The 288,358-nt window shown below is 37.9% G+C and overlaps 6 protein-coding genes and 2 long non-coding RNA genes across 16 annotated transcripts in view; 3 read left to right on the plus strand and 5 right to left on the minus strand.

The window, feature by feature from the left end:
* The window catches only part of slc26a6l2 (solute carrier family 26 member 6, like 2), a 40,533-nt gene extending 4,441 nt beyond the window's left edge, over positions 1-36,092 (minus strand). For both annotated transcript variants that reach the window (XM_073939797.1, XM_680900.8), the window contains exons 1-16: positions 35,657-36,092; positions 33,373-33,512; positions 30,131-30,241; positions 27,722-27,894; positions 25,446-25,610; positions 23,406-23,558; positions 23,241-23,323; positions 17,083-17,230; positions 14,559-14,672; positions 13,795-13,872; positions 8,938-9,033; positions 7,923-8,029; positions 7,777-7,846; positions 5,826-5,918; positions 5,659-5,754; positions 1,410-1,679 (exon numbers count right to left, since the gene is read on the minus strand). In XM_073939797.1, coding sequence (XP_073795898.1) covers positions 1,410-1,679; positions 5,659-5,754; positions 5,826-5,918; positions 7,777-7,846; positions 7,923-8,029; positions 8,938-9,033; positions 13,795-13,872; positions 14,559-14,672; positions 17,083-17,230; positions 23,241-23,323; positions 23,406-23,558; positions 25,446-25,610; positions 27,722-27,894; positions 30,131-30,241; positions 33,373-33,512; positions 35,657-35,814 — 2,055 coding nt within the window. In that variant the 5' untranslated portion in view covers positions 35,815-36,092. The remainder of the gene's footprint in view (positions 1-1,409; positions 1,680-5,658; positions 5,755-5,825; positions 5,919-7,776; positions 7,847-7,922; positions 8,030-8,937; positions 9,034-13,794; positions 13,873-14,558; positions 14,673-17,082; positions 17,231-23,240; positions 23,324-23,405; positions 23,559-25,445; positions 25,611-27,721; positions 27,895-30,130; positions 30,242-33,372; positions 33,513-35,656) is intronic.
* Positions 36,093-41,143: 5,051 nt separating this feature from the next.
* On the plus strand, positions 41,144-63,501 carry LOC101885029 (NUAK family SNF1-like kinase 1). 2 transcript variants are annotated; one of them, XR_012398982.1, is made up of 8 exons: positions 41,144-42,151; positions 48,567-48,687; positions 48,782-48,933; positions 51,765-51,830; positions 54,193-54,312; positions 57,044-57,176; positions 59,256-60,829; positions 62,126-62,244. XR_012398982.1 is itself a non-coding variant. In XM_005174116.6 (7 exons), exons 1-7 carry the CDS (start codon positions 41,975-41,977, stop codon positions 59,843-59,845), a joined length of 1,359 nt encoding a protein of 452 aa, XP_005174173.1. In that variant the 5' UTR covers positions 41,144-41,974; the 3' UTR covers positions 59,846-63,501. The 2 variants fall into 2 exon arrangements, 1 of the variants encoding a protein (XP_005174173.1); XM_005174116.6 differs by having other exon boundaries at positions 59,256-63,501.
* Positions 63,502-66,787: 3,286 nt separating this feature from the next.
* edem2 (ER degradation enhancer, mannosidase alpha-like 2) lies at positions 66,788-98,815 on the minus strand. 4 transcript variants are annotated; one of them, XM_073938202.1, is made up of 12 exons: positions 98,590-98,790; positions 98,187-98,297; positions 88,747-88,786; positions 88,555-88,660; positions 82,605-82,730; positions 77,248-77,459; positions 74,016-74,157; positions 73,699-73,823; positions 71,647-71,791; positions 68,010-68,131; positions 67,490-67,580; positions 66,788-67,361 (listed from the first exon to the last, which is right to left on the minus strand). In XM_073938202.1, exons 1-11 carry the CDS (start codon positions 98,694-98,696, stop codon positions 67,533-67,535), a joined length of 1,284 nt encoding a protein of 427 aa, XP_073794303.1. In that variant the 5' UTR covers positions 98,697-98,790; the 3' UTR covers positions 66,788-67,361; positions 67,490-67,532. The 4 variants fall into 4 exon arrangements, with proteins under 4 accessions (XP_073794303.1, XP_073794305.1, XP_073794304.1 ...); XM_073938204.1 differs by lacking the exon at positions 88,747-88,786; NM_001305614.1 differs by lacking the exon at positions 67,490-67,580 and having other exon boundaries at positions 66,789-67,361; positions 98,590-98,815.
* A 1,733-nt stretch (positions 98,816-100,548) lies between these two features.
* On the minus strand, positions 100,549-113,009 carry wu:fl05b04. The gene is made up of 5 exons (NR_186825.1): positions 112,861-113,009; positions 111,779-111,910; positions 106,141-106,235; positions 105,902-106,054; positions 100,549-101,311 (listed from the first exon to the last, which is right to left on the minus strand). It is a non-coding gene; the product is annotated as a wu:fl05b04 (long non-coding RNA).
* Positions 113,010-116,026: 3,017 nt separating this feature from the next.
* Positions 116,027-168,350, minus strand: prpf6 (PRP6 pre-mRNA processing factor 6 homolog (S. cerevisiae)). 2 transcript variants are annotated; one of them, NM_212655.2, is made up of 21 exons: positions 168,111-168,350; positions 162,931-163,093; positions 162,724-162,842; positions 162,565-162,643; positions 160,363-160,539; positions 156,561-156,701; positions 156,384-156,478; positions 156,138-156,294; positions 148,332-148,494; positions 145,832-145,950; positions 145,534-145,752; positions 143,760-143,882; positions 143,469-143,590; positions 140,535-140,673; positions 133,186-133,305; positions 123,574-123,750; positions 123,254-123,387; positions 119,543-119,634; positions 119,346-119,460; positions 119,067-119,193; positions 116,027-116,479 (listed from the first exon to the last, which is right to left on the minus strand). In NM_212655.2, exons 1-21 carry the CDS (start codon positions 168,299-168,301, stop codon positions 116,327-116,329), a joined length of 2,925 nt encoding a protein of 974 aa, NP_997820.2. In that variant the 5' UTR covers positions 168,302-168,350; the 3' UTR covers positions 116,027-116,326. The 2 variants fall into 2 exon arrangements, 1 of the variants encoding a protein (NP_997820.2); XR_012398238.1 differs by lacking the exons at positions 116,027-116,479; positions 119,067-119,193; positions 119,346-119,460; ... (5 more) ...; positions 143,469-143,590; positions 143,760-143,882 and adding an exon at positions 144,331-144,458 and having other exon boundaries at positions 145,115-145,752; positions 168,111-168,343.
* Positions 135,340-139,077, plus strand: LOC141380632 (uncharacterized). The gene has a single exon (XM_073939798.1). The coding sequence runs from the start codon at positions 136,320-136,322 to the stop codon at positions 138,567-138,569; it is 2,250 nt and encodes a 749-aa protein (XP_073795899.1). The 5' UTR covers positions 135,340-136,319; the 3' UTR covers positions 138,570-139,077.
* Positions 135,340-153,174, plus strand: LOC141380633 (uncharacterized). The gene is made up of 3 exons (XR_012398983.1): positions 135,340-135,871; positions 148,231-149,426; positions 149,627-153,174. It is a non-coding gene; the product is annotated as an uncharacterized lncRNA (long non-coding RNA).
* Positions 168,351-182,301: 13,951 nt separating the features above from the next.
* On the minus strand, positions 182,302-241,331 carry slco4a1 (solute carrier organic anion transporter family, member 4A1). 3 transcript variants are annotated; one of them, XM_691171.8, is made up of 13 exons: positions 241,148-241,331; positions 216,719-216,756; positions 209,526-210,116; positions 205,435-205,807; positions 202,502-202,592; positions 195,576-195,697; positions 195,370-195,481; positions 193,057-193,211; positions 190,520-190,772; positions 187,551-187,713; positions 186,345-186,520; positions 184,181-184,394; positions 182,302-183,321 (listed from the first exon to the last, which is right to left on the minus strand). In XM_691171.8, the coding sequence occupies exons 3-13, from the start codon at positions 209,931-209,933 to the stop codon at positions 183,160-183,162; spliced, it is 2,229 nt and encodes a 742-aa protein (XP_696263.3). In that variant the 5' UTR covers positions 209,934-210,116; positions 216,719-216,756; positions 241,148-241,331; the 3' UTR covers positions 182,302-183,159.
* Positions 241,332-288,358: the final 47,027 nt, after the last annotated feature.

Genomic DNA, 288,358 nt, shown 5'->3' on the forward strand with positions numbered 1-288,358 from the left:
TGGTATTTATAAGGAATAGGCTATGTACAGCTAGTGATTTTCTGCCAATGATGAACTTCCAGTAAGAGGTTAATGTGACTATTTTTAATCTCATAAGGTTACTGTTACAGCATTGATGTTGTAATGTTATCCGCTTGTTAAGTGGTGACGAATTTGTGACATATGTAATACTGTTTCCGGGTCCAATCCGCCATTCATTTGAGTGGAGAAATCATTTGTTTATGGTCACGTTTTATTCCTATCACACATTAAAGTTAATTTTATATAAAGTCATAGTGTACACCACAATCTCTGGGCTTGCTGCATAATAAATACCTAAATTTTAACAATTTATAAAACAATGAATCACTTTCTGGTAATCGGATATTAGACATGGACATATATATTGTGATCGTGATTTTCGAAAGTATTAAATCGCTTTGTAAACGTTTATTATTACCATTTCATAAATCTCCCCATTTAGTTGAATAGAGCGCTTGGACCCGGAAGCCGCTTTGTTTGACGTCACACTTAACAAGCGGATAACAAAACATTCAGTTAAATAGAAATAAGCATCCATTTGGTTGTTACAGCGTAAAAAGAGATGAAAGAACGTTTAAACACCGCAGCAGCAGCAGGCTAGCCCAGAAAGTCCATTGAAAAAACTGGGGTAAAATTTATTTCTATATTTAAATACATAACGCGGAAAAATATAATTGACTGCAGTGCTTCTTCTTGAGTCTGATACCCACTTTATTAACCCTATTCTAAATGCGGAAGTGCGCCTGTTTTCACGATTGTTTTAGAACTTCCGATTCAGTCACCTATGGGAGAAATGACTCGGAATAATAAACAGCAGAAATCGGTCAAACTACTTGCTCTACAAACAAATGTTTGCATTACTATACAGACTAAGTAGAATAATATAATAAGAAAATATCAGTTTGCAACATCAAACAGCGAAACGAGCAGTTTTTAATGTCTAAAAATTAATGGAAGTGAATGAGACCGGAAATCTCGAGCCAAAAGATTCAAGTGGCTGTGCCTGCTCGTCGGCAAAGAATAAGGTGAATACCATATCTCAGCCAGGCAGCTGTTTTTTTTTTTTTTTTTTTTTTTTTAAAGAAATTAGATCTTAAACAAAGCGATTTTGTATAGGGTGACAATTAACCGGAAGCCCTGGGATTGGCTGACTGAAATTAAAAGTTTGTGTGTAAATGCCCCATTAATATTTGGAAAGCGTACAGCACCACCTGCTGTTAAAAACTAGTCTCACAATCAAAAATCTCTGAATCATTGATCTTCATTTAAAATGATCAATTAATTCCTTCCCGTCTACTTCAGATGCATGTTGCGGGTCACAAACTTTTTTCACATGATGTGACATTTTTCATTATTTTTTCTGTATAAATTAATCTGGTTTGACTTACATTCTGGATTGTTTTGAGGGTGACTGTGTCGATGAAGCTGACAGAACTGAAGTCTAGGATGATGGAGTGTGTCTGTTCGCAGCTGGAGGAGTGTGTGTTTGTTTTGCCCCATTCCTGCTCCTCTGTAACCTGCTCTGACTGGAAACTGCAGTTCGTGTTACCCTGGGTTACTGTTGCTATGCTGGTGTCATTGACAATGTGTTCGTGGTCAGTTTCATGGTGGTGCAGAGAGACCAGCATCCTGTTCAATAACTCTCTCAAAACTCCAGTCTATAAACAAGAAACACATCCATGAAATATAATAAATAACTGCATTACAAAGAACTAACACTACAAAATGAACCACACAAAGTTACTTTCTATTTGTCTCTAGCAATCATTCATCATTCATTCATTTTTTTTTTAGTTAGTCCCGCTATTAATGTTTGAGGTCACCACAGCAGAATTAACCGCCAACTTATCCAGCATATGTTTTATGCAGCGGATGCCCCTCCAACTGGGAAACATCCATACACTCTCATTTACAAAGATACACTTTTGACAATTTAAGGCTGATTTATACTTCTGCGTCAAACGCCGGCGTAAGCTACGGCGCTGACGCATAGCCATTCGCTGTAGCCGTCGGTGTCACTGACGTGCACCTCTCAAAAATTGTAACTACACTTCGCAACGATGCGTAGCGCAAGCTCTGTTATTGGTCGGCTTGGTAGCGCTGACGAGTCTGGGCGGGACCGAGAGCCGCGCGAATGGCGCGAGCTGGACGCAAGCCCAATGGAGCAATGGTTTACAAGTGTGGAGTCCCGTGAAGGAGCTCCGGATGGAAAGATTTGTTTTGTGTTTACCTCATAGTTAAAAGTTGTTGCACGTCTGCCGGTTCCTGCCTCAAAATGAGCGAGTTTGAGCCACTTGTACATCCAGGAAGTGTTCAGGAAAAGCAAAAAAGCAGAGAAGAAACTCGACACAGAGGAACATTTACACCTCACTGCCCACTAGCGTTTCGCAAGTGTTAATTCAGACCAACAGAGACAGTGGGCAGAAGTATAAATGCACAGCTATGCGCGTTGCATGCGCCGTGGGTCACGCCGGTCACTTGACGCAGAAGTATAAACCAGGCTTTAGCCCACCCAATTTACCTGTACTGCATGTCTTTGGACTGTGGGGGAAACCGGAGCACTCAGAGGAGACCCACACGAACAAGGGGAGAACATGCAAACTCCACAAAGAAAAGCCAACTGACCCAGCCGAAGCTCAAACAAGCGACCTTTGCTGTAGGGTGACAGCACTACCTACTGCACCATCGCATCGCCCTTCATTAGCAATCATGAATTGCAATTTAAAAAATTGCCAGTGAGTTGGCAGAGATCGTGCCGGTGATTAATCATTAGTAGAGTATATAACTGCAGCACGTGGAGTGAGCAGTTACCTACTGAGGAGCTGATCACTCAGCTATCAAAGCCCAGCTGTTGTGGCATCATAGACACTCTTCTCCTTTCCTTCTTCAGGGAACGTGGGTTATGCTAGTAACCGAGACATTCCACTTCAGTGGGAACTCTGACGTGTGTCTGGAAAGACTCTATGGGAGAGTGTATGGAAAACGGCACAGCAGCTAAGCCCGCCACGCCTCTGATGTGAATTTTGCCAAGCATACTGTCAGTGCACAAGCATCACCAAGGGCGCAACCTTCCAATGTCCCCAAGCCTCTTAAATTACCATTACATGGGAATAATTTAGAAAGGATTTAGCTCGGGGTCTTGTAGTCAAGGGATTTTTTAAATACAACAGTACGTTGGAAAAAGCGTGCCAGTCCACCAAGGGGGAGTATGCTGCGGAGGCCACCTGCTACCCAAATGGGGAGACCTGATGACAATATGGACATATGGGCTAGGTCTAACCACGGGGGAACGCTACATATGATAAACTGAGAGGCGCTAAAGCCCAGGAGGACACAACACTTCTTGTTGAGTTTGCTCTCACCCCCTGGGTAACACGGCTCACCTTGGCACTGATAGGCGAGAGTGCTGGCATCTACTATCCAGTGTGCCAACCACTGTTTTGATAAGGCACTTCCCTTCTGTCGACTACCACAACAGATAAAGAGCTGTTCAGATGATCATATATTCTGTGTACGTTCCACATAAAGGAGTAAAGCATGAACGGGACAAAGCAGTGAAAGAGCTGGGTCTGCCTTGAGGGCAGCACTTGCAGGTTCACCACCTGGTCTCTAAATGGGGTGGTAGGAACCTTAGGCACATAGCCGGGCCGGGGTCTCAAAATAACGTGAGAGTAGGTCGGCCCAAATTCCAGGCACGCAGAAGCAGTGCTTCTTTACATGGACAGAATGTTTAAGGAGACCGAGTGGTTCAAACAGATCTCTCTGCAGACATGCCAGGACTACAGTAGAGATCTGCGCGGGACTAAATTTTGAATCCCACTCCCGCCCGCACCCACCAGGTTTTAGCCCGAACCCGACCGCTCCCGCTTATATTAAGAATTTATTGTCCCGCTGCCCGACCCGCCCCGTTTTCTGCCCGCCGCGCCCGATCCCGCTAAAAGCGGGGGAGAACAAAACCGAAAATCCCCCAGCTATACAGTCCAGACTGCCAAGCTGTCTGTATAAACACACACACACACAGCACCAAGCACACACACACAGACAAATCTCTCTCTCTCTCATACGTGCGCGCGCGCACTAACACACACACAAGCACCAAGCAGACACACAGGCGTTTGCTGTTATATCAACTCAAAGGCTTGTAATACCATGTATCAAGTACCAATGTAATACCAAAAGGTTTTATATAAAGGTATATAAATACTGAGTCACGCCAGCTCCGGGCCGCAGCGCACATTACTCTCGGGCCGATTCCGGCGCGGATGCGGCAGCGTCGGCTCGCTTACGGCCGCCGCATCTGGCCCGATTGATTCGGGCCGGAATCGGGCAGTGAGTCCACCAGCATCCGGAGTCCGGCAGCCGGAGCCGGACTGAGTGGTAAGTCTCTGGCAGGCGAGAATCTAGCCAGAACTGGCCCGAGTGTATTTTGCTATCTGGGAAAACTCTCTCTCTCTCATTCACGCGAGCGCGCACACTAACATACACACACACAAGCACCAAGCACACACACAGGCAAAGCTCGCTCTCTCTCTCTCTCTAATTCGCATAGCAATATCCGCGATATTGCTAGACAGCCTGCTCCTGTCCCAAATTAAACCCGTTACCGACCGCTCCCGCGATTTATTCGGAAATTTATTCCCGCGCCGCAGAAATCTGGTCGGGTCCTGCGGCGCCCGCGGGACAGCCGCGGGAATGCAGACCTCTACTACAGAGTGATTCAAAGAGGGCAAGAGAGAGGGGCGGGATGGATTTAATCGCCACACTCCTCTGAGGAACTGGAGGATTATATTATGCTTCCAGACCGTGCTGCCATCCGCTGCATCATGGTGAGCGGTGATGGCTGCAATGTAAACCATCAGTGTGGAGGGTGACAGCCTAAGCTCCAACTTATCCTGAAGGAAAGATAACACAACGTTAATCTGGCAAATTCTTCTTGTCGAGAATCACACCAATCAGCAAATAGACTCCACTTCAGGGTGTAGGCATGCCTAGGGTGCTCTAGCCTGAGTGATGGTGTTAATCACAAACCCCGGTAGGTGACCTAAGTCTTTACGCTCCGTCTATAGACCACAAATGGAGGTTCCAGAGATGTGGGCGTGAGATCTGTACCAGATGGTGCCCTGTCCCTGTGAGAGGAGGTCCTCTCTCAGGCAAATACGACACGGAGAGGGCGTCGCGAGAAGTGTGAGTTCGGAAATCCTGGCGCAACTAACAAGACCTGCTCCTCGTCTTCCCTGACCTTGCACTGCGTGAGTAGGTTCACTTGGGTAAACACATATTTGCGCATGCCTGGGGGCCAGCTGTGAGCCAGGGCATAAAACCAGGGCATGGAGAGGAGAGAGAAGACTGTCCTCTTTTATTGAAAATTTGGTTACCGCCGACCCCGAGGCCAGCAGTGGTGATGTTAAAGTCGGTGATGTTTTCGACTGTGATCCTCGGCCCTCCACTGAGGAAAGAGCAGGTCCCCTCTTCTCCAGGTGGTCCATACATCCAACACACTCTAAGCCTAACCACATTCTAGCCCTGACAATACAGTATGTTGATGTAATGAATTAATATTACTCAGTAGTTATATGAATAGTTACACTGTAACAAAGACACCTTAAAATAAAGTGTATCCCAGCATTCCTCTCTCACCTGCTTATCTTGATCCTTCGCTTGTCCCTTTTTTGACTTCTCCTCTTCCTCCTTCCTTTTTTTCAGCTCGAGTATCTTCGGAATATTAATTCCACTCTGCAAGCATAGAAATTCAAGCTGAAATCTGCCGTGGCTTATTTTTTAGGTCATGTGTGTAAAAGTGGTACCTTCTCCAACAAGGCTTCATGATAGAGTTCGGCATTTGCATAGTAGATCATTGTAGAAGAACGGAAGATGGTGATACCTGGGATTGCTTTAGCCTGGTTAGAAGCACAATAAAAACCATTTATTCATTCATTTACTCATTTTCTTTTCGGCTTAGTCCCTTTAATAATCTGAAGTCGCCACAGCGGAATGAACCGCCAACTTATCCAGCACGTTTTTACAATAAAAACCAATAGAGTTCAAATAAGAGCACAATATATGAACACTTTTCCTTTTTTTAATTTTCAGAATTAATGTGCTCTTCAATGAATATTTGAAGGAATTTTACTTGTGTGCTATAGAACAATGCTATCAAGACTCTTCAACTAAAAGTTTTTAATTTATGAAAAGAAAATACAGCATTCAAAGATAGAAAGCTTTTTAAGGGACTCAAATTCAACCCCTTTGACAATCAGCCTATCTGCACTTGGTTTATCTGCTTATCGGCTTAATTGGCTGAAATTTCAGCTTTCGGGATTTGTCAAAACTACCATCAGATGCATGATTAAAGGGGCAGTATGCCTTTTTTTTACCACTAAAAGGTGTGTATTCACAACAAACAAAGGCGTATTTCGAGTGTGGAACCTTGGTAGTTGTGGTTTTCATCATCCTAAAGGACTCCTGCAGAAATAATGTTGATAGATGAACTAAGGTATTTACCACTCATTATCATGTAGTATGAACAGAATAAGGCTAAAAGTTGTCAAAGTGATAAGAGAAAGCTGAAGCAATGACAAGGGTCTGGCTGCAGACTGGGTGCACATGCAAGCTGAGGTGCATACAATGCTTTTAATGCGCATATGTGACGTCTCTAGCTCCACTGAGTGCATGTGATAAAATCTTGAAGCAAACAAAAAAGCAGGTCAGCAGCTACTATTGGAAGCAATTATACAGCAAGAATGACTTTTTAGTCAGGAGTTTAGTGGGCACTCCAGCTGGTCATCGTAATTTAAACATACTTCTGTAATGAATGGGTTACAACTTGGGTTGAGTTCAGACACAGATTTATATGAGACTATTCAGGCAGGCAAAGTTAGTACAGGAGCAAATGGTTGTATAATGGAAATTCAAAAGGGTAATTATATTCACATGCGAAGAGGTTGAGGCAGATGGCAAAACAAACATAAACCATTAAACAAACACACAGCTAGACTAGACAGGAAATGCTTACGTAATGCTCACAAGGGAAACAAGACTCAGCAATAATGATTATGCGACTCTGTCCAGGGGATCTTTTAATTGAGAAGTATGTGGAGGACTTTGTGCAGGTAGCAAATTTAACTACCATGATACATTGTACCAATAAAAACTCCCTGTCATTCACATGACCTACAAATCCCATGACCTACAAATGCACTGGCCTCACACACCAGTTCCAGGTGACCTCTTGATTACACACACAAAACTGAAGCTTGTGAAGACTGATTACTTCGACTATATATACATCACACACACACATCCAGTGCTGAGTCTTGTTTTCCTTGTGAGCTTTACATAAGCATTTCCTGTCTAATCTAGCTGTGTTTTTACCCAATGGTGTGTGACATTATTAGCATGGTCACTCAGGACACAGTCCATATTACTAAAAATGTAAAAAAAAAAAAAAATTAAACAACTGTGCTTCCTTTAACACCAATAATTTTGATCAGTCTTCTTTTTCAAATATCTTGTATGCATTTTTATGCTGTGCTACAGAATATATGTATCTCATGAAATATGCTTAAAAAAATCTTTTACTCCTGTTAGGAAACTTGAAACAGGACTAAGGAGTGACCGCTAACATTTAAGGTAATTTAATAATAGAATTTAAGTTGTTCTCTAAATTTGATCTCCACTGTAGAATCTAGATTATATTTATTAAATAAATCAGAAAAACTGTGGTAATGCTGTCATTGAGCAGTAGGAAAGTCTCACCGCCTTATATGACTCTGTTTCTAAGTACAGTTCTGTGTCAGGAACTCTGCCAAGTAAAGAGTACCTGGGACTAGATAGAAAGAAGTAAAGGTATTATTTCAATAAAATCTTCAGCAATCATCTTTTTTCGAATGCCTTTCCCCCACCGCTGAGTCCTAAAGATGACAGTGAGCAGTGTGAATGTGATGGAAGCTGCCAGACCCAGATCCAGATTCAACAGAACCGTACAGAGAAACGTGACCAGCCACACCAGCTGGAGAAACAGGCAGACAGAGAAATAGTCAAGACCAGTGGTGGAAAGAGAAGTGTAAAATCATTCTCAAGTAAAAAATACTATTATTTGCACAAAAAAGTAGTACAAGTAGAGCAAAAGTATTTGTTCTAAATACTACTCAAATCATGAATAAAAGTAGCCTTTCTAAAAGTACTGAAGAGTAGTGAGTGCTGTGCTATGAATGTTTTTCCATCATAGACCCTGCCTGTGTTTCTAAGTGTAAATATATTATTTGCCATTCATTGACTATACATGTAAAATGTGAGATTAGTTTAATTTGAGAACACATTACATTAATATTATGCACCTATAGGTAATAATTAACCCAACAGAAATGTGTTTACCCTTGGAGTGAAAACGGGGTAACCTAAAAATCTAAAAAAGGGCCAATAAAAAATCTAGCTGTGCTATATTAATGCTCAGGTCATGCATTTTGAACCTTGACTAACAAGCTACGAGTATCCAGTATTTGTTAAAAAACAGAAATGTGCGCACATCTATCAATCTTGAAGGCAGGTGCTTGATCAAAAAACAAACATTAGTAGCAAAAGATCCAAAGAAAATTAGCACATTGCCACTTTAGCTCTCAAACAATCTTAAATGTCAATGTCACGACGTTTCGACCGACATGGTCTTCATCAGGTCACCTATAATAAATATATATAAAAAAAGAATTAATTCTTTTTACCAGTAGTGGCTGGCTATATTCACACACTATATGCCACACAACTGTGTTTAAACCCCTTATAAAAGTGATTTTTGCATAATAGGTTGCTTTAAACAATGTGAAAAACTATTAAATTGCAGTGTCTTTAGAAGTTACTTCATTACTTTACACCACTGCACACATCATTCACACACCACACAAACACATTCAGAAGGCTCACCAGATCTACTTTGTTGCTCCTCCACAAAGCTGGAAGATCCCGACACTGCATGAACATCCCTTTCAGATTCACAAACACAATGGTGGACAGGACAGCCTGATGATGGACACATAGTTAGGGGCTTTAAAAAAACTTGATAAGGTGCCACTATTATGAAAAATAGCTCATGTATTCTAAGAATATGCAATGTAAGTTTAATTGTAGCTAGCTTTTTTAAAAAGATATTTCAGTTGTCAACCCTGCTGAAAAATCCAGCTTAAACCAGCCTAGGCTGGTTGGCTGGTTTTAGCTGTTCGACCAGGCTGGTTTTAGAGGGGTTTTGGCCACTTCCAGGCTGGTTTTAGAAGGGTTTTGGCCACTTCCAGGCTGGTCTCCAGCCATTTCCAGCCTGGTCTTAGCTGGTCAGGCTGGGAGATGACCAGCTAAAACCAGCTTGACCAGCCTAGCCAAGCTGGGAGTCCAGCCAAAACCAGCCAAATCCAGCTAAAACCAGCTTGACCAGCCTGGTTTAAGTTGGATTTGGCTGGTCATTTTCCAGCCTGACCAGCTAAGACCAGGCTGAAATTGCAGCATGCCTATAGCCTGAAACAAGAAGTGTCTTTTTAGAACTATCTGTGTATTATTATAGTTTTATTATTTTGAATTAGCTTGTCATTTTTATCAGTTTATGATTATTATAATTACTTTTATTCCCTCTGCACTTGTTTGTAATTTTTTTACACTGATAACACAAATATTGCACACATCATGCACTTTATGTAGATTGCTATCTTGTTTTTAGTTTTCTTCTTGGAGTTTTTTTTATGTAGCTCTGTGTTTTTATGTAGCATAAGATGGACTGTTTTACTGCAATATTTACTACACCTGCTACATAAGATTGATATAATAAAAAAATTTAAAGGGCACCTATGGTGAAAATTCTACTTTTCAAGCTGTTTGGACAGACATGTGTGTAAGTATAGTGTAAGACCGTCATATTGGGGTGATATAAACACACACAGTCCTTTTTTTTCAATTTAACAACGTAAAAAAAGTGGACCAATTGGAGCGGTTTACAGACCGACCGCAACTTTACGTAGGAGAGCGGCCCCCCCGCCCACCAATATTGATTGACAGTCTCGCGTCACAATCATATCCTCAGTTTCTTGTTGTTTCACTTCTGCCATTTTCAGCGTGTGAGACAAAGCAATATCACTAAAGGAACACCCGTGCTCTATTTTTAGATGAAAAGCTCATTGGGCTCAACACCAGATCAATATTCTCCACATTATTGCTGTAATCGGAATCATTGCCCTTTTCTTTTTGCGTGGTGCGGAGCCGTGCATTTCGGAGTTCTGGGCGTGGGTTTCTGTCGGGGTGCACGCGGCGGAGCTTGGCAGCTGCAGCGCCGTTGTGTTTGCACTGGTGGAGGCCTGTGTGTGGAGTTGTGGAATGCGTGGCGCGACGATTCGGGACACTTCATGTTTCTGCACATTCGGTGCCTTAGTCAAAGTTAATTCAGTGTATGTGGTTATCAGTCTCGGTGTACAAGCTTGGCAATTGTACACCGAGACTATACAAAGACACAAATGATTTTGTATTCTCTGCTTAATCTGTGTCCGAGTTGTACATGTACGGCTGAATCCTAGCTTAGCTTAGCTTAACTTCTCTCTCTCTGTCTGTCAGCCTGTCTGTTGCAAACACAGAGCGTAGAGATTTTGACTCCACCCCCTTGTTACGTTGGGCGGGAAGCCGAAACTAATTTTCATGTGAAGCAACATGCACCTGTAAGAATTGAAATATTGCAAATATTCTGATATCTTTGACAATTCAAAACATGAGCTGAAAACAGAGACTGGTGACTTCACAACCCACCAGGGAGGAATGCGGGAAAAACCAGTTCCTGCTGCATTTGCATCTGACTATGCTGAGACTCAGCTTCATCCCCCCAAGTCACACATATGGTCATTTCAATGTTTCAATGTTTTAGACTAACCAAACTGACTTTAACTATCATGTTTGATATCATTTGAAATGTCTCAGTGCGATTGGTACAATGGTCTCATTCTCTCAGAAATAGACATAATCAGAACAATAAATATATAACTTCAGGCATCTTTTGAACCACTGTGAGGGGTGTGACACTAAGTGTGAATGTCTTTTGTTATACATTCACACCCCCTTCCTTGAGGGAATTTTTGGATTATTTAAGGTAAGGGTTGAGAAAAACTCAGCGCGATTCTGCCTACCCAGATCAGCCCATAACGTGGAGCTTAAGCTCCACGTTATGTAAAATTTACACGTTATGTAAAAAGTCAGGAATGCATCTTTTAATCTTGGATTTATCTTTGATAATTTGATGTTTTGTATTGATCGTTTATGAATTGACTGATTGAATTGGCATAATACATTTACCTGACTAATAAATTGTTATGTTTTGAACTATTCAAACCTCGTGTTATTATCACTGATAAATGTTGTTGTCCATAGCACTACAAGCCACTGTACAGGTTAGTAACGGACTAAAACATGTTAGACGAAGCAGCGTGGCACGCTATTCAATGTTGTTAGAGATCCGACTAACAAATTGGCATTATTTCATGTATACTTGGACTGTAAAAGGCCAACTATTTAGAACAACAAAATATTGTTGAAACTACTTTAAATGTGGATATTTAGGCCTTCATCTACAATAGTATAATCCTGCGCGATTATTATTAAAATACTTTGTCTTGATTAAGTAGATAACAGATCCATGGGGACCACATAAAAATCTCCTAAATTGAGTAAGTAGGGTTCTGCCTTTTTAGGAGAGTGGTTAATCGCCTCTGTTTAATGACCAAGACTGACAAGCTTGTATTAAGAGATTGTATACCCGGCCGGTGCAAGACTCGAGATGCTATCGGAATCTGAGTAAATGAAAATAAGGTATAATAACAAAATAAAAGAATATTCAATCATAATCTAAAATAATGTGAAAGGAAACAAAATAATCTTATCAATGTTTTATAATTGGAGTCAGATAAAACGAGGATAAACATATTAATATTCTAAACCATCTCATACTAAAATTGGAGTCAGATATGAGTTAAGTTTAATATAAATCAACATTGTGCACTGGAAAGACCGAACATGCAGTGAACCTTCATCCACCATTGGATACCGTCATTGGACCAACTGGCTGGACCCTACACACCTAAGACAGCAAACTGTGTAAACGCCCCCAACATGACACTTTTTAACACATTATAATAAAAACATCTGAACTGTGTGTTGAACTGCACCTAAACTGACACACCCAGAAGAACCTTAACATTAATATTAAATCATAAAAAGGAGTAAACTATGTGCCCTTTAAATTTAAATATTTTAGATACCAATGCATTTCTCATTTAATTTCAGGCTTTATTTCAGTGTAAAAAATTTTGGGTTCCACATATCACTTTGCATTGTGACAACATGAAGTAGTTAAGTTAGCAAAGTTTCAAAATGTAATTAGATTGAACATAGACAGTCAAGTTGTCCAACAAAATCCTAAGCGTTGTGTTGTTTCAGCTCATAAATACTTAGTTTGAACAATTGGCAAACTTGTTTAGGTGTTCATTTCATTTTATTGTCGGCTTAGGCCCCATTTACACTAGTGCATTTTAGTTTTAAAACAGCGTTTTAGATCAAAAACGATCCGCGTCCACACTAGCGTTTCACATAGCGCTTCTGAACATATCTCCGTCCACACCACGCCACCAAAAACGTATATCACGTGACCATTTACTCACTCTGGGCATGCACGTTCTAGTATAAACTGGAAGCATGTGTCTCGCTCGGCATTTGGTTATTGTTAGTCAACAAACGCCGGTTGAACAATGAACGCGATGGCAAAGAAAGCAAGAGAGGTATTTTTGTGGACAGACGACGAGATCGAGTTGTTACTAAACGTAACAAACGAATAACTGCACAATGACACTTAAAACAGACAATAGTGCAAACAACGCTCCCATTTCTGTGTCCATGTTGTTGTTTACAGTGAAGGCTGGTTTGCTGTCTTCCGGTAGCGTTAAAGCCATGTGTTATAGTCATGTGATAGGGGCTTGACGAATAAGGGAAGGATACGCAATGACACAAAAGCCCCAATCAGGTAGCGAATCTCAGCAGTCCCGCCTCCGTTTTCAGATGTCTCAGTTTTCCCCCATCCACACGGAGCAGCAGCGTTTCAGAATGAAAACGGCCTCTCCAGCGTTTCCAAAACGCTCCCTTTTCGGCGCTCAAAAACTCTGGCGTAGTGTGAACGGATGGTGTAACCGTAGCAAAACTTATGCGTTTTCAAACTAAAATGCATTAGTGTAAATGAGGCCTTAGTCCCTTTATTAATCCGGGGTTGCCACAGCAGAATGAACCACCAACTTATGCAGCACATTTTTACACAGCGGATGCCCTTCCAGCCACCACCCATCTTTGGGAAACATCCACACATTCACACACACTCATACACTACGGACAATTTAGCCTACCCAATTCACCTGTACCGCATGTCTTTGGACTGTGGGGGAAACCGGAGCACCTGGAGGAAACTTGCATGCAAACTCCACACAGAAATGCCAACTGAGCCGAGGATTGCACCAGCCAAGGATCGAACCAGTCGATCTTCTTGCTGTGAGGTGACAGCACTACCTACTGCGCCACTGCATCACCGTGTTCATTTCAAATATTTATTTTAATCAATATTTTGCTATTTATTATTTTATTAATAAATAAAATCTTCACAATTAAGCTAACACGAGGCCCAAGAGTTACCAATTAATTAAAAGTGTCTGAAAATATTTTATTACCGACAATTGTTAAATGATGTTTGTTCAGCCTTTACTTGAGCGCATGACTTACTGTGGGCAGTTCCTCAAAAAGTGGACCAAGCTTCAAAACAGTAATGAGCACAATAACAGCAGATATTAATCCAGCCACCTGCAGGACACAAGGGTATAGCAGTTGTGCATAACTGTATTTGAAGAGTGTAGAAGCAAAAACCTCTAAGTGCCGTCTAAAAATTTTTTCCAGGTTGTTACATTTAGTTTAAGTGATTTTGCTCTAAGTGCAAGGAATGGGTTATTTTAATTGCCTTTAACGTAAAATAACTGAACTTAAAAATAGAAGTAAAAATTAATTCATTTATTCATTTTCTTTTCAGCTTAGTCCCTTTATTAATCTAGGGTTGCCACAGCGGAATGAACCGCCAACTGATCCAGCAAATGTTATACGCAGCAGTTTTACTTCCAGCTGAAACCCATCATTGGGAAACATCCATACACACCCATTCACCATGAACAATTTAGCCTACCAAATGCAGCTATACTGCATGTTATTGGACTGGTGGGGGAAACCAGCGCACTCGGAGGAAACCCACGCCAACTCGGGGAGAACATGCAAACTCCACACAGAAATGCCAACTGATCCAGCCAAGGCTCAAACCAGCAACCTTTTTGCTGTGAGGCGATCATGCTACCCACTGCACCACTGTGAGGCCCAAAAGTAAAAATTTCAAAGGTAAATTTCAGACGGCACTTACAGATTTTTGCATCTGAACTCTTTATTTATTTATGCAAAAGTGAAAAAATTGGGGTAATTTTTTAAATTCAGTATGGGATTATTACCTGTGTTTTTCCCCCTGTGCTCTCCTGAATGAGACTGCGAGACATTGAGGAAGTGACGGCGTAGCACTGAAAGAATCCACCAATGGTGTTACTGAGACCCAACGCCACCAACTCCTGCAGAGCGACCAAAAGAGCAACTAATACCTGCACCTTTCTTTAACATTTTCCAGAGTATATTATTGTAAACAAGTGTGCAAAATACAGGACTCGTTGTAGAATTGCGGGTTTATAAAGCATTTTCCATGAATTTTGTCTGAAACCACAATTTTGTCTGAAACCAAACCACCAGATGGGCCACCAAACACCAAAACATTTCTGTCATAGGCCTTGAACCGGCCATCAGCACCCCTGGATATTGTCTTGATTACCGGCGAGCTAACCCTTGCAGATCACTGGAGAATTCACTATTATTCACGCTACTACACATCTGAACTGAACTGGACTACATACCCCATCATGCAACTCACACACACCAGTTTCAGAGTCTTGTCAACTGTATGTGAGCATTAGTAAGAGATCAAAAGAAGTTGGTGCAAATCATATGCAAATAATTTTTCTATTAGCACTTTACATATTATTATGCCTTTTTATAAGCAATGTAACAGAGTTAACAGAACTCAGGCACTTAGACTTAATAACTTCATAAGAATTAAAACTGAATGTATGATTCGCAGTAGAGGTCTGCATTTCCGCGGCTGTCCCGCGGGTGCCGCAGGACCTGACCAGATTTCTGCGGCGCGGGAATAAATTTCCGAATAAATCGCGGGAGCGGTCGGTAACAGGTTTAATTTGGGACGGGAGCGGGCTGTCTAGCAATATCGCGGATATTGCTATGCGAATGAGAGAGAGAGAGAGAGAGCGAGCTTTGCCTGTGTGTGTGCTTGATGCTTGTGTGTGTGTATGTTAGTGCGTGCGAATGAGAGAGAGAGAGAGAGAGAGCTTTTCCAGATAGCAAAATACACTCGGGCCAGTTCCGGCTAGATTCTCGCCTGCCGGAGACTTACCACTCAGCCCGGCTCCGGCTGCCGGACTCCGGATGCTTGTGGACTCACTGCCCGATTCCGGCCCAAATCAATCGGGCCAGATGCGGCGGCCGTAAGCAAGCCGACGCTGCTGCATCCGCGACGGAATCGGCCCGAGAGTAATGTGCGCTGCGGCCCGCAGCTGGCATGACTCAGTATTTATATACCTTTATATAAAACCTTTTGGTATTACATTGGTACTTGATACATAGTATTACAAGCCTTTGAGTTGATATAACAGTAAACGCCTGTGTGTCTGCTTGGTGCTTGTGTGTGTGTTAGTGTGTGCGTATGAGAGAGAGAGAGAGAGAGAGATTTGTCTGTGTGTGTGTGCTTGGTGCTGTGTGTGTGTTTATACAGACAGCTTGGCTGTCTGGACTGTATAGCTGGGGGATTTTCGGTTTTGTTCTCCCCCGCTTTTAGCGGGAGCGGTCGGGTTCGGGCTAAAACCTGGCGGGTGCGGGTGGGAGCGGGATTCAAAATTTAGTCCCGCGCAGATCTCTAATTCGCAGCTAGCTCTCTGCAACTCTCACATGGTTGCCCACTGAAGCTAAGCAGGGCTGTGCCCGGTTAGTACCTGGATGGGAGACCACATGGGAAAGCTAGGTTGCTGCCAGAGGTGGTGTTAGTGAGGCCAGCAGGGGGTGCTCTACCTGCGGTCTGTGTGGGTCCTAATGGCCCAGTATAGTGACGGGGATGCTATACTGCTCAGTGAGTGCCGTCTTTCGGATGAGATATTAAACCGAGGTCCTGACTCTCGGTGGTCGTTAAATATCCCAGGATGTCCTTTGAAAAAGAGTAGGGGTTTAACCCCGGCATCCTGGACAAATCTGCCCACTGGCCTCTGTCCATCATGGCCTCCTAACCCTTTCCATATCATAATTGGCTTCATCACACTCTTCTCTCCACCAATCAGCTGGTGTGCGGTCTGGCGCAAAATGGCTGCCGTCAAGTCATCCAGGTGGATGCTGCACACTGGTGGTGGATGAGGAGATTCCCCCTATGTGTAAAGCGCTTTGAGTGCCCAGAAAAGCGTTATATAAATGTAAGGAATTATTATTATTATGATTCAGGAGTCAAAAATGCTTAGTGGGGATCCTTAAGTTAATATTTAAAAAAATGTCTTTAAATACACATATAAAAACAATATTTTTATTCATTCAATTCAAGAACTTTATTCATTTGTCTTATTATTCAAAACTGTTTCATTTAAGTTTGGTTTTGGAAAAATAATAGAAGGTTTAACTAGCACAAAATGTGCCTACAATCACATACAGTCAAATCAAACAGTATTCAGACACCAGCCATCCTCTTACTAGTGAATGCAGGACACTTCAGTTCATTTAACAAAAGTGAGTTTAGCAAAATAAAACAAAATGGGAAGTGTTATACCCCAAAAATATAATAAACGTTGAAGGTGTCTGAATAACTCTGAAGCTTTTGATTGTACATATGTAGCAAAGTTTGGTTGACCGGTGTCAGTATTGTATTACATGTTGTACCTGATTGCTGTCAACTTTATATCCATGTTTGAGAGCAAAAATCTTGCCCAGAGAAATGCTAATGGCATATCCCACCACAGCCACAGCAAATGCATCTCCTGCCACTGACGAAAAGAAACACACCTCCGGGACTCTGGGGGGCATCAGCCTGGGGAAGAGGTCAAAGGTGGTAAAGTCTAGATTGGATACATGGCCGGCCGGAAGATATGCACATTAATATAGCAGCATTTCTTTATGACGCTGTATAACAATAATTCATATTTTTACAGTACTGTGATGGTTGGGTTCAGGGTTGAGGTGGGGGTAGGTGTCAAAAAATGTATTGGGTAATTTAATAGATAGCATAAATAACACTCAACTACTGTTTTTACAATACTGTGATGGTTGGGTTTACGGTTGGGGTAGATGTTAATAAAATACATTTCATAGGAAATTTAATAAATAATGTAAATAATTCTCGTTAACATCCAGCCGCATCAAAGATTACAAATCACCAACGGCCAATGTATGACTATAAATGTATGTTCATGCATGGACTGCATATAGAGAGGGTGATGCAAATGTTTTAAATCAGAATATTATGCTCATATTGTAAGTGCACAATGCACATTTCTATTATTGTGCGTTAGTATAAGCACAAAACAATGATACATTTCACACTGACTTTGTTGCATTATTTAACTTGTCCACAAGTTTTTGTCTTACAGTCAGAAGAGACAGAGACACAACAACTACACGGTTCAAAAAAGCTGAATGCCTGAATTTTTATCCAGTGTTATTAAAATTTAAAATGTGTTTAGCTTTTGGATGAAGTGCTTGAAAATGTAGATGTTGCTTTCATAACCAATAATCTTAATAAATACTGTAGGAAATATATATTTTACAAGATTAATACATCTTAATAAAGATATAAATGACAGTAATTCAATATAGGGCTTAGGGCAAACATGCCATTTTCCCTAGGATACTATACTAAACTAGACTAGACTGTACTGTTTTTTTTGATGGTGGACTTGAGTATTAGTCTGCTTAATATCTGTTGATACTGCTTCTTCAACAGACATTTAACTGACAATATGAAACTCAGCAAGTACATGTCAACTTACACTAACCCTAACCCCAACCTAACAGTCTACTTATAATCTAATGAGAATTAGTTGACATGTAGGTGCAATGTAACTTAAATTCAATAAACAGACCATCAAAATAAAGTATGACCGACTATACTAGACTAGACTATGCTACTACTGTACTATAGCAAATAGCATCTGATATAATGTGAGAAAAGGTGCAAGATGGTGGCGCAGTGTTGCTTCTGTGTGGAGTTTGCATGTTCTCCCCACGTTTTTGTGGGTTTCCTCCACAGTCCAAAGACATGCACCATAGGTGAATCGAATAAGCTAAATTGGCCGTAGTGTATGTGCGGTAGTGAATGTGAGAGTGTATGGGTGTCTTCCGTAGCCGGGTTTTGGCTGGATGGGCATCCGCCGCGTAAAACACATGCTGGATAAGTTGGCGGTTCATTCCGCTGTGGCGACCCCAGATTAATAAAGGGACTAAGCCGAAAAGAAAATGAATGATTGAATGAATAATGTGGGAAAGTATGCATATGTATGCAAATATGTAATTTGCCACACTCGAGTGTTGGAAAAGTTTAAAAATGCACTTGGAAGGTGGTTAAGATTTTAGAAAAGGGGTAATAACCAAAAAACTAGTCAAAAGAGCAAAAACAACAGATAATTTATGCCTCTTTCCACTGACTGGTACAGTACGGTACGGTTCGGGTCGGTACGGGTCACCTTTATCAGGCTTGCGTTTCCACCACAAAGGGTACCCTTTTGGTGGGCGTGGTTTATGACAAAGTTTAAGTCGAAGTCATGCTCACTCGCATAAATGTTTACAGTAAATCTGTACAGATTGTTCACATATCATAATGAGCAGCACTTCTCACAAAACAGATGGTTTACACATATAAATACTTGTTTATAAATGTTTATTACTAACTTTTCTATGAACATGATTTGATTATAACTGCAGATCAATGACAGTGCGAAATAGCCTACTGTAACGTCTGTAATTATATAAAATAAATACATAAATGCAACATATATGAACTCATACAGCCCCTTACAGTCTCCGATATATCATTAATTACAGAAAAATTACACACAGCAAACATTTAGTACTTATTTGAGTTCAAAACACACGCAATAAAGCCCACAGTCAGCGCAAACCTCTTATCTGTGTCTGTAATGTTCACCAGCACATGTAAGCTCTGTTAGAGAGTCATTTTGTCATTCCCAGTTCATAATAGTCCAAAAGGCGAAGATAAACACGGCAGTTTGTTCATGATTCAGGTTGCTAAAACAATTTCGCTCCTGTGTCTTGACGGCTTTTTTTTCCGCGTTTTACTTTCGCTTCACTCTCGCGCTTGTCCTTTTTTTCTGAATAGATCTGATGACGGAGACACTTCAATAATCATACACGTTATTATCGTCAGCTCAAGAAGTTTGTTATATCAAATATAGAAGCAATCGTGAGCTCCCGGAAGAAAGCGAATACCGCTCGCACTGTTAGACGAGCTCGTAAAACAACGACACGGCAGATTTTTCTTCTTGGCTTTGTGTCCGTTCATCGAGACGACAAAAAGCTTTGTTTGTTCATACATGGCTCGTTATTATATTCCATATAGTATTTCCATGTAATGTCTCGGCTTTGTATTTAAAAAAACATGGCGGTTCCTTTGTTTACGTTCTGTGTAGCTCCACGAGCTCGTGACGTATCTCTGTAACCAATCAGCGTTCAGCTGCACGTGTAGCTCCACCTTTTAGTACCCTTTCTCCTGTTTGGTACCCTTTCGAAAGGGTGCCGAAAAAGTGGTACGGTACGGTTTGATTCGGTACGCTTTTTGACAGTGGAAACGGCCATAAAAGCCTACCAAACCGAACCGTACCGTATCACTCAGTGGAAACGGGCCAATAGTACAGTGGTTCCCAACAGGGGGGTCCTGACCCACAAGGGGGCCTCAGTGAGCTTTGTCAGGGGTCGCTTCATATTTTTTCTAATTTTTAGCTGGGGACAATTAGGAGAACGATCATGTTGCCATTTTATGCTGACCAAAAAATAAAAAATAAATGGACAAATTTGTAATACGTCCTCCACAAAAAAAGATTGAGTCTCAATGATTCGCCTTCAGCAGCTAATACCAATGACCCAAGCATGCTGGACCCAGGTGAGGAATCTATAAACATTTCGGGTCGCAGCGCTAGCAATACTGGAAACACAAATACCAAGAAAGGTACCTAAACTATGGTTTTATTCAATTTTCTCGAAGCAAAACGTCCCTGACCCAGCCACAGTGCATTATCTGCGCAAAAATTCTTGCTAGCTGTCCAAATTAATAAGACATTTGCAGATGACTCATCCCCAATACCGCGACGAGCCCAGATCATTTTTTGAGTGCAAGGAAAAATAATTGAGACACCCAAAATGAGATGAGAGACGTCACAGCTACTGACAGGAAAATTTTAAAAACTTGGCAACTAATATATGGCCAATTTAAAAGCCAAAGCCTTACATTATTCAGTAAAAATGGCCTACAGATGTTTTGCTCTTATATTCTACATTAGGCTTTTATTTGTGCATAATCATATCTAGATATAGTAATAAACATAAGGTTTGTTTGAAAACAACTTTTTTTGTCATAATTACAGCAAAATTATATGAGTAATAATATCATTAAATGTTGAGGGGGGCCTTACAATATTTTCCGAGGAAAAAGGGGGTCTCAGGCAAAAAAAGGTTGTGAACCACTGTCTTAATAGGTACATCTTTATTGGGATTAAATGGTACCTGTCAGGGTTCGGGAAGGATGAGGGAGCGAGGACTCAATTGCAACATAAGATGGTATTTATTAATAAAAATAAAACAAAAAGGACAACAAAAACCACCCCGAGGGGGAAAAACATAACTATAAAACAAACACTCAAACAAACTTGGATGGACTGGCAGGACAAACAGGACTAGATAGCACACGACATGGAAATAACGACGACGAACTGGCAAATGACTGAAAACAGGAGGGGGATTATAAAGCAAAAAGTAAATTGACACACAGGCGAACATGACAAACTAATAATGAGTAAACAAGGAGGGTGGGACTAGACAATAGACGGGAGAGCGCATGACACAGAGAGACAATACAAGCCATGCGCTCACATAACACAACACTGAAGCACACGACAAAAGCACATGGCCACAATGTAAACACCGAGCCACGTGCTTTGACAAAAGACGCAAGACACGAGCGCACGATGAATGAAAACACTCACCGTGCGCTCACACACGCAGCGTGCATGCTTCATCCCAGCGCCGACCAAAACCGAAACCAACAAGACTGAGACGCTGGGAATGAAACACCACGCTGCTGACAGACGAAAACACAAACACGAGTACAAGAGCGCACGCGTCTGAGGGACGCAGAGCGCGCGCGCGGCCGCGTCAAGCAGGAGCGCGCACACTCTGCGTACACCCACGACGGCGCGCGCACACAGAGACAGAAACAGGACCAGACATGAGTAGTGTCAGAGCTCTGCCACCAAAACAAGAATTTACAAGACCAAAGTGGCAGAACCCTGACAGGTACCCATATGAAAAATACTATATTCTTTAATAGTCCTATCGTACTCTATAGTTAAAGTGTTTACATTCATTCTTTCATTCATTTTCTTTTCCGGCTTAGTCCCTTTATTAATCAGGGGTCACCACAGTGGAATGAACCACCAACTTATCTACACTTTCAGAAAAAATGGTACAATGTTGTACCAAAGAAGGTACAAACCCTTGTCACTGGGGCAGTACCTTTTTATGGAACAGAATTGTACTCTAAGACAAAGAAACAAATTTGTACCATTGCAGTTTGTACCTTTAAGAACATGATTTATACCATGGGAAACCAAAATGTACCTTCATCAAAGATACAAATGTTTTTCTAGTTGTTTTGTATTATTGCATTATAGAACTTAATAATTATGTTTATGAGTTTCTTTAAACATGCTTTTAAATGATGAATCATGTTTTAATATGGAAATTATTCATAAATCACTTTGCTTTTCCAGTTATATTTATTTTCATAGATATTGTAATAAAGAAGGAGTTGTCCAACACTTATGTACATTCTCACAAATAAAGGTACAGGAGCTGTCACTGGGGCAGTACCTTTTCAAAACATACATATTAGTACCGAAATGTACCTAAAAAGTACCTCTGAAGTACCATTATGGACCCTTCAGGTACAAATATGTACCATTTAAAAAAGGTATCGCCCCAGTGACAGCTTCTGTACCTTTATTTGAGAACAATTATGTACCTTCATTTGAATTGTACCATAAAAGGTCCAGAACAGTATCATAAGAGGTCTTTTCTGTACCATATAAGGTACAACTTTTACAAAGGTACAAAACTGGCCCTCAAGCAACATTATTTGTACCCCCGTGTACCTTTTTTTCTGAGAGTGTAGCATGTTTTACACAGATGCCCTTCCAGCTGCAACCCAACACTGGGAAACACCAATACACTCTTGCATTCACAGACATACACTATGGCCAATTTAGCTCATCCAATTCACCTATAGTGCATGTGTTTGGACTGTGGGGGAAACTGCAGCACCTGAAGGAAACCACTGCAAACACGGGAAGAACATGCAAACTCCACAGAGAAATGCCAACTGACCCAGCTGGAGCTTAATCCAGTGACCTTCTTGCGGTGATTGTGCTACATACTGCGCCACAGTGACGCCATAGTGTTTACAGCACTTTATTATTAAATGCTACAGCATATTTTAATAGATTATAGGGTTAGGAAAGTGAAAGGTCTTGCAAATCTCACACGTGAGGGTGTACTGTAAGCAGTAATATTTCCTGAAGGCTGGGATTTGTGCTCTACTGTAGACGTGTTTTGATGGGGGTTTTAGAAAGTCAGTCAGCAGAGATCAAGACAAAGAAGTGAGTCTCAAGAAAACATCCTGTTTTTAAAAGAAACAGTTTAGCTTTGTTGGATGAACAAACAGTAGACTACAGTGATTTCAAGCTCACTGTGTTCCTGTAGTGTCCACTCAAAATATTTTACAATCAAGCATGCAATATGAAACACACTCTTACCCTTTGGGAATTTCTCCCACCACGTCAACACCATTAATAGTCTTCATTTCAGTATAATGAGAAATGAGAGTCCCTGCAGTGATCTGTAAACATACACACAGATCTGCTTATGGCTATATGTACTGGTTTGACATCTGAAGAAACCTGAGCACTTTGAGTACTCACCACCATGAGCTCTATGGGAATGGGCAGGGGTAATCTGTGACTGTAGCAGGAGTTGATCTCCTTCACAATAACCAAAGCTGTGAGAGAAACCAGACTGACCACTAAAGTGGGAACGTGAGTCTGCGGTAATAAACCGCACAGCTCCACCAGAGTCTATAACGAAAAAATCAAACAATCAAACACAATAAGTATGCTTAAAATGTCTTGAAACTCACTTTAAAGTGACTTGAATTTGATTTAAAGGGATATACTTGCAGCCCCATCATTCAAAACATTACAATAAAACAAAAACATATAAAACCTAACATAATAAATACGTGTTATAATTTCTTAAATATATGAAAATATATTTATATAACCCACTTAAAAAATCACAGAAGAGAATAAGTTAATACTCAAATAACTATTGCAGAGTTTGTTATAATAGGTGTTATGTTTTTTTTGACATCACATCACATTTTTGTAGTTTTCGCGGAGATTGTTTATGTTGAGAGTTGGGTTGAGTTTGAGTTGTGGGGTTGAGAATTAAATATCAGCCTTAGGATCATCAGCAATGTAGCCCTCACAGACCGCAGGAGAACACTCCTTGCCATTCTAACGAACTACATCATGCACCGCAGTCACACACCAGGTCCAGTTCACCTCTTGATTACACACAAACAGCTGAAGTTCATCAGGACTGATTACTTGAACTGTACATCACAGTCACACATCCATGGCTGAGTCTTGTTTTTAGAGCGAACATTACAGAGCGTCTCCCTTGTGCTGTCTTGTCCTGCTGTGTTTTGACCTTTTGTTTTGTTGACTGTTTATGGTGTTTGGCCTGCCTTGACCATTCACCTGTAACTAGCTATGTTTCCATCCAAAGATGCTAATTAGATTTATGCGCAAAACCAGATAATCGCATAAAAGACACGCGAATAAAATATTGTTTCTATTCAACAAGTCAAAGATAACAAAATCATCACTTCCTGATTAACTGGCACCAAATATCAACAGTTAAGATGAAATTTGTTGCGGTAGGAGAAGCTGTGTGAATCTTTTTTTATTTAATAAATTACTTGCTTCAAAAGACAATGCAGACACGCAATGAACACGTGGTGGCGTTTGAAGGTATGGGATGCGGAGCGCAGACGCTCTTGACGCTCTTCTGGAGGTAATTAATAATATAATATCACTAATACTGAAATAGTTAGGCATTTTAGAATAACCAAAACAACATTTCAGATGTTTTACAATGTGCTCAGCCAGCTAGTTTATCCATTTACACACATTTTCATCATCAAATGATCTCTAATAACAAAATCACATACTAAAATTTGTTCGGTAAAAGTGTTTCCATCGTAGTTTATGCGCAACTTTTTTATCGAATAAACAGTTTATCCAACACAGTCATGCGCATTTTCAAAATGAATGCGCATCTTGGCATTTCCATCAACCATTTTTTATGCGTAGATCCAAAATGCGCATAAAAGTAGTTGGATGGAAACATAACTTTGCCTGACTACTCTTAATAAAAGCTGCGTTTGGATCCGACCGTGTTATCCGACCGTGTTATTTATTTTCTAAAACCTCTGAACTGACATGCATCATCTTAGCTGATTTGACAATTTTGGAAAAAATTTTAACTTTTTGTACAGTGTTTAAACATCTCAAGATTTAAAGGAAACCCATTGTGCCTCCTTTAACATGATGCAAAATGAGTCTCTGATGTCCCTAGAGTGTGTATGTGTAAGTTTCAGCTCAAAATACCAAACAAATAATGTTTCATAACTCTTTGAAACTTTTTGGCTTAGAGCCAAATTGTGCCGTTTTGGTGACTGTGGCTATAAATTGAAATGAGATTGTACTCTTTTCAAAAGAGGGTGGAGCTACAAATGCCTGTGTGTCAGCATAGTGGCAGATTCAAAACATGACTAATGTCCTATGCTAATAGGAAGAGATCATCAATAATGCGCCATGTTTTTTAAGAAGTGTGATTATAAATATTATATATAGAAGTTGCATAATAGGTCTCCTTTAACTGAATGAAATGCTTACATAAAGCAGCTGCAGGGGTCCAGTGAAGCGTCTGGGTGAAACTCCAAACATGTATTTGAGTTGAGCTGTGATCGCATGAGCGGCTGCTCCTGTTGTGTATCCTCGGACTAAAGGCTCTGAGAGATATGTGACCACAAAGCCAAACCGAACAACACCCAACAAAACCTATGAAAATTAAATAAATGCTTTTGAACGAACAAAAACGTTCTCTTTTCATTTATTTTCAATGTTTATTTTCTACATTCATTCATCAGCTTTCCTCCCACATACTTTATTTCATTTGTTTGTTCTCATTCTCGCTCATTAAACGGAGAGTTCTTTTAGGTATTTACAGTAGTGTTAAGTACTTAAGTAAATGGACTTCGTTACTTAATATTTTCTTGGCTACTTTTTACTTGTGCTGAGTATTAAAAATAGAAGCAACTTTTACTTTCTACTTGACTACATTTTTGATTGAATATATGTACTTTTTACTCCACTACATTTGAATGGACGCTTATAGTTACTCGTTACATTGTGATTGTGCATGACAAGTCGGCATCTCTATCTACCACGACTAATTCGTTGGGCGGACGAGGCAATATCGCCATCTGCAGGCTGCTGGAGGTACTGTATGCACTTTATGAGCTAAATCACGTGAACATGAAATAACAGCTTGCCAAATACCAGGTGTTTAATTAGCGACATGGCTGCAGCAAATGATGAAGCCGAAGTCGGCACATCAAGCAGTGCCAGCACTGATGAACATCCATGGCCTTATCTGAAAGAAATGTTTTCATTTGCCGATATGCAGAATGGCTCTTACAGGATGCAGTGTCTACTTTGTTTGCCACGAGAATAATGCTTTTAAGAATTTATTGTAAAATTTGAGAAACACATTGAAGTAAGAGTCTATTTAATGTTAATTTAATGTGAATTAAGTGAATTTAATACAGTTACTGAAATGGCAAAAGCCACTGCGACATGACAAGACTATGTTTTAGCTTAATTTATTTTTGTGCAACATAAATAAATGTTTTATTGAAATTATACATTTTGCATTTAGCTATGAGTTTGTGATGTATTTTTTTAATTGAATTTATATGTAGTTTACTAAGTTGAAAAATAACTTCTTATCAGTGTTTAATATTAATAGAGAAAACATCCTAATCAATTGAAAAACTACTCAAAATAAAAGTATTGCCCCCCTTTGAGACGGTGAAGTGAATCACATGAAAGTCAGCTCTGAATTTTTTTTACTACGTTTTTTACAACTTTTTAAAAATAGTTTGTGCCATTTTGAACATTTGAGTTTGAGACCTTTTGTTCTATATTTTTTTATCTATTTTGTTCTGCCGTTTTGAAACATTGAAGTGTTCAATTTAATTTCTATGTTAGGAAATAAAACCTTTCTTGGTGTTCTTTGAGCCTGCATTCAGTATGAGTAAAATACTTAAGTCATTTTTTTTTAATTGGATACTTTAATGCTTTTACTCAAGTCTTACTGGAATTGGTGACTTGTAACTTGTAATGGAGTAATTTTTACAGTAAGGTATCTATACTTTTACTCAAGTAGGGTTTTCAGGTACTCTTTACACCTCTGGGTATTTAATAAATTCTCCCACATGCAATTTTAATACTTTATGCGTTTCTTTCTTATGTCAAACAGAAAAGATGATATTTTGAAGAAAGCTGTTTTGCTGGTACACATGAACTTCCATAGTAGGAAAATTATGACTATACAACTACGAAGTCAACGGGTGCTAGCAATATTCTTTGAAATAATTTATTTTGTGTTCAACAGAGAAACTCAAATAGGTTTTGAACAAGTGAAGGGGGTGGCATGGTGGCTCAGTAGTTAGCACTGTTGCCTCACAGCAAGAACGTTGCTGATTTGAGTCCCGGCTGGACTAGTTTGCATTTCTGTGTGGAGTTTACATGTTCTCCCTGTGTTCACGTTGGTTTCCTCCAAGTGCTCCGGTTTCCTCCACAGTCCAAAGACATGCGAATAGGTAAATTGGATAAACTAAATTGGCCGTAGTGTATTAGTGTTTGTGCATGCGAGAGTGTATGGGTGTTTCCCAGTAATGGGTTGTGGCTGGAAGGGCATCCATTGCATAAAACATATGCTGAAATAATTGGCGGTTCATTCTGCTGTGGCGAATGAATGAATGAATGAATGAATAAACAAGTGAAGGATAAATAAATTACAGAATTTTCATTTCAGAGTGAACTATCCCTTTGATATTTGCATGCATGTTACCAGATTTGTTCATGTGTTTTTCTGCAAGACTCACTTGGAAAATGCCGCACAGTAATGTTGTTGCTGCAGCCACTTTCAGCCTCTGCAGATCTCGTGCCTCTGTGTCCACAACCACCAATCCATTTGTCCCATTGGTAAGAAAATGACCGTCAGGAGCCAGTCGCTCCGAGACGCTTCCAATCATTATGCTAATCACAGCAAAAGTTCCTAAAGCATTGAAGGCAAGCAAAACAGCATTACTGAATAACACTGGCAGGAAACCCTAACCCTAATTGCTAGAAGCTATATGTAAATAAGTCAAAGATGAAAAGGGTTTTCAAGCAAAACAATAAATTAAAATAATCGCTATGATTTGCAGAATAAAAATAAATTTGACAGTCACTTTTAAAGTAGTTTAAATAGCAGAAAAACATGCCAGACATATTTAAAACAAGCATCATCTGATGACATAATGAACTGACTATTTTGGATAGCGTTGGAGAAAAAGAATTTATTTTTATTACTTTTGTGTTTTTATTTATTAGAAAATTGCTTAGACTAACAACAGATTATTCAATCTTTTCTATTGTATTATAACACATCTTGACCAGACACACTTCCTCTTTTTTACTGTGCTGCATACTTTTTTAAGGAACATGCTGACAAGTGGAAAAAGCAGAATAAGAATTAGTGTGGGGGCCTTTGTTTAATACAAAGTCTAGACATGTCACAAGTTGTCATGATGCTTGTAGAAGTTGTGAAATATATTAAAGATGCACGTAATTGTTCAGTTATGGTATGCAGAGAAGGGTTGCAGAAAGAGGAAGTATGTCTGGGGGTACAAAGAGCCAAAGGACTGCAGAATGACTGATAAGTGATGTTAAACCAAAACTCCACCTGTTAATATCAGTTGTGTACATATGCTGAAGTCAGGAATTTTAAGTTAGTTGTGAACCTCTTGAATGTAATTCTTGTATTGCATTGAGGTAATGTAACCCAGAGCTCTGTCATTGAATTATTCATTTGTGTCTAATAAATGACTAATATTTTTGGCATTGAAGAAAACACTCTCCAGACCTTTTCTTATTGAACACGCATGGAATTGGCTTGATATTCCAACAATAGCTATTTTTTTAAGTGTAATATGATTAAAATGATATACAGTGCATTCGGAAAGTATTCATAGCTTGCTTATTCCAAAATGGATTAATTAAATTTATTTCGTCAGAATTCTACGCACAATACCTCATAATAACAATGTGAAAAAGGAGTTTTCGTATTTTTTATTTTTTTATTTTATTTATTTCTTTTTAAAATAAAAAAAACACGAAAATTCACATGTACATAAGTATTCACAGCCTTTGCTTTAAAATTGAGCTCAGGTACATTCTGTTTCCACTGATCATTCTTGAGATGTTTCAGCAGCTTAATTGGAGTTCACCTGTGGTAAATTCAGTTGATTGGACATGATCCTAAAAGTCCTACACCTGTCTATATAAGGTCCCTGGGTTGACAGTGCATGTCAAGGCACAAACCAAGCATGAAGACAAAGGAATTGTCTGGAGACCTCAGGGACAGGATTGTCTCGAGGCACAAGGCTGGGGAAGGTTACAGAAAAATTTCTGCCGCTCGGAAAGTTCCAATCAGCACAGTGGCCTCCATCATCTGTAAGTGGAAGATGTTTGGAAGCACCACAGCCATATCACCCTGCAGCCCAAGACCGGTTACTCACTGAAGCTAAGCAGGGCTGAACCTGGTCAGTACCTGGATGGGAGACCACTAGGGAACATTACATTACCAGGACTCTTCCTAGAGCTGGCAGACTATCTAAGCTGAGTGATCAGGGGAGATTAGTCAGGGAGGTGATCAATAACCTGATGATCACGCTGTCTGAGCTCCAGCATTCTTCTGTGGAGGGAGGAGAACCTTACAGAAGGACAACCATCTGTGCAGCAATCCACCAATCAGGCCTGTATGGTAGATTGGCCAGACGGAAGCCACTTACCACCTGGAATTTGCCAAAAGGCATCTGAAGGACTCTCAGACCATAAGAAACAAAATTCTGTGGTCTGATGAGACTAAAATTGAACACTTTGGAGTAAATGCCAGGCGATACGTTTGGAGAAAATCAGGCAGCGCTCATCACCAGGTTAATACCATCCCTACAGTGAAGCATGGTGGTGGCAGCATCATGCTGTGGGGATGTTTATCAGCAGCAGGAACTGGAAGACTAATCAGGATAGAGGGAAAGATGAATGCAGCAATGTACAGAGACATCCTGAATGAAAACCCGCTTCAGAGTGCTCTTGACCTTAGACGGGGGCAAAGGCTCATCTTCCAGCAGGACAATGACCCAAAGCACACCACCAAAATATCAATGGAGTGGCTTCACAACAACTCAGTGAATGTCTTTGTAGGTTTTGTATGTTTTCACTATAAGCTTCATTCTCTATCTTCCACTCACCTATGGAGATGTGTTTAGAAGTGCCGAAGATGAAGTAGACCAGGACAGGATAGAAGGAGGTGTAGAGACCAAACACAGGCGGGACAGAAGCCAAAAGAGCATAAGCCATACCTGAGGAAAAGAGATTAAAATGTTTATAAAAGAGATTTCTTAGTCTGTCAATAGAAAAGCAATTAAAATGGTTAATATAAGCGTCTCCTTTAACATTTGCGCATACATGTATTTTTTTTGTCATCAATCCTAGTTGTAAGAGCAACAAATAATAACTGGACTTCTAGTTGATCGTTTGAAAAAGTGGCAGAAGGTTGATTTTTCTGATGAATAATCTGTTGAACTGCATCCCAATCATCACAAATACTGCAGAAGATCTATTGGAATCCGCATTGACCCAAGATTCTCACAAAAATCAGTCAAGTTTGGTGAAGAAAAAATGGGAGAGATCTGCTGAGTGGATGGCAACATCAACAGCTTAAGGGATCAAGTGCTGCCCATTACATAACAAACCACAGGAGAGGGCAAATTCTTCAGCAGGATAGCGCTCCTTCTCATACGTCTAAACATCAAAGTTCCTGAAAGCAAAGAAGGTAAAGGTGCTCCAAGATTGGCCAGCCCCGTCCCCAGACATGAACATTATTGAGCATGCCTGGGGTAATATGGAGGAGGCATTGAAGATGAATCCAAATGATCTTGATGATCTCTGGGAGTCCTGCAAGAACGCTTTTTCGGCCATTCCAGATAAGTTTATTAATAAGTTATTTGAGTCATTGCAGAGATGTATGCAGTCTGACCACGCTCATGGGAGTCATACACAAATACAATATTAATTCATTTTCCACTGCACTCTGACTTTATATTCTATACTGTACATTATTTATCTTAAGTCTAGTCTCAGCAAAGTCAGACCTTACTGTCCTAATGAAATAATTTAAATCAAGGCATGATCATATTTTATTTATAAGCCACTTATGATCCCAACTGATCAACTAGAAGACAAATTATTATTTGTTGTTCCTAAAACCTGGATAGGACAAGACTTTTGCCATATGCATAATATTTGTGTATAAAATTTAATTGGGAATTTGGACTCAGATTTTATATTTAACAACCAGATTAGAGTGGTAGTTAAATCTAGTTTTTTTTTCAATTAAGATAACTAGCAGAAACAAAGCAATATATACCAAAACAACAGTTTGAGACAGTAATCCATGCTTTTGTGACCACTCGGTTAGATTACTGTAATGCACTGAATATGGAAAGTAGCAGGTCAACTGTTGCCCGTTTGCAAATGGCGCAAAATGCTGCAGCACATCTGTTAACTGGTACTCACCAGTGTGGCAAATACGACCACATTTCCCTGTGTTAGCTTCGCTTCATTGGTTGCCAGTGCATTTTAGAATTTAGTTTTTTCATTTCTTTTTAAATCTCTAACTGGTTTTGCCCCACCTTATAACACTGAGCTGGTACACCCCTACAAGCCCAACTCATTCTCTGATCGGCTTCTTCTGATGTGCCAAAAATAAAGCATAAGATTAGAGGGGACGGTGCTTTCGCTGTGGTAGATCGATTGGCCTCTGCCCATTAGACAGAACTCTTGTTTGTTTTCATTTAAATCAGCTCATAAAACTTTTTTTTCGCAGGCGTTTGACACCTGATCTTAAATATGATCTTAGTTATTTTAATTCATATGTGCTTTTTTAGGTAGTTTAGCTAAATTTTATTTCGTATTTTATGTATTTTATTTACTATTATGCTTATTTTGTTTTATGTTTCTGTACAGCACTTTGGCTAACTTCTGTGTTTTTAAAATGCTCTATAGCTAAAGTTTGCCTTCATTTGACTTGACTTTAGTTCGATAATTATGTACCCTCATCCCCCTTTTTTATGATTATTTTATTTAATTAATAAATTTTTTTCTCATTTAATTCTTCTTGTTAAACAAAATAATGGGATTATGTTGTGTTATTAAACTGTGCATGCTGTTTTTTTTATTAATAAAGCAAAAATAAATAACACACACACACACCCACACACACACACACACACACACACACACACACACACACACACACACACACACACACACACACACACACACACACACACACACACACACACACACACACACTCAAAAGAGAATGTTATTTAGCCTGGCTATTAACTAATTTCTCGGAGATTATCTGTTTTTAAGAGAGCAAATTAAAGGTATAGTTCACACAAAAATAAAAAGTCTGTTATTAATTGCTCACTCTTGTGTCGTTCCAAAGCCCTGAGATCTGAAAGTCCAAAACTGTACCAAAAACCTCATCAGACCAAAAACAGACCATGTCTTTACTGGTTCAATCACAATATTATCAAGCTACAATTATACTTTTGAAATTACAGCTTTAGTCAATAGCTCCTTCTTCTCAGTGTCAGTATATTGTGCATGTTCACAAGAGTGTTTCTCTGTGCACTGATATACCCCATTTGCCAACAAGAAGCTTCCTCTGTTTGCAGTGTGATTGAGTGCAACACATAACAGCACAGTGTTTTCGTGAACGTGACCCCTAAACTGACACTGAAAAGAAGAAACTGTTGAACTCTCTAAAAAATTATGTTTGTTGTGTGTTCAAGCTTATATAAAAAGAGCTGAAACACAATTCTTAATTTGGTAATAAAGTAATAAAGTAATTTTCAGTTCACCTAAATCATTCATTTAATTTTCTTGTCAGCTTAGTCCCTTTATTAATCCGGGGTCGCCACTGCGGAATGAACCGCCAACTTATCCAGCAAGTTTTTACACAGCGGATGCCCTTCCAGCCGCAACCCATTTGGGAAACCTAAATCTTTAAAAATTAATAAGTTAACTTAAACAAATTGATTGTCTGGAACCCAGCATTTTTTTCAGTGTATAAAGGCTCTGTTTACCTTGTATGGGCGCACGAATGTATTCTCATAGCTTGATAATATTTTGATTTATTCCCCAAAGCACATGGTATGTTTTTGGATGTTTGTGTTGTTTTTCTGGACTTTGAATAAGTTGGGAACTCTCTATGGAGGATGAAAAAGCTCTACGATTTCACCTCAATCTTAATTTGTGTTCTGAGGATGATCGAAGATCTCAGGGGATTAGAACAAGATGAGGGTGAGTAATTAATAACATAATTTTTTATTGTTGGGTGAACTATGTCTTTAAGAAACATGTCTATGTCTTTCTTCTCCCATGTGTAGTTTCACTTTGCAGCTTGCTCTTGTAAACTGACCTTGAGGCAGATGCATGATTCCCACACTGACGCCTGAAACCAGATCACCAAGTCCATTCTCTCGGATGGAATAACAGGGGATCCAGGACAGAACTGGCATCCACGCTAGAATCCAAACCTTCCACTGTCCCACAGTGCACCTATATCATACAGTGAAAGAATATACACAGTAAAAAAAACTGTAAAAATGCTACAGTAAAAATCTGTAACCTGGTTAACAGTATGTTTCCTTAATATACACAGCGAATAACCGTAAATTGACTTTCCCATAATTCCCTGCATGGCATGTCACTTTTTATACTTTTTGTTGGCATCACTATAGATCTTTTTTATATAGACATTTATATTACATCTAATATTGATAAACAATGTTTATTTCATGACTTTAATTTTATGTGTGTTACCGTACTGGTGTTTAGTAGCTGTGTGAATGAAACTGAGCACCTTCTTCACACTAATACTCTTTTCTGCTTGTGGGAAAAGTTGGTTGTGTTGAGCACTGGTTCATTATGTAACTTTCTCATCACCAACTGTATATGGCTGTGTTAACGTGTCTATCTGTGTAACAAAAGATTTCTAGATGTTCGTAATTCAAATTACAGACCATTATAAATGAATGAAATACGGTAGTTTACTGTAAGAATCAGAAATTACTTTATGGTTTGTACCATATTTTTAACGGTGAAATACTGGCAACCATAGCTGCATTTTTTTACTGTAAATTTTACGGATTTATTTTTTACAGTGTTTAAGAAGCTTTAAAAAAATGTTAAACATGTCATTTATGCTTTTTGACTACTAAATTTACTTTAACCATACAAATGAAAACCACTGAAAAAATATTTAAACTCTGTGGACCCGGTACCGTGTCCGTGACGTCATCGACTTTCGCTTTTTAGATTTAAAGGGCTAGCGTTGCACCAGACCCCCGTAAGTGGTGTCGTTTGAAAGTGTAGAATCTATATTTTATGTACATATGCATCACTGTGGTTTTTATCCTACTGTATAAAAGTTATTTACACTTAAATACACAGTATTTTGGATACTCGAGCTGGGTATTTTACATTGGTTCATTTTCATATTTTCCATATGATACGTGTACAAGTTATAGCTCAAATGAAAGCTTTTGCCGGTGCTCATACAGTTCTAGCATTCTTTTTACTGAATTATATTCATATGCCAAACAGTTGTTGAATAAATTGTGGTGTTTCCATGGTGCAGAAATGTAAACAATACATTCATGATCACTAAGCAGCCCCAGATAGCACAGACAGCTGTCATCTCTTATCTTATGCTGTGCCCTTCAGGGCCATTCTCCTCTGTTTTTGAGGTGATGTGCATAAGTAATCCTTTTATATGTCTGACGTGGTCCAAACACAGTGAATTATGTTTGATCAAACAAAAGAATAGTGAAATATGTAAACAAGGATCGGTCCCTGTGGCTTGTACAGCACCCCTCATCAGTTGGAATGCAATAACTTTTGCATAGATTATGGTAGAGACCTTTTTCTTTTTTCCTATGATTACAGACATATGCAGGAACCACCAAAATTAATTACAGCACGCTAGACCACACAGAACCTAAAAGGTACACTTTCAAATTTGAGTTTATAAAAAAGAAAAATGCAAAAAGCGCCTCTTTTTTTAGGTGTTTATTATAACACAGACAACATATACAGTTATTTTAAACACTTTCAATAGTGTTTTATGAAAATTCAAAGGGGTTTCTTTAAAATGACACCAATTTTTTTTTTTTTTTTATAAAAATAACAGACAAAGTAGTTTATTACAAGGTTTTTGTACTCTAATATACAACACCAACACAGACAATATATCACTAAACTATTAAAAATGTTAATAAAAATCACTTTTTAAAAAACTTTTTAAAGTCAAAAGTTGTTGGAAGAAAGATCAAGGTCCATTAATGTAATTCAAAAGGAGAAATGAATGGACTAAGTACTAAAAAAGGTACTAATTTACAGATATTTTGAAAAAATAAGCACAAAAATCTAATCCAGATAAATTAAAATGGAAGAAATTGCTGCACTTAAGGAAATCATAGAATTTAGGTAAAATATGCAAGATTTCATAACATCCTGTTGCATGACTTTATTTATATGCAAGTAAAATGACTAACAGTATGTAGCTCAAACATCCGCTGCGTAAAACATGTGCTGGATAAGTTGGCGGTTCATTCTGCTGTGGCGACCTTGAATTAATAAAGGGATTAAGCTGAAAAGAAAATGAATGAATGAATGAAATGCACACACTCATATTTCTTTACCTCAAAGAGTCACGGATCTTCTCCTTTAAAGAAGGCTCTGGGATTTCCCTCTGCCATTGTGCTACGTCCTCTAGTTTAAGTTCATCCAGAATGATCCTATCCATGCAGTGTTTTTCTCCAGCATGTTTAGAGACCCCACTGCTTGTATTGTTCCTCATGGTACAGTCCGTCAATGTGCCTAGATCTACAGGGGTTTTAATAACTCAATCCTCTCCCATGGGTTATAACTTGGATTCAGATGCTTTTCTCTTCCTTGAGAGTGAATCTGTGAAGAATCTCCATTTAACTGAGGATAATCTATGGTTTTCTAAGCCAGGACGACACAGAAGAAGGAGCCATCTATTGAAGCAGTCAAAGTCTTCCTAGAAGTGGAATTTCTGTTTGTGAAATGTCCAACTGAGATGTTTCTTTCTCCTATCAGAGTCCTTGAGTTCTTATCAGCGTCTTCAGAGGTCCGTCCTTACAGCACACCCACCGCAGTCCCATAAACACGAGCATGCCAAATGAATCACACTCCTGTAAATTAACTCCTGACACCTCACGTACTCACAAACGCACCAACAAAAACAGTGTTTACCTTTTTGCTGTGTTGCTGATAAACAGTTTTAAGGAGAGTATTGTTTTTCTTACAGTAATAATATATAATAATTATTATTATAATAGGGGTGACATGTTGGCTCGGTGGTTAGCACTGTCGCCTCACAGCAAAAAGTTTGCTGGTTTGAGTCTGGGTCAGTTGGCATATCTGTGTGGAGTTAACTTGTTTCCTCCAGGTGCTCCGGTTTCTCCCACAGTCCAAAGACATGTGCTATTGGTAAATTGAATTAATTTATTTGTAGTGCATGAGTGTGCATGTGTTGTGATGGGAGTGACACAAACAACTGAAGTTTTGGATCCACATGCAGGTTTATTTAAAGTCAGGCAAGCGATGGTCAACACAGGTGCAAACAGGTATTTGGAGACAATCCAGAATCACAGTTAAATACAGGCAAGAGATCCGAAAGGCAGGCGGCAGGCAAAGACAAAGAGGCTAACAAGGCTAACGGTCGGTACATGGGATAACACGACTGGGAAATGCGTTGTAATGCTACTGTAAAAGATAACAAGACTCTTCAAACTGAAAGGGTGAATGTGTGGCCTAAGTAGTGAGTGCAATCAGTTTCTGACAATCCTCAGGTGGTGCGAATGTAATCAGTCTAGATGAGTTAGCATGTGTGAGTGTGACCGGAGAGCATGTATGAATATGTAGTCCAGGAAAAGGCGGAAGTGTAGTCCATGGTTATTGTGTGGGAGAACCAGCGATCGCTGGTTATCGTAACAGCATGTGAGAGGGTATGAGTGTTTTCCAATACTGGGTTGCATCTGGAAAGGCATTTGTTGTGTAAAACATTTGCTGAATAAGTTGGCGGTTCATTCCGCTGTGGCAAGTCTTGATTACTTCAAGGACTAAGCCGAAGAAAATTGATTGAATGAATAAATAATTATAATAATAATATTAATAATTGATTTTAATATTTTATTGGGACATGTAAGCACATATTTGTAATTCCAGTACTTGAAAAAACTCAACTGGGATTTTTGTGATATTTATTCATTCATTTTCTTGTCGTCTTAGTCCCTTTATTAATCTGGGGTCGCCACAGCGGAATGAACCGCAAACTTATCCAGCAAGTTTTTATGCAGCGGATGCCCTTCCAGCCGCAACCCATCTCTGGAAAACATCCACACACACATTCACACACTACGGACAACTTAGCCTATCCAATTCACCTGTACCGCATGTCTTTAGACTGTGGGGGAAACCGGAGCACCCGGAGGAAACCCATGCGAAGGCAGGGAGAACATGCAAACTCCACACAGAAACGCCAACTGAGCTGAGGTTCAAACCAGCGACTCATCGACCTTCTTGCTGTGAGGCGACAGCACTACCTACTGCGCCACTGCTTCGCCATTTTTGTGATATTTTGACATGATATAGGTTTTATGTATGGGAAATCCAAATATACTTATGAACCTGTGTCACAAATATAGTTTGCATACATTTTTAAAAATAAAGGTACACGAGCTGTCACTCCACGAGCTGGCATCTTTTCAAAAGGTACACATTTGTACTTAAAGGGTCCGTATTTGCAGTGGTGTAAAGTAACTCATTTCAAATACGCAAATTACTGTAACTGAGTAGTTTTGCTCAGAAATTGTAATTTACTAAGTAGTTTCATGAATGTGTTTTACTCTTCCTTGAGTACATTTTAGTGCAGTATCAATACTTTTACTCTACTACTTTCCTTCAACCTGCAGTCACTGCTTTATTTTTCTTGTCTATGGGGATTAGAAGAATCGGTCCTGTGATTCCTGTCCAATCAAATCGCATAAAGAAGGTAAATCGCCACATAATGAGCCACTCAAGACATGGGCGCTTCACAATCGCAGCAAACTGTATGGAAGCATTACAAGTGTCTAAGAACAAGTCGAAAATCGTCACACACAGTGAGCCAGAGATTGTTTAGATGCATGTCACTGGTGAGAAGATGACAGATGAGTACTGTATAATGACCTTAAACATGCAGCAGATGCAAGACGTCAACATGATGCTAGAATGACGTTGTACCCCAGTGTCAACGTCTAATGATGTTACAGCTGGACGTTGTGAGGACGTTATCAGCATGACGTCTATCAGATATTGGATTTTGGTTGCCAGACCTGATGAATAAATGTCAGTATTTGACATCAATATGATGTTGGTTTAAGATTTTGGCTCAACGTTGGATTTTGGTTACTTTCCAACACAACCTAAAGTCTAAATATCAACGTGATTTGATGTCGTTATTGGACATCAAAATAACGTTATCCTTAGACGCTAGCTAGCCGGAGCAAGCTGAACTGCCGCTCTAGGCAAAGGACGGTTGCGCCGCCCTCAACCCTAAAGTGAAAGCATGGGTACCTCACTAGACGCGGATATAACTAAGGGCGCGGGTGTTGAGGGTAGTGTCGCGGACACCGCCTTTTCTATTCGGCCGCCCTACGCGGATATAGGGCGCAGGTGATGAAAGTAGTGTCGGGGACACCGCCCTCTCTATTCGGCCGCCCTACACGGATATAGGGCGCGGGTGATGAGGGTTAATGTCGGGGACACCGCCCTCTATATTCGGCCGCCCTACATGGATATAGGGCGCGGGGGGTGAGGGTAGTGTCGGGGACGCCGCCCTAGATGGCTGCTTAGGTCGCCTCTATGGACGCGCCGACCCTGGTGGTCACCTGACATCACAACCTAAATCGAACCTAATATGTCTTATGACGTTGTGTGCCTGCTGGAGAAAAACTAATTGCACCACAGAATGTTACATTTACACACACATCCACAAATTACAAGTAAACCCATCAGCTTTTCACATCGTAATACTCACTACTCACTACTCTTGAGTACTTTAGAAAGGGCTACTTTTTACTCATACTTTGAGTAATATTCACAGCAGATACTTTTACTCTACTTACACTACATTTTTAGGCAAGTAATGGTAATTTTACTTAAGTATGATTTTTAGGACTCTTTCCACCATTGCAAATTGGTACCTTAAAAGTAAATATTAGTATTACGGGAACACTTTTGTACTTTTTAGGTACTAATATGTTACCATATACCGAGCCATATATCAGCTTTCTAAATGAAGATATGCAGTGAGAAACACTTCGGTTGACTTTACTACTTTGTTTTGTTTTGTTTTTTTCAGTACATTTAGGCACACCTGTCCAACTGCTCATTAATGCAAATTTCTAATCGGTCAATATTGCAGCAACTCAATGCATTTAGACTTGTGGACATGGTCTAGACCAGTGATGGGCAAACTCGGCCCTGGAGGGCCGGTGTCCTACACCAGGGGTTCCCAAACTTTTCAGCCCGCGACCCCCAAAATAACAATGCCAGTGACTCGCGACCCCCAATATCCTCTGAGGTGGTTATAAATACAGAAACCTTGCATGCAATGATGCAGACACACCAATTAAATTTGTGTCAGTGCTTTAAATGTGCCAGAAAGTATAACCTGATGTTATAAAATCAAAATGCATCTGACGCTATTGCTGCCTTTAATATAATGTAATTACCCCAGGGGTCGCAATCCAATAGAACTAGTAACTATAAGCTACTATAGTAACTATATAGTATATAGTAACTATAAACGACTATTCTTATTTTCAGTATAGTTATGAATAAAATGTTAATTCTTATGGTTTAATAAAAATAAATCGATTTTTGGAAATCACCAGGCGACCCCCTTTCATTGCCCCGCGACCCCTCGGGGGGTCCCGACCCCCACTTTGAGAACCATTGTCCTACACAGTTTAACTCCAACTCTAATCAAACACACCTGCTTATAGGTTTCTAGTGATCTTGAAGACACTGATTTGCTTGTGCAGGTGTGTTTGATTAGTGTTGCAGCTAAACTATGCAGGACACCGGCCCTCCAGGACCGAGTTTGCCCACCCCTGTTCTAGACCAATGGTGAGCAAACACCTGAAGGGCCGGTGTCCTGCACAGTTTAGCTTCAACTCTCCAACACACACCTGCTTACAAATTTCTAGAGATCTTGAAGGCACTGGTTAGCATGTTCAGGTGTGTTTGATTAGTGTTGCAGTTAAACCAGGGGTCACCATCCTTCTGGAAACTGAGAGCTACTTCTTGGCTATAGTTTAATGTGAAGGGCTACCAGTTTGATACACACTTCCTAATAACAAATTTGCTCAATTTACTTTTAATTATAAGTTATTAATAATTAATGATATTCATCTATGTGAAGACACTGATCATGTTAATGATTTCTCACAATAGTTGTCAACAATGATTGGAAACAGATAAACATCAACCAATGCAAGTGTGATTTAAAAAAAATTGCTTCAAAAATATTAGATGCAGCTTACTGGTGTGTGGTGCTATGGTAAGTTAATTTTATAACAGGCCCACAGGCAACTCATGTGATCCTCGCGGGCTACCTGGTGCCCGTGGCCACCATGTTGGTGACCCCTGAGTTAAACTATTCAAGACACCGGCCCTCCAGTACCCAGTTTGCCCACCCCTGGTTTAGACGATCTTTTGCAGTTCAAATCGAGCGTCAGAATGGTGAAGAAAGAGATTTAAGTGACTTTGAACGTGGCTGTTGGTGTCAGACGGGCTGGTCTGAGTATTTCAGAAACTGCTGATCTACTGGAATTTTCACGCACAACCATCTCTAGGGTTTATTTAAAGGGTAAAAATATGTCAACAGTCAATGTTACACTTTTGCTTGAAATATGTTAAATTAGGATGGCATGGTGGCTCAGTGGTTAGCACTGATAGCTCACAGCAAGAAGGTTGCTGGTTCGAGTGCCGGCTGGGCCACTTGGCATTTCTGTGTGGAGTTTGCATGTTCTCCCTTATGTTCTTGGGGGTTTCTTTCAGAAGCTCCGGTTTATGTGTTATAGGTGAACTGAATAAACTAAATTGGTCATAGTGGTGCGGTGGCAGAGTGTATTGCGATGTCGCCCCACAGCAAGAAGGTCGCTGGTTCAAGCCTCAGCTGCCTCAGTTGGCATTTCTGTGTGGAGTTTTCATGTTCTCCTTGTGTTTGTGTGGGTTTCCTCCGGGTGCTTCAGTTTCCCCACAGTCCTAAGACACCCGCTTTAGGCTAATTAGCTAAAATTGTCCATAGTGTATGTGTGTGAATGGGAGTGTATGGATGTTTCCAAGAGATGGGTTGCAGCTGGAAAGGCACCTGCTGCATAAAACTGGAAAAGGTGGTGGATCATTCCGCTGTGGCAACCCCTGATTAATAAAGGGACAAAGACAAAGCTGAGAAGAATGTTATTTAATATAACCCTGACTGTGTTAAAGGATTAAATTTAAGGTGTTAAGTTCACAATAATTTACCTTTGTCTGTTTGTTCTTATTTGCTTTAAATAAAAAAAATCTAATAGTTATATTAGCTGGCTTAATTTACTTATTTTTCATGCAAAAATATATGTTCTCTCTGAATAACAAATAATGTATATTGAAGCTGCAGTTACACTGATATTGTTTTTGGGAAGGATTGAGGTCAGTAGTCTCGTTTATTACAGTCTGGCTGGCACTGATGCGTGCCACCGCTTGACAGCATGGCTCCGCCCCTTATACTCACGTCACCATGTGGTAAATCCCATCAGTGATGCCGGTCCTCAGCATAATAACCAGATGCTTGAGACATTCTTTCCCACCAGTTTGTCTAAGGAAATATAAGGAAATCTGTCTTACCCGACACAGCGATTAAAACCCGACTGTCTGCTGACAGGTGAGCTTCACCTCTCCTCTCAATGGAGCTCCAGCAGTTCAGCGCTCAAGCACACACAGCGGAGGACCAGACCTCATCACGGGTGAAGAAACATCTCCACAAACACAGCCTCAAGCGTCGGTTTGAAGTGCTGGAGACGCTGGGCAGGGGCACCTACGGAAAGGTCAAGCGCGCGGTGGAGAGACAGTATGGAAAGACGGTGAGCCAAATAGATTATATATGCTTTTCTAAAAATATATTGTTTTGTTTTTGTTTTTATGTTATGCGGTTTTTGCTGTTTACCATTATCAAACATTGATAAGAAAAATCTGTATGACTATTGTTGATATTCTAAGCAATAAACGGCGTTTTAGAAAGTAAAATTAATTATTGAAACAACGAATAATTTTATTTTAGTTAAACTAAATTATGTTATGGGTTTAACTGTAATGATAACACTAAAACAGTGTGAAATGCAGTATATTTACACTAAATCAATGTACAATATTTTACCTTAGTATGGTTTTACATAAATATATATATATATATATATATATATATATATATATATATATATATATATATATATATATATATATATATATGTGTATATATATATATATATATATATATATATATATATATATATATATATATATATATATATATAAATAAATAAATAAAGAGTTATTGGTAATTGACAAACGTGATTCCAATGTTGTAAAATAAAAACATGATTCAAATAAAAAATGTAAAAGAAATATGCAGGGATTTCCATACTGGGGACCCAGAGGGAGTAACAATATATTGATTTTGTTTCAGATTTGTTTAAACTCGAAACTACAAAAGATAGGGAAAAATGCTATAATATATGAATGACCTTAAATATCATTGCAGGAATGATTTTGCTATATGCATTGACACTTTCAGATACATATTGCATCATATTTAATGTTTCAAATCTGATTAGTTTTAAAACCACAGGATTTTGCTTTAATTAGTTCTGGTGTTCAATTCTGAATTAGATCACGATGAAATTGCACCTTATAATTTGTCTCACCGTTGAATACATAATGAAATGTCAGAAGTCATAATGAAACAAGTTCAGGTGTGTCTGAGAGATGCTGCTGATATAGGAAAACATATCCACGTTATTGTTGATACACTTTATAAATGAATATAATATGTTAATAATACAGCATCATATCATAATTCTACACTGTAAAAAATCCTGATTGCCTAAATTTTTTTGGCCGAATTAAATAAACCCTGTGAGTCAATTGAACTGATATTATGTTAAACTAATAAAACAGCTTGAGTAACTTATAAAATTAAGTTAGAACAAGGTAAACTTAGTTTAATAAGTTACAATGACCTAAACATATGCTGTCAGGACTAATTGACTATATAATGTTTAACAGTTTAATAATAGAAAATTATTATAAAATAATAGATTGAAATGATTATGCTATAACAGCAATGTGAAGTTTATTTATAAATTAATTTCGAGAGGATCACGTGCTTTATTCAATTTATGATTCACCAATCAGACAAATCCTAAGCCACTTTAAATACCCTAAGTTCCATATAGCAGCCATCTTCGTTTTAAAGAATCCCCTCTTCCACCCCCACTCCTCCTTTTTTCCTAGATGGGTGGCACAGTGGCCCAGTGGTTAGCACTATTGCCTCACAGCAAGAACGTCACTGGTTCTAGTCCTTACCAAGCCAGCCCACGTTTCTCTGCAGAGTTTCCCACGGGTTCCCCGGTTTCCTCCCACCATCCAAAAACATGCAACTTAAGTTAATTGACTAATTCAAATCAGCACCATAGACATGCTTCTAGTACGTAGTTATCTCTTAAGAACAATCACTATCTGTTCATTAGCTACTACAGCAGGGGAGTTCTCGAGATCTACCTGAGCTCAATCTCCCCTCTCGCCCTGCAAACAGGAGGGAGCCCCGGGCTCGAGGATCTTAAGAGCTCAGGGCTCTCTCCCGGGACAGCATGCCAAACAAGCTTCATAATGATTCATCAGCTAAGTGTGAACTCTTAAAACAAACGTTAGTTAGTTTGCACGATCGGTGGAGTGGGAAGAACAGACAATATTAAAATGACCTGAAGTAAGTATCACTAAATAGAGCCAATGGCTTAATTTCAGTTTTGATTACTGTAACTTAGAAATGTTTAAATGCTTAATTTCCCCATGCTGATAAGACTATCCACCATCCCTCCCTCAGGTCTGACAGTGTGTCAGTCATTCAGCACGTCTTTACCTTGCTGGTCTACTCAGTTAATAAATCTTGAGGTCCTCCAGTAGGTGCTTTGTGTTTTGTACGCACATGTCTACAGTATGTAAGCACACTTAATTAAATACTTAACCACTCATTCATCGCTCAGTCTGTCAGTTAACAAGAGATATACCCCCACAGCCTGCCGTCCGCACTCTTTCACAGCCTGAAAACATATCGGATTAATGGAAAAAATGAAGCAATCTCGCTGTCCAATCAGATTAGAGCAGCGGCTGAGCCCCTCTCTCACTCTGTCACTCATCTGGACTCAGAGGTGAAGAATTCTGGAATCCAGGAGAGCCGAAGCATTGTTGGGATTCCTGCAGACAAACACTGATGGCATTCAGCAGGAGCCAGGCGGTGTGTGCATGTGTCAGAGGAGCGAAGCGTCTCTTTATGCCTTCAGACTGGGGTCAGAGTTGCCTGGCAGCTTCCCAGATGGCATTGCCAGAGCCGCCATACAGACACAGACATGAGGTTTCAGTGACATATGTCATACATTTATACTTTACATTTATACACGCGTTTCTATATAAGCATGAGCAAATTCCATTGGAAATGACATGGTTTACCTATTTAGCTACAGCATGACTTCAGTTAATGAATTTCAAGGAATTTTGGAATTGTAAAAATGTAATGGCTTACAATGGAGCTTTGTGTTCGCTGGTCCTAAAACTCACTGCATGCTATAAAACACTTACAGACTTCAACATGTGCCAGAAACTACACAATACCTTTGTGGTGAAATTAAAAAAGAACAATTCGAGGGACTCTTTTTCTAGCTACTAATGTTGGCTTTAACATACTACTACTGATAATAATAATAATTGTTATCATAATAAAATAATAGTACAGATTTTATTTTTCATTCATTCATTCATTTTCTCTTCGGCTTAGTCCCTTAATCTGGCATCACCACGGTGGAATGAACCGCCAATTTATCTACCACATTTTTACACAGCAGATGCCCTTCCAGCCGCAACCCATCTCTGGGAAAGATTTTAGTTTTTATAATAAAAAATAAATGACCTTTACATACAATCATGAGTTTCAATGAGTTGTTTCATGTAGGATAATTTATTGTTTATAGTGACAAGGAAGTTTCCAAATGCAGGTTTGTTCAATATTGAATGCAAGCAAGAAACGGTCACACAGGGGCAAACAAATGTATTCAGGCAAATCTAGAGTCATGGTCAAGGCATGCAGCAGACAACGTACATAAACAAAACAACAAAGCAAGGGTCTAACACGGCACGGCAAAACAAGGCAAGAAAACACATCGGCATGTTTACAAACAGTTAAACAAGACTCAGAACTGATGTGTGTGTGCGTATGCGTGTCCGTGTGTATGTGTGCTGGCCAAAAGAGTGCCCTATGCAAAATTTTACTGTTACTCACTGTTACTCACTGTTACTGTTACTGTTACTTGTTACTCTGCCCCCACAGAGTAACAAGAACACACAAACATACACTGTAAAAAATGTCTGTGATTTTAACAGTAAAAGTCTGTACAATCTACAGTAAAAACCTGGGAAATGATTAACAGCTCATTTCTGTAAAAAAAAAAAAAACGGAAAATAGCTGTAACAGATCAAACCTGCGTTTTTAAAAATCTAATCAGTGTCTGAAATCTCACCACACACCCTCATTCACTAGTCCCTAAATCAATTAGTTCAATCAATTAATCAATTAGTTTAGTCCACTAGACAGAGTGAATGACCACAAATGACTGAATGATGAACACCTGCTGTTAACAAGCACAATCACTGAAGGAAAGTACAGGAAATAAAACTACAGACACAGCCACTCGCCAAACCAACTGAATTAAAACAGAGGATTAAACAACTCCATTAAATAACAGCATTGGCAGCTTCACTGATTACAGTTTGACTTCAATTCTCTCATATCTGCAAGAATATTTGATAGTTAACAGAGGTTTAAATTTTTATTGAAAATGTTTCATTTGACCTCACCATCATGGAGATCAGAGGCTGCTTTAGTTGAGCTCCTGAACCTTTACTCTTCTATCTTAATGTTTCAATGGCTGTTATAACTGTGTATCTGAAACTCATCAGTTTTAGCAAGAAAGGCAATGAGAAACTCTACAGTGTGCACTTAATCATTACAGATATAATCTCTAGTATTTTATAAATTAAGCCATTGCAAATAGTTTCATTTGATATTGTTTGGGATATGATACAGCTTCCCATGGAGGTTCAACAAACACTTATCAAGAAATTAATGATAAATCTAATTAGTTTCCACAAAACTACTATAAAGTCACACAGACATCAAGACTTAGGATATGAACTTCAACCATGGTGCTTAATTCATTCATGCTGCAATGTATGCTGGGTGCCAGTGTAACCTCACCAGTCCTACACTGCCCAACCCACTCCGAGCTGGGATCGAACCGGTGACCTTCCGCATGGGAGTCGGTTGCTCTAACAAGGAGGCTAAAGACCATGGCCTCTAGTGTCAGTCGCCAGAGCACCTTTAGAGGTCAGAGGAGTGAGGTTTACCTGCACAGCACACACTAGCTGGCCTCTGTTACACTCACCCCCTAAACCTTACTCCCATCCGGGTCACGGCACCAATGTAACCTCACCAGTCCTACACCGCCCAACCCACTCCGAGCTGGGATCGAACTGGTGACCTTCCGCATGGGAGTTGGTTGCTCTAACAAGGACCTTTAGAGGTCAGAGGAGTGAGGTTTACCTGCACAGCACACAATAGCTGGGCTCTGTTACACCAGCACAGTACAAAAATCCTAGTGGAATCGCCCAAGGGAATCCTCCAGGTGCTCGTTTATTTCCCAGAGGGAATCAGAAAGCTGTTACTTTATTTTAATGCAAGGCAAGTTTATTTATATAGCACGTTTCATACACAGTGGCAATTCAAAGTGCTTTACATAAACAAGAATAAAAAAGACAAGTATAAGAAAATAAAAACAAATAATAAAAATTATTAAAAACAGATTAAATGTGTTAAAACGTATTATAAAAGACTGAAAAAGAAAAGAAAGACACAATAGTGTGATCTAGGAGCAATTTAAGAGCATTTATAAAATAAAAAAGATGAATGCAGTGCTACTCCATAGACATGTATTGAAGAAAAACTAAAATCTACAGGAAATCCAGCTAAATATCTGAACAAATTATTTTCCAAATTTGAAGTTGATATCTCAAAAAGTTTGCTTTCAGTAAGATTTTGTTTGTTTACCAGATAACATCAAAGTTCCATTGGTGACCAATGGTGCCCCCAATGTTTTGAGGAATAGGAACTGAATTTTTTTTATACTGGAGGACACCGTGCAAAGCGTTGAGTTTAAAAAAATCCAGCAAAGCTCGCCTAACTCGTTTTGCAGCAGAAAAATAAATCAAGGCTCACACAGGTCTCATTCCACATCTTGTGCTTTATTCTTCTTTCAGCAGTTTCACGATTTATTACAGAAAATAACTTAATCCGATCATCAATGAAAAAGAAAAAGAAAGTCCCGCGCACATGCGCTTGTTACACACATCTAAAGAAAGTTCACACATTCAAACACACACATAGACACACGCAAAGATGATCTCTCTTAAAGGAGCCGCACCCCATTTTCACTCGTTACAGACACTGGTCAGATTTTATTTTAGAGAGCAGGCAGGAGGCAGGTGCTTGTACGGGCGTGGCGTGGAGCCCATCCGCGAATCGCAGCACATTATGACGATGACCAATCAGAGTCACTTTAGGCCGGGGCTTTCAGAAGAACTAGGAAATATATCAGTCGTTTTCATGTTAGCTGATTAGCTGTATATAATCAAAGTGAGATATATGAAAAAATAACGCGATTTCCTTCAAGTGAAACATGAGCACACATTGCTTTGCATCTTATAAACACAACCAAGCCTTAAAATTACATTCTGGACCACCCCTTTAAAATGTAACCATAAATAGTCCCACAGGTTGTAGGATGACAGTAAATGCATTTTATTCCTTTACTCTTCTTAATTGACAAAAAAAAGTGGTAAAATCTGTGTTCAGAAGTCTTACACAGTAAAAAATTCTGGCTTCTGCACAATCAATTTGTGTTGGGACAACATGAAGGAATTAAGTTAAGTGGATTAAACATAAAACAATTTAGTTGTCTCCAAAAAAAATTGAGAATTGTGTTTGAGCTCATTTTAAATAAGTAATTTAAACAAACAGCAAACCTCATTTTTTAAACTTTCCAACAATATTATACATTAGCTTAGGTTTTAATTTACAAAACAGATTTAATGTAGTGTTTGAATAAAGTAAAGAGCATCACATCATTGACCAGTATGATTTAATAACGTGTTTGTTTACCTTGTGTGTTTCAGGTGGCTATTAAATCCATTAGAAAAGAGAGACTGAGGAATGATCTGGACAGAGCTCACATCCAGAGAGAAATTGAAATCACCTCTTCTCTGGTGCACCCAAATATCATCCGACTGTATGAGGGTAAATCACATGAACAATCCCACTGCGTGAATGTGTAATAATGCCAATGCTGAGGTTAATAAAGCAAAATATGAATGAAGCATTGTGTGTTCAGTGTTTGAGAGCAGAGAGAGGATAGTGATGGTGATGGAGTATGCGAGTGGAGGGGAGCTGTATGAATACATTCAGGACAAACAGAGACTTTCGGAGGATGAGGCCAGACACTTCTTCAGACAGATCACCTCTGCTGTGCATTACTGCCATCAGGTAAGTGATAATTCATCTCAAAATGCTATGAAATGTATTACTAATGTTATTTAGTTTTATCAACATTTTACCAGCTGAATGTACCTAAATGCGAATATATAATTGTTTAATATGCTATATAATTTTTTTTAAATATAGATATTGTATTTTTTTATTTAGTTTGACACCTAAATGATTATCAGAATGTTTTACTTCTACATTTTTATTAAAATAAAATAGTTGCTGTTTCCAACCCGGGCTCATTGTGGAAACGTAGCCCTGCGGACATTTCTGCAGACCGCGAGTTACGTCCCTGGAGGTACGTATTCGTGCGTTTTTTGTTTTTTGTGGATCCGCGAGAGGCTGCTCAGACCCGGCCGCCCTCCTTTTCTTCCTCCTCCTCCTTCCCTAAACCCGAGCGACGGTTTGCAAAAGCCGTCCAGAAAAAAAGAAAAAAAAAGCCCTCGTCTTCGATTTCGACCACGTTTTCGGATCCCGCCGCGTTCTCGCCCTTATTTTTCGGATTCTGTTTTTCATCTTACCTGATTTCTAGAACCGCTATTCCCCAGACTCGATCCCGGTTGTCGTCCCCGCGGCCAGCTCCTCCTCCTCCTCCGGGGCCTCCGCTCCGCCGACGCAACGCTGTGAGCTAAGCGGACAAACTGGTTGCATCGGGAAAGCCCTCCACTCGGAGGCGAGCCGTCGGCCGGCGAGCGCGGAGAGGAGGAGTGGAGCGGCGCCACACCGCCCCGTAGCGTTCGCTCGAAAAAAACTAAACGCGGCCGCACGTACCTCCGGCCACGTAAATCACGCTACGTTTCCAGAATGAGCTTGGGTTGGCTGTTTCTTATTGCATGCATCACCTAGAAAGCATTATAAGAACTTTCCGTGATAAATGTTTGACAATATGAGCCATATTAAAAACAACAAAAATTAGGGCACTCCAAAAACAATAATTATAATGGTGGTTGTAAATTACAATAATTATTGGAGTAGTATTCTCATAGTGTAGTAACATCTTTTCGATGTGATCCGGATTTTGCTCTTCAAATTGGGCTGTGCGATTTAGGGAAAATATCTAATGGCGATTTTTCGGACAGACGTTGCAGTTGTGATTTAAATTTAAAGTCAAGTTTCAGCTTAATAGTCTGTATCATAGCTTCTTACTGCAGTAAGTGTAGTTAAAAAAAGTGAAAACATATTACCTTAATCCAACATTTACTAGATTGAGTATCATTGGCAAAACTTCTCATTCAGCCACCTGTGGTGCATTTCAAGAGTTCACACTTAGCTGATGATTGATTATGAAGCTTGTTTGTTATGCTGTCCTGGGAGAGAGGCGTGAGCTCATAAGATCCTTGAGCCCAGGGCTCCCTCCTGTTGCAAGGTGGGAGGGGAGTTTGAGCTCAGGATCTCGAGAACTCCCCTGCTGTAGTAACCAATGAACAGTAAGTGATCTTGGGAGACAACTACATACTAGAAGCATGTCTATGGTGCTGATTTAGATTAGTCAATTGACTTAATTTGTTTTTGTTAGTTTTGTTAGTTTTTGGACGGTGGGAGGAACCTAGGGAACCCGGGGGAAACCCATGTGAGCACAGGGATAAAGTGCAAACTCCGCACCGAAACGTCTGCTGGTTTGGTAAAGCCTGGAACCAGAAACGCTCTTGCTGTGAGGCAACAGTGCTAAGCACTGGGCCACCGTGTCACCCATAGGAAGGAGGAGGAGGAGTAGGGGTGGAAGGGGGGTTTCTTCAAAACGAAGATAGCAGTGGAATATAACCCAGGGTATTTGTAACAGTTTAGGAGTCGTCTGATTGGAGCATTGTGAATTGGATAATGCGGATCTAGCCGCTAGCAATCATAAGCACGTGATCCTTTCGGAATTAGTTTATAAATAAACTTCACTTAGGTGCTGGTTGTTGTATTTCCTTGTGATGTGGCAACAATTCTGTGACAGCTCTTACAAATAACCTGTTTTTTTTGTTTGGTGTCTGTGACTTTGAAGTCACAATATTACCATATTACCAAAGTGCTGTTTTTCACTGATATTTATTTGTCTGTTAATGCTTCTGAAGCAGCAAATTTCATCATCCCGCACTCGTTCGGACTTTCATGCTTGTTTGTTTTTTATTGTTTTCCACTTAGTCCAGTTGTACAATTCTGATTGGGCAGAACGAATGTGTCTTCAATCAGTTGGCTAGTAAGACTGTTACACACAGACGGCAGTCACGCTTTTGTTCTGAATGGGAAAAATTAAATACAAATATCTTTCATAAGCTAATCGCAACATTTCAAATCCCGATTGCAATTCGATTTTGATCAATCGCATCCAAATATAATAATTCAGCACGTATACATACATTCATTCATTCATTCATTCATTCATTCATTTTCTTGTTGGCTTTATTAATCCGGGGTCGCCACAGCGGAATAAACAGCCAACTTATCCAGCACGTTTTTACGCACGTTTTTACGCAGCAAATGCCCTTCCAGCCGCAACCCATCTCTGGGAAACATCCATCCACACACACACACACACACACACACACACTCATACACTACGGACAATTTAGACTACCCAATTCACCTGTACCGCATGTCTTTGAACTGCGGTACAGTCCAAAGGAAACACCCAGAGGAAACGCACGAGAACGCAGGGAGAACATGCAAACTCCACACAGAAACGCAGAAGCTCTAACCAGCGACCCACTGACCTTCTTGCTGTGAGGCAACAGCACTACCTACTGCGCCACTGCGTCGCCTGCATGTATACATAAATGTATTTATTATATAGTTTGGGTTTACATTTAGTTTTTTTGTATAATATAAAACCTCTTGTTGTTCTTCAGAATGGTGTGGTTCATCGAGACCTCAAACTGGAGAATATACTTCTGGACAAAGACTTAACTGTGAAGGTAAATGGTCCTAATGCAAACTGACTAAGAAATTAATTTGTTCATTAGCATAAATTTATAGAGACCAGTTGTTTTGCATTTAGGTATTAGGTGCAGGGGATCAAACTACATATATATATATATATATATATATATATATATATATACTCTAAACAGATTATTACAACAAATATTGCTGCAAGCGGCAATTAAGGGGCCAAGAAAAATAGAGATAGAATGAAATTGTAACAGCCTGATCTCATGATGAAATGCAACTATTCTGTGTATTTGCAAAGAAGTGGCTGATTTTTATGAATTTGTATGATTTCATTTTTACAAAAAGGTTTATTTTTTAAAGGAAGGTTGTTATATTTTTAAAGGTAGAATGTCCACAAACCCCACCTTTAAACTCAACCGTCATTATAGAATGAGTAAATTATATTAAAATGTAGAAATGAACACATATTAGCCACTAAATAAAAAAAGTGTTGGATGTAAGTATGACATGGAAACTCACATCTATAGCAAAAATGAACAATTAAAGATATTTTAAGAAAGTTAGTCAAAATGGTAAATAAAGCCACTAGTAATATGATTGAAACTGATCATGTAACGTTTGTATGGGTAATTTTGAGATGTTTGGCATCATGCCATCAACATATATATATATATATATATATATATATATATATATATATATATATATATATATATATATATATATATATATATATATATATATATATATATATATTGATGCAAAATCATATGTTTTGTAAAGCATGGTCTAAAGATGATGCTACCTTAAATGAAATTCTACCCAAAATGCTTGGTGGAATTAGACGGAGATTTGAATTGAAGTAGATTTTCAGAGAAAATTTTAATTCATAACAGATTTATAATGAATTGAGAATTGTGATTTTTGACCAAACGGTTCAGAAATAACATATCTAGGTGGAACTGTGCAGGATTTTTTTCCCTCTAACTATTTTGATCTGGTTTGATTCTTTTGAGAAAGATAGAAAATTTCCATGACAAAAAAAATGACATCTGGGTGAAACTAAATCTCACTCTTTTTTCCTTTGGCTTAGTCTCTGCTTTTTATTAGGGGTTGCCACAGCACATTGAACCGCAAATTAATCCATCGGGCTTGGCGATAAATGAAGTTTAAATCGATTTATTTTAAATTATTAACAATTATTTACCCAGAGAGAGGTTGCGGCTGGAAGGACATCCGCTGTGTAAAAACGTGCTGGATAAGTTGGCGGTTCATTCCACTGTGGCGTATTAATAAAGAGAATAAGCCAAAAAGAAAATTAACAAATGAATAAATGAATTAATGAATGAATTTACAAATATGATTTATTCAGTTCAAATGTTCAACTGCATTTTTGAAGTGAGTTTAAAGTAAAAATCGATTATTATATGTCGGAATTTCATGTGCAGCTTTTACTATAGATATAGTTCATCGAGAAGATGAAGCTGTTATTATCACAGAACTATTATCCTGATGTCATTTACCACTTGATTAAATTAAATTCGAATTTTGAATGATACTTTTTGCATAGCTTATACATGTAATACAACTCTGTGTAGTAAACTCTGCTCCATCTAAAAGCACGTGCTTGAGGATTACTAGAAAAGGTTTTGTGCACGAAAACCAACTGGATTGAATAACCCAGCCCTAACCCCCGCTAATGTTTTACAGTGTTTGTCATAACCCAGCATTGTGTAAAACTTTCAGTGGGAAACACCCACACAATTTTTAAAACTAAATCATCTTGAGCCAAAAAAAAAAAATATGTAGATGTATAACTTGTTAAAAGACACTATTTTAAAAGAGATACAAATAATTTAATATCTGCAATCTGAGGGATCAAAAAAAAGTTTCGATATATTTACACTAAGAAATTTACAAAATATCTTCATGGAACTTAATCTTAACTTAATAATCTAATCATTATTGCTCTAAAGGAAAATATCAACATATTATTTAGACCCACACAATGTACTTTAGGTCCATGGATTTTATTTTCTCCCACTAGATTGCCGATTCTGAATGACAGATGTGTTTTATTCATATTTGAGCACAATTTACATTATCACACATTAGTTGGAAGCAATTCAGCATAGACTTTTACATCCAAGAAGTATTTTTAAAGATCTTAAAAGAAATGATTTCACTCAAGTGTGCTGCAAATATGTTCATCTCAGCAGCTGTACTTTGTAATTGTACTTTGAAATTAACCTCCTTTTATATGAAATTCTGCTATTTTTGCACATCCTCTGTGAATCGGAAATAGATTCCATGAAATAAATAGAAGTAGGTGACCCATTTTAAAATGCAGAGCTGATTTATCTGAGCACGCTGTGTTTGTTACAGTTAGCTGATTTCGGCTTGTCCAACCGCTACATGAGAGGCCGGTGTCTGGACACTTTCTGTGGGAGTCCACTGTACGCATCACCAGAGATCATCAATGGACTGCCATACCACGGCCCTGAGGTGACAATCCACCACACCTGTTTGTCTGATTACTCTTTAGATACAAATGTGTGTTCGTTGAAATCAGAATTACTAGTCCTCCTAAATTATTCGCCCCCTGTATATTTACTCCCAATTTGTGTTTTAAGAAAAGAAGATTTTTTTTTCCAACACATTTCTAAACACAGTAGTTTAAATGACTAATTTCTAATAACTGATTTCTTTTATATTTGCCATGATGACAGAACATTATTTGACTAGATATTTTTTTAAATACTACTATTCAGCTTAATGTGCAATTTAACGGCTTAACTTGGTTAATCAGTTAAGGTAATTAGGCAAGTCATTGTATAACAGTGGTTTGTTCTGTAGACAATTAAAAAAACAATATCCCTTGAGGGGGTTAATAATATTGACCTCAAAATGGTTTAAAAAAAATTGAAATTTCATCGAAATAAAACAAAAAAAGTCTTTCATCAGAAGAAAAAATATTATTGGAAATAATAGTTCTGACTTCAACTGTACGCTGTATTGAAAGCACCCCTATACACTCTTTCTCTATCCCCTACATTAGTCTACTAGTAGTACTGTTATTTTGTTTGTAATTTTGTTTGTTTCATGTTGGTTGATAAATCCCTTAGACAAATTTAGTTCCTTAGTCATGTATTCAGATTGAACTTTTATTAAATCATTAATTTTCTTTTTTCTTTTTTAATCTACCAGCAAGCACACTTTATCAGCTATTGTTATCAGATTTTATTATTCATTTTTACTCATGTTACCCAATAATTTACCAAATAAATATTGTGCATCCTTAATGTACTCACCCTCAGTTCTTCTGTTTCTTTCCGTTTCTGTTCTGACCCTCCACATCACATTGGCCAGGTTTTCATCCTTACTGGAGGCCCATCTTTCAAAGTTTGCAAAAAAGAAAAAACGCCAAAGGCAAATTAGGTGCATTTCCATGAAGTTGATAGAGGAGCTGACTATTGTATTGGTAACCTAGCAACCAACCATAAACAAGGCAAGCATAATGGAGTCATGTTCGCTACATCAGAGTTTATTTAGCAAATGCAATTCACTCTCCCATTATTCACATTATCATTGTTGCACCAAAAACCACGTCAAGTGAGCATAAAAACTTCAATTAAGTAAAAAAATTTAACAAAAAAAGCTTAAATTAAAAATCTTAAATAAAACAAAAAGCTAATTAAGGGATTTTTTATTTGAAATGTAGCATTTCCATTACTTGTTTCTCATGTGATGCTTCAAAATTTGCTTCAAAGGTTCACAAAACCCTCGAGTACTTTTTTTGTTGTTGAGATTTTAACAGATTTGTGCGTGTTGAGCAACAGTTAAGACAATGTTAGCACCTGTTAGCTTTAATTTTGGGTAAAACTGGGTAATTTTGAGCTTTTGTCAGCTAATTTCAGCTTTCGGGTTTAAAATGATTTTAGGGGCGGGATCAAAATCGCCGACGTAGTGCAAAAACGGCAAGTGCAAAGATGACACGTTGATTTCTCATTATTATTCATAGCTGATGACTGGGTGAGATACAGCACACAGTATTTAGCTGTTCATAAAGAGTCGTATGTGTTTGTTTCCATTATTCGAGGGGTTTGTTAAATGTTTTTCCCCGCGATCCTGTCAGGGCCGATACAGCAAAGTTATGTGTGCTGCAAGCATTTATGTCGGGAGAGCAGTACGAGAATCGGAGAATGGCGGACGTTGTCTTCTATCAAGAGTTCGTTCACATTTAGACACATCGCCGTGCTGCTGTGTTTGCCTAACCCCTTCATATTACCAGCAGGGCTAATGGTTGAAATAGACAGGACAAGAGAGCTGTGCACTGAGTCTGCATTCAGACCCGGGGATTGAGGGAAAAGTCCTCATTTAGTGTTTATATGAACACGATTATCTTTATAATGATATAAATTGTTGTTATCTGTATATGAAATTATAAATGTAGCAGGGCATTAAATTACTGTTTATTTCTTTGCATATTAACTTTGTAAACTATAAAATCATGGGCCTCCTCATGGTTCGTGTCTCACTTTGTAAACTGACTGACAACACTTGTTCGCTCCCCTCCTTCTCCCCTGCTCTGCTGGCCACGCCCACTCCTGCCCTTTGCTCGCGGAGCTCCACGCCCACTCTGATGCATCTTTTGAATAAATTCTGAGGTGGACCTGAACCGAAAGTGGGGGGTGTCCTGGCCCTTTAACACAGGGTGATGGAAACCCAGCTATTGTTTTAATATGTGTGGCAGATTGTACTCAAAGTGTAATGCCCACTGCTTTGATTGGTTTACTTTTTTGCTTATTCAAAATTTGAAAAAAATGAAAAAAATTTGAAAGGACTACATTTGACAGCAACAATTAACACTGCTGTGATTTAGATTAAAAGTGCATATATTCTTAGTACATATAAAATGATAAAGTCATAACAGACAAAGGTGGAGTTCACAGATCCTTAAACCAACCATTTCAGACACTGAGAAAAAAGAGCTGATGCTGTAGTGCATACAAGAAATCACAAGCGTTTTTCTGACCTCACATGTTAATCTATTGTAGGAGACTTTCAAAACAAAACTACTAAACTTTAACAGCATTTTAGGGGGACTTTAAGAATTGAAGTTTTGAGCAAATGCAGCTTGTTGTTCACAGGGGCATTTAATACTTTAAATCCAACCATCTGAACAGTAAAAACAAAACAAATAACTCTGCATTCAAATGCTCTGTTCATGTCTCAGGTGGACTGCTGGTCTCTTGGTGTGCTGTTATATGCTCTGGTTTATGGCTCAATGCCATTTGACGGTACAAATTACAGCATCCTTAAAGAGCAGATCCGCCATGGACTATACAAGACCCCAAATATCCCATCAGGTGAGATTTATACACACTAGCACAGCTATCTTTTGGGGACTTCCCATAGATTAAATGATTGTATATTATATCCTGCCTCCTACCCTTAACCCTACCACTAATCCCAAACCTCAATGGAAATAATCTGCATTTTCAAAATGTCTTCATTCTGTGTGATTTATGTGCCATTTGAGCCAATTTCCCCCACAAAAATACTGGTATTATTATACTTGAAGGGGCATTTGATCCTTAGGGACTATATAAGTATATATATTATACTCGTTTCTTATTGATCGCGACTGTCCATGTTATTCTATAACTAATAATACAGGCTCATCCAACTACTACAAATCATCTTGACTGTTAATGACTAAAGTAACTTATCATATTTATGACTAAAGTAAGTATCATATGCTTATCTGTCACACTACTGCGGTTGACTGTTTGGCGCCATCTTGCCACTGAGTAATATGTAAGTTTTATAGTCTAGATTGTTTCTCTCAGCTTTACGATTAATTAAAGAATTAGTAAATTATTCCGCTCAAATCAATGTTTTGTGTCTAATTGTTTAGTCTTGTGACAAGTAACTAATTGGGAAAATGTACATTTAAGCGGTTGCTTATCATATGGCTGTCTGGAATACTTGATTTGGATTGGTCAGTCGCACCATTCCAAGGTATGTTATTCTGAGATAACAACTGCTCAATCTAATAATGCAACCTCATCTGAGTACTTACGTAAAACCACCTTGATCATCAATGAATATCCATATTTATATACTTGTCTGTCACAGCACTGTTTTAGACTGTTTGGCATCATCTTGTGACTGAATTAAGTGTAGGTTAGTGTATGCTCCATTCAGTCTGTTTTCCCTTTAATTAAATAATTAATAAAGTAAATGGCTCAGAACAATGTCCAAGTTTTACCTTCTGTGGCAAGTAACCATGTAAAAAGTGCAACCCAGGCTCATTCTGAAAACGTAGTCCCGTGGACGTTTCTGGAGACGGCGAAATACGTCCCGGGAGGTACGTATTTTTGCAGTTTTTGTTTTCGCGAATTTGTAAGAGGCCGCTGTGTGCGCTTTTTTGTATCTCAAATGTCTCTCGTGAGTGCCGTTCGCGCCCGCGCTGTTCTCGCATGAACCCACCAGAGGCACTGAATGATTGACTGTGCGACCGGCCAATCGGCTGACCCACCCTCCTCCTTACCTAAACCCAACCAATTTTACCGATTGACCCGCCTGTCCACTCACTTCCCTAAACCCAAGCAACAATTTAGAAAAGCCGTCTAGAAAAAGAAAAGCCCTCGTCTGATTTCACCACGTTCTCACCCTGTTATGAACTCGCTCACTTTATTTTTTGGATTCTGTTTTTGTCTTACCTGATTTCTGGAACCGCTCGTCCCCGGACTCGAACCCGGTTGCTGTGGTCAACTCCTCCTCTCTGCATCTGAAGTCTGCCGACGTACACGATGAGCTGACTGGACAAACTGGTTGCGGAGAGAAAGCCCTCCACACGGAGGTAAACGGTCAGCGCGAAAGGGAACAGCGCCATACCGCCCCGAATCGTTCACTTAAAAAAATTAAATGCAGCCATACGTACCTCCCGGAGCGTGTTTTGCGGTCTCCAGAAACGTCCACGGGACTACGTTTTCAGAATGAGCCTGGGTTGAAAAAGTGGGATAAAATACATTCAGGCGGTACTACAAATTTTTTTTTTTACAAAATACAGCCCTTCACTCTTATACAACAGCATGGTGTTATTTTGGTGGACAGATACTCAAACTGATAAATGAAATAGCACTGAAAGTGGTTAATTGGATTGTAATCATGGGGGAACTACTTTAAGTAATGGATAATGTACATCCAGGCGGTTGTTATCGCAGAATAAAGCCCTTCAGTCTTATACAACAGCTTATCTGGCTTTATTCTGCGATAACAACCACCTGGATGTACATTATCCAATACTTAAAGTGGTCTTCCCATGATTGCAATCCAATTAACCCCTTTTTAGTGCTATTTCATTCATCAAACAGTTTATTTGAGTATCTGTCCACCAAAATAACACCACGAGTGAAGATTTGCCATGATTCTTCTTACAGAGGCCTGTTCATTGATCGAATGGATGCTCACAGTGAAAGTAGAAGACCGGGCCACTGTTGAAGACATTGCCAGCCACTGGTGGCTGAACCTAAACCGTCCCAGACTCCCAGATACAGCATTCTCAAGATTCACAGAGAGTAAACCGTGTGCCTCCACATTACCCAGGAAGAAACCAAAGGAAAGGGCGTTCGCCACAAACAGCAACTCTTTTCTGCTGTCAGCCATTGAATCGTCTACCCACAACCAGCCCATGAAACATCCAAAGAAGGGCATCCTAAAGAAGCGCTACACTCAGGTTGAGTATACAGACAGGTCTGGGTTTACTGGAACCAGTGAAGACATGGACAGAATAGGCACAGATAACGGTAGGAGGAGGAAGGGTATACTTAAGTGTAACGGAAAGTTCTCCGGTGTTTCTCCAAACACATTGGCTCCTACATGGTCATATGGTTTCAGCAAACCTAGCTATGTCTGTGATGGAGGAGAACAGCAGGAGATGGAGTTTGAGATCAAGATCTCCCTGCGGAAAATACAGGAGTCTACAGGACTGGAGTTTCCCCAGAATAGATATTTTGGTAAGGGATGCTGACTATGAAGACAGTGAAATTGAATTACTAGTAAACATTCATTTTGGCATTAGATAGCATTTTCCCTAATTCACATTTTTGTAGTTAAATTGAGACAATAACAGGACAATGTATAATGTTATTTAAAGGTTTACTCACTTTTTTGGCCCACAAAACATTTATTATGTGTTACATTCCAGAATTGTGGGTACATTAAGCTTTTTCCATAATTTTTCCTTTAAAAAAATTGATAATGTACAGTAAACTTAATCCGTTATTTATACAATTTCATTCTGTTACTAATTTATGTTATTTTCATCTATAACAGTTGACAGTAACAGAGCCACCATCATTTTGTGCTTTAGCTTAAGATTCTAACCTCAAACCAGATGCATAAAGATTGTCTTAAAGCTGAATTTTCATTATATTATTGTTTTTAAAAAGTGAAATATCACAGTAACAGTTGACAAATAATTAATATATTAAATAATATGCCTCTATACCTTCCAGGATTTCATTACATGACATTATTATTTGTTTTTCTCTTATTACTCATTAAAAAAAATGTACCTGCAATTCTAGAAGTGCTTGTGTACATGAATGCAAACACTTAAGATTTCTAATTTTAGATGAAAATGATGGCATAAACAGCCCTTTATATAGCATTCATGTAGGTTAATGTTAGTTTCTAAAAATACTGTTGTTCATAGTTCTTATTTTACAAAAAGTTTTCATTTAACATAAACAATAAACTACATCTATAGCACTTAATGTTTTCCGATTAGTGTTCATTTCTGCTTGATAATACATATTTTAATTGTGAACTAACATGAATAATGATTAAGAAATTCTGTACAAATATATTCCTCATATAAATGTTAGCTAAGGGTCAGTTAAAATGAACCTTACAGCATAATGGTAATTAATTAAACATTATTGTAAAGTCTTGTCATAAACAGCTCATATATATACTGCCGTTCTTGTTTTTTGTTGTTGTTTGAAAGAATGTAAAACCTATTGAAGCCCATTCCCGCCTCTGAATAATAATAATAATTTAAAAAAAATGTATTGAAACTCGGAATTCGCAATTCTGAGTTATAAAGTCAAAATTCTAAGAAAAAATGTTGCAATTCTGAGTTAGAACTGCGACTTTATTTCTCAAAATCCTGACTTTATAACTCAGAATTGTGAGTTTGTTTCTCAGATGTTTGACTTTATAACTCAGAATTGTGAGTTTGTTTCTCAGATGTTTGACTTTATAACTCAGAATTGTGAATTCTTTGATTAAAAAAAGTCAAAATTTTGAACTTATCGCTCAGAATTGCGGCTTTATTTCTCAACATCCTGATTTTATGAGTTATAAATTACAAATTTTGACTTTTTATTCCAAGTATTCACAATTCAAACATAGAAATAAACTCACAATTCAGAGTTATTAAGTCAGGATTTTGAGAAATAAAGTTGCAATTCAGAGTTATAAAATCAAAAGTCTGAGAAATAAACTCACAATTCAGAGTTATAAAGTCAGAATTTTCAGAAATAAAGTTGCAATTCCGAGTTATAAAGTCAAACATCTGAGAAGTAAACTCACAATTCTGAGTTATAGTCATGATTTTGAGAAATAAACTCACAATTCTGAGTTATAAAGTCAGGATTTTGAGAAATAAGTTGCAATTCTGAGTTATAAATTTAGAATTTGGCGCAGTGGGTAGCGTGCTCGCCTCACTGCAAGAAGGTTGCTGATTCAAGCCTCAGCTTGGTCAGTTGGCTTTTCTGTGTGGAGTTTGCAAGTTTTCACCTTGTTTGCGTGGTTTTCCTCCGGGTGCTCTGGTTTCCCCTACAAGTCCAAAGACGTGGTGTAGGTGAATTGGGTAAGCCAAACTGTCCATAGTGTATGTGTGGGAATGGAAGTGTACGGGTGTTTCCCAGTGCTGGGTTGCAGCTGGAAGGGCATCCGCTGCGTAAAACATATGCTGGATAAGTTGGCGGTTCATTCCGCTGTGGCGACCCCAGATTAATAAAGGGACTAAGCCGAAAAGAAATTAAATGAATGAAATTCAGAATTTTGAGAAGTGAAGTCGCAATTCTGCGTAATAAATTTATAATTTTGACTTTATCCAAGAATTCAAAATTCTGAGTTAAAAAGTCAAACATCTGAGAAATAAACTTACAATTCTGAATTATAAAGTCAGAATTTTGAGAAATAAAGTAGCAAATCTGAGTTTTAAAGTCAGGATTCTGATCTCTCAATTCTGGGATAAAAAAAAAAGTCACAACACTTTTTTATTTTTTAGTCAGTGTAGGAAATGGGCTTCCATAAAAAAAAAACTATGTTTAGAAAGGGTTATGATGACCGTAAATGACAGTCATTTTATTAAAATGCCTTTTTTTCTTGTGAATTTTCTACTCAATAAATACATTTAAAAAAAAAAACCAAAAAAAAACTTGCATCTCAGCTTTCACTTTAAAAAAATATCAGCCATGATAAACGTTTTTTGTTCATTTTTTAAATGTATTTTCTTTCTGTAAATTTGTTACACAGATCTCAAAAAATGAAAAGAACTGAAAAAAAAAACACTAAATTTGAACTTTTCTATTAATGCTCTGGAAGAATTATTTTAGGGGGTTACAAAAAACTATTTTTTAGCATGAAGAATATTTTGTGGAAAGTAAAATGTTCAAATTTCTTTGTGGAAACCTTAAAGCCAATATAAAGCATTTATTTCCAAGTAGAATGTGTATGATAATGATTGGTGAAGGAACATATTCAAGCGATTATGGGAGCTATTACATTAGAAAATATTACATTAAAATTAAAACTGATATTATTTTACAATATTAAGGTTTTACTGTATTTTCGATCAATTAAATGTATCCTTAGTGAGCATAAACTACTTTTTTCCCTCAAAACCGTTACAACACCCCAAACCTCTGAACACAGATCTTGCCTTACATTTTCCACGAATCTGAATCATTTGACCTTCAGCACGAAGCAAGGAGTCAGTTAAACATGCTGCTGCAAAACTCTCAAAGCTAAAATCTGCAAATACCTGAGACATTAGAACTGCTAAGATGATCTGTGCTGTGAAATTGCTAATAACCCGCTTCAATTAGTTTATTTCCCCTCAAAGGAAGTGAAAGTAGCTATGAATATGCTAATCCTTTAGCAGAAGAATAGCGGCCTTGTGCAGAGCTACAGTCCTGCCATTCTCAGCTTATGCTGGCATATGAAATGGGCAAGAGGTTGAGGGCACACTCATTGTAAACCCTTGCTCTCTGGCTCTTGTTTTCTTCCTCACGTGAACAGAAAATACGCTTTTTAGATTTGATGCCAGACCGATTAGCATGACACAGTGGCATTAGCATTGAAATCTCAGCTAAGCAGCAGTGTTTGGTGCTGTGTGGCCTTTTAAGAGGATCGTGGTTATTCTTCTGTGTACGAGCGATTGAATGAAGGGATATGTGCAGCGTTTGTAAAACACTTAACCCTGATATACGCATGACGACAATCTCATTCTTTACTCAGGGGTAAAAGAAGTTCAGTATGCACTGCTGTGCTTTGTTGTGTCTTAAATGACATACTGTACATTAGTGATGGCTTTTGAAGCACTGCATCAGGAAACACTTACGAAACTTTTGTATGGTTTGAAGTTTTGGAAATTAAATGATTTTCTGCTGCAATATGTGTGATACTGTAAAATCTATATCACTGTTTCAAAATGTTTTGCAAATGTAATGGTTTTCCAATGGTGGCCAAGCTAGAGACCAATTACCATGTTTGTAAACATTCAGGATGCGTGCGCCGGGAGGAGGCAGAAAGGAACCGGGAGCGCCAGCATTTACAGCGAGGGAATGACATCAGATGCGGTGCAGAGTTTGTTGTTGTCTTAGAAATAAGATATATTACTTACATATTATATATATTATTTACATAATGCTTACAACATATTATAACAGCTCGTCACCCAGTGACAAGCACAGTGATTCAGCAAAATTAACGTTAAAGTTAGCGGCGTTCATCTGACAGCTCTATTAGCGATAGCACCCTCCCAATGAATATTGGCTAAGACGAAGTGACCAAGCATCCAGCCCCAAATATACAATCTCATTGAAGCTCCGAGTGATTTTACAAGAGAGAAGTTAAAGGTCTACAAGTCTTTAGATGCCAACAATTTTGTTCTTTGTGGTCATGTGCAAGTAATAATGCTCCATGATGACCAGATTCAAGCCAATAATATCCAGCTGCAGGCCCGCAGAACCACACACGTTTTAGGCACACACAATCTAGGACACACAATCTAGGCAAACCATATATGGTTAAGACGGATGTTAATGTTATAATAATAACGTCTTTTTGGACATCGTCATCGATATATTTTGATATATATGATTAATAAATATTGTACACAATAAACAATAGTGTTTAATTTACTTTATTTCACAAATATTGCGATTGAGACAGCCGAATGGGGAGCATTGTTTCCGATCGCCATTCAATATAATAAAGTGAACAGTTTTTAATTAGTCATTATAGCTGATCATTATTATCTGACAATAATATGGCAGATACTCGTTTGCTGGCCTTGCTGAATGATCTCATTTGGACATGTTTAATTTATATAATGGATTAATTTATGATGAAGGAAATAATAGCAAGTTAATATAGGCAATAATACATTATATGTAATAAAAATCTTTTTACATGTAACAAATGTATAACACTTTATTAATATTTTACTCAAGCAATTTAATAGTGTTTATAAACTAATATATTAGCTTAATTTTCTAATAACCTTTTAATTAATGATTTCCCACATTTAAAACTGTAATTTAATACTACAGTAATAGGAAACAAATAGGAACAAATTAACTTTTAATAAAAAAATCATAAGTGTGTATACACACACACACACACACACATACATATATATACATTTATAAACATATACATACATATATATATATAACAGCTTTAACAGTGACAGTTTAGTAAAAGATAGAAGTTAATATATGATTTTATAATTATAATCAGTTAAGATAATCAGTTTATAACTATATATATTGTTTAAATGGTTATCTATAGTAGGCTTATTTATTTTAAAGTGACATATTATTGTTTGCTTTTTATACCAAGAATGATAATATTAAGAGCTTGAATTAGTTTATTACACTTGATCCAACAATTAGACGGTCTATTATGTTTACTTTGTGTATATGGACACATGAATAAAGTCATAAGTTTCTTTAACCAATTATTTTTATTTACATAATTTAAGTTCAAAAACTGCAGAGATGTTATAATGATCGTTACGATATAATAATAATAATAATGACTGAAATGGGAAACCATATTTGTGAAATTCAATAGATGACGATAATGCTAAACAGTAAGTTACCATACATGGTTTGCCTAGATTGTGTGTCCTAGATTGTGTGTGCCTCAAACGTGTGTGGTTCTGCGGGCCTGCAGCTGGATATATCTCGATTCAAGAGCTAAACACCGAGATTCCGCCTAGCCAAAGACAAAGAAACAAGACGGAGCTAACGTTATACAAGGCCTGGGTAACGCAAACAACTGCATTCTGACAGTGAACTTCACCTGTACGGCAGGATATGTGAACCTACACATAGAGGTAAAGTTGGTTTTATATTCGCACATTCAGACTTTCTACTTAATAATATAATTTCGTAAATGGATTATTTGCAAACTCTAAATAGCGAAATCATATTAGCAGCAGCCAATGACTATAAAAGTACATCATTGTTCACAGTCAAATAAACAGTGCTAATGTTGTCTTCAAGTCACACTTGCAGGTTATTTCAGACCGAATATTCAAAGTGCCGTGGTAAACAATATAGGGAGTGTGTCACAGGTTGTCACTGAATGAATGTGTGAATATAAAACCAACTTGACCTTAATAAACGTAACTTTCACGTTTCATTCTTAGCATTCAGTGTCCACAGTTTAATTAACCATATGTAACTGTTTTTGCTGAAATCATTTCAGCAATCAAAAACGAGTGATGTGTATGATTCAGCACAGCGTGAACTGACCTGATATGACATGAGAACTGCAGAGTCCAGCATTTCTAATTAGCTCCTCACTTCATTCAGCTCCCTTTTAGCCAAAGACGTCTGCAGTCGGTATTAAAGCAGTGTGTGGTGGATGGTAAAAGTTAAGTTTTCTATTTTTGGACTCGAATTCGGCATCCTACCGCACAACACGACATCTTTCCTATTGCAGCCTGTCTGTTTTTTGCAACCGGGGACCCGTGTCATGTGTGACGTAGGTTGGTAGTTGGTCTATACTGTCAGTGGGCGCCGTCTTTGAGGTGGGGTGTTAAACAGAGGTCCTAACACAGTGGTCATTAAAAATCTCATGGCACTTCTCGCAAAAAGTAGGGGTGTAATCCTGGTGTCTGGGCCAAATAACCATCTATCGGCCCTTACCCATGATGGCATCCAAATCATCCCTATCCACTGAATTGGCTCCATCACTGTCTCTCCACTTCCACCTATAGCTGGTGTGTAGTGAGCGCTCTGGTGACATTGTCCTGTGGCTGCCGTCTCATCATCTAAATGGATGCTGCACACTGCTTGGGGGTGTGAAGAGACCCTCCTCATGATTGTGAAGCGCTTTGGGCGTATGGCCTACATGATAAATGTGCTATATAAATACACATTACTTACCTTAGGTTATTTTCTTCAATCAAACACAGCTGATTCAACTAATGATGGTGTTCAAGACTCTTTTGAACACTCGATTATTGTGTGCAGAGCTGCGGCCCTCCAGGAATAAAGTTTTAAGACCTATGGTCTAGGCCAGGGGTGTCCAAACTCGGTCCGGGAGGTGCTGGTGTCCGGTCCTTTTACTAAAGGTACAGCTGTCATGCAGGGAGGGGTTTTCATCTTTAATAAAAACTATGACAGTTTGTCGTAAAAAGAATGACGAATTAAAACATATGAAACAGTCCCTTAATAGTTTTAATAAAAGGAGTGGAAAAAACTCCACACATATTTAGAAAACATTTAATCTCTCCAAAGTTAAATTACAAAGGTAAATCTACATCTTTACGCACGGTAGGACAGTGTTCAAGAGTTGTCAGAGAAGACCTGACCCATGACGGCCAGTTTGGCACTAAAGGGCTGCGTAGGGCAGGAGAGCACCGGCGCTTTCCTCTGCTCTCCCGGCTTCAGTGCAATGCTCTCCGGAGAGCCACCTGCGTTCTGGTCCCGTGGTGGCTCCTCTGTTTGCGGCTGCGAGAAGCTGAGGAGGATGTCCTGAATCTCCCTGCGGTCCTGCTGCTCTCGGCTGCAGCAGTGGAGTGCGGCGGGGTCCAGCGGATGAGCCTCTGTGTTGAACACATAGCCCCCCGCGCTGAGAATACAGTCACCCCGCAGACCCCCCAGCTCAAACTCTGTGCCCGTGTTGTGAAGGAAGTTGTCAGGATCGAAGAGGAGGTAGAGGTATTTAATGGTCTCGGCTAGGAAGAAGGATTCCATGCGGTTGTCCAACTTGTGGTCCCTTACATCCTTTACCTTATGAGAAAAGATGAATGAGCAGCTGTGTTGGGTAGGTTTCTTTACAAATGGCATTAAAATTGCTAAACATTACCTCTTTTCCAGCCATTAATGAAATAACTCATCAGTTAAGAGAAAACGCTTGCCTGCCATTGGCGGGTTTTTACAGCAATCCGTGTTTTAGGTATATCACAGTAGGCCAGTGGTTCTCAATTCCTCGCCCACCAAACATATGCCCTATAGGTGAATTTAATAAACTAAATTAGCTGTAGTGTATGAGTGCATGTGTGAATGTATGAGTGTATCCCAGTACTGGGTTGCAGCTGGAAGGGCATCCGCTGTGTAAAACATATGCTGGAATAGCTGGCGGTTCATTACTCTGTGGTGACCTCGGATAAATCACGGATTTGAATATGACTATTACTCTGCATTTCTGAATTGATCTATATAAAACTGTTGAATTTATGTCCAGTTTTTAAGAGCAAGCAAATGATAAGTAACTGTTTTAAATGACCTACAAAGAAAAGTAATCTCTTACTTAATCGGCAGAAAAGTTATTTAATTAAAGCAACTACTTACTTTGTAATTAATTACACCCAACTCTGTTGAAGAGTTAACATTTCTGAGAGTTGAAACATGAAACAAAAGTATGAAAGAGACACTCACAGTGGCAAAGCCACAGTTGACCCGGCTGATTCTGTCAATGGACTCCACTGCATCTCGGCCAAGTTGGATGAATGAAGGGTCTCCAGTGGCCTTATACAGATACATTGCGCTCTCTATTAACTCTGTTCAACACACACAAAAATACACACTCAGGCCCTATGTACACTAATACGTCTCAGTTTTAAAATGCCATTTTAGAATAAAAACTATCCACGTCCACACTACCGTTTCCCTACCTAACCCTAAACCTTCCGCATTATACTGCTGAAAACGCACATCACGTGACCACACACACAAACACAAACAAACACACGCACGCACACACGCACACACACACGTTTGTTTTTGTGAAAAGTGGGGACATTACATAGGTTTCCATTTATTTTATACTGTCCAAACCGTATATTATATTGCCCTCACCCCACCCCACCCCTAAACCCAACCATCACAGGAGACTGTGTGCAGCTTTACTCTCTGATTAAACTCATTCTGTAGGATTTATAAGCATTTTGAGAAATGAGGACGTCACCGATGTCCTCATATTTCACCTCCTTTTTGTAATACCTGTGTCATACCTACGTCATTATACAGATTTGTGTCCTGATAGGTCACAAAAACACGTACAAACACACACACACACAAAATGGCTATATGTCACGCAAGATGGTATTCAAACTCGCATTAAAAATACAGTTGAAGTCAGAATTATTAGCCCCACTTTGATTTTTTGATTTTTACTTTTTAAATATTTCCCCAAATGATGTTTAACAAAGCAAGGACATTTCCACAGTATGTCTGATAATATTTTTTTCTTCTGAAGAAAATCTTATTTGTTTTGTTTCGGCTAGAATAAAAGCAGTTTTTAATTTTTTTAAATCCATTTTTATGTCAAAATTATTAGCGATATTTTTCCTGATAGTCTACAGAACAAACCAACATTATACAATAACTAGCCTAATTACCCTAACCTGCCAATTTAACTTAATTAACCTAGTTAAGCCTTTAAATGTCACTTTAAGCTGTATAGAAGTGTCTTGAAAAATATCTAGTCAAATATTACTTACTGTCATCATGGCAAAGAGAAAATAAATCAGTTATTAGAGATGAGGTATTAAAACTATTATGTTTAGAAATCTGTTGAAAAAAAATCTCTGTGTTAAACAGAAATTGGGTAAAAAATAAACGGGGGCGCTAATAATTCCGACTTACTGTAGAAAAAAAACTATAAGCACATGCATGGTACCTTTTTCATGTGGTCTATATTTAAAAAAATGAATTCTTTGAGGAAGCTTATGTTTTTAAGTTTACCTAGGTGGTTAGTTTTTTTTGCCAAATTGGATAAATCAGTTTAATATCAAAAACCACAAATTTTCTCATATAAAAGTGTATTTTAATGGGAAGACAACAGTTTGACTATTTTCAGTGTGGCTGTAATAATGTTCAAACCCGTAATCTAAGGCCCCGTTTACACTGCCAGTTAAATGTGACCCAATTCCGATTTTTTGCTCATATGTGACACAGATCGAATCTGTTCTATGACCGTGTAAACACGAAAAAAATGCATGCATTCAGATATTCAAAGATCGGTTTCAGGTCTCCTTCATATGTGGAAATAAATCAGATCCAGATCGGATTTGTGACAATGCGACAGTCATGTAAACAGGCAGATCAGATTAATTGAGGCATTCTGTTCTGTACATCATTAAACTTGTGACAATGTAGAGCTTCTCCGCAGTTTAATGACAGAAGGAAGAGCGTGTGTGGAGACCAAGCAGCAACCTCCCGCTCTCTCTCTTCCAATACGGAAGTAACTAAAACTGCAATTCATGCGAAATTCCGCTAGTCTTGTCCGCTCCTGGCTCCAAAACAGAGCAAATTTCAATTGAGCCCACTGTTAGAATGGCCAACTATACAGCAGAAAAAAAGGTGTTTACAGCCTGGTACAAAAAAAGATTTTGGGTAATATAGCTAATATTACCCTTCGTGACATCTGTGAGGGGGGTGAATTTTTCTATAACTCATCCGTTTCCTTTATATTAAGTTATATTAAGTTTGCATAATTAAGGGCGTGGCCACTTGAGTGAAAGCTTGGTCTCGTTGGTCGCCGTCACGTCACCTCAGCTGAATCCTGCAGATTAGCCACTGAACTCGGCATATTTATCCTATTTCTGTGTTGTTTTATGTGGCTTTACACAGTCAACTGCCTTTTGGACTTGTTTCCTACAATTATTAGATAGCATGGCATGCTGAGTGAACTTAATTGTGCTCACAAACCGTTCACGTGGCCTCCGTTTCCCATGTGAGTAAAGTTATATACTTATATACCATCTCTATACATGTATTTGTTTTATTTAAGATCATTTATCGTTTATATTTATATTTAGAGCTGTAATGCACTCCAGAATCTGACAGATTGATTAGCTGTAGGCTCTAGAACAGTCATCTGAAGCGTTGTCATACAGTGTTATGCTGGTCTTACATTAACTAACACAGACTATATCTGTAGTGTTTGGAAGTAATTCGTGTTTTCCTCCTGTTGAAAAACGTCATAAGAACAATGTTTAGTGGCTCAATGTATTACAGCAGTGTTTTTAAAAGTCTAAACACTTTATTGATATAGTGTACAACCAAGCACAAGTGGTCAGAATACAAACGAGTCACAGGTGATAAAGTATTAAGTGTACTCCCAAAGTAAAGTGTGTCTGAACCAGGTCCAAGCAAACTGTCAGCAGGTGTCTGTAGCTCTGCTCACTCTCCGCCTCTTTGCCCATGTTTGGTATCCCGCCGTGGGTGTGATGACGCGCGAACAAAATGCAGACGGTTGGCCGCGCCTACTTGTGGCTTCTTTTGCGCTCTTTAGAAACCTATGGGTGACGGCACAGACACTACGTCCATATATTTTACAGTCTATGGTGGAGACGCCGACGCGGTAAACAACATCAGAGGAAACACAGAGGAGGAAAGTGGTCAGTCGCCACAATTTGCTCCCACCAGACCTGAGATCTATCTCAAATTCCTCTGAATGGTGGAGGACATCATTAAAGCATATAAACCATAAGCGCAAGCTGCGATGACGGCCCTTTCCAAACCTCCGCCTCAAAATCATTTTAAAGTTGGGCGAACTTTGTGTTGTAACTTTTGCTTTTTGTCGCTATTAATACACGCACTGCGGGCTACACCATAGACTGTAAAATAAAGGGCTACACATAGAATATGCTCTCCAACACCAGTGCGCACACAGGCAAAGGCTACATCTTCAACTACACACACACACATCAGAGCAATACCATTACATGAACTGCGTGGGGGTAAATCTGGACTAAACCATTCACTGCTTATACTACAATTCGCATATTTCGCAGAGCTAAAAACAAGACAATTTCTTTCATCATGGCTAGTGTGGCACAGATGCTAGAACCCGCCTTTATGCATGCGCGACATCGTAAATTGTATGGCAAGTGTAAACGCATGAATTGGATATTGGTCACAATTAAAACAACGTGTAAACAGACAGACAAACAAATCAGATATAGGCAACAAATCGAAATTGGGCATCAAGGCCTGACAGTGTAAACAGGGCCTAAGTTTTTTTTTTTATGTGCGCATGGCTGTCTGGTGCTGTGGGGCTTCTATATACCTGGCCGCAGTGGATATCCCTCTCGCTTGTCCACTGTGTAACCTTGAGGAATGCTGTAGAATTCTGGGAGACCTCCAAACTGCCGCCACACGCTGTAGTAGTTGTGGAAGCTCTTTGTAGCACTGGAAATATCACCTATTAAACTCTGATATCAAACAAACACATTGACATTACCAGATGCCACGGGGATCTGCTTTCCAATGCAAATATAGGTGGTGAATGTGCTTTATGGGTGATTCTGTTGTGGGTACATTTTAAGTCTTCTGGATAAACATTCTTTTATTTTTCCAAAACTTTTCTGAAGCAGTTTTGAATAATGGGCTGCTGGGTGGCGTAGCGGGTAACACGTTCGCCTCACAGCAAGAACATCACTGGTTCGAGCCTCAGCTGGGTCAGTTGGCATTTCTGTGTGGAGTTCCCATGTTCTCCCTGTGTTTGCGTGGGTTTCCTCCGGGTGGTCCGGTTTAAAAATCACTGATAGAAAAAGCTGCCAACTCTGTCACTGCCAACTGTTTCTGTCAATTCTGATACTGTCAACTCTCTTACTGTCATTTTAGAGTCAACTTTGTTACTCTGTTGTAATCAATTGTTTCAACTCTCTTACTGTCAACTCTGTCCCTCTGTTTCTGTCAATTCTTTACTGCCAACTCTGTCACTTTCTGTCAGCTCTATTACTGTCAACTCTGTTCCGGTCAATTGTTTCTGTCAACTCTATTACTGTCAAATCTCTTACTGTCATATTAGTGTCAACTCTGTCGCTGCCAACACTGTCGCTCTGTTTATGTCAACTCTGTTTCTGTCAGCTCTGTTACTGTCAACTCTCTTACTGTCATCTTAGTGTCAACTTTGTGAAGGCTGATTTATACTTCTGCGTCAAACGCCGGCGTATGCTACGGCGCTGACGCATAGCCCTTCGCCTTGGCCGTTGGCGTCACTGACGTGCACGTCTCAAAAAATGTAACTACACGTCGCAACAACGCGTAGCGCAAGCTCTTTGTTTGGTCGGCTTGGTAGCGCTGACGAGTCTGGGCGGGACCGAGAGAGGCTTTAAACCAGGCTTTACTCTGTTATAATCAATTGTTTCTGTCAATTATTTACTGCCAACTCTGTCACTGTCAACTTTGTCACTTTGTTTCTGTCAACTCTGTTCCGGTCAATTGTTTCTGTTAACTCTATTAAGCCTGGTTTATACTTCTGCGCCAAGTGACCGGCGCAGAAGTATAAATGCACAGCTACGGGCGTTGCCTGCGCCGTGAGTTACGAGCATTAACAGTGAGGTGTTAATGTTCCTCTGTGTTGAGTTTCTTCGCTGATGTTTTGCTTTTCCTGAACACTTCCTGGCTGTACACGTGACTCAAACTCGCTCATTTTGAGGCAGGAACCGGCGGACATGAAACAACTTTAACTATTAGGTAAACACAAAACAAAACTTTCCATCCGGAGCTCCTTCACGGGACTCCACACTTGTAAACAATCGCTGGCGCCATTCGCGCGGCTCTCGGTCCCGCCCAGACTCGTCAGCGCTACCAAGCCGACCAATCACAGAGCTTGCGCTACGCGTTGTTGCGACGTGTAGTTACATTTTTTGAGAGGTGCACGTCTGTGACGCCGACGGCCACGGCGAAGAGCTATGCGTCAGCGCCGTAGCATACGCCTGCATTTGACGCAGAAGTATAAATCAGCCTTTACTGTCAACTATCTTACTGTCATCTTACTGTCCATTTTCTTACTGTCATCCTACTGTACTATCAACTCAACTACTGTCAATTCTGTCACGCTGTTTTAACTTTGTTACAAATCTGTTTCTGTCAACTCTGTTATAGTTTAAAAAGTTTAACAATTATTTAGTAACATTAGTAGCATAATAAAGTGTGCCCCATCACATTTTAAATTATTAATAATGGACTTAGTTTAAAGTGCATTGACTGCACTACTGTTTGTAGTAGGAAAACAAATGGAAAATGCTCAAAATGAACCCCCAACTCTGGAACGAGTCATATACTAAAACCACATTTTTTCATTGCGTTGTGACATATTTTAAAATTTTCTCACCTGCATTCCAGGCCAGAACGCCTCCAAAGACTGAAACACAGGCATTGATACTGTTCCTTTATGCATCTGCACCCACAGATACCAATCATCAAACTTAGTGTAGTTCTTTATGGACTTATCAAATTCTGCAACACACATTTAAAAGTTGATAATGCGTTTATGTAAAAAAGATAAGTGAAGATAAACAACAATCACTTGGTGCTTAGTTTAGCTATTCAAAATGAACATTTGCAAGCGAATTAGCAAGGCATTAACTGCATTTACAATAGTTGTGTAATGTATTTCAGCTATTGCTTTATTAAAAACTCAGTGTTTACCATAAAACATTGTCAACAGCTTCTCATCTTGAAGCATGATGGCACCCTTAACAAGATATTCGAAATATGAATCAACTCCTGCTCCAATGCCTGCATCCTGAGCGACCCACTTCGAGGTTATGACATCTATGTGATTGCCCACCTGAAAACATGAGGGAGTTGTGTGACTTTTATTAAAGTACACATGAACCGGAAGTTACTTTTATTGCAATATGTTGATGTATTTTCAGCTAGTGAGTTGGGGCCTTTTTTTGTGCATCATTCCCTTGTAAATGATCAGTTTTGTTTTTTGTTTTTGTGCTCTACCAAAATGAAAACATTGTCATTGTGCTGCCTAAAAAAACTAAAAATAACTTTTTTGCACTTTTTGTTATTTTAAATAACAAATTAAAGAGATCTGAACGATAGCAGTTTTATTTTAGGAATTAGCAAGGAATATCATCAATAAATTAAAGAATCACACAAAATATGTTTTACTTCAATGAATAACTGCACACTATAAATATAAATCGTAAATGCAGAAACTGAGAATTTTAAAGTGGTCTTTTAATTTTCTTTTAAAGCTGTATATTTAAAAAAAAAACAGATGTAATCCTTTTAAATCAGCTTAAACATCCAGCTATATTACACACCAACGCACTGACGAACGGACCTTTCTGGTACTGAGAAAAAGAAAACAGGAATCAGCATAACAATGGGTTTTCTGTAAACTCAGGGATAATTGGATCCATACAACAGCATTCAAACTCACATGGGCAAACATAAACACAGATTTTGCCTTTTTAATCAGCCATCCTGTCCTACTAATTGCTGTTAAAGCGATTATCGCTCTGGTAAAAAAGCAGCAGCTAAAAGGTAAATATTAGCGTCATTAGAGGCATTTGGTTTAAGCACTTCTGGCTGCGGTCAGTAGGACTGATGGGTACAGTAAGGTCATTCAGAACAAACTACATTCATATTTACGAACATATTTTGTTTTGTTATGTAATTTATTGAACTATTGATGAAATATTATTGGTGACGCAGTGGCGGAGTGGGTAGCACGTTCACCTCACAGCAAGAAGGTCGCTGGGTCGCTGGTTCGAACCTCGGCTTAGCTGGCACTTCTGTGTGGAGTTTGCATGTTCTCCCTGGGTTCGAGTGGGTTTCCTCCGGGTGCTCCGGTCTCAACCACAGTCCAAAGACATGCTACAGGTGAATTGGGTAGGCTAAACTGTGCGTAGCGTATGAGTGTGTGAGTGTGACAGGCCGGCCGGAAGGTGTGAAAAAGCCGTTATCATATGGACTTGTTCCAAAAAGAGCTGACCCCGCAATCATACGGGCCAAAGAAAAAGAAAAGATTGATGAAATATTATTGATGAAATTCCTTTCAAATTCCTAAAATAAAAATAAAAAAGTATTCAGATTGTTATTCATACTGAATATTGAGCATTACAGAAGTAGCTATGTTTAAATGTAATATTTAATAACTCAATGACACAAAATGCAGGGTTAAACAGTTAGTTGATCCCAAAATTAAGTCTATTACTATTTATTGTTAGTCCATAAACATAAGTGGTTTCTCTTTAGAACACAATTGCAAATATTTTTTAATAAATTCTGAAAGATCTGTCAACTGTAATAAGTCGTGAATATCTCCCTGTAATGCATGCTGCTTTTTTGTCAGGCTTTCTCAGATATCTTGGCCATCTGTTGGCCAAAAACGACTGATTCTATTCCAGGGCTTATAATCCCAGGGCTTAGCGAAGGGTCAATTGCACATGCATAAGAAATAAATCAAATAAGTGGTATGTTTGATTATGTATAATTAAGATTAAACGTTTTAACATGTACGTTAAAACAAAAACGGATTTAAATGAAAAGACTTTAATTTCTATTGTCTATATGCGTTGATACGTATGTGGAATTTAGGTAGTATGATGTCAAGTATTTACATTACTTAGGGTAATTAAGTTACTTTTTTAGACAAACTAATTAAAAATATATATTTTAATGATGCAATTAATAGTGAATACTTTTTGAAGTTGCTTACACAGCATTAAACAGAAGCTTAACTATAAATGTGATGCAAGAAGAAACCTCATTTGAACTTTCATATATTCAAATATGCCATAATGTGACGCACAAGAATGAACCTCATTGGTTCTCACCTACGATTTGAAAGCTGTAAAACATTCTATGCTGATCATCTAATCTTTATATAGTATATATAAGAGTATATACAAGTGGAAACCTTCAATTAATCTGTTTATCAAATAAACCGGGGTGCCCAATCCCTGGAAGGCACTCTTTAATAAAACATGCGCGATTTGTTGCTATTTTCTGACCAGCGCAACTGTCATTTTTACGTTTTGTGCCACGTTGTTCAAATACCAAATCTATTTACGCCATGTTGTGGACTCATGGGTGTGCTGGTCTATAAAGGAGGTGTGTTAAGGCGCATTTTTAGTGAATTGCTATATTGAGGAACGCACCATTGGCATAAATCCAGCACTTAGTTATGTGCCTATGCTGTCCATATTTATATGTGTGTGGTGTGCATATTTACATTTGTTTAAAAACAAGTTTATGCATAAGAATAGGACGTGTGTTTGGATGAAACCACACTTCGTTATTATTGTTCATTTAATCGTTTGCTACTAAATTTGGAAATGGTTTTGAAACAAATCTTTGCGCTTAAATGAAATTAAATATGTAGGCTATTGCATCAGTGGAGTGAGTACAACACCGTTTCCTAATCCATGAAAGTAAAGGAGTAGAGTAAAGAGTTTAAGTAAAGAAAAAGTAAAGAGGCCGAATGGACGAGGCTCATTCTTTAGTGAAGCTGTTTCCACAAATTCTGTGATGTAAATAGCAAATGCAACTGACTTTTAAAGGGAACGGGAGATGTGATTCTGATTGGTTTAATGCACATTATACTCAAAACACACACATAACTCATTCAGAGAACAAGCTCAACCCTGTTAAACCATGCGCCACACCGCAAACCATATTATTCTGTCCTTAAAATAGCAAAAGTGGATTAGGATACACCCTTTACGCTTTTGCACTTTAGATCTTGCACCTAGATAGTTAAAATAGAGTATTTTGCATTTCAAATAAAATAAAAATAATTAAATGATAGCATATTCATTTTGAGTTTAACTAACCCTTAGAAAGCATACTAATTCGGATATGCAGTGCTCTGGTGTCTACAAACAGTTGAACTACAAACGGCTTAAAGAAATTTTACCAGGCCGATGTCAGAGCGCGTTCTCCATAAGGCCCTGAGAGCTTTGCGGGCAACATTCTCGAACACAGGGTCACCGGTGAGTCGACTGAGGGTGGAAAACTCTAGGATGAAGGTGCCCACTCCGGCGGTGCAGGTGACAGGGGTTTCGCCGGGGTTCACTCCCCGCAGCAGGTTTACTGTTCCATACGGCATCCCTGTGGGCGTCTGGAAAGCTGAGAACAGATAAAACAAAATGACAGCTCATTCACACTGAAAGCGTCTTTGCTTTCTTAAAATGCAAGATGTAATGCCTCAGAATGGTTTGAAAAAAAGTGCAGCATAAAGCTCGAAGGGATCTAGACAAATACAATAGAAATTTGCAACTATAATCCCACAGTTCTTCTGACTGTTCCACTGCTTTGAAACTCACATTGATGAGCAGCGCTGTTCTTTTAACTTGAAAGGGCATCAAAAAACACACTGCACTCATGTGAATAGTGCTGCAAAAGACGCAAGATGCAATCGTTACGATCACAAAATGCGTGTTTATGATAAAAAACAATAGAAAAGTAGCACATTGGAAAGAAAAAATATGTTTTGTGTTAACTGCCCAATATTTAATAATCGTAAACATAATAATTTGTTACATTTATATAGCGCTTTTCTGGGCACTGATTTACACACAATGGGGGGGGGGGGGGGGATCTCCTCATCCACCACCAGTGTGCAGCATCCACCAGCAATTTTGCGCCAGACCGCACACCACACACCAGTTGATTGGTGGAGAGGAGACAGAGTGATGATATGCCAATCATGATATGGGGAGGGTTAGGAGGCCATGATGGACAGAGGCCAGTGGGCAGATTTGGCCAGGATGCCGGGGTTAAACCCCTACTCTTTTTCAAAGGACATCCTGGGATTTTTAACGACCACAGAGAGTCGGGACTTCGGTTTAACATCTCATCCGAAAGACGGCGCTCACTGAGCAGTATAGAGTCCCCGTCATTATACTGGGGCATTAGGACCCACACAGACCGCAGGTTGGGCGCCCCCTGCTGGCCTCACTAACACCACTTCCGGCAGCAACCTAGCTTTACCATGTGGTCTCCCATCCAGGTACTGACCGTGCGCAGCCCTGCTTAGCTTCAGTGGGCGACCATGTGAGAGTTGCAGAGAGCTAGCTGCTAGCAACATACTGTGTGTGTGTGTGTGTGTGTGTGTGTGTGTGTGTGTGTGTGTCCTTGTTATTACAGTATGTTACTGTGTAACCATTCATCAAAAAAAAAAATCTTAATTTGTTTTATATATTTTAATTGATTAAAATATATGAACATATGCTACTCATGATTTAATTAAAGTCATGATTAGCAACACTTTATTATAAGGTGTCCTTGTAATTAATTATTACAGAATTACAGGCGACTAATCTCAAATTTCAATTCCTATTCACATATGGCACTTGACAAGGGTTCAGCTTCATATAATACATACAAAAATAAGGGTAACACTTTAGTTTAAGCAAAGGTTCACACCTTTTAGTCTTTTATGGCTTTTTACATCACTAATCCCAAAGCCAACTACTACCTTGCTACTGTTACGAACCGTCCAGTTTCTTTTTTGTGAATGTTCTTTCTGTCTCTTTTCCCTGTCACTTTCACATTTATCAGGCTGGCGTTTCCACTGCCAATTGGCTACTAATGGTGGGCGTGGTGTACGACAGAAAGTTTCAGTCGACGTCATTCTCGCTCGAGAAAAAGTCAAAGTAAAGCTGTACAGGTCCTTCACATGAGAAGTTTTTCTCACAGAACAGATGCTTTATACCAGGGGTCACCAACATGGTAGCCCGCCAGGTTCACATGAGTTGCCCGCGGGCCTGTTCTAAAAATAGTTCATCATAGCACCACATATGAGTAAGCTGCATCTAATATTTTTATAGGTATTCTTTTTAAATCACACTTGCATTGGTGTAAATTTGAAAATTACTTTAAGTTGTATATTAAAAAAAACTTTAAAGGGTCACGAAACACCAAAACACATTTTCTTAGCTGTTGACAGTAGTATATGTGTCCCACACAGCTAAAAACACTATTAGGACACCTATATTTCACTAAAAAGTGTAAATTGGTTGTTTTTGCGTTATTTCATGCAAATTCGTACTTCCGGTTTGAAACTAATTTTTGAAGCTGCGTCACGGACATGACATAATAGCGTTGTATTCCAGCGTGCAGACTGAACGTCTGTGCCAGAGTGTGTCTTTTTACTTCTTACAGCCTGCTGCATTAATGCATGAGTAAAGCTTGGTTCAAACCAATCAGCGCGCTCTATTGTGCAACTTCATTAATATTCATTACTGTCATAGTGTTTAGACGACAGAGACGCCACAGTTACAGTTTGCTGCAGTTAAGTTTTGTTTTCATTTTCTCTCTGTGAGAGCTCAGCTGGACTCACGTGTGGATTAACAGTGTACGCGACGCTCGACAACAATAACTTGCGTGTCTAAGGAGGAACATTGTTTACCTGAGAGCTGTTCTCATCTGCAAATGCTGAGATCCGGATTCGCTTGTAGTCTTCTCTTAATAAAGACGCGGCTCTAGTTGCTGTGGATTGTCCTGTCTCTACAGATTTGGTAAGTGAGCGACCAGCGCTCTTTGTTTATTCAGTTCGTATTTTATTTGTATCGAACAAACTATTGCAACGAGTGTAAACAAGTTAGCACTACAACCAAACTATAACCTTGTGTAGGATTTTGTGACCGGAATAACACACGCGGCTTTCTGACGCTACCTGCCGTGTGCATCTAAGTTTCCGGGAAATGCTGATTTTTTTTTTCTCTCATTCGCCGTGCGGTATCAAACATTGCATCAAAATACACGCTTAGAGCAGTTCCTCGAATCAAATATCTCATTTGTTGCGAGGGACATGAATGTATTCCCTAACTGAAAGAGCCAAACTGCATTTAAAGTCCACCATTTAATAATTTGGCAAATAATTCGACTACAGATGTCCATGTAAACACAGTCACTTTGTCCTCTGTGGGTGTGTGTTTTGACTCTGAAATTCAGCGCGCCCAAATAGACACTCCCACACCATGCCTTTTTAGTTCCTCTGACACTCCCTCCTAAACAGAGCTGGACACGCCCACTGACTTTTTCCAAAGTAGAGGTGTGAAAACACCCTGCTGAAACGAGGGGGTTTCATGGCCCTTTAAAAACAATTTCAGACAAATGAAGTGTCGCATATTGATATGTATCTAACTTGTTAAATCACTGTTGAAAACTACTGTGAGAAATCATTAACATGATGAATGTCTTCACATAGATGACTATTATTAATTATTAATAATAACATATAATTAAAAGTAAATTAAGAAAAATGTGTTATTTAATAACTGGTAGCCCTTCACACTAATCGGTACCCAAGAAGTAGCTCTCAGTTTCCAAAAGGTTGGTGACCTCTGCTTTATACACATAAATACTTGTGTATAAATGTTTATTACTAACCTTTCAATGAAAGTGATTTGGTAATAACTGCAGATCAATGACAGTGCGAAATAGCCGACTGTAATGCCTGCAATTATTCATTCATTTTCTTATTAGTCCCTTATATTAGTCCCTTTATTAATCTGGGGTCGCCAAAGCGCAATAAACTGGCTTATCCAGCACTTTTTTATGCAGTGGATGTGCTTCCAGTGGCAACCCATCACTGGAAAACATCCATTCACACTCATACACTAAGGAAAATTTAGCCTACCCAATTCACCTATACCAGGGGTCGGCAACCCAAAATGTTGAAAGAGCCATACTGGACCAAAAAAAACAAAAACAAATATGTCTGGAGCCTCAAAAAATTAAAAGCCTTATATAAGCCTTATAATGAAGGCAACACATGATATATGTATTTATATTAGCTATATTAGCCTACTATAAAAATGATTTAGTTGGCTACAAATACATACTGAGCCTTCATGATTAAATGTTTTTTTTCCCTGCAGTGCATCCTGTAGAGAATGACGCACCACGTGACTACTCTGTTGTACGATGCCGTCTCAAGTTTAACTTAATTACAATATTAATGCATTATGTTTAATGTTCGAGTTTAACTTCATTACAATATTAATGAATTATGTTTAATGTTAAAGTTTAACTTTATTACAATATCAATGCATTATGTTTAATGTTCAAGTTTAACTTCATTACAATATTAATGCATCATGTTTTGCTTTGATGAAATTAAAGAAATGCAGTAAAGAAATCAGATTTTTGATGTTTTTTATTTTGAGGATTCCAAAAAACAACATCAAAATGAACGTGCATAACGTGCCCCTTACTGGGAATGTGCTCAACAAGGAAGGGTCAATCTCCAGGGGTGTGTGACAAGGAAAGACAGTCTCGTTTTTTCCTTTCGCCACTCGCAAAATCTGCTCCCAAATGCAGTTTGCATATCAACGATCGCACCTTGTAAATAATCACCGTTGAGTGAGTGATCGGGATGGGCTTCTTTGAATTCTCTCAGGGAGGGAAAATGAGAGAGCGTGCCCCGCTGTACATCTTTGGCAAAGACAGCTTACGCTCCATGGCGCATCACACAGCCGCCGGATTGTTTACAACAGCCACCTGCCTATTCCGTGTGTCCCAGGCTATGACGCAAATCTTCGTTGACAGAAATGTTGAAAATAAATATTCTACACAATTTTACAGCATTGGAAAACGTTAAGATTGTTTGTCCTCCTATAGAAACCATATTAAAACAAAAATATATTTACCTCCCCCATCTTTTTCCGTTTCAAACATTTTTTGAAAAAGCTCCAGGGAGCCACTGGGGCAGCGCTAAAGAGCCGCATGCGGCTCTAGAGCCGCGGGTTGCCGACCCCTGACCTATACCATACGTCTTTGGACGATTGTTAGTCTGCATTATTTAGGGCAACCGGAGCTGGGAACACTTCCCTAAAGACATTATAATTTGAACAGCATCTCCGCTTATGCTAGTATTTTTTTTTTTTTTATTCCTGAGATTTTCATAATCCTGGACAAATCCGAATTCTGAGCAGCTGCTGTGGTGGTCATGGAGGAATGGAGATAATGAGATGGATTCCTGAAAGATCACAGTGACAAATGTGTCTTCGCGGCGAGTCCTCCGGTGCCTAGATTGCAGCCATAAGAGAAATGGTCATGCCCAACTGAGCCTGGTTTCTTCAGCTTATTCTTTTGGTCATCTCAATGTTACTCCTTTTTTAATTCCATAACAAATTTCCATCAAGCATTGCAACTAATAAGCAACTAGTGAGTAATTTATTTAGCTGAAAATCTTGTTTATAGCGTGAATTGCACATTAAAATTAAGTGTGACCAAAATAGGATTTGGTAAATGTCAGTCCCTCACCAGGAAGCAGTTTTCGAGCGGCGTCCTCTGCCATGCGCAGAAGGGGTCCAGAGCAGGGCCAGCCCTCCTCCACCTTCATCCCAGCACGCTTGGAGAGCAGATGAGCCGAGAGAAGCCCACCGACCACTGCAGACAAACGCAAGATCATCACAAACACTATGCAAACTGGAGGACAGCCCAGTATTACAATTCAAATGACAAGAAATGAGTTTGCCAAGTCATATTTCACTCAAAAATAAATGCAACATTTTTTTAAACAATAAATAAATATTGTTTCAATATTGTTTTGAAACAATAAATAAAGTAGATTTAGCAGAGCGCAGCACAACCTCACACTTTTTGACTTCCTCAGTTTGTGTGAATCTAGAGTACGAGTTTAGTTTTTATCATTATTTTCACACTTGTCTACTACAAATATTTGGTTTTGCGCCACAATTACAGTGTATTTTTTTATAAGTGACTTATAAATGAGGAAAGCATCAAGCGGAAATCACGATGCTGAGCCGGCATCACGATCCTCCGCCCCACCCCCGTCGCAGCAGCAACCTGATTGCGAAAAATACACACTCAGGCCCCGTTTACACTAATACGTCTTAGTTTTAAAATGGCATTATAGAATGAAAACTATCCACGTCCATACTACCGTTTCATCTAACATTTCTGAAAAGCCCTCCTCCCACACTATCAGGGCTTGACAATTACTTTTATTAACCACCAGCCACAGTGGCTAGTAGTTTTCCAAGGTTACTAGCCACTCTGCATTTTCACTAGCCACAATTTTGTTGTTGGGAAAATATTTTTTATATGCATTAATATGACTTTCACATGCTAAAATTACTTAATTTAGATTTTGTGTTTCGTCCACATGACTTCTCATTCATTTCACACTTTGTGCGTTATGCGTGAGCAAATGGGTCATGGTTTTATAGGGTCATACTGCAATTAGTTTTTATTTCACATCACTTTTCAAAACTCAAAATTAAGGATTTACCAAATTTATCTCTGACCGCTCCAAACAATAATTATTTCTTAGCCTTAGCCACACATTTTAAATGTGCCAAAACAAGCTAAATATAGCTGTATACTATACTTTTTATTAGTGCTGCACGATTAATCATATCACAATCGCGATGTCAGCCTATGCGATTACATTACAGCAACTCTTGCTATTATATTAAATAAACGAATGCATTTGTGGACGTAGCGCGTGTGCTTGTGGTCACGTGACTTTCCGCAGCGCAGTGTGGAGACGGGAGAAGATGGATACAGAACAGACCGACACTGAACCCAGAAAAAAATGCTACCTCTGTTATTTGGCGATATTTTGGCTTCAGAATATCGGACCCTGAGCAGAAAGAGGTACAGTGCAAAATTTGCCAAACTAAAATTGCTACATCACGTGGCAACACAACAAATTTATATTAGCACCTGAAGCAACACAGAGAAATGTATGATGAATGCATGGTGATAAAAGCCAAGAGTAGTAATGTAAAAATAATTTTAAAAAATGGGTATTTGTTTTATTTATCTGTACATTTGACTTTTTAATTTTATTTTAAAGTTAAATTAATGTAATTTAATTCAGTAATATAAAGATGTTACTGTTATTTAACTTTGTACAATTTTGTTTTAATTTGAAAACATTGTTCATTTCCTGTTAGATTGCACTCTATACTGTATCTCAATTGAAAAATAAACATTTCAGCATTATTATTAATCTGTGTGTGCATTTTTCTTGATAACAAGCAAGTTGAGTCATACCACTTGTTTATCGTGACGCAATCGTGAATCGCAATTTTGACGTTAATAATCGCAATGTGATATTTTTCCCAAATCGTGCAGCCCTACTTTTTATTTAACAAAAATTTATTTTAAAAAAACTAAGAAAAACAATTGACTTTTAAAAAAAATTATAGTCATGTGTCAAGAATATTTAAAGTAATCTGTCCTGGCTAAAGGTCTCTCAGAGCACCAGTCAACTACACATAAATGAGGAGTTAATCTCATATTAAAGCAATGTTGTTGTAAAAAATGATAATTAAGTCATATAAACAAAAGTAACCATAAGCAAAATAAAGCAGATGAAAAAGATACTGAGTGATAATGGAAGGATGATCACACGATTAGGGCAATTAAAAATCTGTTCAAATCGAAAGCAAACGGTGCTGCTTACAAAAAGACATATTTGGAGCTCTTTAAAGCAACAAGACTGTGGGTGCATTAGCATAACTTTTTTTGTCTGACTATTTTAAACAGAACCGATCACAGTTGCGTTCCAGTAGGTTGCTTCAAGCAAGGAAACAGGAGCGCGCACGCGCTTTAAACAGTCGCCCGCATCACATCAGCTGATAGCGCGAGTGATCATCCTCTCATTCAGTATTTATCTGCTTTCTTCTGCTCGAGCGAACGCAATTTTCGCAGAAGTCGTCTGTTTCTCGATTCTAAGATCACATTTGCACGCATATTGGGTCATTATTATAGTCGAACCCTGCTTTTTAAAAAAACACAGTTTAAAAGTTATTGTCAACCAGCCAAAGTGGCGAGTGGGAGTGACTGTCCAACCTGCCAAAGCTGAAATCTACCTGCATTTGGCAGGTTGGCAGGTGTTAATGTTAAGCCCTGCACACTATATCGCTGAAAACACACATCACATGACCATACACACACACACACACACACAAATACTCTGTCATGCGCTGCAGTGTCTAAACGGTTAACAACTCTAGCTGTAAAACGTGATATTTAATTAATCTTGGCTCTATCTAACAACGCTTTGGTCTTCTGAATCTAAAAGGTAACGTGTCAGTGTCAGTACAATGCTTCAATCTTTCGCTTTCACGCTTGTACTTAGTAACTTTAGTGAAAACCTCAGATCCTGCTGGTTGTGCACCTTTTTACCCAACCAAGTTTGTCGATGCCATTATGACGACAAGATCATTCTGCCTATTCATGTCCTGTGGAAAAATTAACTGACAGGTGGTAATTTATGTGTAACTTATCTTTATTTATTTATGATTTGGTTATTGGGCAAAACAAAGACCATGCGGGTTATGTAGTTGAAAGGGTAGGCTACAAATTACTAATTCGTTATGAATGAGTTAATTAATCATAAATAAATAATTCATCACCGCCTATAACGACGATGCCATCATCCATCGTGATGTTTCACATTAGACATCATACGATGCCAAACTGGTCGACATCGCCCAACCCTATTTTGAACCATACTATAGTAAAGCACTTTCTATGAAGTGCTTTGAAATGTGTAATTTCCTTAGATGATTGACGTATTCTAAAATGAAAGAGAGGGTAGGACACAGAGTAGCTCTAAATAAAACAGCCAACAGTGTTTTGAATTATCACAGCTCTGCCAGCGAAGGTGGTTGAGCTCTTGCGCATCAAATGAAAACCAAAAGAGAAGCGTCCAACCAAAATGTCACATCTTGAAGTAGACCGGACATGTCAGATACTAGAGACCATTTGATTGGTGAGACGATTTGTTGAGAAACTGAAGTGACTGAGGTGAAGTAAAAATTTAATTAAAAAAAACTTTTACGTTCTGTATTGCACTAGCTTATAAAAATCCGTAACACTTTATAATAACTACACACTATGAATCAGTCATTAAGCATTTGTATCTAGTGAATTCATCATGTGTAAAGCAGGAACTCTACATTAATAAATGTTAGTAGGCAATTTAAAACTGCAGCTGCAAATGCTGTATTCTTGACTCATGAGCACACTTACAATGTGCCTAATAATGGTACTTTCATAATTTGTGACTGGTCTATTATTCATTACTAAAGATCATTCAGAATGAGTAAGTAAATGATTAATAAACTATTGAAATTAACATTTATAATTCTTATTATTTAGGCATATAGTAATAGTTACTTTATATGTAAATAAATGCTTTATTTACTCAACTTTATGCAGTTTTTTGACCTAATCTAAAGTGAGGATGTGGGGAGGTGAGCGTGATTGAACACCCAATAAGGAGGGAGAATATGCTCGGAGCCCGGCGGCTAATCAGCAGGCCAATCAGAAATGATAAATACCACCTGTCTTTCTAGTGATTGGGCCGGAGAGACTCCCTTCTTAAGGAAAACAGGAGGAGCAGTCGAGAGAAGAGAGAGCACTGACACACACACACACACACTGCTGCACATGTGGTGGTATTTGAAAAATAATAGAGACATTTACTTACTTGAATTGGGCGAGGCGGTGGCGCAGTAGGTAGTGCTGTTGCCTCACAGCAAGAAGGTCGCTGGTTTGAACCTCGGCTGAGTTGGCATTTCTGTGTGGAGTTTGCATGTTCTCCCTGCCTTCGCGTGGGTTTCCCCCACAGTCCAAAGACATGTGGTACAGGTGAATTGGGTAGGCTAAATTGTCCATAGTGTATGAGTGTGTGTGTGAATGTGTGTGTGTGGATGTTTCCCAGAGATGGGTTGCGGCTGGAAGGGCATCCACTGCGTAAAAACTTGCTGGATAAGCTGGCGGTTCATTCCGCTGTGGCGACCCCGGATTAATAAAGGGACTACGCCGACAAGAAAATGAATGAACTTACCTGAATCGCCGACCCTGTCTTCTTCTTCCCACAACAACAACGACCCTCACTACAGAGGACTATTAATGCTTTATTAATTCCTTATAAATGACATTTAAAGGCTCAGGATCAAATGAACAATAATCTTTCGCAATATTATCTAAAAGGTAAAATTATTGTAAAGTTTAAACATTGCTAAATAACAGGAGTGTCAAAATATAAAATAAAATTGGATAAAACTACAATATAATAATTTAACAATATAATAAGATGCAATGTGTAAACTGCACAGTAATTTTATATAAGATTGCAAAGGTTTTTTTTTATTTGATCCAGTTTCATTAGTGGATTTTCCAATGAATAGAAATTAATAAAGTCGTTTAAGTTCTTTTTTTCCTGTTTAGAATATAGCTGAGCCTTTAATTGTCATTTACAGGGGATTTATAAAGCATGAATAGTCCTCGTTTTAGATTAGATCACAACATTTAATAAAGTTGAGTTAATAAAGAATTTATAAACAAACTAATTAATTATTAGTATATGCCTGAATAATAAGAATTATAAATGTTAATTTGAATAGTTTATTAATCATTTACTAACTCTGTCTGGATGATCTTAAAATCAACCTAGATATCTTTATAATTAACATACTGATGCCAACATCTTAAAAAGTTTATCTTAATTTCACAGAACCTTTAAATAAATCTCATTCATTCTTTCTTTTTTTTTGTCGGCTTAGTCCCTTTATTAATCCAGGGTCGCCACAGCAGAATGAACCGCCAACTTAACCAGCACGTTTATACGCAGCAGATGCCCTTCCAGTCGCAACCCATCTCTGGGAAACATACACACACACACACACACACACACACACACACACTCATACATTACGGACAACTTGGCCTACTCAATTCACCTGTACCTCATGTCTTTGGACTGTGGGGGAAATTGGAACACCCAAAGGAAACCCACGCGAATGCAGAGAGAACATGCAAACTCCACACAGAAACGCCAATTAAAACGAGGTTTGAACCAGCGACCCACTTGCTGTGAGGCGACAGCACTACCTACTGCGCCACTGCATCGCCCTTAAATAAAACTGTTATTGTAATTTGGTTGTTGTCATGGTAATCCAACTGCAGTAATAAACAAATGACCCAATACTGTACTAATTTTGTATATTGTAGATATAAATGTACATTATTTACTTTTATGACATGAACATGTTTAAATATTAACAATGTTTAAACCACGCTTGTCACACCTTAACCTGCTTATTCCTAGTTTTACAACAAAAGTGTATGTTTAAAAATCAGCATTGCAATAATGAAGTCTTTGTTTCCTTTTTAGATAGATTTTAAAACATGGCTTTGTAATGATCAACTCTAACAGCACTGAGCGTACCTCGTATATTTGTCTCAAACACAGACGCATTGACGTCGATGTCGAAGTCAACAGTGTCCTGAAGCAGAGTGGCCACACGCTGAAACTCTGTGTGGTTTCCTAGAATCTGTGATGGGGAAGACATGAGAACGAGATCATTACATCAGCACCACAGCACGGCAAGGAAAAGTCTTGTTGAATTAAAGTTTGTACCAGCAATGTGTCCAGAGCATCTATGAGTGTGAGGGAGAAACTAAAGGGAGAAACGGACAAATAGAGAAGTTATAGTGATACTATACAGTAGGGCTGCATGATATTGGAAAAAGCAACACTGCAATAATTTGGTCTCAGTGATATAAATTGCGACATGAGGTCTATTTCTCTGGATGGTTTGAACAACTTGTAATAAACTTCAAAGTGTATCTGAATAAATTACAATAAACTAGATGGTCCCACTTTATGTTAGGTCCCCTTAACTACTATGTACTTGCATTAAAAAAAAAATCAGGGATTGGACAATGAGACTGAAATTCCTGAAAAGAGTTTATTAGTATTGTGTAGGACCTCGTTTTGCAGCCAAAACAGCATCAATTCTTTATGGAAATGACAGATAGTTCTGCACAGTGGCCAGAGGCATTTTACGCCATTCTTCTTGCAGAAAAGTGGCCAGGGGCCTCATGTACGAAGACTTGCGCTGAAATCATACTAAAACATTGCGTACGCACAAAGCTGTAAATGTGCGTACGCAGAAAAAAATTCAGATGTATGAAACACTGCGTACGCCGAATCCCACGCATATTCTCTTTGTACATCCGAATGAACGTGAAACTGAGCGCACACGCATGGGCGCAAAACCCCTCCCTGCCTCCTCCCCCTTATGAATATGCTAATGACTTTACTTTGGCAAACCCAACGAAAAAGCAATGGCAAAAGCAAGCCAAAAGAGAAACTTTGAACAGAGTGTGAATTGAAGAAGCTTCTTTTGGAGGTAGACCAGAGAAAAACGGTGTTATTTACAAGTTTGTCCTCCGGAATTAACAACAAAAGAAAAAAATAGAGTGGGAGAGTTTAGCTGATGCGGTTAACACAGTTGGGTCTGAACATCGCACTAAGTGGATTAAAAAAGAAATGCGATTTAAAGGTGTAACATTTTATAGAGTCTATAACAGCGTGAGTGGCGTTGCTCGTAAAACGCATGGCAACATGTTTTGACACATTCGAGCACGAACTCGAATCCAGCGACTGATGAACTCATTCTTCTTTTTTCCCCCTCTACATATCACATTTTGCCTACTCTTCATCACGATAAAGACAAGTAGGAATCATTAATAAGTCTGTGCATCATATTTTATTTGCACATTTATTGAATGGAAATGTTTCTGATTCACGTATGCAAATTCATCTTCAGGTGGCGTCTTTATAGTAGGGATGGGAAGATTAACCGATATGTATTGATACGCGGTCATGCGCGTGCACGATGCGAGTGCATCGGTTGAGCAGCAGAGGATGAATGAAATTTTGGAAGCAAATCGAGATGCATCGGTTTTTGCGAGATGCATCGATTTTTCCGAGATACAGCTTATATTTTCAATATAGAATGTATTTTTTATTTATTAACAAGTGTTGTCAACCTGTTTTTGGCGCATAATTTAATCGACCTACATAAAGTATGCATTAGCAACGGACTTGTACACTGTGTACACTTACACTACAACTCAGTGTATCAGGTGTGCGGATGAAGCTAGTGGAGCGCCCTCAGAAAGCGCGAGAAGCAAAACAAACATTTTATTCCCCACTGAGTTTTAAATCTAAAGTATGGCAACATTATGGATTTAAGGATGGACGACATGACAGGACAGATGCAATTTGCAAAATGTGCCGCGCATCTGTAAAATACGCGGGCAGTACGACTAATCTGAAATCTCACTTGAAGCGGCGCCACGGTGTTGTTGTGAAAGCATCTTCCAGTGTTCCTGCATCCCCGGCTTTCGCACTGCTTCAACTGTAGCTACCAGCTCCAAAAGTGGTGAGAAAAGCATTGCAAGTTTTTTTTCCATGCGCAACAGTTTTGTGCGCTCTACGCCAATAACGAATGCTATTGCATAGTTCATCTGCAAAGATATTCAGCCTAGTGTCACGGAGAACGAAAGTTTTAAACACCTCCTCCTGTTAATTTTTATTTAATTATAATAATAATAATAATGTTAATAATAATAATGATAAAAATAATGGGTGTCACGGTGGCACAGTGGGTAGTTTGACCACCTCACAGCAAAAAGATTGCTGGTTTGTTATATTTTTATTAGCCTGTTGTTTACAGTGACAGTGATGTTTCAAAGCAGCATAACACTGCTAGTTCACAACCTTAAGTTTTGAATTTTCAGTGGCACAATATATCTTTGTAAAACTTGTTTTCATAGTTGAAAAGGTAAATCACAATTCTTGTTGTGCAATGGTAAACCTTTATGTTGAAAGAGTGCAAATATATATATATATATTTAATATATATTGCACTTATACATTCTGTTTATCTTGAAAATACTTAAATAATATGTGCTATAGGTTCTAAAATGGCCCTCTACTGTAAACTGACACTCTGGCTCTGAGAGAAGAGCCAGTTTGTAAAAAAAAGTCTTGGTTTTGCTTGGTTTATGAATAATCAAAATCATTCAATGGCACAGCATCCTCTTTCACATCATCTCATAAACTTGATCTAATTAGTTAGTGCTGAATTATCGCATTGTATCGTGATATAGGTGTGAATCGTATCGTGTTGCATCGCAATATGTCACAAATGTATCGCTAATATATCGGATCGTATTCTTTGTATCGAGATGCGTATCGGATCGGCATTATAGCTTAGATGCCCAACCCTACTTTATAGCAATGTGCGTGCAGTCGAGCACTCCGATTACATTGGGCAAACCGGCGACCACTGGAAACCTTACATACTTGCTAGACATGCGGATGAACTCGTCTCATACAGCTGCCATTGCACAGCTCAAAGACACTTAGTAGTGTGCAATTAAACACAACTGCCTCTAGGAGTCGCCAATGGCAATAAAACAGACAAACACAAGAAATGCACGTACGCCAGGCATGAAGTTGGCGTAGACCAGCGCACATTCCCACATTCATTTCATCGTTAGTAAATCTAAACGTATGCGTGAAACCTGGCGAACGCAAAGCTTTTGTGCGTATGCAGCGTTGATACATGAGGCCCCAGGTCACTACATGATGCTGGTGGAGGAAATTGTTTCCTGATTTTCTCCTTCAAAACACCACAACATGGCTCATTAATATTTAGTCCTGGTGACTGTGCAGGCCATGGGAGATGTTCAACTTCACTTTCATGTTCATCAAACCACTCTGTCACCTGTCTTGCTGTGTGTATTGGTGCATTATCATTCTGATACATTACACTGATTACATTGTTTGAACCAATGGGTGCACATGGTCCTCCAAAATGATTTGATATCCTTGGGAGTAACATGCTGTGGGAATATAAATTTATATTCCAAAGTAATGCAAAGTGTCAGTTTCACAGCATGGCTGTGTAACTTGTTTTCTCTTTTCGGTCAACTGGTCAGGCGGTTTCTGACTCCAGAACATGATGAGATCAGACCTGAAAAGAGAAAACATGTTCCCAGTGTTGCCAACTCAGCAACTTTGTCGCTAGATTTAGCGACTTTTCAGAACCCCCTAGCGACCAATTTTCAAAAAAGCAACTAGCGACAAATCTAGCAACTTTTTTTTGTGCGTTACTGGAGATTTTTATAGACTGTCATTTGTCTATACTGTACCGTCCCGGCTCTTCTCAACGAGCTGCTGGTGATGCCCGCCTCAGAGCACTGACTGGTGGCCCAGTCCTCGTACAGCAGCCTCTCCCACCTTCAGACTGACAGCAGATCACTTCTCTGCGTACCGACGGCAATGATTTAGCACCGGCAGTGTGAAGGTATTCCCCTTGTACAGTCAAACCGATCTGCTTTTTCTTTATTTGAACAGTTTAATTTGACCGTTTATTCTCTTCTTGTTCACAATCACAGATATTTTAGAGACAATTTCAGAACTTGTCTAAGTTTATTAAGTCTGAGAGATTACTGCAAATTTACTACACATATACTGTATTCAAACAGCAATACATTGTTAAATTGACATGATTACATAAAGCGTAGAGCAAATATAAATACCTCTTTATTGACCATAGGCTGTTAAACAGAAATGGCAGAACGTGATGACGTCAGTAATATGCAAATTAACATTTGACGTAACCTAGTGACTTTTCGGGCAGAGCTTAGCGCGTTTTCGTTAAAAATAGTTGGCGACAGTGCAAGTTACACAGCCGTGCTGTGAAACTGACACTTTGCATTACTTTGGAATATACATTTACATTCCCACAGTTCCCCCTTTGAGAGTAATTGAAATAACTCTCTCAAAATATACATTTATAAGCTTTCCTAACTCCATTCAATGGCTTCTGTTGAGTAACATAGGCCCCATCTTCCAGTCATGTAACTTGAAAAAGTTACAGGCACATTTAACTTATTCTTTCATCTTTCATTCATTTTCAATATCTACGTAGATGTAAGTGTAGATTTCAAAACGGTTCACACATTTATGACAGTTATGTCATAAATCCTACATGAAGACACAAAAAATCATGTAGGTAAACAGCGTTGAGTTGATCTGATGACTTCCTGTCATTCATGGATCTCTGTAGTGACGCTCTGGATTAGAGTTTTCTTTCGATGACGCCACAGCAACGCTGAGTTCTTCTTATTAAAGGATTCTGTTTTGAAGATACCGAAAGTTCTCCCTGTTTTTTTTGGGCTCGTCTTAGAATTTCACAACAGTTTGGTGCCGTGAGCCAGACTAGAGAAATTCATAACAATGGCCATCTAGCACAAATGTTCAGCCTAGAGAATGCCATGGTATTGCAGCCCTAACCATCCCTGCACAACTGATACCAATGTTTGGCAATGGCCTGACGCCCCATTGACACGGGGCTTCAGCTCAACGCTTGACTGGAGGCGTGTCTGAAGTTGGGGCTGAAGCGATCGTCACAGCAGCGTCAGCCAATGAAATTCAGTCAGCAATAGGCCACTGTCTAGCTGGTGTATTTGAATACATCGATCTGATTGGCTGACGCTTCAATCGGCGCTTGAAGAGTTGAGCTAGTCCCAACTTCTGCAGCGAGCAATCCCTCTGAAGCAGTGCCGACGGATCCACAATGCAGTTTGGCAAAGCTTGATGTCATCCATTCAAAGTGAATGGGAAGCTTTGACGCTGACGTCCCGTGTGAATGGGGCGTAAAGGTATAATAGCCCTGTCATGTATATTGACCCTGTGGAGCTCCCGACAAACCCTTTTGGTGAAAACAGGAGAGTTGAGGTGCAAATTTCATTCTGTAGTGAGTCAGGCAGCTGTGATTTTGTTTTTATACAATCCGGGTCAGCACCCAGACATCCCTTTCGGACAGCTTCCTCCTGCGTCCACAGTTACTCCTGTCGGATGTGGTTCATCCTTCTATGTGGTTCGCTGACATTACCCAGGACACATCACAAACACTTGCTGTCTTGGTCACAGATGCGCCAGCGTGACGCGCAAAAACAATTTGTCCTCTAATATGTCACACATAATGTTGTGTGCATTGCGATATTTTAAGCAAAACTGCTATTATTCGGCTAATTTAACCATCACACTCTGTTCTTACTGGTGGAATGTGTAATCAATGAAGATCGGCCACTGGGCTGGTTAAATTTAAGGCTGATTTATACTTATGCGTCAAACACCGGCGTAGGCTACGGCGCTGACGCATAGCCCTTCGCCGTGGCCATCGCCGTCACTGACGTGCACCTCTCAAAAATTGTAACTACACGTCGCAACAACGCGTAGCGCAAGCTCTGTGATTGGTCGGCTTGCTAGCGCCGACGAGTCTGGGCGGGACCGAGAGCCACGCGAATGGCGCGAACGATTGTTTACAAGTGTGGAGTCCTGTGAAGGAGCTCCGGATGGAAAGTTTTGTTCTGTGTTTACCTCATGGTTAAAGTTGTTGCACGTCCGCCGGTTCCTGCCTCAAAATGAGCGAGTTTGAGTCACTTGTACATCCAGGAAGTGTTCAGAATAGCAAAACAGAAGCGAAGAAACTCGACACAGAGGAACATTTACACCTCACTGCCAACTAGCGTTTCGGAAGTGTTAATGCAGAGCAACAGAGACAGCGCGCAGAAGTATAAATGCACAGCTGCGCGCGTTGCCTGCGCCGTGAGTTGCGCCGGTCACTTGACGCAGAAGTATAAACCAGGCTTTAGCCATGAAAACTCCAAAACTAAATTAGCCAGTGTTTCAGTTTCATTGTCCAACCCCTTTACTTACTGTATTCATAATGTATTGTAGAACAATTCTGGTGCTCTTGAGGCATTCAGCGATTCAACAAGAAGAGGCAATACACACAAGAAGTGCTGATTATACAAAGAAACTGTTAGTGCTCAGAGAATTACGTGCTAGAGTAAGGAAGGAGGAGCGTTTCTACAGGTGGTTTGTCAAGCCCACTCAACTGTGTGAATATATGCATAATGTTGATATGCTGAGTGATTGTAAGAAAGTGTCTGCACACAAATGTACAAAACTGGAGTAAGTGTTGGTTATAGTGTGAGAGAGATGAAAGAGTGTGTTTTCTATTGAACGCCAAAGTTTAACAGAAGTGAATGTGAAAGAGATTTTATGCAAGCTTATAACAGCTGTCATTAAACGTGCTTTCACACTAGCACTTTTGGTCCGCACCCGTGTTCGTTTGACGTCATAGTATGGTACGTTTAGCTAGTGTGAACGTGTCTTCTGTACTTGGATGCGCACCTGTGAACCGTACCCGAGTCCGCCTGAAAGAGGTGGTCTGGGGTACGGTTCATGCGAATTCTTGTATAGTTCACTTCTGATGTGAACGCAATCGTACCAAATCACGGAAGTAAACCACCAACTGTACAACGAACTATCGCTTTCATAACGTTCATTCGTGTTTGTGTGTGTCACGTTTCGTACCTTGGTGACACGCGCGGGACTTAGTCAGGGCAAACACAGTGATGTCTGCTTGTCTCCTCCAAAAACAGCTTCTGCAGACACTGTGTGATGTTCTGAATGTTTATAACATTTTTGCGGCAGATGGACGTGAGTCGCTTTCTGTATGTCCAAAGCCAAAAGCTTCAATTAAAGAAGAATGACCGCGATGTGCAGAAGTCTTTCCATTTCGGCGCTTGTTTTCGTGACTGTCACCTAGCAACGGCCATCAACAAAACAGCAGCTCGATGACGCAAGCGTACCGGGGTTCAGAAAGAAAAAAGATAGTATAAACACACTGCAAAAAATGCTTTTCTTACTTAGATTTTTTGTCTTGTTTCTAGTCCAAATATCTAACAATTCCTAAATCAAGAAGAATTTTCTAGACAAGCAAAACATACTGTCTTGTTTTGAGAAATAATATGCCAATATTAAGTGAGTTTTTCCTTAAAACAAGCAAAATAATCTGCCAATGGGGTAAGCAAAATAATCTTACGTCAAAAGAAAAAACAAGATTAATTTGCTTACCCCATTGTCAGATTATTTTGCTTGTTTTAAGGAAAAACTCACTTAATATTGGCATTTAATTTCTCAAAACAAGACAATTTGTTTCGCTTGTCTAGAAAATGCTTCTTAATATAAGAAATTTTAGATATTTAGACTAGAAATAAGACAAAAAATCTAAGCAAGAAAAACATTTTTTGCAGTGCACAAACCAACCGAGGAGTTGGCAGGGGGAGACAATCGAACTTTGGTACGTTCCAGGCAAATGAACCAAGTGTGAAAGCACCCTAAGTAATTTGCTCATGTTTGGTGGCCAAACACTAATGTTTGAATGTTTTTAACAAGCTGAAATGATCAAAGTGTAATGTATTTATAAGCATTAAGTATAACCTTTTGATTATCGTGATGTCCTTTTACACTTGTTTGTGTTTAGAAATAATTTATTGTAAGCAGTGTTAAAACAACAGAAATTATTCTGCCTCTCTGAATTGATTTTTACAGAACTGATAAATGGACAGTATTTAAGGCAAGTACATTATAAATTACTCTAACTAAATTGGCTGAAAATTAAAAGTAATCCTTTACTTTAATATTTTAGCAGAAAAACAATTTAATTACAGTATTTAGTTACTTTGTAACTATTAACACCCAAAACCGACTGAAAGCTAGCATGACCATATGTCCCTGTTTTTTTCTGAGGTAAAATAGTTTTTATATTCGCACATTCAGACTTTGGTGTTAACGTAATAGTAAAGCAGCATTTAAAAAAGACTAATTCAAACTATTATTATAATGATGTGCTCTTATGAGACAACTTGTGACATGGTCGCTCTATTGTTTACTACGCCACTTTGTATATTCAGTCTGAAATGAATGTAAGTATGACTTCAAAACAAAATTAACCATATTTATTAGAATGTAAGCAATATTGTACTTTGACAATCATTCTTTGCTAAAACACTGTAATAAGCAAGTCAAAAAGTAGAGACAGCAAATGTTTACATGTCGCCTTTAACCTATTTTTAAAAGCTAATCAGGTTTCAACTCATTTTTCATGTTATGAAAAGTTTAACTTTTTTAAGTCAGTTTGATTATTGCAAGTTGATGATTAGAAAAGTTTATTTGATTCAACTCTAATATTTAAAACAGCACGATTTTTTTACAGTGTATGATTTTCCTATTTTGCAAAGAATGCTTGTCTGAAATTATATGAAGGTGAAAGTCTGAATGTGTGAATATAAAACCAACTTTACCCCAATCCATTTTCTGAGGACAATCCTGATTAAAGTTATACATTATGTATTGTCCCTATTGTTTAAAGTAATAGACAAAAAAGGCCCACACAGAATCTGCGCGTGCCGATTTTAACTCATCACTGAGTCTATGTATTTACTGTAAATTTGCGTAAATTTATATTTATCCAGTTTTTTAATTAATAATATTAAAACGTTCATATGACTTATTTACAATACAGTTTGTGAAGTAATATTTTCTGTCATTTAGTAGACATATTATATGAGAGACTTGCTTTGTTTATTAAATAAGTGGATCTAATTGGATTTGCATTTTAAAAAATTAAATAAAAGTTAAAAAAAAAAAATTTTATTTCATATATTACATTTTTAGTTCTGATACTCCCCAAATCATTCTGTATAAATCCACTGATTTTATACAAAATTCGTTGCTGAAATAGCAAAAACGTCTGCAGATTCTGTCTGACACTAGTCATAAGAGAGACTTTAATACTATGTTGACCACTGAACTAGAAAATGTCCTGTTTCCTTCTGGTCACAACATAGTAAGATAGAGGTAAAGTAGGTTTTATATTCGGATATTCAGACATTACATTATTAAGGAGAATTTCAGAAAACTTTGCAAATTCTAAATAGGGAAATCATATTAGCAGCAAATGACTATCAAATTACAACATTGTTAACAGTGAACTAGACAGTGGTAATGTTGTTTAGAAGTCATACTGGCATGCTAATTCCAATTGATTATTCAAAGTAACACAGTAAACAATATAGAGACTGCTAAATGAATGAATGTACGAATATAAAACCAACTTTACCTCTATCATAATAAGTTCATACCTGCCCCAGGTGTCCTGTCCATCACAGGTCAGCGGCCTCAGCTCATCATATGGATATGCATTGTCCAGATAGCTGTTATATGCATGATAAAACATGGACTTTACTCTGTCCCTGTGAAATTAAAGTAACATACAACTGTTAAGCAGCTAATGACTTTCCAATTTCCTTCAATTACACGTCTTTAAAGGTGACACGCAAGATAGAGTGCACTAGATAGTACACACTGACACATGAACATATGGCTAATCTCATTGACAAACGTTAAATACCTCTCCATGAAAACCCACGACTTGGATTATTTAATTGTCACTTAATTCGAAACACTTAATTATTTCTATACGACACCATAATTATCTCACCAACTCAGTAATTAATGCTGGGTGCATAAATAAGTAGATGTCACCTGTAATGAGACATTTCCTGCTCAGTAAAGTCTCTGCCTTTAACATGACTGATGATCGGAGACAGGTACGCGGCGCAGAAAATGGCGGAGAAAAGGAAAGTAAGCATGAAGTAACGAGATGTGAACAGAGGTAAATAATACAATAATTCCCGGCTACATGGAGGTGCACAAATACTATACAATAATAATAATAGGAAGTGCACACACTGCGCGTGCGTGCGAGCGAATGCTGACGTGCAGGTAGCATGCGCAAGTCAATTTTAAAATAAAAGCCCTATGTTTGTGAAAATATAAAAGTCGTTGACTGTAAAAAGTAAAAAAGCGTTTGTGAAAGAATAAAATAATTTAATATTAGAAATACAATTGCATTGTTTCAAATCTTCACCCAAAAAAGTGGACTCCTAGAATGAATTCACACAAAACAACAACAAAAGCAGACAGAAACTTATATCTTTAACCAAGTATTAAGGAAATAAAATAGTAATAATAATAATTTAAAAAAACTATTTTAGAGGTTCAGTAAATTTATATTAGGAATAAATAAAAACAAGAAAATAAACAAGAAAATAAAATGTATGTTCTGTCTGTGTAACTTGTAGTAATAAAATAAAAAAAAAATAAAAAAATTAAGTCTAAAAAATTTGTAGAAGGAATAAAAAAGACATCAGAGCACCAGAGATATATATGTAGATTTTGAAGGAAAGAATTGTACGTAAATGTGTACAAGTAGAGTAGTATAATCAATTAAATAATAAATAAATAAATAATTAAATAAATACAATCTACTTACAAAAATATTTCATTTTTGAAAAGAAAAAAAATAATATATTTACATATTACAAAATAACAAAACATGGACTTAAATAAGGAAGTCACATTAAAAAAAAAATGACATGCATCAGAAGCACCAATGAGAAAAAAATGTTGGAAAACTGAAAATGGAATACAGATAAATAAATAAATAAATAGATAAATAAATAAATAAATAAAGCAAATTATTCAAAAACGCCAAAAACGTCAGAAAAGAATAAGAAAAGATATGGATTAAGCAAGGTCTGCATATAAAATTAAATAAAATAAAAAAAGATATTTAAAAAAAATCCACCAAATGAGAAAGACACATGCAAAACAAAACAAGACAAAAACCAAGCCACAAAATTAAAAAGTGTAAAAAAAAAAAGTGTACTTAATTGTGTACAAGCAGAGCAGTAAAATTATCAATTAAATAACAAGAATCATGAAACAAATACAATCTACTTACAGAAATATTAAATAAAAAAAGTTAATATATTATAAAATAATTTTATTCTAAAAATAAAGCAATTTATTTAAAAACAAAAAAAGAAAAGATTTTGACTAAGCAAGGTCTGCATATAAAATAAGATCAAATTAAACTAAATTAATAAAAATAATATTTGAAAAAATTCACTAAATAAAAAAGACACACGCATACAGGTCTGCATATAAAATAAAATTAAATAAATATATAAAACAAATTTTTAAATATTCACCAAACAAGAAATACACATGCATTTACTTCTGAATATAAAATAAAATTAAATAAAAATAAATAAATAAATATTTAAATTAATTATTAAAAAAAAATGTGTTTTAAAAATTCACCAAATGAGAAAGACATATGCATACAGGTCTGCACACAAAAGAAAAGTAAGTTTAACTAAATAGATAGACAGACGGACAGACAGATACTGTAGATGGATATTGATAGATAAATAAATAAATAAATAAATAAATAAATAAATAAATAAATATATATATTTATTTATTTTTATTTTTTTAATTCCATCAAATAAAAAAAGACACATGCATACAGGCCTGCATATAAAATAAAACCGAATTTAAACAAACAAACAAACAAACAAACAAACAAACAATTCATTCATTCATTCATTTAAAAAAATAATAATTTTTAAAACTCCAAATGAGAAAGACACATGCAACATTTTTATTTAGTTTTATTTTTTAAATCTACTTACACAAAACAAGGATTTATAAAATGAATGAACAGACCTGGTCATCAGTCAGCAGCACCAAAGCAGCATAATTACAGAGTGAGTGATATCCGTGATGAGTTTCTGAAATATTGGCAGTATTGATATTTGATCAAATGACTGACAGTTTCCAAACCACTCCTCTGTCCAAATCACACACTAAAACTTCAAACGTACAGGCATACAGACAAATAACATGATTTAAAAGATGAATCCATTGAAAAAGTCCACGGTAAAACAAAATACTCTGTTTAATTACCATCAGAATGTACTGATGTGAATGTACAATTACTGTCAGAACATGATTAACATAGTCAGCTTTTTACAACAGTCATTTTAGGCTCAATATGCAGCACCGGATGTGAGTGTTCGTATATATATGTGTGTATTATGTAACATGAATTGCTTTAAAAAAAAACTAGCATAAATCATATGCTATACAACCAGAAGGAGAACTGTATGTGTTTCGACACAACCTCAGCTTATCGGTTCACTGACAAAACTCTTTGTATTTCAAGGTGAATAAATAATGGTGAAGGTGCATAGTGTTTTAAATAGTGTGTGCTGGAGCTGAACTGAGAGCAGTGTGTAGTTTAATAAGCCGTGACGCTCAGTAGCCTCTGCCAGCTGTTAATGATCATCCTCATCAGCTTCAGTCTCTGCCGCAGCCGTCCTCTGCGCTTCTTCACCGGTTTACAAGATGCTTTTTTCTGCAAATCAATATAGTATATCATATTAATGATAGCATATTTTGTTTCTTATTGTCCTCTAGTTATTTCAGAATTTAACTATTAAGATCAATTCATCTATTTCTAGATCATGCTACATCTCTTAATATGTTATGTGTGTACAAGCATAGTCATGGGCACTATTGGCTGATTTCCACTGAGCGGTGTGGTTTGATACAGTACGCTACAGCAGGGGTTTTCAAACTTTTAGGATAGTGCAACGGCTAGTATAAATTCTCCGAAATTATGCCTTTTCTATGACTAAAACAAAACATATTCATTGACAAAGTGTTCATTCGAATAGACTAAAGTTAAAACCAAAGACATTACAAAATCAGAGCATTTAAAAACTAAATCTATAGCTGCATCACCCTGGATTCAAACCCATTACCTTCGCATGCTAGTGTGGAACTCTCATCACTAAATCACATCAAACCTCAATTCTACAACGTGGGGGTTAATACCTCAATTTGCTTAACTGTTTCTTTGCTGAAGCCGTTCCAGAGAAATACATAAAAATGACCACTAGGTGTCACTGTAGAGATGGGTTTTGAAATGTTTTAACGCTTCGACACATTTGTTTTGACTGTTTCAGTGTTTCATGAAGCCTCGCTTTGCCCACCACTAAAGCCTGGTTTATACTTCTGCGTCAAGTGACCGGCGTAACCCACGGCACATGCAACGTGCGTAGCTATACATTTACACTTCTGCGCGCTGTCTCTGCCGGTCTGCATTAACACTTCCGAAACGCTAGTTGGCAGTGAGGTGGTTATGTTCCTCTGTGTCGAGTTTCTTCGCTGATGTTTTGCTTTTCCTAAACACTTCCGGGATGTGCAAGTGGCTCAAACTCGCTCATTTTGAGGCAGGAACCGGCGGACGTGCAACAATTTTAACTATGAGGTAAACACAAAACAAAACTTTCCATCCGGAGCTCCTTCACGGGACTCCACACTTGTAAACAATCGCTCTATCAGGCTCGCACCATTCACGCGGCTCTCAGTCCCGCCCAGACTCGTCAGCGCTACCAAGCCGACCAATCACAGAGCTTGCGTTACGCGTCATTGCGACGTGTAGTTACATTTTTTGAGAGGTGCACGTCAGTGACGTCGATGGCCACGGCAAAGGGCTATGCGTCAGCGCCGTAGCATACGCCAGCGTTTGACGCAGAAGTATAAATCAGCCTTAATTCAGAAGCAAGAACCAGCGGACAAGCAACAACTTTAATCATAAGGTAAACAAAACAAATGTTTCCATCTGGAGCTCTTTCGCGGGACTCGACTCATCGGGCTCACGACTCAGCACCACTCACACTCGTCACTGCTACCAATCACGGAGCTTGCAATACCCGTCATTGTGACATGTAGCTACTTTTTTGAGAGGTGTGCATTAGCATCAACATCAGCCACAGCGAAGGGCATGCGACTGTGCGGAGGCTGCGACAGACCATGCATGTTTGCTTGACGCAGAAGTATAAATCAGCCTTAATGGTATCTAGCACAACAGTATGGTACCAAAAAAGTGAGGTAAGAATCGCCACTAAATACTGATCAGTTTACAAAGAATCATCACTTGCGTATGCAACAAACTCAGGAAGTGCTATGTTTACCCTGCTGAAAAATCCAGCTTAAACCAGCCTAGGCTGGTTAGCTGGTTTTAGAGGGGTTTTGGTCATTTCCAGGCTGGTTTCCAGCCATTTCCAGCCTGGTCTTAGCTGGTCAGGCTCGAAAATGTCCAGCCAAATCCAGCTAAAACCAGCTTGACCAGCTTGGTTTAAGCTGGATATAGCTGGTTTTGGCTGGACTCCCAGCTTGGCTAGGCTGGTCAGTCTGGTTTTAGCTGGTCTTTTCCCAGCCTGACCAGTTAAGACCAGGCTGGAAATGGCTGGAAACCAGCCTGGAAGTGGCCAAAACCCCTCTAAAACCAGCCTGGTCGACCAGCTAAAACCAGCCAACCAGCCTAGGCTGGTTTAAGCTGGATTTTTCAGCAGGGTAAACCCACAGCCGAAACAGGACACCGACATGTGCTTTATTCTTTGTGTGAGAATGATGTCAATCTCAACTTATTGGTGTACTGCATGTCTACGAAGAAAGGGTACTAGCCGGTTTAATGTGACCTGTACTGATTCATTAGTGGACATATTATACACTATACTAGTGGTGCCCAATCCTGTTCCTGGAGATCTACCTTCCTGCAGATTTCAGCTCCAACCCTGATCAAACACAACTAAACCAACTAAGTAGGATCTGAAGGAGCGCTTAGTAATTACAGACAGGTGTGTTTGATCAAGGTTTTAGCTGAACTCTGCAGAAAGGTAGATCTCCAGGAACAGGATTGTCAAACCCTGGTCTATACTATAGGCAGTGTTGGGCAAGCTACTTGAAAAATGTAGTGAGCTAAGCTATGAGCAACTCTACTTAAAATATAGCTTAACTACACTAAAAGCTACCCCCTGGGAAATGTAGCAAGCTAAGCTAAAAGCTACAAGGCAAAAGTAGCTTAGCTACGTCCAAGCTATTTTTGCAATTTTTATTTTTAAATCAAAGCAACTTAAATCCAAGTCAATCATATCTTAGAGATCAATAAAACTGCCAATGAAACATATAAGGCATACCAGTTTAGTTATTTACTGTAAATAATATTCTGTACTAAACAGAAACACATTATAGTATATAACAGCTAAAACAAAAAATCCAATAAAAGCAGGTGTTACACATTTAAAATTCTATAGTCATTTATAGTAAAGAGAAATATTTTGACATAACCATTAACCATATTGTATATATATTTACAACTCTTTATTAATAAATTACACTACATAATGCAGTCATTTAGGCTATAGTAGTACTTATTATAAATTACTAAAGTATTTTTAAGCACAGCATCAGACAAAGTTATTGCATCTTAACATGTACTTCTCGAGGCATGGTCACGAGAAACCCTGCTTCAGAAATAACTCCTCTCCCTCAGTCATCTTTCCATCAAGCAAGTTTCTCGTCTTAGCCTAATTTGGTTGGCGACATCACCACCAGAGGGGGCAGTAACGCACCAAAACATTTGCTGTCAACCACCGTAAAACAGGAAGAAGAAGAAGCTGTAGTTCTAGCTATCATATGGATTTACTTTCATCGCCTAGAAAACGGCCTCACAGCTCTGTGAATGTCGGTGCCATCACTTACTGATCCGCGATCTGTAAATGTAGCTTTGTGGACGCTACTGCGCTACTTGACTGAAAAAATAGTTTCGCTACCGAAAAGCTATTTGATTTAGAAAGTAGCGACGCTACCGCCAAGCTACTGAGAAATTTAGTTAAGCTAGGAGCAACACTGACTATAGGCTATTGCTCAGTTGAAATGAGACACAAGTTTCTGACTGCAGTTCACTTAACAACCACTGGTGTCACTAATGACAAGGGTTTCAGCATTCTAGAGCAAGGGTGCCTAAAGTCGGTCCTGGATGGCTGATGCCCTCGCTAGAAACACTAGAAACATCCTGGCAGGTGTGTTGAGACAAGTAGTGGTGGGCAAAGCGAGGCTTCGTGAAACACTGAAACAGTCAAAGCAAATGTGTCGAAGCTTCGAAACGTTTCGAAACCCCACTCTACAGTGACACCTAGTGGTCATTTTTTATGTATTGCACTGAAACAGATTCAGCAAAGAACAGTTGAGCAAATTGAGGCATTAAACCCCACTTTGTATGCTTATGTCTTCATGTAATATAGTGGAGTGGTTAAGATATTTGACTAACAGGCGGGAATAGTGGGTTCGAATCCAGGCTGATATTGTTGTTTTAAAATGCTTTAATACCAGTTGGTAATGCTTTGCTCTTGTATCGTTTTGTTTCAACATTGGTTTGATATCCGAATAAACAATTTGTGAATAAATATGTCTTGTTTTGGTCTTAAAACAGGGTTGCTGCTAGATCAGAAACTGTGGCCTGAAGTTATCAAGAATTATTTATATTAGTCATTAAATTTCCCATTTATTGTATTTTATTAATTTCTACCCAAACCCTAAACCGAACTATCGCAGTACTGTAAAATTATTAATTATAGTTTAACAGTGTTACAAAAATGATGCTATATTGATAGCGTAACTGCAGCTGTATCCTATTTAGGCTACACAAAACAGAAACATGCTTAAAATACATAAAACCATGATTTCAGAGTATTTGTACAAGTCGGGATTCGAACCTAAAACATCAATCGAAGCACAGTATCAGTGTGCACACGCACAGTCCACTAGGCCATATGAAACAGGTCTCAAAACGCTTTAAAGCTGATCCATGGTTTTACTCGCTTTAGTCACGTGACCAGGTGTTTCGAAACACTTTAGTCACGTGACTTGGGTGCTTCGGATCATGCTTCGGTGCAGTGTTTCGAAACACTTGCGCTTTGGGATCTCGATACTGTGTCGAAACGTCAGTTTCACGTCAGCCATCCCTAGAAACAAGTTGGAGCTAAACTCTGCAGGGCATAGGCCTTCCAGGACCGAATTTGGGAACCTCTGTTCTAGAGTTGAATTTACTCTGATTATTAAGTTAAGAAACAAACAAACATTTAAATGGATGGTCTACCATTTTTTGCGGTTTGAGGCAGTCTTGTGTGAGGAGCCTCTGCATTTGTTTCACCACCTCAGTCATGCGGTCTGACTGCTGCTGCATCCGACTGTTACTCAAGCAGTTGAAGATCTGAGTCCTGCCATAGATATACCGCAGGAGGCAGCGAACCTGCTGGCAAAATGCAGTCCAGACATTATAACACAACACACTCAAAAGCAGCTCTGTCTAAAACCATCTGTATTGAGGAAACATACATGTAAGCATATGCGAGTGGCTGTACCTTCTCAGGCTGTACCTTCTCAGGACAGTGGTCCTTTTCTTTTGATATGTCAAACGAACCAGTCAGATTCTGAGACAAGAGAGGAAACAGTTTGAAACACATCCCAACAACTCATCTAAAAATCATCGTTAAATGTATGAAACAGTGCTACTCACTAGCTGGATTGTAATTCTAACAAAGATTAAGAGTGTAACTGCATCTCCATCTTATTTTCTGGATTGAAAATGAACAGGTATCAAATTTCAAGATTGAATAGCTGATAGCTTTGCGGACAGTCCGCTGACATATAGCAACATGGTGCTTTGGGTGCCCCGAGTTTGAGTCCCGGCTTGTAGATTTTTCCCAATCTAGCCCCCAATTCTGCATCCTGTCTACAGTCTTGTCTTGTGAGTACAGTCCTGTCTTTTAATAATAATGGCAACTAAAATGCAGAAAAAGTTTATAAAAGATGCATTCATAACATCTTGTTTGGATGTAAAACTTGTTCCCTGAAAGAGGGATTGGCGACATGAAAGTTGTATGAAAATGGGCCATTAAAAATCGGTGCATACATTAAAAGTCTACAGTGACTCATGAAGGTTTCTGCTGAGGAGTCAAGCCATGGCTCAGCATTCAACTGGAAGTCCAGGGTTGTGATCATTGCTTCAGGGAAATTGGGTTACTTTCGAGATGTTTCCTTTCAGTCAGTTACTACTCTGGAAGTTATGCTGGGACTGATAAACTTCAAGGAAAACACTATGACCACTGAACCAGATTACAAGTTTGGGGAAGGGGTGACAAATGAAAGCATGAGCATACAGGCACCACCAAATACATAACCGTCCTGGTTACCAAATTTTTTCTCTCTTCGGCACTCGGCGAAGGCGATCGTATTTCCTCCCGCTCCATCCCATATCTCTCCTAGCTGGCTCCTCTTGTCTTCGTCTTATTCTATCTCTGAGGCTCTCTGTGCCCTGCTATCCAAATGAATAAGGAATTATGGATTTGATCAACTGGTCTCCGAATGCAATTGACACCATCTTCTCGATGAGAAGTTTGGGCTTGCGAGAACCCACTTGTCCTGCGGGGACGATTGCAGCTGGATACTTGATGGACGGGTGGGAGAAGTAGCACGTCCTGTGCCTGGCTGCTCTGTCTCTGGAGGATATTGAAGATATTTACCTATTCGGAACTTTGATAACAGGGTTTCTGCTGATGGGCTTATGCGGGGTCCTGGGGTATCGGCGACTGATGAAAGCGGTCAGTGCTGCACAAAACCCCCGACCTAGCTGGTCGGCTTGATTGAAACGCATATGGGTAGGGTCTCAAATCAGACTATGGTCCTAGACCGGAAACTGGAAAACATCAGGGTGAAATTAGCGGCTCTGCAACAAGATTTGGCCAGATCTGGAGACGAGTGATGGACATTAAATATCTGTGAAATTGGCAGATATTGACCCAAAGTTGAAGTATTTTTCTATCTTTCTGCTCCCTGTATTCTTTTTTCCTGCCAGATGGCCTCGGCTGGAGAAAAACAACCTATCTCCTGGATAGCAAGATAAGGAGACGCTCTGAAATTCCTGCTCCCTGTCAAGGACACATGTTGGACTCTACAGGCTCAAGCACACACACATACACAACCACAGATAAACAATCACCACCGATCCCCTCATCCAAACGCCTTTGTGTGCTTTCACCAACGGGAGGAGAGGGCGGGTCTACGACCACCGCCTCCATGGCTGCAGGACCAGACGGCTGCCAGCCCTCATCAGACTACATCCATATCCCCTGTTCTCATCCCATTTGTCAATGTTGTGTCTTGTCCATGTGCTTTCCTCTGCTAGATGGGCAGTTTTTCTCCCCGTCTCACTTTGCTCTAATCAAGAGCAAGGTGAGAGGGTTTTTTTTTTTTGCCTAACCCTCCTGATGTATCTTACTTGCCTTTCTAAATGCTACCTCCTGTGACCTGTCTTTCCCTGAAAATTGTGATGTTTGTGTATGTTTGGGGGGTTCAATTCACTATGCGAAAGTGTATGTGACAAATAAAGGCCTGATTTGAAATAGGGCAACATCCCTTGTGACCTGAATTACTATACTTGGGAATTGTAAATCCTTTAGGGGAGTTGTAACATGTTCACCAAGCCAAAATTGAGTTAAGTGACTACAAAAGTACTGTGCATTGAGAAAGCGTTCTGGTGCCCAAAGGGGGAGGACGCTGTAGAGATCTCCCAACTGTTGGGAAGATAAACATATATGGGTTGCAACATATGAATTAATCGGGACAGATAATCTGTCCAAAGAAGACACAAGTTTACCTAAAGGAGAAACTGATCCATGGTCAAGAATTCATACATGGAGTTACTGAGTAGAAGCACCAGTCCCGGTACAAGAGTTATCTAAATGTGTATACACTAGATGTACTGGACCAAATGCTGGAGGTTCTGGAGGATCTCTTTAGTGTTTACTGGGTGGAGAAGCAACAGCCATATTACCCTGCAGCTTTTCTGGTTTCTCACTGAAGCTAAGCAAGGCTGAGCCTGTATGCGGAACCACATGGGGAAACTAGGTTGCTGTTGGAAGTGGTGTTTGTGAGACCAGCAGGAGGTGCTTAGTCTGTGGTCTGTGTGGGCCCTAATGCGCCAGTATCCGCTTGTTAAGTGGTGACGTGTTTGTGACGCAAGTAATACTGTTTCCGGGTCCAATCCGCCATTCATTTGAGTGGAGCATTCGTTTATGATCACGTTTTATTCCTATCACACATTAAAGTTAATTTTATATAGAATCATAGTGTACACAACAATCTCTGGGCTTGCTGGATAACAAATACCAAAAATTATAAAAAATTATAAAAACATAATCACTATCTGGCCATCGGATATTAGGCATGGACATATATATTGCGATCGTGATTTTCGAAAGCCTTAAATCGCTTTGTAAACGTTTATTATTACCATTTCATGAGTCTCCCCATTCAGTTGATTAGAGCGCTTGGACCCGAAAGCCGCTTCGCGTGACGTCACACTTAACAAGCGGATAGTGACAGGGACGCTGTACCATCAATGGGCACTGTCTTTGATGAGATGGTCAATCCAGTTCCTGACTCTCTGTGGTCAATACTCTTGTAAAGAGTATGGGTGTCCCTTCATTGTCTCTTACCCATCAGGGCCTCCCAATCATCCCCATCCAGTGAAATGGCTCTATCACTGTGTCTCCTCTCCACCTGGAGATCTGTAGTGATCTGTTATTCATTATTATTAATTATTCGAATTCTTATATTCACCAAGGTTCCGCTCTTTGGGGTTGAATGATTTTGCGGGAAAATAAATAAAAAGAGCTGAGCTGCGACAAAATAATGAATTAAAAGGGTGAGGCTATGGTCAAATAAATAAATAAATGAAAAAAGTGAGACTGCTGAGAGTGCAAGCAGCGGTGGGCAAACTCGGTCCTGAGGGACACCGGCCCTCGTGGCCAAAAAAACAGACCGGCCCACCGGGAATTCACCCGGTCGTCCTGATTAGCCAATCCGGGCCAGCAGGAGGCAACACTTCTTCTCGCCTTGTTCGCTTTCTGGAGATGGTGCTTACCTTTTTCTGGCCAACAAAACAGACAATAGCTGCGTCCCAAATGGCACACTATACACTATGCACTCATGCACTATGTACTTATGCACTTACACACTCAACAGGATAGTATATGTATGTAGTGTTGTCCCAAATGGCACACTATTGTGTTTTTACTAAGCGGAAATTCAAACCGTTTCCCTGATGATGTTTGACGGTCGCCAAATCAGTGAAATAAATGACCGAATTATCAGATAATACCTGCCGTGTGTATTGCCGCATTCACCATCGGGAGGCGCTAAAATCACTCTCGTAGGAGAATTTTGCTTTCACCATCCAAAATAAATAAAGTTATTCAACATGTGCGTCTGATAGCTCCGCCCCTTCCGCTACGTAAGCAAACCTGCGGTCGTTGAGTGCGTGAAGTGTCCATCATTCCACACTTCATTTTAGCGGCTGAATGAGTGCATCATCCGGGTAATTAAAGTGCTCTTATTATTTTTAGAGTTTTCAGTGTGAACACACTACTTACACTATTTATACTACAAAATGGCGTAGAATAGTGCACAAGTATGCGATTTGGGACACAGCTAAAGAGCTGCTCAGAATTGCTCTATCTGCACAGCAGTGCTAGACATGGGCCTTCCTCCTTCAGGAGTAGTGCCAGGGCCGGAGTGGGACTCTTTTTCAGCCCTGGAGTTTCAAGCCTCAGACCGGCCCATCTCAGTTCACCACTGACTATATTAAAATAAGGTTATTTCCAATTCAGTTTCTAATTACACTATCACGTCTTTTTTTGAGAAAACAGCACTTTTAGAACTTCAAATGTTCAACAACCCTTACAGTATTATGTCTTAACAATAAAAATTAAAAAAAAAAAATTGTTACTTAGACAAGGACCGAACCCGGGTTGGCCGCCTCAAAATCTAACGTACTAACCATTGTACCACAACTGCTGTACGTTTAATGGTGACTTATCTAGTTATATCATCATTAACCTGCATCCTGTTTACGAGGCTAAGAGAAAATAGATAAAAAGAGCAGAGCTGCGGTAAAATAATTAATAAGAAGGCTGTGGTCAAGTAAATAATTAAATTATTTTTAAAAAGTGTGACTGCTGAGAGCAACCGATTCTGGAACTAGGGACACCGGCCCTCGCTCCCAAAAACGGACCGGCCCATCAGGAATTCTCCCGGTCCTCCCGATTAGCCAATCCGGGCCTGAGTAGTGCTTGTGGGTTCACCAGCTGGGCTTCAAAATGAGTGCCAGGAAACTTGGAGGGCTGGGGTCAGAAGAGGAATCAGCTGACCCAAATTTAGAGAACAATTTCCTTTCCAAAGGAACCAGGAGTGCAGTCTTTAGTGACAGAAATTTGTGCTTGACTGAAGTGAGCGTTTTAACAAATCCCCCTTGCAGACCCACCAGGAACAGAGAGATGCCAAGAGGGCATGAGAGAAGGACTAGCAAGGTTCTCTCAGGAGCTGGATGATCAGTTACAATCAATTTATTTGTCGATATCAACAGATGTTATCTTAGAAATATTTAAGTGAAATATTTTACAGTTCAGTGGTAATAATTGAGTCATTACTATGATTTAGTCTTATACAATAATAAACACAAATGATGATGATATACATATAAATTAGTTGATCGTTGCAATTAATCAGCAATTCAATGTATTCAGCACTTAATTGTATTATACAATACTAAATATTAAATTATACTATTTTATAATAACAATGACACATTATTCTGATGATGTAATAATATTATTATTATATTAAATATGTTGTCTAAATAAAACAATTGATAATTGCAGTAAAATACATTCATAGTGGTGCTACCTACAGCTAGCAAGATTAGCAAATCAGCCCTTTCTCATGTTCTACAGGTCACCACTAGAGGGCAGCAAGTCATTTCATAAACACAATCAGTCTTACCACAGTTATACTTTACAAAACTGCTTACAACATGGGCTGGATAACCAAATCAGAAACTGTCCTGATCTTTCTAAAAGTTCAATCCACTGTGTGTCTGAATAGATGAACTGCAGTTATTAGACAAGGTACTTACCAGGGCTTGGAGCTCGACCAGGATGAGCGCCTTGTAGGTGCTGATGATCACTGAATAATCACAGGAGCGTTTACTGTGGGCCACTGTGAACAGCAGCATTACAGTGACACACACCACAGGCCTCCTTACACACTGCACACACAAACATTAGACATCATATTCAAACCAGGTTTAAAAGCTCGTCACCTACAAATCTAAAAGAGGACTTTAATATGACTGCAATAAAGTCACGTCTGTCAAAGCACCATAAAACATCATACATGGGCTGCTGGCCTACAACCTACTATATTCAATACCTGGAGAGGATTTTACTGTTTTATTTGCAACATCGTTATAACATAAGTCTCAATTGTTACTGTCCAGACAGCACAGACATGGCTCCCATTCTCTTTTGAGAACCAAATAATAATGTTGTGGGAATGTTGGCTCTAGTCAGAGTCCAAGATATATATATTTTTTACATATGTTTGTTTATTTAAGTAAGAACTTAAAGCAAACCTAAAGGAGAATATTGAAAGGACGTTTACCCTAACCCAGACTAATATACCAGAAAAGCATCTGGGAACAAAAGGGAAACCCAGAGCTCGTTTTGAATGAAAAGCTTGTGAATTATCATATATATTATAATTTCAATAAAAATAAACAATTAAATAAGCTTATTAAAATGTACATTTATATTATTGACAAATTTGACATTTTTAAATCTTTTTAACTTAAAGATAAAACACACTTTTATACATAATAATGCTCATTTTCAAAGCTTTTTCCAGTATAGCTGTATAAAGTTACTTGTTTGCAACTTTGGTCTTGCTAAAGAACCGGACTATTATAATTATTTTGCAAATATCTCTTTAATAGAAAACTGAAAAGTTTTTTTTCTTTTTAAAAAAGCATGTCAATTTGTTTCATTCACCAATCTAAACTGCACTTATATCTGATTTTAGGCTGTTTAAATAATAAAAAAAAAATTATAACAATTATCTATAAGCGTGCATGCATTTGTAAAATGTCAGTAAATAACGCTGAGCATTCCTTGCACACGCAGTGTTGTGGCGCAGTGATGCGGTGGATCCGAATCTTACCATTGACCATGAGATGACGAGGGATTCTTGCGCGCACCAGTCATGGCTTGGGAAGGTGGACATGGTCCAGCGGCGTCCGACGCCTTTTACATGTTTCTTACAGAAAGCTTTTGCAGTCCGACCGAACTTAATGAATCCTGAATGCGCGTCTGAGCTCTAGTGGGAGTCTATGCTCCGGCGAGAGGCGCGTTGGTGAAGCTGAACCGCGTCCATTCCAGCAGTGGCGAGAGAAAAGCGACGAGCCTCTAATGCGTCTCACCGTCACGGGCTGCTGCTGGCATCGCGCTTTGGATTTCACCAGATCTCTAGTCTGATCAAGTCTAGAAAACTTCCGCGATCAATCAAACTTTGCGCTTTGTTTCGGTTTCAGCCAGAGATCGCCTGCTTTAGTAAAAACGGTGAAGGGTCCTCTGGAGAAGCGCGCGGACTGCATGACGGTTCCGAATGTTCACTGCAGCCGCCGTGATGAGGAAATGACTCTTTATTGTGTTTGCTTGAGAATGACCATAAACTGTTGTTATTTGACCCACTTATGGTTTTCCAAAAGAAAAAAAATCTCTTTTTGAACACCCACCATCCCAAACTCGGGGGAGCTTCACGGTTCTCGGTCTCTCTGTGAACTCGGTTTCCATGACGATTAGAACCCAGTTCACAGGGTTACGATTAGAAAGTTCCCTGGAGTTGCAGTGATGGAATGATCAGATGTGCCAATACTCAACTCCCAGGACACCTACAGGCTTTAAGCTTCTGAATTATGAGAGAGAGAGAAAAAACAAAACAAAAACAAATACAGAATAGAAATAAATGTACTGTGTCCAGACGTGTCAGAGTTCAAAGTATGTGTGTGGTTTGGTCATCATTCAACATGATTTTTCTTGTGCAGATCTCAAAGGCAGAAATATAATAGTGGTAACATTTTATGTAAGCTTAAGTCATCTTTAGGGAAACGTTATCCCAGGCCCTTTAAGGCAGGGATCCAGCTCAAGTATTTTTTTTTCTATAGTGCTTTATACTTCTAAAGGACTTTAAATGCAAGTCTTATTGCACTGTGTAGACTGTGCAACATGGTGAAGCTAATGTCATTGTATGGACACACTTCTGATATTGTGGCATTGGGCCTATTTATAGTTTACAATGCATCATTTATGGATGAGTTTAGGTTGTCTAAATATACTTATTTGATTAAAAGGAAATACAATTAAAAGACGTTATTCAACAACAGAGCAACCTCAAACAGTAATCAAGCAAAATGTTGCCTTCAGGCAAAACGGACTGAGATAATGGAGTGGCCATTACCCCTGACCTAAACCCCATTGAAAGTCATGATGTGATATTGCAAAATTGCAAAAATTGAAAATGTACAGTAACTATAGGACTTTTTATCATCCTGGGCTGAAAAACCTGTTAGTTGACTCGATTCAATGCAGAACGCGAAGCAGATATCATAATAAAAACAATGGCTATCCGACTATACATTAGTTCAGTAATTTGAATGTGTAAATATCTTAGATTAAATAGAAAATAAAGATTAATATTCCTTTTCTTTGCCTAGTACATAAAAATACATACACAATTAATAAAAACCTTTTATGCTTTGATTTAGAATGTAATGTGTAAGGCTTCCACCATATTTGAAATAATACAGATACAAAAATTCTTAAAGAGACCTAGTACGGTAATGAATATGTATATACCTGCTGGCATGTACACTCACTGGCCACTTTATTAGGTACCCCTTACTAGAACCGGGTTGGACCCCTTTTTGTCTTCAGAAATGCCCTAATCCTTTGTGGCATAGATTCGACAAGGTACTGGAAATATTCCTCAGAGATTTTGGTCCTTATTGACATGATAGCATCACGCGGTTGCTGCAGATTTGTAGACAGCACATCCATGATGCGAATCCCCTGTTCCGCTACAACCCAATGGTGCTCTATTGGATTGAGGATCTGGTGACTGTGGAGGCCATTTGAGTACAGTGAACTCTATGACATGGTGCGTTATCCTGCTGGAAGTAGCCATCAGACAATGGATACACTGTGGTCATGGACATGGTCAGACACAATACTAAGGTAGGCTGTGGCGTTGAAACAATGCTCAAATGGTACTAACGGGCCCAAAGTGTGCCAAGAAAATATCCCCACACCATTCAACCATCACCAGCCTGAACCATTAATATAAGGCAGGATGGCTCCATGCTTTCATGTTGTTGATGCCAAATTTTGACCCAACCAACTAAATGTCGCAGCAGAAATCAAGACTCATCAAACCAGGTAACATTTTTCCAATCTTCTGTTGTACATTTTTGGTGAGCCTGTATGAATCGTAGCCTAAGTTTCCTGTTCTTTGCTGACAGGAATGGTGTGGTCTTCTGCTGCTGTAGCCTATCTGCTTCAAGGTTAGACATGTTGTGCGTTCAGAGATGCCTTCTGCAGACCTCGGTTGTAACAAGTGGATATTTAAGTTATTGTTGTTTTTCTGCTTGAACCAGTCTGGCCATTCTCCTCTGACCTCTGGCCTCAACAAGACATTTGTGCCCACAGAACTGCCGCTCACTGGATATTTTCTCTTTTTCGGACCATTCTCTGTAAACCCTAGAGATGGTTGTGCGTGAAAATCCCGGTAGATCAGCAATTTCCGAAATACTCAGACCAGCCCGTCTGGCATCAACAACCATGCAACGTTCAAAGTCACTTAAATCACCTTTCTTCCCCGTTCTGATGATCAGTTTGAACTGTAACAGATCGTCTTGACCATGTCCACATGCCTAAATGCATTGAGTTGCTGCCATGTGATCGGCTGAATAAAAATTAGCGTTAACGTGCAGTTGGACAGGTGTACCTAATAAAGTGGCCGGTGAGTGTATACACAAAATACACAGCTGCTACCGCTTTAACTACTGGTGCAGAGTAAGCACCAAGCCTTGCTACTGCCAATATATTCACAGACATGCTATATGAGAATATGCCACACTGCTGTTGCAGAATGTAAATTCTATCAAATAAAGAGCTGCATATTGCTAGTGCAAACAACATTGAAGCATTTAAATGTTGAGGAGCAAGCCTACTGGCTGCTGAGGCAACAGCAATCACCTGCACCATATAGGTAGAAGCAGATCAAATAGGATTTTTTAGTCTGTGCACCCAATAAAGCTTCATGACAGAACTTTATTTCAAAACAGATCAGACTTTTATTTCCTGATAAACCAGTAAGACATTTACACAAGCCTAATGGGAAGAAGGGTAAGAAGGTGGCAGATAGTTCTGGCAATAATGTTCAAAATGAACTCATGTCTCTGGGTGTAACTAGACTTTACAACGGAGACAACCACTCCAAAAATGGAAAAATAGCCATAAAACACAAAACAAAAATCTCTCAATGACATTCATCCACAGATTCCCTAAAAAATAACATATTTGCTAAACCAAACATGCCTGAGTTGTGAATCTGACAATAGTCCCGCGGTTTAGAAGGAGTTTTTGATCTTTGAAGCCACGAGGACCAGGATCTCTCCGATGTTCTTCTGCCAGTTGAGGATGTGCTTGGATTCAGCGCACCACAGCTCACCGTGACGCGGTTCTGCATTCTCACAACGCTTCTTCACCTCATGCTGCTGCTCCTGAGAAAGAGAGGGAGAAAGAGTGAGAAAAGGTTGATGTTTCTTACGTCCTTGTCGCAGCACCAGTGGCACTGAAATCAGGTACTGAAATTCATATGCTGATTCGGTCCGGTACATACCGGTTACAAAGGTACCGGTGCTATAATGGCACCAGGTGTTGGTACCCAACTCTAATCTTTAGTGATGTTAGAAATTATTTTCAACCGGCGAAAGTGGCAAGCGGAAGTGGCTGTACAACCGGCAACACCAGAAATCTCTGCTTACATGTCAAAAAAAGCTTGACATGTGGGCCCAATCCCAATTCTACCCCTTAGCCCAGTGGTGCTCAATCCTGTTCCTGGAGATCTACCTTCCTGCAGAGTTTAGCTCCTACCCTGATCAAACACACCTGGACCAATTAATTACGACCTGAACAACACTTGATAATTACAGGCAGGAAGGTAAATCTCCAGGAACAGGGTTGGCCACCCCTGCCTTAGCCCTTCCCCTTACCCCTATCCCTCGTTTTGCGCATGCATGCCAAAGGGTAGGGGTGTCCCAATTCTCTTTAGCTTGAAGGCATAGGGCTTAAGCCCCATTCACACGGGGCTTCAACGTCAACGCTTGACTGAAGGCGTGTCTGAAGTTTGGGCTGAAGCTATCGTCATAGCAGCGTCAACCAATGAAATTCAGTCAGCAATAGGCCACTGTCTGAGATGGTGTATTTGTATTTGCATACAGCGATCTGATTGGCTGACACTTCCGTTGGCGCTTGAAAAGTTGAGCAAGTCCCAACTTCTGTAGCGAGCAACGCCTCTGAAGCGGCGCCGACGAATCCACAATGCAGTTCGGCAACGCCTGACGTCATCCATTCAAAGTGAATGGGAATTGTTGACGCTGTCGCCCCGTGTGAATGGGGCGTAAGGGAAAGGGTTGAATTGCCCTTCGAACGAAGATTTTTCAGGACCACACTTGAAACCAAAGGGTAAGAAAATTTCCCAGAATGCACCAGCCACAGCGGCAGTATTGCTGAACCCGAAAGTAACGAGATCCACAAATTAGTATTTTTTGTCATCATTACGAATTTTTACAATAAAAAAAAAAAAAAAAACTTTTAATATATTCATAACCGCGTTCGTGTTTTACTGTCATGCTTAAAAAAAAAAAAAAAAAAAAAACCCTAAAAAAAAAAAAAAATTTTCGATCTATAATCCCTATTAAATAACTCCTATACAGCAGTCCCACAACATTCTGACACTGGAATACCCTGTCAGAAATGTCTAGTGGCTGTCAATGGGCTTTTTACAGTGTCTGCTATAATGTTAATGTTGTTTTTGGTGTGTTTACATTGATGAATATGGCCACAGTGTAAATACACAGTACAGTTACGGTCTTATTGCCACATTAGATCGTCATGATAACATAATATATGCCTTTAGTGATCTCCTGAAGATAAATACCAAAAAAATAACAACTGGAATCACTACAGCAGTCACCATCGTCTGATCTCACAGGAGAAGCAGGAGATCGCGAGGACATATGATGACGTGTGCAGGTGCTGTCCCAATTCTTAGGGGTAAATTTTAAAGCCCTTCCCCTTAACCCTCGGTTGTTAGGGCCAAGGGGAAGGGGTAGGGGTACAAAAATGGAATTAGGATTGGGCCTTGATTTACTCAAATCAGATTCAGGCCCTGTTCATATGTGGAAATTTATCTGATATCAATTAGATCCGTGCACTCGTGTTCGCAGTGTAAGCTAGTAATTTGGATTTTCACCTGTCTATGTGAGTCGCGCATCATTAAACACCATAGCGAATGACGTCAACTCTTTTACTTTAGAACAGACTTTAGCAGTCCCAAACCTGAAATCTCATAAACGAGGACTAAAAAAGCTTTTGTACTGTCATATAGCACAGGTATTTAGGGATGTTAATGAGAGAGAGCTAGAGAGAGAGAGAGAAAGAGAGAGAGAGAGAGAAAGACAGAGAGAGAAAGAGAGAGCGCAGAGTCCGCCATGTAAACAATATAGGCTAGACTAAAACTGTTCAATACATCACAAGCATAAATCACGCCATGGAAATGATGTTAAGAATCCTCCTGGTTTAAAAAGCCTGGATTAAAAGAAGATGGCCAAATGAGAACTTTTCTGTCATAAACTATAGTAAAAGAACTTGTCAAAAAGAAGAAGAACAAAAAAAATGAAACCCTGCGAACAGAATAAATACAAGAATGGAGAAAGAAGCGCTCTTTTATTATCAGCTCTCAGTCAGCACCCACTCCTTTTCTTGCTCATTGCAGCTTTTGTTGCGTGCTGTGTAAATGCAGACAATCAGATACAAGTCACTTTTAAAAGATGATGCAAGCTGGTCATCAAAAAAAATCAGATACAGCCGCAAAATCGGAATTGACCAGTGTAAATGCAGCCTCAGTGAGCTGCTATGGTTGCGTTTAGGGGGAACACATTTATTTAGAAATGTGATCAAAACTGACTGCAATGATTTTACTGTACACCTTCAATCAGAATATAAATTTTTGTGGTACCATGGGGTACATTTTTTTTAACACAACCTGTTGATTATGGCTTACTAATAATATAGGTAAAAGCTTACTTCGGTCCCATGCTGAAGCTCAAACTTATAGAAGAAACCCCAAGCATCGCCCAAGTCCGGTTCAATCTTTACTGTCCGCAGGAACCACTCTCTCGCCTTTGTTATCTTTCTTTCGCTCCAGAACAATCTGCACACAAACACAGGCAGTAATGGCTTAAATGGGGAGGGTAAAAAAGGTCAGACCGTTCTTAACGAAAAACAAAACAAAAGAACAGGAATGTGGGTAGGCAATGTGGAATTTAGGGCTGAGACAATTCTGGCAAGATTCTGCAGTCTTACTTGGCCACTGCCAGAAGCACATGGGGATCGTGTTCACACTTTTTCAGAGCGTCGACACTCTTGGTCTTGCGCTGAGGTCTGGCCTCCAGGAAGACTGCTTCAGACCAGAGGATACCTAAACAGGAAGAATATTGAGAGCGTTGAGGAGTCAAGCATACACAAGCTATTGAAGATCTTGATCAAAGTTAATGCCTTACCAGAGTTAGGACATTCCTGAAGGGCTTTGGCCATGAGTGTGTTTGCAATGTTTTTCAAACCCGCTCTATATTCAAGCCGGACGGACTCCAGCCTAGAGACAATTAGATCAAATGATGTATTATTTGTTGGTGATATTCTGTCTTTAAAAGGCTCCTATTATGCAAAATCTAATTTTGAAACAGAACTGTGTAGGTATATTGTGCCCACAGCTATATTTGACTGATATATAAACACAAAGGGCCCTATCATACACCCGGCGCAGTGTGGCGCAAGGCGTGGCGCAGTAGTCTTTTGGTAGTTTCAGCTTGGCGCAAGAGTCGTTTTGAGGCGTTGCGCTATGCTGTTTAAATAGCAAATGCATTAGCGCTCATATGTGCGCCCATAGGTGTTCTGGTCTAAAAAGGAAGGCGTTCTGAGGCGGACCGCTGGCGCGTTGCTATTTTGAGAAACTATAATAGATTTTTCATTAGACCAAAACTAACCCGGTCTAAACTCCGGCGCAGAGTTGCGCCTTGCTTACACACATCTTAATACGCACAAGAGGGCAATAGGCAAATATCTTTACATATGAAAAAAATTTAAATATTAAGGATATATATAGTATATAATAAGAATAGATATAGGATATATATATATATATATATATATATATATATATATATATATATATATACATAAAGGATTAAAATATTACAAAACATATTATTTTCTAGCCTACATAAATATGAAAAATCACTGCTTTTATGTCTTCTTCATCTCGGGAGGCTTTTTCAGTTCATTCATAACAATTTGCTTTTGTATAATGTTATTATTATTAGCAGTATTATTTATTATATCCATATTTATATTTGTTTTATTCAAAACAAGCTTAGATTTGTCCACCTGCAGGTTTTAGACCATATGGGGCACTGCAGGTGTTTTAAGATATAACTGAGGTTTTTGAGCACATTTTGCTATTATTATTCATTTATTCGTTTGCTGGAAATTAGAACTGAATTTAGAAATAGTTTTGAAACGAATATTTGCGCTTAACAAACAAAATTATTTATTTATAGGTCTGTGTGTAAAGGTTTCCCTATCCAAGAGCGAAAGTGGAAGTAGATCCATTATCTCTCATTCTCACACAGTAGATGCTCTGTTTAACAGTTTTCTGTTACTTTGCGTCCTGAAAATAGCGAATGCGCTCTTGGCGTGACGCAGCTGGCTCTTATAGGAAATGGGAGATGAGACTCTAATTAGTTTATTCTCAAAACACACCTATAACTCATTAACAAAATAAACTCAACCCTTTTAGACCATGCGCCACGACGCAAAGCTGATTTTCCCGTCCTTAAATTAGCAAAAATGCGTTCTGACACTCCCTGAAAGCTTTTGCGCTCTGTGCATGGACCGTCAAAATAGAGCCCAAAAAGTTTCTTTTTTAATTGAGCATGTTAAAATGGAATCCAAATCTCAACGCAATGTAGTACAGCAGATTTTCCCACCCATCAAACTGATTGACATCCGTGTATAAATATCAAATAAGTATGGACCGAAAGTTTTTGCAGATCTTTTTTTTCAGTGTGATGATCTATTTCTAACTGAGCCATAATATACTGAGAAGGCTATCTCTCTCATCTTTCACTTTCAGCAAACGAACAGTTAAAGGGGCGTGGCTAAACATATTTCACACAAGCTGTTCAAATGACATCAGAAAAGGACTACCATTAAAAATAGTCAGATTTAAAAAAAAGTTTACTAAAACTGTTTTTTTCAGAACATTAAATTGAACATCAAGACTTTTTACATTAGGACTAACAATGTGCACTTTGCAAAATAAGCATGGTAAAATATGATTTAATGTAGACATTAATAATGTGACGCAGCTAGCTTTAAAGCAATCAGCTGTTTAGTGTTAAATTTAAATAAATGTGATACGACTTCACTGAAGTGTTGGATTACAGAGCTTGTGCGTACATATGCATACAGTTAAAACCAGATGCTTTCTTAACTGATGTTTTCTCACCAACATTATTTTATTGATTGCATTTTTAAAATCCTTTTTTTTTACCTTCACCTGGCAGGGCAATAGAGACTGTAGACAGAAAAGTGTGGAGAGGAGAGTGAGTGGAAGGATGAGAGGGAATTGGGAACTCGGGTCGTAGTGAACACCGGAGTGCCATGTGTCGAGGCACTAACCACTAGGCTATTGTGTTATTAACTGGAAAGCAAATAGCAAATATTTACAATGCCACTCTCACTGTTTGCCAACAATAAACCACTTCTGAAGTTTTAAAAAGGCACTATTCAGACATTCAGACCCCCTAGTTTTTCGCGATTTTGTAATCGCTGAATCCAATGCAAAATCAACAAAAAGTCTATTTTTGCAGTCCTGCAAAATTCTTAACTTAAATGCAAAATAATTGCAAAAAATATAAATAATCTCAAAACATCAAATTCCACAGACCATAAAATCATATTACATTTAGATCAGTCTGCAATTAATTTTTTACATGACTTATCCGCTTGTTAAGTGTGACGTCACGTGTGACGTCACGCGAAGCGGCTTCCGGGTCCAAGCGCTCTATTCAACTGTATGGGGAGATTCATGAAATGGTAATAATAAACGTTTACAAAGCGATTTAATACTTTCGAAAATCACGATCGCAGTATATATGTCCATGCCTAATATCCGATGTCAGAAAGTGATTCATTTTTTTTATAAATTGTTACATTTTTGGTATTTGTTATGCAGGAAGCCCAGAGATTGTTGTGTACACTATGATTCTATATAAAATTAACTTTAATGTGTGATAGGAATAAAACGTGATCATAAACAAATGATTTTTCCACTCAAATGAATGGCGGCTTGCACCCGGAAACAGTATTACATACGTCATCACTTAACAAGCGGATAGACATGAGATGTATTTGAGTGTCTCTCGAAAAATGATGTCTCACTCTCACAATCAATACATTAAAAGAAGATGGGGAAAAAGCAGCCTTTTGCAGCCTGTGCAGTAAGCAGTAGTGGATTGGCAGACATGTGAATTTAATGCAAGATGCGAAGCCCTAACGCAAGTCCTGAGTGAGGCACATGATGTAAAATGCTCTGGAGAGTGAAATCTGTAAAAAAGTATGATCGTGGATAAAATTCAAGAGTTATACAAACTTCCTTTGGCTTAATCCCTATGATTTAAGATCTGTTTTAGATTTTGTAGAAGCCTTATTTTTTAAGATTTGTGTCATTATACATCATGACATGTCATGCTATATATCCGGAAAGTATTCCTAGCACTTTCTAAATTTTTTTTATGTTACAGCCTTATTACAAAATGGATTAAATTCATTTATTTCCTCAAAATTCTACACATGATACCCAATAAAGGCAATGTGAAAAAATTATTAAAAATAAAAAAAGCTAGAAAATCAATGTAATTAAGTATTCACAGCCATTGCTGTGAAGGTCTAAATTGAGCTCAGGTACATTCTATTTCCACTGATCATTCTTGAGATGTTTCAGCAGCTTAATTGGAGTTCTCCTGTGGTAAATTCAGTAGATTGGACGTGATTTGAAACCTGTCTATATAAGGTCCCAGGGTTGACAGTGCATGTCAAAGCACGAACCAAGCATGAAGACAAAGGAATTGTAGATCGCCGAGACAGGACTGTAAAATGACAATGTAGTCTGACTACTGAATAGCAATGAAAATTCCAGAATAATTTCTTACCAAAGTTCAGGGCTTTGTGGATTCTTGAGGCGAGCTTTTTCCAAGATGGCTCGAGCACGTGTGAGCTGCCCAACTTTCTCCTCCAGCCGAGACAGAAGCAGCCATAAAGACATGGAGTGAGGGCACTTCTTCAGCTGCGCAGCAGACAACAAAGAGGGTCACATTTTGCACATTTTTTAATGAAATAAAATCCATTTCCATTCATAATAATAACATAGAAAGAACTGGATTATTCATGAATAGAAAAAAAAAAATTCCTTTCATTATTATTTTTTTTAAATCACAAAAAAGCATCTGTCCTCAAGAGCCCTAAAACATACTCCTTGGTTGTAGGCCTCTCGTGCTCTGTCGATGCTCTCGGACTGTTCCTCAATCTGTCCTCTCATCATCCAGAGCTTGGGGAAATCCTCATAATGCTTCAGGGCTTCTGTGCATAACTCATGTGCAGCTTCAATATTACCCAGCACCCACTCCAGCCTCACCGACTTCATAAACACCTAAATAAATAAAAAAATCAGACACAAAACAGTTAGGACATCTTAATTTATGCTTCTAATAATCGTATGCAGGTAACATTTTGATTATAGAGTAAGACTCAATGATTAATTAGATTTGCAATAATATGATATTATGATTAGTTATTTTTAAAAGGCAAAGGCTGTGATTGGAGTAGTAAAGAGGAAACATCATGTCATGTATTTCCATATTTACTGATATTGTTGGTACGGCCTGTGTAGTCATATAGTGTAGTCCTATGACGGATTTAGGGGGCTGCTATGAACATGCAGGGTAATGAAATTGCCATGAATGCATGCTTGCTTTTCAGTTGGAATTTTGCTTTGAACATCTTGGCTTAGCGTCATCTAGTAGTGGTGTTTGATCTCTTAAGCCCACAGTATAAAAGCTAAAAACTTTGATAAAACTAAAACTGATAATCTGAGTAATTAGTATTGTTGTGCGTGAGGTTTATAATGGTTTTCGTGGACACAAATTTGTATAATGACAAGGGTAAGACCTAGATACTACAATGTTGAGGTGGTTTATGAGGACATGCCTTGCATCCTCATAAATCAAAGCATAAAAATCACACTTAACAGTGTTCTTTCTAGGGGTTCTTTCTAGGGCTGGGCGATATGGCAAAAATGCAATCTTGATAGTTATTTTCCATATTGAACGATAACGATACATTAGGGCTGGGTGATTTTTCGATTAATTCGAATTTACATTAAGACGATTTTATTTCATATTAAATCGAGATATCGCGATTTTTTAAAAACAAAATATTTGATACATTTTAATGGCACAAATCCACTTTGGTTCACTCTCTGTATGAAGCAGGTCGCACACCAGAAGCGCCGCTCGGCAACGCGCAGTTCATATTTCAGCCGCAACAAAGATCGCCATCTGATTAGTTTCATGTTAAATATCATGCAAATGTGCGCGTCTGGTGTGTGATACTTTAAACTGTCATGTGCGTGCCATGTCGCAGCGCTTCTGGTGTGCGACCTGCTTGACTGCCTGTCTGGGTTTCAATCATGGTAGTGACGGACTGAACACAGAGACTGGACAGCCTAATTTAACCCAATGCATGAAGTTGTGGGCATGAATCGCAGAGCTGGTGCAAATACAGCAAATACAGAAAATCTGTATTCCTGCAACTGCAATGTTTACACAAATATTTTTTATTCAAATCTTCTGCAACGATATTTAACTCTTGAATTTGTTTTACATTTACTTACATCTTGTTGACCAATTTATGTATGGCATGGCCATTAAAAATACAATGTTCCTTAACCAGATGGTTTTTCAAGTTACTTATAAAGAGAATGTTATTTCAGTCATGCTGTTTTAATGTTTTAAGTTGACTAGTTACACAATAAAAAAAAAAACGTACGATACATATTTTGATATAGGTTGTTAATGCTTCCAGATTTAAGAGTACCCCAACAATGACTGAAACCACAAAAAAATAGATGCCAATGCCATGCATCTTTTCATCCGTCTAAACCAGGGTTCCCAAACTGTCCAGCTTACGACAAAAAAGGTTGCAGTTGTTGTAGTTGTAGCGGTAGTAGTTGAAGTAGTAGTCATTGTAATAGTATCGATTGTTATTGAGTAATTGTTACGGAGATTATTGAAGTAGTAGTTTATGTAGTAGTAAATGTCATTGGTATAGTAGTAGCAGAAGTAGTAATGGTGTGGTTGTTACAGTAGTAGTAGTAGTCGTTGTTGGTGTAGTAATATCAGTAGTAGATGTTGTTGATGTAGATGTAGTAGAAGTGATTGTAGTAGTAGTAGTAGTCGCAGTAGACGTTGTTGTATTAGTTGTAGCAAACGCTATAGTAGTATCAGTAGTGGTAGTTGTTGTAGTAGTATCAGTATTAGTAGACACTTTAGTAGTAGTAGTCGTGGTTGTGGCTGTAGTAGAAGCAGTAGTAGTTGTAATATAAGTAACTTTCTGTAGTAGTAGTTGGTGTAGCACTTGTGATTTATTATTATTGTTGTCAGTTATTACTGTTGTCCTTTCTCTCTTTTTACTCTCATATTTACTATCATACATTAATAAGCATTGTTGTTACTCCCTACCTCTGACTGGTTTCTTTCTATATGTTTTATCTATATCTGTGACACTTGCTTCATTTATTGACTGTTATTGTTCCTTATGTATGTACTCTGACCTGTCCACCAAGTTACCTTTACATGCATACACACACTCACATGCACACACTCACGCACATACCAGTACCTGACTATATTGTTGTTGTTTTTGTTTCATTGCTTTGTATTTGTTATTTGTTGATGTTTTTTTGTATTTGTATGATTTTTGCATATTCTAATAAAAAAAAAAAAAAAAACAGTGCACAGACACCAAAAGGAAATATATAAACAACCTTACTGACAACACAAGTGCAACAGTCTAATAACTATGAAATTTTTTTGTCATTATTCATTTGTATAATTTAATATTAACCTTACTTAATGAGGATGGCGAGCACAATGTTTACAGCACAAGACCATTCTTGGTTTAACTTTGGAAAGCGCCACTTTGGGAACCGCTAGTCTAAACAGTCTCTTGGTCGTTGCGTATAATGCTTTTGTGTCTTGGACACTGTTAATGCTTCCACACTGACATGTTTGCTGCATTTATAAAGCGTCAGTGTCTTGAGGTCAGTCTGTCTGATGGGATTTTTCTATGAAGCGATTTTGTTGAATAGGAATAACAGAACTGATTATTCTATTTAACCAATCACCAACAAAAAAGAAAGTAGTGACTGCAGATTGAAAGAAAATAATACAGTAAAAGTACCAATAAAGCACAAAAAATGCAAATTTTCAGTACTAATCCCAAAAATAACGTCTCAATTATTGCAATTTGAGTATTTGTAATTTATTACATTACACACTGCAAATGTGTGTGTGTGTGTGTGTGTGTGTGTGTGTGTGTGTGTGTGTGTGTATTTCGGGGTATGAAGGTGGTTGGGGGGTCGGGGTGAAATGAATATTTTGATATGGGAACTATTAATTGTACAACACACTAATGGTCATCCTTTATTGCATTCCTTCTTGAACGATAGAAAGGATTAATAAATAAAGAAAGAGATTTTAACTTCAATTGTCATATTGGTAAACAAAATAATAATGCAAACACATCATTCATCATCTAAAAATGTTAGCCCTGCTATTGAGTGGGTGTAAAATCAATAAAGGTATCCATATGTATAAAATAAGCAGCCAGGAAGGTTTTCATTATTCATATCCCGCAGAAAGCTCACATGGCTAGTTTCCATAGATGCGAGAAACATAATTTGTGTTTTTTTAATAACATTATCACTTATGAGGAACCCTGCCAAGTGCTTGAGGTACATTTGATCCTTTGATATGTGCGTAGATGCTGACACTCTTTCCTGGAGCCAAGAGTTAAACAAGCCCAGGCAGGAGGCCATCCGAACACCTTCCATCCTCCGCACCATTTACTCCCAAAAATCCCACGCTTCTTTATAATGTAAAGAGCAAACACATGTGCTGTGAAGTGGTTACCATCCACTTTTAGACCTAAATTGACATAATTCCTGGCCACAAGTAAGAGCAAACTACTTGTAAAAACAACACTGTGCAAAACCAACCATCTAAATTGTTCAAACACACGGACCTTTAGATTTTTCAGTCTTATTTCAAACCCAGTGTCAGCAGTTTTGTTCATAGTTGGGGAAGTAGAGTTTTTTTTATTAGTTCTATGGCAAGGTCAAGCCTTAAGCCACTGTTAGCTTCCTCTTGGGGAATGCATTATTGATCATTTATAAATGATATAGCTGACTTGCTTACTTTGCAAAAGAGAAATAAAAAAGGACCTCTTAAAAATGTAAAAATGTAAAAATGTGCATTGACTGCGCGAAGCCTTTAAAATGAAGTTTTGGGGCCCTATTATACACCCGGCGCAGTGTGGCGCAAGGCGTGGCGCAATAGTCTTTTGGTAGTTTCAGCTTGGCGCAAGAGTCGTTTTGAGGCGTTGCGCTATGCTGTTTAAATAGCAAATGCATTAGCGCTCATATGTGCGGCCATAGGCGTTCTGGTCTAAAAAGGGAGGCGTTCTGAGGCGGACCGCTGGCGCGTTGCTATTTTGAGAAACTATAATAGATTTTTCATTAGACCAAAACTAACCCGGTCTAAACTCCGGTGCAGAGTTGCGCCTCGCTTACACACTGCTTAATACGCACAAGAGAGCAATAGGCAAATATCTTTACATATGAAAAAATGTAAATATTAAGGATATATAGTATATAATAAGAATAGATATAGGATATAAATATAAAGGATTAAAATATTACAAAACATTATTTTCTAGCCTACATAAATATGAAAAAACACTGCTTTTTGAGCACATTTTGCTATTATTATTCATTTATTCGTTTGCTGGAAATTAGAACTGAATTTAGAAATAGTTTTGAAACTAATATTTGCGCTTAACAAACAAAAGTATTTATTTATAGACTAATTGATGTCTGTGCGTAAAGGTTTCCCTATCCAAGAGCGAAAGTGATCCATTATCTCTCATTCTCACGCAGTAGATGCTCTGTTTAACAGTTTTCTGTTAAAAAGCTGTTAACTGTTTGCTTGTGAAATGCTCATTTTTTCCACTTAGACTTACTTTGCGTCCTGTAAATAGCGAATGCGCTCTTGGTGCGACGCAGCTGAATCTTAAAGGGAATGGGAGATGAGATTCTAATTGGTTTATTCTCAAAACACACCTATAACTCACGAAGAAAATAAACTCAACCCTTTTAGACCATGCGCCGCAGATTTCCCGTGCTTAAATTAGCAAAAACGCATTCTGACACGCCCTGAAAGCGTTTGCGGCCTGCGTTTCGCGCTCTGTGCATGGACCGTTAAAATAGAGCCCATAATGACTATAATTAGGCCTGTTATGATATCTTTTTCTGTTGTACAATATATTACACCAAAATATATTGTGATTATATTATTGTCATTTGCCACTCATTTTTTATAATGCCAGAATTACATTATAATATCATAAAAATGAAATTACACTCTTCCATTTTTTTTCTTAAGTATATTTAATTATAGTCATTTTAACAGTTTAATAAAAATGCATTTGAAAACGTATATCCTAAACATATAATAAAAGTCAATTTAAAAAATGCAAGGTAAAAAGTAACAGAGGGTGCGATATCTGATCTATTTTTAGTTTTCAGGCACCCACACGAAAATATACTATATCAATTTAAAGTAAATACTATAGTGTTTTTAACCAGACACAGACACCTCCAATAGATATAGAGAGGTTGCACAATCAGCTAAAATGTTGCTAGAATTGTTTGCGATATATATTGCATCACCAAAAATGACTGAGGTCATGTCCATCTGTTGTGCGATAAGTCGATATACTGATTATGTGACAGGCCTAGCTATAATTCAATTTGTTAAAGCAAAAACATCTCTGCGTGGATTTTTGTATTTTATAAGATATGATCTAAGCACACTGTTATCCAGAACATCAGCACATGAGCTTGAACACAAATGTGATGGAGAGTTTATACAATAGAAGTTAATATTGAGCGAGTGATGCTTAAGATGAAATATATTGGCTCAGTTTCACAAACAGCGCTTACATCAGGTCAGGACTAGGCCTTAGATAATTTAGCCTATTTAAGCCACATTTATAAAATGACCTTAGAAAAATATATTACTGGTGTGCAGCTGGAGACAAAAAAAAAATTGACTGACATATTTTAAGACATCTCCCTGCAAGTTATTTTGAGTTGAGACAGCTCAAACATGCAATTTAATCTTGACTAGCCTTAAACCTTGTTTGTGAAACTGGGGGAATGTCAGTTATTTTTTTGCAAAAATACTGTAAATAAAAATAGTTACAAACCAAGCTTATACACCAAGTGATCGAGAGGCTTAAACTCGGCACAAAAACACACCCAGCAAAATATCATTCAATTATTGGACAAAAATCCCCTTAAATATTGTTGTTAATTATAGGAAAAAAATCTTACAAAATATTAATGCTATTATTATATATTTTTGTCAATATTGCACTCTCCTATTCAATAGTTATAGTTTATAGCTATGTTGACATCTTATTCTTGAAAATTTTCCTTAGTTTTAACCAGATAAACTCTGCTGCTTTATTGTGATTTCCGCCTGGATTTTGCCTACCCAAGTTTAAAACTTCCCAAATCCACATGCACAGGAGTAAATGCAAAAATTTGGTATCATTTTAAAGAAAACCCTTTGAATTTTCATAAAACACTATTGAAAGGGTTTAAAATAACTGTATATGTTGTCTGTGTTATAATAAACACCTAAAAAAGAAGCACTTTTTGTATTATTTGTTTTTAAAAACTCAAATTTGAAAGTGTACCTTTTAGGTTCTGTGTGGTCTAGCTTACTGTAATTAATTTTGGTGGTTCCTGCATATGTGTGTAATCATAGGAATAAAAGAAAACTGTCTCTGCTATAATCTATGCTAAAGTTATTGTATTCCAACTGATGAGAGGTGCTGTACAAGCCACAGGAAGCGATCATTGTTTTCATATTTCGGTAACACTTTACAATAAGGTTCATTAGTTAATGCATTTACTAACATGAACTAATCATGAACAACACATGTACAGCATTTATTAATCATCATTGAACATTTACTAATGGATTATTAACATCCATGTCAATGCTTGTTAACATTAGTTAATGCACCATGAGTTAACATGAACTAACAATGAACAACTGTATTTTTATTAACTAACTCTTATTAACAGGAATAAATACTGTAGAAAATGTATTGTTCATTGTTTATTTATGTTAGTAAATGCATGTGCATGTGCTATCTGGGGCTGCTTATTGATCATAAATGTATTCATTTAGCCAAAATCTTTATTCAAAAGCAAGCAAAAAGAGAAACTTTGAACAGAATGTGAATTGGAGGTGTTGCATTCGGAGGTAGAGCGGAGAAAAACGGTGTTATTTGCAAGTTTGTCCTCCGGAATGAATAACAAAAGAAAAAAATTGAGTGGGAGAGTTTAGCTGATGCGGTTAACATAGTTGGGTCTGAACATCGCACTGAGTGGATTAAAAGAGAAATAGTGAGACGTTGTGGAAATATAAATTTCTATCATCTAATTCCAAATGAACAATAATCTACGTATAACTGAAAAGTTATATTCTTTGGTTTTTAATTATATCATTTCATTGACATGCCAGCTAGGAGGGACGTTTACCCTTTGTCTTGCTGACTACAGGCTAAGCCAAAGTGATGCAATTATCGGTTTCACAGCATGGCTGTCTCTATTGTCTTCCCTGTCTCCAGAACATCATTTGCACATTGTTGTAATGATGTACTTATATATTGATAAGCACAGACCTGGAGAAGGCATGGCACCCTGCAGACAACAAGACTTCATTTGCATGCTTTGTTTGACTGTCCCCACCTACAAGTATAAATGTATAATGTTTGCTGTGCAGTTGAGTTTGCTTTCGATGACGCCACAGCCACGCGGAGTTCTTCTTATTAAAAAGGATTCTGCTTTGAAGACAACCGAAAGATTCTCCCTGTTTTTTGGGCTCTTAGAAGATTACAACAATGTAAAGGTGTAAAATTTTGTAGTGACTTTAACAGCGTAGCTCGTAAAACACATAGCAACATGTTTTGACACGTTCAAGCATGAACTCGGTTCGAATCCAGTGTCTGATGAAGACGTTCTTCTTTTTTTTCTGATTACAAATCAGATTTTGGCTACTCTTCATCACCAGGAAGACAAGTAGGAATCATTAATAAGTGTGTGCATCATATTTTATTTGCACATTTATTGAATGGAAATGATTCTGATTCACGTATTCACCTTATTCTCCGCCGACGAGTGGGCGCTGCAATTTGAATCTTTTTGACTTGAGACTTCCGGTCTCATTCACTTCCATTTATTTTTTTAAGTTAAAAACTGCTCTTTACGCTGCTTGATGTTGCAATTTATATTTTCTTATTATATTAATCTACTTAGTCTGTATAGTCATGCAAGTAGTTTGACCGTTTTCTGCCGTTTATTATTCCTAGTCATTTCTCCCATAGGCGACTGAATCGGAAGTTCTAAGACAATCACGAAAACAGGCGCACTTCCGCATTTTAGAATAAGGTTAATGCAAGTTTGTCCTTAGGGGGCGCCTTTATAGCAATGTGCGTGCAGTCAGTCGCTCTGATTACATTGGGTAAACCGGCGACCACTGGAAACCTTACATACCTGCTAGACATGCGGATGAACCCGTCTCATACAGCTGCCATTACACAGCTCAAAGACACTTAGTAGCGTGCAATTTAACACAACTGCCTCTAGGAGTCGCCAATGGCAATAAAACAGACAAACACAAGAAATGCACGTAGGCCAGGCATGAAGTTAGCGTGGACCAGCGCACATTCCCACGTTCATTTCATCGTTAGTAAATCCAAACGCGAGCGTGAAACCTGCCGTACGCAAAGTTTTTGTGCGTACGCAGCGTTGATACACGAGGCCCCAGCTCATCTTTGGGTGATTTATAGCTTAAATACAGAAAGTAATTTCGTTAAAATTAGCTCAATATCGCATATATTATCATTTCGTTACACCCTTTCTGTTCAGTGTCAAAGACAGAAAATGTTACCATAAATTAATATTTGTTTTATTGCATCGTGTTTTTTTTAACTTCAGTTAATAAGATAAATAAAAAAATTACTTTATAAAATAAATTATAATTCAGTGTGCTCGAAATGTTTATTTTAATTTCTGCCCAGAAATTTCAGTTCAGCGCATCCCCAACAAAACAACCAAAGAATGGAGATCCCTTAACACTAAAACGACACTGATCACAGTCAGTCTGCAGTTCAGTCTTTCAGACAATCTCATGTGGTTTAATAAAAATGCTATATCTGTTCTTTGAATCATTATTTTACACATAGTTTGTTTATTTAAACTGTAAATATTAGCAACACATTTTTCTGCAGGAACTCATTTTAAGTCTTCACAATGCATCTGATGAGGCACAAGTTGTCACTGGGCCACTTTTTAAAGGAAGTAGAAGTAGATTTATTTGTTTAACCCTACTTTTAACCTCATCTTCTCTGACAGGTGAATGTGTACGCTTCAGATTTTACCTCACTTAACTTCCCGAACACAAACCTGTCTGTCATACATTGATATGCTTAAAAAAATACACACGTTTGCCTTTTAAAAATTGTCTTCCAAAAAGTCACGTCAAAAAAAGCCTGTTGCACAAGCAATCATTTGAAACGCCTCACCCTTCATCTATCGCATCATTTATCTCTCCAAATCAAAACAAAAGAGAAATGGCAACTTGCAAAAGCCAAACACAGTGTGTTCCCGACAGACGGGTCCCCCCCCCCGGCGTGACATATCTATTTCTCTGAACAGTGGGCCGCTCACCCTGGCAGTGGGGGCGCTGCTCCGGGCTTTGGCCAGCAGCCTGCGGGCTCTCTCGTACTCGTTATTCTCTGATTCCAACTTCACGGCAGCCAGCCAGATCTCCTCACTGTTAGGGTTAGCCTAGCGCAATGAGAAAGACACAAAAAGAGGAGGGATGAGTGAAGTTTTTACTGGCCATCATCCCAGTGAACGCTTACATGGAGGAAAAGTGGAATGATTGGTTTCAGGAAATGAACACTCAAATTCAGATTAGCTTTTTTTTTCTAGCTTCTTTCATCTGAAGTTAAGTTTTGGTTTTTGCAGTTATATCTAAAATCTAACTGAAAAAAAGTAATTCTTACTTCAACTGTGTGTGTGTGTGTGTGTGTGTGTGTGTGTGTGTATACATATATACACACACATATATACATACATATATATATATATATATATATATATATATATATATACATATATATATATATATACATACATATATATATATATATAGATACATATATATATATATATATATACATATATATATATTTACACACATACATATATATATATATATATATATACATATATATATATATATATATATATATATATATATATATATATATATACTTATACATATATATATATATATATATATATATATATATATATATATATATATATATATATATATATATATATATATATATATACTTATACATATACATATACACATACAGTTGAAGTCAGAATTATTAGCCCCCCTGTATTATTAGCGCCACTGTTTATTTTTTTCACCAATTTCTGTTTAATGAAGGGAAGATAGTTTCAGCAAATTTCTCAGCATAAGTTTAAAAAACGTATTTCTAATAACGGATTTATTTTATCTTTGATCTGATGACAGTAAATAATATTTTACTTGATATTTTCAAAGAAAAGTAAATTTACAAGACACTTCTATACAGCTTAAAGTGACATTTAAAGGCTTAACTAGGTTAATAAGGTAAACTAGGCAGGTTAGGGTAATTAGGCAAGTTATTGTATAACGATGGTTTGTTCTGTAAATTATCGAGAAAAAAAATTAGCTAAAAGGGGCTTATAATTTTGTCCCAAAAAGGTTTAAAAAAAATGAATAACTGCTTTTAATCATGCCGAAATAAAACCAATAAGACTTTCTCCAGAAGAAAAAATATTATCAGACATACTTTGAAAATTTCCTTAATCTGTTAAAAATAATTTCGGAAATATTTAAAAAAATAAAATAAAATCAAAAGGGGGCTAATAATTCTGACTTCAACTGTACATACATACATACATACATCCATAACATACATTACATACATTACATACAAGTCAGAATTATTAGCCCCCTTTGAATTTTTTTTTTTCAAATATTTCCCATACTATGTTTAAAAGATTAAGGAAATTTTCACAGTATGTCTGATAACATTTTTTTCTTCAGGAGAAGGTCTTTTTTGTTTTATTTTGGCTAGAATAGAAGCAGTTTTGAATTTCTAAACACAATTTCAGGCACAAAATTATCAGCCCCTTTAAGCTATATATTTTTTCAATAGTCTACAGAACAAACCATCGTTATACAATAACTTGCCTAATTACCCTAACCTGCCAAGTTAACCTAATTAACCTAGTTAAGCCTTTAAATGTCACTTTAAGCTGTATAGACATGTCTTGAAAAATATCTAGTCAAATATTATTTACTGGCATCATGGCAAAGAGAAAATAAATTAGTTATTTGAGATGAGTTATTAAAACTATTATGCTTAGAAATGCGTTGAAAAAGTCTCTCAGTTAAACAGACATTAGGGAAAAAAATAAACAGGGGGGCTAATAATTCAGGAAAGCTAATAATTCTGACTTCAACTTTACATACACACACATACACACATATATACATACATACATACACATGCATGCACACACAAATATAGGGCTGCACAATACTGGATAAAAAAATCTAACCTTGCGATATAAATTACGTTATGAAAACAATTTCATATGGTCTGTGCTGTTTGGAGTGTATTTCTGTATTTGCATGTGTTGTGAGGATTTTCATGCATAACAATCTATAAATACAACTTAGAAAAAGATCGACAACAAAAGTAAAGTGTTTTATTGTTCCCCAAGTCTAACAGTATTCAAGTACATTACCTGAATGCGCAGGCGCGAGCTTGCTGCAGCATGTTTTGACTGCTCTGTCTTGTCTTAGTGTTTTAGAGGTTTAATTTGTTGTCTTTATTTTTATTTTCTTTTGTTTTAGTTTATTAGTGTTAGTAAGCGGTGCCCTCCTTAAACATGAGGGTAGAGAGAGCCATCTCTGTGTTTTTTCTGGTTACTGCTCTTTGTTTGAGCTTGCCGCACGCTGCTAATGCTAACACAGCTAGCGGTTGCGGTCCGGTTTTTGTTTATACCCCGGACCAGCTGATCTCGTTGAGGCAGGATGCTTCGAAGCACAGTGCGGTGCTCTCGGGTATCCCCGCGGAGTTACGGAGGGGGAAGACTAAGAGAGGCTGCCGTGGAGGAGCGAAGGTGCGAGGGAAAAGAACGAGGAATGGGAAATTGTCTGATGAGCAGCCGAGAAGACGGTATAAACCTAACCTGCCGTCTGTTGTTATGGGCAACGTGAGGTCACTGGAAAATAAGATGGACGAGCTTACGGCACGGGTCAGATGCAACAGAGAATTTCGTGAGTGTAGTTTGATGTGTTTTACTGAGACATGGCTGCATGAGTGTATTTCTGACTCAGTCGTGGACGTGGCTGGCTTTTCGAGTGTCCGGGCGGATAGAACTCGGCGTGAGAGTGGAAAGAGCAAGGGGGGTGGACTTGCTGTTTTTGTTAATGAAAGATGGTGCCACCCGAATCACATTGTGATCAAGGAACGTATCTGTAGCCCGGACATTGAACTGTTAGCAGTGGGGCTACGTCCATACTATCTACCCAGAGAGTTTTCACATGTGATCGCCATTGTTGTTTACATTCCTCCATCGGCCAATGCGACGACGGCATGTGACGTCATTCACTCCGCTACTGCTAGACTCCAGACAATGCACCAGGACGCGTTCGTCTTAATATCAGGCGATTTTAATCATGTCTCACTAAACAGGACACTGTCCACCTTTTCACAGTATGTAGAATGCCCACCAGAGAAAATAAGACTCTGGACTTACTGTATGCTAATGTGGAAGAGGCATACAGCTGTATAGCCATTCCACCTCTAGGTAGATCGGATCACAATCTTGTGTACCTTCAGTCCACCTACCTACCACTGGTAAAGCGGCAGCCAGCTACTGTTAGGACAGTGAGGGAATGGTCAAAAGAGGCCAGTGCAGCCCTGCAAGACTGCATGGAGACTACGGACTGGGATGCTCTGTGCGTGCCACATGGTATGGACATTGATAACCTCACAGACTGTGTCACTGAGTATATCAACTTCTGTGTGGATAGTACTGTACCATTGAAATCCATACGCTGCTTTCCTAACAACAAGCCATGGGTCACTAAAGATATCAAAGCCCTTCTGAATGAAAAGAAGGTGGCATTCAGGTCAGGTGATAAGGAAGCAGCTAAGGAAGTACAGAGGCGCTTGTCGGTGAGGTTAAAGGAGGGTAAGGAGAGATATAAGAAAAAGCTGGAACAAGAGCTGAAACAGAATAACAGTAGGTATGTGTGGAGAGGCATGAAGAACATTACTGGCTTCAAGACCAGCAGCCCTAGAACTGATGGTGATGTGGATAGGGCCAATCAGTTTAATATGTTTTTCAATAGGTTTGACAGTAGGCCTCTCTCCAGCTCTGACACAGCCCTTACTGCACCTAGTGCATCTGCTCCCCCCAATAGTGTCACGTCAAATTGCAGCATTTTGCCCTACTTCATGCCCTCTCCTTCCTCCTCTTTCACCATCGTACCAACTGAAGCCTCCATCGCCTCTCCTCCTTTCATTGGTGTCTCAGACTCTTATAAACCACCTATGATCATCACTGAGGACCAAGTGAGGAGAGAATTATGCAGACTCCATCCTGCTAAGGCACCGGGTCCAGACGGATTAACCACACAAGTACTTAAGCTGTGTGCTTCTCAGTTAAGTGGAGTACTGCTGAGGATCTTTAATTTGAGCCTCAGTATTAAGAAAGTTCCTGTGATGTGGAAAACATCATGTCTGGTTCCGGTACCCAAGAAGGCGCGACCTAGTGTTCCATCAGACTACAGGCCAGTAGCACTTACTTCACACAGTATGAAGGTCTTTGAGAGGCTGGTCTTGGGCACTCTCCGCCCCCTAGTGAGGTCAGCGCAAGATTCTCTTCAGTTCGCTTACCAGGCCAAGATTGGAGTGGAAGACGCCATCATTTACCTGTTACATCGTGCCTACAGCCATCTTGACAAACCGAGTGCATCCCTGAGGATTACATTTTTCGACTTTACCAGTGCCTTTAACACTATTCAGCCAGCCCGGCTAGGGAGCAAACTGTCTGCTATGCAGGTTCATGCTCCCTTAGTTGCGTGGATTATGGACTATCTGACTGATAGGCCACAGTACGTACGGCTACAGGGGAATAAGTCCGATACGGTACTGTGTAGCACTGGAGCACCGCAAGGAACTGTTTTGTCACCGTTTCTCTTTACACTGTATACATCTGACTTCCAATATAACACAGAGGGCTGTCACCTGCAAAAATTTTCAGATGATTCAGCAATAGTCGGATGTATTAAGGGGGGGGACGACTTGGAATACAGGATGGCTGTGGACAGTTTTGTGGACTGGTGTGAGCTGAATCAGTTGCAGCTTAATATCCAAAAGACCAAAGAACTGGTGGTGGACTTGAGAAGATCACGGCGATCTCCAGTTACTCCCTTGTCCATTAGAGGGGTGGATGTGGAGATTGTTCAGGACTATAAATATTTGGGTGTGTATATTGATAATAAGCTGGACTGGTCCAAGAACTCTCTGGTCACATATAAGAAGGGTCAAAGTAGGCTGTATTTCCTACGTAAACTCCGATCTTTTAGAGTCTGCAACACCATGTTGCGTATGTTCTATGAGTCTGTAGTGGCCAGTGCCATTTTCTATGCTGTGGTGTGCTGGGGTGGTAGTGTAAAAGTGGCAGATATGAAGAGATTTAACAAATTGATTAGGAAAGCTGGCGCTGTGGTGGGTGAGGAATTGGACAATATGGAGACTGTGGCCGAAAAGAGAACATTGTGCAGACTTCGGTCAATTATGCACAATGTAGATCATCCTCTTTATAATGTGGTTGACGAGCTGAGAAGTACCTTTAGTCACAGACTTACCAGCTTAAAGTGTTCCACTGAACGCCACAGAAAATCCTTCCTTCCCACTGCTATCAGACTTCATAACGTCTCCCTCAGTCACTTACCCTCACAGTAATTTATGCAATATCTTGCTGCTCGTGCCATATATTAATTAATTATTACGGGTTTTAATGCGTGGAAGTCTGTGCATTATGTTCTATGATGTGCAATAGTCTATTAGGTGCAATATTTGTACGTTTTTTTACTGGGTCTTAAATATTTTTAGTGCAATATCTTTGTTTTTTAAATGAGTGCTGAATGACTTTACTACTTGAATTATTGTATGTGTAATTGTTTTATGTGTAATATTAGTTTTGGTTAATATTATTTTCATTACTTGATATATGACTTATTAGTATTAGTTACCACTGATTCTTTTAAGTGTAATATCTTATATAATAGTTTGTATACTTATGTATTGTGGCTGTTTTCTTTTATAGATTGGTTGGATTTATGTGACTTATTTCACTTACTTAATTTATTTATTTTGTCTTGTGGTTTTGTGTTTCTGTGTTCTGTGTGTTATGGCAGTCATTACATAAGCAATTTCCTGCGGGATAAATAAAGTTTTCTAAGTCTAAGTCTAAGTCTAAGTCTAAGTCTGAATGATAAAAATAAAAATAATTAAATAAAATTAATCATAGTTAAGGTCATAAGTGGTACAGTTTCTTGTACCTGAATGCTTTTAAAACCACTATACAATTACAGGCATCAAAAGCACATGAAAATGATAAATTTTGATACAAATTTAACATTGTATATTCTCCAATGTGACTATTGCGAATGATCACATTGCGATATATATATATATATATATATATATATACATTGATATGATTGATATGACATAATACACTTCAGTGAATATGTACACATAGACATCGCCCATATACTATATCACTGCAGGGTAACTATACTTGTATACAATTATAACCGTTAAAAGCTATTAGTTATTAGTTACTAGTTAATTAGGTAAAATTACTAGTAACTACAGACCTTAACCTTCTGAATTTGCTTGTAATGCAATGATGTGCATCTTTTGTTAAGCTGCTTTGAAACTATTTCTATTGTGAAAAGCACTATACAAATAAACAAATTGAATATCTGTAATGATTCAGTGTGCAGGCATTTTTGTTTTCCATTTTAACTATTTATTTTCTCTCTATTCAATTCTTGTAAATTGTTCAAATTAAATTAAATCGCATAACATGCAGTACAAATTATAAAGCCAGCAGTTACCACAATACTTTTAGATGTATTCTGTAAATTATTGCTTTTTATATTTCTAGGACAAAGTCTGGAGTCAGTAAAACTTTTTTCTTCCTCAAAGTCAGAGTAAAGGATATTTATGACATTTTAAAAGATGTACATGCTTTTAAATATTATGGTCATATAAAAATACTTGTCTAGAACTCAAGAATAATACTATGCACGTTTATGTTGATTTTTATAAGATAAGAGTATTTTAAGACCAGTAAAATAATTTTTTTTAAAATAATGGTTTCATATAAGTTTCATGTCATAAAAAGTAAACAAAACTTCCAACAAATCTTCATTAGTTTGTAATCCATATTAAAAACAAATTGTTTAAGGTTTGAATGTCTATAATCCAAATCACTAAAATGTAAATAAATAAATTAAAATACCGCAAAAAATAATTTATTAGACCAAAAAAGTTATGTTCAGTGTTTTTGCCTTGTTAACAGGCCTAAAGTTTAAAGATCAAAATAACTTTATTTGAAGCTAAAAAATATAAGAAACTTGATTAAAAAAAAAGTAAGATTTAAATGACAAATCACTAATTTAATTGAATAATTATTTGTTTTGTTTGCAATTAAAATTTAATTAATTAAATGAACAATTTGCAAAATGCATTTAATTAATTAAAATCATGCAACTGACAGTTTACAACCATTTTATCGCTTAATTATTTCTTTTTTTCCACTTATTGAAAAGTCATTCTGTGTTCTTGTGTTTGTGCACACTTGGCAAATAAAGCTCTTTTTAATTCTGATTCTTATGAAAGAAATTGACAACTCACTTGGAAAGCCAGAGCCAAGATACTTCTGGCTGCAGGAACATCTCCAGCCAACCATTTCGATTTAGCACCCATCAGCCACAACACCTCAGCCTTAGGACAGTGAGCTACAGCCCTCTGTAACAGAGCCTCCAATGACTCTCTGAGAGAAATACAAAGAGAGATTTGAAGCGAAAAGGCATATTTTGTAAAATATAACAAAAAAGCAGCATGAGATTATGACAGTGTTTCAATGCCTAAAGGCACCTCTTAAGCTTTCACAATGAACAGATTAATAATCTAGAACAAAATCAAGTGGACAAACTTAAATAGGCCTTGTAGCCTTCTGTTTCCCTGAACATTCAAACAGAGCCAATGAATGCTGATCTAAATTCTGTTCAGCACTGCGTAGGCAACTACAAAACTCAACAGCCTTAGATGCAGCATGTGAAATTATTGCAATGTGTATTTAGTCATATATATATATATTTTTTTTATATATATATATTATATTATATTATATTATATTATATTATATTATATTATATTATATTATATTATATTATATACAGTTTAAGTCAGAATTATTTTCACCCTTTTTATTTTTTTTTTTCACAGTATGTCTGATAATATTTTTTCTTCTGGAGAAAGTCTTATTTGTTTTATTTCGGCTAAAATGAAAGCAGTTTTAAATTTTTTAAAACACATTTTTAGGACAAAAGTATTAGCCCCTTTAAGCTCATTTTTCCCCCCGATAATCTACAGAACAAACCATCGTTATACAATAACTTGGCTAATTACCCTAACCTGCCTAGTTCACCTTATTAACCTAGTGAAGCCTTTAAATGTCATTTTAAGCTGTATAGAAGTGTCTTGAAAAATATCAAGTAAAAATATTATTTACTTTCATCATGACAAAGATAAAATAAATCAGTTATTAGAAATAAGTTTTTAAAACTATTATGCTTAGAAATGTGCGGAAACAATCTTCTCTCTGTTAAACAGAAATTGGGGGGAAAAAAATAAACAGGGGGGCTAATAATTCTGACTTCAACTGTTATTCCAAATGTTATTTTGAGCTAATTCGTACTTCCAGTTTGAAACGAATTTTTGAGTGCCTTATCACGTCTGAGTGTGCTGCATTAATGCATGAGTTAGACTTGGGTCAAACCAATCAGCGCGCTCTATTGTGCAACTTTATTAATATTCATTAATGTTACAGTGTTCAGACGGCAGAGAGACGCCGCGTTGTGTTGCAAAAACAAGCGTGCACTGTTGCTTTTATAATTTGCTGCAGTGAAGGTTTTGTTTTCATTTTCTCTCTATGAGTGGGCAGCTAGACAAACGTGCTGATTACAGCACACGCGACGCTCGACAACAATTCGCCTTTAAGGAATATTGATCACCAAAGAGCTTTTCTCATCTGGAAAAGGTGAGATCTGGATTTGCTGCTCGTCTCTTCTTAATAAAGACGCGGCTCCAGTTTGTGTTGATTGTCCTGTCTCTACAGATTTTGTGATTGAGCGACCAGTGATCTTTGTCTATTCAGATGGCAAAATTAGTTCGTATCCAACTAACTATTGCACAGAGTGTAAACGTGTTAGAACCACAATCAAACTTACCGTCGTTTAGGATTTTCACCGCGTTTTGTGACAGGAATAACACACACAGCTTTCTGACACTACCTGCCGAGTGCATCTAAGTTTCTGGGAAATGCGGAGGGTTTTTTTTTTCTCTCATTCGCCATGCGGTAACAAACATTGCATGAAAAATACACGCTTAGAGCAGTTCCTCGAATCAAATATCTTGTTTGTCACGAGCAGGGCTGGCGCTTCCATAGAGGCGACCTAGGCGACTGCCTAGGGTGGCAAAGTAGAGAGGGCGGCGTCCCCGAAACTACCCTCGCCACCCGCGCCCTCATCCGCATCTAGGGTGGCAAAATAGAGAGAGCGGCGTCCCCGAAACTATCCTTGCCACCCACGCCCACAATTATATCCGCGTCTAGGGTGGCAGAATATAGAGAGCGGCATCCCCTAAACTACCCTCGCCACCCGCGCCTCAGTTATATCCGCGTCTAGGGCGGCAGAATAGAGAGGGCGGCGTCCCCTAAACTACCTGCGCCTCAGTTATAGCCACGTCTAGGGTGGCAGAATAGACCCCCGGTTTCACTTTAGGTTTGAGGGCGGCGTGACCGTCCTTTGCCTAGGGCGGCAGTTCAGCTTGCTCCGGCCCTGGTCACAAGGAGCATGAATAAATTCCCTGAATGAACCAGGCAAACTGCAGTTAAAGTCCATCATTTAATAATTTGTCAAATAATTCGATTACTGATGTCCATGTAAAGTCACTGTCTTTCTCCCCTGTGTGTGTGTGTGTGTGTGTGTGTTTTGACTCTAAAATTCAGCACGTGGCCAAACCGACACTCCCATTTTTATGCAAATTTTTTACAGACCCTCCCTCTTTTGCTCCTCCGACACTACCCCTAAACAGAGTTGGACACACCCACTTTGCTGACTTTTTTCAAAGTAGAGGTGTGAAAACACCCTGCTGAAACAAGAGGGTTTCATGACCCTTTAAGGTTTCTTTGGTCAACTCAATTGTTTTACATTCAAACCACTTAAAGTTGTAAAAACAAGTATGTTAACTATGAATTTGTGTTGGGACAACCTGAAGGAATTGTGGAGAACCCAGCATTTTTCAGTGTATTTTGAAAAAGTAACAAATACAAAAATATTCATGCAAAATCTTGGACAGAATAACTTAAAAACATATATGTGTGAGACAGCAAACCAGTAAAGTATTGATGGGATAAAAAGCAAGCTGTTCAAATTGTAAAAAACTGCCCACATGAAAACTATGACTACTTCCAGAATATACCACACAGTTAGACAAGTGTACAAGTGCAAAGACTACAAGAAAAACTATTAGGATATGCCATCAGACTGCGAAGGTATTTCTCACCGTGTCCCATTGTTCTTCTCAAAATAAGCCGCCCTCAGCCAGACACTCTTCTTGCTGGGAAAGACCTGGAGTGCATGAGCATAGATGGCACGTGCGCACTCCAGAGCACCATGAGAAACACACTACAACACACAACAACCAATCAGAATCTACAACAGTAATAATAGCCAAACTACCGTTTAAACAGAACATCTAACATCGTCAAATATGATCAGGGACGTATGTTATAAACAAGCATGTGGTGCTTAATGAAAATAATCTGTGTTTGCGTAAAGGTGTGAGGATGTTTACACTGTCTGCGTCCTCCATCCATGTGTGTTTGCAGTCCTCTTCTTCAATGCCGATCCCGATCACAGCTCTGATCACAGACTGACATGTGACCACACTGCCAGCCTTATCACACTCCTCTGCATCCTGAAAGACATCACACAAGAGACATGACTTTGAAATAAACAAATCCTGATACTGCAGCCATGAAACAGTTGATCTTTCATATGTATATGACATGAATAAATCTGATCTAAAAAAGACCTGCATGGTTTTACTTTTTAACAGTGGTCTAAATCAGAATATTTATATATATATAAGTTCAGAATATAAGTTTAGAATATTCCATGTAACCGATGAAAAGACACTTCAGTGTTCCACCATTTTTGGAGGGTGTAATTTTTCAGATTTAGAGTCAAAATACAAGGCAAAATTGGCTTTAGAAACTTTGTTTCACAGTTCTATTCATACAATCTTTTGATTTTAGCAATCCTTGTAGCCGTAGATACCAAAAGTGACAATTTTAAAATTGAGGTTGGGGGGAACGAATCCCTTAAGCCTTACCTAACAGGGCTCGACAATAAGGATTGCACGATGGCCAAGGGCCAGCGTGCGAGACGCCCGGGACAGTAGACAGTATAGTTACTGGCAAGATCGGGCCAGTGCTCGTCACTAAAGTTTCATTTTGGCTGCGTCTGTCTGTCAATTGCATGCAAATACAGTCTTGGGGCGTACTCACACTATGCTATCCGTACCGTGCCCAGGCCCGTTTCCCAGATCGTTTGAGAAGTGTGAGTGCGCTGAATCAGGCTCAAGCACGGTTCACTTGGCCGGCCCTGGCCCGGTTGGAAGAGGTGGGCCTGAGCGCGGTTCACTTGGGCTTTGGCGCGGTACGCTTCTAGTGTGAGTGCAAAACGCGCCAAAACCCAAAACTGAAAGCGAGACGTGACTTTTAAGGGACTGTTTGATATAGATTAATTATTCATTCTTACTGTTCAGTAAACGCAAACTGCCGTAGTTTATTAAAGACTCAAACCCCTCACTGCACGACAGCTGCACACCTTCAGCAGACCTCCTCATTCCTGCAGCACGAGGGCTTTATGATTGTTTATGAGTGCCAAAAGTGGCAGATCTGTTCGGCGAAATATCTGTCTGCATGTCACCGGATCCCTAAGGATTGTTTGGCGAAATATTTGACTGCATATCAAACGAATGAAACGATATAACTAGAGAAATGTCCACTGTGCTGAGCGACAGTGCTCACTGAACAGAGCAGCATCGTTGACGTAAGCGTGCCCAGGCCCGATTGTATGTGAGTGCGGGCCGTCGGGAAAGACGGGAGGGGGGACTGAGGCAACTGTACATAGTGTGAGTACAGCCTTAGGGTGTTTTCACACCTAGACGTTTGTTTCAAAATCCGTTTTCATATTTGAATTTATTCAAATTTGAATTTAATTACATTTTGATATTATAGTTTTATTTCTTTGAGTATAGACTATTCAGTTCATAAGAGCAGTTAAATCTTTTATGAAGTTTGCTGTATAAAAATATAACATTTTTAAATATTTATAATTATCGGCCTATATTTAATGGCTATCTGAGTTATCGGTTATCGATATCGGCCAAAAAAATCCATATCGGCGCATCACTAGTTTTATTGACTCTCAATGTACCCTAGTGCTCTTTAAAGTTATGATGAAAAAAATACACTACATCTCATATGGTCTAGAAATGAGCAAATCATAGGCATATTTTAACTTCTGAAGTGAACGATCCCTTAAAATCCATCATGTCTGACCTGAATCCACTGTTCGCGGTTGATCTCCACGCCGTTGGCCCTCAGTGAGGTGATGGCTCTGTCGATGATCTTCTCCACCATCTGCGTGTTGCCATTGGCCTCCTCCAGCTTGGCAGCGGTGATCCAGATATGCCGATCGGTGGGAATGTTTTCACGGGCTTTGTTCAGGACGCGGCGAGCGTTCTCATAGGTCTCTAACCGAGCCAGAGCCAGCCAGAGCTACAGGAAAGAAGGAATACCGTGAGATCAGACGGATTTATGGCTCACAGAGAGGCTATGTAGGGCTGTGTTTGTGTACCTCCACACTGGTAGGACAGCACTCCACTGCTCTGCTCAACATGATCCTAGCATCCTCTGGTTCCTCCAGCTCAACAGCTGTCTTCCACAAACGCACAGATTTCGACACATTCTCTAAAGCTGAAGAAAATAAATATGAATATATTAAGTTTCAGTTACACACTCGTAATAAATGTTTTATGTAACCATTTTGGTAGAGCGAAAAATCAAAATACATCTCTAGAATTTACTAGTACTATAATATGTTTTGCAATTAGTTGAGGAATCAGAGAGGGAGTTGCATATTAGTAAGGAAAGTGGAGACTAAATAGTTGAGTTTTTAGTCGCTTTTTGAAGACAGCAAGTGACTCTGCCGTTCTGATGCAGTTAGGGAGTTCATTCCACCAACTTGGCAGATTGAGCGCGAGCGTTCGGGAAAGTGTTTTCTTCCCTCTTTGGGATAGAACCACGAGGCGACAATCATTCACTGAACGCAAGTTTCTTGAGGGCCTATAAATCTGCAGAAGTGAGAGCAGATAAGAAGGGGCGCAGCCAGAAATCGCTATGTAAGCAAACATCAGAGCTTTGAATTTGATGCGAGCAGCAACTGGTAGCCAGTGCAAACGGATGAGCAGCGGAGTGACATGTGCTCTTTTAGGTTCATTAAAGACCACTCGTGCTGCTGCATTCTGAAGCATCTGAAGAGGCTTGATAGAGTTAGCTGGGAGCCCGGCTAGTAGAGAGTTGCAATAGTCCAGTCTGGAAAGAACAAGAGCTTGAACAAGGAGTTGAGCTGCATGTTCAGATAGTAAGGGTCGGATCTTTCTGATGTTGTAGAGTGCAAATCTGCATGATCGAGCAGTTCTAGAGATGTGGTCAGAGAAGTTTAGTTGGTCATCAATCGTTACTCCAAGGCTTTTAACCATTTTGGATGCAGTAATGGTTGCCCCGTCTATCTGGATTGAAAAGTTGTGATGTAAAGTCGGGTTGGCAGAAACTTCTAGCATTTCTGTTTTCGTGAGATTAAGTTGAAGATGATGATCTTTCATCCAGTGTGAAATGTCTGACAGGCAGGCTGAGATGCAAGCTGGAACCGAGGGATCATCAGGATAAAAAGAGAGGTTTAGCTGGGTATCATCAGCATAGCAGTGGTAGGAGAATCCATGTTTCTGGATGACTGATCCCAACGATGTTGTGTAGATGGAGAAGAGAAGTGGTCCAAGGACAGAGCCCTGACGTACCCCAGTGTTTAGATGCTGTAGGTTGGACACCTCTCCTCTCCAAGACACCCTGAATGACCTGTTAGAGAGGTAAGATCCGAACCACTGAATAACCGTGCCTGCAACACCTAGTGACTCAAGCGTAGATAGCAGGATCTGGTGGTTTACAGTGACAAAAGCAGCTGACAAATCCAGCAAGATGAGGACTGATGATTTTGAGTCTGCTTTAGCCAGTCTGAGATCCTCCACTACCGAGAGCAGGGCAGTCTCAGTTGAGTGGCCTTTCTTAAGGCCATCTACATGCATATTGACCCACATTTAGTTTTGAAAAGGTGTACAATTTTACAAACTGTTCATGAAGCCATACAGAGATCTCAATATTTCCTGCGGAAGGTCGGCGGTAAGATACCAGTTCGGAGCGGGTTGGGTGGCGTAGGTCTGGCGGGGTAACAATAGCATCAGCCAAACTCTCCCACTCAAGTTTTTTTCTTTTATTTTTCCAAAGGGCAATGTTTCCAATCTCCAATAATAGCACTCCATAGAGTTTATTTTCTTGTCGATTGATTTGACTAATTTCTTGCTTTTCCTAAAGTGATCTCATTAACAAGTTGAAATGTATTTATTTGAGGGAGACTACAGGGTTGTTCTTGTGATTTTGGTGGGGTATTTTTTCACATTTACATGCAAGTTCTGTGAGAATTGAATGCAAGTCTTTGTACATGAGGCCCCTGGAAAATTCTAAAGAATTCGCATGACATTCTGAGCCAAAAACATGGACAGAGAAAGACATTCAATGCTTTCAGAGGCTCTCTTTCTCCCTTAAAAGAGCTATTGATATCAGTCAATGCTCGCTACACATGCAGCTTCTTCTTCAAAAAATCAGTAATCAAAAATCAGTATGGTCACACAGTGTGTGAAATATAACCCCACACTGCCATGCCAACAATTTATGCAAATCATCTCATGAATAATCAGCCATTACTAAAATGGCAGAGCAACAAGATTTTTTAAAACCGTACTAATTACTTGAAATTATTACATAGAGTTAACCAGTTAATCATCGGAGAGACATTGATGAAGTAGCAGTGCCAGACTATTTAGAAATCCTTTATTATAAAGGCGGAGATTCAGGACAGTTTAACATGCTGAGACTGATAAAAGATCCTACATAACTAACAAGTCATCTGTCTCTGTCATACAGGTATGCACCTGAAAAAAGAGCCAGTGACAGTGGAAAGAGAAAACTGATGAGGGGAGAGACTGAGAAAGTAAAGAAAGAGAGGGAGACGGAGAGAGACTGACCTTTCCTGAGCACTCTTTTCTTGGCCCTGATGTCCGTCTCCAGCTCAGCGGCTCTGATGTAGATGCGCACAGACTGAGGGAGGTGTCGCACTGCTTGGGCAACTACTGCTTTCGCTGTGTCTCCAGGCTGCAGACGCGCAGCTTCTAGCCAAACATCCTCACTCTGAACAGACAAAACACAACACGGGTTATACACGCATGCCCACACACAGTGAAGCTGATGCACACATATAAAACACTCATCAGGGCCGTACAATGTATCATTTTATCATCGATATCACAATGTGAGAGTACGCAATGCTAGTCAAGTCACAGTCCAGTTGGGTTTTTAGTTGACCAGACGATATAGTTCATAGCACTGTGGAATCATTGTTTATTCATTGGATCAAAGTTTAACCTCAGAGTGAAGCTTTCAAATGCATCTGTAATTTCTTTCATCATTTACTAATCCTTTCCTGGTTTCAAACAATTATGAGTTTATTTTTTTTCTGTTGAACATGAATATTAAAAAAAGTTGGAAGCCTGTAACCACTGACTTCCATAATTTTGTTTTTTCCTACTATGGAAGTCAATGGTTTTCAGCTTTCTTCAACAATATATAATTTTATCTTCAACAGAAGCATGAAATTATTTTCGAAAGGTTTTAGGGCTGTCAAAGTCTAAAGGTTTTTTCCTGAAACTTAAAAAACCTCCATCTCCTGTTAACATTTACATGCTTAACCACTGATTAGTCGTTGTGCTCAGATGCTCAACAGAAATGGCTATAATTGGCTGTACAGGTCATCAGTTCATCACTCTTCACCGCTGTTCACCAAGTGCAAGCACAGAGTCACAGGCACTAGTGATCCATCAGATTGCTCATATGTCAGCACATAGACAGATCTGCTGATTGACACAGCTTTCAAATGCTCCACAGCCAACCACAGTCATTTCTGTTGAGCATGAACACAGTGGCTAATCAGCAATGTTTAAGAACGTGCTCAACAGTGATCATATTTAAAATACAGATTGGTATCAAACGATATTTCTAACAACCCTAAAAAGTTTAGAACAACTTGAGGAAGTGTAAAGAGAGTGAGCAAATTTAGATTTTTGGCTGAACTATCCCTTTAAGTCAGGGGTGTCCAAACTCGGTCCTGGAGGGCAGGTGTTCTGAAGAGTTTAGCTCCAACCTTATTTAAACACACATGAACCAGCTAATCAAGCTCTTACTAGATACACTAGAAACATCCTGGCAGGTGGTTTGTAGCAAGTTGGAGCTAAACTCAGCAGGACACCGGCGCTCCAGGACCGAGTTTGGACATCCCTGCTTTAAGTGAAAGTGAAACCAGCAATACTGGCCAGTGCAGCAGCACAAAATAACCTTTTTGTGGTTCATATATTTGGCCAGTTTTCTCTTTTTTTGCAATATTCAGCAGCAAAAAATCTGTGCATCTCAAAATGAAACCATACATTTAAACCATATTAGAAGAGTTCAGATGCAAAAACCTCTAAAAGCCATTTGAAATTTCCTTCAAAAATAATCAATTTTATCAGGGTCCTGTGTGTAGGTTCAGTAAATTTAAGTTTATGGCAAAGAATACACTCTTTTAAAGGTCCTTAAAATAAAATAACTCAACATAAACATAAGAGTCTGAGAAAAATGCTCATTTTCAATGGATATTTCAGACAGAACTTAGAGGTGTTCGCATCTGAACTCTTCATATGTATGCATTTTGTTTATGCAGGCTACCAGGAACATGGCAGACATGGCAGCACACCAACTTATGATTGGCAGAGCTCAAGTTCCTTCAAATAAACTGCACAAACAGAAGCACTACACCAGTTTGTTTTAACTGAACCAAATGTACCAAGACACTTGTGTACCCAATGTACTCAAGACACTCAAACAGGCCTTTTTTCTATTATTAAATTTCAAAGCTAGCACAACTGTCTGTAAAGTGGTAACAAGACTTTAATTTACAATTTTATGTACAAATTTCTCCACTCCTGATAATTTTCATAACAAAAGCCATAGCCTGCTGGCTGTCCAAATCAGCAATTTCATTTGGATATATTTTATACCCTAGGGAAAAAGCAACAATTCACTTCTGACAGAACATAACATATTAATTATTTAATCAGCAGATGTAATAACAAAAACAGACAGGTGCAAAAAATTGGGCACCCTAACAGAATAATAACTTCAATGTTTTGTACAGCCAACTTATGCTGAAATAAAAGCCTGTTGTTGATTCTTATTGCCAAGGATAAGTCCCTGAACTCTTGCTGAAGGCATTTTGGTCCATTCTTCCCTGCAAAATTTCACCAGTTCAGTCAGGTTTGATGGGTGCAAACCATAAACTGCCCTTTCCAAACCAACCCATAGATTCTCAATAATGTTTAAGTCTGGGGACTGGGATGGCCATATCAGAACATTGTATCATGTCGGAGCATGAATTCCATGGTAGATCTGCAACTGTGTTTTGGGTCATTGTCCTGCTGAAACATACAACCCTGCCGTAACTTCAGCCTCTTGACTGATTCCTAAACATTGGTCTTCAGAATCTGCTGATACTGGGTAAAATCCATGCAACCTTTGCTGTAATTCTGACAAGGTTTCTAGTACATGTGCTTGCCACACTTCCCCACAGAATGATGGACCCTCCACCATATTTTACAGCAGGGAGCAGGTTCTTCTCCTGAAATGCTTTGTTCTTTTTCCACCATGCAAAGCGCCTATGGTTGTGGCATCTGTCTACAGAATATTTTTCTAAAATGATTCAGGCTTGTCCAGATGAGCCTTTGCATACCTCAAACGAATCTTCTAGTTGGCAGAATGCAGAGAAGTCTTCCTCTGCATCACCTTCCATTAAGCTGTTCTTTGTGAAGAGTGCGCTGAACTGTGGAACTATCTACAATGACATTATTAGCAGCAAGTTGTTCCTGGAGCTCTTTGCAGGTGGTCTGTGGTTTGTTTGTGACCATTCTAACCATTCTTCGCCCTTTGCCTTTCAGATATTTTTTCTTGGTCAAACACATCTTTCCTTCACAAGAACTGTTCCTGGGGCCTTCCATTTTCTTACTATATTTCTGACTGTGGAGATATAGACTTTAAACCTTTGTGATAGCTTTTTGCATCCACCTAATTAATGTTGATGAATTGTCCTAGTTTTTAGATCATTAGGAAGTTATTTTAGGGATCCTATGCTACTATTTTGTAGTTAGCAATCAGCTATCTTAAATATCCATTTTCATGATTGGTTTGACCTGTATCAGGATAGTTAAGAGTCACTCAAATCAATTCTGTGTTGTAATCAATCAGCATTAAATGACTACAGGTTGTGAAATCCACACGAAAAAGGATGCCCAAACTTTTGCATAGCCTTTTTTTCAGTTTCAATTAAATTTCACACATCTCAATACAGCTAAACTACGTATTTTTGTCTGAAAAACATGACTATAGCCCCTTTCACACAGTGATACCGGTAAATTTCTGGAAAATTTCCGGAACGACTTTACCGGTATATTGAAAAAAGCGATGTTCACACAGGCGAGGACGTTACGGAAATTTTCCGGAAAAGAGCATTCACACATCCATTCCAAAATACCGGTAAATTCTGACATCATTCACCACAAATGAGCTTTAAACGGCTGCGCTTGTGTTTGTAAACATTTGACTAAATTACAAACTCTGTGGATGATCAATATTGTGAAGAACTTTCGCAGGATCACTTTCGCATGTCGAGATGTTCATGATATGTGCGTGTGCAGAAGCTCATAGGCGCACGCAAAGCTTGAAGGTAAACAAACAACGGCTTATCATAAGCATCTCATCGATGATTATTTACACAGTTGGCATTAAGAAGAACATATAAACGTGATCTGACTAACTTCTAGCAGCTACATGTGTCTGGAAAAATATTCAAAGGCTTTTATCCTCACAAACCGCGTCTGACTGTTGTGATTGGCTAAAGCAGACGTCTCACGTCAGCCCGTTCTAGACGTGCACGCGCTTATTACGGGAATCTTCCTTCTGCATTCACACAGCGCAGCATTCCGGCAAATTGCCGGTAATGTTACAACTTCTCTTTCCAGAAAATAGCCAGAACGAATTTACCGGTATTTTCAAAAAGGACCTGTTCACACATACAACCTTTCCGGAAAATTGCCGGCAATTTTCCGGAAAGGTCTGTATGTGTGAAAGGGGCTATTATCTCGCTTTCTCTATAAACCGAATAGCATTTTACTGCGATCTTCTCTTATACAGATGGGTGCCATAATTTTTGCATAAAATTGTATGGTAAAACAGTTCTTATTTTAGTTGCAGTACAAAGAACAATATCCTGGTATTGACTAAAAGTTTGCATGCATGTTAAGAACGCCTGAAATATTATAATATTAATAAATGGCAGCGTTTAATAGCACCACTTGAATCAACCTTCAGTTCAACATGTTCATTCATAACTGGCATGTTTGATGACTAAAAAGTACAGATCATGCCTGAACATCATGCCTGATGGGCAGCTCACTTGACTTTGAGACAGCCAGTGTGCGTCACTGTTCTTTTCTGCTGAAATGTGAGGAAGTTGAACTCCTAACTTTGATTAACGAGCATGCAGGAATTTCCCAACAATTAATGAAGCTGTGCACACACGGAGGGCAAAAGGTCTGACATGGTTTCTGCTCTGTCTGAATGTTTTCTCTCTCTGGCCAAAGTCAGCATTAGTAAACAAATGCAATGACAGAGCCTACATAAAAAAGTCATGGTGAAAGAATTAGGTCTGGTTCATGTTATCCTTGAACCATATTTAGCATTTGGGGAAGTGGGATTTTACAGGTTATAAAAGAATCACTGTGGCAACCTGTCAACACTGGCTAGATTCCTTATGCTGTAAATCTTCAATGCTTCATAAACTCACACACACTGCCCCCTATTGGGCATACAAAGACACACAATATTTTTTGAATCCTTTGTGTGCTTTTGGGAATGTTTTAATCCACTCTGGGGTTATTATTTTGTGTTTTTGGCCTTAAATTTCTTTGTGTTTCAGCAAATAAATTCTGATGACAAATCTTATTTTGACACATATTTTAGAAAACTGCTTTTTCAAAAACTCGAACATAACTTTGAGCAAATTTGCAACCCTTTTGTTATGTTGGTGGCTGTTTTTGCCCTATTGACTTCTATTATAACCACATGTGGACACTATATAATGATGCTTTTTTGATTGTTTGTGGTTTGTCCTGGTGAGAAGAGGTACAATTTGTATTTTTAACTGTTGATTTTCAGTTGCAGTGCAAAAAACTAGCCTCTAGCTTTTATATGGAGTATAGTGTGTTGTCTATGCATATGCTGGAGGCAACATGGCGAATGCTCCCACACGCAAAAATGTCACGCTAAACAAACCATAGTAACCATCTACACCCATCAAAACTGCCAATAGCCGCTTTTCCACTGTTGGGCCAGTGCGAGCCAGGGATTTTATCTGGCCGGGCCAACTGCCCAGGAGGTTGAGTAGTGTGGCCGAAATCATGTCGCGTTTTCACTGTCAGGCTAGTAGCTCGCAGCGCTTCACGCAAACCCAGCCCCCGGAACGTCCCTCGGATGAAACGTCACACAACCCGCCCACTTCAGCAGGAATCAGGCAGATAAAGCACACCATCGCATCATCACGATAAGATTTAACTGAAGCGAAATAAACAAATTACACGTTACTGTACAGCATTACATTATATGTCTATACACACATGCATGTGTGCTCTCATTCATCATATTCATTTACTCACCGACCGACTGTTGGCATCGTGCATCAATGGTCTCGCCACTAGCGGAGAGACCCAGCACAGTGAGCGCATCAATCCATAATATAAAACCACAGAAATTCTCCGATAATAACTCTGTATGAAATGTATTTTATAACATCCTTGTTTTGACAAACAAATTTTTCCCAAGGCTATATGGCACTTAAAAGGTAATTCCCCTTTATTTAAGAGATCTTATTCGGAGATTATTCGGAGATCTTAAGTAAAGGAAAGTGTTCAGTGTTTCAGCACATAAGAGCAAGTAATAAAATATAGCCTATATTTTGTGGCGCTCAGCAGCTATCCACTAATAAAGCTCTACATCTAATTTTTTCATTTTACCACATCATATAAAAACATAAACACTTGTTTGAGGACATAAAAGATATTTTTTATTTGCAGTTTTCCCTGATGCGTTTGTAAAGCAGCGCTGCACAGGACTGGAAGACAGAAAAGAACGTCGTTTCTGATTTCACTCACCCCAAAACTGCTCTGTTTGCACGATTTCATTAATATCATCGTATCCAAATACTTTATAAATAATATTTTAAACCTCCTCCAGTGTTTATTAAATATCTAAAATCATTTTTTATTTAAATAGGCCTTTGTAAAATGAAAGTTATACAAGGCTTAAAAAACAAGGCTTAATTTATGTATTATATATACCTACATTGTTATAGCTTTTGTTTGTTTTATATTGGTTTATTTATGTAATGTGATTTTATTATATCTGATTTTCGTAATTCTTTAAATTATTTCAATACAGCTTAGGCTATTTTATCTAGATTGTTTTAAGCCTACAAAAGTGGGCACGTAATTTGTAAAGTTTTATGTCTTTTTGTTGTTTTCATATTGTGTATTATATCCAAAAAAAAAAGAAGAAAAAAAAAAAAGAAGACGCTTGCGGCATCAACAAAGCAGTAAAGCGAGCTCTCTTTTGCCCGGTCTCTCACACACATAAAGGCATCTAAACATGCACTTATCATGCACAAACACACCTGTTAAACGTGACACAAACTCTCGACAACCTTCACTGGCTGCTGTGTGTTTAGTATGGTGTAACGATTATTATGTGTAATTGAAACATCAAGGAGGACGCAGCAAAGAAATGTCAATAATAAATTAAAACTTTATTATTTTTATGTAACACCCTTACATTTAAAAGGGAAACATGAGGGTGATCATAAGCAAAAGACCCCTAGCCTATAAGGTTTTTTTATGGAATAGCCCATCTTAAACTGACCAGCTATATGTTTTTTTTCCCCTTATTTATTTATTAGTTTGCCAGATGTACTCGTGTGCAATCAAACATTTTGAAATATTTATAATTATCGGCTATAGTATATCGGCCTCCAAATCTTAAGAGTTATCGGTTTTTGAAATCAGCCAAAAAATCCATATCGATGTATCCCTAATCTGACTTAGAGGCTTAAAGACAACCCATTATGACCATTTTTAAAAGATGTTAAACAAGTCTCTGATGTCCCTAGAGTGTGATTGCGGAGTTACATTTCAAAATACCCCACAAATAATGTTTTATAACTCTTTCAACTACCCCTTTGTGATCCTAATTGTGCCATTTTGGTGAGTGTCACTTTAAATTCAAATGAGATGGTGCTCCCCGCCCTCTTTTCAAAAGAGGGCGGAGCAACAAATGTCTATGTGTCAGCATAATGGCAGATTCAAAAAGGAGACTTATGTCTTATGATAATCGTCCCTAATAAGCAGGGCTTTCCCCTTCGATGATACGTACAAAGGGAAAATGTTATTCAATAGTCTTTAAATTTTTTTTACAAAGTGTGATTTTAAAAAAATATAATGAATTTTTTTTTACCATTGGAAACTGGTTATAGTCACAGTCTGTTACAACATAACTGCGTTTAAACCCCTTATTTAGCATAATAGGACACCTTTAAATGTTTTATTTAGGGTCTGTTTTGTATATCTGAAAAACAGTGACCGGTAAAATTCCCATTGCCATTCTACTGTTAAACATAATTCCTTCATGCTTTCCCAACTCACCTTGGGACACATCTCAGTGCCTTTCATGATCAGGTTTCTGGCCACCTGCAGTTTTCCAGTCACCTCTTCCAAACGGGCAGAAGCGATCCAAGCGGGTGGGTGGTGCGGGTTTGTTTCTCTCACTGATTTCAAGAGCAGACGAGCTTTCTTAATATCACTGCACACACAGAGGATGGCATAGGCAGATTAACAAAATAAAAAGCTCATATCCAAGTGTGCGATTATCGAATGTAAAGCACACTATACCTGATATCCCCTCCATATGTGGGGATCATGGAGTTGAGATCGGTGAGGTAACCTTTAGGATCAACAACTGTCTGTCCACTCACAGAATCAGACACCTGGAGATGGCAGCAAATGTCAATGAAGAAATGCTTGGCTTTCCTTAAAGTAATCTTCAATAAAAGATGTATGTTGCATCACCTGACTGAGCCTCATGTCCATCAGAGTGTTTCTGGCCTGTCCGATCTTTCTCATGTCCAGCTCTCCAGCATCGGGTGTCATGCCACCTGGGTAGGGTGTGTTCAAGCCCCCTGGAAAGGGTGTGTTCAGACCACCAAATTGCTGAAAATGCAAACATCTTAATTAGAAACCATGTTGTTTTGTGTTTTTTAATAAAAGTCAAGTTCGTTGGATAATCACAACCATAAAATGCAATGCAGTCAGTGTATTAAAAGCTAGGGCTCCCACTTAAAGCCAAATGTGAATTAGGCTTGGGCGGTAATCCAAATTTTGATACTGTCAAACCTCCTCCCTATTTTACCCCGGTATCTGGTAATACTGTGCATAATAAAAAAAATTATGACGTAAGGCTCAGACAGCATCACCAAACTGTTGGCTCCCTTTCAAATTACACCAGAGTTACCGACTGCTCCAGTGATTTATTCGTAAATTCATTCCAGTACCGCAAGAAAACTGGTCGGCTCCTGTGGTACAGCAGCAGGAATGCAGACCTCTAGTTCGTATTTACCATGTCTCGTTCGGTCGAAACCGGAAATACTGCCAAGCAGCAGGTCACTTGGTGCGTGACTCGCCTCCCCTCACCCTCTTCCTCTCTTTCTCTCTCCTCCACACTGTCCCGGGATGACAATCACGCACATGCATTTGTAGGCATTAAATAAATAATATCTAATATTTAATACTTGTCTCCAATTTAAGTGCATTGTTTTTATGAAGGTATAACGGTATTGAATCTGACACTGTTGCTATTTTTAGATCCCGCGGTATACCATATTACCATATTACCGCCCAATCCTGATGTGAATATCCCTGACTACTTTTCCCTGTGCAAAAAGATTAATTTCCATCAAGCATTTTTTCACAAGAAAAAAAAAGCATGCAGCTTTTGTGTTGCACAGTCTTTGCAACTTTTGTTAAACAAATTTTGTGATTGCCAAATTTAATTCAAAATCAAGCAATACGTTTAAGAACTTGCAGTTTTATTTTTAATTGCTGCTGATTTCCCAAAGATTTTGGTCAGCAAGGACAGTGCAAATATATTAATTATATTAATTAATTAAATATATTAATTATATATATATTAATTATATATTGCATATAGAGTGTGCTCGCCTTAATTAAAAAAATAATCCATGACGTGACAATCCTGAAAAGCCTATTTTATATAAAGTCTGAGAAACGTGAATACAGTGATGGGAAAGACATGAAACAGTGAGTATGTTTACATGGACACTAGGGGTGTAGAAATTAATTGTTTCTTCAGTGCACCAGGATGCAGACGCGGACAATTCAGTATCGGTTCAGTAACAATCATAACCGGTTATTAAATGACTGACGTCATTTATCTTATATGTGCTATGTCGCCGTAGCTTACAATGGCAAAGGAGGCGAGCGCGAGTATTTACAACACTCCAACTACTTAAAAACGCAGAAACTATGCACAATTTTACTGCATGCATGTTTGCTGGAGTCTTTCACTGACACTTACAGCAGAAGCCCCTATTTCACTGCGTTGAGAGAATGAAAGTAAACTCCATTTCTCTCTTACTCTTTCACTGGCCAATTTGACGAAAATCTGTGAAGAGCGCCAGCGCGTAAGAGCCAATGCCTTTCTGTTGAGTGCGTGAGCAACCAAAGGGGTGCAAAAACTTGGTAGACAAGGCTCATAAAGCGAGTGGGATATTTACATTTGTTTATTTGCTATAGGGTTGTGCCGATAGACGATGGACAACAAGCTTCACGATGCTGAGCCAGCATCGCGATCCATCGATTGATATATAACTTATTATTTGCATGTCATCTTTATAGCAATAACGGCCTTTCCATGAGCTGTGTTAAATGTTACATATAGCTGCCGCTTGCATGGCTGACAGCATCGTGAGGATTAAATGAATGAATATACAGTCCTTAAAATGTGTAAATTCAGTGGCAAACGCTGTTACCTGCAAACCCCGTCCCACAGACTCTACAGTGAATGGCTTTAGTCATTTTCATAGCGGACTTAAAACACTGGAAGTCTGTTACCCACTGTCGGAACCGTGTAAATGTTGGATTAACATCGAGCACATGATGTGCCATTATTAGTAACTGTGGGTAAATCTGTCAGTGTTATTTTCATTCTCTCATCTTCAGCGCTTCACATTTTCACCCTTGTAGCTTCTGTCATCTGAAGGCAGAAGGCTTTGTCTGAGTGATTGACAGCTGATATTAACCAATCATTCGCTTTCAGTTAGAGCAGTGGGCCAATAAAAAGAACACAAAGGCGGGGCAAGCAGTGCGGGCTTTTTTACTTCAGCAAGCTAATATAACAACTGTTCATCGGTTCCTGAGTGCTGCGTTTGGCGTTTTTAGGTGCAAAGATGCATTCTGCATAAATGTCTCCTAAATCCGCGAATGTGGTGATCATTTTGAAGTGAAAACAATGAAAATGTATGAACTACAGTGAACTACAACCGAACTCTCGTCTCCTCCACCAGCTGTAAAGGTGATCACTGTGCCTATTCATGCCAGAGTCCCGCAGAAAAAAAAACCTGATTGACAGGATGTCACTTGTTTGTAACTATTTATTTATGGTTTGGTTATGGGTAAAGCAAAGACCATGTGGGTCAGGTAGGGAAAATGGTAGGCTACAATTAATTCGTTATGAATTAATTGATATTTAACAACCACCCCCGCACCTCCAATGACGATGGCATCGTCCATCGCGATGTTTCACATTAGACGTCGTACAATGCCAAATTGGTCAACATCGCCCATCCCTTATTTGCTATAAATGCTTGTGTTGCTTAAAGGTACAGTTTATATATCTGACTGTTTGTATTAAAGGACAAAATTGTATTACAAATAGTATAGAAATATATAATTATACATTTTAATACAATAATTGCTGTGAAGAAAATATAAAACTGTGTATGGAAAGCATCGTCAATGCACCGAGATATCGAATTGTACCGAATCGATAGCATGATAATCTTAACCAAACCGTGAGACCAGTGTAGGTTAACACCTCTAATGGACACCAATAATAAAATTTATATGCGATTAAGATAATACTCTGATTAAAAATCAACCATGTTAAAAGCAATTTTTGTTAATTTAATCCAATTAAGGTCATAATCGAAGTAAAGAGAAATCGATTTAAGACATGTGGAGTATGCCGATTTTAGTCGCATTACTGCAGTGCAGTACAGACATGTAAACACCCTAATCTAACTATTACCGTCGTGTAAGACTTGTTTTAATTGCGACAGGATAGTCCAAACACACACACACACACACTTACACCTACAGCTATTTGATGCTCTCTGCACCTACCGAGTCAGTGCAGACCACAGACACCAGCATCGTAAAATGCAGAGTTTTTTTCTTCCATTTAGCATACGGTATGAACTTCCATTAAAACAACAGTCTTCCAGCAGTTCATAGTTGCATCCAATATCTCGTTTGTCACGGGGGCATGCATGAAACGTTCTCGAATGAAAGTGAAAGTGCCAAAGTGCAGTTATAGTCGAAAAACAAAAAATGAAACACCTGAAATTACATGAAACTCTGGAGGAAATGTGGATAGTGTGGTGGCGCATGGAGAGTAATCAAATTATGTGCTATAACATGTAAAACGGGAATCTTATTATTGCCTTAATTAATGCAAAAAATTAAATTAATGATATCCATGTAAAAGTAGTCAGTGAGATTTTCTGTCTCTTCTTTACTTTACTTTACTCTTCTTTACATTTTCTTAGCTACAGTGATGCGGGTTGTTACTCACCCCTTGCAGTGGGTCAACAGAGGTGTGGTTTTCTCCGGTCTGGAGGTGCTTGGCAAAGAAGCTGTCTGGCACAGGTGTGAGCTTCTCGTAGCGCGGATTCCTCTGACGCTTGTTCCTGGCATCACCCACCTCAGGAATACTCAACCACTCATCCTCTGTGACCTCAGACAGCTTCCTCTGGAAAACAGAAACAATGCAACATGCTTATTGACATCTACATCACTGTTCTAATATTGATAAGATTACCTTTAAGAAATGTCCAATGGTTAAAAAGACAGCATGTGTTTAATAAAAAACACAGCTAACTCAGTAATACTGCATCAATATTCCAGAGCTCAGTTCAGATTATCCTTCTATGGTTCTTGCACCTTTTCTAGCATATGTATTTTTTTTTTATTTAGTGCCATGTCAGCAACCGCACCTTTTCTAGCCAAATTTAAGGTGCATTTTCAAGGTGCATTATCAACCTTTTCTTTAGCAAATTACATATTTACAAACAGTTAAAGTGAGAATTATTAAACCCCCTTTGATTTTTTTTTCTTTTTCAAATATTTTCAAAATGATGTTAAACAGAGCGAAGAAATGTTCTCATTATGTCTGATAATATTTCTTCTTCAGGAGAAAGTATTATTTGTTTTATTTCGGTTAGAATAAAGGCATTTTTTTATTTTTTTTAAAACATTTTAAGGTCAAAAATTATTAGCCCCCTTTTTTAGCCTCAATTTTTTTTCCAGTCTACAGAACAAACTATCGTTATACAATAACTTGCCTAATTACCTTAACCTGCCTATTTAACCTAATTAACCCAGTTAAGCCTTTAAAAGTCACTTTAAGCTGTATAGAAGTGTCTTGAAAAATATCTAGTCAAATATTATTTACTGCCCTCATGGCAAAGATAAAATAAATCAGTTATTAGACATAGGTTATGTTTATGTTATCTTTGCAATAATAAGAGCTAGAATTGTTTTATTTATTTCTTTTGTATGGCTTCACTATCGTACCCTTACTCCAGTTGAACAAATTTTTGTTTGATACTTTGTTTGAATTTGATCCTTTATTATATTATTTTTATTAGTGTAAATATTTCTCTTTTTTGTATATATTTGGGCATTATTCTGGTTTCACTTTTGTACATTAAATAACTTTTGTTGGCAGTTCTGTCGTCAGTCTTTTGCTTACACCCTCACATCGTGAAATTACCACACTTTTTAAATGCTATTCCTTATAAGTACGTTTCATGAAAGTTACGACAGATAGGCGTGCGCTTTGTCTACAACACGAATTCTGTTCCTGTACTCCACTGGAAAGCCAAAATGTTCCCACACAGGGGACTTAACTGTGTCTGGGGGATCTGCAATCTCAATACTATGTGAAGCAGCCATCCTGCGTATACAGTAGTAACCGAGTGTGATCAGGGCCAGACGGAATCTGCGGACGTTTTTTGCTATTTCAGCTGAGAATTTTGGTAAAAAATCTGCGGATTTCTGCGGAATTATTTTGGGAGTATCCAGCGGAGTATCATAACTAAAACCATAATATATTAAATAAAAAGTAATAAATTACTGAATAAAAACTGAATAAATTCTGATTTACACATTTACTCAAGTAAATAAACAGAATTAATAATGGGCTAAAAATCAGCAGAAATCTGCGGAATTCTGCTGAAAATCTGCGAAACATCTGCGGAATTCTGCGCGCGCAGATTCCGTGTGGGCCTAGTGATCGCTCAGTCAAGTCACATAACATGACGTACTTGGAAAATACTAACTTTAGAATATAATATTTAGAACAAAAGCTCATCATTACTAATACAATTTAATCAAATATAAAGACGTGATATAAATAAAGACGTGTTTAAATTGGTTCAATTAGTTAGAGACAAGTTACGTCAACCTCAACAATGGGAAGCAGGAGCATGACAGTACCGCGGTACTCTGTATCGTGGTTGCTGTATCGCAATATTTTGGTTCGGTTTGTAATATCGTTACACCCTTAATATTTACACTATGTTAATTGATAAATGCTGTAAAAGTTAGACAGATCATTCGTTCAAGTTTTGAAATAAATCATAACATTTAACTGATGGAAACCTGTTGCATAGTCTGATCCTTTTTTATTTGTCTTCACGCTAAACTTGGACTATTCTGAAGAATCTTAGGATTCTTCAACTTTTTTTTTGATATTTATAAAAGCCACACAAACCTTCAGGTCTGAGAACTGTTGCTGAATTTTAGGCCGCTCCATACGATACTTCTCAATCTCCTCTTTCTCTCGCAGCTCCCTGCAGACACATTAGTCAAATCAACCCAAACGCTCTACATAAACAGCAAGTGTAGACGACAGAAGAAAGGTCAAGCTCACCTTCTTTCTTTCCGTCTCTCATCCATTCTTTTATCCAGTGCAGCATAAATAGCGTCGGCCTCCTCGTCATCTTTCTCATACGGCCCGCTGGAGAACAGACTGCCCGCATAGCCGTTAAACTAGAGGATACAGGATATAGAGGCATAGATTAATAATATTCTGCTGCATTTTGGCACATCAACTCAATATGACGCCTGCGAAATGTACCTCATCATAATTGGTGTCGTTGAGATCCTCGTCATCATCATCCTGGCTTTTCTTCATTTGATCACCCACCGTCCTCTTCCCCGGAGGTGCGTGGCGATCATCAACTGGGTCATTGGCATCACGAGCAGGACCGATATCAGATCGTGTGGTGAAACCCGTGGCACTGCAGAGCACATTGAATTACAACTCAACAAAGAAATTCAGCATATGGTTTCCAATAGATTTTATTACATCGAAGACTGGAGCAAACTTCTTGCATTGCCATCTTGGTACAGGGTAGCGCTCCTTTGAAATGAATGCGGGACCAAGGTACAGTGGAGGTTCTGTGGCCATCCAAAGCCAGAGATATACACATATACACATATATCTATGATCGGGAGTTTTCCTGGATGTGAATATGTAATTTTTTTTTTTTCTAATTGCGAAAATTATAATTTTACATTATTTTTCTACATTGATGGATCAGTGACTGCATGGGCATTCCTGACAAAAAGCTTGTGTTTGTGTGTACAGAAATGTACTATTCACCCTCCCTGTTAAATTTAATCAAATCATGTCCTGAAACACACCTCCTCTCCTGCTTTCACTCCTCATACTGACGGAGGGAGCGATTCGTTTGTGAATGAATCCACCGAACGACTCTTTCACTAGCCGACATCAATACCAGTTTCTGGCAGCGCAGCATCTCGTTGTCATATTTCTTTTGCATTGTTTGTTATTCAACAAAAATAGCATAAGCCGAGTGTTTAGTGCGAGTTGGAGCTGCTTTGCCTTATGGTGAATGCAGTAAGTGACTATCATCCATAATGTTACCTGATTAGCACAAAAGTTCAGAACATACAAAAACAGAAAAAAAACTCAATATTACCTATGAAATGTTCTGCCTTTGTGCTTTGTTTTCTTTGTTTGGTCGTTACTACACCCATAGACAGCGCTAAAGTCCAGCATCTTCACATAATAACACTGTCTTGACTAGTGCGGTTGAATGACATTTGTTCTGGGAGCACTGTACCAATGTAGAGGCTCTATTGACGCATGCTCAGGGTCCCTATGCGATATCTAGTGTATACATCTATGACTGACAGCAAACTAACGGTTAGAGGGGCGTGACTAAACATTTCACACAAGCTGTCAAACTGACATCAGTGATAGATAGCCACTTGTAACATTCGCTTGCAGAACGTAATTTGGATAAGTGTGTGCGTTTGTTTGTATGTGGGTTTGTCGTTTCATGCATGTGTCGCAGGTACGAATGGCATTGGAGGATCCGCATTTCGTGCTGATGATGTTGCCTGCTGACGCTGGGTTTGCGCCACCAATCACTGGTTGGCGTAGCGTTTAAAAGCCGAGCCCAAACTGCAATGGCGATCTCTCTGTCTCTTTCCTTCTCGCCACTTCTCGCTCTTATTCTTTCTGTGGGTCTCTCTGAGGACAGTCTCTCTTGCGAGGGCTAGTCTGAGAGAATGTGTTTTGATTGTGTTTAATGCTCTTGTCTAAAGTTTGAGATTAATTTAATGTGTTTGCTTGTGAACTTGTCCTGTTAACTGACATGTTTGAGTGATACCTCGGAGAGGTGTAGGTGTGAGTAAGTCGTGCGATATACAAATACAACATTCAGATGCATATTTTGTATTAGTTCATTAGGTTCAGGAGAATGTGCTGTTTTCTGCATGTTTTGTTCTTAGTTAGAGCAGTTTAGTTAAGACGTTTGGTATGTTGAAGATGTTTTTTTTTTCATGCTTTTCTTTTTATATTTAGTTTAGTTTGGTGAAAACAGTTACTGAGTTTTGTTATATTTATTTCTTTGATTTAAGCGCATTCAAGTACTTCCTCTCCCCCCAGGTAATTCATCATTTAATCATTGTAAATATTTTTCTTTCATTGTATTATATATTTTCACTGGTTTCATTGGATGTATGGGCAATAAATAATTGCAGTGAGATTTGGTTTTCAGTTTATTTTTTTCTCCATCCGCTTGTCACACACATTAAACTATTGTATGTTATGTCATCTACTCCTAGTTTAATATAACATCTAAAAGAACGTAACACCCCTCCAGAGTGGAAAAAAGGTCAGATTTTTAAAAGAAGATGACCAAAACAAACACACTGATTTTTCCCCCCAAGTCTAACAATTTACAGCAGCAAAAAAAAAAAAGATTTTAAATTTTGATTTCACCTGGACTTTCAACGATATTCAATATATCAATAAGGGCTGAATGATATTGGAAAAATCTGTTGATAATATTCTATATATTTGAGAAATATCTTGTATTTCTGCAATATATTGTAATTTCTATATCTAATTTCACCAGATGATTTGAATAGCTCTATTTGGAAATACTTTATTAAAAAAAAAACGTGCAAATGATAAAACTTTTACTCCATTAAGGTTAAAGTACATAAACTCAACAAATCTCATGTATTTTATATAATCCTAAATCTTAATATTTATAATCCTAAACTATATAATCCCAAATCAACATTGCAGATTCTGCGATATGACTATTGCTGATGAGTCGATGCCAATGCTGAAACCACATATTGACATAATGAACATGTATATTTACAATGTGGGCATTTCAGCAAATAGTGAATAATGATTCATTATTATTAAGCGTTTGAATGCTGTTACATATTAAATATTCAGATTGCTGCTGTCACAGGCAACTTTTGTAAAAAATCCAACTACTTCCTGATTATTGATGTTCCCAAGGCGTTAACAAAAGTTTATAAAACCCTAAAAATTGATCCCAAAAATAAAAATTCTGTCATCATTTACTGATTCTCCACTTGTTCCAAATCTGAGTTTCTTTTTTCTGTTCAAGTTATTCTGAAGAATGCTGGAAAAAAGCAGCAATAGGGTATATGCCGAGCTAGTGCTGTTCCCATGCTGATACACTTCCGGTGACCTGTTATTGTGAACTTTTTTCCATTTTATACGGTTCCTTATACAGCATCGATGTTGCAATGTCATTAAAATACATTCAGTTAAATAAACTTTAGCATTTATTTAGTTGCTCAAGCGTAAAACGAGACAAAAAGCTGTTTACTCGCACGCGCCCGTCAGAATCGGCAGGCTAGGGGAGAAGCTACATTGAATATACTGGGGTAAAATAAATGCTCATATTATAAACATATGACGGGGGAAATGTAATTTAATGAAGTGCTTCTTGTACAATCTGAGACCCACTTTAAATCGGATATCACTCAGCTAGTGGAGATCTCTGATTTTTAAAGAAAACAAACCTTAAACGCACCGGATTTTGCATTGACATTCAATTCGCCGTAAGCGCTTAACCCAGTTTACTGGCAAATTAAAAGTCCTATTAACATGCTTCGGCATATACTCTATTGACTTCCATAGTATTTTTGATTCAACTATGGATATCAATAGCTCCTGATTTCCAAATTATTCAATGTATCTTGTTTTGTGTCAACAGAAGTAATTCATAAACGGTTAGAACCACTTGATTGAGAGGAAATTTACATTTTTGGGTGAACTGAGGATTGAAACATTTGATGTACTCCAAACATTGATATAGATTGAAGCTAGGAAATTAGAAACTGTAGACTCATTTTTGTTATTACGCTATTACAGAAAACTTCCCCACAACACCTTCATGATACTGTAAATCACACTAATGGCTATTGGGGTAAAGTTGGTTTTATATTCACACATTCACTCATTTTTGTACAGTGACAATTTGTGACGAAGCCCCAATATGGTTTACTGCTACTTTGAATATTCAGTCTGAAATCACATGCAAACAACAGTAGTACTATTTATTATTTTCTTATTATATTATGCTACTTGGTTTGTGTAGTCATGCAAACATTTGTTTGTTGAGCAAGTAGTTTGGCCATTTTCTGCCGTTTATTATTCCTAGTCATTTCTCCCATAGGCGACTGAATCGGAAGTTCTAAGACAATCGCAAAAACAGGCGCACTTTCGCATCTTAGAATAAGGTCAATTGACTGTGAACAATGTTCTACTTTTTAAATAGCCATTGGCTGCTAATATGATCCCCTTAATTAGAATGTGCAAAGAATACACTACTGAACTTATATTAAGAAGGGAAAAGTGTGAATTTGTGAATATAAAACCAAAATTGTACCTACATACAAAATTGTGCGCCTACATAGGACTAAACTTTAAATTATTGAGGTAAAATTGGTTTTAGATCCATACATTCGGAATTTGTCTTTAACATAATTTCAGAAAAGTATTCTTTGCAAATACTAAACAGTAAGATCATATTAGCAGTCAATAACTATCAAAGTACAACATTGCTCATGGTCAAACAAACAGTGCTAATGCTGTTTTGAAGTCATACTTACATATGATTTTAGACCCAATATTCAATGTACCATGGTAAAAAATACAGGGAGCATGTCACAAGTATGGAGGTAAAGTTGGATTTATATTCGCACATTTGTTCATTTAGCAGTCTCTATATTGTTTACAATGTTACTTTGAATATTGGATCGGAATTAGCATGCAAGTATGACTTGTAAACAACATTAGCACTATCTAACTGTAAACAATACTGTACTTTAATAGTCATTTGCTGCTAATATGATTTCACTATTTAGAATTTGCAAAACATACTTTTCTGACATTGTATTATTAAGGAGAATGTCTCAATATCCCAATATAAAACTAACTTTACCTCTATGTCACAAGTCGCCTCGGAACAATTTCAGTGTGAATATAAAATCAATTTGATCTCAATCTATATATTTTACAGTATATCTAATGTTATGAAACAATGACTGTAAACTAAAACAATATTTTATATTAATGTTTTGCTGCATTATTATTATAGCATAAAATTATCAGTGTAGTGACAAGTTTATTATAATGTATTATTATAATGTATTTGTACATTATATTTGTATTATTATAATGTATTAAATTATTATAATGAAACATTATAATGTGTGAAAAAATAACACAATTACGTCAAAATACGTCAAAAAATATCAAGACAGAACACATTATATTAAGTTACGTTACACACAAGCTAAAATTATGGCAGCCTCAACACATCAGCTAGACATGATAATGTTTACAAATTTATATAGATGTCGGAATGTCAGGTAAGTTAATGCTAATATAAATAATAACACGTGTTGTGTTGTTTTGCCGCCTGTATATATTGAATGTATGGATCTCACCCTCTGCCCAGACCGGGTACGTAACCCAGCGGTGCAGGCATGCCGAGAAACGGCTTCTTTTTCTTGTTCAAGCCTCCCATGAGCGGAGAAGCGAGCGGCATTGCCGCTGCTCCCGCCGCAGCCCCGCCGGCCCCTCCGGACGGGGCTTTGCTTGCATTTTTGGGGGGTTGTTTCGCTGCGGAGCTCGCCATCGATGCGTTGACGACAACACGCTCCACTTCCGGAACAACACTGTCGCGTTTCCTGCAACATAAAAGTCTTCTTTTGGAACCTGTCGATGCCAAAAACAGCGCCCTCACAGGATTGGCAGAGTGAAGTAGCTTAACCTAAATTTACCTTTTATTTATTTATTTTTTAAATTATTATATACAAAAATGAGGAATACAATGTTTACATGTTTTTTACATCAAAGGAACAACTCAGTAGAGAAAAAAAATAATAAAAAATAAAATTACAGGGGATATAGAAATTACAAAAAAATTGTATAAGAAAAGGATTTCAAAATTGCATACATTCTTATAGCTTTTTTATATTTTTTGTGTCTTTTAGGGTTTCTATTTAAATTTAATTTAATTTTAAACAAATGAATATTAGGCTTATCATTGGACCATTTTTGTTTGTGTACATGGTACTTCACATACTGCATATTATCATTAAATTAATAAACAATTTTTGCTCCAAAGTTTTGTTATTATTGTTGAAAATCTAAAAAATATCTTGACAAGAAAACTGAATTTTTAATTTTGAGTTTAAATATAAGATATTCAACACCAAACCAGAACATTTTCTGTCATTAAATACAACTACACACAACAACGGAAAAAAAGTTTTAATGCTGGAAAATAACCAAAGATATATTGACAAATGTACAGAGGAAGCAAAATATATAATTAGAAATAGCTGGAATGAGGCAAATGTAACTAATAATTGTGGTAATAATTAAGTTTAACATTAAAATAGCTATAAGGAAAGGAAAAGAAATGGCAAAGAGAAAAAGAAGAAAAAATTATAAGTGAAATTATAAGCCTCTCTGGAAATTACCTTTTCTTTTCTTTGTGCTTACTGTTGGGGTTGAATTACGTGACATGAAAGGGGAAAATAAGACAAATTGTGAGTGAACCGCAGTCTTTCTTTCTCTTTCATTTTAAAGGGATAAGTTAGTTCACTGATATACTTTCTTAACCTCAAGTGGTTCCAAATTTTAGGAGTTTACTTTTTTCTGTTGAACACACACACACACACACACACACACACACACAAATATATTTCAAACAATGTTAAAAACTGAAATCAGGGGTTTCTTGATTTACAGCATTTAAAATTACATTTCTGTGTTCAACAGAAGAGGGTGATGCGGTGGCGGACTAGGTAGTGCTGTCGCACCACAGCAAAAAGGTCGCTAGTTCAAGCCTCGGCTTGGTCAGTTGGCATTTCTGTGTGGAGTTTGCATGTTCTCCCCGTGTTTGCTCCGGGTGCATCCGCTGCGTAAAACAAATGCTGTATGAGATGGCGGTTCATTCTGCTGTGGCAATTCCAGATTAATAAAGGGACTAAGCCAAAAAGAACATTAATGAATCAATGTTCAACAGAAGACACTTGTGACTACTAAATTTAAGTTGTTTGTTTAAATTGGTTCGACAGCAAGGTTGCTGTTTCAAGCCATGGCTGGGTCAGTTGGTATTTCTCTGTGTGGAGTTTGCATGTTCTCCCGTTCGCGTTTCTGTGGGTGCTCTGGTTTCCCCCACACTCCAAAGACATGGGGTATTGGTAAATTGAATAAGTATGTGTATATGTGTGAATGCAAGAGTGTATGGGTTTTTTCTAATACTGGAAGGGCATCTGCTGCGTAAAACATATGCTGGATAAGTTGGAGACTCCTGATTAATAAAGGGACTAAGTCGGAAAAAAAGAATTAAATTAATGTTTAAATTCAGCCCGTATAGATTGTTATCAGTTACTGTACAACAGTTAATTCAATGAATATTTTTTTCAGTGTGTAAGAAGCATCAAACAAGCAAAGCCAAAATTTATAATAGTACATTTTATTAATTTGATTAGTACTATTACACGTAGGCCTATAATCGTATATTTTATGAATTTGATTAGTATAATTGAATTCAACAAGGATCATTTCATTTTGATTTTAAATAGTTTTTAAAAATCATTAATAATAGCCAAGAATAATGTAGTTCTTAATAGTCAGTTCTTTTTATTTGGACTAAAATATTATTAATATTTTCACTATTAAGTTCTTTAATTTGTTAATAATTTATTAGTTCTTGAATTAGCTTATTAATTATAAGTTTTTCTGTTAGGTAGTTAGGGTAGAGAATTGTACTTTCTTTTCTTTTCTTTTTGATCAGGTAAGTTAGAGATTTAACATAGAGACATTTTTGTTTATTATTTTGGCCTTGTCAGCTCCCGAATTCAAACCCCAATAAATCATTGAATTTATTTTTGTTGTCTTGTCTTTCATGTTGTGCACCATCCCTAGACGGTGTGTAACATGAAGAGCATTAATCCCGCTTGTAACGTCTGAAATGTGAAATTAATATACAACATCAGAGCTATGAGTTTGAGCTCATCAGTGTGAGTGTCTACAAAGGGCAGCAGAGGCTTATCAAGTATCTCAAAACAGCACTTACATGTGAACCATTTGTATTTTACCACTTAGATGCTTTCATTTCAACTATGCAGGTGTGCAGAAATAATCAAACACAATTTGTATCATTGGCCTATTACCATAAAAAGGGTTTTAACATGGATCAATTACCCTAAAAAGAGACACAATTTGTTTTGAGACAACATGAAGGAATTAAGTTTACTTTTTACAAATTGAAGTGGATTGAAGATAAATCAATTAGGGAGTCACAAAAAACATCAAAAATTGTGTTGTTTCAGCTCATTTTAAACAAGTAGTTTGAACAAACAGCAAATGTATTTTTTTAAGTCTGTGTAACTGATTTGAGGACATCAAATTTAAAGAACCATCAACAGTTTTCTCTTCTGAGGTAAAGCTTATTCCTGTCTGAATTTCTCCTAACAGCAAAAAAACAGTTTAAGCATATAAGCAAAGTACATATATTCTAAATTGTGTAATGAATAATGGAAAATTACATTATTTCAGAGAAAAAAATGTCTTTCTCTGAATCTATCTATCTGCACTGTAAAAAAATCCAGGGTTCCACACAATTCATTCATGTTCTCCCAACACAAATTCATTAAGTTTATGTAACAAATGGGGTATATGCCGAAGCATGCTAATAGGACTTTTAATTTGCCAGTAAACTGGGTTAAGCGATTCCGTAAAATTGAATGTCAATGCAAAATCCGGTGCGTTTAAGGTCTGTTTTCTTTAAAAATCAGCGATCTCCACTGGCTGAGTGATATCCGATATAAAGTGGGTCTCAGATTGTACAAGAAGCACTGCATTAAATTACATTTCCCCTGCCAAATCTTTATAATATGAGCATTTATTTTTACCCCGGTATATTCAATGGAGCTTCTGCGTTAGTCTGCCGATTCTGACGGCGTGTGCGAGTAAACAGCTTTTTGTCTCGTTTTACGCTTGAGCAACTAAATAAATGCTACAGTTTATTTAACTGAATGTATTTTAATGACAACATCGATGCTGTAAAACATCGATGCTGTATAAGGAACCGTATAAAATGGAAAAAAGTTCACAATAACAGGTCACCGGAAGTGTATCAGCATGGGAACAGCACTAGCTCGGCATATACCCTATTAAAGTGGATTGAACATTCCCCAAAAAAGATTCCAATATATCTGATGAGAGAGGTTTACCTGCACAGCACTTACTGGCTGACCTCAGTTACACTCACCCCCCTAAACCTCACTCCCCTCCGGGTCACGGCACCAATGTATCCCCGCTGGTCCTTCCGCATGGGAGTCGACTGCTCTAACAAGGAGGCTAAAGACCATGGCCTCTATAGCATCTGTCGCAAGAGCATCTTTAGTGGTCAGATGAGTGAGATTTACCTGCACAGCACTTAGGGCCTACTCACACTATGCCATCCGTACCGTGCCCAGGCCTGTTTCCCGGATCGTTTGAGAAGTGTGAGTGCGCTGAATCGGGCTCAAGCACGGTTCACTTGGCCGGCCCTGGCCCGGTGGGAAGATGTGTGCCTGAGCCCGGTTCACTTGGGCTTTGTGCCCGAAACTGAAAGCGAGACGTGACTTTTAAGGGACTGTTTCATAAGGATTTATTAATAGTTCTTACTGTTCAGTGAACGCAAACTGTCGTAGTTTATTAAAGACACAAACCCCTCACTGCACGACAGCTGCGCACCTTCAGCAAACCTCCTCATTCCTGCAGCACGAGAGCTTTATGATTGTTTATGAGCGCCAAAAGTGGCGGATCTGTTCGGCGAAATATCTGACTGCGTGTCACCGCATCCCTAAGGACTGTTTGGCGAAATATTTGACTGCATATCAAATGACTGAAACGATATAACTAGAGAAATCTCCACTGTGCTGCTGAGTGAGAGAGCGCTTCTCACTGAACAGCGCAGCAGCGATGACGTAAGCGTGGCGAAGCCCGTTTGTGGTGTGAGCGCGGGCCGTCGGGGGAGACGGGAGGGGGGACAAGCGTGCTTTGGCCCGGTTCGAGGCAACTGTATCTAGTGTGAGTACGGCCTTACTGGCCGGCCTCCGATATCTCCCAGCCTGACAAGCTAAGACCAGGCTGGAAAACAGCCTGGAAATGGCCAAAACCCCTCTGAAACCAGCCTGGTCGACCAGCTAAAACCAGCCAAGGCTGGTTTAAGCTTCTTTTTTTTTAGTAGGGGTATCACTGACCTAGCATAGACTGCTAGAACTTGCAGACTTTCTGTTTGCTGTCGATGTGACAGGATAGGCAGGATGATTACATTGTGATATTTTATGTTAAGTAACAAGGAAAGACTTGTGAGTTTGCAATGTTATTTTGGTTATGTCTGAGAATTTTCAGTCACCATTGTTACAGAATGGAGCTTGTTTTGTCAGCTGCTGGACGCCTGTGGTGAATATTGCTTCTCTCAGTGTGTATTGGCACAAGTAACTGGATGTTGCATAATGCAGCAGATGTTATGCATTAAGCATTTGTGTACGCCCATTGCTAACTGGTGGTTGTTAAGAGGTGTATAAAAGCCTCTCTGAGAATAGGGGAAACTGCAGAAGTTACGGATTCAGAGACAACAACAAATACAACAACAACAACAACAAGTTGGAGTTAGCGATATCTGTATCATTTCTTAATAAATAATAACTTTATTATTATATAAGATTCCATGCGGTTTTGGCTGTTCACACTGTCATCACCTGAGTCACATGAGGGGGAAAAATCAGATTCGTGCCACATTTGCCTGCAGTGTGAACGTAGCCTAACATACCTGTCAACATTGGGATGTGAAAATAAGGGATATGCCCACCATAATAAGGGATTCCACCATCATCACCCCCCCCCCCCCCCCCCAAAAAAAAATTCTTAAATTACTAAATATGTTCATTTGTAGCTGTTTCATTGTAAATAAACAGGTAAATGGTCAGTAATGTTTTTAAATTAGTATTAACAAAAGAAAAAATGAATATATACATTAGCAGCAAATAAATTAACAAACAGTTCAGCTTATTAAAATTAATAGCTGTTATAATGAAATGCAATCAAGCTATCAATCTCATTAGCAGTTTCTCCACTGCATAACTTACACATTCTGATTAAAAAGTAACGAATGAATCTCTTATTTATTCATTTTTTTATTACATTAAATAAGAGGTGTCACTTTAAAAATGCACACATCTAATGTTATAATTAAGGCATTCGACTGCTTTCCTAAATTTTTTAGCTCATTTAAGACGAAATTAGAAGTGTTTGGAAAAAAAACCCTACAAAGATCGACATCCTTACAAGTTATTATTATTAATTATGTGTGTATGTCTGTTTAAACACGCACCCAAAAGCCAGACTCTCTCTCGGCTTTAAATCGCGTGTACAGAGTGCGTTTGGTAAACAGCGTCTATTTATCACTATGGAGACAGTCATGCACCATTATGACTGTTTTAAGGATTGTATAGGATGGGCGACGGCACCTGTAATCAAAAGGAAATGGAATCACGCCATTTTTAATATTTATTTATAAGTGTTTTCATTCCTAAACAAAGCGAAAGCACAAAAGACTCACGTTTTAGAGCAAGGGGCGACCCCTGGTGGTTCGGCGGTATTGATTGCGTACAGGTAGGCTCGGCTGTTCAGAGAAAGACTGAAAATACGGGAAAATACCTTTACGGGATGATAGCGAGATAGAACAGTATAATACGGGAGAATCCCGGGAAAAACGGGAGGGTTGACAGTAAGCAAATAACCAGTCATCGCTTGATCTGAGCTGTGTTTGTTGTGCAATCACATATGATGACTTGGATGAGTCAATGATGAATGAAAGTATTACAGAAGTATTTTCCTAAAAGAAAAACTCTAAACGTAAGAAAGCCATGAATAAAGAACAGGAAGACTATGAGGACACGCATAATGTGGTAAACGGAAATAAAAAAAGACCAAAACGAGTGAGAAAGATAATAGGAATGATCAAACGCTAAATGTAATATCAGGATATAAAGTATTGATGACGTTTGAAAAAGGTAGAGAGCATCCTGTCTGACTGTATCACCACCTGGTATGGAAACAGCACCAGCAGCAATTGCAAACGCCTACATAGGATTGTGCGAACTGCTGGACGCGTAGTAGGAGGTGAGCTTCCCTCCCTCCAGGACATCTACACCAGGCGGTGCACGAGGAAAGCCAAGAGAGTTATCAGTGACTCCAGCCACCCAACCTATAGACTTTTCTTTCTGCTACCCTCAGGCAGACGGTTCCGCAGCACCCGACCATGCACCAGCCGGCTGAAGGAGAGCTTCTTCCCTCAGGCCCCGTTTACACTAATGCGTTTTAGTTTGAAAACGCTTAAGTTTTGCTACGGTTACGCCATCCGTCCACACTACGCCGGAGTTCTCGAGCGCCGAAAACAGAGCGTTTCGAAAATGCTGGAGAGGCCGTTTTCATTCTGAAAATCTGCTGCTCCGTCTCAGTGTGGATGGGGAATGACGGAGACATCTGAAAACGGAGGCGGGGCTGCAAACGTTCGCCTATCTGATTGGGGCTTTTCCTCAATATTAAGTAGCCTAACACACACAGTTCAGTCTCGCATCCTCTTCTTGTAAGTTAAGACTTCGCAAGTTTGATCAAGGCTGCAGTCTCTCCCTTCTCAGTTTGATATGGAAAACATACCGAGGACACGGGTAAATCTTCAAAGGGAACAGTGTACTTTATAACTTCATTCACATCACCTTGGCTACGTTGTTTCACTTTCTCAACAATAAAATGTAAACATGATATAAGGAACTGCTTATTTTCTTTTTAATATTAGAAAACTTAACAGACAGCAGAAATGTTGAGGCGTCGTGCTGCATATATGAGCGTCATCTTCACTGTGTGGATATTTATAACAAAACGGAGCCGATAACAACTGCCTCCTTTCAATTTCAGTGAAAATACGAAACACACCCTCTCTTTTGCTGAATATCAGTTTTAATAATCGATAATTATAAAAGTATAACATACAATAAGTTTATACATTGTAGGAAATAAAGGCAAATGATCAGTCAATGTACCTGGATTAATCATTAACTTATCTTTGCGCTTAACCAAAACATGTTACCCGTGAACAAGTAACTTAATAGATTCCAATGACCAAAGTCAGGGAATTGGCCTATGTCGTTAGATAAAGACAACAACATGAATGAAATATCCCGTTTAATAAATATAGTGAGATTAGATCCAGCGGGAGGGGCTTGATGAGCAGTCCGACAAGCAGAGCTCTCATCTGGGTAGAAATGCTGGAGCGCTTGCCCGAGAGTGTGTGTGTGGTCACATGATGTGCGTTTTCAGCGTTTTGATGTGGACGGAGAGCTGTTTAGAAACGCTGGGTAAAACACGAGTGTGGACGCGGATCGTTTTCATTCTACAACGCCGTTTTAAAACTAAAACGCACTAGTGTAAACGGGGCCTCAGACTACCAGGCTGATGAACACTTAACACACCACACACAGACTCTCCATACACCTCACTGCACACCATCAATATGTAGCATGCACAGCCCTTTAACCAATCCATACTTAAAACAATACTGTCTACAACTCTGTGGACACCTTTTCACTGTACATATCGTTGTCAATTTTACATTGTCGTTGTATTTGCATCTGTATTTTGTATTGTCTGGAGCCAGCAGCTTTTCACACATGCTGCTGATGATGTGACAATAAAAGTGATTTGATTTGAGGTACAGGGAATCATATACATCCGATTGGGCTGTCTAAGGCTATAGATAAGCTAATCGGAACAGTTAGCTTGGCAAGATGTCTGGGAAAAAGAAGAGTGCTATTAATAGTTAAGGATATTGCACAAATTATTCAATTGCTTGGGATTAAAGAGATGAACGAAAAAAAAGTTCTAGGGGAATAGGAGTAGCCAAGAATGAGATGGAGGTAATTGCAGGAGTTTCAACACATATTTCCAATGAAGAGATTATGGAAAAAGTAACAGGAGGTGAAGTAATCAATGTGAGAAGATCGATTAAAAATGTAAACGAGATAGACAAGAAAGCTTGAGCATTTTGCTGACATTTGAAGGGAAAATACCTGAAAAGGGGAAAATGGGAAACATCAGTTATTCAGTTAGCGAATACACACAGTTTGGCATATAAATGATGTGAATTTCAGTTTAAAGCAAAAGAGGTACAGAAATTCAAGATGGAACACAAAGTTTCATATGCAGAAGCAGTCAAGATCTGCCAGAAAAAGGAGATACGAGTGGAGGAATTAATGACAAATGAAAAACAACTGGAAAGGAATACTGAGACTGGGAATAGAAGGGAAAATAATTGTAATCACAAATGTCAAACACTTAAAAATGTACAAGCTGCTATACCTTCTTGCTGAGAGGTGACAGCACTACCTACTGCGCCACTGCGTTGCTGACTGATATTTTAAATCTCCAAAAATTACCCCTCCTTTTTACCTTATTTATAGCAGCTTGTATATTTTTAGGTACTTGATTCAGGTTTCTTCCTCGCTTCCATCATCAGTGTAAAGAGCACTTGCTATCCCAGGTCCTAAATCTTTAAATATATGATTAATATTTATGTTGAAAAGCAATGGTCTAATAGTACTGCCCAATACCGTTTTTTTTTCATTAAAAGATGAAGAATGAGTCGCTGGTTCGAACCTCGGCTCAGTTGGCGTTTCAGTGTGGAGTTTGCATGTTCTCCGTGGGTTTCTCCCGTTTCCCCCACAGTCCAAAGACATGCGGTTCAGGTGAATTAGGTAGGCTAAATTGTCCATAGTTTATGAGTGTGTGTGTGTGTGTGTGTGTGTGGATGTTTCCCAGAGATGGGTTGTGGCTGGAAGGGCATCCGCTGTGTAAAAACGGGCTGGATAAGTTGGCAGTTCATTCCGCTGTGGCGACCCCGGATTAATAAAGGGACTAAGCCGACAAGAAAATGAATGAATGAATGAAAATATCAATCAGTAAGTCATGTTAAATGATCTTCCGTAGGAAAAAGAAGATATGACGGGACATTAAATTATCAATAAATGGGAAATCATTAGAAGAGGTTAAAGAATTTAAATATCTAGGGATTTGGTTGGATAGCAGGTACACATGGAAAAAGCATATTGAGGAAGTGGAAAAGAAGTGTATAGGAAAACTTTTAATGCAATAAGGGCAATAGCAGGCAAAGAATGGGGAGCAGAGAGATCATTAATGCCCACAGGCTGTATCATCCCAAAGTGTGCCAAGAAAATATCCCCCACACCACTACACCACCAACACCAGCCTAAACCATTGATACAATGCAGGATGGATCCATGCTTTCATATTGTTGATGGCAAATTCTGACCCTACCATCAGAATGTCACAGCAGAAATCGAGACTCATCAGACCAGGCAACATTTTTCCAATCTTCTATAGTCCAATTTTGGTGAGCCTGAGCTAACTGTAGCCTCAGTTAACTATTCTTAGCTGACAGGAATGGCACTAGCTGTGGTTTTCTGCTGCTGTAGCACATCTGCCTCAAAGTTGGACGTGCTGTGCATTCAGAGATGCTTATCTGCAGATCTTGGGTTGTAACGAGTGGATATTTAAGTCAGGGGTTCCCAAACTTTTCAGCCCGCGACCCCTAAAATGAGAATGCCAGTGACTCGTGACCACCAATATTCTCTGAGGTAGTGGTTATAAATACAGAAACCTTGTATGCAATGACGCGCACACACACACACCAATAGACCCAAGTCTATTCTGTTTTTTTTATGTATGTCAGTGCTGTAAATGGGCTAGAAAGTTTAACCTAGTGTTACAAAATTTGCTGCATCTGACAGTATTGCTGTGTCTTTAGTATAATGTAATTACCCGAGAAGTCGCAATCCAATAGAACTAGTAACTATAAACAACTATTTTTTCTCATCAGTAGGTTGATAAAATACAGTAAGTCTTAAGGTTTAATAAAAATTAATTGATTTTTGAAAATCACCAGGCGACCCCCCTTCATTGTCCAGCGACCCCTCGGGGGGTCCCGACCCCCACTTTGAGAACCTCTGATTTAAGGTACTGTTTCCTTTCTATCAGCATGAACCAGGCTGGCCATTCCCTTCTGACTTCTGGCATCAACAATTCATTTGTGCCCACAGATCTGCCACTCACTGGATATTTTCTCTTTTTCTGACTATTCTCTGTAAGCGCTAAAGATGGTAGTGCGTGAAAATCCCAGAAGATCAGCAGTATCTGAAACACTCAGATCAGCCCATCTTGCACCAACAACCATTCCCCGTTCAGTCACTTAACTCATGTTTCTTCCCCATTCTGATGCTCCGTTTGAACCGCAGCCAATTGTCTTCATCACGTCTACATGATCTGAATAGTGTTGCTGCCATGTGATTGGCTGATTAGAAATTTGTGGTAAGTAGTTCAACAGGTGTACCTAATAAAGTGGCCGTTGAGTGTATACCGTATGTGTCCTAGTGAGTAAAGAGAAAGATAGAAAGAGATTTAGGAGAAGAAAAAAAAAACGACAGCTTGCTTTAGTTTGTATTTGGGTTGTTCCTTAAAACTTTTATCGAAACTGCTGCATAAAAATGACTTGACAAAGAAAGTACCAAAACTAATTACGTAGCAGGTGATTAGAAACACAATGGGTTGAAAAGAAAATCACGCACATTTATAAAGACAAGAACAGGCCCACTCACAAACTCCCTTTTTGACAAGTTGTTGGAGTAAAAAATACACAAAAACCAACACAAGTCAAACACAAACATCATGCCACGCTTTGTTGTTGCATGTTCAAATTCATTGTGCAAATCGTCAACTTCTGAGTGCATCATTGTCATTCAGGGTTGGTCATATGAAAGTCGATGTCATCCTACGAAATCTATCACATTAGTAAACGAAAACATGAGAAAAGTAACCATAACAAATGCGCATGTAATAATAAATAAAAACCTCAACATGGTGTATCATTGGTAAGATGTATTAGTTAAACCAAATGAAGTTTAAATGTAGATGCATATTAAATTAACAGAGATGTTAGTTACGCTTCTTATATTTGGATTCAAGCAGCTCGGGGTACTTCAATATTCCAAAACAAAACAAAAAAATCTTGCTACATACAAAAAGGAATATAAAATGCCGTTTAAACAACCAATAACTTTGTCCTTTCATGTTTTACAGTGTCATCCAACTGTAAATTTAGCAGAAACAAAATCAGTGCAATAATATTTTCCAGTGTAATCTCAAAGTGAAGTGCTTCTCTGGAAAATCCCACTTGGGATACAGTTGCAATAAGGTCATTTTGTAAACCTTCATCTCTCCCTTGCATCTCTATGTGACACCGAAGCCTTTCTGTCCTGCTCATTCCTGAGCTACAGCATTTTGCCACATTTTGAAAACTGTTATTCAAAATGAAATATAAAAAGTCTTACATGCTTTAGATGGTAACAGAATGCCGTCTAGAACTGTGTGTGATACAGACAAAATACAGCTTAATGGCACATAGTTCTCTACTGTACATGGTTTAGATGCTGTTTTCCATCAGAGAAGTGAGATTAAAGTGCAATTTAGAGAGATTTAAGGGTTTATGAGTAGGACATTTAGATCGTTTTTCTGTTCTAACTGTGCGGATTGATGCAAAACTTTTTAAAGGCACAGTTTGCAACTAATTGTCAGTTTTCCTTCATGTATACTGTAACCGAGCAGCAATTGTATTAATCATTTTCTACATTTTACAAAAGCGTAACACTTAATAATATCTCTTTCTGTTGCATTTATATTAAGTGCTCTTTTTTCACATCACCTATGGCTTTTTCCTTACAAAAAAGGCTCTAATCTTTAATTTAACTTATATATATATAATGTCAGTAGACATCGATTTCAATTAGCTTTTGGTTGATTCAGTTAATTGTTTAATTCATATGGATAACACCATATTTTACAGTATCGTTGTTACATGTACTTGAAACAGTATATCAAGTACATATTTTCAGCTAATATAACTGTAAATTCAAGGCAAGACACTGCAGGTGAATGAGATTTAAAAAAAAACTTATCACCATACTTTCATAGTCAGTTGATTATGTAACCCTTCTGGTTGTACTGCACTCATCCTGTTCTGAGCTGGGATCAAACCAGCGATTCTTCGTATGGGAGTGGGTTGCTCTAACAAGGAGTCTAAAGACTATGGCCTCTAGCCAGGGCCGGCGCGTCCATAGAGGCGACCTAGGCGGCCGCCTAGGGCAGCAGTATAGAGAGGGCGGCATCCGCGACACCTCTCTTACCACCCGCGTCCTCAGTTATGTCCGCGACACCTCCCTCACCACCCGCGTCCTTAGATATATTTGCGCATAGACGACAAAATAGAGAGGGCGGCGTCAGCGACACCTCCATCAGCACCCGCGTGTCCTCAGTTATATCCGCGCATAGGGCGGCAGAATTGAGGTCCGCGACACCCGCACGTCCTCAGTTATATCCGCGCATAGGGCGGCAGAATAGAGAGCGCAGTGTCCGCGACACCTCCCTCCCTTCCTCCCTCAGGACCCGCGCATCCTTAGTTATATCCGCGCATAGTGCGCTGGAATAGAGGTCCGCGACACCTCACTTCATTTTCATAACCGGTCACTTTCGTTTTCACGTTGGGGTTGAGGGCGGCATGATCGTCCTCTGCCTAGAGCAGCAGTTCAGCTTGCTCCGGCCCTGCCTCTAGCGCCTGTCACTAGAGAACCTTTTGAGGTCAGAGGAGTAAGGTTTACCTGCACAGCACTTCACTGGCTGGCCACACTCACCCCCCTAAACCTCACTCCCATCCGGGTCACGGCACCAATGTAACCCCGCCGGTCCTACTGCACTCTTCCCGTTCTGAGATGGGATCGTGATTCTTCGCATGGAAGTCGGTTGCTTTAACAAGGTGGCTAAAGACCATGGCTCCTAGCGCCTGTCGCAAGAGCATGTTGCGTTCACACCAGACTCAAGCGTCAAGCGTGAGTGATTTACATGTTAACTCAATGCAAAGATGCGGATGAATCTGCGCGAGTTGAGCATTTTGCACGACCAAATAAGCGTACCTAGACCTGCCTGAAGAGGTGGTCTCAGTACGCTTTCAAACGAACCCTGGAGCGGTTCGTTTGTGGTGAGAATATGATTCGAAATAAAACAGGTCCAACCGCAAAAAGTACTGCGCCTTTTGGACTAATCCAGCTGCCATAGGCCGATGCGCTGTGCATTATGGGATATGGAGGAAAAATATTTGATGACAGCTCTTTACCAACAGAGAGAGAGAGAGAGAGGGGAAAACATCACCTGATGGATCGTTGGTAATATTTCTGCAAGATGATCATGTCGCAGTTTAGCTAAATTAATTCACGCCTCCTCCTGAAGTGACAAGCGATGCATTAAAACATTGTTTTCCACCAGCAGCCGCGCTTCATTCTCGAAATGAATAGTTTGTCTAAAGCAGGGATACAATCAGTCAGCGCAGTCGTCCCTCCAGAGTAATAACGACATTTTGTGTCTGCCGGTTTTGTTTACTTGCGGGAGTTCATTGGCATTTTCCTGCACGTAAATTCTAACCAATCAATAAGCAGTAAATATGTTCAACAACATCTGGCCAATGAGAGATGTGGATTTTGTCAGATGACTGCATTTTGGTTCGTTTCAACTGGTTCGGACCAAAGCCAGCAGTGTGGTGTGAAAACGACCCAAAGACGGCAGAAAATGCAACAATGTATTATTTATTGCCCTCGGTCCAGACCAAATGAAGCGAACTACAGATGTGAACTATGTGTGAAAAAAATCTTAATAGTGAGTTTTGATTGTATTCTTTTCATTGTCCTGAAATTAAAGCCAAAAAAGGCCCAAAATCTTAAAGTTTTAGCCTGAAGTGTCTCGCCTTAAAAGCAAAGTTCACCCAAATTGTACATTCCCTCATTATCTACTAATCCTCAAGAGTTTCCAAACTTTTATGAATTTTTGTTGAACAAAAAAGAAGATATTCTGAAGAATGTTGGAAACCAGCAACCACTGACATCCATAGGATGTAAAAAACAAGTACAATGGAAGTCAATAGCTGCTGATTTTAAGCATTCTTCAAAATATCATCTTTTTATGTTTACCGCAAAGAAGAAAGCAACACATTTGGAACAAGTGGAGGGTGGGTAAATGACAGAATGTTTAATTTAGGGTGAACTATCCCCTCAAATATACAATTGCACTGTAACAAGGACACTGTAATATACAGTGTGTTTCACCGCTGACCTTTGGTCTATCATTGTGACGGAGGCTTTCCCTCTCAAGGTTGATCTAGTTTCAGTTCTAAGACTATATATGAATCGCAAGTGCATGTTGGCAAGGATGTCCAGTAAGAAAGACAGGGCACAGTGATGGTGTTTGACCTTACACTCATTCTCATCCTTACACACATTCTCTGAGGTGAGTTGTCAGTGTAGATGTGCACTAGGGTCATAATTTAGCGTGTGGGTTGGAGATGATTTCTGCAGGGTGGTCTTTGATGGGGAGGTCTTTGCTCTCTCCTACATCTGTGCTCTCACAGCTGCTCTGAGGAGACTCAGGGGGCGGCTTGTAAAGCAGGGTGGCCAGCAAGAAGAAAAAAGTGCCTAAAACCTGTGAATGAGAGAGAGAAATTGAATTTGTGATAAAAATGGCCCTCAATTTCATTTAAAGTAAACATATAAGGTTGCTGTGAATGTGATCTGTAAGTAAAATGCTATTTTGTACCACAGGTCCAATAGACAGGACAAATTAAATCTAGGTAATGCAACCACATAAAAAGACTGTTAAAGTATCTTAAAATAAATCCTGTTCTTTTCAACTTTCTATTCATCGATGAATCCTTAAAAATATTATAATGTTCCCATAAATAATATTAAGCAGTGCTAACTACTTAATTTTTTTATTTCTTTTAAAGAAACAAATGGAGATTATTTGTTTTTTTGTTTTTTAACCAAGATTTGCCAAAGGTACCCATAAAAATCACTTAGTGTAACAGGTTATTTGCTGATTAGCTTACATGTAAAAAAGCAATATAAACACTGGCATTCGCTGTTATTTTCTGTTCAACCTTTTCTTCTTTTGGTGAAAATATAATACATAATGAAAACATTTGTTAAATAAGAAAATTTGTAAAAATTGTGAGAGGGGTCTGGATGCAGACCTGGGCCCTTATGTACGAAGACTTGCGTTGAATTCACACTAAAACATTGCGTGCGCACAAAAAGCTGTAAATGTGCGTACGCAGTAAAAAATTCGGATGTATGAAACACTGTGTACACGGAATCCCACGGATATTCTCTGTGTACATCCGAATTAATGTGAAACTGAGCGCACGATTCACGAATCTGATTCAAGACCTTTATATTTGCTAAAGTGCATTCAATGTTGAATGAGTCAGCTTTGGTTCTCAGGCGACATTTCTGCATTATTTACTGGAATTCTAACAATATCCAAGTGTATATTTGTCTACCTTGTAGATGATGCCGGCGACGAGCGAGTACTGACTCATGGCTGAGTTGTGGTACAGGTAACAGGAGCCGTATTCCCCACACTGCTCCTCCCACAGCAGGCAGGAGATGTCGATCACAGAGCCGAACGCTATGGGGCCTGGGATCCCACCCAGAGTCCTGACCACGATCCACTGGATTCCCAGTCCAAATGATCTCTGACTGTCAGGAACACACCTGAGGTGAACACCATTACATGACAAACATCTGTTTTATTAGGTAATACTGTCTGTGTTTGAAAAAAATTAAAGCTTACATATAACTTATAATCAGTATAATTCAGTTTGAAACAGTAGTATGCTATACGGTGGTATACTGTTGTCACGTGGCATTTATCTAACATTTTTAAACTAAGCAACAATTTATAAAGTTAATCATGTGCACGTGTGTGTTTGTCTACCATTCACTTAAATGCTGCATTTACAAAAATACAGTAAAATAGTAATTTATTAAAGTAAAAGGCCCGGTTTGACATTTCTGTAGTCTAAAGGCTGATTTATACTTCTGCGTCAAACGCAGGCGTATGCTACAGCGCTGACGCATAGCCCTTCGCCGTGGCCGTCGCTGATGTGCACCTCTCAAAAAATGTAACTACACGTCGCAACGACGCGTAGCGTAAGCTCTGTGATTGGTCGGCTTGGTAGCGCTGACGAGTCTGGGCGGGACCGAGAGCCGCGCGAATGGCGCGAGCGATTGTTTACAAGTGTGGAGTCCCGTGAAGGAGCTCCGGATGGAAAGTTTTGTGTGTTTACCTCATAGTTAAATTTGTTGCACGTCCGCCGGTTTCTGCCTCAAAATGAGCGAGTTTGAGCCACTTGTACATCCCGGAAGTGTTCAGGAAACGCAAAACAGAGGCGAAGAAACTCGACACAGAGGAACATTTACACCTCACTGCCCACTAGCGTTTCGGAAGTGTTAATGCAGACCAACAGAGACAGCGCGCAGAAGTATAAATGGGCGTAACTGCCTGCGCCGTGGGTTAAGCCGGTCACTTGACGCAGAAGTATAAATCAGGCTTAAGTGTTAGCATTTATAGGAATTCTATGCAGTATTGTGTCAAGTAATTAAATTAAATATTCAGAAGAGTATTTTAAGTACATTTTTAATTATGTAAATAGTCATTAACTACTTTTTTAAAGTAAATTACCCAACACTTAACTACAATGGCAAATACTCAGTCAACTTGCTATCGATTGTTCACAGACTGGCTTTTGACAGTTGCTAAGTTGCAGATGACCAGTGGTGGAAAGAGTACACAAAAATCTTACTCTAGTAAAAGTACCACTACTTGCCTAAAAATGTAGTGCAAGTAGAGTAAAAGTATCTGTTGTAAATATTACTCAGAGTATGAGTAAAAAGTAGCCCTTTCTAAAGTACTCAAGAATAGTGAGTATTTCGCTGTATAAAGCTGATGTGTTTACATGTAATTTGTGCATGTGTGTGTAAACATAACATTCTGTAGTGCATTGAGTTATTGTCCAGCAGGCACACAGCATCATAAGACGTTAATATTAGGTTGTGATGTCAGGTGACCAAAATTCAATGGCTAGTCAGCGTATTTTGGTGTCCAATGAAGACGTCAAATGACGTTGATATTTGGTTGATGTTAGGTTGTTAGAAAATGACCAAAATCCAACGTCGCGCCAACATCTTAAACCAACATCATATTGACGTCAAATACTGACATTCATTCATCAGGTACGGCAACCAAAATCCAACGTCTGATAGACGTCATACTGGTAACGTCCACACAACTTCAAGCTGTGACATCATTAGACGTTGATATTTGGTTGGTTTTAGGTTGGACGTTGATGTTGGTCTGATGAAGAGTTCTGACGTCAACCCGATTTTCATTTCCAAACAAAATTCAACATCCCCATGATATTATAGTACAACGTCAATCTGACGTCATGTTGACGTCTTGTCCCTGCTGGGTGTTAAAGGCTATTTTCAGAAAATGAATTGTCTATATTAAAACATTGCTGCTTAATATTTGAAGAACTGACATTACATGAGGGATGTTTTGATGACTATAATTGAATTCATCCTTGCTGAATTCAATTATTAATCTCTTTAAAGTTTTTAAAATCTTACTGAAGCCAAACTTTCGAGTGCTGGTGTTCATACCTCAGTGTGGCAGTAAGTGCAGGGATGCTGCAGAGGAAAGTGAAAAGGATGAGGATGAAGAGGAAGGTGAGGAAGGCTGGCATGTGATTGCAGGACGACACACATCTCCCTTCTTCAGCAAAACCCTGCTCTCCCCATGATATATTCCCAGCCACACAGCTGCAGCCAGAGAACACCTGTAAATGTGTAAACGTGAATCAAAAGGACAAATTCAATTTAGAGTACAACCCATTTATATATATATATGTATATACAGTTGAAGTCAGAATTATTAGCCCCCCTGAATTATTAGTGCCCCTGTTTATTTTTTTCACCAATTTCTGTTTAACAGAGGTAAGATTGTTTCAGCACATTTCTAAGCACAACAGTTTTAATAACTCATTTCTAATAACTGATTTATTTTATCTTTGCCTTGATGACAGTAAATAATATTTTACTAGATATTTTTTGAAACTTCTATACACCTTAAAGTGACATTTAAAGGCTTAACTGGGTTAATAAGGTGAACTAGGCAGGTTAGGGTAATTAGGCTAGCTTAATTATTACTAAGGGTAATAATTAGCTTAACGGGGCTAATAATTTTGCCCCAAAAATGTTTTTTAAAAAATTAATAACTGCCTTCATTGTAGCCGAAATAAAACAAATAAGACTTTCTCTAGAAGAAAAAAATATCATCAGACATACTGTGAAAATTACCTTGCTCTGTTAAAAATCATTTGGGAAACATTCATAAATAAGTAAAGTGTTTGGTCAGGTTAACAACAAGCCATCCTTTGCATGGCACATTGAAATGAATAGGTTTCATAGCACAGAACTTTCCGTGTCCAGTGTGAAATCCCCTTAAGACCATGCAATATATATGGCTGGAGGAAGAGTGAAACACTAAACACTCTTTCGGATGAAAAACTACAATACCATTGACAATCCTATTTTGCACTGTACCAATAAACTTTGAGTGAGATAAACTGAGAAATGTTGCATTTTAGTTAAGCAGATGTTGCCAAAGATTCCTCTGGGAACATGAATTAAAGTTGGAATAAAACAGTAAAACAGCAATATGTTTAAAATAACATTAATATTGTATCATGACACAATTATTGTGACAATATTGTATCAAAAGTCCCACCCATTATTAAAACCAGTGTATAATATCATCCATGTATTAATAACAGCAGGTGTTAACAGGACAGAGAGTTCGTCGTGTACCTGTCTGCCTCTCGGACCGAATGTGTGGTTGAGGGAACTGCAGCCGGCATGACAGGGAGAGAAATACATCACTCCATCTGCACCACACACAGGGTTAAATGACTCCTCTAGACAGTGACATCCAATGTTACAGGCTACGGTCAGGTTGCTCAGATCTGAGAAGCTGAGAGAGAGAAGTGTTTCAGTGTACTTTCTTTTTTATTTCACCTCAGCCAATCAATAAAACACTGTCAGTCAGACTTGTATTTACTCTGGATATTAAGGTAAACCATTAACTGTGTGAAAAATATATCAGACAGCATGTCGGGCTGGATTTAAAAGGGTTTAACAGCTAAATAAAAATACATTTAATGTGTCGATTAGTCAATGTTATAGCATTTTGCGCAATGTGAGTTGTCATCTGTTGTCAATTTAAATGTACTGTACTACATAGCGAATGCCACCATACGTTTATTTATTGTATACATTTTTTATTTTTGATAAGTTTGGAAACTAAAATGTATATTATTCAACAAAAAAAATGTTTTAAATAAATAATAAATGACTTTCCAATGTAAATTACTGTATCTGTTTGTCTCAAAAATGCAATTTTGACACAATGTCTGGAAAATACATTATTATCGTAGAACCAATTTTCTTTTTTGTCTTTTTCCAATAATATTTATTTATAAATAAATAAAAATATTAATACAGTGCATCTGAAAAGTATTCATATTGCTTAAATTTTTACACTTTATTTTATGTAACAGCCTTATTTCAAAATGGATTCAATTAGTTTATTTCCTCAATATTCTACACACAATAACCCATAATGACAATGTAAAAACAAGATTTTTGAAATTGTTGCAAATTTATTAAAATTAAAAAACCTGAAAAATCACCATTAATAAGTATTCACAGCCTTTGCTCAATACTGTGTTGATGCACCTTTGGCAGCAATGACAGCCTCAAGTCTTTTTGAATATGATGCCACAAGCTTGGCACACCTGTCTTTGGGAATTTTTGCCCATTTCTCTTTGCAGTACCTCTCAAGCATTATCAGGTTGGATAGGAAGCAATGGTGTACAGCCATTTTCAGAGATGTTCAAAAGGGTTTAGGTCTGGGCTCAGGCTGGGCCACTTAAGAAGATTCACAGAGCCACTCCATTGATATTTTGTCGGTGTGCTTTGGACCATTGTCCAATTGAAAGATGAACCATCGCCCCAGTCTAAAGCCGCCTTTCCACTGCACACAACATTTGGACACGACTGTCGGAATACACCCCCTTGGGGCAGTCGCACAGTATTTTCAGTGTTGTCGTGCACCATGGGAGTGAAGCTGTTCTCACAGTGTCCGAAATAAAGGAGTGCAAAAGCAAGAACCTTTATTCTCTGTGCGTTTACATGATTTTAATGAAGGAATGAATACTAGAAACTTATAGACCGCTACAAATATTGGAGGGAATGTGGAGACAACATTAAAAATATATATTTTTAATACTGTCTTACTTACATTTATGAACAGATGTTTTTTTTTTTTTAATCTAGACTTTTTATAATTCAAAAAATAACCAAATAAACTCCTATTTCTCATCTCGCGCGCACGGACCTGCTTGTACAACACTGGAATACATCACATCCGGTCGGTCAAGAGCACTCTGAAGCGGGTTTTCATTCAGGTTGTCTCTGTACATTGCTGCATTCATCTTTCCCTCTATCCTGACCAGTCGTTCAGTCCCTGCTGCTGAAAAACATCCCCACAGCATGATGCTGCCACCACCATGCTTCACTGTAGGGATGGTATTAGCCTGGTGATGAGCGGTTTCTGATTTTCTTCAAATGTAATGCCTGGCATTCACTCCAAAGAGTTCAATTTTAGTCTCATCAGACCAAAGAATTTTGTTTCAGTTGCCTTTCGGCAAAGTTCAGGCGCACTGCTATCTGCCCTTAACTAAGGGGTGTCTTCCGTCTGGCCACTCTACCATACAGGCCTGATTGGTGGATTGCTGCACAGATGGTTGTCCTTCTGTAAGGTTCTCCTCTCTCCACAGAAGAAAGCTGGAGCTCAGACAAAGTGATATTCAGGTTATTGATCACCTCCCTGACTAAGGCCCTTCTCCCCTGATCACACAGCTTAGATGGCCGGCCAGCTCTAGGAAAAGTCCTGGTGGTTCCAAACGTCTTACAGATGATGGAGAACACTGGGCACATTGGCACTTTCAGAGCATCAGGAATTTTTCTGTATATTTCCCCAGCCTTGTGCCTCGAGACAATCCTGTCTCAGAGGACTACAGGCAATTCCTTTGTCTTCATGCTTGGTTTGTGCTTTGACATGCACTGTCAACCCTGGGACCTTATATAGACAAGTGTATGCCTTTTCAAATCATGTCCAATCAACTGATTTTCCCGACAGTTAAACTCCAATGAAGCTGCTGAAACCTCTCAAGAATGATCAGTGGAAACAGAATGTACCTGAGCTTCATGGCAAAAGCAAATTTGCAACAATTTCAAAAAATCTTTTTTTCATTGTCATTATGGTGTATTGTGTGTAGAATGTTGAGGAAATAAATGAATTAAATTCTATTTTTGGAATAAGCATGTAACATAAAAAATGTGGAAAAAAAGAAGAGCTATGAATACTTTCCGGATGCACTGTTTATAGCAAATCAATAGTAGTACATTACGTCTGTTAATATGTATAGGTAAAAACTTAAAAATAAATATTACTACATAAAATATGAATAATAAACCAAATAATGCCTTTTTTAGCATTAAAGGAGAAAACAAAAATGTTGAATCATATTATATCCCCTTTAATAAAAATTCACAGTTGACTATAAACAACAGACTGATGTCATACAGCTTGGGATCTTCTGGCATAATAACAAACTAGTCTCGAAATTATATTGTATAATACAATTTAATTTAGTCTAAGTAAAGTCTCCAACTTATATTGTAAGCAGATCTGTACCAAGTTCAGTGTTCATTACCTGCTGTTGTGTTTGTCTTTCTGCAGGTAGAGGGCGCTGTTGTGGTTGTGTGTTACGTTGCTGTAGTATGAGATGGTTACTCCAGCCATAGGCACATTAGGACAGTGCACCAAAAAGATAAAGATAGCCATCAGACTGACCAGTGCACACAGCATGCAGAAACGGATGATCCCACGACAGCGAAGATTCAGCTTCTTTATAATGAAGCCACCCAGAAAGGTGCCACCTCCACCAGCTGGCACTACCATATACCCTGGAATAAGAAGATGGAGTAGCAAACAATTTAGTGTATGTAATGTAGTTGTTCATATGCTAAAGAGCTTTCATAGACAGCTCACCTAAAAATCTCAATCATTTACTCACCCTTCACTTGTTCCAAATTGGTTTAAGTTTTGATGAATGAAATCTATTGACTTTTTAGCATATTTCTTTCCCTACGATGGATGTCAATAACTACTGGTTACTGATATTCTTCAAAATATCTTATTTTGTGTTCAATAATAAAACAGAATCTCATAAAGATTTGAAACCACTTAAAGGAAAGTAAATGGTAAGTAAGTTTGGATTTTTGGGTTGAACTATGACAATATCACGATCTATAAAGAAACATTTTACACCAGTGTTTTAGAAGCAGTGTAAGAAAATTACAGCTAAATGCTAACCACCTGACAGCCAGCTCATTTTTATGGAAAAAGTCTTTAATAATGACAGAAAGTAGGGCTGGGCGATTATGGCAAATAATTTATCATGATAATTTTTTTTCAAATCAGTCGATATCGATAATTATTATAACAATTATTACGATTGTGTTTTTGCCTGTTTTTGATGGCACAAGTCGTCTGGGTAGTTTGCAGGGCACATTGCTCTGTTTTCGGATTGCAAAAAAACTATGTAGCTCCAGACTACTGAAGTTTAGTCATGTTTCTTGTCAACAATGTTTGTGAACTTTTTTTTAACCTATTTTTTTCCTACTCCTCCAAGTGCAACTAACACTGTATGGCTGTAAACTTGTACATGTGGCATCTAGAAGTGCAGGCTGCAAAATGCCTGTGCAGTGTTATGTGTATATACTAGGGATGCAACAATACAGTTAGCCCACGGTTCAATACATACCTCGGTTTTTTAACACGGTTTTCGGTTCGGTTTGGTTCTCATGGCTTGACGTGTTTTTTTTTATTCTATAGGCAATAGGAACAGTAAGATGTTAAGGAGAAAAAAATAAAAACGATTTATTGCAGTTCTCATTTTGTTTTACTTAAAAGCCAAGAAAAGTACAGTATTTCCTAGTGTATTGTATAAAAAATAACACTGAAATCTTACAGCTGCTTGTAGTCCATGTACAAACTGGGGAACACATAAAATCCTACACTTTGAAAATAAACACACATGTGAAGTTAATAAAGATAAATTGGCCATTTCAGATAAACATATTTGTACTTAAGTAAACATAAATAAACCATCGGAATTATCTCGGTGCTGCAAAAATGCGAGACTGTAGTCTGTAACGTGGATTGAGTGCTTTTATAAAATGACAAAAGCCCACATCTCCAATCACCCAAAACGGCAGCAAATCTTTAGCAATAAACACCCGCACTGCCTTTGTTGTTTTTATGTGTCTCTTAGAACCAGTTGGGTATGTTTGCTTGAAAGATTCAGGGAGGGATTGTTTTTATTATGAGGACTTTATTACCTTCTCTGCTATCCTGCCTTCAGACTGTGATATTGCTGGGTGATTGCGCTGCAGATGAGCAGTCATGGTTATACGTGTGAGACAATGCTTGCACACAGTTACTTTTTGTTCACCGTTTTTTCTTTTATTGGCATTATACTAATCAGCAAATCCGAAATGTCCTCACACCACAGATTTGAAAGACGCCGGCTCTTTCTCGTACTGTTGCCTCACTTCGCCGGCGCTTCCTTGTACTGTTGCCTCAGCCTCACTTCACCGCCGCTCGTAATGTCAAAGTGTGGAATGATGGTCAAGCGCCCCCTAACTTTAGAGCATAGTGCTTGGATATTTACTCGCAGGGAGGAGTTTCCTCATCTCAGCTCATGGACTTAAAGGCACACACTGAGTCAATTCGGGGTGATATAAAACGCACAGAAATTATTTAAACGCAAAACCGAGAAAACTGCAATTCACAAGCGCGCACTGAAACGTGGAGGTCGTACCGTACGGTTCAATATTATATTGAGAACCATGCCATCCCTAGTATATACATTATCGAACACTTTTCAAACTGTCATTATCGTTGTTTTTTCTGAGAAATATGTATTGTTATAATTATCGTTATCGAATTATCGCCCAGCCCTAACAGAAAGCGTGACACCTGTATATAAACACAATATGTAATAGGAGAAAGCCAAATCCAACAGCCTTAAGGATTATACTGTATGAAAAATTTGAAATTTTGAGCAGTGTGAAATACAAAGTTAGATATCTCAGCATTTTGTTTAACTGGGGTTAAGAATGTCCCACTGTTGACCGTTTCAGGTGTGAGCAAGAACGTGTCATTGAGATTAATTAACATTTTTACCAAACCAGGTTGCTGCCTCTGAAGCACTCAGACTAAACTGAGACTCAAGAAATTTGGGGCCAAATGTGGACATCCCAGCTATCAGCGTGGCCTCCGTAGCACCAGCAAGACACAGAAAGATGAAGGTAGGGTTCTTTAGTAGAAGCAGCATTGACCTATAGAGAGAAAAGGGGGAAAATACTTCCTATTCAGTTACTACAACTATTGTGGCATATTGATGTGGTATAGAAACACTCTTTGTGTACATAAGCATCAAAACCCAATGCATGTAAAGCTTCGAGGCACCCTGGAGTACTTTTTTGAGATTTTAACAGATTTGTGTGTGTTAAGCATCGGTTAAGACAACGTTAGCACCTGTCAGCTTTATTTGTGGGGAAAACTGGACAATTTAGAGCTTTGGTCAGCTAATTTTTAAAAAATCTTCTGGGTTTAAAATATTTTTTGTGGCAGGATCAAAATAGGTGACGTTCAGTAGCATGAATCTGCTGGTCAAGTGATGCGTCGGTTTCTCATTATTATTCATAGTGGAGTTTTCTTGTCCTATGAGAAGACCCTGCTTCTGAATTATTCATGAGAGCAAGTGCTTACCGAAAATCACCCAGATTACCGACAGGGCTAATGGTTGAAATGGGTAACTGTCAGCGCAAGAGACCTGCTGCACTGATATCCACTGTGTCTGCATTCATACCCAGGGATTCAGGAGGAGAGAAGTCCTCCTCATTTATATAAACACAATTAACTTAATAATAATATAACAAATTGTGTTTACGTGTATATGAATTTATGAAAAACATATATAGCAGGGCATTCAATTACTTTTGATTTCTTTGCATTTTAACTTTGTAAACTATAAAATCATGGGTCTCCTCACGGTTTGTGTCTGAGTATTATTCAGTATTAAATTATAATTAAGTATGCTAGTGCCCATTAAGTGATTCAATAAACCAATTATCTTACAAATCTCAAGTATTTTTCTACAATAAAAACTCTTTTTTAATTTTATTTTTTATATTATGCTTAATATTTTAAATTAAAAAAAGAATATTAAAATATATTTTAGATGGGCCTACAGCAACCTATTATATATGTATGTCAATAAAGTGTTTTCTGGTTCTGGACTATTATGCTGGAATGAAAGTGTAGTTCCTAGCCAAATCATAAAATAGCAATATTTCAACTTTTTTTCAGTTTTTGTACATGCATGGTCTAACTACAGAAGAATCAAGCATTAAATAGGAATATTATCAAAATTCTTTGGTCAATTATGAGTGAGATCCTAATGGTCTAATCTGATTCAATGATCTATGCTAAGCTAATCTAAAAGTGCTCCCCCAGATCTGGAGATCTGCTGAATAAAAAAAAAAAGGTAAACTCAACTTTTTAAATCTAAAGGGAGTTTTTTTTTTAAAGTGGAGTATCCCTTTAATTTGTTTGACCTTGAATAGATCATATACAACAGCGTCCACTGACAGCATTGACCTGTGCTTTTTATAGTTTATTACGGTCGAAAGATTCTCTGTTGTGAAATGGATCGATTGTCTTTGTAACTAAATGAGGTTTGGGTTTGAAAACTGTTAAGAGGAGTGAAAAACAGCTACCCTACTGAAAAACCCCAGCTTAAACCAGCCTAGGCTGGCCATTTCCAGGCTGGTTTACAGCCATTTCCAACCTGGTCTTAGCTGGTCAAACCCTGGTCTAAACCCTGCTAAAACCAGCTTGACCAGCCTAGCCAGGCTGAAAGCCCAGCCAAAACCAGCTATGTGCAGCTTAAACCAGGCTGGTCAAGCTGGTTTTAGCAGGGTTTAGCTGGTCAATTTCCACCTGACCAGCTAAGACCAGGCTGGAAACCAGCCTGGAAATGGCCAAAACCCCTCTAAAACCAGGCTGGTCAACCAGCTAAAACCAGCCAACCAGCCTAGGCTGGTTTAAGCTGGATTTTTCAGCAGGGAAAGAAGGCTTTAATGATATCTTGTGGAAACTTGTGGCTTAATGAAAAACGACAACTCAATAACTTGTACGTGGCAGTTTGATCTGAGGAAAGTGTGAGTAAAAAGTGCTAATATCCTGAATGTTAAAAAAAGAAAAATCGTCTAGGGACCCATCACCCGTCTGAATTCGCTGAAGTTGGCAAACTAGAAAACTACAGTTTCAGCTCCTTCCCATCAACCAAGTGTCTAAATATAAACACGGCAGTGCTGTGCATTTTAACAGACTGCGAAATGCTTTATATACAGTAGGCAATGTAACTGAAAAACCAGCAGGGCAAGCCACTCTTAGCTCACTCTTATCCTCGTTTAGGTCATGTGTTATTACCTGGGCATGTCTTTTACAGTTTTTCCAAATTGAGGATCAGATGCTGTGACCTGACTGCCGTCCTTTAGCTGGTGAGCCTCTGAGACGCGCATAGCCACATACCGCTGAGAGCCTGCCATAGAAAGAAAGTCAAACGGTTATTGACGCTAATGCTATATTGTGCTGCGGTCACTTGACTTCTTTTGATCTGGGCTTGTGGGTAGCACCTGGCAGCTGCCGTGGGTAACCCAGAATAGGCAGAGCGATAAGCAGAGCTGCCGCTCCTCCTGCCAGGAAACCAATCCACCAAGCTCCAACCCACAACGGGTTTTCAGGTGTCAGTTCTGTCCTAAAAGAGAAAGACAAAAAGGTGAAGCTGTGCAGAACTTGGCATATAAATCGAATTGTATATTTTTGTTGCTTCTATGGACGTTTGTCAGATTCAAAAGTAATAAAGTTAACCTAACAGGAGTAACAGCTATTTTTTGTCCATCATTCCATTTAATTTTTCCAAAACGGAAGGTTTTAAAATGTAAACAAAGATGTTTGAAAATGAACACTGACCATAATTAAAGACTTTCAGATTCTTCCTAGTTATTAAGACTAATCTGAAGTAATGTTTGTTACTTCACTCAGAGAGTCATAGCTGTGCTAATAGCATTTCTGAAATCAGTCTAGTTAAAGTAGTTACATTTGAACTGCGGTGATTAACAGAATTAAAATCTGGTTTTCATTAATTTACAAGAGTAAACAGACATGCTTAGGAAAATCATGTGACTTCATTGGTTCAAAATAAATTTTGCTTTTCAGTTTAATTTGCCTAAAATACGTTTAAATAATGTGATTCAAATGAGTGAAAATGTCAAAATTAAATTGTTATACCAATGGTTACTATTTTAGAGTGTTATAAATATCGCTTAAAGTAAAAAAGATGTTTTTAATCTACTTAAAATGCACATTATGATGCTTAAAGTCAAGCAAAAAATGCATGATTGTTGATATATAACTGTCAACCATTTGGGGTCCGTTCTTCGTACGTGGATTACTCAGTTAGCTGGATTTGGATATTGACGATTTGACACGATCCAGGATCGTTTCGTTCTTCAAAGCTGATCTGAGAGTTGTTGTCATAGGAACAGTTCTGCTAGCTCAAACCTGATCGGGAGCAGGTTCAATTCATATAAACAGGATTAGATCGGGTCAGTTCAAGCAAAGATAATAGAGAAAGTATGTACCGAATTATGATATTTTCTTACAGTAGTAGTTATATACACTTGGGAAAATAGTTAAATAATAACATTTTTAACTATATATATATATATATATATATATATATATATATATATATATATATATATATATATATATATATATATAAAGTTATAGTTATTAATAAAATAAATAAAGTTATATTAACAAAACTTATGCAATCTGCACCCTCGAAATGAAAGTACAAAGAGAAAATTTATTGATATAAACTTTTTAGATCGCTTTAGTACAATTTGTGTATGATAATAGAAATGCAGAATGTGACTTTAAAAAAAAAAGAAATAATAAATTAATGCAGTCATGAACATGTTTTGACAGTTAATATGCCAGTGATTGATGCTTCACAAAAGTTGCAGACACCTTTACCAATATCAAAATGCTTTTGTAAACATCCATTGTAAACGGTTTACTGCTAATTTGATGTAATTTTGCTCACATGGATAATTGAATATTAATCAGATGATGTCATTACGATGCTGTGCCGTCAGCCAATCGTTGCATTGCTGATCATGAATTCGAGGATCGATAGATCTGTCCTTCACAACACACGCAGCGATCTCAGATCAGTTCATCCAGACATTCTAATCTGATTCGCAAACTTGTTTGAAAAACAAAATTAGCTAGAGATCAGTTATCAAGATTAAAAGATCCAGGATTGACAAAATCATCTTAGATCATTTAAGCGAGGTACGAAGAACAGACCCTTGGTTTTGGCTACAGTGTTTAATCAGTGGACGCCTACATCAAATACATGTTCATAAAAATGGTTATATTTTTGTCAGCAGCCAAATACACTTTATTAGATACACCTTATTATTACTGGGTTGAACCTGTTTTTCGCCTTCAGAACTGCCTTAATACTTTGTGGCATAGATTCAACAAGATACTGAAAATATTTCTGAGAAATTTTGCTCCATATTGACATGACAGCATTATGCAGTTGCTGCAGATTTGTCAGCTGCACCCATGATGCAAATCTCCTGTTCCACAACATCCCACTTGGATTGAGGTGCTCTATTGGATTGAGATCTGGTGACTGTGGAAGCCATTTGAGTACAGTGAACTCATTGTCATGTTCAAGAACATGGCGTGTTATCCTGTTGAAAGTAGCCATCAGAAGATTGGTACACTGTGGTCATAAAGGGATGGACATGGTCAGCAATAATTTAGAGCTGTGAACCTACACTAGTCTCACGGTTCGGTTCGGTTACGATTATCATGCCATCGATTCGGTTCAATTCGATATTTGGGTGCATCACAGTGCCTTGACGGTGCTTTCCATACACAGTTTTATATTTTCTTCACAGTAGCAGTTCTTGTATTAAAATCTATGAATATATTTATATTTATATACTATTTGTAATACAATTTTGTCATTTAATACAAACAGTCAGATATATAAACTGTACCTTTAAACAAAACGAGCATTTAGCAAATAATATAAACAAATATAAATATCCAGCTCACTTTCGGATCCTTGTCTAGTTCTCTTACACCTCTTTGATTGGTCACACCCTCAAAAAAAAAAAACGGTTGCGATTGGCTCTTGCGCGCTGCGCTCTTCACAGATGAGTGACACTGATAAGCGGCAGGCGGCGATCACAGCTGATGTATGATTGACACGGTGGAGAAAACTCTGCAGACACGCGCTCGATTCTGTATGCAAAAGTAACGCTGTAAAACAGCCGAGAAGAGAAGAAAAGCCACGCCAGCAGGTCAAATGGGCCACTGTGTGTGTGTGAGAAAGAGAGAGACAGAGCGAGAGCGAGAGAGAGAGAAATGGAGTAGGCTACTTTCATTCTCTCGATCTCAGTGAAATAGGGGCTATTGTTGTATATGTTAGTGAAATACTGATCCAGCAAACACACACAGTGAAATTGTGCACAGCGTTGTAAATACTTGCGCTCGCCTCCCTCGCAACAGAGCGCATATGAGGTAAATGACGTCAGCACATAACCGGTTATGATTATTACTGAACTGATACCGAATTATCCGCGTCTGCATCGCAGTGCCCCGAAGAAACGATTAATTTTGACATCCCTAGCAACAATACTCAGGTAGGCTGGGGCGTTGATATGGTGCTCAATTGGTACTATGGGCCCAAAATGTGTCAACAACCTGAACCGTTGATGCAAGGCAGGATGGATCCATGCTTTCATGCAGTTGACACCAAAATCTGACGTCTGTGTGAATTGTAGCCTCAGTTTCAACTACCACTTTCAAAGTCTCTTAAACCATCTTTCTTCTCCATTCTGATGCTTGGTTTGAACTGCAGCAAATCATCTTGACCATGTCTACATGTCTAAATGCTGCCACATGATTGGCTTTTTTTGCGATGTACAAATCTCAATAGCACAAAAATGAATACAGTGTATGACTGGTTTTGTGATCCAGGTTCACGCACTGTATGACTACTTAATGACAAGGATCAGACATTTTCAGTCAGACTATAATGTCAATGTTTAAGAATATGCAGATGAACTGTTGACACTAGTGAAAACCTTTGTCGTTCATTCAGAAATGAAAACCCTGTCATTGCATATATGCGCAATATCACACGAGTAGCAGTGTGCTATGGCTGTATATCAGCACTGGTGGGAGGCGTGCGTTAGCGCCCCACCAGTGCTGATATACAGCCATAGTACACTGCTACGAGTGTGATATTACGTTTATACAACAGTTTAATGGCACAATCTTGTACATAAAAAAAGAAAATCAAACACAGGGAGTCTAAAACTTTTTTGTATTAGGAACTACTTTCTTACGCAATTCATTCACATCTGCAGCTGACATCAAAACAGCAGAAGCCATTACTAATTCACCACCGTCACTTTAGAGCTAGTGTTTGATAGACTTTGTCTAAAGTGATGACAAAACTGCTGATTTTGCTTACACTTTAAGATTATAAGACTGAACGTGACATGAAATGCCATCCATCTACAGAGATATCTTCTTACAGTGTTACAGTCTACAGTATTTCTCTGTTGCAATCGGGATTTCGCAATAATTAACCCCGAAAATAACAACAAATCCACTAACGTTACCAGACTGCTGTTGTGTTTGCGCTAAGGAAAATTGCTAAACAGGTGCGGACTTTGCTTATTTCAATCTACCAACACAACACACCTTCCTGATATGCAAGCAAATCTGTATAAATACAGCACAATAACATACAAAAAGAGATATCATCTAACCTGCCAACATATCTCTGAAAACCTGGGATAACGGGGAGGAGAGGGTGTACGGGGGTGAGGTTGAGAACAGGATGCAGTGGGTTTTGGGCGACTGCTTAGATCGGATTCTGTACCAAAGTTGGCAACCCTATATATATAGGATTTTCCCATAGGGTTTTCGAAGATTGCGAATAATACGCTCTGTGTTCAAACACTGTTCATTACACTTACACGTTTTGTTCAGCCGGATAATTGTCACACGAAAATACAACATTGAGCACTTTTGGATCTTAAATGCAAACGCAAGACTTGAAAAGCTAACATTAGGCTATAAACGGACTACAATGCCCTCGGGGCACTCTTCAGTGACGTCAGCCCCACCCTGCGACTTATCGAGCTTATTTTTAGAAATAACGTCCATGACAAAAAGTTAATCTCTCTGTTTATTATATTGTAATCCACGGTATATATTATAAACTAATAAATAAGCAAACACACATAGACCTTTGTGCCTTTTGGATCGTTTTTACGTGGGAAATACATCTGTTTTGCTTTGCGGTTGTTCTAAAAGTTTTAAAAATGTGTATAAATGTGCCTATATAGTATTATTATGAGACATATTTAAATAAGTGTATCGCTCGCGTGCACACAGCCCGCTTACCTTAAACAGACGACAGAAATTAGGCGTGAGGAGGAACAAGTCTATCAAATGCCTGCAAGTTTCATCATCATGGACACAGAACAACATTCAATATTCCTTTTGTGTCACGAAGTACAGCGAAAAACAGCCCATAAAGTCACATCTGCTATACGTTTTATGGAGGAGTGTAAATACTGCAGTTAAATGTGTTCAGATGAAGAAAAAAAGACGAGAAATCACTTGATCACGTGAAAATGACAGTTAATATGTCTGTATTTTTACACATTTATTCACACGTTTGCATTACTGAGAGCAGGAAAGAAACAGGCTGCACTGAGCAGTATCTTCATAATATCGTTTAATTAAAATAAATGATCAACAAATTAGTCTGTCTCGACAGCCTTTACATGTGAAGGAATTATCTACACACAATCTGAATTCTCAATTAGAATAATACTACAAACTATAAAATACTATTCATGAAAATACTTAAAATCACAGACAAATCCAAACGCCTAACACAAGCGAGCTGCGCTCCAGACCAGATCAGCTCGAAGACGTTTAATGTCCCCGACGCCGCCTGTAGTCTCATTTAGCAACTTGACAGCAACCGTCTTTTTAAAGAAGCATAATCGATTTAAAAGTTTAAGAGTGAGCTGTAACTGATGTGTTTTATGTCGTAGAACAAAACGTGAAGGTATATTGAGTTGGTGCACTGAAAAAAGTGTTACATGCAGAACTGTTGCAAACTATTTATTTGTGTTGAATTTAAACAATCAAATTAAATTGAATAATGTTTAACTTAATGTGTTTGTTTAAATTCAACACAATTAAATTGTTTACAACCACTTAACATAATAAAATTGAGTAAATCCAAGGAATCATCTTTGAATAATTTTTTTCAGTGTGTCAGCCACGGACCTTATTTAAGCGATTTTACTGAAACCCTATTCAAAAAACCCATTGACTTTGGGACGAGGGAACCGGAAGTGCTAAAATGCTAACAAATTGACGTCATAGTTCCTCCACTCTATTATGCGGTTCTGTTGCCATCTTGTGGATTGAAAATGTCAACTGTCGCCAACGAGCTGTCTCTCAGAAATTGTAAATATTTTAAAATAGGCACTATTCTTGCAAATAAACTGCATAGTTGCAATCTAAACAACTACATTCTCGACTAAAAAAGCCTCAAAAGTATATTTGGTTGTCTAACAGCAGTAATATTTGTCAAACTGTAGTGTCTGCTTGTAGCTGGCTGTATGTGGGCAGAGTAATGCACAAAGGTTAAAGAGGCTGTACGGATGCTGATATTACTTCAATATATCATGGCTATCAGCCAATCAGATTCGAGATCCAGACAGAACTGTTGTATAAATCAGGGGTTCTCAACTGGTTTGGCCATGGGACCCACATTTTTACATGGTCATCAAGCTGCATCAAGTAGTGACAGATACATCATAAAAAATTCACCAAGACTTACAAATAAACAGTATTTTATTGCTGTAATTTAACAAAATGGATCAAATTATAGAAATATTACAAAGTAAAAACGACAAATACTGTTAATAATAAACTGTTAATAAAACATGTTTTCTGGTTTCTAAATGTGGTTTTAATTTAGAAGTTTTCATGCTCTCTTATGAGAGCACCTCACTACATATGACACTGAGGCTTTAATTTTTTTTTTGTCGTCAATAGATAAATCCATACTTTACATATTCGGGGTTGTACTTGCACTTCGACATTTGTTGCAATAATTAAATTAAATTTAAAATGTCAAACAGTACGGTTGTCGTGCAAACATTTCAAAATAAAAGTCCGGTATAAGCAAAATAACTAAAAAAAATAAACTTTTGTTGTTTTTTTGACCACACACTCCGCGACCCACTAAAATGTTTCCACAACCCAACCCACCAGTTGAGAATCACTGGTATAAATAATACTGAAAACTGAGTGTGAAACAGGTGACTATAGGTTAATGTGCTTCAATTTAAAAATAATAATAATGCTACTAGTATACCCGTGTTAGCTTGCTAAAGTGTACATTTTCAGACTTATTAGATTGCCTTACGTTTGGCCAATCTCAGTGTAAATGTTGAGAAAGAATCCACCCAGCAGGTATCCGGCCGCAGGTCCTACGATGGCGGCTGTGTAGAAGATCCCTGAGAAAACAGAAGTCACATCTCTGAGTCACAGAAAAGTTTTCTATCAAAAGACGTAGTGAGACGCAGTTTGATTTTCTGAGTGCCTATGTCTGGAAAGGGAGCAAGCAGGGCAATGATTGTCCTCAATGGCCTTTGAAAAAACTGGATGGTGGAGAGACAAACAATGGAAGGAGGTTTTATTGATGTCTGAGGTGGAAGCTAGTGGCGCTCGCTGATAACGACAAAAGAAAAATGACTAGGCGTGTCAAAGCCCGAATGGGACAAAATGGAGGGGTTTAGTGAGGATAAATATCAATTCTTGTGTAATCTGTCTTATATGCTACGAGAAAGCACTCAAGTAGTTTTTCTTTATATCAATATGAGTGCTTCAGTACTATTAAGATCAGCTACAAAGTCACAAACACACGCTTTGATAAAAATCATGTCCAGTCAAGAAAAGACGAGCCAACATCAGTGCCCTAATATAATGGCATTTGTTTTATCATATGAATTCAGTGAGTTTGTGAATTCGTCCTTAATACTGCATTAATTTTCAATGGCAAATCAATAAATTAACATTTAAAATAGAACTTATTATAAACTATAATAAGTAAAATAAAATTATAATGGATTAAGTTACAATACTACAATAATCATTATTAATTATAATTATAAGTATCACTGTGTAATTATAGGTGTAAATTATGTATATATTATAATATGCATATATATTATGATCGTTGCTACCAAAACAAATTTTTCTTCATGTTTTTTTTATTTAATTAATTGTACAGCCCTTGTTTTGAAATGCAGAATGGATTTAATCAATTTTAAAGGCTACAAAAATGTATTTAGGCATCATATAATTTAATGTAGAGCATGAAATTCAATTTATATTCAGTTCTAAAAATGTTATACTTGTTAGTGAATTATAACATAAACTGATTTTATTTAAAATGATGGTATATTGCTCTGTTATTGCGTTTTATGTGAATAATTCGAATGCTGCCATCCACACCTTGGTGTAATAAACAAAACAAAAACAAGTCTTTACAGAACTCTGATACAGTTTGACTAACACATGAAAGTCAAGAAACAAAGGCATCTAAAAGAGATAAAAAACAAGACATGTATTCAATAAAGGATCATAAAAAGAACAGAATGCATTTACATTTATTCATTTACTGTAGCTGATGCTTCTCTGCTTTTTACGACATGCAAATGATGGTAAAAGCTCTTCAAATCACCAGAGAGCAGCGATATATAGATGCCATGACAAAGCTCAGTTATTTTAGCTTTTTTGTTTTGGTCAAGCTTGGTTTTTCTTTTCATATGAGCTATGTTGCCCATTATAGTTCAGTTTAGGGATTGCAAATGCTGTTTACTTGAAGCAAATCTTTATGGAATCATTTAGGAGTGCATTTGTGGTAAAAGCTCATTTTTTTTATTTTGTAGGTTTTATATTAAAAAAACACACAGAAACTCTAAATCAGGGGTGCTCAATCCTGTTTCTGGAGATCTACCTTCCTGCAAAGTTCAGATCCAACCCTGCTCAAACACACCTGAGCCAATTAATTAGGACCTGAACAGCACTTGATAATTACAGGCAGGTGTGTTTGATATGGGTTGCAACTGAAATCTGCAGGAAGGTAGATCTCCAGGAACAGGGTTGGTCACCCCTGCTCTAAATGAACCAAGACTTAGGGCTCTATTTTGACGATCAATGCGCAAAGTGCAAAGCGCAGGGCGCAAACGCATTAAGGGCGTGTCAGAATCCACTTTTGCTAATATAAGGATGAAAATATCCGATTTGTGCCGTGGCGCATGGTCTAAAAGAGTTGAGCTTATTTTCCTAATTAGTTATAAGTGTGTTTTAAGAATAAACCAATCAGAGTTTCATCTCCCATTCCCTTTAAGAGCCAGTTACCTCGTGCCATAGCACATTTGCTATTAACCAGATGTAAAGTAAGTGGAAGTGGAAAAACTGAGCGTTTCACTAGCAAGAAAACAGTTAAACAGAGCATCTACAGCGTGAGAATGAGAGATTAGCCTCCATTATCTCCTTTCACTTTCGCTGTCATGGCTAGGGAAACCCTGTACACACAGACTAGCCTATAAATAATTATTTTGTTTGTTAAGCGCAAATATTTGATTGAAAACTATTTCTAAATACAGTTCTAATTTCCAGCAAATGAATAAATGAACAATAATAACAAAGTGTGTTCAAAAACCTAAAACACATGCTGTGCCCCATAAGGTCTAAAACCTGACAGGTGGACAAATCTAAGCTTGTTTTTAATAAAACAAATATAAATACGCATATAAAAAATAATACTGCTAATAATACTAATAAATTATATGTTTTGTAATATTTTAATCCTTTATATTTATGTCCTATATATACCCTTAATATATTTATTCTTTTTCCTATGTAAAGATATTTGCATATTGCTCTACATTTGTGTGTATTAAGCAGTGTGTAAGCGAGGCGCACAACTAACCCGCTCTGCGCTAGACTTTAGACCGGCTTTGTTCTGGTCTATTGAAAAATCTATGACAGTTTCTCAAAATAGCAACGCGCCAGCAATACACCTCAACACGCCTTCCTTTTTAGACCAGAACGCCTATGGGCGCACATATGAGCGCAACTGCATTTGCTATTTAAACAGCGTGGCGCAAAACGTCAAAGCGACTCTTGCGCTGAGCTGAAACTAGCAAACAATAATTGCATTGCGCCTTGCGCCACATTGCGCCAGGTGTATGATAGGACCCTTAATGTAAAAAAATATGCTGTAAAAAAACTATTAAATTCATCAGTCATCTTTCAGTAAATGTTTTGATGTTGAGACGCCACACTCACCTATATATACTGGTGCGTAGTTTGACTTGACGTTCTCATCAAGGTATGTGACCCCAAGGGTGTATAGTGGGGTTGCCCCAACACCATGAAGAAACTGTCCCAGCATAAACACATAGCGGTATGCCGAGAGCCCGCCTTCCTCGCCAACGCACGTCTCTGTGTGATTTTCTGAGCACAGTCCCATGCGCTCTGGAACTCTCACCTGATAGGCTGGTGTGGTGAAATGGGGCAGGGCAAAGACCAGAGAGCCCAGAGCCATGACGAGCACACCCCAACCCAGCCATCGAGGTTTATGACCAGTACCACCAAAGTAGCTCACAAATGTCAGGCACAAACAAGCAGCAATGTCATAGGAGCTTGCAATCAGTCCTGCCTGCAACAGACATGAGAAAAAGTCAACAAAATGGTGAGATGTACACAAGCTTTAGTTTAGAGAGTTAGAGTTTATATTTAAATGCGATCGGTTCTATACTGTATGAGATTAAGACTGAAGTGTAGTGAAAAATATCCATATTTTCATTCAGTTTTAACAGTATGCATCCATTGTAATATGCAGGATGGTTTATGAGCTTTTCTGATTATGCAGTTTTGCGTTTATGAGCTTGCCTTATCATTAAAAAAGTATATACTGCGCAGTTTTTCTGTTTTTATTAGCATTTTTTTGTTAATACTTTTATTCTACAAGAATGTTTTATACTGAACAAAGGTTATTATTAAGATTTATTGACACAAAATATTTCTATTTGAAAAAAAAAATGCTGTTATCTCCCCCTTCTGACATTCGGTTAACAGATATTATATCATTCCTCTCTACTGATACATTTTATAAACCTTTGACTCTTTGGTTCGGTTTACACTGCCAGTTAAATGTGACCCATATCTATGGGATGAATTTAGTATCAATATTATTTGCAAACTGTCATCCACGTGCTCTGTTGATGTTGTATCTGCAGTTTTACATCCACAAACGAATGGCTTTCCAACTGAGTGTGAATTGAAGATTTGCGCAAACATAAACATGTTCGTGAAAACAAATATTATGTTTTGCATTCATGCATCTTAATTTACGTGTGCGGAAAGGAAGTTTTGCATTTACGGATCAGGTGATGTTCGTGTGTGAATTAAGTTTTTGTTTGATCTATGCTGCCAGCTTCGTTTTAATTTTGAGACTTTCTTTTTCGCGGTTTTGAGGCCTTTCAGGAATCAAACACAAACTATTTTAGACGGAAAAGACACAACATTCCTATGCAAGGTATTCACATCAACCTACCGATCTGAGAAATATACAATCCTGCATTACCACACTTGTGCCTGAAAAAGTCTGATTTAAATAAATGTCCAGCATTTTGTAAAAACATACTGTGTTGTATTATTCTGGCAATAACTTGTTTTATTGTCAGGGATGGGAAACAATACATTGAAATGTATTTTTAAATAAAATTCCATTCATTCATTTTCTTTTCGGCTTAGTCCCTTTATTAATCTGGGGTTGCCACAGTGGAATGAACCGCCAACTTATCCAGCATATGTTTTACACAGAAGATGCCCTACCAGCTGTAATATTGATACTAAATTCATCCCATACAATTCCAATTTTTTGCTCATATGTGACACAGATCGGATCTGTTCTATGACCATGTAAACACGAAAAAAACGCATGCATTCGGATATTCAGAGATCAGTTTCAGGCCTCCTTCATATGTGGAAATAAATCAGATACAGATCGGATGTGTGACAATGCGACTGTCATGTAAACAGGCAGATCAGATTAATTGAGGCATTCCTTTCTGTACATCATTAAATTTGCAACAATGTAGAGCTTCTCCGCGGTTTAAAGACAGAAGGAAGAGCGTGTGTGGAGACGCAGACGTGGTAAACAACATCAGAGGAAACACAGAGGAGGAAAGTGGTCAGTCGCCACAATTTGCTCCCACCAGACCTGAGATCTATCTCGTACCCACAAATTCCTCTGATTGGTGGAGGACATCATAAAGCATATAAACCATAAGCGCAAGCTGCGATGACGGCCCTTTCCCACCTCCGCCATAAAATCATTTTAAAGTTGGGCGAACTTCGTGTTGTAACTTTTGCTTTTTATCACTATTAATACATGCACTGCAGGCTACACATAGAATCTATTCTCTACTACACACACACATCAGGGCCATACCATTACATGAACTGCGTGGCGGTAAATCTAAACTAAACCATTCACTGCTTATACTACACTTCGCATATTTCGCAGAGCTAAAAACAAGACAATTTCTTCCATCGTGGCTAGTGTGGCACAGATGCTAGAACCCGATTTTATGCATAAGCGACATCGTAAATTGTATGGCAAGTGTAAACGCATGAATTGGATATGGGTCACAATTAAAACAACGTGTAAACAGACAGACAAACAAATCAGATATAGGCAACAAATCAAAATTAGGCATCAAGACCTGACAGTGTAAACGGGGCCTTTGACTTCTTGACCTCATTAGTTTCCTATTTGAGTTTATCAGTGGTCAGGTTTCCTGCGTAAAAGAATAAGCCTGTCTGTGTTTTTATATGTATATGAGTAGGCACTGGACCATCAGAACAGGGCTCATTAATATTCATGACCATTCCAAATAGGGTCAAAACTGCGCTTTGCTTTCCAGAGATAACTACTCTTCTTATAAATGTAAATTTAAGTTTCTGGATAATTTTTGAACCACATACAGTACCACATACCTACTACTGTATGTAGATATCAGAAAAACAATTCAACACAACTGAATCAATGCACCCTATAGCCATACCTGTCAGCATTGGTATGTGAAAATAAGGGATATGTCCATTATAAAAAGGGATTCCCCCGACCCCCGAAATTCCGATTTCCCTGAAAAATATGCTCATTTGGAGCTGTTTCATTGTAAATAAACACTTAAATGGTCAGTAATGTTTCATAATTATTATTATTTATAAAATAAAAAATAAGTAGTATACATCAGCAACAAATAAATTAGCAAACAGTTCAGCTTATTAAAATGAATAGCTGTTATAATGAAATAGAATCAAATCTCTTTAGCCGTTTCTTCACTGTATAACGTACACATTCTGATTAAAGATCAATGAATGAATGATTTAGTTAGATTTTTTTTTCGTTTGATTACATTAAATAACAGGTCTCACTACATTTACAATTGAAATGAAAGCATTCGACTGCTTTACTAACTGTTTATGCTCATTTAGGAAGAAATTACTTGTGTTTGAAAAAAATAAAAAAAAACTCACCAAGATCAACATCTTTACATATTAATATTATTATTTATGTGTATGTCTGTTTAAACACGCACCCAAAACCCAGACTTTGAATCCGTTTGGGAAACAGCGCCTGTTTATCAATATGGAGCGCGTCAGCTGACAGTCATGCACCTCTATATGACTGTTTTGAGCATTGCATATGAAGGGAAGATGACACTTGAAATGAAAAAGTAGGGAATCGCGCCGTTTTTATGTTTATTTCAAAGTGTTTTCGTGCCTAAACAAAGCAAAAGCACAGAACAGACTCACATTTAAGAGCAAGGGGCGGCCCCTAGTGGTTTCGGCGGTATGGGTTGCGTATAGGGAGGCTCGACTCTTTAATGTTTATTTGCCACCCTTCAGAGAAAGACTGAAAATACGGGAGGAATACAGGAAAATACCTGTACGGGATCATAGCAGGATAGAACTGTAAAATACGGGAGAATCCCAGGAAAAATGGGGGCGTTGACAGGTATGCCTATAGCACCATAATGGTAGGCGTTTATTCATACTTAAAAAAAAAAAAAAATGTCCTTACTTACCTTACAATTTTACAATTTATTCTTACCGTACAATTTTACAATTTATTCTTACCGTACAATTTTACAATTTATTCTTACCGTACAATTTTACAATTTATTCTTACCGTACAATTTTTACAATTTATTCTTACCGTATAATTTTGAATAAAGGTGTTTGCATGAATTTCAATGAATTATTCAGTGTTTTTGTGCAATGTAACATTGTTTTTTTTTCCTTAACAAATTAAATACATAAAAACAGTGGTTCATTTGAATGTTTTTAGACTTTGTTTAACAGACCTGGTAGCTGCGCAGGTCAAAACGTCTTTCGATTGAGGTGATGACGGTGTTGATGAAGCCGTTGATGATCATGCCCTGGAGGAAGGAGGCCACACAGAGGAAGAACAGAACCCATCGTGGGGTGTTGAATGTTTGGATACACCGCGGGGTCAGTGCTCCCCATCCACACAGATTCTCAGAGTCTGTTGGGACAAACTTCAACCCATTTGGGGGATCTGTGAGCTCCAATCCTAATTTGCCTGTATTGTGGAGTGGAGTGTGGGCATCTCCAGACGGGCTGCCTGAACCAGAGCCCTGGGACTCCACAGGACTGGGAGTGTCTGGACTGGGTCCCAATGGGCTGTTATGTAGGACCAGAAGCTCTTGCTTGGAGCTGAAGGAAGTGTCATTGTTCAACAGGTGGGGCATGGCCCCAACAGGGGCGCTGGGACAGAATTGATGAAGGATAAGAAAACAAAACTTTTCCACTAGAAATTCTGATTATTATTAATTTCTTGCTGGATGATGTGTTGACAGCCTCTGGGTGAGGAGAACTCTTTGGGGTTTCTTTGAGTTTAAACTGAAGTCATACAGATCTTGGAAAGCTTAATTCTGCAAAGAACAGAGAGCAAAATACAAAGTTGCAACATCAGTAAATTCACAGTATATTTTTGATTTATTAAAGTCGGCATGAAACAGAAATTGCAATAGACTTTTATTCCCTATTGTGATGCCTAGCTGTCTTTGTAACAAGAAAAAAAAATGTGGCGTGGGGATTGAATTTGTCCATTGGGAATTCATTGAATGGTTGTAATTTGATAGCTGTCCATTTGATGCGAGTAAAACCTTGCTCCTATCTCTCAAGGATTCCTGAATCAATTAGATTTCTTTAAGAGACACTAGCTTTATCATGCTCTTTGATCATTAAAACATTACACATCTTTGCACACCAGCTACAATACAGTTGAAGTCAGAATTATTAGCCCCCTTTTGATTTTTTTTCTTTTTTAAATATTTCCCAAATGATGTTTCACAGAGCAAGGAAATTTTCACAGTATGTCTGATAATATTTTTTCTTCTAGAAGAAGTCTTATTTGTTTTTTTCCGACTAGAATAAAAGCAGTTTTGAATTTTTTAAAAACTATTTTTGGGACAAAATTATTAGCCCCTTTAAGCTAATTCTTTTTTCGATTGTCTACAGAACAAACCATCATTATAGAATAACTTGCCTAATTCCCCTAACCTGCCTAGTTCAATTTATTAACCTAGTTAAACCTTTAAATGTCACTTTAAGCTGTATAGAAGTGTCTTGAAAAATATCAAGTAAAAATATTATTTACTGTCATCATGGCAAAGATAAAATAAATCAGTTATTAGAAATAGTTTTTTAAAACTATTATGCTTAGAAATGTGCTGAAACAATCTTCCCTCCATTAAACAGAAATTGGGGAAAAAAATAAACAGGGGCGCTAATAATTCGGGGGGGTGGGGGGGGGGGGGGTCAACTATAATAAGGGGCTAATAATTCTGACTTCAACTGTACAGGCTGTATGGAAAGCTAATATTCAAGAAGGAAAGACAATACAGTTTTGTTCAAGAATCATTTAAAATAACAGCACTTATTATTAAAAATTGTCCATTGTTTCAAAAGCAAATCTCATAAGCTCCAAAAGCAAATTCAAATGGCATACAATCAAATAATCTTTATTTTGTCCAGTGAAGTCAAGCGTGATATCCAAAGACCCTAATGAACTATAATAAGGGATTAGTTCTGCATGCAATCCATGCTTCCTGACACAACAGTCAGTTGGCTTGCCAGACTCACACTGTTTATTCTAATTACACGTAATGACCTCCAGTGACCCACAGGACTGTTAAAAGATTTTGAATATTCAAAATTACATCTCAAATTACCTTCCACACACACTTAAGTTCTTCAAGTACAGTGGTTAAAACAATGATAAGTTCATTTGTTACACTAGCAGGCTGAACTAAGACTTTTACCCAGTTTTTTTTTGGAAGTCTGAGCTGAGATGAGTAGTTATTTTTTATTTATTCTTAATTGCAAATGAGTGGCCTGTTCATTGTGAAAATACATCAAATGTTGTTATGCATTTGAGCTGTAAAAATGCTGGGGAACAGCCATTGGTATGAATAGCCTCAAGTACCACTGCGATTCAGGTGTCCCGAGATAAACTTCCCACAGAACTTTCTCGATTCACCCCAATACCCAATATCTTCAACCCCTACCCCTACCCCATATTGTAAATGACAAAAAATAAAGGCAAAAAAAAAAAAAAAACAAGAAAAATTAGTATTTAAAAAAAAGAGGGAGCAGCCAGTTGATGGTAAAATGAAAACTAAAGATTAAAGAGCCCCTATTATGGGTTTACAAAACTGACCTTCCATGTACTGTATAACACAGCTCTAAGTGAAGTGAAATACTGCGGTATCCGCTTGTTAAGTGGTGACGTTTTGGTGACATACTGTATGTAATATTGTTTCCGTGTCCAAGCCGCCACTCATTTGAGTCGAGAAATTATTCACATTTAATTCATTTCACACATTAAAGTAAATTTAATATAAAGTCAAAGTGTACACAACGATCTCTGGGCTTGCTGCATAACAAATACCAACATTTTAACAATTGAAAAAAAATTTACCACTTTCTGGCCATCATATATAAGGCATGCCTGAATATTGCGATCGTGATTTTCGAAAGTATTAAATCGCTTTGTAAATGTTTATATGTGTCCCTATACAGTTAAATAGAGCGTTTGGACCCGGAAGCCGCTTTGCGAGACGTCACACTTAACAAGCGGATACCTTGAAAATGGTTATTGTCCCATGGCTCCTGTCATTAGCAGCAGGTTAGTGCAGACACTCCACTGAAAATACTGGGCTTAAATTTATTTCCACATAATAAAGACATGGCGCAGAAAAAATATATAATTTTAATGCATTTTACATTGCATCTCAGCCAGGCAGTGAAGAAGATGTTTTTTAAAGAATTCAGATCTTAAACGCAGCGATTCTGTACGAAATGACAATTAATCGGAAGCCCTGGGGGTGGCTGACTAAAATTAAAAGTCCACGTGCATATACCCCAGAAATACAGTCTAAATGTGACAGTTACTTAAAATTGGAGACAGATTGATTTACAGTTTTTTTTTACAACGGCTATGACAGTTTTTTCAATACATTTTACAAGTTTTCTAAACTCTTAACACGGTTAGCACAATATCCGTCTTTGTAGGCTATACAATTAACACATTTCTTGTTGCTTTGACACAAAATGCATCCAGTTAACACCAATTTAAATGGCTTGAGCTTCTTTTACACACAAACTCAACCAAGACCAACCAGAACAGATAACATCATGATCTATTCTAAACAGAACTTACAGGCTTAAGTCAAAGTGACACACACACACACACACACACATGCATGCACACACGCACACCTATCACAGTTGATTCCCATATAGAAAGCACACTCATGTGTCGAGGTTTTTCCAATCACATGAAAGGAATAGTGAGCAAGCGAATCAAAGAACTCCGTCACCAATATATTCAGGTAAGGTTATGCAATACAGTCATTACTATACTATACACAGTATGTTTTGCAGTAAACTACTCTATAAACCTGGAGTGCATTAGTACATACAGTAGATATACAGTACAGTACAGAATGTGCATACATTGTGTCTAATTACTTTTAGAGTCATGGAGTTGGAGGCCAATCAGGTCCCACATGAAATGATCTGTGTTGACGAAGCTGGCTTCAACTCTGCAAAAAGATGTTGCCAAGGGAGAATAATAGGTCAAAGGGCCACCGTTATTGCGCCAGGCCAGAGAAGATATCAGGTGTGATGTGGATAAGAACATGTGGCCAAAAGCAGAAGATTACAGTTTTTCTTGATTGCTTTGATGCAGCCGTCAATTGAAACTCCACATTTTGAGAACAGTTGACACGCAGGCCTAAACAGCGGCACTCATGGTCAAAATGACACATTTTGCTTGCAAAACGCACCTACTGCGTCAAAACATTTAAATTACGCAACAAAAGCTAGTTTTACCTTCAAACAACACAACTTGCAAACAAGTACACTGTATATGAGCTTTCAATTAATCATTACACAATGTACAACAAAATACAGAACTCAGTGTGAATCAGTGCACCATTGCTTGCCATTGTAGCCTATTGCCAATGCCGTTTGTTGTCTTTCTATTTGGGCTGTCAAATTTGCCTTTTTGCAAAGAATTGGATCCAGAATAAGAAATGCTTTGATTAAATTTATATTGAATTCATGACATACTACAAACTGCTGCTGATAACAGCAACAGACAAAAGTAATAAAATACTGTAAATATTAGAGAAAACACATGTAAACCAATATACAGTCAAATCTATAGGGAGTATAGGCCACTTTTGACCTCCTCCATCCATGCTGGCACAGAACAACACAGACCTTCCACCGTTTTTAGGTTTGCAGACTGATTGCTTATTGAAGATTTGTGTGAAGGAGTGTTAAACCTGTGCTTCAGTAAATTCATACTGATCTTGGTGGTTTCTAATGGTTAGGAATAGATGGTTTCTGTTTAGTTACATCCACGTCAACTGTTTTGAAAAATAGTGGGGAAAATGTGTCAACCCAACGAGAAAGGCTTTAAACATTTGCAAGACCGGTCTGGGATAGTGATTATGAAAATGAAGTGGAACCAAGTTTATTTAACCAGGTCAAAGCAAACAAGAAAAACTGTAATTTGTTTTCATTCATTCATTTTCTTGTCGGCTTAGTCCCTTTATTAATCCGGGGTCGCCACAGCGGAATGAACCACCAACTTATTCAGCAAGTTTTTCCGCAGCAGATGCCCTGCCAGCCGCAACCCATCTCTGGGAAACATCCACAGACACATTCACACACACACTCATTCACTACGGACAATTTAGCCTACCCAATTCACCTGTACCGCATGTCTTTGGACTGTGGGGGAAACCGGAGCACCCGGAGGAAACCCACGCGAATGCAGGGAGAACATGCAAACTCCACACAGAAACGCCAACTGAGCCGAGGTTCGAACTAGCGACCTTCTTGCTGTGAGGCGACAGCACTACCTACTGCGCCACTGGCTCGCCTGTAATTTGTTTATTTATTTTTCTTTTTTTTTATATTACAATTATTTTCTGTTTGTATTTCTTGCAGTATTGTCCTTTTTCAAGTAAAGTCTTCACTGCAGCAATTCTGTACTATTATTTTTACATTTAATAAAGCTACTCTGAGATGGTCGTTCATATTTTTGTACTGAATTTCTGCAGCAAAAGAAACAAAATGCATGAATTTACAAAACCCAACAACACAAAACTGTAGAGAGGCTTCAAAATCAGGGCAGACCTGACACATAAAATAAAGCAGTTTCTGTAATTTTAGCTGATTATGGTGTTTTATTGTCAATGTGTTCTGATTGACTAAATGTTCCTGTAGGATGAGAACATGTGTTAGTGTTTTGAATAGTGATTTGATTTTGAAACATGTTTGCAGTGTTTTGTTAGACATGGTGAATTTTGTTAGTTTATAATTGTGTTTTAACCATTAGTGTAGGAGTTCAGTTTCCAATGTGTGATTTTGAGCATGAAATAAGCATTAAACTGTGTGTTTTAGGTGTGTTGCTGCGATAAGAGTTTAACAAACTTGTTAAATGTATTGAAAAAAACTGTCATAGCCATTGTTAAAAACTGTAAGAGTTGAAAAGAAATGCAAATAAATTTGAATAATAAATAACATGCTTGAAAAGGCTGACACGCATTTAACCTTCAACCATTCACCTAATTCTGTCCTTGGAATCCTCCACAGGTGAGTGGGTTTGACAAACCACGTGTAGAAAACACATTTTTTGACACTTGCACCAGTTTTTTAAACATTTGCCAGATCAGCCTGATCTCACTAAAAAACTTAAGTATTTTACGTTTTGCCAGTTTAGTGCCTAATTCGTACAAATACGTACGAGTTCAGTCGTACTAAATTGTACGATTTTAAAAAGGAGGCGTGGCACCTAACCCCACCCTTAAACCCAACCGTCATTGGGGCATGAGCAAATCATACTAAATTATACAAATTAGATTGTACGAATTCATACGAATTAGCCACTAAAACAAAAAGTTACGAATTGCCGTGAGATTGTGTTGGCCAGACACATTCTTACAATCACTCCATATTTAAAAATAAATGCATTTAAGAAGTGTGCCTCACATAGATGAGTGGGCTTGACAAACCACCTTTCCCTTTTTCTCTTTTTCCACAAACACAAACAGTTCCTTTGTATAAATAGCACTTTTTGTGTGTGTTGCCTCTTCTTGTTCAATCGCTGAATGCTTTAATTGTAAGTTCCTTTGGACAAAAGTGCATTTAAAAAAAATAATGTGAGCAAAACTGTTGCAAACTATTTATTTGAGTTGAATTTAAACAAACAAATTAAATTTAATAAAATTCAACTTAATTTGTTTGTTTAAATTCAGCCCAAATAAACTGTTTACAGCCACTTAACGTAAATTTTTTTTAGTAAATCCAAGGAATAACCTCTGAATAATTTTTTTCAGTGTCTGCTAAATGACTGAACGGTAGTGTAAAAACTGAAATAATGCATATAATGTATCAAATACGGCTTCTTGACTTAAGCAGTTTTAAAAGATGAAATATAAGATTTAGCAAAGGAATAAGTCTTTATTGTGAGAAATATATTATCAAGTGATAACTTTTACCTTTGAGAAAGTGAACAGTGACATAAAAATCATAGGTGTAAAAATATAAGGGTGACTATTTTAGGCACCAGCGTAAGACCATTAGCAGATTTTCAAGCTTCTTCTTTTAATCCCTACAGTCAATTTAAGTTGATTATTTAAGCCAGTGCACACAAACATTGCCAGGGGAAACTGCATTATTTTACATGTAAATAATTTCATTTACTCCTCACCGTGTGTGTTACAGTATTACTATATATGCAGTATCACATTTTAGTCATTTTTAATTTTCAGTTGCATTAATACAGGTATACCTTATATAAAACATCATACTGTAGAATAGCACACTTTTTAAATAGTTAGAATTCTCTAGAAGTTAAACTAAATGGTCACAAACATAAACATCATGCTATAGCCAAAATATGTATTACAATTACCACACTGAAAGAACAGTTGAGAAACCTTAACTTACGTACCTGATTCCTCAGTGGTCTACAAGGGTCTGAGATCTTGACTGTAAAAGATAAGAGAGAAAACAAGCATCATGAGGCATTCGGAGCAAGCAAGACAGCCCCAAAACTGGGCGTTACTCCAAACGTACTCCTTCACATCATTGAATCAGCACTGCTAAAATTGCTCAACCAACATTTCAGGCATCACAAATATCTCTCTTTAAATCAAATTTATTGACACAGCATTTATTTTTTTGTCTGTCTTTTAATGGAGAAAGAAGCGGACCAGTAGGGCAATTCACTTAAATTTTGTTTTTGCTATTCAGATTTCTGCTAGCCCTGCTAACACCTGCTCACCACTTGCTCTTTTGCAAGCCAAGTACAGAGTTAATAAGTAATAGCCAACAACAAAGAAAATGCTTAAAGCTAACTCTAAGTGTTATAGACTTCTCCACCATATACAGAGAATGACTACATTGATGCATACAAGAGATGAAATGAATCGCTTAAGCTTTTTATGTAAATCATACCTGTACGCCAAACATCAGAAAGGAAAACATTAGACTGTGTTCACCAAAGCATTTCTACGCAGCTAAAAATGTCAGCGCTCTATAGCTTTGGGTGCTTGTTAGTGCTTTTGTGGCTTTTGGGTTTTTTCCCTCCATTGTGAGAGTGATCTAAAAATGCTAAGGTGTCTTTATGGTGTCTTTTTTCTCAGCTTTGTGACTGTATTTGTGCCATTTCTTGTGTTGTTTTTCAGTAAAAATATACAAGATGCTTCATTATATTTTGACCTCAAAAAAAAAAACACTGATAAAAACATCAGTTTGTAATTTAAATAAAGGAATTGAGAGAAGCAAAGAGATAAACCTTTTACATCTTAACCCTTTAGTTATTTTAGACTATACATGATCAAAATAAACAACTTTGTTAAGATCTCTTCAACCACAGCATTAGAAGAACCATGCTAAAGTTATTTATCAAATTTGAATATTTATTTGGTCAATAAATCAGTTCAGAATGGCCTTTCAGCTATGGTTTTTCCTTATCTGATAGTGTTGAAAATGCCACCGATTTCCAATGGCATTGGTCTCGGCGATAATTTTAAAACCATAAACCAATCTGTTACCATTTTTTAAAGGAGACCATATAGTTTTGCTTAACATTAACAAGTAATTTCTCATTCAAAAAAAAAATAAATAAACTAAATAAAGCATCTGAAGGCTCATCAACCTGTAGTACAGGGGTGTCCAAACTCCTACAAACTCCTGTCCTGCAAAGTTTAGCTCCAATTTCCTTCAACACACCTGCCTGGAGGTTTCTAGTATACCTAGAAAGAACTAGATAGTTAGTTCAGGTGTGTCTAGTTGGGGTTGGAACTAAAATATGCAGGACACCGCCCCTCCAGGACCAACTTTGGACACCCCTGCTGTAGAACACTATGGCTTCACAAGTAAGTTAGTTAGTTAGTTAGTTAGTTAGTTAGTTAACTTTATTTGTCCCTCTAGGGAAATTTCATTTGTTGCTTACACTCACAGAGGCATCTGACATTTCACATTTGGCATTTATATAATAAATCATTTAATAATAATAATACATTTTATTTAAAGGCGCCTTTCTAGCAACTCAAGGACACCGTACAATCAACAAGAATAATAAAACAACAAGAGAAATAATAAAATATACACAGCAATTGTGCAAATAAAATTAAGTATTAAATTAGGTATAAAAACATGGTTCCTCTAAATAAATAATCCAGTCTAGCTGTCAACTGCTACTGAGACATGAGGAATTTAAAAGCTTAACTGCTTAAATGTTAATTTTATCCTACTTCTTACACATCTGGGAACACATTATCGATGACCTGATGGAAGGTGTATGAAAAAGGATGTCTCTCATCGTTGACAATCATGATAGCCTTATTTAGTACTCTTACTATCAATACTCTTTCATTTTATTCCCAACTACATACTGGCTGTTGTTACCACCTTTCTCAGTGACTTCTTCTGGGCCTCAGAAGCATTTAAATGCCAACAGATCGCACACAATGTTGCAACACTGTTGACTATAAAAAATGATCAACAATGTGTTGACAACATTAAAAGACAAAAGTTTCTTTAAGAAGTAAATTCTCAGTTTTTCCTTATACAGACATTCCATACAAAACACTGGATGAGCCAGAATCAATGAAGTTTGAAAGGGCCATTGAAGCAAAGCAACAAGTTTTACCTGGTCACAATGAGCTCCATAAGCTATTTGAGAGTGCATGAACACACCAAATAATTAACATGATATCGGAATCTTTATTGGAAACAGAAAAAGGGATCAGAACATACTTTACTGTCATCCACTGTGATTGGACGGCTGACTAAAATATGATTTTGATTGCACTGAACTGCAAAAAAATGAAAAATAAAAAATAAAACATTTTAAAAATTGTGGATTTCTGTCATAAAGCTATTGTGCTTTGTCCATTTGTGACTGGGGGTACACATTAGATAATATTTCGGATTCCCGAACAACTCTGCTTCTAGGTCAAAACGCATGCATGAGAAGTGATGCAGGAAATGATATAAGATCACGCATGAGCAGAATTCTGGCATGGGATTTCCTCCAAATTAAAATGGTGATCCAAATGAGCATGCAACCCAGAAAAAAAGAAAAGAAAAAAAAGGATTCTCTTAAGTCCATATATGCATATTTTTTTACATTGCAGATCTTCATAACTGATTTTGTTTTTGTGACTGCATCTGATTTTCTTGAAAAACCGTACACCAAAATATCTGGGGTTATGTTTTCTACCCAAATGTTGGGTAGAGGCAATTTTGTAATTTTTAGGGGTTAATTTCTAAATCTTGGGTAGTTTTTGGGTAGAGCTATGTAACCCAAACCTGGGTTATTTTCTGGGTAATTATTGCTAAGAGTTAACTAATGCAACCCTAGCACCACACAGACACATTAACTCACAGCAGGGGCTGATTGGGATGCCATATATTTGATTGTTACCTACCTACCTACCTATCTGTGTGTGTGTTTTGTGTTTAAATGCAATGCTTTCATTGAACACAAATGAGTAATTTTGTTTATCCCGCGGTTAATGATTTAAAAGAAAACAAAAATTACATATGAAAATATAACCTATTTATTAAATCAAATTAGCCTATTATTAAAGTAAAAACAACCAATTATTGGGTAGAAAAAAACAACCTGTGGGGTTAAAATTAATAACCCAATTAATTGTGTTAATTTAACCCCTGACGTGTACTGTCCTATATTTACCCAGCCGTTGAGTTGAAAACAACCCAATTTGGCTAGTTTTTAACCCTGTGTTTTTTAGAATAAATCTTCTTTTAAAAGTTTTAAAAATGGTGAAGGAAAAGTGAGGACCATGCCCAGAACTAGTTGATGTTGCATTTATGTTAATGTGCGGTCATCAATGCCACATACTGTCTCTGATGCCACTTATCCAATGCCAAGTGCCACGTGATATCTGCAACTAAATTGACCAAAGATGAATTAAATGAGGGTGGAAAGTACTAGTTGATCTATTCCTATATTAATTACATGGTTTAATTCAAGATTTAGGCTTCTTTCATGAACATAGCATCCTTAAGCGCAGTGTCATTTCTATTTTTCTCTACACTGTTGGCAAAGCTGTTGCTTAGGTTGATTGTTATTGTTTTTTGACAGAAATATTTACATCTGGCCATCTTTTATTGATCTAGGCTTTTTTTAAAGCAGTAAGCATTTACATTTCATGTCCATATAATGTGATTTATGCACAATGGAACTAAAATATTTTGATCATGTGGTTTGCAGTAGTTTTGTACTGTTTACACTCTTTCTTTCTCTCTCTCTCTCTCTCTCTCTCTCGTTAATCTGTTGCTTAAATGCATTACCTGGTCATACTTTAAAATAAGGTTTCATTAGTCAATGTTTTTACTAACATGAACTAATAATAAACAATACTAGCATGGCATTTATTTATCATAGTTTAACATTTCCTAACACATTATAAAAAAACTAATTCATGGTTGTTGATATTTTAATTAATTTTGTTTTCAACGTGAAACCCTTTATCATGCTTTTATGTTATGTAACAGGCTTGGTCCTTTTTTTCAGGTCTTCACTAATTTGTTCGTTTTGGTGAGATGTTTTCTTTGGAAACGATCATTTGTGGTTATAAGTATACACGTAAATGTTATTTTATTTTTTTTCTGTCAGCTATTACATCTTCTTTTGGGTCAAGCAAATATGGCAATTTATGACACTAGAAAGGTACAAGTTGAGCAAAACTCAAGTGGCTGTTTAAAACATTTTTTTTAACATTTTTAATTTTTTAAATACTGAAATCCAGAATTTTTATTGATTTTCAGTATTACAAAGCAATGGGTGATCTTATGTGTTTTGAAAAGATTTAGTGTTACAAAGGAGTTTTATGTCAAATTTGTGATGAAAATTTAGAGTTTATGGTTTATTAGGCTGTTTTAAATTTTTATGTGTAACATTTGATTGTATAATGTCTTTAAATTTTTTATTTAAGGCGTGACGAAAAATCTAAATTCTCTCTCATTCTTCCTCTCTCTCTCCCTCTCTTTCGTTAATATGTTGCTTAAATGCAACTAATAATAAACAATACTTGTATGGCATTTATTTATCATAGCTTAACATTTCCTAACACATTATTAAAAAACTAATTCATGCTTGTTAATATTAGTTATTGCATTGAGAGTAACATCAACTAACAATAAACGACTTTAATTTCATTAACTAACTTTAACTGCCATGAACAAATAATGGAATAAATGTGTTTTCCAATGTTTGATCATGTTAGAAAACTCAGGGGTTTTCAAACTTTGATCCGCGGAAAAAAAACATTTTTTCTGAGATACTTTTTTCCAATCCTAAAATAAGTAATAATGGTTATAAGTTATTAATCTATATATAGTTTTATGATTTATAATACTTAATTGTAATATGTTTATCCTAAAATCCTTTGCGCTCTTTAAGGTTTTGCATTCAGTTGAATGGAGCAATTAGCGGCTGTAAGTGCAGTACAGATGATGGAAAGATTTTTAACGAAACTCGCTCCCGCAAGCAGTTCAGGCAAATCTGACTTGGCAACCGTTAGGGCAAAAAACAGAAAATATGACCAATCTTACATTGCGTTTGGTTTTACTGCGTATTAAAAGTAGGGAGTCGAAAGACCACAGTGTGTTCTGTCAAGAGATTCTCTCCAACGAATGCATGGAACCATCTAAGCTCAAGCGCCATCTACAGCAGAAACATCCCAATGAGGCTGGAAAATCGAGTGACCATTTCAAACATCAGGAGTTGTGTTTGGCCCGGCAGGCTAGTATTTTTCTGCAGCGAGCATTAGTCCCTGAGAGGTGTTTTAAAGCCTCATATTGGGCATCACTCCACATCGCGCGTGCTAAGAAGCCGCACACAGTTGGCGAAGCAATGGTATTACAAGCTACCAAAGACATCGTCAAAGAGTTATTTGGAGAGGAAGTGGCACGAAAAGTAGATTGTGTGCCTTTGTCAGACAACACAGTAAGCAGAAGCATATGTTCAATGTAAATATTTTGCATGGGGAAAAAACTACAGAAACTACAAATGTTACAAACGTCCAGGTTTAACTTTTTATCTGCCAGTGCCTTATTTAGAAAAGCTATCTTGTTTAGTTGTTGTAAATATTTCATTGTTGCTGTTGTTTTAATGAAATATAAACATTTTGAGAATCGCTGTCGCCACTGGCTTGCATGGCTCAGGATCTGAAAAGCTATGCATCGATGAATTTGCTCTTCAGTGTTTGGACTCTGAAACTGAACTACCCTGATCCAGTTACTATGACCGTTTATGTGAAGCTGCTTTGACACAATCTACATTGTAAAAGCGCTATACAAATAAAGCTGAATTGAATTGAATTGAATCATTTTTGGCTATACTGAGTTGCCAACTAATAAAATAAATAGTTTTAAAAATAATACCATTTTGCATGCCTGTGAAATATGAACTATAATGTCTTTATGTTATACGGAATTTTAGTTTACATATTTATACTTGAAATACATAAGAGACTTTAAACTTTAGACAAAGGGGTCCCTTGCAAGGAATCATCATATTTGGGGGTTACTGAGATTAAAAAGTTTGAAAACCAATCTCACGGCAATTCGTAACTTTTTCATTTCGTGGCTAATTCGTACGAATACGTACGATCTAATTCGTTCATTTTAGTATGATTTGCTCATCCCCCAATTACGGTTGGGTTTAGGGGTGGGGTTAGGTGCCACGCCTCCTTTTTAAAATTGTACAATTTCGTACGACTGAATTCATACGAATTAGCCACTGAACTGCCAAAACGTAAAATACTTACGTTTTCTCGTGAGATCAGGCTGGAAAACCCCTGCACTAACTAACATTAACTTGTGCTACATGACAAAAGCAAATGCCCTTATATGAGAATTAAGGTTTAGGACCCATGCATGCAGCAATTTGATCCAAGATGTCAGAACTGACATTTGCTACCCTTTTTCAATGACATACAATTCCTAGACAAGTAAATATATCTGATCTACCTGCTTGCATTGTAGAATGCTCATGTTGTCTGATTCATATGAAAAACTTATTTCCACATATAAATGAAACCATTCTGAGTATATCAGACAAAATAATCATACATTTTTAAGAGAAAAGAAGAATTACATGTCCAGATCAGCATTTTTATTATGCATAAAAGCTAAGTGTAAGTCAATGCAATTGCCAATTTTTATTTCTGATGCATTTGCTATGAATAATGAATGCATAGCTTAATTGCGATATCACTGATTTAGCTGGGACTGTGTGATTGAATAATTTCTCAGTTCTGCCTTCAAACAAGCTCTGTAGTTTGTGCTTTGTTACAATGAGATTAATAAAAAAGCCAAATTATTTGTTTTGGTGTTCTATGAATCCTTTCATTTCTAATTTTAAACGTGCGATCAAACAGAGGGAAGGATAACATCAGCGAGAGCTGCGGGTGGGAACATGTGTTTGTTGTGGAGTGCAGGTTCCTTCCCTTCTCTTTGAACTGTGCTGGACGGTCATATGGTGATATACGATTTACACAGGAAAAAAAAACAAGGTAAAACAAAAGGAAACAAAACAAGACTGCGAGAATGGCACTTTCACTGAGGATTTCTGGGAGGGAAGTGTCCTGTAAATAAATTCATACAAACATCTATTTATAATCGCCTATTGCATAATGACTCGGGTGCTGAGTGCATATTGAATGGACTAAGAAGTGCTTCTTACAAAATGAAAAAAAAGCTCCTTTCCCACCACAAGTTTTTATTGTTTCCCATTTCATTTACATATTTGACATTTTATTTAAAAACACTTCATTCAGCTTATTCATGCCATCTTTGTGAAAAAAAATACCATGACATTGCCAATATTCTGTTTCATTTAAATCTTAAAAAAAAAAAAAAAGAGTAAGGCAACGCAGTGGCGCAGTAGGTAGTGCTGTCGCCGCACAGCAGGAAGGTCGCTGGGTCGAGCCTCGACTCAGTTGGCGTTTCTGTGTGGAGTTTGCATGTTTTCCCTGCATTCGAGTGGGTTTCCTCTGGGTGCTCCGGTTTTCCCCCACTGTCCGAAGACATGCGGTACAGGTGAATTGGGTAGGCTAAATCAGGCGTGTTCAAACTGTTGGTCGCAAAGTGAACAAAGGTGGGTCGCGCAACGTCACATAGCTGCAGCTGTATTTACACTGCGGTGAATCAAAACCAGTACGATTGACGGCAATAACTCAAAAACCTTTTACACTAAAATATCTAAAGTGTGTTTCCTACAAAAAGACAAAGCTGGTTATGTTTCACGGCTGTCTTTTTCCTTTTTTTTCGCTCGACATTACGAGCACTGCTCCGTTTGAGCCCTTGCAATCTGCCGGTTAGCTGGTAGAACTCGCGCTGAGCGGAGCTCTCAGTAAGGGACCGTCGGAAAAGTGCTTCCTTTTTTCGTTTTTGTTTTTTGCTCCGTCCTGCGTGTTTCATTTTAAACACTACTAATTTTCTCTTAAATGAGCACAAACAGTTACTAAAGTACTCGAATGCTTCATTATATATCTGTGCATTCTTACAATAACACCTCTGTTATCAAACAAAACACAATGAGAGATTCATTTGCTGCTCTCCACTAAATAACTATAGTATCTTTAATCAGATTTCATCAATATATTTGATAGCTTTATTTATTTCTGTATAGGCCTTTGATTTTAATAGGCTAAACCTTTTATTTTATTGTCAATATTTTCTAATGTTTGCTATGTTTTCTATCATTTGAAGCTATTTGTTGTCCTATATTTTTTACATCCCAATGTTGACAGATTGCTAATCAATAAATAGCTATAGTGCTATCTGTTAGTTTTAACGTCAGCTAATGTTATGGAGGGGCATAGATGTTATGGAAAATAGTAATAGTAATGTAACTACCCCCATCAGTCCTTCCTCAAGCAAATGTGTAAATATTAGATCTATTCAGCTATAACGCTAATTTCATTGACATTTTTATCTGACGTTTTCCCAGCTTGTAGTAGTCGATCAAAAAGCTATTTAGTTTCTTATGACTACACCAGCAGTGGAATTTACTGCGATGTGACGGGGCTTGATCATAATCAAGGGGCTTGATCAAAGGTTGATCATATTCTCTTCTAAAAAAAGAAGGGTATCTTTTTCAACAAAAAAATGATCACAGTTACAGTCAGCATCCCACAAAAAGCACTTCGAGCCTAATTTTGTGTATATCAAATCGCAAAATCTTAAAAGCCACACACCATATATTTTGACTACTTTAAATCGATACATTTTTTTTACCCATTTTTCCTTATTAAAATATCATGGTGGGTCTTGAGATTGAATTACTTGCCTAGGTGGGTCCCGGAATAAAAAAGTTTGGGAATCCCTGGGCTAAATTGTCCCTAGTGTATGAGTGTGTGTGTGTGTGTGTGAATGCCACTTTAAAATAGAGTAACATAATGCATAACTGTCCTACAATAAAATACAGTTCATATTATAGTTAAATACTGTATAATTTACAAAAAATGTTAACAGTTTATAATTTTTTTTTTTTAATAAAACCTATTTATAGTTTGTAGACTTATATTCAGTAATATGGAAATACTATTTTCTAATACAAGGTTTTGTAATAACTTAAAAGATAAATGCTAATAACTGAGAATGACTTAAACTACTACAATTTTCTTCATATTGTGCACATTGTTATATCAATCGGCAAATGCAATATATTTGATTTATTTATTATTTAGATGAATTATTTTGATTCTAATTACTTCAGCCTAGATATGGATAAGTAGCCAAACAAACCTAGAGAGAGATACCTCTTTAAATAAGAAAAAAGTTAACACACAAAGTGAATAATAAATATGATAATGACAAACCTGAAAACTGAAAGTACAAGCTTGTTTTCACCAGCGGATGATTCTCCATGCAACATGTTTGTTTCACCAGAATTATGGCCAGCAGCAAGTCAATCATTCAGCTGTAGCTATAAAAAATAAACTCACTATCAGCTGGGAGATGGCAGTCAAACAACCAGCAGATGCTACACTCTAAAAAATAACTCAAGCGATCTGTTACCACCACAGAGTTTAATACATTGTTGTAACTTAAAAATTCTACATTGCTGATTATATTAAAACGTTTAAATTGCCAGAGTAATTTTATTAAGTTTGCACAACAGGAAAATATTGATAATTACATCAACTTAAAAAAGAGGGTAATTTAAAGATAAATATATCTGTCAATTAGTTTAAAACAATATTTAACTTATAACAACCCAAAAAAATTGCGTTGATAACTCAATTTTTTCACACCAATGGAGTTCTGGATTTCAAAGCTCCTCCCTGCACTGAACGATCAACGGGCATGTCCGGACAAGTTTTTAGCAGACCATTTGGCACAAAGGATACTTTAAGGTGAGAAATGTGGGTTTTACTTCATTTCCAAATCAATATTCTACATTCCATTAGTGTTGGCTACTCCTGGTAAATTATAGTTGATGTTGGCAGTGTTTTTTGACTAGAAAATAGTAGATAAGAAAGTAAAAACACATACGGTAAGCCAGAAAGGCAATTTAGTACAGTATATATGTCAAAATAACATAAAGTTTATATAGTAGATGCTTTTTTACATAAACAGTATTGCTTTATCCTGCATGTTTTATGTTAGTTACCCTAGCAGAAATGTATATTCTGGAGCTTGCTCACAGTTGTTATCCAACCTGAAAGTTGTATTTTATTCCTCCTGTTCTTATAGAAAATATTACATTTATCTACTGATTGCTAAGATTTTCATACAAAGTTCATGCAACTGTATTACAACTTTCTAGGCTGATCTGTATTTTAGATATAAGTAGGCTTATATATAAAATAGGTTGGGGGTGCAAAATGTGTAAATTTGAAACATCAACACAAATAGTTTTGCTAAAACATTACAGACTACACCATGGTAATTGTGGGCAACCATTTCCATGCCTCTGTCAAGATTGTTTGTGTTTTTTCAGAACATGGGGCAGCCTTAAATCACATTTATCAAGACATCAAACTTAGAAAACCTCCAGATTTGCAGCAAGTTTTTATTTTACTTGTCCTTGTTGCAATGCCATGACAATTTCCATAGAAATAAAAAAAAAAAAAAACACGAAACTGTCATCTGTGTATTTCAGAACTGCAATTTCAGAACTAACATTTATGGTACATTTGCTTCCCACAGAAGCCGAAAACATACTCCTCACTCATTGCATGACTTCAAGGCAGACATAATAAAAAGGTATGTATGTTCATTCAATGCAGATCAACACAGTGATGTGGAAGGTCAAAGTGGGGATCTGTCTGATGAATGTCAAGATGACAATAATGATGTGACAGACCTGCCAAACTGCATAGAAAAAAAATAGCTTTGTTGTTTCTAAAACTGGAGAGCACTTTTAATGTATCTTACAGGTGTATAGAAGAGGTTGTTAAAGAGTTAAATTTTATATCTCGATCAGCATCTGGACCCATCATCAAAGGTATTTTACAGTCCTGCTTGGGTTGTAAAGTCCATCTTACAGTCCACAAATCTGTCTAATGTAAACCTTTTGCATGAAGTAACAAAAATAAACAATTTTCAAGTTGTTGCAGATAAAATGGGCAAGAAATAAGGGATATCTTGGAGCGCTGGCCTGCATTATCAGATGCAACACAGGTAAGGTTATTTTTTTTTTAGTCTAGTTTCACAATTTTGCGAGAAAATCATCTTGAAGTTATTTATGCTAAAAACTTCTTACAACAATAACATATTACATGTTATTTGTTGTGTTACACATTGTATACAATTATTCCATTATTTAATTATTCTATTTTTTCTACAGATAAATGAAGAATTCAAGAGGATAACCACTGTAGGTCTTGAATCCACATTTATGGCCAAACTTGACAAATGCAGCCCAAAACTAATGGACCTGGCCTCATCAAGGGGAGGAGCTAAAGGGGAAAGAATCAGAAGGATTAAGGATATGCTTCTTGAGGTATTGTAAATAATTTGTACACACTAGAATAGTTTAGATTTGTGTTAAATTGTCAGGTTGCCATCAGTTATTTAATCAGATAAAACTTTATTCATTTACTGTAGGTACTTTATCTTGATATATATTTTTCTAATTAAACAGAATAATGCAGTTGAAGTATGGAGAGAAGTAGCCATTCACTGTCTTGTTGTCTATCTTGGAGAGAAAGAAGAGGATCTTTTCAAGGAGTTTGCTGTGAGTATTACAATGTTTTAAAATACAAATTAAATATTCCCTTGACAGTGGAAACATACAAGACAAAATATGTGCTCAATGACTGCTCTCTTTTAGTTTAATGTGTAGGTATATTACATTGTCCACACACACTGGGTTTACCTAGCTCTGTGTTAAAATAACAATGTACTATTTAGTTCAATAAACAGATGTTGACAATAATGAGAAAGATTTGTAAAATGGGTGTGACAGTTGCGTTTCACTTTTCCATTTAAATTACATTGCGAAACGAATTATTCTTATGAGTAAGTAGCTGGGTGCATGCATGTAAGGGGTAAAATAAAACAAAGTCTCCAGAGATTAACTGAAATCATATGTAAGTAAAATAAAAAACTGAAGTAATTATAAATTTAATTATCTCTATCATGCTAATCTAATTTTTTTTTTCTTGCTTTACAAGAATACACAAGGAATTGAGGCAGACCTTAAAAAGCAAGTGATGAAAATTGCCATCATTGGTGATCTGTCAACTATGGAATTAAACCACAAGACGGGAACCATCATTGTTGAGGGAATCAGAATCCTGATTGGAATGGATATCTCAAGGTGTTGTGCTCTGCTAACGGGCATAATATATGCTCTGAATCTGAGCTACCCCAAGGAGCTTAAATATACTTGTTAAGTGTTTCAGAAGCTGTTTCTTGAACTTGATGGACTGAATCCCAGTGCAAAAGTAATGCGTCTCAAGAACAGCATTTTCTGAAGCCTCTACTTATTTCAAAGTACATTTTGCTCTTTATGTTGCAACTACATTGTTTTGTATTTTGAAGTCCACATGCTGATCTTTTTTTAATTTCATACTGTTTATATGAATGGTGGCATTTATATATGTTTGTTTATAATATTAAAATGTTACATGTTTTACAATTAAGGTTAACTAATAACAAGTAGTTTGTAAAATATTCAATTTATAAGTTAATAGTTAGCTTTAAGTGTATCAATGCCTATAACTCTTGTTTTGATGGAATTCATTGTGATGGCATAGCTATGCATGCATGCACATTTTTGAAGGCAAAGCTGACGGGTCAGTTTGTTTATAATTTGTGAGACAGTACACATTTGTGTTTTGTAAACTTTGAGAAGTGCAATATTTAAAATAAAACACTGAAAACTGTGTTTCTAAATAAATAAAAAGCTACTGAAATTAAAATTGCTGTTGTTTAAAAATGTATTTCTTACAAGCACCTAAATTAACAATAATATGAAAACAAACAAAAAATTTAATTTCAGCTACTTAATTTTTTTGAGATTCTAAACTTGAAAACTAGCATGTATAATTATGGTAATTAAGTACATAACACTGGTTTTTGTTTAAATGTTAATAAAAAAAGCTAGTTGGAACAACTTAATTTTTTAAGTACTCAACTTAAAAAAATTGAGGTTATGCTATGTAAAAATACCTCTGATTGAAGAGGTCAAGGTAATTTGGCTAACTTAATAAAGTTTGCTGTCTGAACTTCATTTTGTTAGATGTTGCCGTAACTTGAAAATATTGATGCAAACTGTTGCGTTGATTTTTTTTGTTTGGTCTAAACAATATTTTTTAGAGTGTAGGAAAACAACTAAAAGCAAATAAGTTAGGTAAGGTAGCCAGCACCCTACCTGAACATGTATTTTTCTAGCAACCTGCTACCAAGTCAGTATGTCCTATTAGTCATATACAAAATTAATCTATTTCCATGGAATAAGGAAGTAACTGAACCGTGTATTTATAATACCTGCATTGTTCATGTCTTATTATGATAGCCATTCTATCTTTCACTGAGGTTGTGTCTGAAATCGCCTACTACTCGAGTAGGTACCACATTTGAAATTGAATTTACTACATGACTGTAAGAAAAGTGTGTTCTATATCAGAAGTGCCCAAACTTTTTTGTATGTAGGGCCAAAAACAAAATATCATTGATAGCCGCGGGCCGAAATAAAAATACGAAACTATATTACACTTACGTTGTCATGGGTAATTTCCTAATTTTTTTTATATTATTAAAAAATAAATAGAAAACATTACTTTAATTGTATTAAAGAGTCCATATTATGGATTTTTAAAAATGACTCTACATGTAGTGTGTAACACAGCTCTAAGTGAAGTGAAATATCCAGCTAAGGCTTAAATCTGTAAGAGTACAGTGTTTAAAACTGTTGAGTCGACTCATAGTGCTTCAAACGAGTCGTCTTGATAACGAGTCATTAGGTGTTTCGCGATGACGTATCTACGAAACACAAGTAGTTGCGCGCACAAACTCGGGAGATTTGAAACCTGCGGCCCCGCCCTCTAACACAGAAAAAAGCCACACACACACACACACACAGATGCCAGTCAAATAAAGTCATGTTGTGCAGATGGATATTATTGAGTCTCTACCCAAAGATGAAACCTCAGCATTATAGCCCAGCCTTGAGCAGTTTGAGTGCTTCTGGAAACTACATGCTTCCAAAGAAGACTTCATCGGCCGTTTGTTAAAGGAAAGATCAGTAAAGAGTACTGATGGACTATGTCAGAACATAGAGCGTTTTCTTCCTCCATTTCACAAGTGTAAGTACGTGCAATTAGAGTCGTTGCCTCGTTTACTCTAGCTTGCAAATGTATTTAGTTGTGATTTGTTACTTGCAACCGCATGTACTGTATCAGGTTAACTTTATATTATCATATCGCGATTTGGTTACGGACCTCCGAGGAGGAGGGTAATGTATGTGTGTGTGTGTTGTTTCCTCTGAGGAGGAGGGTAATGTGTGTGTGTGTGTGAAAAGAGCAGGTAGAGTGTGACGGGCTAGGAGATCTCCTCGCCAGTTCTTGGAGTTTTTGCTCAATAAAATAGTTAGTCGTTGTTATTTTCAAGTCCATCGTCTGTATTTACATTCACCCACTGGCAGCCAAAATCTACGCCTTACACTATGAAGCGTGTATGCACTCTGACTACTTCTATATTGTTGATTAGCTGCGGTGCATTTCACTCTGTTTCGCGCTGAAGGCTGTCAGTGTCGACCAATCGCAGCAGGCTGTCATCAGTCCAATCAGAGCAGATTAGCTTCGCGCTAAGGAGGGGTTTGGGAACAAATGAATCACTGAACGATTCATAGGGGAGTCGCTGGGATAACTAGGTAAAAATAAATGCAGATTATAAGACCATGAAAGTGTTTTTTGACCTTGCATGCATATTAGACTGTTGTTGGAGACCCTTACAACTGAAATATGACCCTATTTCACTTATAATAGGGGCTCTTTAACTAATGCAATATAACTTTTTAAGCTGTGTCAGTTGCGCCGCTTCACTCCCATTCATAAATTTTCTCGAGTGGCATTATGGGATAGCGTATGGTGCCCATCGGATGAGCACTTCAGAATCTCGCTGAAAGTAGTATGCCATCTGAGTACTTCTCGCAAACTGTTTTTAGAATACTATGCATTTGGACATACTACTCAGCTCGCATACTGTTTTTATTATGCTATATAGTATAGAAGTATGCCATTTCGGACACAACCTGAATCTTGTATCTCCAGGGTTTTGCAGCGTGGCCTTGTGGGATATATATATATATATATATATATATATATATATATATATATATATATATATATATATATATATATATATATATGTGTATCTTCTTCTTCTTCTTCTTTTTTTCTTAGTCCCGTACGGCTCTTTCTGAACAAGTCCTCCATTTAGACTTGTCCATATGATAACAACTTTTTTTACACTGGGCCTGTCACCCTCATACACTCACACACTACAGACAATTTAGCCTACCCAATTCACCTGCAGCATGTCTTTAGACTGTAGGGGAAACCGGAGCACCCGGAGGAAACCCACGCGAATGCAGGGAGAACATGCAAATTCCTCACAGAAATGCCAACTGAGCCGAGGTTCAAACCAGCGACCCAGCGACCTTCTTGCTGTGAGGCGACAGCACTACCTACTGCGCTACTACTTCAGTCATTTATATATAGTTGAAGTCAGAATTATTAGCCCCCTCTTTGAATTTTTTTTTTCTTTTTTAAATATTTCCCAAAAGATGTTTAACAAAGCAGGGAAATTTTCAAAGTATGTCTGATAATATTTTTTCTTCAGGAGAAAGTCTTAATTGTTTGATTTTGGCTAGAATAAAAGCAGTTATTAATTTTTTTAAACACCATTTTGAGGACAAACTTATTAGCCCCTTAAAGCTACATTTTTTTCGATAGTCTATGGAACAAACCACCGTTATTCTAGCCAAAATAAAACAAATAAGCCTTTCTCCAGAAGAAGAAAAAATATTATAGGAAATTATTTTAAAATTCCTTGCTTTGTTAAACATCATTTGGGAAATATTTATTTTAAAAGAATTTCACAGAAGGGTGAATAATTTTGACTTCAACTAATAATTCATTCATTCATTCATTTTCTTGTCAGCTTAGTCCCTTTATTAATCCGGGGTCGCCAAAGCGGAATGAACCTCCAACTTATCCAGCACATTTTTACGCACTGGATGCCTTTCCAGCCGCAACCCATTTCTGGGAAACATCCACACACACACACACACACACACACATACACATACACTCTTACACTATGGACAATTTAGCCTACCCAATTCACCTGTACCACATGTCTTTGGATTGTGGGGGAAACCGGAGCACCCGGAGAAACACAGGGAGAACATGCAAGCTCCACACAGAAACGCCAACTGAGCCGAGGTTCGAACCAGCGACCCAGCGACCTTCTTGCTGTGAGGCGACAGCATTACCTACTGCGCCACTGCATCGCCCTCAACTGATAAGTGTTTTGAATAATTGTGATTACAATTATGACCAAAGTAATCGTGCTTATGATTTTTCCCAAAATCGAGCAGCACTAATATATATATATATAAAGGCCCATATGACTTTTGACCATATCATTTACTACATCTGTGTTACAATATGTTGTGAAGCATGTGTGCAGACTACGTGTGTCATATCTCCAGGGGCCTGTCTCATCATTTAGCTGTAAACGTGTCTGTGCCTAGGTGTAACCAAGTGGAATGAATGACCTACAGAAGCAGCCAATCAGCTCGTCTGCACTCCAGAATTCGCCTCTGGCACAGGGAAATGTGGGTTAACAGACTGTCATAACAAGACAGTAGCAACTACATTTGCATGCCATGGGATTGTATTCAATTGCAGACTTTTCGCCTGAACTGTAAAAAGTCATAAAAGTAAAATTATATATATATAGTTATACAGCTGAAGAGAAAATGATTAGCCTCCTGGCTGTGAAACTGGATTTCTTTTTAAAATATTTCCCAATTGCTATTTAACAGAGCGAGGCATTTTTAAACAGTACACTTTTTTCTAGAGAAAGCCATATTTCTTTTAGCTTGGCTGGAATTGTATATTTCTTTATTTAAAAACTCAATATTAAAAAGGTCAATATTATTAGCCCCCTTAAGAAATATTGTTTCCCCCTGACTGGCTTTACTACAAACTCTGGCTTTTGTACAGAACCCCTGAAGGTATGTGGTGTTGTAAAAAAACTGGGTAAGAGGAAAAGACAGATGTACAAGTTTTTGCATTCTCTCACAAAACTTGTTGTGTTCCACAAACACATCCTGTTCGCTACGTCACATTTTAAATGTAAACTGTGTGTAATGTAATGTCATGACATTTAAAGGCTTAACTAGGTATATAAGGTGAACTAGGCAGGTTAGGGGAATTAGGCAAGCTATTCTGTAACGATGGTTTGTTCTGTAGATCGGAAAAAAAATTTGCTTAAAGGGGCTAATAATTTTGTCCCAAAAATGTTTTTAAAAAATTTAAAACTGCTTTTATTCTAGCCGAAATAAAACAAATGAGACTTTTTCCAGAAGAAAAAATATTATCAGACATACTGTGAAAATTTCCTTGCTCTGTTAAAAATCATTTGGGAAATTTTTTTGAAAGAAAAAAAAAATCAAAAGGGGAATAATAATTAAAACTGTATATATACTTCAACTGTGTGTGTGTATATATATATATATATATATATATATATATATATATATATATATATATATATATATATATATATATATATATATATATATATATATATATATATATATATAGTTGAAGTCAGAATTATTAGCCCCCCTTTGAATTTTCTTTTCTTTTTTTAAATATTTCCTACAGAGAAGGGAAACTTTCACAGCATTTCCTATAATATTTTTTTTCTTCGGCAGAAAGTCGTATTCGTTTTATTTTGGCTAAAATAAAAGCAGTTTTTAATAAAAAAAAAACATTTTAAGGTCAAAATTAGGCTTTAAGCTTAACCTTTTTTTTTTTTGATAGTCTACAGAACAAACTATTGTATTTAGAAATGTGTTGAAAAAAAATCTTCCTTCCGTTAAACAGAAAATGGGGAAAAAATAAACAGGGGGGCTAATAATTCTGACTTTAACTATCATTTAAAGAATGAAACTCCTTTTGGTATGTTTTGATGCCAGGGGGCACGAGCACAAACCCCATTAATGGTCAAGGTAACCACGTGCTCATGCTTGCCACTTCAGGTCAGAATGAGTTTTAGCATAAGGGGGTAATATAGTCATGCAACTCCAGAATTTTTAATGTCCAGTATGTATTTAAATGATGGCTGGTTCCTACCTGATAGCTCAGATTTGATTCTCATAATTAATTTTGTTCACAGAATTTGAGGTGTACTGTATCATTTTTATTCACAGATTGTAGATGTTGATCTTCCTTAGTTGCACACACTTTGTTCAAGTTTAAGAGTCTCTTTAACACTTATTTTCATTTTATTATAAAGATATTTTGTTTAACTATTTCTGTTTTTGACTATTAAAATTATTTGCCTTAGTAATGTTGGTAAAATAAAGTGGTTAAATAAAATCCTACTATTCCTAAATGTATTGTTAACAATTATATTTATCCATATCGAATGATATAAAACATGATATCATGATGTTTTTGCAATATCGCCTAGCCCTAGATGTATGTATATCTTTTTGACCCTGCACCAACAATACTATCAAAACGCCCAAATGCAGCCTCTATTCTTCACAAAAGATGGACAAAAAGCTGCAAAGGAAACAAACTGGTATACACTGTAAAATGCACACCTACTAAGTTGAAAAATTTATGTGAGCATAAAACAATCGAGTTGTCCAAAAAAAAAAATGTTGCTTCAGCTCATTTTATATAAGAGGCTTAAACAAGCAGCAGAAATAATTTTCTTGAACGTAGACTTTCGGCACAATCACAGAGATGCTGATTCAGGACTAATATCTCACTGCAACATAATATGATTTGCGAGGGAATTTTGCTTTAAATTACAGACATAGTTTCACATAGGATTAAGATCATAGACAACATGTGCAATTATAATAAATGACTAGAAGTAATCAGGTAAAACTAATCTTGTGCAAATAGGGCTCAAATCCACCGATGATTTCAGGGATCACAATGTTATTTTTTTAAATGGCCTGTTCAGCCTTCAGGTTTAAATCCACTTAATATCATATATATATCTCAAGAGGTTATCTAGAATAAAACATTTTTAACAAAATTTTACTCTTGGGTGTTGAATAATTGCTAATGTTTGGAGATAATCTGGTAGCTCCATTTTTATTTTGATTATGTCCAGTTTGCATCATAAATGGTAGCTGCGTCCCAAATCGCATACTTATGCACTATTCTACGCCATTTTGTAGTATAAATAGTGTAAGCAGTGCGTTCACACTGAAAACTCTAGAAATAATAAGTGCACTTTAATTACCCGGATGATGCACTCATTTAGCCGCTAAAATGAAGTGTGGAATGATGGACACTTCACGCACTCAACGACCACAGGTTTGTCTACGTAGCGGAAGGGGCGGAGCTATCAGACGCACATATTGGATAACTTTATTTATTTTGGATGGTGAAAGCAAAATTCTTCTATGAGAGTGATAATAGCGCCTCCCGATGGTGAATGAAGTAATACTCACGGCAGGTATTATTTGATAATTCGGTCGTTTATTTCACTGATTTGGCAACCGTCAAACATCATCAGGGAAACGATTTGAATTTCCGTAAGTGTGCCATTTGGGAGGACACTACATACACATACTATCCTGTTGAGTGTGTAAGTGTATAAGTACATAGTGCATAGTGTATTGTGTGCCATTTGGGACGCAGCTATTCTTTTTATATATTCAAGAACATTGAGGCACAGTTAAAATGTGCATATCAGTTCAGTACAGAGAAACACCGAGCGCTGAAAAAGGAAGTGGGTTTCCAATTTAGTGGAAACTGATGTGTCTTTTAAACAGTAACTGACATGCAAAACCCCATTCCGACATTAGTCATTACCAGTCTACATCAAGCAACAGAACAGCAACACGTCCACACACCCTGACCACCTTTGAGGTCCAAAAAAAATTACGGTTACCAATAGGTATACATAAATAAATAATCATATCTGGAATGTTAAAGGTCTTACAAGTACATTAGTGTACGCTAGGCTTATATTATATTGAATATCAAAATAAACCCTCTACAATAAAAGCTGGCAGGATAATGGATCCTTTTCACAAACTTTCACAAAATTTTGTAATTGTAACCAATTTTTATATTGTCATTGAAATTAGTGAGAAGTCAGTGAAAATATTTCATGTATTTGTGACATGTTTTGTGTTAGAATTTACCTAATTAAAACTGGTTTATGCTATCTGAAGGTGTTTAACATCTGGATGTGGGCATGTTTCTTTCTACCTAACCAGTTTCATTGTTATTGATTTATTTTGCTTTAAAGTAACAGAAAATTATAGTCTTTTTTTTGGTAGATTTTATTCAGGATATACATTTATTCATCTATGACAACTAATGCTTCTAAGAACCCTGGGAAAATATTAATGGTAAATGGCAGTCGCTTTAAGTCTTAAAGGTCAAAAGCTGTTTAACAGATATTATACTGTACACTGGCTTACAGATTAGCAGAGCAAGCAGTGGGAGGTGGATGGACATAAGGATTTTCAGCTAATTTAATCTATTGCATCACGGCTGCAGTGTGTCAGGAGATTCATATTTCACTAAATCATTACTGTTGAATGGTCTCTGGAGGAGAAGAGCGTATTCACAAAAAAAAAGTAACAAATGACTATAATAATGGGTCATCGTACAGTTGCACAGCTGACTTTTTTTTGTACTATTTTTATCAGCATAAAGATACTGAATGAACGAAGAATAGTGCTGCAACATTTTTACTTCCCTTATTTCTGTCTCTTTCAGAGCCTGAGAATAAATATAATAAATACCCAATAAAGGTTCAAAATAACCCAACAAAGCACCACTAATTTAACCCAACTTGTTTAGTTATTAAACAAACCAACATAGGTTAAAAATAACCGAACAAAGCACTAAATATTTCTAACTTAAATAAATAACTCAACTTTTCTTAGAGTGTCTAATTCATTCATTCATCTTTATTAATCTGGAGTCACCACAGCTGAATGAACCACCAACTTATCCAGCACATGCTTTATGAAGCGGATGCCCTTCCAGCTGCAACCTATCACTGGGAAACATCCATACACACTCATTTACACACTCATACACTACGGACAATTTAGCTTACCCAATTGACCTGTACCACATGTCTTTGGACTGTGAGGGAAACCAGAGCACCCGGAGAAAACCCACGCGCACACGAGAAGAACATGCAAACTCCACACAGAAATGCCAACTGACCCAGCCGAGGCTTGAACCAGCGACCTTCTTGCTGTGAGGCGATCGTGCTACAGCTACCTATACTATATATATATATATATAAAATTAAAATATATATAATAAAATATATCATCTTAAATATAGAAAAAAATTCTTATGTTTCAGAATAATTTAGACAGATCTACTACTTTTAGGTAACTGAATTTAAAAAAGTTATTAGCAGTCTTTAAGGGGGAAATTTATGACTAACATTGTGAGACTAGTCTAAGCACCAGCCAACTGGTCACATAACACTACAACTTTAAATTTACTTATTTATTATTAATAAATATATAATAAAAAAACACAAAAATATATAATTAAAGTAACACCATGAATTACATTTTTAGAGAATTAACTTGTTTTATAAGTTATGGCATGATTTTGAATTTCAATAATTATCATAATGTATAATTTAATAATAATGAGCATTTGTTTTTTTCTTTTATAAAAAAGTTTTGACACATTCTACACTGTATAGGCGCAGTGGGTAGCGCTGTCGCTGCTGAAAGGGCATCCGCTGCGTAAATCATATGCTGGATAAGTTGGCTGTTTATTCTGTTGTGGCAACCCCAGATTAATAAAGGGAGTATGCCAAAAAAAAATGAATGAATGAATGAAAATTGTATACACTTAATGAACACTATACAAAAATGTCTTGTTGTCTTCATTTTTTATTTGAATCAAATTAACCTTTTGGGTAGGCCCACATGGAATCTGCGCGCGCAGAATTCCGCAGATTTCCAGCCCATCATTAATTCTGTTTATTTACTTGAGTAAATCTAAGTTTATTCAGTTTTTAAATTAATCACAGTAATATTATAGACTAACATGAAAATGTTCATCTGATTTATGTACAATGCAGTTTGTAAAGTAATATTTTCTGTTTTTTAGTGGATGTATTATATGTGAGACTTACTTTGTTTATCAAATAAAGTGAATCTAATTGGATTTGCATTTTAAACTTTAAATAAAAGTTAAAAAGATATTATATTTTATTTTACACATTAATGTTTTATTTATGATACTCCCAAAATTATTCCGCAGAAATCCGCAAATTTTTACCAAAATTCTCCAAGTGGTGCTCGCTGCAGAGCCATTTGGGCGAGCTGAGCTCCAGCGAGGGGGAGCTTGAGCTTGAGCTCCACCTTTTTTGCACTTCTTTTACGAGTGATGTCACTGGGGGTAGGGTTAGGGGTGGGGTTGGTGTACGCATTAAAACAGCTTACAGGAGGCAGAGCGAGAGCTCATGCTCCCCCTCGCTGGAGCTCAGCTCTGCTCAAATGGCTCTGCAGCGAGCACCCCCTCAGCAGAAATAGCAAAAAAACGTCCGCAAATTCCGTCTGGCCCTACTTAAGGGTCATTTAAACTAAAGTACAATGACTGGCTTAAAATAGACTATATGCCTAAGCATGCTAATAGGACTTTTAACTTCCCAGTAACCTTGTTTAAATGCTTCCGGTGAACTACATGTCAATGAAAAACCGGCACGTTTAAGGTCAGTTTTCTTTAAAAATCAACAATCTCCACTGGCTGAATGATATCCGATATAAAGTGGGTCTCAGATTGTACAAGAAGCACTGCATTAAATTACATTTTCCCCGCCATGTCTTTATGAGCATTCATTTTACCCTAGTATATTCAATGGAGCTTCTGCACTAGCCTGCCGATTCTGACAGACGAGCGCGAGTAAAAGGCTTTTTAGTCTCGTTTTACGCTTGAGCAACTAAATGAATGCCAAAGTCTATTTAATTGAATGTATTTTAATGAAATGACAACATCGATGCTGAAAAAGAAATTGTATAAAATGGAAAAAACTCACAATAATAGGTCACCAGAGGTTGGGAAGAACACTAGCTCGGCATATACCCTATAGCTTCTTCCTTGAAAATGATGAATTTAAGTTATAATTAACATAGTTAACATAGAACCTGCAGAGAACATTATAAATTGGTTCTCCCCAAAAAAGACAACAGCATCCATGTTTTAAATTAGTGTAAATTATTGTATAGACAAAAATAGACAACTGCTTGAGCCTTCGGTGCCTTTACTGAATCGTGCAGGGCACGTTTGTGGATTTAAAGCTTATTTAAACTACTATAATCCCAATTAGTGTGATAAGCGGCAAACAAGCGTGTAGTATGTAATTTTACTATAACAGACAACAAATAAAACACTTAACAGCATAACAAGTTTTTCACGTTACGTCGTTTCAGTTAGAAAAACAGTTATATCAGATAAATTTGTGACAAAAATTACGAATCATCTATGTGATTCGATTCCTTCGAATCAGCGGTTCTAACGTTACCCGTTTAAATGCTCAAGACTCGACTCACAAGAATGTTTGATTCGTGATTCGAACACCATAAAAATTGTTCTCAAGTACATGTCTACATAAAAAATAAAAAAGTACATGTCTACATGAGCATGTGGGGAACTGAGGAGCCAAAATATTACAGAGGGGCGCGCCCTTATTGGAGCTTATTGAGATTAAACACGGAGCTATTTAGGAATACATTTCACGTTAAAATCATTCAGGAAATTTGCTATTCACTGTTAATATCCCCCCTGGTCAATATATCCTAATAATAACAACAATATCTTCATTTCGGGATGGGACGCACATATGTTATGGAGTGACCCGACAGAGCATGTGTGTCTCCACTGGCATGTGGAAACAGGTGGAGGAAAGACGCAGTCCAGACTGGCTGCTTTTCATGTCTGAGCATTTACTACAGTACACAACAATAAGAGCTCAGTGAGGGTACCATCAGCCATGGCTAGCTGCGGTTTAAAAGACCATGTCTGGCCAGCGCTGCTTTACTGAATATCCTTTTGAGTTATCATTACTCTCACATGGTGTTGCTCACTCATCACTGTCGCAACATGGAAATGTCATGAAAGCTACTCACGTTGTCACGCTACTGAGGATACAGAGCACTCCTCCATTTCCCACAGTTCTGGCATTGCCTTTCACATTCGCGTGCATTGTCTCTCCCTCCGTAAATCCATGAATAAACGCTTAGGCTGTAGATGTTATAAAACGGTGAGCTTTCGGATTAAGCTGCTGTCGCCCAATGAGAATCCGCCCCCCATGGCGTTATGCTGCTGGACCAATAGGTGTCATCCGTACTAACGGCCGCGCGCGTGTGACAACTGTCTTCAGCAGCAGCAGCAACAGCAGCATCCTCTCAGTTCATTCTGACTTATGCACATCACAGATAGCAGGCTCCACGTTTCATTCATGACTTAAATTTAAAATTATAAAGTGAAAAATATTTAATGAGGAGAGACATAACTGTTAAATGGCAATTAAAAATTATTTAAAGGGATACTCATTTTATTATATTTTGTTTATTATACTTACGTTTGATATTTAGTGATACATATTTTAAACAGAAACATATATTTAGTTATTAAAATATATTATTATTTTCTACCCAGAAATAAATGTTGGCTACGAAGGCTCTGTAGCAGTATGGACCCTTCAAGTAAACAAAGGTACCTACTGCCCCAGCGACAGCTTTTTTAACATTTACTTCTAAAAGAGTGTATTATATATTTTTTATATCCAAATATAATCTATACCAAATTATCTAATTATTATCTATACCAAATTTACACCAAGATATTCATTTATTATTCTACACCAGATTGTATCAGTTTTAATACCATGACCTGTTGACACAAGGCAATGGTGGTATTATTAAATTTCACATTAGTGGCCTCTGTGTCGTGCTAATCTGAAGCCGGTTTATTGACAGTACATAAAACAATGTTGTAACTTAAAATCCTGATGCTCTGCGGAAGTTCATGACCTATTTCTGTGGTCTAAGAAAAACATCTGCACTCTTCGGTGGTTTCCTGTTCTTCTATCTTCATCTCTAGGTGCGAGACAATGCCTTTTCTCTTGAAGTAAGCTGCTCTCTGTGCTTGTTTACAACTTTATTGCATGCCGTTAAATGGTTGGAGGATGATATGTGAGTTTTAAAGTCAATGTTAGTTTGCATTGCAGATATATCAGTGTTGTACTGACAGGCAGGGGTGCAAAATGCAAATCATGCAGACTACACTCACCGGCCATTTTGTTAGGTACACCTGTCCAACTGCTTGTTGATGCAAATTTTCAATCGTCCAATCACATGGCAGCAACTCAATGCATTTAGGCATGTATATATGGTCAAGACGAACTGCTGCAGTTCAGAATGGGGAAGAAAGGGGATTTAAGTGACTTTAATAGCGGCATGGTTGTTGGTGCCAGACGGGCTGGTCTGAGTATTTCAGAAACTGCTGATCTTCTGGGATTTTCACGCACAACTAGGGGCGGACTGGCCATAGGGAACACCAGGGTTTTACCGGTGGCCTGACGGTCAATTTGGCCTGCCACCTTGACTCTGGCCTGGCGCACACCATGGATCGCATAAAGCATGGATCCATCCTGCCTTGTATCAACGGTTCAGGCTGCTGGTGGTGGTCTAATGATGTGGGGGATATTTTATGCGCACACTTTGGACTCATGTGTACCAATTGAACATTATGTCAACGCCACAGCCCACCTGAGTATTGCTGACCATGTGCAATCCTCTTACGACCACAGTGTTCCCATCTTCTGATGGCTACTTCCAGCAGAATAACCCTCCATGTTATAAAGCACGAATCATCTCAGACTGGTTTCATGACCATGACAATGAGTTTACAGTACTTAAATGGCCTCCACAGTCACCAGATTTCAATCCAATAGAGCACCTTTGCAATAGTATCTGGATGCAGCCATGATGATGCAAGGTGAGATTGCATATTTCAGTGATGCAATGTCAGACATAATAACTTAAATGGAGCTAGTGACACCACTGGGTTGGGGGTAGGGTTAGGTGAGCATATTCCAGAGGAATATTTTCAGTACCTTGTTTAATCTATGCCACGAAGGATTAAGGCAGTTCTGAAGGCTAAATAGGGTCCAACGCGGTACTACTAAGGCCTAATAAAGTGGCCGGTGAGTGCACTATATGCTCACTATACTCAAAACATATACTGGCCACTTTATTAGGCACAACTAATAAATTGCTTTTATTGCAACAGTCTGATCAGCCAATCAGATAACAGCAACTACATTTTAGCATGAAGACATAGTCCAGACTGAAGTTCAAATTGAGCACCAGAATGGGGAGAAAGGTGATTAAAAGTCTGCTTGAACTAGAAGTTATTGCATATGTTAATTTTAGAATGCCTTTTTTCCAACTGAAAAGAAATATTGAGGGTGTGGAGTTTTTTTGTGTGCATTTCCTCTCATCTTTCACTCACAGCAGACTAACAGTTGGAGTAGCATGGCTAAGTGGAAGAACAGAGGAGTTATAACGTCAATTTGTATGCAAAAATTGTAGCATTTTAATTACATGCACAAAGTGAAAGTATATTTTCATTGCAATGTGATTATAAAATGTATATTTTCAGAAAGATAATGTGTCCTTTTACCAACTCAACTTTTTAGATTTTGGAAAAAGTCTATTTATAATAAGTAAAAATAATGGACAAAATAAGTTAAATAATGGACAAAACATTTATTTCCCAAAAAAACTTGCAATTGTTGCACGTTCTTTTCAAAATAAAATCCAACATCTAAAATATTTTGTGGCGATGCAGTGGCGCAGTAGGTAGTGCTGTCGCCTCACAGCAAGAAGGTCCCTGGGTCCATGGTCAGAGCCTTGGCTCAGTTGGTGTTTCTGTGTGGAGTTGGTATGTTCTCCCTGCGTTCGCGTGGGTTTCCTCCGGGTGCTCCGGTATCCCCCACTGTCCAAAGACATGCGGTACAGGTAAATTGGGTAGGCTAAATTGTCCATAGTGAATGAGTGTATGTGTGTGTGTGTGTGGATGTTTCCCAGAAAAGGGTTGCGCCTAGAAGGGCATCCGCTACGTAAAAACATGCTGGATAAGTTGACGGTTCATTCCACTGTGGTGACCCCGGATTAATAAAGGGACAAAGCCGAAAAGAAAATGAATGAATAAAATATTTTGTCAAACTTTTAAACAGTTTTAACTGGCTCTTAATGGTTAATTAAGAAATCACAAGAGATGCTTTACTCAGTTTATAAATAATTAGTTTATTTTCATAAAAGTATTATTGTAAATTTTAATGTGGAGTAGTGTAATTTGCAGCTGTAATATTGCTCTAACCTACCTAATCCCTAACCCCAAACCATTAAAATACAGTGTTGAAAGTGTGATCTGATGGGTTGGAAAAAATGTCAGGACACCTGTTCCGCTATTGCCATCTATAGGTACATGTTAACAACTGTAGGATAATAGTTCAAAAGCAAATACTGCAGAATGGACATACACAGCAAAATCCTCTGAGTATAATTCACTCAATTTTGATAGTATTTGGTCCCTCTCTAAATTGCGTTAAAGTAACTCAAGTTATTGAAACAATGAGAGCATAAATTTGATGATGATTGATAATAATATACAGAAACACAGGACAATAACCGACTTCAGTCGCAAGCTTAGATGAAATCCGCTGAAATATAATAGATTGAATCTCAAAATCTCTGCAAAGGATCTTTAAGCAACTCCACAAACAGCAGCTTTACTCATTACAAACCTGTATGGTAATACAGAGCAAATACTCTCTGAACTGAGTAAATGTTACTCTGAGGATTTTGCTGTGTGTTGTCGTATTTTTAAACACTCATTAATTCAACAGAAGTAACAAGAACCTGATGGCCAGGCCTAGTAGAAATCAAAATATACATGATTCCTGCCTCTGCAAAAATGTAAATGCATATTAAAAAGAAAATACAGTGTAAATGGTGAAAAAAAAAAATAGCTTAGAAAATTTATTATAATCATTGCTTTTTTTATTTGTCCTTTTTTTCTCTGTCTTTTTAAAAATAAAATTATATATACAAATATCAACCACCCCAGTTTTTTCCAACTGCTTACACACGTTTTTTAAACAGTGTCAACTTTTATCAAAACTCCACAAAAATTTTCAAAACTGCACACACAAAATGCCTTACATCCTCAAACTGTAACTCTGCATTCAACATTCCATAAACACATGTCAGAATGAAGCATTTGCATCAAATGGCAAACAATTATTTCAAAATAAAACACTTTTGAATATACGAAGTAAACACTGTTGTTTTAAATCTAAAGCTATGTGCTCTTTCATACAGTAGGCTTATAACTACTGATCAGTACAGTGTATTACAGTGACAGTATCTGCTGAGAAGTAATAGGTACACCGTAAACAGCAATGACATGAAAAAACAGAAATGTTTTATGATGGCAAACCTTACTTGTGTATACAGTAGCATACAACAAAACCATGAACATACTGTATGTAAAATAAATGTAAAAAATAGGCCTTTGTAAAGCAAAAGTATATTCCCCAGAATACAGTATACTTGTGTGTGGGGGTCTCAGGGGGAGAGGGGTTGGCCATCATAAACTTTACAGAACCAGGCTGAAAACATTTCTCTATTCTTTTCTAAAGGAATTTAGCATTCAGAAAAGGTGAATATAATTATACAGAAAAGGAATATAATTATACTTTACAATTAAGTGTAGCATTTTGTGTGACAAGAAAAAATATGTGTAAGCATTTGGATAAAAACTGTACTAACTGAATGCGTTGGTAATCTAATTAGGTATAAATAAATAAATAAATAAATAGCCTTAAAATCTGACGATGTCTCAATTTTATGACATCATCGTCAGTCAAGTCACTCGTGGTTACACCGCATCAGTCAAAATAAGAGAAATACATTTTAAGATCTTGCATAATGTTTATCTTACAAATTCCCAAATTGCTAATTATTTTGATATATCTAATTTGTGTACTTTCTGCTATAAACATGAAGAGACTTTATTTCACTTATTCTATAGTTGCACTCACATTAAACATCTTTGGAATGACATTATTTTTTTATTTATCTTCCTTATTTAAACATGATTTAAATGTGTCTATAAAATATATAATATATATTTATAATTAATATATATATATATATATATATATATATATATATATATATATATATATATATATATATATATATATATATATATATATATATATATATATATATACTCGGATGATGATCATGCTCTCTATCTTATTGTAAATTTTTTTTGTGTTACACTGTAAATTTTTTATACACAAAAATACGTTTCTAAAAACAATACCTATTTTTAATACTTTCCTTGTTGAAATTTCTTACAATATTGAATTTCTTAAGCTTATTAATAATAATAATAATAAGTTTCTTAAAGCTTATGACAATCTTTTTTTCTTAATGATTGAGGCTGTGTATTTTGTTTTTTGTTTCTCTCTCTTCTCTCAGTCTTCTTTCTTATTTTTTGTTATTGCATTTTTTCTTCAATGCAGTGATGTTATAATTCTTGTATTTAAAAAAAAAATAAAATAAAAAAAAATACACCGCATCAGTCCTGCGAGGAATCAGCAAATAGTAAGATGCGATTCTCAAAACATCTGTTCAACTTTTTAAGTATTGCAAAGAAATGAGCTTCGATGATCGTACTCTAGTGTTCATAAGGGTTGTTGTGTTTTGTCGGCCTGCATTGATTTCGGTTTGTTGATCTCATTTAGCTAACAATGTGTTGACACCGTTGATTGCTTTCTGGCTTATATATTTACCCGTGCGTGGTTAAACAACACAATAATAGACACATTTACTGTAAGGCAGTACTCATAGGCAGCTAGAGACAACTGTAAATCAAATAAAAGACTTTTCATTTAAGATTTTTAAATCTTTTGGTGCTGAGGGCGGTAGTTAGATTGTAGGTTTATATGTTCACCACTAGATGGTGGTGTCAGCAAGGGATTGTTAGTTTACTAGTACTGGTGTGTGTTACACCCCTCACCGTTCAACTCGGTCCTACAATGTGCTCAAATGTGTTTTCAAAAAAAATGCAGTAACATCTTTCGTTTATAAAAAGGGTAGAATTTGCAGTTAAATTTAATTCTTTTCAGGCCATACAGTTGTCACCCCTTCTGTAAATCATGAAATATATTGAGCTGAAATAATGGCCCTTCCTTAATGATTCATAAAATGTCATAAATGTCATATATAAAGTCAATATTGCTACTGACAAATTTGAAATAGCTACTGACACGGAAAAAGAAAAGACAAAACCCATGGCTTGCTGTAGGCCAGGGGTCACCAACCTTTTGGAAATTGAGAGCTACTTCTTGGGTATCGTTTAATGCAGTGGTCACCAAACTTGTTTCTGGAGGGCCGGTGTCGTGCAGATTTTAGCTCCAACCCTAATCAAACACGCCTGAACAAGCTAATCAAGGTCTTACTAGGTACATACTTGAATCATCCAGGCAGGTGTTTTGAGGCAAGTTGGAGCTAAACCCTGCAGGGACACCGGCCCTCCAGGGCCGAGATTGGTGACCCCTGCTTTAATGTGAAGGGCTACCAGTTTGATACACACTTCCTAATAACAAATTTGCTCAATTTACTTTTAACTATATGTTATTAATAATTAATGATATTCATCTATGTGAAGACACTGATCATGTTAATGATTTCTCACAATAGTTGTCAACAATGATTGGAAACAGATAAATATCAACCAATGCAAGTGTGATTTAAAAAGAATAGCTACAAAAAAATATTAGATGCAGCTTACTGGTGTGTGGTGATATGGTAAGCTGATTTTACAACAGGTCCACGGACAACTAGCCCGCGGGTACGATGTTGGTGAACCCTGCTGTAGGCTGTGTTTGTTTGCAGTGGCGCCCCCAGAAAATTTTCTTAGGGGTGGCCATAAGTGGCCGCATCAAATCTTGGGGTGGCACACAAAAAGATTTATGAATTTAATGTAATGTTATACTTTTGTTTCTGGTAAATGAAATAATGTGGCTTTAATTCATTTAATTAATTACTCTTGAATTATCTCAATTTATTCCTAAAAAAAAATAAATTGATAAAAAAATCTATATTTAGTTAAAAAACACTTATCATATAAATATCTTTTCAGTTATTTTTCACATACTTTTATTGTATAGCATGTGGTGCATGCCCTGTCTAAAATGAATGAAGATTAATGAATTAATTAAACAAACAAATAAGCAAAATGCATTACTTAATACATGCACACTCACTATAGAGACTCTAATAATATTATTTATCCACATTCCTTTTTGAGCCACAATATTATTAATACAGCTTCTTCTATTGATGTACCTTAATGTTAATATTAAATTGCAATTGCTGTCTGTTGAAGGTGTGTGCGTGCTGTCAACGACAATTGGGGAGGGGGAGGGGCAGTAAATGAGCTATGTCAGTGGCACCACTCAATTAACAAAAATTTAGTGGCTGCTGTTTATTTATTTATTGAAATATTGTGAAATTACGCAAGTACATCTAAATTAATAATATCAACAACAAAATCATATTGGGGTGGCCAGAGTCTGGGGTTGCCCTTGGGGGTGCCCCTGTTTGTTTGGGACAGAGAGAGAAATTATTTAGTACTTTATTTTATCTTTAATCCACAGCCTTAGTAAATCTGCAGTGCAAGCTTTCTGTGGCATAATAATAACAACAGAAACAAACCAACGAAAACTTTCACAGCAACAAGCTCAAAGATTCACAAGCTTAAAAATCATTTGATCATTTATGACGATTATTTATTATTTATCATCATCAGTATTATTTGTTATCATTAAATGAGCCTGCAATAAATAAATCACACAAATAAAAGTAGTTGATTAAATGTATAGGCTATATCTGTCTTGTCTCCATTTACAGCACGTCATCTCCTAAGATCATTAATTGGGGATTACATCAGCATGTTTGATGTATGCATTTGATTGACTCAATCAATGCACTGGAGAAAACAGCAACCATGTAAAGAGCTGAAGGTCAATCTAAAAACTGACCAGTAATTTTTATTTTTTTAAAATACATTTTTAACAATGTAAAAAAAAGCCCAAAGTTCTTTATTATTAGCAGACTTGTTATGGTTTGTTTACAACTCTTATCTAAGTCAAAGCATCATTAAAAAAATAAAATAAACTGTACTATTTTGATGAATGATACAACACAAGCATCTTCCCTATCCATAGTAAACATCGAGAATGTTAGCAGAGGCTGTAGATTAAGTATAATCTTGCACAGATTGATTTATTTTTTTATAAACCCCTGAATATCACCAGGAGTCACAGGAATTTGATTATTATTATTATTAGTTATATTTCACATTTTCTTTTTCTAGACTCTTAATCTCCAAACAAAAACTAAATAAAACAAACAAATTAATCTAGTATGCACAAATGACAGCTTTAGTCTGTCAGCAGTTTGCATCTGCCTATGACCGCAAGATCTGCAGCGTGACCCTTCTGTGTTATATTGTACTGTCACCACTAGAGGGCACAGTTTGTTGTCCCATATGGTCCCATTAAAATACCGGATGGTTAAGTTGTGCACAAAGAAAAGTAATGACTTGTCGTTATTTCTTGTTTTTCTATTTAAACTCATTTCTCTAGTGAGTCAGGAAGCCATCTTTAAAGTAAGCTTGAGTAGGAGTTGTGATGTGAAATTGATCTGTGCTTAATGAAAGTGTCTGCATCACTAAAGGCCGTAGTGAACCCAGGATTTTGTGATAAACTAATGAGGCAAAATTATCTGGATGCTAGCCGAGACTGCATCTTTCACTGATACAATATCAGACACAATGCACTCAATTGAGCTAGTGACATCACTGTTGGGGGTGGGGTTAGGTGAGCGCAATAAAAAGCGTTGAATGCAGCTCAGATTGCACTGCTCCAGGTCTGCATCCAGACCCTTCTTGAGGTTTGTGGGGCTGTCACTCATGCTAATAAACTCCTACTAAACAGCAAATGAATGCAAAAGATGCTAATTGCGGTTACACAAATTGTCAAAGTGCTCCGAATATAGGCTACATGATTGACTCACGGTGCATTTTCAGCTGATGGGGAGACACTGGTGGGTGAAGTAGCCAAAACAAACTGATTGACCTATATTTTATATATTATGTCTTTTATATTTATATTTATATATATATATATATATATATATATATATATATATATATATATATATATATATATATATATATATATATATATATATATATATATATAATCTACATTTACATTTAGTCATTTAGCAGACGCTTTTATCCAAAGCGACTTACAAATGAGGACAAGGAAGCAATTTACACAACTATAAGAGCAACAATGAATAAGTGATGTAGGCAAGTTTTTTGGGTACAGTTAGTGTGCTATCCAGAGAGGCAATTGCAGATTAGGAAGTGAAGTGGAGACTAAATAGTTGAATTTTTAGTCGTTTCTTGAAAATAGCGAGTGACTCTGCCGTTCTGATGCAGTTAGGGAGTTCATTCCACCAACTGGGCAGATTGAGCGTGAGCGTTCGTGAAAGTGATTTCTTCCCTCTTTGGGATGGAACCACGAGGCGACGTTCATTCACAGAACGCAAGTTTCTGGAGGGCACATAGATCTGCAGAAGTGAGAGCAGATAAGAAGGAGCAAGGCCAGAAGTCACTTTGTAGGCAAACATCAGAGCTTTGAATTTGATGCGAGCAGCAACTGGCAGCCAGTGCAAACGGATGAGCAGCGGAGTGACATTAGCTCGTTTAGGTTCATTGAAGACCACTCGTGCTGCTGCGTTCTGGAGCAGCTGAAGAGGCTTGATAGAGTTAGAGAGTTGAAGTAATCCAGTCTGGAGAGAACAAGAGCTTGAACAAGGAGTTGAGCTGCATGTTCAGATAAGAAGGGTCGGATCTTTCTGATGTTATAGAGTGCAAATCTGCACGATCGAGCAGTTCTAGAAATGTGGTCAGAGAAGTTTAGTTGGTCATCAATCGTTACTCCAAGGCTTTTCACCTTTTTGGATGCAGTAATGGTTGCCCCATCCATCTGGATTGAAAAGCTATGGTGTAAAGTCGGGTTGGCAGAAACTACAAGCATTTCCGTATATATATATATATATATATTTCATAATAATAGTGGTGATATGGTGGCGCAGAGGGTAGCACAATCGCCTCACAGCAAGAAGGTCTCTGGTTCGAGCCTCGGCTGGGTCAGTTGGCATTTCTGTGTGGATTTTGCATGTTCTCCCTGCGTTCGCATGAGTTTCCTCCGGGTGCTCTGGTTTCCCTCATAAGTCCAAAGACATGCGCTATAGGTGAATTGGGTGAGCTAAATTGGCCGTAGTGTATTTGTGTGATTAATAATAATAATAATAATAATAATAATAATAATAATAATACATATACATGCCTAATTAACCAAAGTGACCTAATTTAACGTAATTAACCTACTGTAGTTAACTCTTTAAATTGCATATTAAATTTAATGTTATAGCTTGCTAAATTACAAGCAATGTCATATTTATCAAATTATATTAACAAAATAAACGGGTTTTCAATCAATTATTTAAACGATTATGTTTTAAAATGTGTTGAAATAGTAAATGAAAGGATTTTTTTAAAATGATTGAATTCAGGAGGGCTAATAATTACGACTTCAAACATATAACACAAACATATGACTTTGATGTACTATTAATAGTATTTGTTAGGTCTAGGCATGTGGCGATTACCATTTTCAAGGTATACTGTGGTTGGGGAAAAGTTAAAGTTTTACAACTTTAAAACGTTTTAAATTTATTTATTTATTTATTTATTTTTTTTACTTTTTTAGGACAACAGTATCTCCGGTAGAAAAGATATCTAAAGACGCCCTTTTAAATTGGAAAGAAATCTGTGTTTTTGAAACAAATGATGATGAAAGAAGTCTATAATTCTTTTGAATTATTTAGCTTGATATATTTACTGTTCCAAAATATTTTAAATGTTTTTAAAAATAAAATAATGTGTGTTAAAAGGTGAAAAAGTTGTTGTTTTTTTCCCAGACATTGAAAAAAAAATATTTTTTAGAGCAGAAATCATAATAGGCAAGGCAAGTTTATTTATATAGCACATTTCATACACAGTGGCAATTCAAAGTGCTTTACATAAACAAGAACAAACGAGACAAGTGTAAGAAAATGAAAACAGATAATAAAAATAAAAATTATAAAAAATAGATAAAACAGATAAAAAGGTGTTAAGATATGTCATAAGATAATGAAAAAGAAAAGAAAAACATAATAGTGCGAACTGTCAGACGCAGCACAGTGCTCATTCAGTAAAGGCACAGCTAAACAGATGTGTTTTCAGTCTTGATTTGAACGTGCCTAACGTTGGAGCACATCTGATCATTTCTGGAAGCTGATTCCAACAGCGAGGGGCGTAGTTGCTGAAAGCTGATTCACCCTGCTTTGACTGAACTCTTGGAACTTGAAGTTTATACGATCCTAAAGATCTGAGTGATCTGTTAGGTTTGTATTCAGTCAGCATATCTGTAATGTATTAAGGTCCTAGGCCATTTAGTGATTTATACACAAGTAATAATACTTTAAACTCTATTCTGAATGTAACTGGGAGCCAGTGTAGAGACCTGAGGACAGGTGTGATGTGCTCTGATTTCCTGGTTCTGGTCAGAATCCTGGCCGCAGCATTCTGGATGAGCTGTAACTGTCTGACTGTCTTTTTGGGAAGGCCAGTGAGGAGGCCGTTACAGTAATCCACCCTGCTGCTGATAAAAGCATAAACAAGTTTCTCTAAGTCTTCACTGGAAACAAAGCATCTGATTCTTGCAATGTTTCTGATGATAGTATGCTGATTTACTTACTGCTTTGACATGACTATTGAAACTCAGATCTGACTCCAGGGTCACACCAAGATTCTTGACCTTATTTATTTATTTATTATTATTATTATTATTTTATCATCGTGAAACCATGATATTTTTATCCCAGGCTATCATACCATCAGAATCTTAAACCGGCCCATGCATGCCTAGTTAGGCCCCATTAAGGTTTGTGACGGGTAAAAAATCTTAAACTGTGAGAGTGTGTGACAAAGATCTGTTTTTAATGTGTAAGAGTGTGTGAGTGTAGTATACCTTGTGTGAGAGTAGTATACCCTGTTTGTTCTTAACTCGCTTGTTGTTTTGCCCATCTCTCTCTCTCTCTCTTTTTCTTGTTTACAGACTGGGTGTTTTGCTAAGTGTACAGTACATTGTCCTCTCTCAGGCCAGACAGTATTCAGACAGGATGTTAAAGGCAGTCATTGATCCAGAGCTCTGCTGCAGTCTTTTAAACTGATAGACCCTCAATATATTCAGATTGAGGGAACTGTGTTTGCCTTTACATCTGGATTTATGACCTTGACTCGGTAGAGTATATTGGATAGTGTGTGTGTGAGAGAGAAAGAGTCCTGCGGTTTTTGCATGGATGAATATGATTGTTTCCCTTTGAAGCATGTGTTACCCTTGTTTATGTAAAGAGTGTTAGTGACTTGTGAGCTAATTTGTCTTGTCCCCCCCTTCACCTTCTTTCTTTCTTACTTTCTCTCTCTATCTGTGCTGAAGGAAGGAGGTTATCCTTAAACTTATTAGTGCAGGTACAGTGCATTGAAAATCCATTCAGTGCTGCTGTCACAGCAGTTCTGTTCCATTGAATTAAGTGGGGTCAGTCCAGCAAATCAAAAGATTACACCAGGCTCAGAAAAAGAGCGGATGACACAAACAAACATGCTCACATATGCTAACACAAAACGGTCAAATACATTGGCACAATGAGTCACGACTGGTGGTTGTCACACTGTTAAAAAAAAAATGTGTAACTTATAGGTCTATTCTGACAATTTATGATTTGGGAATTCATTATATGATCTTAATCTCTGACTGTAAGGTTTTGAATGTCATTCATTCATTCAATTTCTTTTCGGCTTAGTCCCTTTATTAATCCGCGGTCGCCACAGCGGAATGAACCACCAACTCATCCAGCAGGTTTTTTTACGCAGCGGATGTGCTTCCAGCCGCTCTTGGAAACATCCAAACACACTCATTCCCACACACTCATACATTACAGACAATTTTAGCTTTAGTCTTTAGACTGTGGGGGAAACCGGAGCACCCGCAGGAAACCCACGCGAACGCAGGGAGAACATGCAAACTCCACACGCAAATGCCAACTGACCCAGCTGAGGCTCGAACCGGCAACCTTCTTGCTGTAAGGCGACAGCACTACCTACTGCACCACTGCGTCGCTGTTTTGGATGTTGATAAGTCTAACCAAGTGATTTTATTGACATTTTTAGCAGTTTAAAACAGTCTGGCTTGGACATCTAAATCATAAGCTATGTTTCCATTCAAAGATGTTAATTAAATTTATGCGCAAAACTGGAATATCACATAAAAGACGTGCGAATGAACCAGCATTTTCATCCAATGAGTCAAAGAGAACAAAATCGTCAAAATAATACTAAAACTGAGATGATTAAGGCATTTTAGAATGAATAAAACAACATTTCAGATGCTTTACAATGTGCTTATTAGGGGTGTCAAAATTAAATGTCTCTTAAATCAAGATTTCTGCAGATGTCATTATGCAAATTTAAGACTTTTAAAGACCTTTTTAAGACCATTGAGTAATACATTTAAGACCTATATCACAATGTCAAAAACATGCATACACATAAAGAGAAAATGCTATTTCGCAAAATTAGAGGCAAAATAAATGTATTCAAATTGAACAGTGCTAAAGGCAGGTTAGATGAACCATTGAACTACAGAAAAAACAAACAAACTAACCTCTTAAGGCTGATTTGTACATTTGCCTGGTGCTGCATTGCACACCTCATGAAATGGATGAGGCTTTTATATTTGACGCGTTCGCCATTGAGATATTCTTTTGAATGACAGGGGGCGGTCAAAAGAAACAGACGGATAAACAGAGAAGTAGTACGTTTCCGGAGCTAGTTCATATCATTAATATCATTGAATATTTTTAAACTAATTGTTTTTTTGTTATTTTTATAATTTATCTTGCTGATTATAAAGATTTTTATAACGTTTTAAGATTTTTTAAATCAAACTTTGATGCATCACTTGCTTTTGTTCATATCTCGGACACTTCTACCTATTAACGTTAAATATTAATGGCGACAGAACATGGATTGCTCTACAATTATATTAAAAAGTACCCTGCTGAAAAAAACAGCTTAAACAAGGCTAGGCTGGTTGGCTGGTTTTAGCTGGTCGACCAGGCTGGTTTTAGAGAGGTTTTGGCCATTTCCAGGCTGGTTTCCAGCCATTTCCATCATTTCCATCCTGGTCTTAGCTGGTCAGGCTGGGAGATGACCAGCTAAAAACCAGCTTGACCAGCCTAGCCAGGCTGGGAGCCCAGCCAAAACCAGCTATGTCCAGCTTAAACCAGGCTGGTCAAGCTGGTTTTAGCTGGATTTAACTGGATATTTTCAGCTGCCGTTTACCACTGTTTATCATCGGTGAATAGCGCCAGAGCCAATCACAACCCTTTCTGTTGAGTGCGTGAGCAATCATAGGGGTGTACGAACACGCTCGACAACGTTCAGAAAGCCAGCGGGATATTTACTTTTGTTTATTTGTTCTAAATGTCATGTTTTGCTAAAAATGTTTGAGCTAAAAATGCTTATGCTCATGTTTTGCTAAAAATGCTCATGTTCTGTGCATGTACTTGAGTTTTTAAAGGTGCAGTTCATATATCTGACTGCTTGTATTAAAATACAAAAATGTATTACAAATAATTTATAAATATATTTATTAGGGATGCAACAATACAGTTAGCCCACGGTTCAATACATACCTCGGTTTTTTAACACGGTTTTCGGTTCGGTTTGGTTCTCATGGCTTGACGTGTGTTTTTTTTTATTCTATAGGCAATAGGAACAGTAAGGGGTTAAGGAGAAAAAAATAAAAACGATTTATTGCAGTTCTCATTTTGTTTTACTTAAAAGCCAAGAAAAGTACAGTAGTTCCTAGTGTATTGTATAAAAAAAAAATTTAACACTGAAATCTCACAGCTGCTGGTAGTCCATGTACAAACTGGGGAACACATAAATTCCTACACTTTGAAAATAAACATATATGTGAAGTTAATAAAGATAAATTGGCCATTTAAAAAAAAACATATTTATACTTCAGCAAACATAAATAAACCATCTTAATTATCTCGGTGCTGAAAAAATGCGAGACTGTAGTCTGTAATGCTTTTATAAAATGACAAAAGCCCACATTTCCAATCACCGAAAACGGCTGCAAATCTTTATCAATAAACACCCGCACTGCCTTTGTTTTTTTATGTCTCTCAGAACCAGTTGGGTATGTTTGCTTGAAAGATTCAGTGAGGGATTGGTGCTATTTGGAGGACTTTATTACCTTCTCCTGCCTTCAGACCAGTGGCGTAGCGGACGGGCACGCACGTAGCGTAATAAGAGGCCCCCGCGTCGTCATGATTTTCAATAATTGTAAATCCGGCAACCGCAATAATCAAACTCTTGGGAACAACTGTGGTCGGAACCAAAGTTCAAAGGTCTGTGTTCTCTGAACACCTCTCAAGCGGTGGACTACTTCATTCTGAATGCTTGCCGCCGAGCCGCGTTATAGCTCATACCATAAAGTTGACTTGATTTCAACTATCCTCGACGGCCACACAGGAGTAGACGTGCCGCGCTGTTTCTCGCCGCCGGCACTCATTAAAAATGAATGACTTCTGGCTACTTTGACGCTCTCGCTGCTTTCGGTTTGTGATCGCTCCTCAGTTTGTGAAGGCTTCCCCGCGTTGTCGCTCCACCCCGCCCCCTTTCCCGCTCCTCAATTTGTGATCGCTTCCCCATGTTGTCTCTCACCCCCCCACCCCCTTCATCAGGGGGCCCCGTCAGTGATCCCTGCAGGGGGGCCTCCGCATTTTGCGCTACGCCACTGCTTCAGATTGCTGGGTGATGGCGGTGCAGATGTGCAGTCATGGTTATACGTGTAAGACAATGCTTGTACACAGTTATTTTTGTTCACCATTTTTTTCTTTTATTGGCATTATACTTACCGGCAAAACCGAAATATCCTCACCCCGCAGATTTGAAAGACACCGGCGCTTCCTTGTACTGTTGCCTCACTTCGCCGGCGCTTCCTTGTAATTTTGCTTCAGCCTAACTCAGGGCCGGAGTGGGACTCATTTTCAGCCCTGGAGTTTCAAGCCAGACCGGCCCACCTCAGTTCACGACTGTCTGTATTAAAATTAGGTCATTTCCAATTCAGTTTCTAGTGACACTACCACGTCTTTTTCAAGAAAACAGCTGCTTTAGAAATTCAAATGTTCAAAAGCCCTAACAATATTATATGTCTGAACAATAAAAATGAAAAAAAAAAAAAAATTTATTTTTCAGATGAGATTCGAACACGTGTCGGATGGCGTAGTAATGCAACCTGTTTACCACTGGTCAACTACAGCGCTAATGCAGGGAGAGTAAAAAAAGTATTGGACTGTGACCTGCAAGACACGGTATTACTTTCTATTAATGGCTTAATCTTTTTCTCCCCTTTTAGATTTCTGATCAAGTTATGTCAGATTTATTAATGTAGTGAATCCTCTGATTTTCATTAATCAGGTGTATTATTCATTAATATTAATTATTCGAATTTGCTGTTTGGAGTCGAATGATGATAGTTAACGTTACATCTTATTAACGTTAGTTAACCTACAGGCTGTATTTTGCTCACGGGGCTGCGAGAAAATAAATAAGAAGAGCGAAGCTGCGGCAAAATAATGAATAAAAAGAGTGAAGCTATGGTCAAATAAATAAATAGATGAAAAAAGTGCGACAGCTGAGAGTGCAAGCAGCTAGGGACACCGGCCCTCATGGCCAAAAAAAACAGACCAGCCCACCAGGAATTCTTCCGGTGCTCCCCATTAGCCAATCCGGGCCTGGCCTAACTTCACCGCCGCTCGTAATGTTAAAGTGTGGAATGATGGTCAAGCGCCCCCTAACTTTAGAGCATAGGGATTGGATATTTACTCGCGGGGAGGAGTTTCCTCATCTCAGCTCATCAAGCATCTTGAAGGGGCGGGACATGTCAAATATAGAGAGCATTTGATTGGAGAAGATGTGATGAGTAAAAACATACATTTAGGCTGAAGTGACAAACCGCAAGCTTCGGATGTTTATATTGCTAATTTTGTCACTGTTGTGAAGCACACTAGCCTATAGATATCCTTAAAACAAGCATGATACTGATATTAATATCTAACAACTTTAATTTAAATGTCATTGATGCATTTTTACAGAGTAATTATTAAATTTTGATGAGTTATAAAATGAGGTTTCCCCTGAGATTTGAAGACTAATATTTGGGTTTGAGAAATATAGGATGCATTTCTGAAATTTGGTTGATCTGGCATTGAATGGCTCTACTGTATGTCCATTATACTAAAACAATAGCACTAACAGAGTTTTAATAACCCAACAGGGTTAAATAACCTCCGGGTATTTGACTGATGTTGTTTAGATACTTAAATACAGATTGGTAACATTAGTAGAGACATTAGCGTGGAGCTGTTGCTGTTGTGTAGCTTGTGTGTGTGTGTGTGTGTGTGTGTGAGAACACTGTGACCTTTAAGACTGTGCCGTCAGCAGAAACATCCACCTGTCTGATTATTGCTCCTGTCATTTCCTAAAACGAATGTGTTACACTCTGAGAGCACTTTGAAGGACGCTGTGTAGCACGTGTGTATTTGTCTTGTAATTCTGTATCTGTCCATGTATTTATGTCTAAATCAGATGTGTGTGTGTGTGTGTGTGTGTGTTTGTGGTTATGGGAATGTTGGCTGAGCGTTTTAATTAATTCAGTGTCCTGGGTCATTGATCCTGTGCTAATTCTGGTCTGTTCTCATATATTTATGCCCCCAACGCTAACACAAATTAAACAATTATTACTAAATGATTTTATTACAGATTTTAAAGTACTTACCATAAATATGCAAAGTATATCACTTAATAAATTATTAGGACTAGATAAATACAAGAGAACCAACATGTAAATTAAATAATCAGTGCTTTGTTTTATTTCTCTCTACTAACAGTATTCAGGTGTAGAAATTGAATAAAATAATGACAAATAAAACAACTAAATAATTTAATTACAGTTTTTATAGTACTTTTTTCCCTCTATCTATGTGTGTGTTGCTGAAATATGACAAATATTTACTTTAAAACATAAAACATGAAAAAAAAAAACTTCTTTTGATAATCAATATAATTTATTTGAAGAGTTCAGGTGCAAAAACCTTTAAGTGCCATCTAATTGTCTTCTACAAAGAGCATTTTTCTCTGCCTCCTAAGTTTGTTTAGTTATTTTCTATTAAAATAGCGGAAAATAACCTATTCTTTGCCATAAAAATCAAAATTGCTGAAAATTTCAGATGTTTTTTTTTTTTTTTTTTGCATCTTAACTCATTTAAACTTTGCTTCTCAATCAATACAACACCTTACATCTTGGTTTGAATATAACTATACACTCTTACATCATTTTGTTTATGTAGAACCATAAATAAACACATTGAACCTACTAATAAATTATTAGAATAGGATAAATACAAGAGAACCAACATATAAATTAAATAATCATTGCTTTGTTTTATTTCTCTCTACTAACAGTATTCAGGTGTAGAAATTGAATAAAATAATGACAAATAAAACAACTAAATAATTTAATTACAGTTTTTACAGTACTTTTTTCCCTTCTATCTATGTGTGTGTTGCTGAAAATTACAAATATTTACTTTGAAACATAAAACATGAAAAAAAAAAACTTCTTTTGATAATCAATATAATTTATTTGAAGAGTTCAGGTGCAAAAACCTTTAAGTGTCATCTAATTTTCTTCTACAATGAGCATTTTTCTCTGCCTCCTAAGTTTGTTTAGTTATTTTCTATTAAAATCGTGGAAAATAACATTCTTTGCCATAAAAATTAAATTACTGAAAACTTTAGATGTTTTTTTGCATCTGAACTCACTTAAACTTTGCTTCTCAATCAATATAACACCTTACATCTTGGTTTGAATATAACTATACACTCTTACATCATTTTGTTTATGTAGAACCATAAATACACACATTAGACCTACTAATAAATTATTAGGATTGGATAAATACAAGAGAACCAACATATAAATTAAATAATCAGTGCTTTGTTTTATTTCTCTCTACTAACAGTATTCAGGTGTAGAAATTGAATAATATAATGACAAATAAAACAACTAAATAATTTAATTACAGTTTTTACAGTACTTATTTCCCTTCTATCTATGTGTGTGTTGCTAAATATTACAAATATTTACTTTAAAACATAAAACATGTAAAAAAAAAAACTTCTTTTGATAATCAATATAATTTATTTGAAGAGTTCAGGTGCAAAAACCTTTAAGTGCCATCTAATTTTCTTCTACAATAAGCATTTTTCTCTGCCTCCTAAGTTTGTTTAGTTATTTTCTATTAAAATCATAGAAAATAAACTATTCTTTGCCATAAAAATTTAAATACTGAAAATTTCAGATGTTTTTTTTTTTTTTTGCATCTAAACTCATTTAAACTTTGCTTCTCAATCAATATAACACTTTACATCTTGGTTTGAATATAACTATACACTCTTACATCATTTTGTTTATGTAGAACCATAAATAAACACATTAGACCTACTAATAAATTATTAGGATTGGATAAATACAAGAAAACCAACATATAAATTAAATAATCAGTGCTTTGTTTTATTTCTCTCTACTAACAGTATTCAGGTGTAGAAATTAAATAAAATAATGACAAATAAAACAACTAAATATTTTAATTACAGTTTTTACATTACTTTTTTTCCTCTATCTATGTGTGTGTTGCTAAATATGACAAATATTTACTTTAAAACATAAAACATGTAAAAAAAAAAAACTTCTTTTGATAAACCAATATAATTTATTTGAAGAGTTCAGGTGCAAAAACCTTTAAGTGCCATCTAATTTTCTTCTACAATGAGCATTTTTCTCTGCCTCCTAAGTTTGTTTAGTTATTTTCTATTAAAATCGTGGAAAATAACCTATTCTTTGCCATAAAAATTAAATTACTGAAAACTTTAGATGTTTTTTTGCATCTGAACTCACTTAAACTTTGCTTCTCAATCAATATAACACCTTACATCTTGGTTTGAATATAACTATACACTCTTACATCATTTTGTTTATGTAGAACCATAAATACACACATTAGACCTACTAATAAATTATTAGGATTGGATAAATACAAGAGAACCAACATATAAATTAAATAATCAGTGCTTTGTTTTATTTCTCTCTACTAACAGTATTCAGGTGTAGAAATTGAATAATATAATGACTAATAAAACAACTAAATAATTTAATTACAGTTTTTACAGTACTTATTTCCCTTCTATCTATGTGTGTGTTGCTAAATATTACAAATATTTACTTTAAAACATAAAACATGTAAAAAAAAAAAACTTCTTTTGATAATCAATATAATTTATTTGAAGAGTTCAGGTGCAAAAACCTTTAAGTGTCATCTAATTTTCTTCTACAATAAGCATTTTTCTCTGCCTCCTAAGTTTGTTTAGTTATTTTCTATTAAAATCATAGAAAATAAACTATTCTTTGCCATAAAAATTTAATTACTGAAAATTTCAGATGTTTTTTTTTTTTGCATCTGAACTCATTTAAATTAAACCTTACATCTTGGTTTGAATATAACTATACACTCTTACATCATTTTGTTTATGTAGAACCATAAATACACACATTAAACCTACTAATAAATTATTAGGATTGGATAAATACAAGAGAACAAACATATAAATTAAATAATCAGTGCTTTGTTTTATTTCTCTCTACTAACAGTATTCAGGTGTAGAAATTGAATAATATGATGACAAATAAAACTGTATGGCACTCTACCATATAAATTAAATACTATGAATCTTTGTTAATGATACAAAACTGTTTGTGTCTTGTACCTGAATGCATTGAACTCATTTAGAATGTTTAGCGGGCCTTAAAAACCTCAGCAAAATGCAAATGATAAGTGTTTCAGCTCATTTTACAATTACAATGGTCTCGTTTTCTTCCATTCCATTTTTTGACTAGTATTAAAAAAAAATGTATATGCACACTGTGATGTTGATTTTGGAGCTCTTTGTTGGCAGAATGGTTCTGTGTTTGAATCAATGCCCAGTGACTACCATCAAGTCTTTCCAAAATTAGCTTCTCTTGCTGTATTATCCATAATCCTTATTTATTTATTGAAATACATTTTTTCTTTCTCTATTTGTCAATGAGTAGTCTAAATCACTAAGAATGAATTGTGAACACACTGCTAGCAATGCTTATTGTGATGTCTGTTCAGAAATGATTCACAAAAATCTGAAGAACTTTGGCATCATCTCTAAGAGGCTTCAAAAGACCTACTTGCTAAGCGATACAATGCTGTTCAAAGTTTTAGGCACTTGTGTAAAAATGCTGTAAAATGATCAAAAATAATGCATTAACTTACAGTATACACTCACTGGCCACTTTATTAGGTACATCTTATTAGTACTGGGTTAAACCTCCTGTTTTGCCTTCAGACCTGCCTCAATCCTTTGTTGCATAGATTCAACAATGTACTGGAAATAATCTTCAGAAGTTTTGGTCCATATTGACATGATAGCATCATGCAGTTGCTGCAGATTTGTTGGCTGCGCGTCCATGATGCAAATCTCCCATTCCACTACATCCCAAAGGTACTCTATTGGATTGAGATCTGGTGACTGTGGAGGCCATTTGAGTACAGTGAACTCATTGTCGTATTCCAGAAACCAGTCTGAGATGATTTGCGCTTCATTGTAATCAAGTTGATCCTGTTTATGAGACACAAATAGACAAAAATGTGGCCTTTGTTGTTTGATATTCAAGTCATAATTTATTACATAAACATCAATATATTTACATATTTTAACTGTACATTGCTTATCTCTCTCTCTCTCTTTTGTTTCTTGTCCTCTGATTAAACTGATAGACAGATGGCCATCATCTCTCCACAGTCAATCCTCTGGATGGAAGAGCGGAATCGGCTGCTCTCTCAAATGAGGTTGGTGAGCATGAGGTAAAATGTGCCAATTAAAGTGTACCTAAACTGTGCTCTTACTCAGGGATTCTCAACCTGTGGGCTGCGGTCTACTAGTATCAGAGTTGCATATCTCCGTTGATTCACAAACTATAGGTGCTCTCTTCTTGTGAACTTTTTAGAATTTCAGTATAGTTGTCCAAATGAGTGTTTTATAGGGATGTAACGGTATTGTAAATACCGTCATACCGCAATATTCAATTTTTTCGATATTACCGAAGTCGCATGACTCGGTAAAACTATAGGTCTTCAGAGAAAATTTGCTCAGGCGAATGAAGCAAACGGGAGGTAGCTGAAACTTCATTTCCCATCAGCCCCGGCGTGGCCATAATCCTTTGCGGTCTGTTGTCGCTACAGATCCAGTAATGCGGAAATGGAGTGTGCTGCCAGTAGCGGAGATGAAAAAAAGATGGAAATGATCGAACCTAAAGCAGTGTTGTCGCCGCGCGCGTGCTGAATAGCGGTGCTGTCGCGCGCGTTCTGATCAGCTGTGATGTCGCGCGCGTATTGTAAAGCGCCGAGGCGGGGTTGAGCGCGCATACTCAAGAGAGGTGTTGTCGCGCGCCTACTGAAGGGCTGGACTGGACGGAGGTTGTGTCGCGTCGCGGGGGCACTTTTGATCGTTTTGGAAGGGCATTTTCTATCAAGGACTAAAAAGGGCATGCACACTGCACAGGTTGAGCCCTATGTGTGCACGTGCCTGCAAGTTGGGGAATACGACTAATAACAGTCATGGGGACTGCAGAAACACAGCACACTGTTCAGATTGATGCAGACATTGACTTGTACCGCAAAGAGATCTCTATCTCACTCATGGTTTGTCTTCTCAAGTGGGGGAAAGACAATGCACAACGTTACCCCACTGCTGTCAACATGGGCCAAGTCATATCTCTCTGTCCCAGAATCCTCAGTCCCAAATGAGAGGGGTTTTTTCTGTTGCAGGGGACATTGTAAATACCCAGAGATACCAGCTTTTACCAGATTATAATTATATGATAATTTTTCTTTAAACCCATCTCTATCTAAGTGAGTGATTAAATGTTGAATGTGATGAGTTTTCAACAATACTAAATTGAAACTTTATTTTTTTACATGGTTTAATAATTTTTTTGTTATTAAAATTGAAGTTCCTGTTTCAAAGCTAACAGATAGATGGCTAATTTGTATGTCATTGACACTTTTGGCACTTTTTTGGAGTATTTTCAAAAGTTTTTTTTTCCTGTAAATGATTCAATAAATACCGTACCGTGACATTCATACCGAGGTATTACCGTACCGTGAAATTCTGATACCGTTACATCCCTAGTGTTTTATAATGCGAGTGCGAGTATTTTATAACTGACGTGCACACATACAGGAGGATCTAGCAAGACTTGGTGGTAAGATCGGTTTCGCAGGTGGGCCCCACATGGGCAATCCCAGGTGGGCTCCACTCCTTTCCCAGAAAGGCCAGGTGGGCCCCACATGGGCATTCCCTGGTGAGCTCCACATGGGCTTTCCCAGGTGGACCCCCCTTTGAAATTGTTGCAAATTTATTAAAAATAAAAACCTGAAAAATTACATGTACATAAGTATGAACACTGTAGGAATTACAATAGTTTGCAAATGTGCCTCCCACTTGTTAAGGGTCCAAAAGTAATTGGACAATTGGCTTCTCAGCTGTTACATGGCCAGGTGTGTTATTTCCTCATCCCAATTACAATAAGCAGATAAAAGGTCTAGAGTTCATTTCAAGTGTGCTATTTGCATTTGGAATTGGTTACTTTCAACTTTCAAGATGAGATCCAAAAAGCTGTCACAATCAGTCAAGTAAACCATCCTTAGGCTGAAAAATAAACTCATCAAAGAGTTAGCAAAAACATTATCTGGCCAAAACAACTGCTTGGAACATTCTTAAAAAAATGCAGAAGTGAGCTCAGCAGCACCAAAAGACCCAGAAGACCATGAAAAACAACTGTGGTGATCAACCAAAGAAATATTTCCCTAGTGAAGAAGACACCTTGCACAAGAGTTGGCCAGACCACAAAAACTCCCCAGCAGGTAAGTGTATTTGTGTCTAAGTCAACAATAAAGAAAAGACTACACCAGAGTGAATATAGAGGGCTCACCACAAGATGTAAACTATTGGTGAGCCTCAAAAACAGGAAAGCCAGATTAGAGTTTTAAAAATGCCTTCACTGTGCTGGGACAACATCCTATGTACAGATGAAATCAAGATCAACTTGTACCAGAGTGATCAGAAGAGTATGGAGAGGGAAATTAACTGCTCATGATCCTAAGCAGTAAAGCATGGTGGTGGTAGTGTCAATTGCGTGGCCATGTGTGGCTGTCAATGGAACCAGTTCTCTTGTATTTATTGATGATGCAGGATAAATTCTGAAGTGTTTCAGTCAAAATTTTTGCTCATATTAAGTCAAATGCTTCAAAACTCAATGGACAGTGCTTCACAATGCTGATGGAAAATAACCCAAAGCATACTGCAAAAGCAACCAAAGAGTTTTTGAAGGGAGAGAAGTGGAATGCTAAGCAATGGCCAAGTCAGTCACCTGATCTGAATCCGATTGAGCATGCATTTCACTTGCTGAAGTCAAAGCTGAACGGAAAATGCCTCCAAAACAAGCAGGAACTGAAGACAGGTGCTGTGGAGGCCTGGCAGAGCACCACCAGGAATGAAACCCAGTGGCTGGTGATGTCTATGCATTCCAGACTTCAGGCTGTAATTGAGAGCGTAGGGTTTGCACCTAAAAAAATGAAAAATAAAGTTTGATTTATGATTATTATTCTGTCCAATTACTTTTGGTCCCTTAACAAGTGGGAGGCACATATGCAAACTGTTGTAATTCCTACACCGTTAACCTGATTTTGATGTAAATAACTTTATATTAAATCTAAAAGTCTGCAGTAAAACCAGCCTGATCTCACGAGGAAAATTAGTATTTTAAACTTTGTATTGAAACTAAGTTTAGCGTTAAAAAGTATTTTACGTTTTGTAAGATTGGTGGCTAATTCGTACGAATTCGTATGAGTTCAGTCATACGAAAATGTACAATTTTAAAAAGAAGGCGTGGCACCTAACCCCACCCCTAACGCCAACTGTCATTGGGTGATGAGCAAATCGTACTAAATTGTACGAATTACATTGTACGAATCAATACGAATTAGCCACTAAATCAAAAAGTTACGAATTGCAGTGAGATTGCGAACACATCTAGTTTATTTTAAATCCATTGTGTTGGTGTATAGAGCCAAAAATGTTAAAAATCTGTCAATGTCCAAATATTTATGGATCTAACTGTATATAAATTGAAGAACACTGGACCCAGAATGGAACCCTGCGGGACACCGCACAAAAGAGGGGCAGATGTTGACATAAAATCTCCAACAGACACTTAGAAAACTAGTTTGAAACAATATATTTGACTGGGATTAACCAACACAATTCGTAACTTTTCCATTTAGTGGCTAATTCGTATGAATTCGTACGATCTAATTCGTACAATTTAGTACGATTTGCTCATCCCCCAATGACGGTTGGGGTTAGGGGTGGGGTTAGGTGCCACGCCTCCTTTTTAAAATCGTACCATTTCGTACGACTGAACTCGTACGAATTCTTACAAATTAGCCACCAAACTGGCAAAACGTAAAATAATTACGTTTTCTCGTGAGATCAGGCTGAACATAAATTGACACGAAAACTGGTGATGATCTTTTTTCACATTATTGTATGATTTATTGTTATATACTATTTAGTATATTGTAGTATAACGGCCACTTTACTAATATGAAAACTTAAATTTTCAACATCAAAAGTTGCTACTGGACTCAAGGTCCCATAATGCAGTTCGACAGTAAAATTTAATGGGAAAAACTTATGAATCATAAAATATGAGAACCTGTTAATTAACATATTTGTTTTACAGTGTGTTTGTTGATATAATAGTATTCATCTGAAGAAAAAGCTGACTATCATTATTAACCGAGTTGCTGGCCTAGACTCTTTGCACCCCATGGCTTGCATTTTCCCCATAATAATTCAGGAATGATCTTAAGCCAAACAATATCCACTCACACCTTTCACACTTCTTTCCTGTTTCAAGCATTTAAGCATCTTGTTTTGCGTCCAACCTTTGCACTTACCACAACAAAGCAGGCAAAATAACAACAAAAACCTTATTAGTTCAATCACCTATGGCTTCCTCCCTTCATGCGGTTTCTGCGCGCACTAAATCTGAGAATAATGCATCGGCATCATTAGGTCCATGTTAATGTGAAGCTGGAGCCTCTGCGCTATCGAGCGCCGCATAATGTATTAAATTTGATGCTGGAGATCTTTCCAGATTGAAATTGATGAGCTTCAGAATTGTTCTGGCTGACTGATGGAGCCGAACTGAGCGTGCGGACAAGCTGAAGTCATAAACCTCAGCCTGAACCACATCATTGCGGCTTTACGGCAGATTCAAACTCAATTGATGTCTGGAGCCAAAGAAAGAGTGATGATAAAAGTAAATCATGATGTTTTGTGTCGCACAAAGCTGGAAAACCTAAATACAATCAGGGTACAAGAAAAGAGACAACATATCAATGCGAACGGACTCGGGACCAGAGCAGACTCTGTATCTGTGATGTGTTGTGTGGAATGGGAAGCAGGGAGAGTAATGGGAAGAAATTCTCCAATTTGGTTCCCTATCGATTTCTTCGTCTCTCCTTCTCCTGTCCTCTCGCAGTCACATGGCAGGAAAACCACTAACATACAAGACGTCACCTGGTTATGGCTGCGTGTTGACAAGAGCCGAAGGGAAAAGACAATGAGGCCTCGAGGAAGCTGTAAAACAGGCTGACGTGAGCATTAAGTTAATTTATTGTGTTAATTGTCTAAAAAAGGATTGGTTCAATCCTATGGTCTCCAGCAGCAGCTGTGAGGCCCTCATGGAGGACAGCGGCGTCAGCAGTCTTGTGCTAAAACTGTTAAAATAGCCGGTCAGTTCAAAATCTTGATTAATTTATCATTAGATTAGTGACTGTGATGCGCTTGGGTGACAAAGTTTAAACACACACTTTGACCCGCTGCGGGTTTGAATGCCTGCCCAGGTCCGGAGAAACTCAATTGGGTAATTTTCAGACTGGGTGAGCCGATCGCGGCTAATAAAATCAGCAGTTCTCAAAGCTATTACACAGAGGAATCTGAAGGAAAAAAAAGTGCAGACCTCTTGATCTGGATGTTTCACTGAAGGTTATGATCGATATTAAGGTGTAAAGCTGCTTTCTTTACACTTGTTAGTCTGTGATTGCCAAATCTTTTGTCATTGTTGTGTATAAGTTGAAAAAAAATTGAAAGGAGGTATTTACACATGGAATTAAAGGGATGGTTCACCCAAAACTGAACACTGGCTGTTTCTCAGTATGCGTTCTTCAGCTGTCTTGCGTCCTCGTGTTCTCGTGCAATGTCATCATCAGCTGCCTAAGTTTAGTTCCAATACTTAAGAGTGCAAGAACAGAGGACGCGTGAAACTTCCCTGATGTGATCTTGATATCGAGGACGCACGGATGCAGACTTGAGCACCGAACTCGCTCAGTTCAGATCAGAGAGGTCGTTCCTCCCAATCACGGCTCTCCAGGTACCACTGTCATTACCCACGTGGGCATTGAAGTCCCCCAGTAGAACAATGGAGTCCTCAGTCTGGGCACCTTCCAGCACCACTCCCTAGGACTCCAAGAAGGACGGGTACTCTGCACTGGTGTTTGGCCCGTAGGCACTTACCACAGTGAGAGACTTATCCCCGACCCGAAGGCGCAGGGAGGCGACCCTCTCGTTCACTGGGGAAAACTCCAACACATGGCTGCTAAGTTGGGGAGCTATAAGCAAGCCCACACCAGCCCACTGCCTCTCGCTGCAAGCAACTCCAGAGTAGAAGAAAGTCCAGCCCTTCTCAAGAAGTTGAGTTGGAGGTGGAGGTGAGCCCAACTATCTCTAGTCGGTATCGTTCAACCTCCCGCACAAGCTCGGGCTCCTTCCCTCCCAGTGAGGTGACATTCCATATCCCAAGAGCCAGTTTCTGTGCCTGATGAGTTGTCGTAGTCCTAACCTTCGACCACCACCCGTTCCACAATGCACCGGCCCCTAACGGCTCCCCCTGCAGGTGGTGGGCCAGCGGGAGAATGGTCCCACGTCGCTCCTTCGGGCTAAGCCAAGCCGGGTTCCCTTGGAAAAAACCCTGCCACCAGGTGCTTGCATACGAGCCCCAACCCCAGTCCTGACTCCAGGGTGGGGCCTCGGCTACGCCATACCGGGCGCATCACAGTCCTTGATGTTTTAGAACTCATAAGGGGTTTTTGAACCGCACTTAGTCTGACCTGTCACCTAAGACCTGCTTGCCTTGGGAGACCCTACCAGGGGCATTAGCCCCCGACAACAAAGCTCTTAGGATCACTCAGGCACTCAAACCCCTCCACCACGATAAGGTGGTGGTTCAGGGAGGAGTAAATCATATTAATTACATTAATATAAAATATTAAATATATTATATATAATATATATTTTATAAAAAAAGTATTAATATAAAAATAAATATTTATATTTTTTAGATAATATATTGGCTATCAATCTCTAAATCGAAAGTGTTATGAAATATTATTTTATCCTTCTTTTTCCTACTATGGATGCCAGTAGCTACTGGTTTCTAACATTCTTCAAAATATTTTCTTTTTGGGTTTAACAAAAAAAAAAAAAAAAAAAAAAAAAAAAAACAGAAAGGTTTAGAACTAAAACCGTGTAAATAGTGAGTCAGTTTGCTATTTTGGGCAAACTATCCCTTTAAGATGCATTTTTGTTAGCCTGAATCAATTAATTAAAACCTTTGGATAGAAAATGGACCTGAAATTAGTGCAGGTAATGAAGAACTCTGTTGGAAAGTGTCTCTCTAGAACTAGAAGTGAGGAACATTGCTACAGATATCAAATATGTTACATTTATTTTACTAGAGGGAAGCATCAAATCTGTTTTATGTCAACACTTTTTAATAACAACTCAACTCAGCTCAATAGTATCATACTTTTTCTCTCAGTGGATACCTAAAAAACATGGTTTCCTTTTTGACGTGCAGTGCTGAGTTATGCTTTTAAAAAAAAAGGTAGTATACAGCAACATTGTGAAATATTAGCCTGTATTTTGGGAAGACGAAGGGTTACTTTTTACTCAGAATTTTAAGTAGTATTCAAAACTGATCCTTTTACTACCACTACATTTGTATTTCTTTTTTTTTTTAACAAAACCTATTCATTATTACTTTTTAATGATACTTACAGCTTTGTAATGAAATAACCTGAAGTACAACAAATGACTAAGTCATTAAAATTATCAGCAGATGATTAAACAACCACACAAGCATCATCACTAGCTACAGTTATTACTAAAACGTTTATTTTTGTACAACAACTACTAAAGTTGTTCTCCCTGCAAAAAAAAAAAAAAATCCAGCTTAAACCAGCCTAGGTTGGCTGACCAGGCTGATTTTAGAGGGGTTTTGGCCATTTCCAGACTGGTTTCCAGCCATTTTCAGCCTGGTCCTAGCTGGTCAGGCTGGAAACTGTCCAGCTAAAACCAGCTTGACCAGCCTGGTTTAAGCTGGACATACCATTTTAATTTTATTGTTGAGGTACAAGGTCTGATTCATGAGGTCTGAGTGTGTCTTTGTAATAACTGAAATGTTTTTGTATGTTATTTTATATTAAGTGGCCTTAACTAATATGTATTTACACAGAAATTGATAGTTTGTTACAATGTACTTATTGTGTAAATACATGTATTTATTGTGTACTTATGCTTGATTAAATACAAGTATGTAATTACATCTGTAGTTAACTTAAGTAGTTACATTTGTAAATACACTGCTGACCATTCCCTACACCTTAACCCATCTTTAAACCTACCCATGCAACCAAACCTGTTCATAACCCAACCTCTGTCTCAACTCAAAAGCACCACAAGTGTTCTCAAATACATCATAAACACAGTAAGTACATTGTGTTTATTTTTTGATGCAAGTACATAGTAGTTAAGGACACTCAATATAAAGTAGGACCCATAACTCTGTTAAGGAATTAGGTATCTATCCTGTTTTCATTTATTCAATCATTTTCTTTTCGGCTTAGTTCCTTTATTAATCTGGGGTCACCACAGCGGAATGAACCGTCAACTTATCCAGCATATGTTTTACGTAGCAGATGTCCTTCCAGCTTCAACCCATCTCTGGGATCTTTCCTGTTTTCACTTCTCCTTATTAAAATAATATCATAATAATATTAATAATAATAATATTATTAATAATATCTCCTTATCCAATTCACCTATACCACATGTCTTGTCGGGGAAACGGTAGCACCCGGAAGAAACCCATGTAACCATGGGGAGAACATGCAAACTTCATACAGAAATGCCAACTGACCCAGCCGGGGCTCGAACCAGCGACCTTCTTGCTGTAAGGCAATTGTGCTACCCTCGGCGCCACCATTCTGCCCGATTTTATCCATTGTTTATGTAATTGCAATGCTTTGGCAATACCTGACAAGTTATGCTAATCAAGCACTTTTGAATGGAAGTGGATTGAATGGAGTGAGAAAGAGAGATATAGTGATAGAGAGGGAGAACAATCCTCTCATAACTCACCTGTGCAGGTGTAAAAGAGGGTAAGATGTCAAGGTGCTTATGTGTGTGTGTTTGCACGCTGATGTCTCTATTTGCTAAACATGACTCAGATTTTCTATGCAAGAATTCTTTCACCCTGAGCACATAAGAGAAACAATTCTCTCTTCTACACTTGTAGAGTTTGTATTTGGCACACACCGATACTATGCACATAAAGTTCCTATTATTGAATTGTGTGTGTGTGTTGTGAATGGCAGAGAGCAGCTGGTGTGTGAAGGAGGATGGAGACAGAGGATAGGCAGCATTAGGGGAGCGGAGCGGCAGAATTTAGTGCTTGGTTACTTCAGCAGCTCCGTCTCTCTGCTCCTCGCTCCTTCAGGGTCCTGTACGAGGCAGAGCACTGCTGATCCAGGGTCTTTTTTTATACAGTGCTCAACCTCTGTAGCGCAGAGCTGTGTAACTGCAGTTTAGAGAGCTTAACCATGCAACTCCAACACCTTCAGGAAATTTAGCATGTGAGAACAAATCGGAGGCCACTTGCTGCATATGTATGGACACATTAACTTCAGTCATGGTCTTCGGTTAATCTAGATTAATCACACATTTGAATTGTACGTTTTGAAGAAATGTGTGACAACTTAGTTTAAAGGTGACCTACTATGCCCTTTATTACCAGATGTCAAATAAGTATATGGTGTTCATGGTTTCCGCTCCATTTGTTCTTCCATGGCGAGGCGCCATGCCAAAATTCATCCCGCCACGGCTACATTACAGCTTCTCATTCAAAACATTTTATTTTTTTAATAGCGGGTAATAATCGCAGCAAAACGTATTAAAGGGTAAGTGAATTATAACAGCACAAACTTTTCTGTAACTGTAGTAGTGCTGTGCGTCATTTGTTTAACGCTTTAAGTTGACGTGCTGACTGACTGACTCACTGACAGGCGCGTGATGCGTGAGGCCAGCAAACACGACGTATTGCTGTTTCACTTCAGGACGCATTAATATCGACATTCATAAATATTCCTAGCAAATCTAATAAAAACTGGAGACGTACTCGTTACATAAACGCACTAATGCAGCGTTTATTTAAGAGCGCACAAGAAGATCTGCGCGCTCTTGAAGCGGCTTATATTTGAGGGGGCGTGCAAGAAGTTTTTTGCACGAGCAGAGGAAATCGGCACGCAAGCAAAGAGATCCACATGCTGTAGGCTATTACATAAATGCGATCTCGACTTCTAATATTGCGCTCACGACAGTTGTCATTGAAATGACCCACAGGTTGATCTGTGTAAAAAAAAGGCCCACCGCCACAGGTGGAAAAAATCCTAGAGGAAACATTGGTGTTCCTTGTGTGTGTGTGTGTGTGTGTGTGTTGTGTGTGTGTGAATGTGAAGCTTCAGCTCAAAATACCACATTAATATATATTTTTTTACTCTTTGATGCAATTTGTGGGTCGCTTTAAATTGAATTCAAATTGTGCTCTTTTTCCAAAGAGGGCGGAGCTACAAACACCTGTGTGTCACCCTAGCAGCAGATTCAAAACAGGACTAACGTTATCGAAAATAACGAAAATGTCAAAAGAAGAGTCTCAGAAGGAATACAGTGTTCATTTGTGCAACTCCACATACAGTTATGTCCATAAGTATTTGAACGCCCACACAATTCTAACTTTTTTGGCTGATATACACCAACACAATAGATTTGACATTTATTTATTTTTATTTACATCCAAATCAGGTGAATGCTGTAATAATTACAACAGTTTATATATATATATATATATATATATATATATATATATATATATATATATATATATATATATATATATATATATATATATATATATATATGCCTCCCACTTGTTAAGGGTCCAAAATTAATTGGGGAATTGGCTGTGTGGGTTTGTGTGGGTCCTAATGCCCCAGAATAGCGACGGGGACAATATACTGCTTCAGTGAGCGCCGTCTTTCGGATCCTGACTCTCTGGGGTCATTAAAAACCCAACCCAGGCTCATTCTGAAAACGTAGCCCAGTGGACGTTTCTGGAGACGGCAAAATAAGTTCCGTGAGGTTCGTATGGCTGCATTTCTTTTTTTTAAGCAAACGATATGGGGGCAGTATGACGCTGTTCCCTTTCACGCTTACCGGCTGACCGCTTACCTCTGTGTGGAGGGCTTTCTCGCCGCAACCAGTTTGTCCAGTCAGCTCATCATTTACTTTGGTGGACTTCAGATGCAGAGAGGAGGAGTTGACCATGGTGACCGGGTTTGAGTCCGGGGAAGACAAAAACAGAATCCAAAAAACGTGGTGAAATCTGAAAACGTGGTAAAAAAAAATCAGACGAGGGCTTCTCTTTTTCTGGACGGCTTTTCTAAATTGTTGCTTGGGTTTAGGGAAGTGAGTGGGGGGGTGGGTCAATTGGTAAAATTGGTTGGGTTTAGGGAAGGAGGAGGGTGGGTCAGCCGATTGGCCAGTCGCACAGTCAATCATTCAGTCAGTCAGACAGTGACCTCTGGTGGGTTTACACGAGAACAGCGCGGGTGCGAACGGCACTCATGAGAGACATTTGAGATATGAAAAAGCGCACACAGCGGCCTCTCGCGGATTCGCAAAAACAAAAACACCAAAAATACGTACCTCCCGGGACTTATTTCACAGCCTCCAGAAACGTCCACGGGACTATGTTTTCAGAATGAGCCTGGGTTGTAAAAATCCCAGGATGTCCTTCGAAAAAGAGTAGGGGTTTAACCCCGGCATCCTGGCTAAATTTGCCCACTGGCCTCTGTCCATCATCCTAACCATCCCCATATTATAATTCACTTCATCACTCTTTAAATCGTATTTTAACATCAGAAAATTTAAACTAAGAGACTTACTGTCTTCATATCACCCCAATATGACTGTGGACACACTTTACCTGCACACATTGTGGAGGATAGTAGCATCTGTGTGCAAGTCCAATATGAACTAAGGATAGCTGATGTTGTGCTGCATCTTCTTTTGTTTAAAGGTAACTGTGTAGTTACTAATGCACTGAAAATCTGTTTGCTAATTGTACACACTTGAACACATTAGTGGATTGAATGACTACGTTTTTGCGAGCTAAACTACGTTTTTGTGAACTGAGCATTGCATCAGTTGATGAAATACGGTTATTTACTGTAAATTTAAACAGTCCTATAAAACTTTAGTATTTTTACCAAAAAAATCCTGGCAACCACTGCCGGTATTTTTCCGTAAATTTAACGGATCTTTCTAACAGTGTAAATAAATTAAAGCTAAATTATAAATGTTGTGTTGATTGATCTAAACAACATTACATTACCTTTATGTAACTAGCTTAAGTTTACTCAAATGAATATTCTTTCTTTAAGGTAACTTAACTCGGTTACGTGGAACCTGTTGACATAAAAAAACTTAATTTAAGCCAGCATATCATTTTTTTGAGTGCAGTTCTGTCAACCCTGCTGAAAAATCCAGCTTAAACCAGCCTAGGCTGGTTGGCTAGTTTTAGCTAGTTGACCAGGCTGGTTTTAGAGGGGTTTTGGCCATTTCCAGGCTGGTTTCCAGCCAAGCCTGGTCTTAGCTGGTCAGGCTAGAAAATGACCAGCTAAATCCAGCTAAAACCAGCTTGACCAGCCTGGTTTAAGCTGGACATAGCTGGTTTTGGCTGGGCTCCCAGCCTGGCTAAGCTGGTCAAGCTGGTTTTAGCTGGTCATCTCCCAGCCTTTATGTAACTAACTTAAGTTTACTCAAATGAATATTCTTTCTTTAAGGTAACTTAACTCGGTTACGTGGAACCTGTTGACATAAAAAACTTAATTTAAGCCAGCATATAATTTTTTTGAGTGCAGTTCTATCAACCCTGCTGAAAAATCCAGCTTAAACCAGCCTAGGCTGGTTGGCTGGTTTTAGCTAGTTGACCAGGCTGGTTTTAGAGGGGTTTTGGCCATTTCCAGGCTGGTTTCCAGCCATTTCCAGCCTGGTCTTAGCTGGTCAGGCTGGAAAATGACCAGCTAAATCCAGCTAAAACCAGCTTGATCAGCCTGGTTTAAGCTGGACATAGCTGGTTTGGCTGGGCTCCCAGCCTGGCTAAGCTGGTCAAGCTGGTTTTAGCTGGTCATCTCCCAGCCTGACCAGCTAAGACCAGGCTGGAAATGGTTGGAAACCAGCCTGGAAATGGCCAAAACCCCTCTAAAACTAGCCTGGTCGACCAGCTAAAACCAGCCAACCAGCCTAGGCTGGTTTAAGCTGTTTTTTTCAGCAGGGAAAGCAGCTTACAAAAGATAACTTTTATCATAGGTGCCCTTTTGAATAATAAAAAAGGAAGAAACTCCACTTGTATTAAACTATGATAGTTCAAATTAGCAGATGCTGTTTGTGCTTAAACAACAACAACAACAAAAACCACAGCTAAAAAAAGTTAAATCATAATCAAGTAGTCCTACAATTTGTTTCCCCCAGAGCTGTATGTTGTCATGGTTTTTGAATATATAGTGTAATGTTTGGCAACCAGAACATGCCAAGAAGCTTTTAAGCTCTTTAAGCAGTACCTTTAAGTTATATTAGTGCTTTCTATTGCAGTTTCTCCAGGTCTAGTGGATTCATCTCAATCAGTGTGCATCACAGTGCTTCTCTGTATCTGTTCTCGCTGTTGTCGTTTGGCTGCAGTTAAGTTCACCCTGCGTCCCTGCCAATGTCACTGTTCAGTTCTTTAGCTTTCTCTCTCTTCCTCTCTCTCTCTCTCTCTGTCCCGCTTGCTCCCAGGAGATGCTTTGCTGGTGGCGGTCGGCTGAAGGACGTGACGTGGTGCTCTGCGCTCTCTCTCTCTCCCTTCTGGAGTCTGGAGAATCTGTGTATGTGTGTGTGTAAGAGAGAGAGAGAAACACATGATTCCCTGCTCCGTCAGGACCAGCTGTAGATGATTACATTAGACATAGTCAAGAGGGTTTGTTTTCGGCTGTGTGTGTAGTTGTGATGTGTGAGGCAGTGAACACCAGCTCAGCAGCATGATTGTGTGCGTGTAAGTGCGCGCGCTTGTATTCCTGACATTCATGTTTTTGACCCCTCATCAGAATGCTCTGTTTGAATCAGCGTGGCAGACTGTAGACTCAGAAGTCCATGCTCACTGCTGTGATTGGCTTAAACCTTTGCATATTAACAGGGTTGAACAGACAGTGAAGTAAACGTATATGTTGATCTTCTGTGGAGGCGGGGCTCATCCACTCTATTACGTCACATAGTAGAACTTTCCTTTTCCTGTGATTTTGTTCAAATTTTTGAGCTCCAAAACTTACAGGCTGTTTTTATAGTACTGTGACTTAGGGTGCTTTCACACCTACACTTTTGTTTCAGAACGTGTCTTGTTTGCCCAGTTAGCGCGGTTCGTTTGGCATATGTGAACAGGGCAATCGCGCTCTGTTCCGCGCCAAAGTAATCGCTCACCTGTGATCTCGGAGCGATTACTTTGGCGCGGAACAGAGCGCGATTGCCCTGTTCAGATATGCCAATCGAACCGCGCTAACTGGGCAAACGAGACACGTTCCGAAACAAAAGTGTAGGTGTGAAAGCACCCTGAGAGCGCTTGAATGTGATGGTCTCGGCTCGATTGAAACGAACCCTGGAGCGGCTCGATTGCAGTGAGAAAGTGATCCGATCCGAGCACGGTTATATCACAGTGTTTTATGGATATGTAATAGGCTTATGGCTATATAAAGAGAGAATTATGAGTAGGGCGGGAAGTTTCGCGAGTCTCCGGATGCCCGCAAACGAGTGATGATCTCCCGGTAATCTCGCGTCTCCCTCCCAGTCCTCAAATAGGCATCGTCGCGCACCCTTCTCTCCTCAGACACGTCGCGCCGGCGCACCCTGTCAATCACCACCAAACCACCACATCTCCTGACAGCTTAGCGGGACGCTGCAAAATAAACCCTGACACTCTGACCAATGTGAAGAGAGTTTACTCGCACGTGACTTGTTTTAGCTCTTTTGGTCCGATTAGAAACTTTGCAGTGTGAAAGCGAACCGCTCCAAGAGCAAAGAGCAACAATGTAACAATTGTAATCTCTGTTTCGGAACAACTGAATCGATTCACAGGTGTCAAAGCACTCTTAAAGGACATTTTTGGTTTCTCAGTTCATGACCCGTTTAAAGTTGTGAGAAGGCTTGGTGTTGTTATTAGTGTAATGTACTGGAATGACAAGAGTCAGTCATGCAATGCTTCTCACATGTAGACTTTACTTGGGTGGGCCGCCCAGGTATATTAACGGCCTCTCAAGTATATTTAGTGACACATTTTTTTTTTACTATCATCAGATTTTTACACTTTTTTTGTATCCGCCCAATATAAACAAACACCCGGTAGCAATTATATAGTGGTAAATCTTCTTTCCTTTGCGAGAATCTCACAGACAGTCTCATGTACTTTGCAGACCCACAGAGACCTGCACCTTTTTGCATCTGGCCGGGTTTCTTAATCTACTAAATTGTCCAGGATTTGGTTTTGCTTTCGTTTTCTAATCTGTTGTTAATTTTGTGTGCACAGCGGGAGAGACATTATATACATAATTCTTTAATCGAAACGACTCAGCAAAACTTTTATCACCATCTAAGCTTGCTGCAGAATATGTGTACACTATTGATAATGCGTAATCAACTCATTTGTCTTATTCAAATTCTCTGCACATTTAATTCTTGTAATTATTGACATTTTTAGAGATATTGTGATTTTTTCTGTCATTTATTTCTCATTTGCTGTATACTTTATTAATTTGATGATGTCAATATATTACCTATTTTATACATCTAAAATGCTTTAGCAATACTGTACAAAATGTCATGTTAATAAAGCAACCTGAAATTGAATGAGAGATAGAGGCAGATTTGACCTGTCAGTGGGTGCACATAGCTCCTGAATAGCATAAAAGAGAAATAGTGGATTTTTAATTTATTTATTCAACAATCTTTTTTTACTTTAACCCATTCAAAAAAAGTTTAAAACTGATTATAATAAAAATAGTGTTAAAAATCAAATTATGTTTTGTTTGTCGCATATACCTAAGTTATTTTTAAGGAAGAAATAAAAACGGGATGTTTGCGGGAGACTGGTCTGAAATACAGGATACTCCCATGAAAAATGGAAGTGTTGGCAGGTGTGCTTACCAGTTTAATATTGATTTGATCTGCTATAGTTAGAAATCAGACTGTTATATCTTCTAAGCGTAAGGGCTTATTATGCGGTTCTGTCGCCATCTTGTGGATTGAAAACATCAACTGTCGCCAACGAGCTGTTTTAGAAATTGTAAATATTTTAAAATAGGCACTATTCTTGCAAATAAACTGAATAGTTGCAATCTAAACAACTACATTCTTGACTAAAAAAGCCTCAAAAGTATATTTTGTTGTGTAACAGCAGTAATATTTGTCAAACTGTACTGTCTGCTTGTTGCTGGCTGTATGTGGGCGGAGTAATACACAAAGGGTAAAGAGGCTGTACTGATGCTGATATTACTTAAATATATCACGGCTATCAGCCAATCAGATTCGAGATACAGACAGAACTGTTGTAGAATCTGCTTAAAATCTATATATATATTTGTAAAAATAAATAAATAAACAAATAAAATAATTGTACAGCTTATTTGTCAAACCATAAATGTGACACTTTATTTTGAAGTATTAGTAGACTGTCTGCTTAATATCTCCTGATACTGCTCATTCAACAGATATTTTACTGAATATATAAGAAACTTTGCAATAACATGTCAACTTACACTAACCCTAAACCCTAACCCCAACCTAACAACCTAAGTCTACTTATAATTTAATGAGAATTAGTTGGCATGTAGATGCAGTGTAACTTAATATCAACAAACGGACCATCAAAATAAAGTGTAACCCATAAATGTCTTAGCTGTCATATATGCTCATTTTATTGCATGCTATTTATTTATTTATTTATTTATTTATTTATTTATTTATTTATTTATTTATTTATTTATTTATTTATTTATTTATTTATTTATTTATTTATTTAACTTATTTAACTTATTTATTTATTTATTTATTTATTTATTTATTTATTTATTTATTTATTCATTCACATATTCACTTATTTATTTATTTATTTATTTATTCACTTATTTATTCATTTATTTATTTATTCACTTATTTATTTATTTATTTTTCTCATTTTCTCTTTTATTTTTTCTCTCTGTCACATTTATTCTGAGTCATGGAAGCTGTATCCATCCTTTAAATCTCGTCATTTATTTTCACATTAAGCTAATGCCCAATTAATTAATATGGACTCCAATTACCATTCAATTACTCTGCCATGCAAAAAAAATAAAAGGCGGACGTGTACTAAATTACACCGCAGCATCATGCAGGCCACACTGAGAGCGAACCCAGGTTAATCACAGTAACAGAATTGACTAAAGGAAACATTAATGATGCTAATTAAAGCAGGCCAAGAGGAAGTCATTTTTTTATGTACTGCTATTGGTTTCAGACACACTTTTGTAAGATTTGCATACTAGTTTTTGCTATACCATTTGTATGAAGTGCCAGCAGGCTTTTTAGGAAAGTACTGGCTCTGGGATATTTAAGAGTCTCAATGGGACCGTACTTAACCCCAAATGACAATGAGGTAAAAGAAGACTCTATAAACCCCATTTAGCAGTAGTAAATGTTTGTTTATAGCTCAGGGACATTTCCAGGTGCATGGAAATCACCAAGAAGCTCTCATGAAGTTAATGAACGATTAACTATAAAGACCACAGCAGCTAAAAACTATAATGACATCAGGAAAGTGTGATAATACTGTGTGGCAGCACAGTTGAAAGTATTCTGAACAGTCAGATCAAAGTTTTTTTTTTAATGAATTACAAATAAAGTTTCAGACATAATATTATATCCTTGCTGTAAAAGATGTATTAATGATGTATTTAGATGTATTAAAATGTACTCCAATTGAATGTATTAACAAGTACTGTGATAACATTGGGTGACACGGTGGCACAGCAAGAAGCAAGAAGGTCGCTGGTTCGAGCCTCGGCTGGGTCAGTTGGCATTTCTGTGTGGAGTTTGCATGTTTTCCCCGTGTTCGCGTGGGTTTTCTCCGGGTGCTCTGGTTTCCCTCACAAGTCCAAAGACATGTTCTGCAGGTGAATTGGGTTAGCTAAATTGTCTGTGGTGTATGTGTGTGAATGGGAGTGTATGGGTGTTTTCCAGTGGTGGGTTGTGGCTGGAAGGGCATCCGCTGACTAAAACATGTGCTGGATAAGTTGGCATTCCTCTGTGGCAACCCCAGATTAATGGAGGAACTGAGCTGAAGAGAAAATAAATAAATGTATTCACATTAATTTTTTAAATTTGGAATATGGAATAGTGATTTGAAAATGTTATTAAGTTAAAATAATTAATGATAATTAAAGTTTTTTTTTGGTATTTTAGTGATGTAATATTTTTGTTTATATTTAATAGAAAATTGTAATTGCAAAGAGGGACATAGTAACTATTTTTTATTGCAATAACATGAAATTACAATGAAAATGCAGTAGAATAATGTTTCTGTCACCGACTCGGTCCCAGTCATTCCCCTCGCTGGCCAGCAGAGGCCGCCATCCCCGGATTTTTAAGCATTACATCATCCACCTAGACTGATCGTGCACACACCTGAACTGAATCCAGTTAACGACCCACGGTCCCTATATAAGCCACACTCAAACTCCAGTTCACTGCGAGGTCTTGTTTCAGCCCCGGCCAGCATTACTGAGCGTTATATCCTGCCTTATCTCCTGTGCATTACTCCAGCCCGTTGCTGACTCTGCTTTGCCTTCTGCCTGCCCACGACCCAAGCCTGATACACGGACTCTGATACTTGCTGCCTGCCCTTCATCCAAGCCTGATACACGGACTCTGAATCACGCCGCCTGCCTCTGACCCTTGCCTGGTAATTCACTCTGTGTCTGTCAGCCGCCAGCCTTGATACCTTTACTGCTACTGTCGACGTGTGTTTGCACCTTTGTGTATATTGTATGTTTAAGTGTAATTAATAAATACTGCATAATGGATCCCTCTGTGTCAGCCTCCACGTTACAGTTTCAAGATTTTTAATAATAATAATAATAGTATTAATTAATAATAATAATAATAATTCTAGGAGCTTGCATGTTCTCCCTGAATGGGAGACACAGCAGATGATATTTGATCCTTGAATTGCAAAAAAAAAAAAAAAAGTTAATAAAAAAAGACTGCCACCAACACTGACAACAAAATAATTTTTTTAACAGTTTACCTTTTTTCTTTTTTTTTTTTTCTGTCATCCCAGTATAAATCTTTATTTTTGAGATCTGTGCTCATTGTTAGCTCCAATCAAATGAAGCTTGTGTTTGAATCAAATATTCATTCATTTATTAATTTTCCTTCGGCTTTATCAGGGGTTGCCACAGCAGAATAAACCACCAATTATTCCAGCATATGTTTGCACCTTTGTGTATATTGTATGTTTAAGTGTAATTAATAAATACTGCATAATGGATCCCTCCGTGTCAGTCTCCACGTTACAGTTTCAAGATTTTTAATAATAATAATAATAATAATAATAGTATTAATTAATAATAATACTAGGAGTTTGCATGTTCTCCCTGCATTCGCGTGGGTTTCCTCTGGGTGCCTGGGTTTCTCCCACAGGTACAAAGACATGCGGTAAAGGTGAATTATAGGCTAAATTGTCCATATTGTATGAGTGTGTATGGATGGGTTTCCCAGAGATGGGTTGCAGCTGGAAGGGCATTAGCTGCATGAAACATGTGCTGGATAAGTTGGCGGTTCATTCCACTGTGGCGCCCCCGAATAAATAAAGGAACTAAGTCGAAAAGAAAATTAATGAGTGATAATAATAATAACAATAGTAAAATATATTTATAAAGTAATTACAAAAATACAAACAGTAGTGTAGGGATGCAATAGTGTACACTAGTGTAGCTTAGGGATCTCCTGTAAAAGGTATAGTAATGTGGTAGCAAATAATGCGGAAAAGCTGTGTATTGTGTTATTTCAATTATTTCAACCACCTCCTACATGACTCTCCATGCTATCCATTTTCTGCTGAATGGCAAAAAAAGTGAACTTTACAGAAACAGGGAAGTTTTCCCATCTTGAAGTGACACAGACTTATGAAACCACTATGTTCCTACCTTCAAATATCAGAGGACCCTAATGCAATCAAACCAAAGCATTTGACCATTGCCACATCAGCAACTTTGCCCTGTTTCATTGGGTGAGCTCGGAAACTTCCGTTGCCTTCATGTTTCCCAGCAGACCCAATGATGTGCTGGCCAAACGGGGAAAAAAATCACTTTGATTGAATGGGAGACACAGCAGATGATATTTGATCCTTGAATTGCAAAAAAAAAATAATAATAAAGTAAATAAAAACGACCGCCACCAACACTGTCAACAAAATCCTTTTTTAACAGTTTACCTTTTTTCTTATTCTTTTTTTTCTGTCATCCCAGTATAAATCTTTATTTTTGAGATCTGTGCTCATTGTTAGCTCCAATCAAATGTAGCTTGTGCTTGAATCAAATATTCATTCATTTATTAATTTTCCTTCGGCTTTATCAGGGGTTGCCACAGCAGAATAAACCACCAATTATTCCAGCATATGTTTTTAGCAGCAGATGCTCTTCCAGCTGCAACCCAGTACTGGGAAACACCCATACACACTCGCATTCACACACACTCATACACTATGAATGCACTGGTACGTAGTATTTACTTGTGTAATACTGGTGTAACTACATGCATGTAGCAACACACTGATTAGTCTGTGTACGTTCAAATGTGTAACAGGACATTGGTAACAACACAACAAGTACACATATGTAACAAAAATTACATAAGTGCATTGTGTTACAACAATATGTGCAGGTGTTTTCCCACTTCCACACCTGTTTGCATACCATGTACTTCTGAACACTGTATTAGAATAAGAATGGCAGAACTAACACTGCATTAGAAGGGTTCACCTTGTGATGTCAGTGTAATAACAGGGTAAATCCTCAGGAACTGTCCACTCAATGTAAAGTGTAAAATAGTCCCAAATTACTGTGTAATATATATAAAACCTACAACTGTTTAAAAACAGTAAAAAACTTCTGGCAAAAAAATATAAGTGTACATAGAAATATACAAATGCCTTATTTGTATATGTAGTTTTAAGGTAAATTGTAGATTCACACCAGTAATTCATATTAAAGGGGCAGTTTACCAAAGATAGTGTTATTAATGTCCTGTTACACATTTGAATGTACACATACTATTGTGTTGTTACATGTGTGTAGTTACACCAGTATTACACAAGTAAATAAGATGTACCAATGTGTACATACACTGTAGTTACATACTACTTACACATCTAGTTACCATGTAAATTTACAGCTAATAGCGACACTTAATATAAAGTGGGACCTAGGAATCTCTTTTCATGACTCTATATTTTAGAAAGTGTAAACAAACAGAAAAATAATCCACATTTTTGGTACACATGGTTTTTTGATCCAAGGTGAAAACCCTACTCGGTGTTTGTGCTGCAAAACTCATCTTACTGTAAAACATATTTTACTGGACTGTCCTGCTTTTACTGATTCCAGAAGGACTTTTTATGAAATGAACTCTTTTAAGGACATTTTTGACAAAGTGAAACAAGAAAAGATTTTAGAATTTTTATCATGTATTAACACAAAAAATCTTATTTAATTTATGTTTTATTTTGTTTGTTAATTTTTAAATTGTATATTTATTGTTGAAAGATTCCTGCCATGAAGATAGCCTTGGTTGCTGACATGGCACTAAATAAAAATACATTACATTACATTAATCCACATTTTTGGTAACATAAAATGATTTATAATAAAAGCAGTATATTTCTCTCCCCCCCAATTTCTGTTTAACGGAAAGAATTTTTTTTTTTCAACACATTTCTAAACATAATAATTTTAATAACTCATAATAACTGATTTGTTTTATCTTTGCCATGATGACAGTAAATAATATTTTACTAGATTGTCTAAGACCTTTCTACATAGCTTAAAGTGACATTAAAGTCTAAACTAAACTAGGTACATTAACTAGGCAGGTTAAGGTAATTAGGCTAGTTTTTGTATAACGATGGTTTGTTCTGTTGACTATCAAAAAAATATAGCCTAAAGGGACTAATAATTTTGACCTTAAAAAATTATAAAAAAAAAATTAGTAAAGTAGGTAGTGCTGTCGCCTCACAGCAAGAAGGTCGCTGGGTTGCTGGTTCGAACCTCAGCTCAGTTGGTGTTTCTGTGTGGAGTTTGCATGTTCTCCCTACCTTCGCGTGGGTTTCCTCCGGGTGCTCCGGTTTCCCCCACAGTCCAAAGATATGCGGTACAGGTGAATTGGGTAGGCTAAATTGTCCGTAGTGTATGAGTGTGTGTGTGAATGTGTGTGTGGATGTTTCCCAGAGATGGGTTGCGGCTGGAAGGGCATCCGCTATGTAAAAACTTGCTGGATAAGCTGACGGTTTATTCCACTGTGGCGACCCCGGATTAATAAAGGGACTAAGCCGACAAGAAAATTAATGAATGAATAAAACTGTTTTTTTATATATATATATATATGACAAGTATGTGCTACATGTGGAGATTTATGGCTCGATGCAGAAGGAAAAAAAAACAGGTTTTGAGAAATGATGTATGCCTTTAACAGGATGTATTGTGATTGAAATCTAAAGACATAAAGTGCAACAAAAGAAACACTTTTTAAAATATATTTTCCTCGCAATAAACTGAAAAAAAAATATGAAAAAGCCCAACATTTTCAAATTGACAAGTGCATGACAAGATTGCCTGCAGTGTTTTGCCTTAAGAATAATTGTTTGATTTCTTGCAACACTTTTTTTTTTTAAAGCTGTTGCTCCATGGTATGCATTAGCGTGCAGCAAACTGCAGCGGAGCAAGGAATATGCATAGAGAGAGACACTGAGTGTATGTGAGAGTGAGGAACAGAGAAAACGCGGCATATATGAGCTGACACGCACAGAAGATCTTCTGACAACATTGACTCCATTGATTTGTCTTGCTGTGGTGTGTCAGTGCCGCAGTCGATCAGGTCTCTAGCAGGCCTGCTTTTATGACAGTGGAAGTGCTGCGCTTTAACTTTGAGCCGTTGAGGAAGCTGTGGGAAAGAGAGAGACTTCTAGATAATTGAGTTCTTACATCAGATCCTGCTGACAACTACATTTCTCCATGAGGATGCGCTCCAGCCATCGCGTTTTGACAGATACATAGTAAAGAAATTACTGAGGAGAGAAAGGAGGATGGACCAGCTCAGACCTCTGTGTCACAGTGAAGCTCCATCAACAGCTATTGTAGCATGGTATAAATGCTGATTTACCAGTCAATCAAGCAGTCAGTCAATCGGTAAATACATGTACATATAGCTATATAGGAATACAAATTAAGAGACCTTCTCTTATTTCTCTGGATTTGGACTGAAAGGTTGATATGTGTTTATTCTTTAAATGTCTGATTTTGATCAAAGTCCCTTTGAAGCAGGGTTTCTCAACCAAGACCCCTGAGGAACACCAGCCCGGCATGTTTTCCATGTCTCCTTAACCACCCTGCTGAAAAAAAAAACAGCTTAAAGCAGCCTAAGCTGGTTGGCTGGTTTTAGCTGGTTGACCAGGTTGGTTTTAGAGGGGTTTTGGCCACTTCCAGGCTGGTTTCCAGCCATTTCCAGCCTGGTCTTAGCTGGTCAGGCTGGAAAATGACCAGCTAAAACCAGCTTGACCTGGTTTAAGCTGGACATAGCTGGTTTTGGCTGGGTTCCCAGCCTGGCTAGGCTGGTCAAGCTGGTTTTAGCTGGTCATCTCCCAGCCTGACCAGCTAAGACCAGGCTGGAAATGGCTGGAAACCAGCATGGAAGGGGAAAAAAACCTTTTGAAACCAGCCTGGTTGACCAGCTAAAACCAGCCAACCAGCCTAGGCTGGTTAAGGGCTGTTTTTTTCAGTAGGGAAAACTGATCTGATTCAGATGATCAGCTCGTTAGCAGAGACTGGAAGACCTGTAATGGGTGTGACAGACAACGGAGACATCCAAATCATGCAGTGTTGGTGGTCCTCCAGGAACGTGGTTGAGAAGCACTGGCTTAAAGCGAGTAATTTTACTCGACAGCCATCTTTGAAATGCCTCTCGGGCATTCTGTCTGATCAGGAAAACTAAATCTATAATATGAATCTAAATTTTAAGAAATTGACACTTATAACTGGTTTTGTGGTACAAATTTAGGTTGAATTAATCCAGTGTTTTTAGAGTGTAAGAATATACACCCACTGGCCTTTATTAGGTATACCTTACTTGCCTTAAAAACTGCCTTAATTCTTCTTGGCATAGATTCAGCAAGACACTGGAAATATTCCTCAGAGATTTTGGTCCATATTGATATGATAGATTTATCAGCTGCACATCCATGATGCATATCTTTCGGTACACTACATTCTAAAGGTGCTCTGTTGGATTGAAATCTAGTGACTGTGGAGGCCATTTGAGTACAGTGAACTCATTGTCATGTTTAAGAAACTAGTCTGAGGTAACTCGCACTTTAGGACATGGCGTGTTATCCGCTGGAAGTACTGTAGCTATCAGAAGATGGGTACACTGTGATTATGTGAGATCGAGATGGTCAGCAACAATACTCAGGTAGGGTGTGGCATTGACAACATGCTCAATTGGTACTAATGGGCTCAAAGTGTGACAAGAAAATATCCCCCACACCATAGGTCACCAACCTTTTGGAAACTAAGAGTTACTTCTTCGGTACCGATTAGTGTGAAGGGCTACCAGTTATTAAATAACACATTTTTCTTAATTTACTTTTAATTATATGTTATTATTAATAATTAATAATATTCATCTATGTGAAAACATGAGAAAACATGTTGGTGACCCCTGCCCCACACCATTACACCACCACCACCACCAGCCAGAGCTGTTGATACAAGGCAGGATGGATCCATGCTTTCATGTTGTTGATTCTAAACTCTGACCCAACCATCCAAATGTCACAGCAGAAATCAAGACTCATCAAACCAGGCAACGTCTATCCAACCTTCTATTGTCCAGTTTTGGTGAGTCTGTGCAAATTGTAGCCTCAGTTTCCTGTTTATAGCTGACAGGAGTGGCACCCAGTGTGATCTTCTGTTGCTGTAGCCCAGGGGTTTTCAAAGTGTGAGGCGCGCCTCCCCTGGGGGGCGCCAGAGCACGTCAGGGGAGGCGCGGGAAAAAATATTATATAATAAAAATATAATTATTAAGTTTAATTATTATATGTAGTTTTATTA

The sequence above is a fragment of the Danio rerio genome, chromosome 23 (genome assembly GCF_049306965.1).
Source record: "Danio rerio strain Tuebingen ecotype United States chromosome 23, GRCz12tu, whole genome shotgun sequence".
Lineage (NCBI taxonomy): Eukaryota > Metazoa > Chordata > Actinopteri > Cypriniformes > Danionidae > Danio > Danio rerio.

Coding starts and splice junctions, on each gene's coding strand:
- LOC101885029 (XM_005174116.6), top strand. CDS start 41,975: ATGGAGCTCCAGCAGTTCAGCGCTCAAGCACACACAGCGGAGGACCAG. Junction 42,152..48,566: donor AGAGACAGTATGGAAAGACG/GTGAGCCAAATA, acceptor TGTGTGTTTCAG/GTGGCTATTAAATCCATTAG. Junction 48,688..48,781: donor TATCATCCGACTGTATGAGG/GTAAATCACATG, acceptor TTGTGTGTTCAG/TGTTTGAGAGCAGAGAGAGG.
- edem2 (NM_001305614.1), bottom strand. CDS start 98,696: ATGCTTACTTTCCTTTTCTCCGCCATTTTCTGCGCCGCGTACCTGTCT. Junction 88,787..98,186: donor GGACAGGACACCTGGGGCAG/GTATGAACTTAT, acceptor TTCTCCCTTTAG/TTTCTCCCTCACACTCATAG. Junction 82,731..88,554: donor GTTTGAGACAAATATACGAG/GTACGCTCAGTG, acceptor GTTTGTCTGCAG/TGGTCGGTGGGCTTCTCTCG.
- LOC141380632 (XM_073939798.1), top strand. CDS start 136,320: ATGCCCACCAGAGAAAATAAGACTCTGGACTTACTGTATGCTAATGTG.
- prpf6 (NM_212655.2), bottom strand. CDS start 168,301: ATGGCGAGCTCCGCAGCGAAACAACCCCCCAAAAATGCAAGCAAAGCC. Junction 143,883..145,533: donor ACCGCGAACAGTGGATTCAG/GTCAGACATGAT, acceptor GATGTCTTTCAG/GATGCAGAGGAGTGTGATAA. Junction 123,388..123,573: donor GAGAGGCCTACAACCAAGGA/GTATGTTTTAGG, acceptor TCTGCTGCGCAG/CTGAAGAAGTGCCCTCACTC.
- slco4a1 (XM_691171.8), bottom strand. CDS start 209,933: ATGCCCCACCTGTTGAACAATGACACTTCCTTCAGCTCCAAGCAAGAG. Junction 195,698..202,501: donor TACACTGAGATTGGCCAAAC/GTAAGGCAATCT, acceptor TTTCTCTTTTAG/GACAGAACTGACACCTGAAA. Junction 195,482..195,575: donor TTACCCACGGCAGCTGCCAG/GTGCTACCCACA, acceptor TTTCTATGGCAG/GCTCTCAGCGGTATGTGGCT.